The sequence below is a fragment of the Chionomys nivalis genome, chromosome 11 (assembly GCF_950005125.1).
Source record: "Chionomys nivalis chromosome 11, mChiNiv1.1, whole genome shotgun sequence".
NCBI classification, from domain to species: domain Eukaryota; kingdom Metazoa; phylum Chordata; class Mammalia; order Rodentia; family Cricetidae; genus Chionomys; species Chionomys nivalis.
Genome location: NC_080096.1, coordinates 81916380 through 82160616, shown reverse-complemented (window position 1 = coordinate 82160616; position 244237 = coordinate 81916380). Strand labels below are relative to the sequence as shown.

General features: G+C 48.3%; 1 protein-coding gene across 12 annotated transcripts; it reads left to right on the top strand.

The window, feature by feature from the left end:
• The first annotated feature begins 25425 nt into the window (after positions 1 to 25425).
• Positions 25426 to 145125, top strand: Rgs3 (regulator of G protein signaling 3). Of its 12 annotated transcripts, none has more exons than XM_057783703.1 (23): positions 25465 to 25614; positions 47501 to 47551; positions 50138 to 50196; positions 51108 to 51202; positions 52148 to 52216; positions 59269 to 59329; positions 60290 to 60380; positions 60563 to 60618; positions 67592 to 67673; positions 68822 to 68927; positions 69491 to 69842; positions 70167 to 70206; positions 74984 to 75180; positions 78067 to 78150; positions 85794 to 85905; positions 90234 to 90277; positions 96096 to 96218; positions 131749 to 132819; positions 140050 to 140111; positions 142074 to 142175; positions 142443 to 142504; positions 143123 to 143289; positions 144181 to 145125. In XM_057783703.1, exons 1-23 carry the CDS (start codon positions 25509 to 25511, stop codon positions 144364 to 144366), a joined length of 3378 nt encoding a protein of 1125 aa, XP_057639686.1. In that variant the 5' UTR covers positions 25465 to 25508; the 3' UTR covers positions 144367 to 145125. The 12 variants fall into 12 exon arrangements, with proteins under 12 accessions (XP_057639690.1, XP_057639686.1, XP_057639691.1 ...); XM_057783704.1 differs by lacking the exon at positions 25465 to 25614 and adding an exon at positions 26111 to 26236; XM_057783707.1 differs by lacking the exons at positions 131749 to 132819; positions 140050 to 140111; positions 142074 to 142175; ... (1 more) ...; positions 143123 to 143289; positions 144181 to 145125 and adding an exon at positions 100409 to 102987 and having other exon boundaries at positions 25426 to 25614.
• The last annotated feature ends 99112 nt before the right edge of the window (positions 145126 to 244237 follow it).

Below are 244237 nucleotides of genomic sequence, written 5' to 3'. Positions count from 1 at the left end.
CCTTTGGTTGGGTTGGACCACATACTTTAGAAAGACCTACTCTTGCTTTGTTTTGTTTTTCTAACTAATGTTGTTTTTCATGGACGGAGAAGTCTATAAGACCAATGACAATCTTACCTTCTTTTAAAAATGTAACTCTTAAAAGTTCTTTGAGAACCTCATAATGCACACCATGTATTTTGATCATATTGACCCCTGTGTCTTCCAAGCATACCTTCTTGAAGTCTCATTTCTTTTGTATTTGGCCCCCGGTGTCTGGAACCCTAGAATTCCCTAACTGAATGGTCGCACACTTGCTTCCATGGCCTCTGCAAGGCTCTTTCCTGAGCCTGCCAGCTATATGTGTGCTGCTGGGTTTGAGGCGCTTAAAAGAGGCCTGGTCAGAGGGCATGAGGGCTGGAGCATGTGCAGGTGTGACTGACGAGAACAGGCCGAGGCATGAAGAACGGCTGAGTCCTTAGGCTGTCAGGGAGCGTCTCCCGAAGCTGTGAGGCTTGCGTGATGATGAGCATGGACTGGTGGCTTAGTTACTTTTCTATTACTGTGATAAGCCACAGTGACCAAGGCAGTTTATAAAACAAAATGTTTAATTTGTTCTCACAGTTTTGGTGACTTTGAGCCCATGATGGCAGCAAGATCCACTGAGAACTCAGATCTTGATCTGAGAGTGTGAGGAGAGAGGAGAGAGCACTGGGTGTTGTGCGAGTTCTTTGGAGCCTGGACCCCAGTGACACACCTCCTCCATCAAGGCCATACTTCCCAATCATTCCCAAACAGTTCCACCAATTGGGGGCCGAATATTCAAACGTATGGGCCTATGGGAGCCATTCTTATTCATAACAGCACAACTGATCAAGTAGGGAGTGGGTGGTATCTTGACTTGCAGTTCTTCCATGCACAAACATACTCAGTAGAGCTGGTTTTATACTCTTCTCCTGGGTCCTGTAATGGTTAGGACGGGGCAGGTGAGATGGCCCAGGGTGTGGAAGCACATGCTGTGTGGGACTGAAGACCCCGAGCTGGGTCCTGCGATCCCACAGTGGGAGGGGTTCTGACATGTGTATGACATGGCTCATATCTGCCTGCACTCATACTACAAACCACAGATAACACAATAAATTAAATAAAATTTAAGAAAAAGTTGGGGTGAGATTGTACATGTCCTGTGCAGACACCCTCAACTGCTGTGAAGTAAGGAGCTGTCTGACATGGGTCTTCCACAAGAGCAGTGTGCACCGTTAACCACTGAACTCTCTTGGCAGCCTGTTGCTTTTCTTTGTCTAACCGTATCGTCTAGTACAGTGTTAGCAGAAGTGGTGAAAGCAGACATCCTTGTCTTGTTCTTGACCTTAGGAGAAAAATGCACTCTTGCCACAAGGTTGTTGTTAGCTATAGGTCTTTTCATAAGAGTCTATTAGATTAGAAATTCTGTCCTTCGCTTGTTGAGAATTGTTTTGTTCCTTAACTGTGAAAAGACACTGGTGTTTGTAAATTTTTTTCTGTTGTAATGAGTATGTATTTTTGGTTGTTTATTCTATTAATATATCACATGGATTTTTTTTTCTTTGGCTATTAAACCAACCTGCATTCCTGAGATAAATTTTACTTGATTGTGTTATATGGCTATTTTTAAGTCTTTGGATTCAATTTCCTAGCTTTTTTTTTTTTTTTTTTTTTTTAAGACAGGATCTTAGTTTGTAGCTTGGGCTGTGTATCAGTTATTACGTAGACAGGATCTTAGTTTGTAGACAGAATCTTTGTAGCTTGGGCTGGTGTATCAGTTATTATGTAGCAGAGGCTGACCTCAGATTTACAATCCTCCTGCATCAGCCTCCTGAGCAGCTGGATTATAGGCTTGAGTCACCATGCTCTATAGCCCTGTTGGATGTACCTTTCTTGTGGTGTCCCTAGTTTTGATATCAAAGACTCATTATAATAAGTTGGTATATTATGTTTTTATTTGTTAGTATTCTTTGTTTTTTGGGAAAGTTGGTGAAGATATTAAATTCTTTAACTTTTGGTAGAATGTGCCAATGAAGCAATGTGGGTTTGGACTTTTTTTTTGGATTAGTTTTTTATTTATTTATTTGATTGTTTATTAATTATGAACTCAACCCATTGTTTTACGTCATTAGAATATTTATTTATTTTTATCTTATGTGTTTGGGAGTTTTATCTGCATGTGTGTGCATCATGTCCTTGCCTGGTGCCTTTGGAAGCTCTGGGACTAGAGTTCCAGATGGCTGTGAGCTGTTATGTTGGTGCTGGGAACTAAACCCAGGTCTTCTGAAAGAGCAGCCAGTGCTCTTAACTACTGAGCTATCTTTCCAGCCCTGTTTCTTCTTTAATCTGTTTCTGTAGTTTCTAAATATTTGTTGATTTCATCTAAATTGTCATTTCTTTGCACACAATTATATATTTTTTGTAACCACTTTTTTTGGGGGGAAAGTGTTTTGAGATAGGGCTTCTCTATGTGGTTTCAGCTGTTCTGGAACTCACTCTGTAGAAAAGATGGTTTGAACTCACAGAAATCCACTGCCTCTGCCTCTCAAGTGCTGGGATTAAAGGTGTGTGCCACCACTGCCTGGATGTATATATATGTTATTTCTTATGATATCTTTTATCTCTGTAAGGTTGGCAGCAATGTCTCTGTGTTCCTCCTACACTTGCCGCTCTCTGTTAAGACAGGTTCTCCTATAGCCTAGCCTGGCCCATAACTTCCTGTGCGCTGAAGATGACCTTGAAGTCTCCATCCTCCACCTCTCCCTCCTGGGTGCTCAGCATATCATCCTCGCTTGCTTCTGGGCTCGTGTCCCCCTATCATTCCTGATTAGTAGGATCAGAACTGAGTCTTCCTTTTTTATTTTGTTTGTTTTGCTTTGTTGATTAGCTAATGATTTATCAGCATGATTTCTATTTTCAAAGACCATAGTTTGGTTTTCCTTGTTTTTTTTTTTTTTCCATTAAAAAATGAGTTTCCAGCCTTCTTGTTCCTATTTCCTTTCTGTTTGCTTTGGCTGTTTGTTTTCCCCCAATGTCTTAAGGTAGAAGACAGGTTGTTGATTTTAGTATTTATTTGTTTGTTTGTTTTTGTAGCAGCAGGGATTGGATTTAGAACTACACGTTCTAGGTAAACGTTCTACCCCTGACCTATATATCTCCATGTGTACTAGGTAAACGTTCTACCCCTGACCTATATATCTCCATGTGTACTAGGTAAATGTTCTACCCCTGACCTATATATCTCCATGTGTACTAGGTAAATGTTCTACCCCTGACCTATATATCTCCATGTGTACTAGGTAAATGTTCTACCCCTGACCTATATATCTCCATGTGTACTAGGTAAATGTTCTACCCCTGACCTATATATCTCCATGTGTACTAGGTAAATGTTCTACCCCTGACCTATATATCTCCATGTGTACTAGGTAGATGTTCTACCCCTGACCTATATATCTCCATGTGTACTAGGTAGATGTTCTACCCCTGACCTATATATCTCCATGTGTACTAGGTAAATGTTCTACCCCTGACCTATATATCTCCATGTGTACTAGGTAAATGTTCTACCCCTGACCTATATATCTCCATGTGTACTAGGTAAATGTTCTACCCCTGACCTATATATCTCCATGTGTACTAGGTAAATGTTCTACCCCTGACCTATATATCTCCATGTGTACTAGGTAAATGTTCTACCCCTGACCTATATATCTCCATGTGTACTAGGTAAATGTTCTACCCCTGACCTATATATCTCCATGTGTACTAGGTAAACATTCTACCCCTGACCTATATATCTCCATATGTACTAGGTAAACGGTCTACCCCTGACCTATATATCTCCACTTGTACTAGGTAAACGGTCTACCCCTGACCTATATATCTCCACTTGTACTAGGTAAACGTTCTACCACTGACCTGTATATCTCCACCTCTACCTTTTGAATGTGGGTCTTATTTTTTTCCACCTTAAAAGATCAATTTTATTTGGTTATAATTCTCTTAACTATTTCTAATGATTTTCATCCTAGATTCTATTTCTTTTTAAAAGCATAATATTTTTATTGATTTTTTTGGGGGAATTTCACATCATGCACCTCAATCATGCTAAGCTCCAAGTTCTTTCATGTCTGTTTCCCTTTCCTTGTAACACCCCCCCACACACACAAAGAAAAAGAAGAAAGGAAAAAAGTCCACTTTGTGTTTTCCATCTACTCAGTGGAGCGTGTGCAAACTCCCGGTGGTCCCTAAGGAAAGCTGAGTCCTTCACCCACACCCGCACCAGAAGCCATCAGTTGTGGAGAGCTACACTTCAGCATCCTTAGGACAGTTTTAAGAGTTCTCTTTAAAAAAAAAAAAAAGAGTTCTCTTTGATGGGGTGGTTGGTGGGGGGTTGTTACAGAAGCCCTTCTACGCTAATCTTTCTCAACTGTACATCTGCAATCATCAGTGCAAAGTCCTTGCCCTTTGAGGTCAGTGGGGACACAGATCCTGGACTTCTAGAACATGGTTTCCTGCAAAAGCATGGGCCACGATCATCCATGTGGTCTCCAGAATTAGCACTTGCCAAGGGCCGCTGCTTGGTCTCCAGTGGTGTAGTACAGCTTGAGACATCAACATGGCTCTCTGCCAAAACACGGGCCACTGACCATCATGGACTCAGGGAGAAGTACGAACCACGGAGGTCCCATCCAGTGAATGGGCCATTCTTCTCCTCGAGCATCCTGTCACTGTTCAGAGCCAGGGTGATGGTGGGGCTGAGTTGGCCCAAGCTCCAGGCTGCTGCACCCACCCTGCGAACCCTACTGGGAAACAACCTGTTCCTCCATCAACTGCAGCCCTCTCGCACCCTGTCACAGCTGTTTCCAGGTCCAGCTTGCACGCACTGCTCTGCTCCTCCCTTTTCCCCACTTGTTTGTTGTGGTGGTGGTGGAAGCTGCAGTGTGTCACGCAGTGTGCCTTCTGCCCACAAGCTTCACAGGCAGGTGTTCATTGGACGAGTCATTGCACTGCTTCAAGGTCTCTGACTTCTGCCACACCATCAATACTGGATCCTCGCTGAGCCTCCTCAGATATCACTGCCCTGTGTCATGGAGATTCTCTGGGTGCTCCAGCAGTTCATATGTGGAGTAATGTTTGTGGTGGACCAGGTCAAAGTCCAGGATCTGAGCCTGGGTGGTGACTGAGTTGGTCATCCCAAGCCTCTGTCAGACTGGCGAGGGGAGGGGCTGGGTCTTATTTGTTGAGAGAAGGTCTTATTAAGTTTCCCATGTTGGAGCTGGGTGGTGGTGGCACACACCTTTAATTCTACCACTTGAGAGGCATAGGTGGGAGATCTCTGAGTTCAAGGCCAGCCTGGTCTACAGAGTGAGTTTAAGGACAGCCAGGGATACACAGAGAAACCCTGTCTCAAAATACAAAAACAAAAACAAGCAAAAACAAAACTTAACGAAAAATAAAAAACCAAAACAACAACAACAAAACCCCAAGCAACAGCAAAACTAATCAAACAAACAAAAAACTTTTCAATGTTGGCCTAGAACTTGTATTCTTGTAGCCAAGGTTGCAATCCTGAGTAGCTGGGATTATAGCCACCTGGCCTGGTGGACTTCTTTTTACATATAGGTACAGGGTTCTAAGTTTCTAAGTACTATTTTAACAATAACCTATACATTACTATATATCTTAATTTTAATTGATCTCAAGCATATTGCTTATCTTTCTGATAATTTCTTTTATTTCTCAGTTATTTAAGTACATGTTATTTGATTTCCACATGTTTGTGACCTCACAGATTCTCACTTTCTTACCTGTGTATGCACTGGGGACGTTTCTGAGCTCAAGCTGTAGTGGGAGGACAGGGACAGTGCTGTGCTCTCTGTGTTAAGAGCAGAGCAATTGGTAGATGTGGGTCTTGAGACCTTGCCTACCTCTGTTGGTATGAAACCCTGCTCCATAGCAATGACAAGGTCACCCAGGGCCCCAATATTCTCAGTGGGACCATGCCCAGAGTAGAGCTCCTGGGTAGAAGAAGGGAGTCCTCACTCAAATAAGCCAGTGTACTGACCCGGAACTTAGGCTTGGAAACAGGTAGTAGGGAGTTGACAACTGGTCCCTCCTGGAAAATAGTCCCCTGATTTGTTACTGGAGATGAGGCAGCCATTCATTTTTGGCTTCCGTAGACCAGAGTGTACTTTCTGTCTCTCAGAAAGTTCATATTCTTGGTCACATACCATAAAACCTGAGAGTTTCAAGAAAATTTTGTAAACTTTATTTTCCTCCCTGTCTCCCTCCCTTCCTTTCTTCCTTTCTTCCACAGGGCTGGAGAGATGGCTCAGTGCTTAAGAGCATGGATAGGCTAATCTTCCAGAGGACCTGGTCTCAGTTCCCAGCACCTACTTGGTTACTGTCTGTAACTCTAGTTCCAGGGGATCTTACAGACATACATGGAGGCAAAACACTAATGCATATAAAATAAAAATTAGTTAGAAAAATAACTTCTAAAAATATGGTGTGGGGGGGTAGGGGGGTGTGGGTGGTGTGCACATGTCATGGCACTCGTGCATAGGCCAGAGGACATTTTGTGGGATTTGGTTCTGTCCTTCACAACAAGGGTCCCTGGGATCAAACTTGGGTGTTAGACTTGGCAGCAAGTGCCTCTACCTACTGAACCATCTTGTCTGTCTGTTTTTGTATATTTTCTTGAAAAAACGTTTTTCCTCCTCTTTTTCTAAGAGATTTATTTAGTTTATTTCATTTCCATGACTGTTTTCCCTACAAGTGTGTAGTGCCATGTTCATGCATGGTGCCCACTAAGGTCAGAAGAGGGAATCAATTCCCATGTAAAAGAAACCACCACATGGGTATCAAACCTGAGTTGTTGTTTTTGTTAAATAAGAGAAACAAGCACTCTTAGCTGTTGAGTTATCTCTCTAGCCTGTTGGGTAAGTATTGTTTGGTTGTATACCTTTGTGAGGATTCCTGTAGACCCGAGTCTGAGTGCTTGACTGGAGAACAATGAGTCTCCTCACGTCCTGGGTCACATAGGAACTCTGGTTGAGTCTAAGATCTTTGAAGAGAAACTTTCCCTCATCAATTATTCATTATCCTAAGGACAGTTTGATTAAACATGGTCTCGAAATGGACCAAAGTAGAAAGCCAAACCTGCTACCTCCCATTGTCCCGTCGACAGTGATGGCGTCACACTGCTGTGTTCATGATTGCAGTGACCACATCTTATCAAGAAGGTGGTGGCCCCTCACTCTTTGATTCCCTAGTCTTTGGTGCCCACAGTCGGTTCATTTCTTCTATGATGTTCCCTAGGTCTTGGAGGGAGTGCCGGAGATGTCCCATTTGAGACAAGCATCAACAGAGTTATTCTCAGAGTTTTGACTAGCTATGAGTCCATACTTTGACCATCACCCACTGCTAAAAGAGGCTTCTCTGACCAAGCTGAGAACTCACGAGTCTATGGTTATAAACATTTGGATGTAGAAGGCAATTAATGAATTAATGTTCAGTAAAACATCAGGAGTAGATCCCCCCACACACACAGTGCTTGTGACATCTCTCTGGCCCTTTAATGTAAACTGACATAGACACCTAAAGGAGAAAGGAAGGATAAGGCCATAAAAACAAGAAATGAGGGGGACCTCTTAGGTCGTCCTCTGCCTCAGCCTGGCAGTGTTCTGACCAAGGAGGACCCAGCTAACTGTTGCTAACTGCCACTTCCCATCACCGGGGCCTCGGGAAACAAGTGAGACTTGGGCTTGCACTTTAACTTTCCATAATTTGACAGGGGAACTTGCAGTTTGGTGTGTTGAAATATCGTGCTGGGAGGGTAATATGTCCAGGAAAAGAGTCATCCGTCTTCTGCTTTGTCACCTTATGCCTGTTAGAAACAGACCGCTTGATTTAATTTACTTGGTTTTCTTGAGCATCATAGGCTTATCTGTGTGTAGAAGCAGCCATTGTAAGCACCCTCAGAATCCTGGGTCCACACACTGTCTCTGGAGCCAGAGTCCAGTTTGGGTGTTGTCCCGGCCTCAGGGACCACAGAATCTGTTCTCCATTTTTGGATTATAGAAAGTCCCTGAATTTGGTGGGAAGGGGTCAGGGTTTCACCAGTGACCCTTAAAAAATTAGTTTATTCAAGTATGCCTGAAAGAATTTTTTGCTAGATTGGGGACAGAAATATCCCTGGCCCGTGGATGGAAGTGATTAGAGGCCCTTTGGAGCCAAGCGGAATCCGAAAGAATTTATTTATTTCTGTTGCCGTAAAGTGCCAGATTATAAAACTAATGTGTTCTTCTGTTATACATTAACAAATGCTTAGCTGGGCGGTGGTGGCGCACGCCTTTAATCCCAGCACTCGGGAGGCAGAGGCAGGCGGATCTCTGTGAGTTCGAGGCCAGCCTGGTCTACAAGAGCTAGTTCCGGGACAGGCACCAAAGCTACAGAGAAACCCTGTCTTGAAAAAAAAATGCTTATTTACCTGTTATGTGTTAGAGCAGTGGTTCTCAACCTGTGGGTCATGACCCCTGCCCGGGTGTGTGTGTGTGTGAAATGACCCTTTCACAGGTGTTGCCTAAGGCCATTGGAAAACAGATGTTTATATTATGATTCATAACTAGCAAATTACAGTTATGAAGTAGCAATGAAAATGATTCTATGGTTGGCAGTCACCACAACATGAGGAACTGTATTAAGGTGTCATAGCATCAGGAAGGGTGAGGACTACTGTCTTAGAGAATTAACTCCTAGGTTACTTTTTGTTGTTTTGAAGCAGGGGCTCTCTCTGTAGTCCTGGATGGCTTCATAATCATGACCGTCCTCCCGCCTCAGCCTCTCAGGTGCTGGGATTCCAGACACTTGCAGGTAGCAGTCGGTCACTGAGGTAGTGAGCCTGGAGTTTGGAACTGAAGCAGACCTTGTGCCGGAACGTGTGTGCTGTCTCGCTCCTCCTGGCTTGCTCAGCTGACTTTCTTATACAACTCAGGACCATTCCTCTGTGGCTGGGCCCATCCACCTCAATCATTAGTCAAGAAAATGTGCTACAGGCTTGCCTACAGGCAGTCTGATGAAGGCATTTTCTCAATTGAGATGCCTCTTTCCAGATAACTTTAGCTTAGGTCAAGTTGACAAAAACCAGCCAACACAAATGACCCAGCTATCTTAGTGCCTAGAAAAAGAAAGGAAGGGTTCAAGTGGTAGAAACTTATTTCCTGAAAATAGATTTCTGCAGGGAGAATCTCCTGATCACGGTCTCCCTGGTTGGGCCCACTAGGTGGCAGTATTACATTGGGAAAACGAGCCTTGTGGCCGTGTCTATACAACAAAGGCATTTCTCAGGAGTAAATGAAGAAAAAGATGTTTTCTAATTTACAGATGGGGTCTAACATAAATGCTTGAGGGACTGGTAGCTCACTGAGGCTGTGCCTGTTGTCATGGTTACAAATGACAAATGGGAGTCAGTGGATAACTAGCTGACAAATGGATGGACATATCTTAATAATTTAGATTATCACTGGAAGCACCCTTTCAAGAATGTGTGGAATTCTGGAATTCAGAAGCCTTGGACTTGGGAAAGTTGGGAGCTATTGATGACCTGATATCATCGGCTGGGCAGACTCAGGAGGCTGAAAACACCAAAAGTAACCTAAGGCGCCAACACTGGTCTGCGTTCTCCCTTGTCCCCAGGTGTAGATGTGTGGTCTGCGGGGTTTTTGTTTTTTGCCTAAAAATTATGAGGCCCAGGGTTAAGTCCTAGCACCACAAGGAAGAAAGGGAAAAAAAAGAACCAAGTCCACGTGTATATGTGAAACTTTTGAAACTTAGCCAAACCCAGTCTTTAATTTGAGATCCTTCTTGCCTCTGCTTCTGAGGGCCTAGATTATAGGTGTGTAGTACTCTCAGGGGCCATGTCAGAGAACGGGCTGGTGAGGAGACCCCGCTGTGTAAAGGCACTTGACCCCAAGCTTGATAACTGGAATTCTATCTCCAGGACCCACATGATGGAAACACACACACACACACTGACAAGTGTGTACCCACACAGAGACAAAAGAGAAATACAGAGAGAGGCTGCTGCAGAGATGACATAGGATGCTCTTCTAGAGGACCTGGCGCCTACACGGTCCTCACAACTGTCTAACTCCAGTCTCAGGTGATATGACACTCTCTTTGGGACTCCACGTGTTTCATGTATATACACACATGCAGGCAAAACATCCATACAGATAAAATAAAATAAATCTAAAATAGAAATACAGAGTGTAGCTAGTCAGTGGTGGCACACACCTTTAATCCCAGCACTCAGGAGGCAGAGGCAGGCAGATCTCTGTGAGTTCGAGGCCAGCCTGGTCTACAGAGCAAGTTCTAGGACAGGCTCCAAAGCTACAGAGAAACCCTGTCTTGAAAACAAAGAAAGAAAGAAATACAGAGTGTAGTGTGGTGGTGCATATCTGTAGTCTTGAGGGCATCGCCTCTCCTTCGCTGACTTGTACAGTCATTCAGGACAGAATATTCCTTTAATGATTAACTTGTGTGTGTCTGCCTGGATGAATGTATGCACATGTGTGTGCTATGTGGAAGGTGTAAGAGAGTGTAGGGTCCCTCAGAGCTGGAGTTTCAGGCATCTGCAAGAAGCCTGACTTGTTCTGTGGGTGCTGGGCTCTGAACTCCAGTCCTTACAACTGTGCAATAAGTGCTCTCCCCAGCCCCATGGCACAATTATTAGTTGAGCAACTGCTATGGCTATGGCAGTGGCCTAGCTATGTGATCATTTCTGTCCCATTATCTCGTCTCGTCTTAGCCTGCGTCTCCTGGTTAGTGCCTCACGGCGCAGTCCCGTAACCTGGCTTGGCCTCGCCCTATTCTCGGCTACTTTGTTCTGTATGCTCTAACCACGATTGTTTTTTATTTTGAATTCTTCTAATGAGCCATGTTCTATGCTATTTTCAGTCTTAAAATTTTTTGGTACTTTCCATTCAACCTGGAACACTCTTTTTTTCCTTCTTGTTTGGTTATTTTCTATTCATTCTTTGGGTCTCAACTTACGTGTTCCTCAACTTGGAAACAAGCCCTTTCCCCACCTGAGCACTGTAAAGATGAGAGTCTCCCTTTATCTGTCTTTTCGTGGTCTCCGTGGGGTGTGTGTCACAGCTTGTCTATGGCCACCCCCTGCTGTCGGACTATGGTTCAGATGGTGCCACTGTGTGTTTCCACGTTTGCTTGAGCGCCCGCCACATTATAAATGCCCAGTGATGCATGCTGAGACAGTGAGTGATGAAACGCGTCCCCCCCCTCCCACTCTCCCTTCTTTCCTTCCTCTCTTCCATCCTTCTTATTACTATTATAATTACTGGGTTTTTGAAACACAGAGTCTCACTTTGTAGCTCTGGATGTCCTGGAACTCGTTGTGTAGACCAGGCTGGCCTTGGACTCACAGAGATCCCCCTGCCTGACTCTTGAGTGCTGGGATTAAAGGCGTGCACCACCATGTCCAGCGTTTCTTCCTTTTTAAAAATTAAATAAAAGTCTAATATATTTGGGTGCCTTGCCTACATGTATATCTGTGCACCACATGCATTCCTGGTGCTCCTGGAGACCAGAGAAGGCACTGGAACTGGAGTGACAAACAGTTCTGAGTCACCATGTGGATGCTGGGACTCTCTGGAAGAGGAACAATTTTGCTCTCCAGCCCCCAACATGTTCTTTTCTTTAGTACACTCATGATCGAGCAGTGTGAGATACACCATTCAAAAGTGGAGCCGCCCAGCACTCGGGAGGCAGAGGCAGGTGGATCTCTGTGAGTTCAAGGCCAGCCTGGTCTTCAAGAGCTAGTTCCAGGGCGGCCAGGGCTACACAGAAAAACCCTGTCTAAAAAAGTGGAGCTGCAGTGGTGAGAAGAAAGGGCCAGTTGGGATGTCAGCATTTGAAACTGGGTTTCTAATTTTGTGGGTGGCTTTGAGGTAGAACACAGTGATATAAATGGGCAAGGGATAGAATTCTTCTGGGAGGCTGAAGATGGCTTGGGACTAGACTGTACAGGACCTGGACATTAGCAGCTAGCCAGTGGAGAACCATTGATGGCTGAATAAATTACTGCTTCAGAAAATGTTGCTCCCGTGGTGTAGAGAGCCGTGTGGAGTCACACCTGATGGCTATGTGTAGAGAGCTGCGTGGAGTCGCACCTGATGGTGCTGGCTCCCGCCCTCCACAATCCCGAAAGCGAGTGCTCTCTGTGATAATCAACTCCTAATATCAACTAGGCCTGACTTATGCTATTATCACACAATGATTGTCAGCTGCTTGCATATGCATGGACCTATGAGCAGTGCCCACCTGGCAATCCAGGATTGGTAGCCCATGCCTACTTAAGGGCTGGGAGAGGTTTGCCCTGGGAGAGAGAAATTTTACAATTGTCAAAAGGTCCTGAAATAAAACTGCAGTGAGAAGAGCTCCGGTGGTCGCGTCATCCTTGCTGGACGAGGGGGGCCGCGACACCGTGGCCATGTAAAACACGGACTGCTGCAGACCAGTGAGAGTGGCCTGGAGGCTTTCCTTGAAGTTAAGATGGGAGCGGTTAGGGCCTGGAGTGGTGGGGGCAGCAGGACTGTGGGGAGTGACCAGTGAACATGAGAGAAATGAGGAAGGAGCAGGCAGGGTCACTGTGTTCAGTCGCAGCAGAAAGTAGAAGTTAAGGGGAAAAGCCAGTTGAGGGAAAGAATTCATTCATCAAACCCTTATGTGGTAGCGTGAAGACTGTATTTCTCTTGTGGAAATCCAATCAATGCGTGGGGTGTAAAAAAAGTGGAAGAGGAAGCAGCAGGGATAATGTAGCTAATGGAGTTGTCCCAGCTCTCCCACTCCACGCGGTACTTCCAAAGGGGGGCCAAGATGGAGAAGGGAAATTCGCTGTTCCCTCTTTCATTTGTAAAGCCTCATGATTTTATGAGTAGCATAAGGGATTATTTGAGGGCAACTGTGGCTATTCCTAACCTATGTCTTTTTTTTTATTTTAATTATTATGCATACAATATTCTGTCTGTGTGTATATCTGCAGGCCAGACCTCATTACAGATGGTTGTGAGCCACCATGTGGTTGCCGGGAATTGAACTCAGGACCTTTGGAAGAGCAGGCAGTGCTCTTAACCACTGAGCCATCTCTCCAGCCCCCTAACCTATGTCTTATGTGTTGATTATAGAACTGAAATTCCTGGCATGATGTAGACTCCCCCACCCCCTCCCCGCCGCCCACTTCCTGGCAGGTGCTGTGGGCAGTAGGCGGCCATGAAGACCCTTTCAATCCTCACACTGTGGTGTCGTTCACTCTGAGTGGAAAGGTGGGGGAGCAGACAATTAGGGCTCCAGTGTAGGTGAACAGTTGGAAAGCTGAGCCCACAGAGGAAGACTGGAGACAGGCATGTCAAGGCCAAGATGGCCTGGGGGTCCTGGAATTGCAGAGAGGTTGTGGAGTCATCAGAACAGTAAAGTAGCAAGACTGTTTGACACGTCAGAGGGAGAGTAAACTGAGAAGGGGGAGGGGAAGCAGCACATTTTCCCTGGAAAGGTCGAAGAGCCAGTCATAACAGAAGTCAAGTCTCGAGAAGTGGGAAACCTCAGGCGAGGTGGAGACCCTCAGGAACAGAAAAGCAGCTCTCATAAGGAAATCAGTGGTGACCGACAAACCACTCGACAGCTTCAGCTGTAGTGGTGGCGGAAGTGGCTGATGAAAATCTGGGAGCAAAGAGAATACATGTCACCTCTCTGTTACAGCTCCAGAAAAACCGGCAGTGTTGAAGAATTGGCTTCCTGGGTATCATGGCCTCTTCCTTTTGTGCCTGGCTGACACCGCGGAACTGCACCTCGACGTCTTACACTGATACAGAAGTAGGCTCTGATCTACTTGAGTCTTACAGTCCAGCTTGCGTGGGGTCCAGCCGAGCCACGGATGTAAGCAGTGCTGCTTGCGCGCTCTCCTAATCGAATCTGCAGTATTTCCTTGCATACAGCCAGATTCCCACGTGACCATAAACACTAACCTGCTAAGAGCTTCCGGGGAGTTCGCCTCTTGTGGTGACCTCATCAGAATCTAGACAAGGCAGCAGACAGCAGCTTGCTCCAGGACGCAGGGGTCCTGAGCGTTTTCAGCTAAGGCTTCCTTATCCTGGTTACATTGTTCTTTTCGAAAAGATTTAAATAATAAGAAACCCCACTTTTATAATGCCCACTTAGCATTTCCGGTGTTTTCTCCATTCTTTTGAGCAGGTGCAGATGACAGTATGTCATTTTCTCTTGGCCTGAAAGACCCTTAGTGTGTACATAGACATTGTGTCCGCTCAGCTTTTTCAAATCTGAGACACTGCTTCATCTTCATTTCTTTGAAAGGTATTTTTGCTGAGTGGAGAATTCTGGTTTACATTTTGTTTCTCTCAGGACTTTAAAGAAGTTCTCTTCAGAGCCCAGACCTTTAATCCCAGCTCTGGGGAGGCAGGTAGACATCTGCGAGTTCAAGGTCAGCCTGGTCTAAACAGTGAATTCTAGGTCAGCCAGGGCTATATAGTGAGGTTTGTCTCAAAACAAAACAAAGTAACAAACAAACAAACCCAAAAGAACAATAACAAAACTTGGAGGTTCCTACCTGCCTTTGTTGGCATGTACTTCTGGTGAGAAGTCTGAAGCCATTCTCTTGAAAGGCTTCTCTGAGATGCCCGCACCTCACGGGCTTTAGGCAATCTCATCCTGGCGCTCTGGCGTAAGCCTCTTTATATTTCTTTGTTTAGGGTCCACTGAGATTCTTGGCTTTGTGGTGTCTTACAGTTTCTTTAAATTTGGAACATTAAGATCCACTGTCTCCTCCTTCCTTCAGGTTCCAGGGGACAGTGTTAGGTTGTTTGAACCCATCCTGAAGCTTCCTGATCCATCCTTTTCATTTTAAGTCTCTCCCTCCCTCCCTCCCTCCCTCCCTCCCTCCCTCCCTCCCTCCCTCCCTCCCTCCCTCCCTCCCCTCCCCCTTCTCTGTGTGTGTGTGTGTGTATGTGTGTGTGTGCAACTGCACATTTGTGTGTCTTCATATGGAGGCCAGAGGTCAACTTTGAGTGTAGTTTCTCAGGGGCTGACACCTGGAATTCCCCAGAAGGCTATAGTGGCTGACACCTCGGAACTCTGGCATTCACCAGTCTTCGTGATTACAAGTGCGTAGTACCATGTCCGGTTTTATATGGGGTTCTGGGATCAAACTCAGTCCTCATGCTTACAGCAAGCACACTACTGATTGAGCCATTTTCCCAGCCCATTTTCCCAGCCCGTGAATTTATGTTGTAAACTTCAAGTTCAGTAATCTACAGTGCCTAATACACTAAAATAAAATCCCATCTTTTGCCATTTTCTTTGATCTCAGGCATGTTTTCCTGAAGTGTTTATCTAATTATTCCCTATCAATAAAACTGGGGCATCAGATAGCAGGATAAAAACTGAATGATCAGAAAAGCAGTGGAGAAGTGACCAGGGAACTCTTATCTCTTCCATTCCTCCAACCAAAAGGGGCCGAGACCCTTTGTAAGCCCCACCCTACTACTTCCTGTCTATCTATCTATCTTCACTCCTCCAAAATCTCTATGGTTAATTTTGGTCAGCTAGTAGCTAGCTCCACCCTCTGATTCAAAACAAACTTTATTGTCAGAATTTAGTCAAAATATTACACAACATTTCCTTCTTTAGATAGTTAATATTTCACTTAACTGTGTTTTCTGTTGATAACCCAAAATACCTGAGAAAATAACTTGTAAGGAATAAAGATTTATTTGGCTCATAGATTTAGAGTTTCTGTTTTGCTTGGTCTGTGTTTCGGGGCTTGTGTGGTGAGGTGACGTGTGTCCTGGTGGAAGGAGCAGCAGAAGAAAGGTGGTTATTTCACAGCGCAGAGAGAGAGGGAGAGGGAGAGAGGTGGGAGGAGCCAAAAATACATACCCTTCAAAGCCATGCCCTCAATGGCCTGCTTCCTCTAACTAGCCCTGCCCTGCACTCATCAGTGGATCAGGTCGCTGATGGAGTTAGAGCCTTCATAACTGAGTCGCCTCCTATAGCACCACTAGCTGGGTCTGGGTACCATGCCTTCAACACATTTTATATCCAAACAGTAACACTGTTAAAGGGCTTCTCTAGCCTATAAAACACAGTTACACGGACTGGACTATTTTAAATTCTTTGTCTGCGAAGTCTATCAGTTGTGTTCTTCCTCGGGCTCATGTCTGTTGATTGACAGTGCTCCTCTGTGGGCCATATTTGCCTCTTTTTTGCATGCCTGGAGGCTTTTTATTGAACTTCAGTCATGACTTGTGCCTTGCTGGGTGCTGGATATTTTTGTATTCCTATAAATAATCTTGATCTTGTTCTGGGGTGCTGTTAGGTTACAAAGAAACAGTTTGATCTTTTGGCTCCTGTTGTTGAGCTTTTTTAGATGGGGGCTTTTTTTTTTGACTCTTCTGGGTATGCTGGCCAATGCCTTGTGAACTGGGGGTGGGAAGTCTTCCCGTTGTGGCTGAGGAAAGGAAAGGCTGTTCTTGGCTCTGTGAAAGCTTCAAAGACTGTTCTTTCTCTAATACTTTTAGGTAGTTCTTTTTGGTTTGTTTTTTTTTTTTGTTTTCGAGACAGGGTTTCTCTGTGTAATAACTCTGACTATCCTGGAACTCACTCTGTAGACCAGGCTGGACTCGAACTCACAAAGATGTGCCTGCCTCTGCCTTCCAAGTGCCGGGATTAAAGGCGTGTGTCACCATGCCCAGCTCAAGGTAGTTCTCTGTCATCTGTGGGTATTTTCCTAATACCCAGCAGTATTGTATAGCAGAGGTTGGGGCACCTCAGCAGGTCTCTGGTGTTCTCCTCTTTGTATGGCTGTCTGCTCTTTGTTACTTTGTCTCATGAACTCTAGCTACCCTGGCCTCCCTCATGTCTTAAGCCAGGGCTCAGAGTCCCCCTTTTGGAGAGCCGGCAGTGGTAGCAGTCTGCTCTGATGATCCTCTGTTTCTCAGGGCTCACAACGCCCTTGTGTCCCTGATATTCTACTTCGGCTAGAAGCGGACATCCGCATTGTTCTTTAAGTTTGGAATACTCAGGAATGCAAAACCATGGCAAGCCAAGTGCTCTTTAATCAGACCAGGAAAAGGGTACTTCTCCAAGGACTGAGAGGGCTTCAACTCAAGCACAAGGATGTGGTAGTTTGAGGAACTTTAGGGACCATGCTTTCTTCCTGGATCATATCAAGACTTTGACCTCAATTTAACTATTTCACTTCCCATTGGTAGACGGTTAGTCTTTTTCATGTGGCCTCAGTTTCCACTTAGATGCTCTTAGAGTATTTAGGTCAACAAAAATGTCTCCACTGGAGGCAAATGAAAAGTTCCTCCATTGCACTTGCAGTACCTAGCATTTGCTCCTTAGAGAGCCTCTACCCCAAAGACACTGTGCTCCACTGTGAAGACGACGTGCGCACTCTTCAAAGGCAAGTCCTCCATTTCAAGGACGAACAAAACACTAGTTAACCAAGCATTCCGACTGGTTAAATTTAGGATGAGGGAAAACAAAAAACGAGAAGACAAACTGAGTCCAGAGTATTCTCTGGCACTGAGCCTGGTGCTTTCCCTTTTAGAGCGGCTCGGTGATCTTTCTTCACGTGGACCTGTGGCCTCGCTGCTGTATAGCTTGGGGTGGGAGGTCAGCAACGACAGCTTTGTGGCTAAACCCAGCGGGCACTTCTCAGTTATTAACCTGCTTGACCCCTCAGCAGCATTCAGTGCGGACAGCTCTCTCCAGCACATTCCCTGACTTTTCCCTCCCTTCCCTGATCTTTCTATTTCTGTCCCTTCAGTTGCTACATTGCGTGGTTAGATCTTGAGCCTTCCTCTCACATGGAACACTATCGTCAGGCTTTCTTATCCATGCCTGTGGCTTTCCTGGGAACTCCTAAACCAACATTTCTAGCCTAAATATTTCTTTTTGAGAGCTACCCCGGAATGTCCAGTTTCGCTTAGGTCTTACAGAGCTAACTTACCCTTAGCAGCCTTGTCCTGGATAGTTTTATGTCAACTTGGCATAAACTAGAGTCATGAAAGGAAGAACCTGAACTGAGAAAATGCTTCCATAAGATCCCATAGGGCATTTTCTCAGTTACTGATTGATGGGGGAGGACAGAGCCCAGTATGGGTGGTGCCATCCCTAGGCTGGTTGTCCTGGGTTCTTAAGAAAACAGGCTGAGCAAGCCATGATGAGCAAGCCAGTAAGCAGCACCCCTCCATGGCCTCTGCATCAGCTCCTGCCTCCAGGTTCTGCAGTGATGGACTACAGTGTGGAAGTGTAAGCCAAATTAACCCTTTCTTCCCCAAGTTGCTTTGGTCATTTGTGATTATGACAGCTAAAAAAGCCCCTAACTAGGACAAGCGTCATGGCCACTCCCCTTGGTCAGGATCCTAACTAGGACAAGCTCATGGAAGCCCACTCCCCTTGGTCAGGATCCTAACTAGGACAAGCTCATGGAAGCCCACTCCCCTTGGTTCAGGACCCTAACTAGGACAAGCCTCATGGAAGCCCACTCCCCTTGGTTCAGGACTCCTTGTCAGGTACTATATCTCTGTGAAGGCTGCACCTGCCCATTTTGTTTCTAAAGCCAGAATTCCTTTTATTCAGCCATCCTTTTGGTTACCAAGCCCTGACAATGATATTCCTTCCATTCTTTTGGGATCACTGCTGGTTAGTCTGGTAGAGGCCTTGTTAGAGCACCCAGAGAACCTTCTGTTTCTAGCCCTCACACCAGCTCCTCTCACTGCTGTTGGAGGCTGCTTGTTGGTTCCTGGCTGCTCAGCCCTGAAATAACCCCACAGAAACTGTATTAATGAAATCACTATCTTCTTATTGGCTAACTCTTACATATTAATTTAACTAATTTCTATTAATCTGTGTATCGCCTTGAGGCTGTGGCTTACTGGGTAAAGTTCTGGTGTCTGTCTCAGGCGGGCTACATGGCTTCTCCTGACTCTGCCTCCTTTCTCCCAGCATTCAGTTTAGTTTTTCCCGCCTCTATTCTGCCCTGAGCCTACCACTGGTATTCACAGCATACAGAGGGGACTCCCACACCATTCTCATGGCTCTCTTCTGCCAACTCTAGTCAGAAAGGACTTTACAAAAGACGAATGAAAGCTTGAAGGGTCCTGTTCAAATCTTTCAGCGACCACACTAGGCTCCTATGGTCTAAAGCTCATATTCCTTTTGTTTCATTTCATGGAGCTGAAGATCAAACCAGGGCTGCATGGGTGCTAGGCAAGTGCCCTGCCATTGAGCTGCAGCCCCCGCCCCGTGGTTGTCATGGTAAAGTGTGAGCCCCCCATATGATCCGGTCCCTGTTTAGCCTGTTACATACCACTCCTCCGCCCCACTCTAAATTCTGCCCATGCTTCCCGTTGTTCACTTCCTCAATCTATGGTGCTTCTGTAATTTTATGGCCTTTTTAACTTTTGTTCTTTGTGCCTGTAACCCCTTCGTCACCACTTTTCCTTAAATTCACTTTCAGGTCACTTCCTTTGGGATTCTTCTCTGATTTCTTTATCAATGTGGTCTGCCAAGAATAACTGGGGCATTCAGGCTGGAGAGGTGGCTCAGAGGTTAACTGATTTTTCAGAGGTCCTGGGTTCAATTCCTAGCACCTGCATGGTGGTTCACAGTCATATATAATGAGATCTGGTGCCCTCTTCTGGTATCCAGGCATACATTCAGGCAGAAAACTATATACATAATAAATAAATCTTAAAAAAAAAGAAAGAATAAGTCTGTATTTCCAAACGTCACTCTCGTTTCCTCTGTGGCAGCACCTATTTGATACCCTGTAATTTCTATATTCCCAGTGTAAAACCCAATCCCGTATCAATGATGAGCAGCAAACATTGGTTACATTAAATCTTTAAATAATTATTTGCTTGTTTGTTTGTTTTTTTAGAAATGTTTTTTATTATATAGGCCAGGCTGCCTTTGAACTTGTGATCGATCTTCCTGCCTTAGCCACAGAGTACTGGAATCACAGGGGTTACAGCTACCACACCCAACTGTTGCATTGAAAATTGTTAAAACAGTCTTCTGTAGCCCAGGCAGGCCTTGAATTCTGAGGAGGACTTTGAACTCTTAATCTTCTGGCTCCTGGAACTGAATTTTTCTGTTAGCAGCAGTGGAGGTTGCAGGTACAGTAGTCCATTCTGCTTGAGTGACGGAGCTTGGTGTAAAAGGGGGCTTTTTGGAGTGGTTCTCTTGCTGGCAGCTGGCTTCTTATTTCTGCAGTTCGTGTACTGGTTCAGCGACTTAGTTACTTCATGTATCAGTACAAATGCCTGGGCTTTTTAAAGGCAAATATTAGGGTCAGATTATTTCTTTCATTCTTTCAGAACCTAGTATTTTATGTATTAATAATATTTCTATTCTTTTCTTTCTTTCTTTTTTTGGTTTTTTGAGACAGGATTTCTCTGTAACTTTGAAGCCTGTCCTGGAACTAACTCTTATAGACCAGGCTAGCCTTGAACTCACAGAGATTCACCTGCCTTTGCCTCTCGAGTGCTGGGATTAAAGGTGTGCACCACCACTGCCCAGTTTATTAATAATATTTTTTATAATTTTACATTTGTTGGTGCCCTTGTTGTTATGGGTTTGCTGCAGGTCCCCACAAACCAAGGAGGCTGGTCCCCTGGGCGTCCCCTGCGGCTAGCCATGTGGGTGGCAGGTGGGCAAGGGGCAGACAGATAGGCACACCATGCAGATGGGTTTGCTGCAATCTGCCGGGATCCCAAGTAGGGACTGCGCACGAGACCACGTGGCAGGCTCCATGTGACTGTGGCAGGCGGGCAAGAGAGACAGACACACCATATAAAGTAAAGTTAGATATTTATTAGTTGGGTTATGGAGGGGAAGGAAAAAGTGGAGAAGGGGGGATGAGAGAGAAGGCGGGGAGCGGAGAAGTGGGGAGAGAGGCAGAAGCTGCCTCTCCCAGAGAGGGGACAGGAAGAGAGGAGAGTAGGGCAGAGGCTGCAAGGAGGAAGGGAGTGGGTGTGGCTTGTCTCATTTGTCTTTATTGGTTTGTAAGTTTTTGTTGTTGTTAATATTTGCCATATATTTCATAAATATCTTTGTAACTTTTTTCCTTTTCATCTAGGATTGAGCTCTGGTTCTACACATGCCAAGCAAGTTCTCTGCCACTGAGCTGCATCCCTGGTCCTTAACTCATTTGTTTTTTCAGTTAGAAATGTTTATACCTGGGCTGGAGAGATGGCTCAGAGGTTAAGAGCATTGCCTGCTCTTCCAAAGGTCCTGAGTTCAATTCCCAGCAACCACATGGTGGCTCACAACCATCTATAATGAGATTTGGTGCCCTCTTCTGGCATGTATGTATACACAATAAATAAAATAAATAAATAAGTCAAAAAAAAAAAAAGAAATGTTTATACCTTTTCCAGTGGCAGGAGAAAAGTATTTATTTATCTGCTCGAGATCGCATGTCACACTATGTAGTCCCAGGCTGGTCTCAAACACATAGTTCTCCTATCCCAGGCTTGCACCACTGTACCCAGAAAAGCTATTTATTTGCTTTTATTCTTACCCAACCATTTGCAAGTGTGCAGTTCATTCTTAGTTCACCTGTTGTACATAGACTGGCTACTAGCCAGATTTGGCTTGCTGTCATTTGCTAAACCCTAAATGATACATTCACTAAATTTGAACCATCTTTGGATTCCTGGAAGAAATACCACTTGACCACGAATAAACTGTTGACTTTAGTTTGTGCATATTTAGGATTTTTGCATTTACATATTTGTAAGTCAGGTTGGTCTGTGCAGAGATTTTGAACCAGTGGTGTGGCACAGATGTATTCTATTTGGCCTGTAGCGTCTTTAAATGAGTTGCCAATATTAAGAAAGTGGGGAATTGTACATTAAAATGGATTCTCTTTCTAAGAAATCCATCAGTACTGGGAGCATTTTGGTTCTGATTCACCTCCATTTATGGCTTTTCTGTATGGTGTGTTTTCTATTTCATTAACTTCTATCTTTATTTTATTTTTTAGAATTATTTATGTTATATGGGGTGTTTTCACAGCATGTATGTAAGTGTATCATGTCCTTGCCTGGTGCATATGGAGGTCAGAAGAGAACATCAGATCCCCAGAGATTGGAATTACAGCCAGTTGTGAGCCACCATGTGTGTGCTGGGAATTGAACACAGATTCTGTGGAGGAGCAGACAGTGCTCTTAACCACTGAGCCATCTCTCCAGGCCTTGTTTTTATCTTTACCTTTGGTTGATAGCTTTCTGTTGCTAATATTATTTGTCTTTTGTCTTTGTCTAGCCTCTTACTTGGCACTGATGAATCTTCCAGCTTTTTGTTTGTGGTTTTTGTTATGTTTTGTTTTTTGATTCTGAAACAGTTTAAATTGCATTAGCATCTTCCCTCCCTCTTTCTTTCTTTCTTTCTTTCTTTCTTTCTTTCTTTCTTTCTTTCTTTCTTTCTTTCTTTCTTTCTTTCTTTCTTTCTTTCTTTCTTTCTTTCTTTCTTTCTTTCTTTCCAAGACAGGGTTTCTCTTGTAGACCAGGCTGGCCTTGAACTCGCCTGGGATTAAAGGCGTGTGCCACCACCTCCAAGCTGTGTCTTCCATTTCTTGAAGGTCATATAAAATGGGCCTCTAAAAGTTTTTAGGCTTCCTAGAATTTTGCTGGTAGAAGTTTGCTTTTGTTTCCTATTTCTTTCTGACTGGTGACCTAGTAAACACTACAGACTTGAATGTGGGCAGGAACAGCCTCTTTCAGGGATGTAGGCAGACACCTGGACTTTTCCTGTAGTTTTCTTTCCTAAAAGTCCCCAGACTTTTGAACTTTTAAATTTATACACAGAGGTTATACTTGGGACAGAAATGATGGCTCCACAGTTAAGAACTCTTGCCGCTCTTACAGAGGACCTGGGTTTGGATGGATCACAGTCGTCAGTGATGCTAGCTAGTTCTAGGGGATCCAGTGCTTTCTTCTAGCTTCTGTGGGCGTGAGGCAGACACATGGTGCATATATACACATGCAGAAAAACACACATCCACATAAAATAAAAATGAGTGAATCCTTTTTTTTAAAAGGTTTCACTGTTTTACTCAGGCTGGCCTTGAAATGACTCTGTAGCTCCAGGATAGCTCTGAACTTTTCACTGTCTTACTTCCGGAAGTAGTCTTCCAGATGCTGGGATGCATCCAGGTTCTGTAGCGCTGAGGGCTGAGCCTAGGGCTTTGTGCATGCTAAGGGAGCACTGAACTAACTGAGCTTCATCCCTAGACCGAGAGTTTTTTTTTATATAATAATTAAGAAGTTACCATCATATCTTAGAGTCTTTTTCTTATTTATTTGTAGTTTTGCAGATGGTTTCTGCTTTATCGGTCTTTTCAAAAACCAGACTTTGGTTTTATTGTTTGAGTCTATTTTTTTTCTTTGAACTTTATCTGTTACTTCTTTTTAAATTTGGATTTAACCCTTCTCATTGTTTGAATGAATCTGCTCTGTTGTTTTCTAAGTAAAGTACCTGTCTTTGGTACCCATTGGCGATCTGTCTTCTCTTTCCCGCAGGGCACTATTAAAACACTGCCTGACATTTGGTAGTCTGTCTTAGTTTTTCCTCCCAGTTCAGTGATTGAAATACCCTGACAAGGTCAAGATAGGGGAGAAGGGCTTTTTTTACTCACAGTTCCAGGTGAGAGTCCATCATCCAGGAAGTCACCCCGGGGCTGGAGCAGAGATGGTGGGTCACATGGCTCCCACAGTCAGGAAGCAGAGAGCTTAGTCCCGCTCCTCTGGCTCAATCCAGGCCCAGGCCAACAGAACAGTGCTGCCCACTGTTAGGATGGGTTCAGCATCTCAGTGAACCCTACTGAGAAAATCCGACATAGGTCAATCTAGTCTAGACAGGCCTCATGGAGACTCCTGTCCCAGGTGATCCCAATCTGGCCAAGTTTACAACTAAAATTAACTATCACGGCGGTCCAAGTATCTTGTCCTATTATTTTTTAAAAAATAGTTTGGTTATTGGGCAAGAAGATATGTTACTTTGTGTTAGTCAGAGTGAAAATGTTCCCAAATCAATCTTTTTAACTCCTCTTTTCTAAACTCAAATATTTCTGATTCTTATGAGTCTAGGCTATGATCAATCTGTTCCTATGGATGAGGTCTATGTAGGTGATATACTGAAGTGTGCTTTGTATGTACTTGTATGGTACATATGTGTTCTTGTGTCTGCATTAGGAGCATGTACAGTGTATGTGTATATATGTGTGCATGTGTGTTCACACACGTGGCATATGCATTTGTATGACGTGTACAGCTCTCACGGGACCGAACACTGCTTGCAGGAGCACGTTTACCTCTGCTCTGCTCTCACGCCTACAGGTCTGCAGTACGTTAGAACCCAGCTCCTTGTTTGTGTCCACTGTGTGAGGCTAGAGCTGTCCATTCCCTCTGGCTGGATGGAGTGGCCACAGCAAGATACCTCCTTGTCCAGAAAAGATGCTTGGACCCAGACCTACCCACCTAGGAGGAGGATCCAGCGTGCCCAGGTCCAGGGTGCAGGTAAGCCTGTCTGCCGGTGGGTTAGGGTTAGGAGGGTGGGCTGCTCCCGCTAAGGGTGCTTCAGAAAACAGCAAGGTTTAAATAACCCACTGACTTTTATGGTATGCGGCTCATTTGCATCTGACCTTGTGTTTGCTAATCTCAGGTAGACTTCTCCAGTTTCTGCTCCGCTGTCCCCACTCCACCCAGCCCCCATGTCCAGCTCAATTTATGGCATCCAATTTCTTGTCCTCAAAAGGCAGGTCTGTTGTCCATAACTGCTTTCGGCAATGGGACATGCATGGAGGCCATGGGAAAACAAAGGGTAAAGGTCTTTGGGGGCAGACAGGCTTGAGTTCAAATTTTGGCTCTGCCTCCTGTTTATAGCTCTGCAAATCTTGGGCAAACTGCCTTCCCTTTCCGCCTGATTTCTCCCTGGCAAATTGGAGCTAATACTTTTTAGACTTACTGTGAAGTCTAAATGACATGTATGTGAATTGCTCAGCTTGGCTCCTGGCACTGTGTGTGTGTGTGTTTGTGTATTCTTGAATCCCCTTAATCTTATCTTGAGTGGCTCACAGAACCACAAATATCCACTGGCAATGAAGTCGGTACCAGCAACAAACTCTTAACACTTCCCATTTTTAGGTTTATAGGAGACCAACAGCTTTCTTTCCCACAGTGACGGCAGAGATTTGCAGAGCAGATGTCTTGGTGTGAAACTGCTCTCTCGAGGTGTCTCATGAATGTTTGCCGACAAATCTAGTCAAGGGTTGACCTTCCTTCTATCTGCCTTCCTGCGCCAGGTTGGGAAGATTGCAAGGCCCTACCCTGCACTGTGTCTGCAGATGGCGAGGCTTGCTCGCTCTTCTGTCTGATGGCGCCAAGCTGCAAATGGAAAGCCCCGAGGCTGGAAGGAGCAAGCTGCTCCTCTCTGGATCTGTGCAACGTTGCTCTCATGCAAAAGGAGGCTCGAGAGAGCGATCCAGGCTGCAACCTGGTACGGGCGGCCTGTCTGTATGTAGTTTCATGTTTCCCGATCTCATGCCCTCATGGGCCACTCCGGAGGGCAGGCACACCTTTGCTCTAGGTTGGTCTGGCGATTACAGGTCTGAGCTTCAAAGCCGGTTACAAACCTAACTAATTGCAGCCTGGGGGAGCTGGGCGAGCAGGCCAAGCTTGCTCAAGTGGGCAAGCCGGGCGGTGGGGCTGTTGCTGGGTTGTCACCTGCAACTTGAGGTGCGGATGTTGGAGCTAGGGTTTCTGCGGGATCACCCGTAGTCCTCACTACTCCAGGAGCCCACGCCTCCCCTCCCGGATCTGGCCCGCGTCAGCTGGGTCAGGTGGAAATCTCCCCATTCAAACCAGCGCGGGCCAATCAGGGACTGGCGCGCCCGGCCGGCCGTTCCAACGCGCGGCGCAGCCGGCTCGGGATCCCGGCGGGAGGAGGGGGGGGACGGCTTACTCTGCTGTTTGGGGTACCTGCAGCCGCACAGCCACCGCCCGGGGACAGACCCTCCTGCCCTGTAACAACGGGGACGCCATGGAGCGCTCCCTGCACCGCGTCTCCCTCGGGAGCCGGCGCGCCCACCCGCACTTGTCCTTCTACCTCACCACCTTTGGTAAGTGCCTCTGGGTTAGGCTGCCAGTGGACTGCTTTCTTGCCAGAAAGGCAAGCGCCCACCATAGCAGGGAGATTTTGAACAGGTGTTCTTCCCGTTCGGAACGTTCTCTGGCCTCTTCCTCCAGGCTCAGCAAGTCAATGGACACCACCTGCGGCCTGGCAGCGCTGCCAGCTGCAGTTGGTTCTGCCTCACTTGGCTGGGATAATCATGCTCCAGTTCATCTTTCAGAGGCCTACCTTGTAACCACGGATCTCCCCATTAGCCAGCTCTCAGGTTAAATCAGGATCTAGTTACTGTGTCAGGACAGTTCCATCACCTGCCTCCTTTGGCACAGTGAATGGGTGGGAAGGGTCAAGTCTGGCTGCTGTCTTGTGGGTCCACTTTGGAGGCTGTAATCTAACTTCCCCCACTGGATCTAACTCCCGGTCAGTGGAGATGGGAGCTGTCTTTTCTCCAAGACTGACCTTAGGAGAGCATCTGTGCTGAAGTCAACAGAAAGGGGCAGTAGGCCCTAAAAGTCCCAAAGTTGCAGATTCTTTGTTCCTCCAAATCCCAGTAGGACAGCTGCTGTCCAAAAGGTCTGTGCAAACCTGGTCTTCTAAGGAAACATAGTAAGCCTTGCCCAGCTCTTCATTTTCTCCCTGCCAGGAGGGACTCGTTCCTCTGCAAAGCAGCGCGCTGGGTACCTGAGTCAAGCCTTCCCAACCATGCACACTTTATGGAGTGGTTACTGCAACCGAAGCAGACTTTCTCCAGATTTCAAAGGCAGAGCACACAGGAATTGGACCCCCAACAGGGTTCTTGGCCGCCCTGCTTTCTAGCTTAGCCCAGTGCAGCACCTTAGGCTCCTCACAGTTTGCTGCCCTCCTGCTCTAGCAGGCAGAGTGGTGGGAAAGATCTCTGCTTGGCCTTCACTGGTCCTGGTGCTGGAGGAGGAAAAGGAGGAATTTACTCTCCGTGCGTTTGTTGAGCGCCCACTAGGTGCATGACTTGTCCCCAGGGTGCCACCTGAGTTGCCTCATTTAATGTTCCCAAACCCTACAAGCCAATCTTACTAATCCCAGTGGGACACAGGGCTCCCGGAGACTAGGGAGGTTTCCAGCTGAGAGGGTCAGGGAGCTATAAGCTTTTCCAGGCCTCCATCCGAAAGTTAATAAAGCCTCTTTAGTTTACAGTCGCCAGGTAGGTCCACCTGCTCATTCCTAATTTTATCAGAATTGACATCATTCTGCATGCACAGTTTTGAAACACAGTTCTTTTCACAGCTGGTGATGTGAATATTTCTTTGCATCCACGCTGTGTTCCTTTGTTCAACTAGGGCAGGGGAGGGTCCAGCCCCAGCAGGGTGTGGATCCGCCAGGCTGGCCATGGTTTCCGGGTTAGGAATGATGGCTATCAAGTGGATAGCTTCTTGGACCCGTGACTGTTACCTGAGTGTGCAGGAGGCAGGCAGGAACTGAGGAGAAAGGGGAGCCCCCTGCTTGTTTTATGCAGTTTCTTATTGGATCTTTTTGACACTAATTTGAGTGCTTGAAAATACTTCCAGGTGTGTTTCCTGGGCGCCATTTGCCATGGTGACCTTATTATTGGGCTGCTAATTGTTACCGGGCACTGAATGATCTTTGCTTATGGCTCATGGCGATTCCTGTTAGAGGTTACCAAACAAGCCCAGAAGCGTTTTTGGACTTTTAGTTGTGGTGGTGGAGACTGACCGCAGGGCTCCACACGAGGCGAATGTTCTACCCCGCTGGGTTATGCCCCACCCCAGCACAGGTTCCCAGGGTCCTCTCCCAGAGAGTGAGTTTTAATAACTCTGAGTGTATCCTGAGACTCGAACCTTTAAAGACTTCCTAGGGGTATTTTGAACATGAACCAGACTTGGATGCTCCGGATTCTAGGTTGGTTTTGGTAGCCGACGTGGGTCCTGTTCGATGCAAATATCTTGGCTAATTTTCTTGGCTCCTCAGCCTCTCCTCAACTCAGGCAGTCCCTGGCCTTTAACAGTGAATTTCACCTTGGAGGAACCTGGTGATGATGCTGCAAACATTTAAAGGAGGTGGAAGCATCTCTGGAAACACAAAGGGAAAAAATATTTCAATCAGAATTCCTTACAGGAAGTGTCTCTGTCTCTGTCTCTCTCTCTCTCACTCTCTCTCATCTCTGTCTGTCTCTCTCTGTGTGTGTATCTCTGTCTCTTTCTCACCTCCACACACAGAATGGGTTATCATGAGCAAAACCCCTGTTTCCCAAGGAGGGGCAGGTCATCTAACACTCATTGCTTCTGAGAATTTAGCTGACTTCAAGGGAAGGTGTATACAAGCTGAGGCCAGGACCCAGCTATTCCTTCTTTATTGTAATTTGAGGTAATTTGAAGAACTCATTGTAGGTGTTTGTAGTTGTATCTTCCAGGATCTTGCCTCTTGTGTTGATTAGGGTATTTGTTAATTTTGTGCTGAGAGTTCTGCTGTGCTGTAACTCTTATGAACACAGTTTACTCATTGGAAATGTACACTCCATGGTTTTGAGTATATTTGTAGAGTTGTATAACTATTATGGTCATCAATTTTATAATTTTTCCATTACCCTTTAACTTATTATTTTTAATCACCACCCCACCTCATCCCAGCCCCAAACAATCACCACTGTCTTTTCTGCCTTGATATGTATGTCTCATTGGGGGGATTTTATGTAAATGGAAACTCGTGTGTTTTTCTCTTTTTTTTTTTATTGATATTTGTTGAGCTCTACATTTTTCTCTGCTCCTCTCCCTGCCTCTCCCCTCCCCCTTAAACTATCCCCCAAGATCCCCATGCTCCCAATTTACTCAGGAGATCTTGTCTTTTTCTACTTTCTACTTCCCATGTAGATTAGATCTATGTAAGTCTCTCTTAGTGTCCTCATTATTGTCTAAGTTCTCTGGGATTGTGGTTTGTAGGCTGGTTTTCTTTGCTTTATGTTTAAAAACCACCTATGAGTGAATACATGTGATAATTGTCTTTCTGTGTCTGGGTTACCTCACTCAAAATAATGTTTTCTAGCTCCATCCATTTTCCTGCAAGATTCAAGATTTTTTTTCTGCTGTGTGTAAATGTACCACATTTTCTTATCCATTCTTCAGTCGAGGGACATTTAGGTTGTTTCCAGGTTCTGACTATGACAAACAAAGCTGCTATGAACATAGTTAATCACATATCCTTGTGGCACAATTGAGCATCCTTTGGCTATATACCCAAAAGTGGTATTAACTGGGTCTTGAGGAAGGTTGTTTCCTAATTTTCTGAGAAATCGCCACACTGACATCCAAAGGGGTTGTACCAGCTTGCATTCCCACAAGCAGTGCAGAAGTGTTCCCTTTACCTCACAACCTCTCCAGCATAAGTTGTCATCAGTGGTTTTGATTTTGGCCCTTCTGACAGGTGTAAGATGGAATCTCAGAGTTGTTTTGATTTTCATTTCTCTGATGACTAAGGATGTTGAGCATTTCCTTAAGTGTCTTTCAGCCATTTTAGATTCCTCTGTTGAGAGTTCTCTGTTTAGGTCTGTACTCTATTTTTTTTATTGGATTATATGTTCTTTTGGTGACCAATTTCTTGAATTCTTTGTATATTTTGGAGATCAGACCTCTGTTTGATGTGGGGTTAGTGAAGATCTTTTCCCATTCTGTAGGCTGTCGTTTTGTCTTGTTGACTGTGTCCTTTGCTTTACAGAAGCTTTTCAGTTTCAGGAGGTCCCATTTATTAATAGTTTCTCTCAGTGTCTGTGCTGCTGGGGTTATATTTAGAAAGTGGTTCCCTGTGCCAATGTGTTCAAGTGTACTTCCCACTTTCTCTTCTATAAGGTTCAGTGTGGCCAGCCTTATGTTGAGGTCTTTGATCCCTTGAGTTTTGTGCATGGTAATAGATATGGGTCTATTTTCATTCTTCTACATGTTGATATCCAGTTATGCCAGCACCACTCGTTAAATATGCTTTCTTTTTCCATTTGATATTTTTTGCTTCTTTGTCAAAAATCAGGTGTTCGAAGATGTGTGGATTGATATCCTGGTCTTCAATTTGGTTCCATTGGTCCTCCTGTCTGTTCTTATGCCAATACCAGGCTGTTTTCAGCACTGTAGCTCTGTAGTAGAGTTTGAAGTCAGGGGTTGTGATGCCTCCAGAAGTTCTTTTATTGTACAGGACTGTTTTGGCTATCCTGGATTTTTTGCTTTTTTATATGAAGTTGAATACGGTTCTTTCGAGGTCTTTGAAGAATTTTGCTGGGATATTGATGGCCATTGCGTTGAATCTGTAGACTGCTTTTGGTAAGACTGCCATTTTTACTATGTTAATTCTACCTACCCAAGAGCATTGGAGATCATTCCACTTTCCGGTGTCTTCTTCAATTTCTTTCTTCAAAGATTTAAAGTTCTTGTCATATAAGTCTTCTACTTGTTTGATTAGAGTTACTCTGATATATTTTATGCTATTTGTGAAGGGTGTTGATTCTCTGATTTCTTCCCCATCCCTTTTATCATCTGTGTACAGGAGGGCTACTGATTTTTTTTGAGTTAATCTTGTATCTGCTACATTACTGAAAGTGTTTATGAGACGTAGAAGTTCCTTGGTAGAATTTTTGGGATCGCTTATGTAAACTATCATATCATCAGCAAATAGTGAGAGTTTGACTTCTTTTTTTCTAATTTGTATCCCCTTGATCTCCTTTTGTTGTCTTATTGCTCTAGCTAGGACCTAAAGAACTATATTGAATAGATATGGAGAGAGTGGACAACCTTGTCTTGTTCCTGATTTCAGTGGAATCGCTGGGAGTTTCTCTCCATTTAGTTTGATGTTGGCTGTTGGCTTGAAGTATATGCCTTAATTATGTTTAGGTATGTTCCTTATATCCCTGCTTTCTCCAAGACCTTAATCATGAAGGGATGTTGTATTTTGTCAAAAGCCTTTTCAGCATCAAATGAGATGATCATGTGGTTTTTATTTTTCAGCTTGTTTATTTGGTGGATTATATTGACAAATTTTTGTATGTTGAACCCTCCCTGCATCTCTGGGATGAAGCCAACTTGATCATGGTGGAGATGGTTCTGATGTGTTCTTGGATTCAATTTACCAGAATTTTATTTAGTATTTTTGCATCAATGTTCGTAAGTGAGAACTGGTCTGTAATTCTTTTTCTTAGTGAAGTCTTTCTGTGGTTTGGGTATTGGGGTAATTGTAGCTTCATAAAAAGAGTTTGGTAATGTTCCTTCTGTTTCTATTGTGTGGAATCATTTGAGGAGTATTGGTATTAGTTCTTCTTTGAAAGTCTTGTAGAATTCTGAGCTGAAACCATCTGGTCCTGGGCTTTTTTTGGTTGGGAGACTTTTGATGACTGCTTCTATTTCTTTAGCAGTTATAGGTCTGTTTAATTTGCTTATCTGGTCTTGATTTAATTTTAGTATGTGATATTTATCTGGAAAGTTGTTCATTTCCATTAAGTTTTCCAATTTTGTGGAGTACAGGTTTTTGAAATATGACCTGATGATTCTATTTCCTCCGTGGAGAGACTCTGTTTAAACAAACACAACACAACAGAGAAACACAACAAAAACAGGTTCAGAAAGAGAGACTGTCTCAAAGGGAACAAGACAGGGAGCAAGAAAGGAGAACAGCTTACATCCTTCTTTGACCTCTGCATGTACACACATAGATGCACACCTGTGTATACGCCACACGCATACTCAATAAACAATCAAACATTTTAAAAATGTTTTTAAAGGAAGCTTTTTTTTTTTTTTAAAGCAAGTACCATAGCTATATGGTTTTATTTTGGACCTTCTGATTTATTTCACAAATCTGCTGCTTTGGCACCACCCACATACCACACAACTTGGTTACTTTGCTTTGTAGTAAGTTTGAAACCCCAAAGCACAAATCCTTTAATTTTCTTCTTCAATGTTATTTTGGTTGTTCTCGGTTCATGGAATTTCTGTATGAATTTAGGTACAATTATTTGATATAGAAAAATCCAGTTCATAAAACTGTTGGATACTTGCAGAAAATCTTCTTGAAAGGATACCAAATTTTTAGCTTGTCCAATAAGCCTCATCATTGCCCTCCCTGGAGTGTCTAGCATCCTGGAAATGGCAAGCGGTGGGAAGAGAGCACAGGGTACCTTTGCTCCATGGCATCTGGGCTGGGAGATGGTGGACAACCGGTGGATGTGTTCTGAAGACACCACCCATCTCTCTTTAGGAATGTCACTGCCACTCAACCAGAGAGGTAACAGCTGTGAGGGCAGTCCCCAGGTCGGCTGGCTCTTCAGAGGGAAGCTTCTGAAGGCAGAGAAGCCTGAGGGATGACACACATTTGCCAACTGTTCTTACTTCTTCCACGATTGCCGTGGTAGTGGTTTTAACTAGGGTCCTGCCTTCCTGTGTTCTGCCTCTCTTTGAAGCCACAGAGAAAATGAATCTGGTTTTGTACCGAGAATGAAACTTGGGACAGATGCCTATCAGCTGCTCCCTGTGTTGGGCAGAGCAAGGTCAGAGCTCTGAACTGGAGGCCAGTGGCATGTTAGTGCCAACTGCCATCAGCCCTTGTTTCTAGCTCTGTTGCCCCCAGCCTGGCAGATTCACGACGCTTGGCTCAGGAAACCCATCCGTTTCTCTGGAGTTTGTAATTTGCTGGGCAGAGTTCTCAGCGCAGATTTGTTTTCTGTCATTTGTAGTCTATCTGCTTGGGAGTGTGGAGAAATTCCTCAGTGTTGCTGACTGTTTGTAGCTCCTTGTTCTTCTGCAGTTCTTCCATGTATGTTCTTTTCCAGTCTTTTTTACTATGGCGTACGACACTCATGCAAACAGCATATCTGTATGGACACACACACACACAACACAACACACACACACACAACACAACACAACACACACACACACACTAGCTCAGACAAGCACCTGGCTTTCACATGGGTGCCAGGGATTCAAACTTTGGTCCTCACATATGGCTAGCACTTTTACTGTCTTGAGACATATCCCAGGTCCTGTTTTTAAGATAAGCTATTGCTGCAATATATATCTCAGGCAGGCCTCAATTTTACAATTCTCCTGCCTCTGCTTACTAGGTGCTGTAATTACAGGCAAGTGCCACTGAGTTCAGCTTTGGCAATGTTTTCATTATTTATTTTGTGTTTTGGTTGGAGACCATCTTCTGAATCCTTCAGTTCTTTCAACTCATTGAGATTTGCTTGCTGGCCAGCAGACCATCATGTATTATAGGAGCTTTGTGTGTCCTTGAAGAGAACCCTGTGGTCGGGTGCATGCTCTCCTAGCGTGTCAGCTCAGGTCAGGGGTGCTCGTGGTGTTGGCCCAGCGTTCTGCATCTGTATTCTTCTCTCTCTGTTTATCCTGACAGTTATCAAGAGAAGGTTGCTGTTGCTCCAACTGTAGTTCTGACTGATATCAAAAGAAGGCTGTTGCTGCTCCAGCTGTAGTTCTGGCAGGTATCAAGAGAAGGCTGTTTCTCCAGCTGTAGTTCTGACAGGTGTCAAGAGAAGGCTGTTGCTGCTCCAGCTGTAGTTCTGGCAGGTGTCAAGAGAAGGCTGTTGCTGCTCCAGCTGTAGTTCTGGCAGGTATCAAGAGAAGGCTGTTTCTCCAGCTGTAGTTCTGACAGGTGTCAAGAGAAGGCTGTTGTTGTTCCAGCTGTAGTTCTGGCAGGTATCAAGAGAAGGCTGTTTCTCCAGCTGTAGTTCTGACAGGTATCAAGAGAAGGCTATTGCTGTTCCAGCTGTTGCTGCTCCGGCTGTAGTTATCAACTTGTCAGTCCCTTGCCAGCATCATTGTCAGCCTTTCCTTTGTACATTTTGAAGTTATGTTAAGAACATACAGATTTATAATTTTTCCTTTTCTGGGGAGTATAAACTTATTATGAAGCCTTTGGTTGTGATGCTGCTTCTCATTATTTCACAGTCCACATTTCCTGGCACTGCCATAGCTGCCCAGGCCCAGCCGCTGCCTGGCCTGTCTTCTTCCATCCTCTACCTCCATCCTGTGTCTTCATTCTTCAGGTGTTCAGTGTCTACTGCAAAAGGTCGGCATGGAGGTGTTTTCTTTCCTCATCATTCAGAGGTCACAGAAATGTCTCTTCTTTTGCTTCTTGGGTGCTGGAGTCACTAGCGGCTCAGCACAGTCTTTCTTTTTGTAGACAGCATCTTGCTGTGTTGCCCAAGTTGGGTCTCAACTTGCTACACAGCCCAGGCTGAGCTTGAACTTATGACAGGGACATGTCCTGTGTCTGACTCTTGGGATTAATTTGATTCAGTGTTAGGGACTGAGACTGTTTGAAATTGAGCTGCCATTCTTCGAGGATCCGTGTCTGGTTCCAGTTTACTCTGTTTCAAAGGAGCAGCACTTTAGGGTCCCAGTGCAAAAAGCAGGGTTCAAAAGAACGCCATCTTTTATCCCCTGGCCTCTGGTCTCCAACCCTGTTTCTTGAGCCCTAAGGACCAGGCAACCCTATTCAGCTCCTCATCAGCAGGACCGAGAGACACCCCATGCTGTGCACTGCAGCATGCTTGTGGTGTCACAGGGTGACTTGCAGCAGTCAGTTCTCTCCTACCCTGTGGCTCTCGTACGTCAGACTCGGGTCCTCTGCCTTGGCAGCAAATGCCATACCCACTGAGCCTCATTTCTGGCTTCAGAGATTTTTTTTTAAAAAAGTGTTTATTTATTTTATGTGTGTGTGAGCCTGAATGTGTTCATGTGTTCCATGCGCATGCATGTGCTTGCAGAGGCCAGAAGATGGTGTGGGATCCCTTAGAACTAGAGTTGCAGGAAGTTGTGGGTTCCCTGACATGGATTGGGAACTGAACCTTGGGTCCTTTGCAAGAGCAGCCAGTGTTCTTAGTTACTGAGCTGCTCCCCCAGCCCCTCCCCAGTCAGTGTTCTTAGTTACTGAGCTGCTCCCCCAGCCCCTCCCCAGCCAGTGTTCTTAGTTACTGAGCTGCCCCCCCCCAGTTACTGAGCTGCCCCCCCAGTCCCCTCCCCAGTCAGTGTTCTTAGTTACTGAGCTGCTCCCCAGCCCCTCCCCAGATGTTTTCTGTCTTTTCTCTCCCCCTTGCCCTTGTCATTTCAGCGGTCGTCATTGTGTCTCGGGCATTTGGAAGTGTGTTCCTATGATAATTCCCACTGTGGACTGGTGGAGCTCGGAGTCACTGCAGCTCTTACGGACTCCAGAACCCATGTTTTGTTCATAGTTCCATGCTTCCTGTCTTACATTTTCTGCCCTAAATGTGTTTTTCTGGAAAATTCTATTTGATCACTTAAAAAAATAATGCAAGGGTAAAACTTAATGAAAATAAATTGTGAATTCCTTTGTGTGTCATAAAGCTGCCAGTATGTGTATAAGAGCTGTCCATTGTCACATGGAACTATGGACAAAGCAGTTGCCGTGTGAGACAGACACGGGTGCTGCGGAGTGTACAGAGTGCTGGAAAGAGGACATTGCGCACTAAGATTGTATGACTTTTATGTATGATTAAGAAATAGTTATGGTAAAATGAAAGGGAAAATCACAAATGGCAAAATAACATGAATTCTCTGTATAACAGCAGTGTGTACAAATGAACGTGGTAGATAAATTATCTGCACACAACAGCAGTGTGTACAAATGAACGTGGCGGATGAATTCTCTGTGTAACAGCAGTGTGTACAAATGAACGTGGTGGGTGAATTCTCTGTGTATAAAAGCAGTGTGTACAAATGAACGTGGTAGATGAATTCTCTACACACAACAGTAGTGTGTACAAATGAACATGGTAGATGAATTCTCTGTATAACAACAGTGTGTACAAATGAACGTGGTGGGTGAATTCTCTGTGTATAACAGCAGTGTGTACAAATGAACGTGGCAGATGAGTTCTCTGCACACAACAGCACTGTGTACAAATGAATGTGGTGAATGAATTCTCTGTGTATAACAGCAGCGTGTACAAATGAGCGTGGTGGGGAACCATTCGCTGTGAGGATGAAGCACGAGCAAATGTGAGGCTTGTCCTGGGGTTGGAGTAGACAGTTCTGCATTCGAGTTTAAGCAGAAGTAGTTACAGTTGAGCAGTTCTTTGTTTGCATGTGTGTAGTGTGGGTGTGTGTACGTGTGCGCACATGTGTGCACGTGTGTGCATGTGTGTGCGTGTGTGCATATATGCGTGCACATGTGTGTGCGTGTGTGTGAACGTGTGTGCAAATGTGTGTGTGCGCACATGTGTGTGTATTTGTGTAGGCCCAGGTTTGACACTGCTTGTCTTCCTCAGTTGCTCTTCACTTTATTAAAGCGAGACCTTTGGCTGAGCTGAATGCTCTCAGACTTGGCTATTCTAGCTAGTTAGCTTGCCCTGGGATCACGGGCAGTAACCATGCCTGCCTGGCTTCGTATGTAAACTCTCTGGATCCAATCTCTGGTTTTCATGCTTGGGCAACTTGGAGCTGTATCCACAGAGCCATCTCCTCAGGCCCTCTATCAGCACTTTTTATTAAGAAAATTAACTGAAAATACAAAAAGTCTTCCATTCTTAATTATAATAAGTATTTTCTCACACTATTTTTTTCTTTCTTCAATTCTTAAAACTGAAAAGTTACCTCAGAGTTGAGATCAGACTTAATCGCCCTTACTGTGGGGCAATTCATCCCTGTGTTTATTAGCCAAACTGAACAACTTCTGTCTCACTGTTTGTGTGAGTCTGGAGTTTGGAAGTAGCTGAGAGGAATGGTTTTTCTCAGAGTTCCTCACAGGGCGGAAGCCAAGACGTTAGCCAGGCCTCTGTTATCTGAAGGTCTGAAGCAGCTAGAGGTCCTTCTTGGAGAGAGGCCTCCATTCCCTGCTGCCCATTGTTGGGAGACTTCTGTCTTTCCTCACTTTGTCCTCTTTGTGGGCTGCTGGCCTTGCACAGACCACTGGCAGCTGGCTTTTTCCTGAGTGGGTCATGCAGATGTGAGAGCAAGAAAAAACCCCAGGAGGGACAGAGAGCCAATTTAAAATGGACATGGGATTGTTTGATGGTTTAAACATTTAAAACTATTATTGTTCTTCTTCTTATTATTGTTATGTGTGCATGTATGAACAGTGTGTGTGTGTGTGTGTGTGTGTGTGTGTGAGAGAGAGAGAGAGAGAGAGAGAGAGAGAGAGAGAGAGAGACTTTGTGTGTGTCACAATGCATGTATAGAAGTCAGAGGATGATATTCAGGAAGTGAGTGTGTGTGTGTGTGTGTGTGTGTGAGAGAGAGAGAGAGAGAGAGAGAGAGAGAGAGAGAGAGAGAGAGAGAGAGAGAGAGAGAGAGAAAGGAGACTCTTGTGTGTGCCACAATGCATGTATAGAAGTCAGAGGACGATATTCAAGAAGAGTGTGTGTGTGTGTGAGAGAGAGAGAGAGAGAGAGAGAAAGAGAGAGAGAGAGAGAGAGAGAGAGAGAGAGAGAGAGAGAGAGAGAGAAACTCTGTGTGTGTCACTATGCATGTACAGAAGTCAGAGGATGATATTCAGGAGTTGGTTCTCTCTTTTCAGATTGTCAGTCTGCTTGACAAGTACTTTTATTTAAATATGCCATGCTGACAGCCATATTTATTATGATAGGTATATTTATTATTTATTTACTTACTCATTTGTTTTTTTTTTTTCTAAAGTGTTTAAAATTCAGCGTAAAGTGTTAAGTTTCATTGTGGACACTTTTGGACACAATTTTATTTTGTTGATCCTCCTCCCTTCTCCCCATCTCCCTGCTCTCCCCTCTTCCCCACCTGTCCTTCCGTCCCTAGTCACACGTATTCTATTATCTGCCTACCCCTCATCTATTTTTTCTTTCTCATAGCTCTTGTTCTAGTTTCATGACCTATACTACACACATGCTCACACATATATTCATATATACACGTGTGTGTGCGTGCACACACATGCATGCACCTCCCGCTTCCCCCACTGAAAGCCAGGATCTGTGTGTGAGAAGGAGCAAGCCCCTCTGAGTCTTAGTTACAGCACTCTGTAAAATGATTTCCCACCCCATTCATTTTCTTAGAATTTTCATAATTTCCCTTTTCTTTCTGGTTGAGCACAGTTGTATTGTGTACCCATACCATGTTTTCACTATCTATTCCTCTCTTGGTGGACATCTAGGCTGATTTCATTTCCTCACTGTTGTGGATTGAGCAACAGAAAGAAATCCTTACATTTCTCTGTGGTAGGAGTAGAGCCTAGGAGTGGTACACTGGTCATCTGATGGTCTGTTTCTAGTGTCAGGAATCTCCGTGGTCTCCAGCACGGATGCACTGCTTTCCACCCCCACCAGCAGTGGTCAGTGTTCCTCTTTCCCACATCTCTGCCAGCATTTGTTGTCCTTTGTTTTCTTAGTTTCTCTCTTTTTTTATTTATATTGGCCAATTTCATACATGTATATAATGGATTCTAATTACTCTATCTTCCACCCCCACCCTTTTTTCTCTTTTTTTCAAGACAGGATTTCTCAGTGTAACAGCCCTGGCTGTCCTGGACCTCCCTCTGTAGATTAGGCTGGCCCTGAACTCACAGATTGGCCAGTCTCTGCCTCTGGAGTGCTGGGATTGAAGGTGTGCACCACTACCACCCAGTATTTTTTTTTTTTTAAATCTCCCACCTAACAATCGCACTCTGCCATCTCTGTTCTTCTCCCAGGTTCATAACTTTTGGTTTAGTGACTCATCTAGTTTAACCAGGGCATTGACAGCCTCCACTGGAGTCTGGTGGGGTCATGAGTGAGCACAACTGAAGGCAATGGCTCCCTCCTGGAATCTATCAGTACAAATAGTTCTTCAGTGAAGGGTAGGATCTCCTGAGCCCCGCTTCCGTTCATGCCTGACTGTTTTTCCCCCCCACACACATCAAAGCCTTTTTAATTTAACAATGTGCTTTATGCAAAATAGCCAGTTCATATGGAAATAAATCTACAGATCTCCAAAGATCAAAAAAGCTTTAAAAAAATTCTTTCAGAAAAGTATCCAACACACAATACCAAACTAACTATTGAGGTAACTGTTGCTCTCAATGAAACAGGGAAGCAGCAGAGCATGATTTGTCGTATACAATGTAAAAACAGACACCGTTCTCTCACCAGTACTGGCCCGGACAGTTCATAGGGCGTTCACTTTGGGAGCAGGAGACCATGTCTTCTCCTGTGTTCTCATGCCGGACTGTTGAGTGGCTCGCTCTATGTAGCTCTGGGGCAGGCATCCACGGCTGCTGTGAGTTCAGGACTGGATGCTGGTGTATGTCCCAGAGGCTGACATCTCACAGTCCTCCTCCCTGTCTCCTGGCTCCGACTTTCTTTCCTCCTTCTTCTCTGCAATATTCTGTCGGCCTTAGAAATGGTCTCGCTCAAGGCTGGTGCTTTGTTTTCTTGATAACCATTGTGCCTGTGCTGAATTGGAATATTAAAATAATTTTAATTTGCCTTTCTCTGATGGCTATGTATGCTATAAACTTTGAAAAATATTTATGGGTCATTTGTGTTTCTTCTCTGGAGAACTCTCAGTTCACTTCACTAGCCCATTTATTGACTGGCAGGAGTTTTTTTTTTTTTTTGGTTTTTATTTTTTCAATTCTTTGTATATTCTTGATATTTATTATCATGAAAAGGGGATTTGGATAAGCATTTTTCCAAAGCTGATATACTACAAAGTTGATATACTAAGAGTGAACAGCATGAGAAAAAGTGCTCAGTGATGTTAGCTGTTAGAGAAGTGCCAGTCAAACCCAATGAGAGCTGGATCTGCTGGTACAGTCCAGCTAGTTGGAAGGCTAAGTTGGGAGGATTGCAAGCTCAAGACCCGTCTGAGCTATAGAATGCATTCAAACCTAGCAAGAGCAATTTAACGAGACCTTGTTCCCCAATACAAAGTAAAAGGACTTGGGATGTAACCCAGTGGTAAGTGATTGTCTGGCATGTAGTGAGTCCCAGGCTTTGATGTCTAATACCAAAAGATAAGTAAACTAAATTTCCCAAACTTTAGCCAAACAAGTCAAAATGAACAAACAAAAAACAATGGGACAATGAAACAAGGAACCAATGAACAGCCCCGCAGTGAGGCAAAGCTGACCTATAATTAAAGAGAGAAATAATAAATGTTGAGATGATGAGGGGACATTTGAATGTCTGTATGTGGTTAGTAGGAATGTAAATAACTCGGCCACTTGGGAAGAGAGTCAGTCTGGCAGTTTTCAAAAAGTTAAAGATGGAGTTAACATTTGACCTAGCAAATTCACCCCAAGCTATATGTCTAAGAGGAATGGAAATGTGCTTATGAATATGTGTGTGAACTTGTATGTTAGACACAAAAAACTAGTATATAAATACTTATGGTAACTTCAAAATGGAACTAACCCAAATACTTATTGTAAAATGAAAGGATAAAGAAAATGTGGTTTATCTATGCAGTGGGATATTATTGGGACGTAAAAAGGAATAAAATATCTATGCCTATTACAACATATATAAATCTTGGGACCATTATGGCAAGAGAAAGGAAACCAGTCCCAGAGCACAGTGTAAGATTCCATTTATATGAGCTGTCAGAACAGGCAAATCCACTGAAGTAGAAAGAAATAATTATTTGGCAGGGTCTGGGGCAAAAGGGCAGCTGAGAATGAAGCTCAGTCTAGCAGACACGAGCATTCTCCAGGGTTAGGGACCGGGAGCTGTGTCTGATAAACTGCCTGCTGTTTATTAGAGCACTGAAAGCAGAGCTGGTTAACATGCTCATTCTCTCGGAGTTTGGACCAGGGCTCCTGTGTAGATCAGATGGCTGACATAGGCAGGGAACTAGGGCTGGCAAGGCTCCTTCCAACCGTCCTCTTGTGATGGTCTTGAAAACTGGAGGGCGACTCTGTGAAAGTCAGTCGTTGGCTGGGTGCTGTGTACACTGACATGGTGATAGAACACGTGCTAGTTCTCTCTGCCTCTGTGTGTGTGTGTGTATTGTGTATCTCTCTGCCTCTGTGTGTGTGTGTATTGTGTATCTCTCTCCCTCTGTGTGTGTGTATTGTGTATCTCTCTCCCTCTGTGTGTGTGTGTGTGTATGCATTGTGTATCTCTCTCCCTCTGTGTGTGTATGTATTGTGTATCTCTCTCCCTCTGTGTATGTGTGTGTATGCGTTGTGTATCTCTCTCCCTCTGTGTGTGTGTATGTATTGTGTATCTCTCTCCCTCTGTATGTGTGTGTGTGTATTGTGTATCTCTCTCCCTCTGTGTGTGTGTATATGTATTGTGTATCTCTCTCCCTCTGTGTGTGTGTATATGTATTGTGTATCTCTCTCCCTCTGTGTGTGTGTATGTATTGTGTATCTCTCTCCCTCTGTGTGTGTGTGCGTGTATGCGTTGTGTACCTGCTGTTGTCTATGCACTTGTGTACTCGAGTGCATGGATGTGGGGAGACCGGAAGGCCTCCTCAGGCATCGTCTTGTATTTCTTTCCGCGTCATTGCTGCTATCATAACTGCACTTGTTACTTTGACCCCGGGCCTTCCACTAAACCTGGAACTCGATGATTTGTCTAGGCTGGCCAGACAAATCACCAGAGATCCACCTGTCTCTCTAGTACTGGTTACAGATGCCCACATGCCCACCTGCCATGCACCCTCTAAATCCTTACCTCTCCACCCCAGGAGCTGAGGACTGAACCCAGGGCCTGTTACCTCCTAAGTAAATACTCTTTCTACTGAGTTTAATCCCCCCACCTTTTAATGGGAGGGCTTGGAACCTAAACTGAGGTCCTCGTGCTTACGTGACTGATCTCTCCAGCTCTGTATAACAGTTCTTAGGTGAGCAGTGGTTTGGGGGGTAAACTGTTTTAGGGTGACAATTACTTTATGTGAACTTTCTAGATGTATTGTTGACATACCCCAGAGTGGCAGGGACTCTCTTGAGGACATGTGTCTGCTGACCCTGGAGTCCAGGAAGGGGGTGCAGCCCATATCTTGCTCTCTTCTGAGTCCGTCTCTGAGCTCTATGCGGAGAGAGTTTGTCTTCCGGTGTTCTCCGGGGAGAAAAGCTTGCAGGACAGAATTTCTTTGGCCACTTTGATTGCACAGTGCTGTGAGCCTGTCCCCTCAGGCCTGTGCTAGAATTGGAGGTTGCTGCCCTCTCCACACTTTAAAGTTCCTCTTTTAGCATCATCCCTGGCCTACCAGGATCCTTTCTGTTCTTGCTTTGGGTCTGGGTGCTGGGTCCCAGGTACAGCTTTACAGGCTCCTTGAGCACCCATTACCAGGAAGAAGAGAGGTCTGCAGTCCTGGGTAACCGCCCTTTCCAAGGTGAGCCTACCCCATGTGCTTACAACCCTGAGGGGTGACTTCAGGCCCCCAGCACTCTCCCAGCCACTCTGAGTGCAGGGGCAGGGGGAAGCAGGACGATTGCAAAGTACAAAAATGAATGAGGGGCCATATCTTGCTTGTTTATTAATTCAGTCAAAGACTCAGGGTTTATCCTGTTTTCTCTTTCCCCGGTGGTTCATTTTTTTTGAATCTCCTAGCTCCTTGGTGGTCTTTTGGCTTCCTTCATTTTAAATTAATTTTTATGTATTGTTGTTGTTGTGTGCATGTGAGCGTGGGTGTGGGCGGCAGGGCATGTGTATGACAGTCAGAGGGTGATATGTGGGGGTCTGTTCTCTCCTTCTACTGTCAGCCCTGGGTATCAGACTCAGGCGCTTCCGCCTGCTCACCCCTCTAGCCTGCACTCCCTTGCTTTCTTGTTTTTGTTCCTTTTTTCTTTTCTTTCTTTCTTTTTTTTTTTTTTTTTTTTGAGACAGGGTCTCTATATGTGCCCATGTCTGTCCTGGAACTCACCATGTAGATCAGCTGGCTTGGAACTCAGAGACCCACTGCCTCTGCCTCCCAAGATTAAAGGGTGTGCACCACCGCCTGTTCCCCTTCCTTTGGCTTCTTGAGTGCAGCTGTGGCACTTTGTCCTGTGATGGTGGAGGAGGTACCGCTGGGGGCTCTGGGTTCTAACAGACTGCTGCACAGGAAGGAAGCTGAGTTGGGCCAAGGTTTGGCCTCCAGTCCTGGCTCTGCGTTACCCTGGATCTTCTTGGTCCAAGCTACTGCCTACACCAGCTACAGTTACAATGTGACTTCAGGATCCCTGAGTGCTGGACATTTGATAGAGGAGGCTGATGGGGAAGGCGGGGTAGGCAAGTATGGCCTGTTCTTGATCTAATCCTCATCCATGAGTCTAGGTGGCCTGATCAGGAGTCTGGAAGCTGGCTCTTTGCCTTGGTCTTTGCCACTACAATGGAAAAGACCCTTAGGCCCTCTTTGAGTACACACCCTTGGCTGATCTTACAGACTCATGAGAACTCTGAGCCAATCTTTGACCTAGACAGTGGTTTTCAATATTTGGGTCTCGACCCCGCCCCTACAGCAAACTTCTATCTCCAAAAATATTTACAGTTTATAAAAGTAGCAAAAATACAGTTATGAAGTAGCAACGAAAATATTTTTATGATTGGGGGTCACCACATCATGAGAAACCATATTAGAGGATACAGCATTAGGAAGATTGAGAATCACTCACCTAGGACCATTTTCTACTTCAGGTTCAGCTTTGACCTGACCTGCACACCTGTCCAATCTACTAGGCTGGGCGCCTGCTACAGACAGAAACCTGAGTGTTCAGATCTGCGCTCTGCCATGTTAGCCCAATAGAACCGATGGCCTATTTGTGTATGGGGATATGTCTTCATTTCTGGGAAGGGCTATTGGTAGGTTTTGTATAGTGTAGCAATTCTAAGGGCTTTGCAAATTGGAACATATTTGGGCTAGAGATAACTTTGCCGTGGCAGTGGTTTCAGAAACAAACAAACAAACAACATTTCATGCTAAACCTAGTTGCTCCTAAGCTGGTGAGACCTGACCCATGCCTGCTGGCCACATCTGTTTCAAACTCTCCTCTCCTACCCCACCTTGGAGCAGGCACCGGAGCTGCAGCAGATTCCTAGGCACCAGGGAGCCTGAGAGGAGCAATTTCAGAGACCTTGAGATAATTGTCCTGCAGGTTCCCAGGCATCCTTTGATCCCAGGACCTCATCATCCTCCAGGATCATATGATCACAGCCTGCAGCATATTTTAACTCCGTCATTAGCCATGGACACTGTAGTCCTGGGAGACAAGTGGGCAGTTGGGCCTGGAACTAGAATGGACCTCGTGGGCTTCTGAGGCCTGCATCCTGATGGCGAGAAGTAAGAATTCTGATGGGAAGAAAGCTGGAGTCTGATTAGCTTGTGGGTTGTACCATGTGAGGATCAAGGCGTTCTGGGTTACTGTGGTTGGAACTTGCTTCTTTTTGTTATCTAAAGACTACTTGCTTGTCTTCTAGTCCGTAATGAAGCCCAAGCCTCAGGCACCAGTCCACACAGAGGATACACACAGAGATGCACAGCTGGGATAGTGACAGGGTATCTCACTATGCCCGAGGAATGGCTGAAGGACTCTGGGGGTAAATGTGCCAAGACACACATGTAGAGGTCCAAAGACAGTCTTGGATGTTGGTCCTTGGTTGCTCTTTGCTTGAAACCTGGTCTCTTTGTTGTGCTGGCTAGTTTTAGGTCAACTTGACACAGCTGTAGTCACCTGAGAGGAGGGGACCTCAAGTGAGAAAATTCCCTTGTAAGGCATTGGGCTGCAGGCAATCTTGTAGGGCATTTTCTTAATTATGATTGATAGGGAAGGGACAGCCCATTGTGGGCGGGGCCACACCTGGCCTGGTTGTCCTGAGTTCTATAAGAAGGCAGGCTGAGCAAGCCATGGGAACCAAGCAAGCAGCACTCCTCCATATCAGCTACTGCCTCCAGAGTCCTGTTCTGAAAACCTTCGATGATGGACTACTCTGTGGAGGTGTAAGCCAAATAAACCCTTTCCCCAAGAAGATGCTTTTAGCCATGGTGTCTCATCACAGCAATGGTAACCCTAACTAAGACATTTGTTGTCTCCCAGGGCATACACAAGCTTAGTCGGCCCTCGGGCTTCTGGGGATTTCATCTCGACCTCCTATCTCCCATAGGAACATGGCGGTTACTGATGCACTCCTGTGGCTTTATGTGGGTTCTGGGTTGGGGGTCTGAACTCAAGTTCTCACGCTTGGACATAAGTGCTTTACCCAATGAGGTATTTCTCCATATTAACCTGAAACATCATTTTATTTTTCTTTTACTTAAATAGAAATGGGAGAAGCCAGACACAAACAAGCACCCCACTAGTCTCCATCCTTCACCCGCTCACCATCTGAGGTCCACTATCATCTTTCCATCTTTCCTTCCCTCTTTGATATTCATCTATCTATCTTTGTGGTGCTGAAAATTAAACCCAGGACCTTGCATGTGTGCTAGGCGAACACTCAAGCACTGAGCTATGTGGGCCTTTGTGTGTGAGAGAGAGAGAAAGAGAGAGAGGGAGGGGGATCTTGCTATGGAACCACGGCTTGCCTTGAACTGGAGATCCTCCTGCCTTTACCTCCTGAGTGTTGTAATTTTAGTTATAAAAATGTTGTTGTTCCACTCCTCCATTGCTGGTGGGAATGCAAGCTGGTGCAGCCCTTTGGATGTCAGTGTGGCGATTTCCTAGCAAATTAGGAAACAACCTTCCTCATGACCCAGTAATGCCACTTTTGGGTATATATCCAAAGGATGCTCAATTGTGCCACAAGGACATGTGATCAACTATGATCATAGCAGCATTGTTTGTCATGGCCAGAACCTGGAAACAACCTAAATGCCCCTCAACTGAAGAATGGCTAAGGAAAATGTGGTAATTTACACAATGGAGTACTACACAGCTGAAAAAATAATGACACCTTGAAATTTGCAGGCAAATGGATGGATCTAGAAAACATCATATTGAGGAAGGCAACCCAGACCCAGAAAGACAAATATCACATGTACTCACTCACAAATGGCCTTTAGACATAAAGCAAAGAAGACCAGCCTACAAATCACAATCCCAGAGAATCTAGATGACAACAAGGACCCTAAGAGACACATACATGGATCTAATCTACATGGGAAGCAGAAAAAAATAAGATTTCTTGAGTAAATTGGGAGCATGGGGACCATGGGAGAGGGTTTAAGGGGAGGGAAGAGGAAGAGAGGGAAGTGGAGAAATATATAGCTCAATAAAAACAAATTAAAAAATGTTGTTCATGGATACATTTATATTATTAAAAAATAAGAGTCAGAAAACAACATAAATTGGAATTCTTAACTTCCCTCCAAGTCCTCCAGGCAATTCTGTTTTTAGTTTGGTGTCCTTTTTTAGCGTGCATGCACACATACCCGGTGCTTTGCTCTGCAGTTTGTCCCCTTTAAAAACTTATTGGGCTGGTGTGATGGTTCATTGGTCAAGAGCACTTGCTGCTTGGAGGACCTGGGTTCAGTTCCCAGCACCCACATGGTGTCTCACAACCATCCCTAACTCCAGTTCCGGGAGATCAGATGTCCTTTTCTGACCTTTGGGCCACAAGACATGCACAAGCACAGATATGCATGCAGGCAAAATATTCAACACACGTAATCTAAAAAATTAGAACGAAACCCCTTGTCAATAATACTCCATGTTAGGCCACATAGAAGCAGTCCACACCACTCCCAGGACAGCTGTATTCAAGTTCCCATGGTTCCTTTCTTCAGCAGCCTGTGTGCATATATGGGTAGTTTGTCTCTGATAGGCAGGCGTCTGGCTGAAGGATACACATATAAAACTCCAGTGTAGGGGCTGGAGAGGTGGCTCAGAGGTTAAGAGCATTGCCTGCTTCTTCCAAAGGTCCTGAGTTCAATTCCCAGCAACCACATGGTGGCTCACAACCATCTGTAATGGGGTCTGGTGCCCTCTGCTGGCCTGCAGGAATACACACGGACAGAATATTGTATACATAATAAATAAATAAATATTTAAAAAAACAAAAAAACAAAAAACAAAACTCCAGTGTATATAGCCAGCGATGACAATTGGCCCTCCTTGTGGCAGAGAGTATAACAGTGTCTCTTATCCTACCCGTTTGCCGATATAAATGCTGTCCACTCTCTTCCTGGGCTGCCCCCCTGTGCAAGGGTGAGTTTCCTGTCATCAGAATGTCATCCGTCGGACTGGAGCAACTCCAGAAGTCACTCCTGACGGGGAAAGGAGGCCCCTTCCAATCAGAGACGGCCTCACATGAGCAGAGGAGTTCCTTTGCCACCACTGTTGAAGGAGCCGAGGGAAAGGTGTTTCTTTTCTTGTTTCTTAGGTCAGCTGAAGCTGTCCATTGATGCCCAGGACCGGGTTCTGCTACTGCACAGTGAGTATGACTATGCAGGCTCACCAAGGGAGGAGAGGCGTGGTTTCTTCCTGCCTGGAGCTGGGCGGGGCGTGGTGTCACTATGGTATCTTTTCTTTTCCTACAGCATTCTGCCATTTGTCCCCTGACAAAGTGGATGCTCACTTGGGACACTTTCTCTGGACCCCAGTGCTTGTCCTCACTCTGAAATCTGGAGTTTGTTGACTAGGCCTGCATCCTCAGCAGGCCGCAGCTGTCTCTAGACATCTCAGAGTTATGCTTGGGCCAGATGCAGCAGTGAAAAACTTGTCCTAGCTTCCCTGCTGTCTTTCTTTTTAAATCTTCATTATTTTGTTTATCCCTGCAATGATGGGCAGCACAGTGCTATGGTTCAGGTCACAGCCTCTGGAGCCACGCCGCTGGAATCTGAGTCTTGGCTCTGATGCTTTGCTCCCTAACTCAGTTTTCCCTCACACAGTGCTGGCAATAGCAACCAGCTCACTCATGGGTTGTTTCAAGGATTAAATGAGTTATTATGGTAAAGCAGCCAGCACGCAGTAGAGGTGGCTGGTAAAGATACAATGGAAAGCTATCAACTTCTGAATTAGTGTCTGATCATTGCCACTGTGCTTGGCGCTGTGGACACCAGACAGAAGTCCTTTTCTGTGTCTAAGTGGTTCTGTGGTTGCCAGGGAGCACTTGGCTTGCCCATCCTGTCGTCCTTCCTTCTACCCAGCATCTGAGTATTGCCAAGCTCCTGTTGTGGCCCTCCATGTCTGAGCTCTTCAGCTTACTTGGAAGGCTGTACCTGTCTCTCTAGGCTTTCTGTCTCTGACTGTGCAAGATACTTTGCATCCCCATTCTGTGTGCAACGCGCCCCACTCCTCAGGAATGTACCCTGCTTGTCAGTGTTCTCTGTCTTGGCATGTGAACTATGGTTCCTGTGTCTACAATAACTTCTCTCTTTTGTTGAACTCCCTCCTAAAACGAACCTTTCCTTCCTTTGATTTTGCAAGAACTGTGCCTATCCAGGACATCAGTGAGCCTCAGGAAGGAAGGCTAGATTTGTCCCCTAGCCCTCAGGAGTGACCCCTTGTCCTTAACCATGTCCAGGGGCTTTTTTTTCTCCCTGTTTTGGGTCCTCATCTTAGCCTGGCCATACTGTGCCACTGTGAGTTTGGTCTCTCCTCCATGACAGGAGTACAGTAAGGGTGTGGTCAGGGCTACCTACTGCCATTGGTAGTCAGGAAGACCCAGGAGTTACCAGGAAAGACACACCCTAGAGGGAAGGAATATACTTTCAGGTAACAGTAGCTAGGATACATAACAGAGAACAGCAGGTGCCTGAGGTCCTTTGCTCCTGGCCTTAAGGGGCCCAATGTGAAGTTCCCAAGGATCAAAAGAGGGGTGTTCCGGGACTGCTAGGGTCTTTCTCCAGCTGTGCAAACAGTTTTTGCAAAATGCATCTTGGCCCCTGCCATCCCATTTGTACTGTGTAGTTTGCTTTGGCTTTCCCCCAGCCTCAGCTCTTCATCCCTTCCAGCCTGGTTTCCCAGGCCTCATGCCCCAGACTACTGGGGCTTTATGTGAGCCAAACCCAGGGCCCGACCAAACCAAACACAAAAGAAAATGAGAGATGAAGGTTCTGTTAGACCGATTGCTGTGGAATTCAGGCAAGAGAGCCATTCTTACCTTTGGGGTGACCTTTTAACACATTCTACCCATCTATCTATCTATCTATCTATCTATCTATCTATCTATCTATCTATCTATCTATCTATCTTATTATTATTATTTCTGTTTTGTTGATAGTGCTGGGGATTGAATCAGGTGCCTCATACCTACTAAGCAAACACTCTACTGAGTCACACCCCGGCCCTTATTCATTCTTTCATCTAGCAAACATTTTGTAGAATGGTTTCTTATTGGCCAGGCAGCCTACTGAGCACTTTAGAAATCTTTTATTTTAAAAGTACAAGTGTCATGTAAGTAAATATCATCACCAGCTCTTAGAGAAACGTTTGAGGAAGCCAAAGTTGCTTACTCTAGTACACATGGTGAGAGAACGGTGCACCTGGCTTCGTGTACTGCTCGCCTGCCTTTGGACTGTGAGCTTTTGATCACTTGTGACACTGCCCAGTGTGTAGCACAGTGCCCAGGAATCTTGGGCTTCCATTCATGGAGACTGTCTTGGAAGGACTGGGAGTCAAGAGACATAGGTTCTAATCTGACTGCCATTTTCATTACTCTGTGATTCTGCACAAGATTATGTAATTCTTGTATCTTTGGGTCCTCCTGGCTGCCGCATTTCCCCAACTCAACGATGGCTTGGACTGAATACACTGTAGGTTCCTCTCTGGCTGTAAGACTTGGGGAATGGAATGTACTCCATGCTGTGGCATCATAAGTGTGGGAGAGTAGCAATGCACCAGGCAAAGAGAGTAACAGCCATTAGTTAGCAGGTCAACCAAGAGACCTGGATTAAGGGTCAGAGTTCTGCTGCCCACAGATATTCTGTGCATTTTCGTGTCCTTCCATTAGTGAGTGTGTGCGTGTGCTGTGTACAGATCCCTGCTCACTCACCCTAACCTTTCAATTTTCTTTCAGTTATGGAAGGCAAAGGCCTGATGAGCCACGAGCCTGGCATTTGTGATCCCTATGTGAAGGTATCTGCTGGGACTGGAGGCTGGTGTGGAATCTCAAGGTCCAGTCCCACTTGTGGGTTTGGGGCCTCATTCACTGGGCCTCTGGTCATTTATGAGGCTGTGCTGGCCTAGACCCTTGCCTTTTGGCTGACTTGTTTTCTAGGGCTTTGGGCAAGAGTTAGACTCTTAAGAGTGATCTTGGTGATCTATGTAGTAGGCACTATGGCCATGCTGCTGACTGACACACAAGCTTTTTTGTAGACAGGAGCCTCTTCATTCCCTTCCCCACCAAACTGAGGCAAAACAGTCAGGCTTGGGCAGGAGGGTGGAAGGGGTATCTCTGAGGGCTGCAAGATCTTTCTGGGTTAGAGCCTTGCAGTGTCTGCAGAGGACCAAGGGGTGAAGGTTACAGGAAGTCAGAGGCCAGGGACATCCCAGAGTGCAGCAGCCAAGAAGCCGGGTGCAGGCCTGATGCTCTTTCCCCTTCACCTCCTGAAGCCTTTCCTGCCTAGAACTGGAGAAAGACTTGACAGGCATAGGCTGGACACCCAGGGCAGCGGAAGAAGACTCCTGTAGTGAACGCATGGCCTTGGAACTTTCTAGGGAGGGAACAGAATGTCCAGGGGCTCCTGGGGACTTAGAAGGGAGGAGGCCTTTGGGGAAATCTTCCTGGTTGAAGCAAGAATAGAGACGATAACAGCTGCACTCTATTCTAGGGACCTGTCACTGCCTTCTTGTACCACACCATGACTCCCTGTTGCGGTGACCATCCCACTGGCCCCAGGTTCCTTGTTTGTGATGGACACTCTGATCTGTCCTCTTCACAGGCTGCTTTGAAGAACCTTAGGAAGCTTTTAGTTTGGGGTCATGCAGAGCTAGCTGCAAGGCTTAGGTGACGATGTGGCCTAATGTTTTTACATTCTCTATTCAAGATCTCCTTGATCCCCGAAGACACCCAGCAGTGCTGTCGGAAGACGCAGACCATCTCGGACTGCAGAGACCCAGCTTTCCACGAGCACTTCTTCTTGTAAGAGTCGGGGGCAGCTGGGCCAGCCCCCGAGGGGAGAGGCAGGTGGGGAGGTTTTGTCTGGGGCAGCCTCTGTTTGCCAGATCTAGACACAGATCTAAGCAGAAAAACAGCAGCTTCTGAAGGATGCCTTTGTTTTCTCATCCCGGTGTCCTTGCATCCCTGGCCTGGGCCCAGCAGCAAGGCGCACAGCAATAACATCACTTGGCTGGCTCTCCTGACAGCAGTCACCAGGGCTGGCCCTCCTTCCCCAAGAGGAGCCAGTTTCCTACTGTGCCTCTGGCCAAGTTTTCACCTTCAACAGAAGGGAGTGGCATCACCTGCTCATCATTAACCTTCCTGAGCCCTGGCTTCCCCGTTTGTAGAATGGAGTTAATAATAGTTCCTGCCCAGGGAGCTGGGGACTCCCGTGGAGTGGGAGCTGCTGTTGCTGTTATTACTGTTATTTCTTTCCCCATCTCTGGGCACTCAGGGGCCAATGGGAAGGTCATGGACATTTACTTTTCCTGTTAGTGAGAATGAATCATAATATTTTGGTTTTCTCCTCACTTCATGACATAATTTTGCATATGATGCAAACTTAGACTATATGGTGAACTAAAAGAAGAAAAGAGAAACTAGTCAGACCCCTACTCGCGCAGATACACCTCGCAGTATTTCCTATAAGATCCCTTCGTTCGTGTGAGCACGCGTCTCTGCGTGTGTTTACAACACAGGATTGCTTTATAATGGCGTGTCCCAGTCTTCGTTTTGTTCTTAACCATGTAGTAGCCACCCTAGTGCGCACATGAGCCACCCTAGTGCGCGCGTGAGCGAGGCCCCCCTCCCACACTGTAATTAGCCAGTTGTAGAATTCTTCTCAGATGCTGCAGTCATGGCGAGCTCTGTGAGCCTGGCCTGGAGCTAGGCCCTCCTAACGCTCTGACCGTCTGCTTTGCTTCCTAGGCCTGTCCCAGAGGAGGGTGATCAGAAACGTCTTCTGGTGACGGTGTGGAACAGGGCCAGTGAGACCAGGTAAGGAGACCTGCTGAGCTGGACTGGGGTGGCAGCGTGCAGGAGGGGAAATGCCTTCAGGTTAAATAAGTGGAGTTGCAGAGTCTGCACCCCTGCCAGACCCTACCACATGGAAGTGATGGTGAAGGGGAGGCCAGGACACATTGTCAGAGAACATTTGCTGAGCTCTTGGTGTCAACAAGGCAGAGTTTAAATCCCCAGGGATGCCAACTACCATCACCTTGACTCTGCTCTGAAGGTGTCCACTGCCCCAGAAAGGGACGTTAGGCACTGTCTGGAGGTAAATCACAATGACAGCATATCCTTAGCCCAGTTCCATTGGGCTCACTTTGCTCTGAGTCACCACTGTCCAGTGCATACATACTCCGTGAATACTGACCTCACAACCTAGAATAGGGCGGATGAAAGCGAGAGTGCATGTGGGCAGGTGACTGGGAGGGCTTCATGGGAAGAGTCAGGCAGAGAGTAAGACAAGGGGAGAAGGGAGGGGCATTCTGGGACGGGCATGGTGTGAGGAAGCAGAAAGTGATGTTACGACGTGGGGTGGGGTGCAGTAGGCGGGCGTGAGGGTTGGCTGCTAAGGAAAGCCAGCGCTAGCATTTGTCTGCCAAGGCCAGCTGGGCAGAAGCAGCGTGGGGCTCACTTCACAAAGGCAATATTTGAAGCTGGGAGACCTGCTCGCCAGGAACACTTACTTGTTCAGCAAGCCAAGAATAGAGCTGGACTGAAAAGGGGCTCGGGTGAATAAAAATCAGCTCAGCTCTCCAGCCTAGACTTGGAAATGCTTTTTGTGTATGCACCGTGATGGAGAGTGAACCCAGGGCCTTGCACATACCACGCAAATGTTCTCCCATTAAACTACGGCCCTAACTCCTGAATTCTTCTTGGTAACATAAATTCCATTAGCTACTATGCCCACTTTTGTTTTGTTTTTGTTTTTCGAGACAGGATTTATTTCTCAGTAGCCATGGAGCCAGTCTTGGAACTCGTTCTACAGACCAGGCTGGCCTCAAACTCACAGAGATCTGCAGGCCTCTGCCTCCCACAGGCTGGGGTTAAAGATGCAGGCGCCACCACCACCCAGCGCTACTGTGCTCTTTTAGGGATCCCATTTAGCCTTGAGAATGAAGAGTGTTTGTTCTGATGGAACCCACTTTTCACCACGGAGTGACGCTCATGGTGGTACCCACTCGGTCCACCCATTTTGTCATCTGTCCATCCCACTGCCGCGTTCCAGGTGCTGAGCCCTCCTGCTGCTCTCTGGAGGTGCAGAGACAGGCGTGAGGAGGTGGCTGGGGAAGGGGGGTCACACCGATAACAGACACCCAGGCACCTCACTTGTGGGGTACTGAGCTGAGTCCGGCTAAGAATGCATTATCTCATCTGTGTAGTTTGTGCTAAGTTTCCAGAAGATGTGACCAGGGCTCAGGGGGATCAGCCCTTGCCCAGGGTCACCCAAACAGTGGACAGTAGAGCTGGCAAGAGAAGACAGACAGTTGGATCTAATTCCGTCCTTGTTATTAGCATGTTGCCTCCTAGCCCAAAGGACAGAGTGGAGAGGGTGCGTTTGTGGAGCGAGGCCATGTCTAAGGACTCCCCGGTGTTTGGGGAGGGGCAGGGTGAAGCAGTCCTTCAACAGAGCTGAGATGGAGGTGGTGTAGATCCAGCCAGCTGGGTCCATAGGTCCTCTAGAGAAGGGTGTCCCTCTTTAGTGCCCCGTGGTAAGCGATGAAGCCAGCTAGGTGTTTGGGACACTGACGAGAGACTGACAGGTATATGCTGTAGATTTAAGATTTGGGAAGGTCTTGGGTAGGACGAGGTGAAAGAGAATTGATGGGAACAGTATTTGATCATAGTACTCAGCCGTGAAGGCAGGAGGAAGGGGTATCACCAACAGTGTGTGAAGGGCAAGGGGAGATGCTGGTGTCTGCTGGTGGTGCATGCATGGGATGGATGCGATACACCACCCAGGACACACTGAGTGTCAGGCCCTGTCTTTGAAGGGTCAGTAAACTGGATTAGATGCCCTAAAAGAGCCCAGAGGAGTGTCAGAGAGGCAGAGGGACATCGTCAGCAAGCTCCTGGTAGAGGTGAGGGCTGGAGCCGAGCCTCCATGGGAAGCAGGCAGGCACAGCTGCCAGAGGAGCCAGCAATGCGGGTCACATTTTAGAAGAGAAAGTGAGGCTGGGGAAAGTGAGTCAGCCCTAGCGAGGCCGACTGATCAGGGCGCTGTCTCCACTAGTTGCCTATTTTGGGAAAGTGAGATTCTTTATTTAATAAAACACAGCCAGCCTCGTGATCAGAGTCACAGTCCTAAGCTCAAGAGGGCTGGGGGCAGGCCCAGGCAGGCCTGCCTGCGGAGCAGATGGCTCCACGGAGGTTGTCAGCATCATGTTGCTGTTTTTCTCAGCCAGTTTTTCTTTATTGACCAGAAGAGGTCTCTGAGCTGAGCAGACAAACAGCAAGTACAGGAAACACAGGCACTGCCAAACGTTCCCAAATTAAATTGTGTTTCTCTGAAGGACAGACTTACAGTTTATCAATGTGAAAGACCACCATGGAAGGTGGGAGGAGAGCTTACTGGACTGTACTCTGTTACAAAGCATTTTCCACACAGTATCTCATTTAACACAGATTTGAACGGGTGAGAATTATGGTTGTCTTTCTCTTGAGGTTATATAATGCCTGGTTCTTAACAAGCATTTTTCTATGTGAACATTAAGCCCATGGCATGCCTTATCTAATTTAACCCCCACTCTCTTCTTTTACGGGAGAGGAAACAGGCACAGAAAGGTTATGTAATGTGTCCAAAGTAACACACCTGGAATGCAGAAAAAAATCAGCTGCAGATCCAGGCAGTCAGAAAGCAAGTCTGTGCTTATCGCCACATCCCTGTGCGCTGGCCTGCCTCCCTCAGGTGACAAATGACTGCAAAGCCATTCTCCTTCCCTGTCAGTGTCGTGTTCCTCCAACCTTGAGATGTTTCAGCACAGGTAGTGTAGCTTTGTATAAACCATCCTATCAAATGTGTAGTGTGCACGCTCTGAAACCTGTAGGCACCAAGAAGGAAAGATCCTCCCAGTGCTGGCTGTAGATGCCTACTAGGGACAGGCTGTACAGAGAAGTCCTGGTGGGGTTGGGGAGATGTTTCAGCAGTGAGAACACTTGCTGTGCAGTCAGGAGAACCTGAGTTTGAATCCCCAGCACCGAGGCCAAGCATGGCAGCACGCAAGCCCCAGCACAGTGGCCGTCAAAGACTCAAAGGGAGTTGAGATTTCCTAGTTGCCTGCCTAGCTCTAACTTCAGTGAGAGGCCCTGTCCTAAGGGAATCAGGTGGAACTGGCAGAGAAGGACACGTGACATGGTGGCCTATGCACATATGTGCACCCGTGACATGGTGGCCTATGCACATATGTGTACCCGGGCACATACACCACTGATCACAGGAGCTGTTGATTTTAGCGCATGTCAGCATTTTGGCAGGAGCTGAGGAGAACCAGTGGGCCTGTGAAGGAGAACCACTCTCACTGGCTGGGACGCTGTGGGCCAGCCTTTCCCCACTCTGTGCCTCAGTTTATTAGTTCGTAAAATGCAGTCATTGCTAAAGCTATTTTGTCCAATTTCAAAGTTCTGTGAGTATTAAAAATTATAGCTACTTTCATAAAATAGCTTGTTAAATTAAAACAAAGCAAAACTATAGACCTTTTCAAAGATATGCAAAACTAGAAGGCAGATATCAACCCCTGAAGATGCAGAACCCCAATTCTTCTGTTATCAACGTATCAACGTGTGGCTGATTACCTTTCTCTCTGCTCCACCCACTCGCCCCTCCTCCAATGGATGGTTTTCAAGCAAATTCCACACAATTTCATGTCTTTTCAGTAATATATAAAAAACATAGATATGTATGTATATAACAATTTATAAAGAAGCAGAGCCATGAAGACGTAATCACGCTCAGGTAATAGTAATTCCTCCAATTCTTCAGGCGCTTTGCACACAGAGCTAAACTGGAAGTCCTGGTGGTTAATAAGCAGAAAGGTAAACCAACGCTTCTAATATCGCTTAAAGCACTTTTCGAACTTGTAGCCAGAGACCAATCTTGGAGAAAAATGTAATTGTTTCTCTGAAAGGCAGACATTTGACTCATCAATGTGAAATACTGTTGTAGAAGGATATTAATAAAATTTTAAAAGATATATATATATATATAATTAAAGAATGCAATTTTCTATGATAGCAGTAGCTGCATATATGGAAGGTCTGTTTTGCTGTGTAGCAGGCATCACCCTGGAGTAGCCCTTTTGCAAACAGGATCTCTTTGCCAAGTATAGTGGCCTGACATTAGAAAGCTTCTGACTAGTGATGGCTACGTAGCCCAAAGGAAAAGGTGAATAGAAAAACATGTACTTGATTTAAGGCATCAAACTAGAAATAAAGATTAAATTATATAACCCTGTGATACAAAATAGTTCAAGGTTCATAAGTGAGCAGATTAACGTGCCTTCCCCAAAGCCGCAATGTGTCTCATCGTACAGGAAGCTGAGCACTGCCTGGCATGTGCTCCGTAGAGTCACTCTGAGCCTCTGCAGTGCTCGGTCCCCTCTCTGAAAAGCCCTTCCCCTCGTTCTCTCTAGCTCTGCTCACTAGGGCTCCTACAAGCCTTCCAGCCCCAACTGCCTCTTGCGCCTTTCCAGTTTGTAGCCTGCACTGTTCATCTGTCAATCTCACTCCACCTTGTGCCAGGCCCTGTATGGCTGTCTTGAACTGCTATTCAAATTCCTGCCTGTTTGTCTTGTTTCCTTAATAACGAGGCTCCTTGCACAGTGCCTGCCAACCGTGGGCATGATGGATTCCCCCATTTGTCAAGCCTTTGCTGGGTGCAGAAGCCTGGAGCTGAAGCCTTCCTTGGCAGTCAGCAGTGACCGAGGCGTGGTTCCAGAGCCTCCTCACAGAGGGAATTTGCCGGCTTCTCCAGCATGGGCTCAAGTTGGTAAACTGACTGGTACCTTGCCGAATACCCAGGCTGCTTATATAAGCAGTTCTTTCTCCAAAGGGTTTCAAAAGCAGCCTTTCAGAAGTGGCTAATTGAAGAACACTCAGAGAGAGGTTCCTACTTGTGGACATTAATTGTGACAATTTTCTCTGCCTGAATGATCATGAAATCACTGGAGGCCCCTTAGCAGGAAGCAAAACTCAAGGGAGGCTATTAACCATTTAGTATTCTCTAAGCACCAGGGAATAAAAATTCCACTTACAGCAGAGAAGGGAGAGGCAGTGTTTATTACAGCTAAGCCCCATCCAGGAGACGGGGAAATCGGCAGTGTAGCCAACATGAGTGCAGAGTGTGCTCGCCTCACTACCAGCCAAGGAAGGCTCTCCCAAACGTGCTGATGAGAAAAACAAACTTGCTAGGATCACGTGGGTAGAGCCTGCAAAGGCTGTCCTCCAGTGACAGCCATCTGGGTGACTGTTGCTTGTGGCAGGCTAGCCTGCTAGTGTGACTCTAGCCCCTTTCCAGAACACTGGGGTAGGAGTGTGAAGGGATGTTTTATTAGGGTGGCTGCATGACTCTCCTTGAGCAGATTATTCATGCTAGGAGGGCCCAGGGAGGAGGAGGAGCCACAGCTGGAGGAGGAGAGATGGCTAGATGAACTCTAGCCCTGAGGCTGTGGATAGGCAGGCGGGCAGCAGTACTGAGGACCAGTCCTGAGTGCTGCGTCATCCCCCCCCCCCCGACATGGCCGCCTGGGAGAAGCTAGTTTTGTTATGCTTACAACTATCAGGTTGCAAGCTGCCACCCTTTCTGAAGAATCCAAACAATATGTATTTATTCTTGACCTCTGTTTGGCCACGGGTGAGTGCTCGGCAGAATCCCTGTAGAGCTTTCTCCAGGCTCTAGTGCCCAGATGCTGCCTTGAACTTACTGGGTTTGGATCTAGGCATGAACTCTGTAGCTCAAGTCTCAGGCATCTTTTTGGGCAGCTCTTTGATGCAGTGCTATTCAGAGTCACCTCCCGGCCTGGCCCCTGTAGACCAGCATCCCGGGAGGCACATCATCAGGGATTTTTTTTCTACTTCCATCTTTGCTTGAACACTGTGCCTTCCATCTATGTGGGCCCTACAGATAGTGGAAAGGCAGCCAGTGTTATGCTCCAGTCTAAATATGTGTGGCGTTTCTGGGTGTAAATAAACCAATCCACAAAGGAATCTGAGTTGGGAGCTGTAGGAAGAGAAGAGGGGAAGAAAAACAAAACCAAAACTCACAAAAGGCTCAATATCAGTGTGAAATGGAATCGCTGTACAATAGAGGTACATAAAATGCATTTATATCCCATCACAAAAGCAGCAACTATTCCTGTGAAGATCTGAAGAAAAAAACTGCTAACGATCCCACCTACCAGACACAGTTGTTGTTTGTCTTTTGTGGTTCTGTTTCCCATGAAATTGCAGCTTTGTACGGATCTTTTTCTCAGACAATAGCAAGCTTTGGCGTTTCATTGAATAAGGCCATCATTATTAAAAGCTGTTAATAAGTTCCCGATAGTTGGACATTCTCTAGGCACCTTTAACTCCTGTTGCCCAAGAAGCCCAGCTTAAACTTTACCCCGAACCCTAGTCTGGCAATGTATGAAGCCTGACCTTGGTTCATGCCTTTCTTTCCCATTGACAGCAGGGTCATTGTGAATCATTGTAACTTTTGTGTGTTGGGTATGTGTGGAACTTGGTCTCCAGCCTCCTGAGAACTGCTTAGGTCCTTTTTGGATGTGAAGCAAGGCTATGTGAACCGAGGGATCATAACTTTTACTGCATGTCCCCAGCTGAGGTGATGGCTTAGAGTTTCTGATGGGAACAACCTTCTGTACCTACCCAGCACGAGAACAGCTAAAGCACTCCAGGTAGTCCTGAGCGTCTGTGGTGTTGGAGAATGCACCATCCGCCCAGGCCTAGGATGCTCAGGTGCCCTCAGAAGCCGCATGCATACCGTGGAACACTTACAGAAGATGTCCTTGAACAGACAGCAGGAGACTCACTCTCTGCTCTTCTCCTAGGCAGCGTGCTCTCATCGGCTGCATGAGCTTCGGGGTGAGGTCCCTTTTGACTCCAGACAAGGTGAGTTCACAGGAAACTTCTGGAGCCATAGTCCACTTAGGCCCTGATGGCTACAGTCGTGCTGGCCCTGGAAATGCTTGGGTTGAGCTGCTTTCTGTGACATGGTGTCCCACTGAGGCAGGCATTGGTAGCTTAAATTACAGGCTGCTGTTGTCACTGGGCTGGCTAGGGGTTTGAGTCCCAAATTGGGTTGTAGTACTCCTAACCTGCTCTGGGTGAGGGGAACGGGCACCTCTGGTACCCCTCTACAAAGGTTCTTTTGATGTGTCTTCTGGGTGCAGAAAGGGGCAGCACGGGCACTGATGGCATCTCTCTTAAGGTGGGCTCGTAGGAACCTTTCTTTGGGTCACTGTCCCTTACCTGCCCTTACTAGGCACTGCAGTGAGCCCCAGTCTGGAAGCTCTGAGTAGGCGATGGTGCACTTCTTCTCCACGCCTTGAAAATGTCCTTGTTGCCTGTGTTGTGTCCCTGCTGCCTAGCTTTATGTCCTGGAAAGAAGTCACGAGATGGCTGTGTGGAGGTCCTTTGGACCACCTGGCTGCAGCCTTGACTTCCGTCTCCTGTGGGAATGGAGAGAAGGTGCTTCTCATGGAGATTGCACAGAGGTCTCGAGTGTCTGCTTTGGTGACCTCCGCATTGCTCTTCACTCCTTTCTTTTTGCTTTGTAAACAAACATTTCATGAGCACATATTGTTTACCAGGGTCAATATTAGGTATGTCCGAGAGCCTGGCTGGGGGCAGGAGGCAGGCAAGTCTCTAGCTGTTCTCTAGGGTTAAGAGACTAAGGGAGGACCACTTCTGTCCAGAACCTCGGAAAGGCTTCTTGGTCTGGGTGGTTGAGGGATGATGTCCAGCTACAGGTATTTTTGTTTGTTTGTTTTGCTGCTTTTGAGGGGTTAGTGGTACTTTGGTCTGTTTCCTCTGCCTCTTTGGTCTAACCATTTCTTCTCTTCACGACAGGAGATCAGTGGCTGGTATTACCTGCTAGGGGAGGATCTGGGCCGGACCAAGCACCTCAAGGTGGCTAGGCGGCGGCTCCGACCCTTGAGAGGTATGTGTACAAGCCCCTTGACGCTCTCCAACCCTTAATAAATGAAGCATGAGTCTGGGACTTCTTGCCAGTGCTTATAGGACCCCAGACTACCCCTGGAGTCCAGAAATGTCCCTGACTGGCTTGTGCATGGGCCCTCGTGCCAGCGGGAACTTTCTGACTAGGCTTTTATCACCTTTCAGACGTGCTGTTGAGAATGCCAGGAAATGGGGACCCTGAGAGTGGGGAGAAACTCCAGGTAGGTGGGGGACACTCCTGGCTGGGGCTGGTGGAACCTGAGCATGGTTTTCTGGTCCCCTTTTTGTCAGCCTCTTGACCCAGGAAGTGGCTGTGGAAGAAGGCAACATTTGGTGCTTGGAACTCAGCAAGTCATGCATTGTAAAGGAGGATTCTTGACTTTCCTAAAGTGTGCCGTTGGGAAGGTGTGCCATTGGAAAGGAAGGTGTGCCATTGGGAAGGAAGGTGTGCCATTGGGAAGGAAGGTGTGCCGTTGGGAAGAAAGGTGTGCCGTTGGGAAGGAAGGTGTGCCGTTGGGAAGGTGTGCCATCCGTTGGGAAGGTGTGCCATCCGTTGGGAAGGTGTGCCGTCCGTTGGGAAGGTGTGCCGTCCGTTGGGAAGGTGTGCCGTCCGTTGGGAAGGTGTGCCATTGGGAAGGTGTGCCGTCTGTTGGGGAGGTGTGCCGTCCGTTCGGAAGGTGTGCTGTTGGGAAGGTGTGCCGTCCATTGGGAAGGTGTGCCGACCGTTGGGAAGGTGTGCCGACCGTTGGGAAGGTGTGCCGTCCGTTGGGAAGGTGTGTCGTTGGGAAGGAAGGTGTGCCGTCGTTGGGAAGGTGTGCCGTTGGGAAGGTGTGCCGTCTGTTGGGGAGGTGTGCCGTCCATTGGGAAGGTGTGCCATCCGTTGGGAAGGTGTGCCGTCCGTTGGGAAGGTGTGCCGTTGCCCTGTATGTAGTTATCCATGACCTTTGCAAGGGTGGGAGAGAGCCAGGAAACACAGGTGACTGGATCTTTTGGAGTTTTTGACCTCTGGTAACGGAATTCTCCCTTCCCCCAGGTCCCCAGAACCTGTGTTTCTCCTAGAATCATGGCTGTGTCATCTTCACAGGGTAGTCCTGCTAGGACTGGGGAGTAGCCATGACTCTGAACCTGAAAGTTTCTGGCTTTCTGCCAGCTTTGAATCTGGAGAGGAACATTATATAGGGATTTGGAAGAACTGTCCAAAGTTTTTTCAGTCTCTTTGGAGAAGCTGTTAGGTGACACAGGGAGAAGGCAAATCCAACTCCCAGGGACAGTTATCTCCTTGGGCACTGTTGTGTTCTAATTCCCACCATCTCCTGTGAGGTGGTAGTCACCACCCCACCTTACAGATAAGGGGACATATAGATCCACAGGTGTTATGTCACTGTGACCACGCAGCCAGCAAGAGGTAAACAGTGCCTCTGGAAAGGGTGTGCACTGTCATGCTGTCTCTAGCATATGGAGAAGACGTGATGTTGGCACGCTCCCCGCGCTCTTACAGTCTAGGAAACCTCTTCATTGGCTGAGCTCATCCTTTCTCTCATACACTCTGGGGTAGTTAGACCTGCATGGGAAAGAGCCTGGGTTCAGCCTTTGTCGGACACCCTGTAGAGATGGTAGCAGCTTGCTACCCGTGGCTTCTGAGTACTTGACTGGAGCTATCAGACTCTCTCTCTGCACATCTGTGAGCCGTCAGTCTCTCTACATAGCACACTGCACATGTGTGCCGTCAGTCTCTCCACATAGCACAATGCACATGTGTGCCGTCAGTCTCTCTACAGAACACCCTGCACATCTGTGTGCCCTCAGTCTCTCTACAGAACACACTGCACATCTGTGTGCCATCAGTCTCTCTACATAGCACACTGCATTTCTGTGTGCCGTCAGTCTCTCTACAGAACACACTGCACATCTGTGTGCCATCAGTCTCTCTACAGAACACCCTGCACGTCTGTGTGCCGTCAGTCTCTCTACAGAACACACTGCACATCTGTGTGCCATCAGTCTCTCTACAGAACAAACACACTGCACGTCTGTGAGCCGTTAGTCTCTTTACATAGCACACTGCATTTCTGTGTGCCGTCAGTCTCTCTACAGAACACACTGCACATCTGTGCCGTCAGTCTCTCTACAGAACACACTGCACGTCTGTGAGCCGTTAGTCTCTTTACATAGCACACTGCACGTCTGTGAGCTGTACGTCTCTCTACAGAACACCCTGCACGTCTGTGTGCCGTCAGTCTCTCTACAGAACACACTGCACATCTGTGTGCCGTCAGTCTCTCTACAGAACACACTGCACATCTGTGCCGTCAGTCTCTCTACAGAACACCCTGTACGTCTGTGTGCCGTCAGTCTCTCTACATAGCACACTGCACATGTGTGTGCCGTCAGTCTCTCTACAGAACACACTGCACATCTGTGTGCCGTCAGTCTCTCTACATAGCACACTGCACATCTGTGTGCCGTTAGTCTCTTTACATAGCACACTTTATGAATGAAAAGTAGCTCCCGAGTGCCCATCAGTCTCCAGATGTTTTGTGTTCCCTGACTTGGTTACAGTGCTTAGGGCATCCCAGATTGCCCCCCCGCCCCCGGGGTTAGTCCACTGGATTTGTTCCTGGGGACCCTGGGATTTGCAGGGAGGTGTGCTGTTACAGAACAGCGTGGTTTTTGTTTTTTTCTTTTCTGCTTGAGTTTCCCTCCAGCAGGCAGTGAGGGGTGTTTGTGAGAACACTGGACTCACAGAGTGGCCCAGGGCAGAGAATGCAGCCAGAACAAAGGCGCCCTCTCCCCGCCAGGCCTGAGGAATACTAACTAGTTGACAGGAATTTTAATATAAAACTCTCCCTCTTCCTTGTCATTCTGAGGTTTCAGGAAGCCTTCGGGCTTATCTGCAGAGGCACACAGCGCAGACAGGGTTCGGGGAGGTGAGAGGTGATTTCCTGCCATTCTTCTGTGGGGCGGGCTTCCCAGGGCGGTCATGCCAGGCTGACAGGGCGCAGTGCAGGCTCCCGCTGCTGGGGGGAGAGCTGGGTTTTCATGGGGAGGCAGCTAAGGCAGGACCCGCAGCCATGAACCGCTTCCATGGGCTCTGCAAGGTGTGCTCAGAACGCCGCTACCGGCAGGTGGGTGCTTGGTTCCACGGGGAGTCAGGGATGGGAGGATCATCCATATAGGATCACGGGGAGTCAGGGATGGGAGGATCATCCATATAGGATCACGGGGAGTCAGGGATGGGAGGATCATCCATATAGGATCACGGGGAGTCAGGGATGGGAGGGTCATCCATATAGGATCACGGGGAGTCAGGGATGGGAGGATCATCCATATAGGATCACGGGGAGTCAGGGATGGGAGGACCATCCATATAGGATCACGGGGAGTCAGGGATGGGAGGGTCATCCATATAGGGTCTCTCTCCCCACAAGGTCTTCATTGCCCCCTCCTGTTCCCTGCAAGCTTATTTTGATGTGGAAAGAAGTTAGGGGCAGCGACTGGACCAGTGGCCCTGCCTGCTACCTAAAGCCTCATGTCATGGGCAGCTGAGGCCAGTTCTATGTATCCTTACCACTGGCTGCTGTCCTTGATGAGGTGATTTAGCTGATTTTTTTTTTTTTTGCTTTTATCATCTGGGGAAGTGGTGATTTTTTTTTTTTTTTTTTTTTTTTTTTAAGCATCTCAGGTCTGAGATTGCCAATGGTTTTGGGCTGGGGAGTTGAGTGACTCCAGAGAGCTACAGTATTTCTGACCTTCCTGTTTCTGGTGGCCAGTTGCACCCATTTGTTCCATGTTGTGGGTGCTTCTGTGTGAGATAGGATATTGTGTGCATGCATAAGTTTTCCTCTCTGCTGTCTTGAGAACCCACTTCACTAAGTCTGCCTCTTAGTTCCTGGGCTGGGCGGCTGGGCAGAGTCAGACTGATAGTAACGATCACCCGAAGACTCTTTTAAAACTAGGCTTTTCTCTTTCTTTCTTTCTTTCTTTCTTTCTTTCTTTCTTTCTTTCTTTCTTTCTTTCTTTCTTTCTTTCTTTCTTCTTCTTCTTCCTTCCTTCCTTCCTTTCCTATTTTTTTTTTTTTGAGATAGGGCTTCTCTGTATAGCCCTGGTTGTCCTTGAACTCAGAGATTTGCTTGCCTCTGCCTCCTGCGTGCTGGGATTAAAGGCATGGGCCACCACCACCCAGCTAGGATTTTCTTTCTTATAAAATAGAAATGGGTTGGGTGTAAAGGTAAAAGACACCCAGACTTGGGTAATGTCCAAGCTGGAGGGAGCACACAAATTTTCTTACTTTTAAAACACAGGGAAGGCCCTCATTATAGACTCTAGGTCCTATCGGTCACAGGGAGATGCCCACAGGGTCCCCTGAACCTCTGCCTCTGTCACTCGGGTATCCAGATGTCTCTCCCAACCTTCCCCTGCTCTCAGGCCCTGCCCTGCTCTCCCCAATCTATGCTCCCCACTTTCCTGCAGTTGGACAGAACATTTAGGTGGTGGGGGCAGGGTGGGCACCAGGTGGAAGATAATGAAACTTAGGTGTCTTTGGGTTAGGGGGCCAGAAGACTGGGCTGTGTCAGTGGTCGGAGTAGGACCTGGTGCACACATGGGCTGGACCCACAGCTCTGGGCTCGGAGTAAGACGGCCTCTGCATTAGAAGCCGGGGCAGAGCTGACTGCAGTAAATTTTCTATGGGACCAGAGTTCTAGTCCAGCTTGGTCCCCTTTAGCTTCCTCTTTTGAGCAATTCATAGTCCCCTGTCCCTAAATAGGAGTAGTGAAATAGACAAGCCTGTGTGAGCAAGAGGATGGCTCCTATGGAGTGCTTGGCTGTGTGCTGCCCATCTCTAGGGAGCGGTCAGTAAATGCCGGCAGCTAGGGACAGGAGTCTAGGTGTGGCAGAACTTCAGAGACTGGGCAGGTGCTGGCATGGCTGAGACACAGGAGCAATGGCACTTCTTGCCCTTGGCGGCAAGAGGAAGAACCACCCTGGGAAGGACACCTGTCAGGAGCTGCTGAGGTCCCAGAGTCAGAAGAGGTCAGAGGAGGAGTAGGGGAGCATTCCCTCACTTTGGGCCTTGATTACCTTCTCTGTAAAATGGGCTTGCTGAAGTCTCTCCCTTGGGGTGTAGCGATGGACAGATTCTTGGGATTTTGGATACCACCCTCTGCGTGCTCAGAGGTCATGGTGGCCAGAACATCGTGTTGCCTCCATTGCAGTCCTCTCCTCTCCTGCCACTCCTTTGCTTTCTCACGGGGTGGGATCGTTCTCGGGGAGGTGAAGAGGCTCCTGTACCTGTCTGGACACACATTCATCCTGAGACCAGGGAGCTGGGGCTCACCCCCCAGTCATCCTTGGCACCCTATGCTTCGGGAAGGGCTGGAAGGGGTCTGTGTGGCATGGAGGGTGGGTGGCAAGTCCCCTGTTAGTCCCACATAGTGGCTCCTGCTGTCTTCTCCGGGCCTCTGCTGGCCTGGCACTGAGGGCTCTCGTTCTTCCCTCATTCCACTCACGCCTAGCTTTGTTTAGCTTTTTCCCCACTTTTTCCTTCTCTTCCTGTCTTAGCTGTGTGTTTTCCCAGAATTCTTATGGGAACAGGGTATTTTCCTGCTTCCTCTCCCGCCCCCTTGTCTGTCAGATTTCCTGTTTTACAAACTTGCTTTGAATCCAGGCCCAGGACTGGTGGGAAGCAGAGCCTCGGGGACCTTTTGTCGCTCTGGGCTCCTGCCTGCTCCCCTTTGCTGACCCTGGCCTTGGGTTGCCATCAGGTGGACACAGGCATCCAGCCCTAAGAGCCAGCAGGCAGTGCCCGAGGCTGCTGCCCTGTTTTCTTCCTCTTCTTGGCCAGGACACCTTTTCTCGTGCTTGTTGGGACTCCCTCGGAAGCCATTTTCTGATTTAATCATCTCACACAGAACCATCCTTTTTGTTTTTTGAAGATTTTATTTTAAAAGTTTTTTTTTATTATCTTTTTATATGTGCATGGGGATGTGTAAATGAAGGCCACAGGTGCTGGACCCCCGCTGGAGCCACCTAACATGGATGCTGGGCCTAGAGCTCAGGTGCTAGCACTAGCAAGAATAATGGCTGTGCTCTTAACTGCTCACTCAGCTGTTCTCAACCTGGGGGTTGTGACCCCTTTAGGGGGCTAAATAACCCTTCACAGGGTCACATACCAGATATCTATATTACAATTTGTAACAGTAGCAAAATTACAGTTGTGGAGTAGCAATGAAAGTAATTTTCTGGTTGGGGGTCACCACAGCACGAGGAGCTGTGTGAAGGAGTCGCAACACTCAGATGACTGAGAGCCACTGCCTTAAGCCATTTCCAAAACCCCAGCCATGAACATTCTGTAGGTGAGACGCTGTTACCACCCTAACGGTCACAGCCTTTGCTGAATACCTGCCACTCACAGGCATGGTGTCTGGGGTCACACAGGCCTGATTGTTATACAGTTCTATTCTCTCCTCTGTTGCTTGTCATGGCCTATTTTTCTTTGGCTTGTCCTCTCCAGTAGCCAGAGACCAAGCACCCCCTCTCCCCCTCTGGCGGCTCCTGCTCCATGTACCTCGGCAGGGCATGACACAGAGCAGGAGTTTGGGCTACACAGTTTTGATCTGCAAAGAGCATCCGGATGGAAGGGTCCTTTAGCAGAACTTTTGAAAGCTCAAGCTGAGGCACTCCCATACACATAGCCCTTTGCGGGCAGAATGAAGCCCGTGGTTAGAGCCGGCTTATCCAGGAGGCCTTGGCTCTGCCTGTGCCTGTGAACCCCAACACTCTTCCCCGGACCCTTGACCATGACAGAGAGAATATGTCCTAGTCTTCCCTCCCGGGCGCTCTGGGAGGACGGCCACCCACCTGGCACAAGGAAAACCCTGGGCCAAGATCCCAAGACCTCCATGGGAAAGGACGCTGAGAGGGAGGTGGGCAGCTAGCTGGTCTTCGGTGGGGAGAGGGGTACAGCTCCAGACAGCTCGCTGTTAGGACCCAGGGGCGAGGTTTGTCCTTTCCTGGTTGCCATCATTCTGCCCTCTGCTTGAGCTCTTGGCAGCTGGTTTGGCTCTCAGGAGCAGAGAGAGGCTGGCTGGCTCCTCCTCAGACCTGGTTCCTGTGGAGAGGAAGGTGGCTCTGGGTGGGGCTTGGAGGCTTCCCAACTTCAGAACTCTGGAGTAACTGGGCAGGGCTGTATCCTAGATCACTATCCCGAGGGGCAAAGATGGCTTTGGCTTCACCATCTGCTGTGATTCTCCAGTTCGAGTTCAGGCCGTGGATTCTGGTAAGTGAACAGCGCGGGATGCCAGCCCTACCCTCCCACCGGGCAGCTGGACCTTGCAAACGATTGGAGCTGGAGGGGTCCTCACACTGGATCAGGGACTGGCCTTTTGAAAGGAAAAGAATAGTATCTTTAAATGACCCACAGATGAATCTGAGGTTTATGAAAATAGACCCATTTTTTGTTTGTTTTAACAAAATGAAAATAGGTGTTGTATTTTGATTCCTGGTAGTTTCTGAAGAAGAACTAAGCTTAAATTGTGAGAGCTAATGAAAACCTTGGAGGAGCTTTCATCTCATCAGCAGTCCACTTCGCTGAATATTCCTAGCTGGGTGTGGTGGCTCCTACCTGTAGCCCCTGCACACAGGAGCATTCTGGAATCAGATACTGGAAGTTCAAAGCTAGGCTGGCCTATATCATGAAACTCTGCTCCTCACAAAAACAAATCAACCTTCAAGCAAAACAAACAAAAAGAAACAACCAAATAAGCAGAGGAAAGGTAACTCCCTGGGTAGAGAACTCAACTTGTAAGAGTGAGAACTTGAGTATGGTCTCTGGAACCCACGCAAAAAATAAAATAAAAATTAAAAAAATAGTGGCTTATGTTCATAATTATACTACTGGGGAAGCATAAAGAAGAGGATGGTTAAGACTCACTGGAGTAACCTACATGATGAATCCCAGGCCAGTGAGAGGCAGTGCCTGAGGAAGCACACTGTATAGAGGTTGTCCTCTGGCTTCCGGAAGCATGTGCACATATGTTCTTCCGGAAGCATGTGCACATATGTTCTTCCGGAAGCATGTGCACATATGCTTTTCCGGAAGCATGTGCACATATGTTCTTTCTCCCTTCCACCCTCTCCCACATTCTTGCAAACCCCTCCACCAGCACCAAAAAAGCTATCACTTCCTTACTGTTGCAGGAGGCCCTTGAAGAGGGATGGTGGGATGGGGTGCTGCAGCTAGGGTGAGAGGAGAAAGGGGCGGGTGCTGCCTTCAACAGCACCTGGTATAGCACCTCTTTTCTCAGACAGAGCCATTGAGAGAAGAGCGTCCTTGCCCATTGCCACTAGGGAAGCAAAGGACTCCAGGTTCTTTGAAGAAGTCTTAGGCCTCAGTGGTCGCTGAGTGGCTTTTCTTTATTGATGCAGGGGGCCCAGCAGAGAGGGCAGGACTGCAGCAGCTGGACACACTGCTACAACTGAATGAGAGGCCTGTGGAGCACTGGAAATGTGTGGAGCTGGCACACGAGATCCGGTGACGGGGCAGTGGGCGGCAGTGGGCGGCAGTGGGCGGCAGATGGTATATCTTCCCCGCCCAGCCCTGGGCACACTGCCTTGCTCTGCTCTGCTTGGTCTGCTCTTTGCCCAGCTGTGAGCAATTTACATCACTCCTCGGGGAATCTGTTTCTTGGCCTGGAAATGGAAGGTTCAGGCTCAGATGAATGTTGATCCCACAGCCAACAGCAGGAAAAGACTCTCTGAATAGACTCGGTGGTTCCTGCCATGGTTCCAGGGGGCTGGTTCTGCTTCAGCTAATAGTGCTACTGAGTGGCTAAACCCTTTGTTTAAGGCTGTGTAGACAGTGCAGATGTTTCAACTGCACATTTTAAGGTTGATTCTGTACAATGTTCACACTCCTTGCCTCTGTGGGGTAGCACCCTATTGGTCTGTTTTTTCCTGCTTCTAGAATGAAGATTCCATGAAAATTGCATTTGCTTGCTCCTGCTTGGCTTCCTTCACTTGTTCTCTGTCCTGCAGGCTTCCTGCACTCACTGACTCTGGTCTCCCCAAGTCTGAACTCCTCTGTGGGATTTTCAGGAGCTGTCCTGGTGAGATCATCCTGCTCGTGTGGCGTGTGGTCCCCCAGATCAAGCCAGGGCCGGACGGTGGAGTTCTGCGGCGGGCTTCCTGCAAGTCCACACATGACCTCCTGTCACCCCCTAACAAGAGGGAGAAGAACTGCACCCATGGGGCCCCATCCCGTCCTGAGCAGCGCCACAGCTGCCACCTGGTGTGCGACAGCTCTGATGGGCTCTTGCTTGGTGGCTGGGAGCGCTACACCCAAGTGGGCAAGCGCAGCGGCCAACACACCCTGCCTGCGCTGTCGCGGGCCACCACCCCTACCGACCCCAACTACATCATCCTGGCCCCACTGAATCCCGGAAGCCAGGTATGGATAGCTAGCTGAATGTGGACGGGTCCTTGTGGTGGGCTAAGAAAGTCTCCAATTGCAAAATGGATTGTGAGGAGACCTCTGCTATGGCAGCCCCTCCATTCTTGTGGTCCATGGAATGCACTTTGGAGCAAGCTGCTGTGAAGGAAGTTGAGGTATCTCAAAGGGCCACAGTTTCACGGTGCATGAAGTCTCTTTCAGCTCTGTTCCACTTCGCCCCTTAAGAGTTTCTCTTGTGCCCAGGCCTGTGTGCAGCTGCCTGTTGGGCTGTTCTGCCCCATTCTTGGGACTGAAGCTGGGTCTCTTGTCTTTCCCTTGCAGTTGCTGCGGCCTGTGTATCAGGAGGATGCCATCCCCGAAGGTGAGCTGTCCACTGTGCCTAGGGAGGCAGCTGAGGTCAGCTGAGGTCGGGCCCAACTTCCTGCTCTTGAGTTCAGAGGCCTCTCTGATGGAGTTGGGGTTATCAAGCATATTGACATAGACCCCTTAGCCTCCTGGATGAGTATGTATTTCCTTAAGGTCAGGACTGAGGCGGTAGAGGAGGGATCCGTGAGAACCATCCAAGAGACGAGTGCTTAGCATTTATTTGGCTGTTAGCCAGTGTTTCTGAGCAACTGTATCTATCAGGGGCCAGAGACACCATGCTTGAACCTGCGTGGAAAGCAGTCCTGGAATGTTGCACTGTGAGGCCACAGGTTGGACTCTTCACTGTGGAACCTGAGCCTCCTTTCTTTACCTAGAAAACAGGATCAGTGCTCGCTGCTCAGGGGCTGGTCTGGAGGACTCTCTGGGGAAACAGTTGTGTGTAGTTACCTGCATGCTGAAAGACAGTGCAAGATGCCACCTCTGAACCACATAGAGGTCTCTGTTGTTTAATCCATTCTTCTCCGTTGGCCTGCACACTCTGGGCTAGAAATGGAAGCTGGCATAAAGCAAATACTTCTTCAGGAAGCCTGGAGATGAATCTCTCTGTACAGGAGCTGGTGGGGGCTACCTTTAGGCCCTCACACCCCTGCACAGAGCTCTGACCCAAAGGTCCAGCTGGTCTGAAAGGTTGAAGACAGCCTCGCCACATGGCCTGTAAGTTCACCTCGAGTGTGACTGAACCCTTCTTCTGTGCCTACAGAACACCCACGACCTTCCTTGAGAGTGGTCTTCTCTCGGGTTTCTTTCTGTGAGCTTCCATCCATTAGTAAGAAGAAGGTGACTCTTAAAGTGGGTACTCAGGCCTTTGGAGAGAGGGGCTCCTATCAGGCTCAGGACTGCTGATGGAAGGCACCCCTTCCTCTCCCTCCTGGGGCCTGTGGGCAGCTGGTTCTCCTGGGGAGAACTCTGATAGTGATTCAACAGTAAGTGTCTAAAAGCTTTTAGTGGGCACATTAGGGTAGAGGGAATATGTCACTGCTAAATGGTGACTTTATTAGGGGCAGGGCTGGACTTGGTCTCTTTCTGTGGGCCCAGCATCAGATCCAGGACCTGTCAGCAACAGAAACTTGGTAGAACTTTGGCAGAGTAGCTAAGGAGAATGACTCCAGTTTTTTGTATGTTTTTGAAAGCAAGCCACTGAGGAAGGGACCTGGAGAAATGAGTCACCTGGGTGGGCATATGCACATGGGCTCTTTGATCTTTTCCACAGGCTCTAGCGATGTCTGTGTGATCATTGCCCAAGTGTGCCTGTGCTTTTATTCCTCTCTGAAAATACAGAGTCAAGAAGGGCACAGTTAGCCAAGCCTCAGGGGAAGGGACAAGAAAGGAAGAGGTGACGGCATTAATAACAGTGGCGGTGTTTTGAATTCCTTCTGTCAAGATCTTACGTGCCTGTTTGTCTGGGTGTGGATGTGCATGCATGTGGAGGCCAGAGGTCAAACCCAGGAGCCGTCGGCAGTCACAAGAGTCCAAGACTGCCGAGTAAGCTGGGCTGGCCAGCTGGTGAGCCCGGGGTCCTCAGCCTCCTCAGTGCATTGCCACCATGCCTGACTTTTCCTGGGTACCAGGAATGAGGCTCAGGTCTACCTGGTTAGCACACCAAGTACTTTACCAATTGAGTCATCTCTCCAGGCCGTGTATCAAGATCTCGACTTTGCTTCACATCAGCACTAAGTCCTGAGTTCAGAGGTTAGGGCTGTCACCCTGGGGACATTCCTCTAGCCTGCCAGGAGGTGGCCTTTCAGGAAGGAGAGTTCATTCATTTTGCCTTGAATAGTAGGGACAGGGACAATGTCGCCATCTTGCATTTAACAGGATCTGAGGCCTTTCTGGAGCCTAGAGTGCTTGTTTGGCTATGGCGGTTCTGTGAAGGCAGGGTGACCTCAGATTCACCACTGCCAGAGCCAGAGCCAGAGACTGCCAGGGCTCGCCTTGGAAGCTGGAAGCAAAGCCGTGTAATTACTGTGTTTGGTCAGTGAAGCAGGTGCTAGAGGGGTGGAGATGACTGGGGTTCAGCCCAGATATCAGTTTGCCTTTGTGGGGCTCAGCAACCGGACTGCAGTCTGGACAGTTCTAAAAAGGATAACTTTGAAAATGAGTTCCGGAGAGCCACACCCCTTGCGCCACAGCTCCAGAAGGGAGTGGCGGTGTGGCTTTAGGGAGTGACCGCACCTAGATTGCGCTGGTGCTGCCTGCTGCCCTTTACGAGCTCAGTGACCTTGGGCAGCTGGCCCAACCCCATTTCCTTATCTGGATAATGGGACCGAGCTGTCTCCCCCCCCCCCCCCTTTCTGGACGCAGAGAGACGTGTCAGGTGGCTGATTGGTGACTAAGGTTCTCTAACAGGGCTGGGCATCTGGGCCTAGAAAGAAAAGGAATTTCTTATAAGTCTCAACTTAGAGCCCAGTGCCTAGATTTCTCCACTGCGGACTGGACTGTGTCCTTCCTTCATTCTGGTCTGGTTGGCCTCAGACCCTACTTCTCTGCTCCAGACTGCACCATGCCAGCTCAGTCTGCCTACTTCCAAGCCTCACTCACGGCATGTTTCCGGGCCTCGAGGTCTTCTCTGTCATGCTACCACTGGTGGTTGGCTTAGCGTAGGAGGTCACCCATTCTGCCATCACATACCAGCCTAGCCCTCCAAGCCCCTTTTCTCATGGAACCTTTTAGTGTCTAGCTGGCGGCTTGGGCCAGGCGAGACAGGCAGGTATTTAGTCTCTGCTTCCACACAGATAGGGAAGGAGTCTGCTCCCGTGGCACAGTCTGCACAGTTCGCTTCTGACTCAGAAGTCACTCATCGCTCACATTTAGTGTGCCTTGTCCAGCTCAAATCTAGTACAGACCTTGAGACACAGGTTGGATTTTTCCAGTGGAAGGCCGGGCTGCTGCACAAGCAATGTTTCAAGCCCCAGGGCCAAGTCAGAGGAGAAGCTGGGGGACTTCTTCCCTGCCTCTGTACCTCTTGTCCCCATCTGGGTGCCTCGTCATTGTTACCATCTAAGCCACCCCCTGAATAGACAGGATGTGGTTTGACTGCTGCCACCAGTCTGTGATGGCTGGTCACTTGTGGGGGTCAGGGAGCAGTACTACAACCAGTCTGTGATGGCTGGTCACTTGTGTGTGTGTGTGTGGGGGGGAGGGTCAGGGAGCATTGCTGCCACCAGTCTGTGATGGCTGGTCACTTGTGTGTGTGTGTGTGTGTGGGGAGGGTCAGGGAGCATTGCTGCCACCAGTCTGTGATGGCTGGTCACTTGTGTGTGTGTGTGTGTGTGGGGAGGGTCAGGGAGCATTGCTGCCACCAGTCTGTGATGGCTGGTCACTTGTGTGTGTGTGTGTGGGGGGAGGGTCAGGGAGCATTGCTGCCACCAGTCTGTGATGGCTGGTCACTTGTGTGTGTGTGTGTGTGGGGAGGGTCAGGGAGCATTGCTGCCACCAGTCTGTGATGGCTGGGATCACTTGGCGGGGGTGGGGTAGGGTGGGGAGTGTGTGGGGGCATTGACATGTTTTTCTCACCTCTCTGTGAGAAGGGGCCTTGGGGGTGGGGGAGGGCAGCAAGTGTGAAACCAAACCCTCGGGGCTGTTTCCTCCGCCTGTGGCCTGTGGCTGTGGCCTTGTGTTGGTGGGGAGCTTCCCTGAGGTGGTGCTGGGTCAGGCCTCCTGTTCACTGGTTGCAGAATGCTAGGGGAAGCCTGGGCTTTGAGACCCAGGCTGGGCTCCTTAGTCAGGGAGAACCTGGCTGATTTCCCCTGGCAACAGCACCCTAGGGAGGAGCCTAGGTGTGTGTGTGAGTCCCATCCCTGGGGCTTGTTCCCGCTGCTTGCCTCTAGAGCACACAAATGCTACTTCTTATTCTAGACAAATTGATGGTGGTGGACAAGTATCCTGCATACTGCAGGGACAGACGTGTGTCCGTAGGGCCTGGGAGGTGATGGGCAGGAGATCCGGGTTAGGATGGAAACAGGAGGATAATCACATGCCCTACCCCTTGTGAGGCCCCCTCTGTTCCGACTCATGCTCCATGTGGGATTGGAGGCTCAGTGAGGTCAGAAATGAATGCAGTCCTGCCCTGGCTGTGCTGAAACATGCATGAGCATCCCGTACATGGCGGTTCTGTTGGACTTGTCCATACTGGGTTTCATGGTCTGAGCTAATGAGGACAACTGACCAGATCTCTTCCCAAGAGGGAACCAGATCTCATTACAGATGGTTGTGAGCCACCGTGTGGTTGCTGGGAATTGAACTCAGGACCTCTGGAAGAGCAGGCCATGCTCTTAACTGCTGAGCATCTCTCCAGCCCTCAGTGATGTCAGACCTACCTGGGCAGTTTGTTAATACTCATTGCACTGTGGTTTTGCTCTTGTTTTGAGATGCAGTCTTGTCATACAGCCTAGGCTGCTTGATTTTGGGGGTCTTCTGCTTCAGGTTCCTGGATTCTGGGGTTCCTGGCATGTGCCAGCATGCCTAGACAGTTTCTTCGTTTCCAAAAGTGCTGAGCTGATTAATAGATAGGTTTGTTTTGATGCCTGGGTCACTGGAGGTGGATTGGGGGTAACTCCCCCGTCACAGTTGTGGGCTGGGGGCTCCTGCCTAGCTCTGGATCCCTTAAGGCTGAGGCTAGACCGGCTGGCACAGGGTTCCCTGACTGGGTCTTGTTCCTTGTTCTTATGTGGGATGATGGAAGGGACTGACTGCCCCCCACCTCTGCTCTACAGAACCAGGGACTACCACTAAAGGGAAGTCGTACACCGGCCTGGGCAAGAAGTCCCGACTGATGAAGACAGTGCAGACCATGAAGGGTTACAACAACTACCAAGATTGCTCAGCCCTGAGACCACATGTCCCGCATTCAAGCTACGGCACCTATGTCACCCTGGCCCCCAAAGTCCTGGTGTTCCCCGTTTTTGTGCAGGTGAGCCTGTGGCATGCCCCAGGGTTCCCTCAGGAGGAAGTGAGCACAGGCAGACCTTGGTTCCAGGGCTAAAGGTGGAGCCTCATCCAGGATCCGGGGCCTCCTCTGGGGGCAGGAAAATGACTTCATATTGTGGAGATTATCAGGGAAGCAGAAGCCTCCAGAAAAAGTGCAGAAAAGCATGGAATCATGTGAGGGTCCTCTCTTTCCTTACCGGACCCCTCCTCCTCTGGGGTGGGAAAGGTGTGACTCCAAGTCTGCCCGTGCTCAGGCACACACATCTGGCCAGCAACCACCCTCGGGAGTCACGTACCTCTTCGCTTTCTTTTCTCACTTCTTTGTTTCTCTCCTTCCTTCTTTTCCGCTTCCTGTCAATGATTTCATCAGCACATAAAGTCTTAGGTTCTGTTATGCCATTTTCAAATATAATTTGTTTTTTTCTATCCTTTCCCAATCCTCTTCTCCCACACCCCTATCCCCAATACTTTTCTGCCATCATAACTTCTTTCCCACCTTCATGTCATGTATGTCCTGTCCCCTTTCCCACCTTCATGTCATGTATGTCCTGTCCCCCTTTCCCACCTTCATGTCATGTATGTCCTGTCCCCCCTTTCCCATCCTCATGTCATGTATGTCCTGTCCCCCTTTCCCACCTTCATGTCATGTATGTCCTGTCCCCTTTCCCACCTTCATGTCATGTATGTCCTGTCCCCCCTTTCCCATCCTCATGTCATGTATGTCTTGTCCCCCCTCTTGAGGTTTCTTTTCTGGTTATAGGACCCATACCTACACCCACATGTGTATATATAATGAAAGCATTTAAAGTTAGATTCTGCATATGAGAAAGCACATACCATATTTGTCTTCCTCAGTTTGGGTTACCACACTTAATATATTTTCTAGATCTATCCATTTTTCTGCAAATACCCTAATTTATTTTTTTTCTGTCTGAATAAAATTCATTGCATATGGTTACCACATTTTCAATGTGTGGGCCTTTTAAAATCAATATATAATTACCATATGACCTACCCGTACCACCTCTGAATGTGTGTCCAAAGGTCTCCATTTCTCACACAAAGACCCTTGCACATGTCTTTACTGCTGCTGTAGTCGCGATTCCAGGGAACTGGAAACAGCTTAGACAGCTATCGAGTGGTGGATGTTAAAAATGGACTGTATTTCTTCCCTCTCAAATCTTTATTAGTTCTGTCATTCAGATATCACATACATGAATGTTTAGGTTGTTTACACATTCTTAAATATAGAAAGCTCTATTTCCCACCACTGCTCCACACCACTTCCCCATCTCCGCTTGTTCCTGCTGTGCCGCACAGCCGCCAGGCCATACACAGCGCTTGACTTTTTAGACTGGGTGCCCCGACTCACCATCCTTCCACAGCATCCCAAACACTGGGCTTATAGATGCATATTACCTACCTGGTTATATTTGGTTTTGTCTTTTAATTTTTATTACAAATTAAGGCTAACAAGCTGGCCCAGTGGGGAAAAGTGCCTGCTGCCACGCCTGACAACCTGAGTTTGGTCCCTGGGACCCACAAGGTGAAAGGAGAGCCCAACTTCTGCAAACTTCCCTGCCTCTTTCCTACCTGTGCCCTGACTGCTCCCGCACAGACCTGCTCCACCCACATAGACATATATGTGTATGTGTGCGCACACATAAATAGATATAGCACAATTTTTAAAAATTAAACTAGGTTTAGTTTTTTTTTTTTTTTTTTTTTTTTTTTTTTTGAGAGGCTTTCTATATAGCTTTGGCTGTTCTGGACCTCACTATGTAGATCAGGCTGAATTCATATGTATCTACTTGTCTCTGCCTCCTGAGCACTGGGATTAAAGGCATGTGCCACCACGTCCAGTTTAAATTGGTTTTTAGACTTCTAAAAACTGAAAACTTTTAAATTGTGAGATATTCAAGTTGGGCAGTGGTGGAGGACATCTTTAGTCCCAGCATTTGGGAGGCAGAGGCAGGCAGAGCTCTGAGAAGAGGCCAGCCTGGTCTGCAGAGTGAATTCTAGGACAGCCAGAGCTACACAGAGAGACCCTGTCTCAAACAAAGAAAGAAAAAAGAAATAATCAAGATTTAAAAATGGCGCAACACTTACATGTACAAAACAAAGAATTAGAGAATGAGCACCTGCCAAGACAAAGGAGCAGCCAGCAGCTGCCCACCCAGAAGCCGCTGCACCCCTTTCTTACTGTGGTGCTCCTACCACCCCGTCCCACCAACCTGGCTTGATGAGCAGACCCGCTTTGCTCTCCTTCGGAAGCTCCATCCCTGCTGGACTGCATAGTCGATGCTGTTTCTTTATCTTTCTGCAGTCCCCTGCTTGAGGTCGGGGACTTGTGGGGCATGGGATAAGCTTCTGGGTGGTCAGTCAGAGCCGGACTGGACAGGGTGGTGGGATGAGGACTTTGAGTAGGAGTTGGTTGCTGGGGAAACGGATGAGGTGAAGGAGGCAGTTTGCTCAGCTTGGGACCTGAGCAGGGCAGGGGCCCAGTTGGCCTTGAAGAGACATGCACGCACGAGTGGCCAAGTCTCTTGGCATTGGGCTCTCAAGATGCCTCCTGGGATCGACGGCAGAGACCTTCCTGTGTGGCTGGGAGGGCCTAGGAGTCTGGTGTGGGGGCGGGCACGGGGAGGACTGCAAAGGCGCTGAGCATGTGGCTGAACTTCCTGTAGCGAGAGCAGCTCCTTGGGTCAGGCCTGGTTGTGCAGGACTGGAGCACTCTTTCTGTTTCCGTTGTGGGTGTGAGGGGCGTGGGGTCAGGGTTAGGAGGAGGGCGGGCAGTCTTGTCTTCTCCCTCTGATCCGGCTTTGGCAAGCTGCCCTTTGTGCTCCCACTCAGCGTGATTGGTTTTCAGCCCCTAGATCTCTGTAACCCTGCCCGGACTCTCCTGCTGTCAGAGGAACTGCTGCTGTATGAGGGGAGGAACACAGCTTCCCAGGTAAGGCGCGCCCAGCCGGGCTGGCTTTCCTGCTCCTTCTCTCTGCAACCTCAGGGTGGAGACCAAAGGCCTTACCGAGTGGCTACCCAGCTTTTGCTTGCCCACTAGTTAAAGTGGCAATCTCACTGCCTCTAAGATTCGGTCACTGATATGGTCAAAACATACCTCTAGGCTGTAAAGGCATTTTATTGTTTATCCTGAGTTCCTCTAAGGAGGAGAAAGATGAACCTTTAACCAAGCTGAGAGAAGTACCTGAGAAGTTTAAAGTTACAAGCCAAAGAGACTTGTTAGAGGAATTTTGGAGTCTTTCTGTATAAGCCCAACCCCAGACCCCCTCCTGAGAGCTCAGGCTACTGGCATCCCTCCCTGCCCCCCCTCCCTGCCCCCACCTCTAGCCCCATCAGCAGGGGTCAGGGGTAAGGCCTGTGTCATCACCATCTTCTGCATCTAGCCTATCTCTAGCTGGGACAACCTCCTTCACCCACACAGTTGGCCAGGTTCCAGCTCAGAGCTGGGATGGAAACAGTGTAAGAGATGCTGGAGCCATGGGATCTGACCGTGCTACCAGGAGGTCCTGGGTGAGGGCAGAGTGCTTGCTTGCTGAAGCTCAGGCTCGAAGCCAGGACGAACGGCAATTTGGACCTGTGGAAAGATCAGGAAGCCTAGATCTAGCTCCAGCTTTGTTTCTGGCTTCTGGTGACTTCTGCCTTCCTCGTCAATCTTTCCATCTGAGTAATGGGTTTGTACATGTCTGAGGCAAAGGGCGGAGTCAGAGGTTGGCCCCTTGCAGCCCCTTTGTCCTGGTCACTCTGTATGGCTGAAACTAACACATGAAGCTGGCTTGGCTTTTGTCTAGTTGTAAGCAAGCAGATCAGAGCTGCTATGTTCCACATGAGCATGGCCTCTTTCATGGCAGCTGCCTGGGGACACTGTAGTCCTGCTCCTCCCGTGCTGATGATCTCTGGTCTTTCAGTGTGATGGGGCCTTTCACAGTCCTGTTGTGCATGACCCAAGGGCATAAGATGCCGGAGCAGTCAATCATCAAAGATTGACCTAGGACAGTAACTCTGTGTTAGGTCAAAGAAGGTCAATGGATGCAGACTCGTCAAAGTATGGAAAGCAGAACGCAGGCTTTACTGAGAAAAAGATTATAGAACAGTGAGAAACTGAGGACACGCTCCCGAGAGTGCGTGCGTGCGTGTGTGTGTGCGTGTGCGTGTGTGTGTGTGTCCCGGGGAGGAGAAGCCCATTGACTTTCCTTCGTTTAGGTTTCATGGAGCAGTGGCAGAAACCCAACAAAAGCTGATATGTCTCTGCTGAGGTTGGTTCGTTCTCCGGGCTGCCATGGGACAAGCCAATGGAGAGACCACACGCTCTGTGCCTTCCTCCGGTTTGGCCAGACAGATGGGCTGTGCGCTGCTCCTGTGCTGCCTACCCCGTGGTTGAAGCCCTGCTCTGTTCATCTCTGACTTTAGCTTTGACCTTGGCTCTTGGAGTTCTCGGTCACTTGACTTGGCCAGCCACCCTCCAACCCTGCAGGCATCTCCAAGGCTGTTAACTATGCTCAGCCTCTCTCATTTACAGGATCAGCTGTGGCTTTACCCTGGCAGAGGGGTTAATTCCCCAGCCACCAAGTTACAGTCTTGTTGGTTCCTTCCTTGTCTGTATGGTAGCCCAGAGTCTCCTGGGAGGAAAGCCATCCAGGCTGACAACTTAGTCTATCGCAGTCAGCTGCGTCAGAGTCAAGGCTATGTGAAAGGACAATGGTGTCTGAGACGTGTTCTCAGGGGCTCCCGGAGCCAGTGGCCTGCCACACTGGCCCAGAGCCCTGTCTTTCCTCTTACCTGGCCAGCTTTTTAATATCACCCCCAACTCTAAGCCCTGACCTCTGATTTAACTCTTAGCCTTCCTTGCAACCGCAGGCTCTGCACTCACCTTGTAGCCTTCACCACAACCCTCTCCCCTTACTTAGCTGCTTTTACCCCCGGGACTGCTGATATCACTTCTGGACCGCTGTGTTAGGGAGTTCGTCCTGTCTACCTCCAACTTGCTCCCATGGGAGAGGGGATCTAGGTGTTAAGAGCGAGAAGTCTCTCGGGGCTGGGTTCCATGCATATGCGTGTAGTGCACGTAAGGTGTGCAGGGTCAGAACTGCAGAGTTGTGACTGTATATTTAGTGTAACCAGAAGAAGCCAGTTAGGGATAGCAGCCACCTGGAATGTGCTCGTATGTCTGGTATGCTCCTTTTTGTCTCGATCACCATTAACTCCACAAACAACAGGCACTTACTACTCTTTATGGCTCATGCATGCTACATGTATGATCCCAAATTAGCCCTGTAGTGTCCTCAATGAGAGGAGAGGAGAAGCACAGTGAGAGACTTGCTTGACATTAGCCATGGTCCAAGAACCCCAGGCCTGGTGGGGAATGGAGCCAGAATTAGTACTTGGTTCTCTGGCTGGGTAACGCTTTCCATGATCCCTGGTGCTTTTGGTGTGTTTGTAAAAGACAAAGGAAGGAAAACAAAACTACAGTAGCATTTCACCACCCCCAACACACACACACACACACACACACACATCCTTGCCTCCTGCATCTTCAGAGACTGAGAACTAAAAGAAACTCCATCTTTAAGATTGAAAGAGGTGGTTTGAGGACAAGAAAATTAAGTACATCTCTTCTTGAAGTAGATCGTAGCCACATAGGAGGGCTTTGGTATCGTCTCGTGTTCCTCCAATTGTAAATGGAAAGCAGCAGTCACGGGTGGGAGCTTCTGAGGGGTTGAGCACCCTCGAGCCGCAGGAGTCAGTCTCCAGGGAGCACGGCAGCCTCTCCGTGCAGTGGAGTCATTAGCTGGAAAGCGGTAAGCAATTCGGAGATCTGCATTCCTCGAACGCACCCCCACCCCAGCGTCTCTTCTCTGAGCATGCTGATGTTTGGGAGCAGCTCCAGTACCGCAGCACACGCTGCTCTGCCCCTCCCATCTAGAAGTCACAAACTTGCTGCTTGCACATCCAGATCAGGCTGGCATTTGTGGTGGCGTTTTTTGTTTGTTCATTGTTTATATTTTTACAAGACAAGCTTTCTCTGTGTAGCCCTGACGGTCCCTGAACTTGCTTTGTAGACCAGGCTGGCCACAAACTCAGAGAACTGCCTGCCTCAGCCTCCCTCCCGAGTGCTGGAATTAAAGACGTGTGCTCATGGCAGCCTCCTATACACATACCCTGACAACAGTCCTGCTCACTGAGGATTCCGTCAGCTGTGCCAGGTCCCAAGACGACACACCCTCACTTTCACACTGACTCATCGGGTTTACCATTAACTAAAGCACCAAGCTGTTGTCTGCAGACCTAGCTTATGGCCGGGTTCCCAGGAGAAGGCTTTGGTTAGGGCCACTGGGAAGAAGTCACCCTCTGTCCGAGCTGAAAGAATTCCGTGACTAAATCTTTGAACTCTGGGAAATACGCAGGTCCTGGAAGAAAGTGAGAGTGGAGACTCGAAAGGCCCCCGGGCCCATGGTGGGACACAGGCAACTGGAGTGTGGACAATGGGCGGTGAGGCCCTTGCCCATAGGATGCTGGGGGGCAGGGGTCACACGCTTTGCTCTGGTATGCCTGCCATCTGCCTTGCTTCCAGCCCTGTGCCAGCCCTGCCCTTGCCTGACCGACCTTTGGGGGGAGTTTTCTCTCATGCCTTAATCACTTCCTGTCTAGACCGTATTCTCAGCTGTGGGAACCAGGCTGGAACAGAGGCTTAGGGTTTTCTCACCTTGCTGTGGCCTTATTTTTTTTTTGTTTTTGTTTTAATTTTCTAGGCTCAGAGACTTCCTCTTCCAAACTTTCTTCTGCCAGCTTCCCTATGGGTCTGGAGGTAACAGCCAGACCTTCCCTGACTGGGAACATGAGGATTTGCCTAGAACAGCAGTTCCTTGACTTTGCAGACTGCTCCTCACAACCCCTTACTGAAATTCTCCTGAGCACATCCTCTTCCTTTCCACGCTTGCTGAATTTGTTGTCTCCTCTGCCTCAGGCACCATACAGCACCACCTCTTTCTCTGTCTACTGTGGTCATCGGGAACAGGCAGACCTGAGGAACAATTCCTAGCGGTGTGGCTGTGGGAAGTCACTTAACCTGCCCGAGCTGTGAAGAGCGATGGCATTGTTTACGGAGGACTTAGTAGGGCAAGAGTAGGTGCTAGCAGCCGGGATGCTGTGTGGAAACTGGGTTGGGCAGAGTTACTATGAAAACCCCTTCTAGCCAAGAATTCTAGAGCTTCTGGGACCTCTTGGAAGGGGACGTAGCCCTGAGAGGGCCGGCTTAAGGACATCCCTGAATTGTCTCTGTGGCCCTAATTACTTCCAGCTTCTGTTTGCATGACACCTGAGATGGCAGGTGGGCCTTTGATGTTGCCAACATATGTATATATATGCACACTTATGTATGTATATATGTTTTAATATACATTTTTTGAGACAAGTTCTCACCACACAGCCTAGGTTAGCTTAGACCTCGTTGTGTACCTGGGGATAGCCTGTAACTCTCAGTTCTCTAGCTCAGCTACCAGACTGCCAGGATTGTTTATTATATGATCATGGTCGACTTTTATTTCTTTTCAGTTACAGAAGTGCTGCTGAGAATATCCTTACATGTTCATGTTTATATATTCTCGTATTTCTGTAGGGTCATCTTTAATAGCTTGCTAGCTCAGCGTCAGCATGCTGGCGTTTAAACATGGCTAGCAAATCACTCACTGCACTCTTCAGATGTGCCGAGCCTTTCCAGCTGGTTCCTCAGAAGAAATGGCACGTCAGATTTGGTCACTCAAAGAGCGGTTCCTATAATTAATAATTCTTCATTATTATTATTATTGGTGATTGAATCTTTTTAATTTTTTTAATTTTTATTGAGCTCTACATTTTTCTCTGCCCCCCCCATCTCTCCCCTCCCCGATTCAACCCCCCCCCCAAGGTCTCCATGCTCCCAATTTACTCAGGGGATCTTGTCTTTTTCTACTTCCCATGTAGATTAGATCTATGTAAGTCTCTCTTAGGGTCCTCATGTTGTCTAAGTTCTCTAGGATTGTGGTTTGTAGGCTGGTTTTCTTTGCTTTATGTTTAAAAACCACCTATGAGTGAGTACATGTCTTTCTGAGTCTGGGTTACCTCACTCAAAATAATGTTTTCTAGCTCCATCCATTTTCCTGCAAAATTCAAGATGTCGCTATTTTTTTCTACTGTATAGTACTCTATTGTGTAAATGTGTTGGGGTCCGTGGCCCCAACATAAAAACTACTTTTCCCTAACTCGACCAGTACGGAGGCGTGGTAATAATGAGACACAGTTCACACAGCAATATCGGAAGGGCGTCTCAGGCTTCACTCATTCCTGAAGATCACCCACGTTTATTATTCAAACAGCTTTTATCCCCCAGGTAAACCAAGGTGGAAACCCATTAATATTCTTTTTCCAGGGGACGTGGGAAAACCCAAACACCTTCAATTTAAGTCACCAGCTTGGAATCAACACCTCTCCCCAGGTGGTGTACATATTAACACAAGGGAAGGAACAACACATCCTGAGCCTTTTGTTAGGTGGCTACCAGTGGTCTGGCAGGATTGCAGCTGTTCTTGGAAACTAAGCATGGCCAGAGAACCTGGCTGCAAATATTTTGTGTGAAATATGGGCCTACATAAATGTACCACATTTTCCTTATCCATTCTTCGGTCGAGGGGCATTTAGGTTGTTTCCAGGTTCTGGCTATGACGAACAATGCTGCTATGAACATAGTTGAGCACATGTTCTTGTGGCACGATTGAGCATCCTTTGGATATACACCCAAAAGTGGTATTACTGGGTCTTGAGGAAGGTTGTTTCCTAATTTTCTGAGAAATTGCCACACTGGCATCCAAAGAGGTGGTACCAGCTTGCATTCCCACCAGCAATGCAGGATTGTTCCCTTTACCCCACAACCTCTCCAGCATAAGTTGTCATCAGTGTTTTTGATCTTGGCCATTCTTTCAGGTGTAAGATGGAATCTCAGAGTTGTTTTGATTTGCATTTCTCTGATGACTAAGCATGTTGAACATTTCCTTAAGTGTCTTTCAGCCATTTTAGATTCCTCTTTTGAGAGTTCTCTGTTTAGGTCTGTACTCTATTTTTGTTTTTTATGGATTATGTGTTCTTTGGTGTCCAATTTCTTGAGTTCTTTGTATATTTTGGAGATCAGACCTCTGTCTGATGTGGGGTTAGTGAAGAAGATCTTCCCATTCTGTAGGCTGTCGTTTTGTCTTGTTGACCGTGTCCTTTGCTTTACAGAAGCTTTTCAGTTTCAGGAGATCCCATTTATTAATAGTTTCTCTCAGTGTCTGTGCTGCTGGGGTTATATTTAGGAAGTGGTTCCCTGTGCCAATGCGTTCAAGTGTATTTCTTCTATAAGTTTCAGTGTGGCCGGCTTTTTGTTGAGGTCTTTGATCCATATGGACTTGAGTTTTGTGCATGGTGATAAATATTGGTGTGTTTTCATTCGTGTACATGTTGATATCCAGTTATGCCAGCACCACTTGTTAAATATGCTTTCTTTTTCCATTTGATATTTTTTGCTTCTTTATCAAATATCAGGTGTTCATAGATGTATGGATTGATATCCAGGTCTTCTATTCAGTTCTATTGGTCCTCCTGTCTGTTCTTATGCCAATACCAGGCTGTTTTCAGTACTGTAGCTCTGTAGTAGAGTTTGAAGTCAGGGATTGTGATGCCTCCAGAAGTTCTTTTGTTGTACAGGATTGTTTTGGCTATCCTGGGTTTTTGCTTTTCCATATGAAGTTGACTACTGTTCTTTCAAGGTCTGTGAGGAATTTTGCTGGGATTTTCATGGGCATTGCGTTGAATCTGTAGATTGCTTTTGGTAAGATTGCCTGTTATTATTATTAGAGAATCTAAAATAGGGATTTGTGGCTTTAAGGAAAGGCTACTGTAGGGCAGATAAAGGAAAGAACAGGGTAAACTTTAGTGGATATAGAGAAGCAAGTGGGGTCCTTTTAGCATAAAGCACATCTGTTAGTTTATCTATAATGCCTAAAAATAGCCTTTCCTTTGTTTTTGGAGCATAAAGGAGATTAGCGGTTATGTAGAAGCCTGTATCATTTACAAGTAACTGCTCTTTTCTCGAACCAGTTTCTCATTGGTACACTTCAAAAATATCTGCAAGAGATTTGGTAATATTACTTTGTGCTGCTCCCCTTCATGTTACAGAGGGCTTGTTGAAGAAGCTTGAAGGAGTCGGGTGTGGGATGAGGTCTGGGGATACCCCAGAACCTGAACTGAGTGAGGCTCCTTCCTGGTGAGGTGAAGACAAGAACCATTGTTGTTTGTCCTTCTCCTCCTCCTCCTCCTCGTTCTCCTCGTCCTCTCCTTCTTCTTCCTACTTTGAGTGAGGGAAGTATAGAAAACTAAGGGACAGACTGGCTGCCCCCACTGCAAGGCAGGCCTCTGTCCCTGGCAGATTGGCAGAGTCACCCTTGGCGTTCTTTCTGGTTCAGCCGGACACGGTATGGGTGTGTTTCCTGGACTCCAGTGGACCTTGTGGCTCCCTGCATCCTGGAGGACAGCAAGGCAGAGAGTTGTATTTGTCCTTTCCCTTAACAGGTGACACTGTTTGCCTACTCAGACCTGCTGCTCTTCACTAAGGAGGACGAGCCAGGCCGCTGTGACGTCCTGAGAAACCCCCTCTACCTCCAGAGTGTGAAGCTACAGGAGGGTAAGAAAGGCCTGGGCACCCAGGGGCAGCGTGGTGGCCCGCTAGGGACTTTGTAGAAATTTGGCTGTCAGTTTCAGTGGAGTACTTGAGAATGTGCTGTCATGGCTGCCTGGGGCTGGCAGATTGCCAAATGTCGCACCCTAGGCTCGGGAGACCAGAATCGAGGCCTTGAACACGGGCCTCAGAGTCCAAAACTCTCTCCCGCGGAGATGAAGGTGCAGTGGCAGGCTTGCCGGGGAAAGTTCTCAGCTTCTCTGAGCCCATTTCCTCTCTGTGAAGCAGGATGATAATGGCACTTCAGAAGGTTGCTGGGTTAGGTTAGGTCATTTATGTAAAGTGCCTTGCTCCAAGCAGGCTCCCAATGGAGGCTTCTTGACCATGATCTGTGGACACTCCTTTTTTATAGCTGGCTGTGTGGGGCCTGGTCAGAGCCTTAGGAAGCTGGAGTATGCCCGAACATCAACAGTAAGCTGGGAATTTCTAACCGAAAACTTTCCATGGTGTCCTGGCCCACAAGGGACCAGGGAACGGAAAGCCAGCTGGGAGGATCTATCCAGCCACAGGCTTTGGCGCCTGAGGTCTCAGCCGAAAGGGGCTCGGTTTCCTCTCCCAGATTATGCAAACAACAACAGACCTGTGTGATCTCGGGCAGCGGGGGCACAGGAGGAAAATATTAGCCGCGAAAGAATTCTGTTTTGGCGGGTTTTGCTCCAGAACTTCCTGACTGCTTGCAAAGCCATCCGTGTGCTTGGTGCCCTGGCCTCCTTGGGAAATGGCCTCCCCGTGGGGGACCAGGGCAGCTACTGACAGGAGAGTAACCATGGGGCGGTGGGAAGGGCAATGGCTCTGGTATTCCAGGTGGCTCCATTCTGCCCTCCAGTTACTCTCACACCTTCACACACAATGCTTACTCTTGTCAGCCTGGCTTTCCTGCCGTGCCCCTCTCAGCTGACCTGTGTACCCAGCAGAACAGTGCTCAGTGCCTCGCCCTAGGTGCACCAGGACCTGAACCCTGACCGCTGCACACTCTGAAGGTCCAGGGCCACAAGCCCCAAGCCCTTACTGACCCAGCTTCCTGCTGACTGCTTTTTGGGTGGATCTGGGGTGGAGGGTAGAGAGAGCAGCGGCCGCAGGACTGGGGGCCCGAACACAGCTTCACTGTTAGAACAGTAGTAGGCTTGTAAACTCTGTGGACCTTTTCTTTTCACCCCTCACAGTTTCCCGCCTGTCTCTGACACCACGCTGACTCCTGGGAGAAGCTGGTTACTGCTCATATCACCCTGCTTCCAAATTAGGATATACAGGCTGGGGGCTGACTGGGCTTCCCCTCCTGGAGGCCCAGGGCCTGGATTTGGAGTTTGAGGAATTTGGACACACTCTCCTGTACCAGGCAGTGATGTTCATGGTGGGTGGTAAGAGCTAAGGGGTGCAGAGAGGCTCCCCAGAGACGCAGTTGCATGCAGAGATGGTCTGGGGCTGAGCCCGTGTCTGCTTGTGGATGATGGGACAGTCACAATGAAAGCTAAGGTCAAAGCTAAGGTGACCCCAGCAGCGCATCTCAGGCAAGATGATCACAGACAACACAGCCTGTCCGGTTGGCATGGGAGATAGGTACCTGTACCGGATTTCCTGGGTAGACCACAGGTCTGAGAGGGTTTGAAAGTGAATTCTGAGACGCCTGGAGCTGCTGAGATGGATGGAAAAGGCTAGTTGGAAGGAGCACTCAAGGTCCATGATTCAGGGCTTAGATTTACTTGCAGACACCAAACGGAGCTCACCATTCAGCTCTCTGCGGATAGGCTCCGTGTTCTCCTGAAGTCCCACGCCCCCTGCCGCAGCAGCCAGAGTCAGAGCTGTGGGGTTCAGTGTCCTGAGGCTGGTGCCATTTCCTAGCCCCTCCCACATGCCCCCAAAGAGGCCATTTGGGAGTTAGCTTGGGGTGTCTGGTGGCACGAGACTCTTAGGTTTCTACTCGATTTCAAGTCAGTTTAGGGGGCCAAAAGTTATTAAACAAAGAAGGTCTCCAGCTTGGCAGGCTGGGGCTGGCAAGTGCTGCTCCTTAGCAGGGCAGAATCCAGTCTATCCCTGGGACCAAGGACTCCCTTGTGACTTGTTTGCTACGACCTGGCTCTGCTACTCAACCCTGTTCCTGGGAGTCAATAGGGAGCATGGCACACGTCAGGTGACCAATAGGCACTTGTTTCTGTAAACAATGGATGGCTAAGAGGAGACCGGAGTGCCGCCTTAGCTTGGCAGTGGGTGGCCCCTCCACCGGAGTTCCAGAGGCAGGTCACTCCTCCTGTCAGCTTCTCCCAGGGTTCATCAGGACTGAGTGGCGATGTGATGGGAACAGGAGGAGAGCTGGTGCTAACAATTGGGACATCTCCGGTCAGCTGGGGCCCATTGTGGTCTCTTCCTGCCTCTGCTGCCCACTGGTTTTGCTACTCTTTGTGTTTCTGCCACCCCCCCCCCCCGGCAGCCAGCGTCACACCCACAGTGTGTCTTTCTGGCCTTGTCTGTTCTTAGATACGACCTGGAAATGTCTGTCTGACTCATGGGCTCTCCAGGCACACTGGGGAGCCAGGATTCCAGCTTAGAAACTCAGCTGCCTCAGCCCCAGCTGCTCGAATGCTTGCTTGACGTTATCTCAGTTGTCCTCCATGTCCACCTTAGTTCTGGCCATGGCAGTGAACGCTGGGGACAATCCTCTCCACCCTGGAGCTCCTAGCTGGCCGGGATCACAGACATATACTATAGGATTAGGAATCCAGGCTTTGTGGGGAGCTCTCTGTCCTGGATTCAGATCTCAGCCGTGCTACTTACTATCTACACAGAGTTTGCTGTCCCCCCCGACCCTGCCCTTGAGAATATGGACAAGAGCTCTCTGGCCTGCCTCCACTTAGTGGAGAAGGTTTGGTGAATCTCAACCACCAATGAATTGTTCTCTGGGTAAATGATAGATAGATAGATAGATAGATAGATAGATAGATAGATAGATAGATAGATAGATAGACATGGGCCAGGAAACCTTCTCTGGCCTCCACCTAGCACGTGTTTAGGGACCCTCTTGCATGGTCTATGCATTACATGGGGGAAGTTAGCCCACTCTGGAACTAAAGACTCCCTGATGAATTCCAACATGGCAGAGGCAGTAAGTGTGATTCAAGGAAAACCCCCATGTGGGAAGCCTTGGTGTCCAAGGATGCTAGGAGCCCTGCCTCCTGGTGGACAGGAATGAATACAGTAGCAAGTACTCTCAGCCCCTGAGCTGACCAGTGGAAGCATTTGGGGCAGCATCAATGTGGTACTCCAGGGTCCCTGACACTTCAAGTGCTTGCTGTTACTTGTGTTGGATAGTTGCTTTCCTCAAAAACCGACACCCTGCTTGGTAAGGCCAACAGCTGGAAGTGCAGGGAGTCCCCAACCCTCCCAGGCCTGTGTCCAGATAATGTGTCAGGGACTGTGCAGCCAAATCCCGAGGCCTGGCGGGGGCTTGTGCGCATCTGTGCGCACTGGCACAGTTCCATCTCCACGCTCGTGGCTATACTGTCCCCACCTCCCAGTGTTCCCTTCCTTTCTTTCCATCTGGAGTTCACCTGAATTAAGAGTCTTCCCAAGAAGGGAAGGGAACAGCCCACCGCCCTCCCTAATCTTTTCCAGTTTTGTAACGGGTTGAGTTTGCCATTTGACCAGCACTGACACCCTTAGAGAGCGTGGTCATGTTGAAGAGCTGTCTGTCAGGATGCACAGAGATGGGACTGAAGACAGCCCCTCGCTGACCCGTGCTTCCCTGAGTGAGGAACAAGGTCCACTCAAGGATTAAATGGCTCCCTGTTGAATTTCAAAACAGAAAAGACGGTAGAGTTTAAGGCGTAGGTACTTAACCTGTGGGTAGCGACCCCTTGGGGTCGAATAACCCTTTTTCAGGAATCACATATCAGGTACCCTACATATCAGATATTCGCGTTATGATTCCTACATAATGAGCAAAACTACAGTTATGAAGTGGCAATGAAAATTTATGGTTGGGGGTCACCACAACACAAGGGGTCACAACATTAGGAAGGTTGAGAACCACTGGTTTAAGAGAAACAGCAGAAGTGTGCTACCTCTATGGCAGAATTCTGGGAGGAAGGAGTCCTTCTGGGATGGGTGAGTTAGTGAACTTTGCTCTTGAGATTGCTCTGCTCCCCACACCTGCCCTCTCCTTTCTCTTGTTAGGGGAGGCACCACACGCAGCCTCCTGGGTGAGATACTGACTCTGCCCAGCGAGGCTTTGGCTGGGGAGCCAATTCTAATGTGAGTCTTCCTTTCTGTTCTCTTCGAAGGCTCTTCAGAAGACTTGAAATTCTGCGTGCTGTACCTGGCAGAGGTGAGTCCTTCTCTCTGATTTGGAGGAGTGTGACCTGGTACTTGAGGAAAGAGGTGGGACCAGGCTTGAGGTTGGCCTCCATATAATCGTGCAACGACCGAAGACCGAGGCAGAGACAGTTTCTTGCTGTGTAGAACACAGCCGACCCTGTTTACTTCTGCATGAAAGGGCAGCTAAACAGGTGGTACTCGGGATGGCCCCTGAGATGCCCTGCTTGGGCCTGCTGCTGTCCCCATACCTGCAGGTGTCCTGAGGGCGTGGCCCGACAGCTGCACACTACCCTGTTTATTTATTTACTCGCCCCTCTTCTGGAGATGGCCCAGCTCCCACGCCTGCTTTTTCACCCTCTTTTTCCAGGAAGTACCATCCCCTATCCCTCCTACAAAGGCTTGTCAGTGTTTCAAAGGCCTCAAGGTAATTGTACCTTCACCTGGCCAGACAGTGCAAGCTAACGCAGTCACCACGTGTCCGTGTTTGGCTCAGAGTGATGCCCACAAGAGGGACCGACACTCTTGATAATCTCTGATTAGAAGCTTATGTAGGCTCGTGTACCTTACAGGAGCAAAGCCAAGCAAACCTCTTTTTGCTCCATGTGTTTGGTAGGTAAAGCAGGGCTTTAACCAGAGAGGCCCTTGGTGATGAAAAATCTGAGGGCCACCAAGTCATCCAATTTCTCTTCAGTTTCCTGTAAAATTTTATGTTCCCAGCCTTGTTCTGATGACATGTGGCATCTGTCCAAGCAAGGCCCATCTCTGCCCTCTGCTGTCTTGTATCTGTATGATAGGGATGATCTAAAGGGCTGGCTGAGAGGAATATACCTTTCTGAAAAGGGATTTGCGTCATTTGGGATTGAAAAGCATTCCTTCAGTTTCTGGCTAAAAAGTAGACATCTTTGAACAGAACCCAGGAACAAGAAAGTTTACCGAGAACTTGAGAGTTGCCAAGAAGCAGTAGAAGGTCTTACAGTAGAACTGGGAACTCGGGTCTGAAAGTAGACCTGCGGGCAGTGGAGATTCTCCCCCGTGTCAACCACAGTCTAGCCCAGGCACAGGAGTGGCTGGTAAAACTCCTTCATCACTGGAAGGCATTTGGTTCCACAGAGCTGAGCGAGCCAAGTATAGACAGGAGGAATGGTGGTAGAGATGTACCCACTGTCCCTCTGGCTTCCCATGTGCTCCCCAGCTTCTGAAACAGAGCTGAAGTTCTCTAACAGCAAGAGTGTTTCCTGCCAGACTGATGTTTTATTGCACCTGAGACCTCCTTTCTAGTTCTCTAAAGATTGGCAAAGGGCTATTGATCTGAGGTCTTGAGTTTCCGGAATGTACCAGGTGATCTGACCCTGAGGGACCGGGAGAGTGCATTTCTCAGGCAGCTGGGAGCTGGGGGCCTCTCACCTTAATGGGCTGCTCCTAATGAGGAGCAAGCCTTGGTGCGAGGAGAAGCACACTGCTTGCTCAAAGCCCTGAGCATTCTTGACACAGGTGGTGTTGAGCCTCCTGGAGATCCCTAAACAAATCTTTGTTAGAATTTCTATTGAATAGTTTAGTCTCCATTGCCTGATATGCTAGTGACACCCAAGAAGAAACTGGGAGGATTTGAGGTTTTAAGAGATATTTTCTCCTTTTGCATTCAGAAAAGTCACAACTATCCTGGGGACAACATCTGGGTCCTGGGTAGGGTTATCCTGAGTAGTCTTTTGTTCTCTCTCTCTCTCTCTCTCTCTCTCTCTCTCTCTCTCTCTCTCTCTCTCTCTCTGTCTTTCTTTCTCCTTCCTTCCTTCCTTCCTTCCTTCCTTCCTTCCTTCCTTCCTTCCTTCTTTCTTTTTTCGAGACAGGGTTCTCTCTGCAGTCATGGCAATCCTAGAGCTCACTCTGTAGACCAGTGTGGCTTCAAATTTAGAGATCCGCCTGCCTGTCTCCTGAGTGCTGGGATTAAAGGTGTGTGCCATCACTCCTGGCCTGCTCTAAGCAGTCATAATTCCAAGGACAGGTGTCCCTCAGTCCTTTTGAATCTGGGATATATGCAATTGTCTGGGAGCCATTTTCTCTCTCCTTTATAACGTGGGGCTGACTCTATTCATTGAAGAAGCTAGTTTTGGGAATGAGGAGGACCAAGATTTGCATATTGGCTCTGCCATTTCTTGAGTGATCTGGATCAGGTTATATACTCCTGACATAGACAGTGAGTCTATAACATTTCTTGCAGGGTTGTAATGTTAAAATGAGATTCAATAAGACGATGCATCTAAAACACTTAGCCCAGAGCCCAGCCCTCAGCATGCTCAGCCAGTAGCAGCCGAGTAGTAATTAGATCAACACAGGAGGAAGGACTTTTCATGTTCGTTTACTCTCCATTAGAGGTCTCACAAATGACTCACTGATCTTTTAGAAGGACAGCTTGATGGACTATCTCACTTCCAAGGTAACACCTACATGGTTATACAGGCCTGGCAAGATCCCAGGTTCTGGAGTCAGTTAGGATCTTCTTAAGGTTTGGCCCCTCAGAGTCTTAGTTATCTTATCAACCCCCCCCCCCCCCAAATGGTGGCAGCAGTATCTTTCTTGTCTGCCTGCCTCCTCCGTCCATCAGGAGAGCATGAGATGGAACAAGCTTATCCTGGCACATGAACAGGCTTCAGTTACTGCTGAAGCTGGTTAGGTTTTTACAAAGATAAAATCAGTTTAAAACAAGGATGTTAGGAAAGATTTTTTTTTTTTTTTTAAAGAGGCCAAGAAGAGCTGGGAGTCTGGTTGGATTTGAGGTCACAGCCAAGTGCAGGGGTCCCCCACCTAGTGCTGTGGGACCAGGTTTTTGCAGCTGAGAAGCCTGTGTTTGGTCGTGCATCCCACAGTCAGAAGACAGTGCCTCTGAGTGGACAGGATACCTTTAGGATGGCTTACAGCCTTGACCCTGGAATCTGCTATTGAAGCCATTGAGCAAGTCAGAATTGAAGCTGACTAATTGGGTCATTTGGAGCACACAGAATTATGACAGATGGTTCACATGTGGGCCAGCTGGCAGGCAATGAGGACTCACAGTTTGGACAGATTTGGGCAGGTAGGGAGTTAGCTTCTCTTCAGGGAGCTGGCTCTCTTGGCTAGACCACTCTTTGAAACCCAGGCTCCTTCTAAAAATGTTTCTCCTTGTAAGACAGTCCCACCTGGGGCTAGGTCCTGGGTGCTGAGGAAGCCTTCTAAGTTCTCAAGCATTGTAGCAGGTGCTAGTTTCAAACTGTCAGGTGTGGTCTGTCCTTTGCTGGACAGATCGACTGTCAGGTGTGGTCTGTCCTTTGCTGGACAGATCGACTGTCAGGTGTGGTCTGTCCTTTGCTGGACAGATCGACTGTCAGGTGTGGTCTGTCCTTTGCTGGACAGGCCGACAGTAAAGTTGCCATCCCTGATCTGGGATATCATTCTTGGAAGGAAATTCTGGAGGAGGCTGTGGGCTCAGCTGCTGGCTGTGTGACTTACTGAATCCTATGTAATCGTTACAAATGGCCTGGTGGCTGTCCCAGGTAAGAACCCCAAGGGCCTTTCTAAGAAGTGTTTCTTGAGGGTGTCAGTAGTATTGAACAGTCACCACTGCTCCCTCGAAAGGCTGTTGGAAGAAATATCAAGGCATGCTGGTGAAGAGCTTGGTGCTGTGGAAGTCAATTCAGTATTAGGGTCAGGGATGCTGGCTGCACCCAAGAAGCTTTCCTGTGCCTTTTTAGGGAGAGACTCGCCATGCCAGAGTAGCAAGCAGCTAGCAAAAGGTGTCTTGTGACCACCACAACTAGAGAGCCCCCTGACCTACATAAAGTTTCTTCTGATGGCATGATACTCCTGTTGCCTCCAGGCTGTAAGACAGAGCAATCCTACCAGCAAGGGGTGTAAAAGCCTCACCGGGAGGTGACATCTTCCAGAGCTTAGAGATGAAATTGCAGCAGGTGGCTCTCCCAGCTCAGTATTTCCCTCTGATTGATTCATTTGCTTCAAGATTCAGAGAACCCCTTGGCCGTTGTGAACCTTGGTCTTCCCCTTCCATAAAGGGGAAGGTCAATCCACACCCCAGCTAGGCATGGTAGTACATGGCTATGGTCCAGAGGTAGCAGAAGGATCACATGTTTCTGGGCAGCCTGGACTTGCAGTGAGTTCCAGTCCAGGCTGAGCTAAAGGATCATGAGCTCAAAAAAAATCAAGGGCTGGGAGTAGAGTGCTTGCTTAGCATGTGTACAAAGTTGGGTTTGATCCCTAGCACTAAAATAAAATAAAATAAAAGAGAATCCACACCTTCTCCACTTCTTGAAATTGTCCAGATCAAAATGAGATCATAGATACAGACTACATTATAACACAGTGGATAAATTAGGTGGAGAATAGTCAGAAGCCCACGTGGTGAGGTAAGAGCAGGGCTAGGAGGCTCAAGCTGGGCCGTGTTTGTAGAGGCGTGGCTCTTCCAGGCTGGACAGAACCTTCTTGGTCCCTCCCACTCGGGGGAACACCATGAGGCAGGAAGCAGAGGGCCCACTGCTCACCGGGCTTCCCCTGGGGAAGCGGAGGCTTGTTTGCTCTGCAGCAGGGAGGAGTGGTCTGGGAAGTGGAGGACCTGACTCTAAGTGAAGCATGGGCTTGCCACAGCTCACCCTCTCAGCTCCCTCTCCCGCATGCTTTTAGGAAAAAAGCTTCTCAGTATTTGCAGCATGAGAGGATGACAAGCGCTCCGGGAACACAGGATGGGAGGCATCCCTGCCCTAGGTAGAGGCTGGATGTGAGAAGCAGCTGCACTGCTGTGTGCCCCCCCATGGAAGTCCTTCCTGCTTTATAGATCTGGGGTGCGGGCAATGCCACTATTTTACAGAACACTTCTGACTTTCTAGGGGTTGGGAGCTGAGAAACCAAGTCTGCAGAATGGAGAGACTGGGTTGATACGTGGTCTTTCTCTCCCAGTTCACGCTCTTGACTACTTGGCTGAGTATTAGCAGCAGCAGGGTGAAGAAGACCTTGCCGTCTTCTGATCCTAGCGTCTTGTGAGGGCTGGGGAGAGCAGGGGCAGGTCTCTGAAGACCCTGCGCTTTAGGAGCTACCCTACCTTGCCCCCCAAATGCCCTGACTGACTGGTGCTGTATCAAAGTTGCCCTGGGTCTGTTGTCATCATGGAAGTTCTTCCAGGCAGCCAGAGCTTACCAAGGCCAGTGCTTTCCCGACATTGTGCTAGGTCCAGATGAAGTGGGCCTTCTAGGTGTTTATTGTCAGTAAGGTTCAAATGTCAGCCAGACTAACACTACACAGCAGCTGATGAGAGCCCCAGCTCAGGTGTGGGGTGGTGTCCTACACTTCCCCAAGGGACTCCAGTTGTGTGGCTGTGCTCATCCAACCCAGCTAACCTTGGCCTGTGATCTGAAGAAGGGTGCCATGAGAGAAGGGGGTTCTGTGGTCTTTGGGGTGAGTGGAGTTCTGTGTCCACAGAGCACAAGCTCAAGAGCTTGGTCCTTTGGCTTCTGCGCGTGATCCCCAGCTGCTGCCTTGTGCTGTCTGTTCCAAGGGTGACCTCACCCTCCGGCCTGCAGCTCTCCGCAGACTTCCACTGTAGAGAGAGTCACTGCCTCCCTCCCTACTCAGACCGTGGCCTTGTGCCTCCCAAATGGCCCTACTTCCCTGCTCCTCTGCCCACCTCAGTGTCACAAGGGATTGGTGTGTATTTGTTGCTCTTAGCTGACGCTCCCTTCCCTGATGTAGCCTCTCCCTCTGGAGCCTAGGGGATGGGCTTGGGCCCTGGAACCCCTTGAGTCAGGGAGCAGCCCTGAACACCCATTCCTCTCTCTTCTCCCTGACGTCAGAAGGCAGAGTGCTTGTTCACTTTGGAGGCTCACTCACAGGAGCAGAAGAAGAGGGTGTGCTGGTGCCTGTCAGAGAACATCGCTAAGCAGCAACAACTGGCCGTATCGCCCCCGGAGAGGAAGGTAAGGACGCTGCCAGTGGCTGCAGCCCTGGCTGCTACCTTTCCCCTCAGCTAGCCTTGGATCTGAGCTGGGAGCCATCCTGATCTTAGCCCCTGGACCAGGGCAGTGGGCTTGGCAAAAGGTCTGTGTTTGAATATCTCTCCTCAGGGTTTTCTGTGGGTCTTTGGAATGGGTTTGGCATTGTTTGCCAAAGGAACAACAGTCAAACTGAGCATAGGCCATCAGTTTTTAGTTCCACTCTTCGGTTTGCTGATGGCAAGGTTTAACTGTCCTTCTGCTGTTGGATAGGTGGTGTCCGGGGCAACACACTGCTGTTAACACTAGCCCAAGATAGACATAACTGAGGGGATATAGGTGGTGTCCAGGGCAACACACTGCTGTTAACACTGGCCCAAGACAGACATAACTGGGGGGATGTTTGTGGTAGAACACTATAGTTTGATGCTTGCCAGAGCCGGGTAAAACTGACTTTGGATTGCTGAGGCCTGGGGCTGGCCAGCTGGAACATCAGGACGATTACCGATGACCAGGGAAGGCTGAGCTGGGCTGGCACAGCTCTGTGGGAGCCGGGTAACAGTCTCCTCTAATACTCAGATGCCTGCCACAAGGCACAGGCCTTTCTGCACTGAGTCATTCAGGTGTGTTTTCTTGCAACAAGTGCTGGCCATTTGGAGTTTGGGGCGGTGGCTGCAGAAGCTGCTGAGGTGGTAGCTCTGTCAGCTCTCAGGGAAGAGGAGATGAGGAGGCCTGAAGCTTGCCCACCTGTGGGCCTTGTTGCTATTTGATATATTTGGGCTACCAAGCCATGTGCCCTGGCTGTCAGAGAGGGCAGTAAGCACATGGAAGAGGTGCTGGCAATCCCTCTGTTCAGTGGTAGACAGCTGCTCTCCAGCAAACTGGTAAGGGTGATGAGGATCAGGGCACTGCATCATCCTAGACGGGAGATACTGAGTCAAACACGGTTGCTGGTGGCCAGTGTAACTATGGGCGAGTCCCCTTGTTGCCCCATGCTTTGGTGGCTCCATCAGAGGGGCAGTGGTTCCTCCCTTAAGGACTGCTGTGGGCATTAACTGGGAGAGCAGATGCAGTTCACGGTGTAGCACCGCATGTAGCAGGTGTTCATTCAGCAAACACTGAGTGGAGTGCACCGCTCTTCCCATCATCACAGTGCTCCATCACCATGGCTCTAAGTAGGCTGTCTTACCCCCTTGGATCTGCGCTGCCTGAGCACAGTTCGACTCCCAGGTCACCCAAGGTCAGCACTCCTGCTACTGTTTCCTTTTCAGCGGGCGTTCTTCCTCTTACCTGGGGGAAGAGTGCACTGTGCTTTTGACTCCAGAACTTGCTGACTCTGGAGAGCCACAGCCTCTCGATACCTTGGAGACACTCGAGCGCAGTCTCACCCGGGGATACGGGAACCTAAAGGCAGGCTAGGCTGTTTCAGAGAGGCTCTGGACCCTGCTCAGCAATGGGCTTGGTTGGCTGACCCTGAAAGGGGTTCCAGCCCTTGACTTACACCTAACATGTGGGTATCCTGGGCAGGCGCCAGCTCTGTAAGTACATTGTTAGAGGAGCAGCCGGAGGGGGTGCAAAGGAGGCTGGAGGAGAGGCTGGCAGCTCCAACAGCTTTGGAGGTGTTTTGTGTGCCTGAGACCTGGGCCTGCCAAGATCTATACAGCTCCATTCTCCCAGGAAGTCAGTTATTGCACCATTTGGCTTGTGTGAGGCAACCCCCCAGGGGGCCTGTGTTTTGCTGCTCAACCCTACCCAGCCACACCTCCACCATACCTACTTAAGGAATTTTAACAATGAATTTCATGAGTCACTTACAGAGTGCTTATGGAAAAAAGATCCCGTAAGTCTGATCCTCTCCAGCCCTCTAGCAGCCTAGGCAGGCTTCAGCAACTCTAATGACTCCACACACCTCTCGGCCACCTGTGCTCAGCCTCAGGTGCTGCAAGCATCCTTCCCGAAGGTCGGCCTTCCCCAGCCTGGCTGTAAAGGACGGATACTGTCCACGGGAGGAGCGAGAAAGCCAAGCTGTTCTGGGAAGTTGGCTCTTGCTTCCAGGCACGGAGGTTCTACTGGGGCCAATGCTGCGGCACATGCCTTCCGCTTCTGCCTCCTGTGGAACTGAGGACACTGTGTCTAGGCAACCTGCCCCATTCCAAGGCCCCTCTCAGAGAGCAGCCATCAGACTCCCCGCTACCCTTTCCTACCCCAGCCCCTGTTCCTCCCTGTCATGTTGCTTGCCCTTCTCCATTCACAAGCAGTGATAGGCACAATTCGTCCTGAGAAGGACTGCAATGCTTATTGCGAGGACACAGGGGATGGAGAAGGTAGTGTAAAGAACAGCAGGCAGGTGTGGCACTTACCTGCGCGCAACCTGTGGCAACCACTCACGGCAGCTGGAAGCCTCCTGCCAGGTCCTTCTGCTTTGTGATCCTAAGAGGCCAGGGACTGGAGCTAGCCACCTCTCTTAGGAAAAGAACGCTCCGGAGAGTTCTTTCTCTTTCATAACTTTCTGTGACATATGTGGGAAGGGAGGAGAAGGTCTGCGGCGTGTGTGTCTGCCTGTCCGTCTGTGTCTTTGTGTATTGGTCAGAGGTCTATGTTTGGGTGTCTTCTTCAGTTGCCTTTCACCTTGGTTTTAGAGATAGCATCTCTCACGGAAACTGAAGTTCACTGATTATGGGAGTCTGTCTGGCAGAGAGCTCCTAGGATCTGCCTGTTCCAGCCTGGCTGCTGGGTTTCCAGATTCAGATCTCATGCTTGTGCACAAGTGCATTGTCTACAGAACCATCTTCTCCAACCACTACCTTCACCCTTCTGAGACAGGGCCACATATAGCCTGGGCTGGCCTCAAACTCCATGTGTAGCTGAGGACGACCTCAAACTTTGAATCCCTCCTGCCTCAACTTCCCAAGTGCTAAAATTACAGACATATACCACTATACCCAGCTTATACAGGACTTGTGTGTGACAAGGGCGTCCTCTTCTCAGCTGAGTTCCATCCTCAGCATGTTCTGCCTCCTGTCCCTTCTTTCCTCGCTCAGCACCCATGCTTGTCTGTAGAACTCTGCGCCCTCTTGCTTCTTTACATGTCCCTGGAGGGCGTCCTCACTCCTTCTGCCTTTGATAACAGGGCCCAGGCTCCCTCTGCTGTACTCTGAGCACTACCGTGATGCTTCTCATTAGATCTGCTCAGAGCTGGTCCATGCTGTGGCCAGTGAGGCTTAAAGCTACCACGGACTGACTGATCTATACAGTTTTGATTATTTGATCAAACACACATGATGAATGTGTCCCCCTGTGTCTGGCATTGCTTTGGATTCTCTGGGGTCACAGAGATGAATGGCACCTCATCTGGGGCCTTATCGGTTTCTAATCAGAAAGGGATGATGTGGGACTAGAGTGGTGATCCCAGCATTGAGGCCACGGCTGTAGATCTGAGGCTTGTCCACGGGGGTTGGTCCTGACTGTCCATTCGTGGTCAGCAGTGAGCCCCCATTGGTACGAGGGTGCTTCTGCAACTGGACTCCAGAACCTTCGGAACAGAGTAGGCTTGTTCAGTATTCAGGGGCCTAAGGATGAGAAGGGTACATGTACCAACCCTGTTGTCACGTGGAGGAATTTATCACGTTCTCTCCTTAGCAGTCATAGACAACAGATAGTTCAAAATAATTGCATAGATATGTCAGCTTGGGAGAACCACTTAGCCTCCCTGAGGACATGTTTCATCAGCGAAGTAGATGGGGTAGCCAGGGTTATTGTAAGGATCCGTTGGGGACTGTGTAGGGTGTTGTGGCATGCAGGAGGTTCCCCGTAAACTGCCCACTGTGATGCTCATCATTGTCTGTCAGGGTGATTATGTAGAATAATTTATTGTTATCCATGTTTACTGAGGTTGACACTGGTCCTCAAGCTCATGTGACAAGTGTTTTTTGACACTCCTGGGTAGCTACCTGCCAGATTCTAGAGCCCTGGTGGGGAAACTGAGGCCTGCTGGGCTCTCTCTGACTGTATGACTTCCAGTGTGCCACCTTGTCATCTCTCTGGGACAGCTAGAGATGGGTCTCGGAGACTCCAGGGACTGAGTGCCGTAGAAAGAAGGCCAGGCAGGTCGTGGAGTCAGGCCGTCCTGATCAGAGTGGACAGCGAGCTAATTCCAGTTCTGTCTGGTTCCACAGAAACTTCACCCTTACGGCTCTCTCCAGCAGGAGATGGGGCCAGTCACCTCCTTCAAAGCCACCCAAGATAGAAGCTTTACCTCATCAGGACAGACTCTGATTGGCTGAACAAGCCCAAGGGCGGGACTGTGCTTCTGGCAACTTAACCCTATGGGGGCTTTTCCTATCACACAGTAACCTCATCTCAACTGGACCCAAAACGGAAGACCAAGATGGTGGGCCTAGGGTCATCTGGAGGGAGTGGTCCTGAGGGTGTGTATGGACTGGCAACAGGAGGAACAGTGGTGTGAGAGACCCTGTGGGCTTGTGCAGAGTGGTCCCGGAAGTCCCGGATGGAGAAGATTCTGCAGCAAGCTCCCTTCAAGCAGAAGGAGGCTGAATGGCACCTGGGCACCTGCCTGGGCACAGCAGGAAGGAGGGAGGGGTCACTCTAATGGAGAAATGCCTGTGACCCATTCCTGCCAGAAGATATCTTCCCACTCCTGTTTCATCTGGACACATTTACTTCTTCATTCAGTGGATACTGGGGGAACATCTCCTTTATGCTAGGGGAACCCGTGCTCCCGTCAAGATCCCAGGCCTCCTAGTCCTGATAGGGAGATAACATTAAATAAATCAATACCAATTCATGATTACACACTGGGGGAGTCTGAACAGAACCATCGTAGATGTCTTCAGAGAGGGCGTTGGGTCTAGCTGCTATGTGTGGGGTATAATGGGGAAAGACATAGCTTCTAAGCCAAGGCCTATGGACCGGAAAGGAACCCGCCAGCCAAAGACTTTGGAGAGAGCATTCCAGGCGGTGGAAAGAGCACAGGAAGGCATGGGAAGGAGGGGCATGGTGTGTTGAGGACTAGAGGGAGGCTAGCGTGGCTGCAGCTCTCCGAAGAGCACATATTTGGTGATCGTAGGGAGCCATGGAAGGCTTTTGAGGAAGGGTGTCACAGACCCCTCAAGTGTCTATCTACAAGATCAGAGTGCAGCTAATAGGGGCTCAAGTGGCTGTGAGCCTGGTTAGGCCTCCCCTTCAGGCCTCCAAGCGAGGATAATAGTGACTTGTTCCACAGGGTGCTAGGTATTGGATGCTAGGCTCTGGGACAAGGAGGGATGATTTGCTCAGCCCGGCCTGCCCTCATAAATACTCTTCTGGTCAGTCCAGATAGGGCCAGTGCTGAGGGAATGTCCGTGGCTCCTGTAACAGAAAAGCTTAGTTTTCCCAAGATGGGAAAGTTCGTAGGTGTCCTGCCCCCAGGCTCCATGGAGATCATCTATATTAGAACTGCCTCTCACGCCAAGGGGTCTTGAAGGAAGTCAGGGCCTTATACTCAGAGAACTAGAGTCTAGGGTCCAGGGCTAGATGTGGCTCAGCAGCCTTCACAGAGACAAGGCCAAAGTTAACCTGCCCAGGGCCAGTGATGAGAGCTGACCTTGTCCACTCCCTGTCCACCTAGCTGGGACTCTGGACTGGGCAGCTTGCACAGCCTTCCCTAACTGCAGAGATCCAGCAGGACAGAATCTCAAGGCTGTAGATTAAAGGGACATAGGCTACACTCTAGAGAGTATTTGTAGGTCTAGGTCTCCTGGGGGCTCCGAGACGGAAAGCTGCAGTGATGGCCAAGGCCAGAGAAGCCCCCCCACCTTAGTCATGAAGGACCTTAGGGAAGATTCCTGTGCTCTTCTGAGGTTGCCAGGGCCTCTAAACAGTGACCTAGAAGAGAGTATGTCCCTTATTTCAGTTTCTCTTCCTTCTAACATAGAATGAGACCATGTTGAGTCATCAGGCTAATGGGAAATGGGCTGAACCTGCAGGTGTCAGACTCACATCCAGCCCAGTATGGAAGGAGGCTGCTTGGCCTGGTCCAGGGGTTACGTAGCACCCTGTGCCAGCCAACGATCAGCCCTCAGGGTCTGTGCACACAGCACACTACACTTTGATTTCATTTGATTCTCTTACATTAAGGGGACCATGAGGCACAGGAGAATTGCCAGTCCAGGAAATCAACAGTCTTGTCTCTCCTGGGTCTGGGGACCTGTGTCCAGCAGAGAAGTACGGAAGACTTGTGTCTGAGCTCTTGGCTCAGGAAAATGGAGGATCTTAATATAACACCCATCCCTGGGAAGGGCCATTCTCCCTGATAAGTTCCTGCGTAGGACAGATTCTCCCATCAAGCTCTCAGGCCTGCTGCTGATGGGGAAGAGACCAGGCCCCCCTGGCAGGCCCTGGGCTAGCTCACTCAGTGGCTGTGGTGACTGTCCCGCCTCATGAATCAATGCGACAATTAATTTGGTGTCATGGACCCCAAGAAGATGAAATATGACCTAGTGGCCTCTGCTCTTCAGTCCATCCCAGCTGTTCAAGAGAATGACCAAGCTCTCAACATTGCCTCTGAGAGTCATAATCACGGGAAACATAGCTGGGCTCCTCCCTGCCGCATAAATCACACTAAGAAGCACACAATGACCTCTTTCCTGATGGGCCAATTGTCTTGGGTGGTGTCTTTAGACCCAGAACTGGGAGGATGGGAGCACAACCGCTTTATTGTTGAAAGGACATTTGTGAGATTTAAATACAAAGTGCCCTTTTTAGCCTCCTGTGTGTTCTTGGATCCCTTTCTGTCTTGGGCTCTGAGTCCTCTGAAGCTCATCTTCCATATAAGCTGTCATGTCTGAGTCTGTTGGCCCTTTAGAAGCTGTAACCACATGGGCCTTCTGGGAGTGGTGAGATATTATTAATTTCTCCTCTAACTTTTGCCATCAAAGCCTTACTAATCATAACCAGTTCCAAGGCCCTAAGTAGGTTCTCCAAAGTAGAGGCATAGATGGTTTTGCCTTGTGGATGCATGCACACTGGGGATAGCAGAAGGGTGCCTAGCTTTGTCTTCCATTTTACGAATGGAACCGTGAAAGGTTCTGAGATGTTAAATGCCTTAGACTATGTCAGGCAGCTGGTAAGAGACCTAGACCACTGTCCTTTGTGGAGGCAAAGGTGGCAGGAGGCATTTATGGGCGTCTCCGACATCTTGGCCCATTCCTCTGAGGAAGAGTACTTTGGGGACAATTAAAATGAGACACAGTATATCATTACTACCCCTATATGGTGGCCCAGTCTGAAAAACAAATGTATTTTCACAGGATTTAACAAAAGTCTGATATGAAAGGCAGAACTAAGCTCATAAAATAAGCCCTTCAGAGGCTCTGAAGCGCTGGGTTGTGCGTCTTCTTCAAAGTCTGGCTTTCAACAGGATCGTGGGTCACCATTATGGGACCTGGCTGAGGCTCCAGCCTGCTAGTGTGAGCATCAGTGCAGAAGAGAGGAGACTTTAAACCAGGCCCGGTGGATGGCAGGAGAAGACCTGCCTCTGCCAGAATCTGGGCCTGGGTTTTGCTAATCCACTGGTTTAAGACGTCAGCCCTAAGTAGCTGGGAATCAAAGGGATCAAATGCCAGCCTCCCGCTCCTCTCCCCGACCCCTCTCCTCGGAGAGCATTCTTTTTCTTTCCAGCTCCTCCACTGCTGGTCTGGCTGAGGCAGACTGCCTCTTTTACTGCCTTGCTCTCAGAGGCAGCCATTCTTTTCCTTGTCAGCTCTTAAGGAACAGGGAACAACTGCCTCTATGCCCTCTCTTACTTTTCTTTTTCTTCCCATCTAGTCTCTGAAGAGGGTCCCCTGTCATGCCCCCAGCCATTCCTAAGTCTTTGGTTCCGGTGTAGAGCGCATGGTCGTGGTAGAAGATTTGGCGAGCACTGGCTGGGAGCCAGGCCAATCCTGCCTTGTCTCTTTTGGTCCTCACTAGAGCCTGATGTGGGATGCTCTCCTCTTGAGAACTGACTCAGTTTATAGATGAAGATACTGGGTCTTAGAAAAGTTAAACTTGCCTGAGATCACACAGCTAATGTCTGGGCAGGGCAGCCCTGCCCAGAGGACCTGTCACAATTGTTTGATTCTACTGTTTGCTTGCAACCACAGACCATTCCAGTTGGGGAGTCCTGGCAGGGCTGAGCAGTCACAGTCTTGTCTAAAGGCTATCCCTGTGGTCTTGACCATAAAGCCTGGGTCCCAGCCTGGCTCTCCAAGGCTCTCCTGGCTACACGGGTAGGAATGTCCCTTCCTCCCAAAAGTCCTTGTTCCTTTCTACAGGCAGGCTGTTCCTGGACCCTGTTGTCCGCCTTCAATGGCCCTGATGGCTGCAGCTCCCAAGAAGGCCATCATGACTTAGCACCCCTTTTTAAGACACTTTCTGAGGCATGCCTCAGAGCTGCCCCCACCCACGCTGTGCTTGCCAGAGGAGTGTGTTCATCCTTAGCATCCCGTACCAGGCAGCTAGTTCTATCTCACTCACAAGCCTGTAAGTTCCTTAGGAGCAAGTGGGGGTCATAGCTTGATTCATTTTCTGTTCTCTTGTTGGTTGGCCCAGAGGAGATGCTCACTCGGTGGCGTAGAACTGAATCCAGCTGTTCAGTGGGACCCTCCATTTAGTCTAGAGTGGAGATGAGGAAACAAGATCAAAAGGGAGAAGTGACATCTGTGACCACGGTCACAAGCAAACTGGTGTTAGAGCCCTGGAGTCAGAGCTGAGACTTCACAGCTTCGCAGATATCAGCAGGCCCACACCTCCGCTTGATCTATGAGGCAGTGTGGCCAGGTTTGCACCAGGACCGAGGGTTAAGCCCTGTCCCCATGCTCACACAGGCATCCCTGGAGGAAAGAAAGCCTGATCAGAACTGCTCCTTGGTTCTCTAAGTCAGAGGGCTCCCCTCTCTATAACCCTCCTTTCAGAAGAAAACAAAGCAGGATGCGGAAGCCCCTGGACTTGAATACTGACTTATCTAGTACTCACTGTGTGACCCTGGACAAATCACTTCACGTCTCTGATCATCTGTTTCCTTCCTGATAAACAGTGAGGAAGCGGAATCCAGGTGGTCTCCAGGGCCCAGCAGAATGCAGACTAACCAGAATGATTGTTGTAGAGTACCTATGCTCTCCCAACTCAGGTTCCTATCATAGTTACTGTTCCTGGGGTACGGACATATCCGGACACTTGATATTGAGATTCAGAGGATGGGCGGTAGTCAGCCAGGAACAGGGCTTCACCCCGAAACAGGAGAGCATGTGTGTGGTTATGTGTGAGCGATGGACGTGGTTACTATTCCTCATTCCCTCACACACGGATGACAGTGTGCGCCATATTCAGCTCATACCAGAAGAGGTCCCAACTACAGACACCCGTGGAAAAACCCTTTCCTACTTCCTCTCCATCCCAAGGTTCCTGCCCTAGGCAGCATCTCCATTCGTCTGCCAACTGGTGTCCTCTCGGGCCTCCTTCCTTCCCTGTGCTCAGCATGTCCTGGACTCTTGCTTGACTTCATGTACGTTGTGTGCACATGTATTCTTCAACCGGCCCTCCTGCCCGCTGAGCCTCAGGCTAACTTTCCGGGAGAGTTGTTGCTGATCAGTCTCCCTTCTTTCCGTTTCCAGTGTCTTTTGCAGACCTTCTCAGAAGCATCTTTCCATTGTGGCTAATATCTGTCATTCATTGCTCAGACAAAGCAACTCGAGATACATTTTCTTTAGAGGGTTCTTAATGCCGTTATTGCACAAAAACAGTATTCAGTGGTCTGCCTGGCTGGAACAGTGAGGGTTATGTAGGCTAGCCGAGGAGGTGGATCACCGCTTATGGCAGTCTTCTATGGGAAAATGCATCCTGAGACTCACATTCAACTCCCAGGAGTCTTTGGGAACATAACCACCCTATATATCTTAAAGTGGAGGACAGAGTGTGTATGCCGAGTAACTGGGATTTTGGTCAAACCGTAGAATCAAATGTGGAACTGAAAGCCTCCCTTGTCCCCCAGGGAGATTAACAGCTTAACAAGCCAATCTGTAGAGGACAAGACCAGGATAGAAGCCAGGACTTGGCCAAGGGCACATAGTTGGTGACTTGAAGGTCTGCCAGAGGGGATGCAGACGGTCTTAGAGAGCAATGTTCTTTTCACTTAGCAGCTATGGCATTAGAAAGTCCCCGGCCTGGGCCACGATGGGCGGCAGCACGGGCATTACCTGCTCAGCAGGCATGGCTACGAATTCTGGGCACGTTCCGACTGGAAGGGGATAAACGGGCTGCTCTGTTTTACCTGGAGCTGGGCCGTGCGAAGTGTGGTGGGGGCTGGCAGCGACACTCTGCTTCCTGTGGGCCTATTCTAAAAACAGCAGTAGGAACACTGCTGAGGGGAAGAGGAGGGGGCTCCTTGGGAGCTGGGTGGGGGTGCCTCGCCCCTTCCTCTTCCTGTCAGGCCCTCTGTGAGGAAGTCCTACAGGTCCACTGAATTCAGATCTGGGAAGGTCCTGGAGCCTCTGTCTTCACCTCCCTCTTCGTCCACACTAGCAGGCCCTGGAGGCCTAGACCTCTATTTTACAGGCACCAAGCCTGGGGTCAAGGTTCCAAAAGGCAGATCCTTTTCCTCCTTCCTGCTAATCAGAGGACCACCTCGGGTCTCATGAGGCTTTTCTTGCAGCCTTGGGTGCTCAGGACCTGGGAACTTCTGGAACCGGATGTGGTCTTTCTTCCCCCTGCCAGGCGAGGAACCCCCTAGCTAGCTGCCCTGTTCCCTGACCTCAGCCAGCTGGCCTTTAGCACCGCACCTTCCCTGTACTGATGTCCTCGCTGTCTCCCTTGTCACTTCCTGCACTGTCTGCAGAGAGCCAGCCTGGAAGAGAGAGGACCTCATGGGCCTGGCACTCTCTCTGCCCTTCCGAGGGACCTGTAGGACTGTACACTGAGGCCAGTTCTTACGCAGCCTGCATCCACTCTGCCCTGTGATGTGCACAGGACATCTCTTACAATGCCTGACGAGGCGTAGGTTCCCAGTAAGGAAAGCAAACATGGAGAAAATTAGTAGTGGTCCGTGATGGACTCTCCATGACCCTCTACCACAGTGGCATAGCGGAGTCATTGTTTAGTGCAGTTGATGTTGTGAATTGATGTTTTTCATGGAGAAGACATATAATATTGATGAACCAGGAAGAAACAAGGTTCACACTTTGCAGTGCCCACTGTTAACTGTTATTAACATTTTGGGGTATATTTTGTCAGAAATTTGTTTCCCACACATATTTCTTGTTTGCAAGTTAGGGTTACTTCCAGGTATCGTTTTTTAAAATCTGATTTTTTTTTTCATTTAACAGTATAGTATAGCCACATTTCCCGCTGATAGATGATGCTCTACAACACCACTTCTAGAGCATTCATTTCATAGGTAAAACCTGCAATATTTGAATCATCTTTAAGAGTTAGGTGCTCCAGTCATTTTGAGTCTGTATTGGCTACAAAACCCTGAGATAAAAGTCCTTAGGAACATACCTTGTAATCTCCCAGCATCCAGTTTGTTCCTTAGTATTTTGTCTGACTCTCAATAAATATTTATTGGCAAAGATTTTTGTTGGAATGAATTTGGAGCAGTAGGATTTCGGGTCAGTGGGCGGGCGTCCGTAAGCAGATTCTTGCTCCGGTAGCTGATTGACTTTTCAGCACAGCTGTGCTGGTTTGTAATGCCATCTTAACTGGAGCTCTCTCTCTCTCTCTCTCTCTCTCTTTCCCCAGGGCTAGGGATCAAACTCAGGGCCTTGTGCACACTAGGCCCACTCCAGTGTGAGATTTCCCATTTTAATACCGGAAGTCCTACTTCCCAGGAAACGGACCTCTTAGGAAGAGAGTTATTATTTCCCAGTGCCCTCGGTGGCACTATCTATTGTTACATTAAACATTTGTTTTTATATTTATTTATTTCATGTGCATGTGTTGCTTGTGTGTATGAATGGGCACCTACATGCCTTCCCCATGCTTGCAGGGTGCAGAAGAGGGTGTTGGATCTTCTGGAACTAGAGTTACAGATGGTTGTGAGCTTCCATGTGGGTGCTGGGAAGTAAAACCAAGTCCTCTGTCACAGCTACAAGTACACTTAACTTCTGAGCCAGCTCTTCAGCCCTGCCATTCCGTTAGAAAATAGGAATAAAAGGGCTCCTTTGATTACTGGAGACCCCAACCTGTGTTTACATGGTCTTTGGTCACATAATCTCTTTGGGCAGTGTTCTCTTCTTTTGTCCGTATTTTTTTCCATTGAGTTGTTTATGGTTGAATTGTTCATCCACAGAGTTCTTTATATAAGAAGGACCTTTGTGCATGAGCCTTTCCTCTCAAGCCTGCACCTTGACTGTAGCTGGCTAATGTTTTTGCCTCACTGCTTCCATTTCCATATTTCCATATTCGGCAGCACACAGTCCTGTAAGCATCTGTGTTCCGCTGCTACAGCCCACCCTAAACCTCTCAGCTGGCCCACGACTCCCTTTGACTTTCTCTGTAGCTCCTAGATAGTGTTGAAATCGTTTGCAGCTATAGCTTCCGGTTCCACTGTTTTCAAGCACTGGTCCTGCCGGTCAGGAAATCTGCAGACATCTTGCTGTCAGTTTGTAATGCCACACCGGCCCGTCCTTGAGTCTGGGCTTCCAGTCTCTGTGCAGTAACCATTCTTGGAGCTTTTCTCAGAAACATCTGTGGGTATTCCCCATTCCACTTTCTTGGTTCCCCTAAGTCTGGAAATGTTTGGCTCTGTGTGAGAGTTAGAACTTGCTTAAATAAAGGACTCTAGGTCCTTTCTTCTAAGAGGCCCCTTGCTCTCCTGTTTTTACCGTTTTACGAAGAGCACTGTTGACACTGCTTTCTCAGATCCCTTCGTGGAAACAAGCAGGCTTTCTCTTCCCATCTTTGGAACTGAGGAATGTCCCCAGAGCTGCCTGGCTGTTCTCTGGGCAATGAATGGTTCTCCACAGTAACTCCCTGAGCCATGTCAGTCTAGAGATCATCTTTTCCCTCGGCTCAAAGACATTTTCATTAAATATCTTTGGAATTGCGTTCTGTGTTAAATTTCTACTTCCTGAAATCTCTACTGCAAATAATAATTAATAATAATGATGCTGAGTACATAGTGTGCCTGCCTTCTGCCATAATGTGCAATCTGTCCAACACAGTTGTTTTTATTTCCTCTTTATTGCATTTTTTTTTTCATTCAAAGAAGTTTTATTGTTAGTAACTTGGGACCAGCAGATGTCCTTCAGGGAAAGGCTAAAGCCACTGTGCTTCACCCACAGAAAGCACCAGGATAGGATTGCTGTCGCTGTTTAGAGACCTGAGAGAAACAATGTAAGGGAGGAAAGATTTGCTTTGCTCACAATTTTAAGGGGTTCAGTCCATTGTAGAGGGGAAGGTATGGCAGAGAGAAAGGCGGAGTGAGAGAGGGAGGGGAACAGAAGAGAAGGAAGAAACAGTAACAGGAGGTGACCACACTCTGATCCCTGCCTGTCAACTCCAACCCCAGAACCAAGACTGACCCTGGCGCTGCTCAGTGCCGACTGTGCAACCCATAGTGAGACCCTTGGGAGGCTTGAGCTACTGAGGGTCCTGAGGCCGAGGAGAGAGAGAGAGAGAGAGAGAGAGAGAGAGAGAGAGAGAGAGAGAGAGAGAGAGAGAGAGAGAGAGCGCTATCAGAGGTTCTCCAGCGAACTCAGAGCTAGGAATCATCCATTCTTTTTGTCTCCGTTTCCCTTCTCAGGCATCTGCCCCCGGGGTCTCCTGGGTGGTCTTTTAGCAGATCTCCCTCTGGGCACCCCTGCTGCTTCTGACATCTCCTTAAACAGCAGCCAAGATGACTCTGCTGAACAAATCTGCTCGCTGTCTTGCTGCCGAATGCTTGTTGAGTGACTGCACGAATGGGCAAACACTTTAAGAGAGCCTGGTGTGCTAAGGGCCAGTGATCTATCAGTCAGGAATTCAGCCGCTGTAAGAGAACGAACCCCACTCCAGTAAGCTACAGCCCACGGATGGACTCCGGTAGATTATGGAGGGCAGCTTTTGTGTAGGATTGGTTGGACTGAGGACCTTGACCAATGCCACCAATAACCAGTTTCACCCCCTCACTGCTCTACCTATTTATGTGTTGACTCACTACCTCAGTGATGGTGGTAGATTCCAGAAGAGCCAAGTTCTAGCCTCATGGTTTGACTCCCTCATTTCAGCAACAGTGCAGGGCCCCAGTCCCACTGGCCCATGTGGGATCATATGCTAATCCCAGTCACTGAAGAATGTAGAATGCGCGAACAGACGGCTGAGGCCTGGGTCACACAGCCATCTCTAGAGTCGTCCGAATCCCCAGGGTTGAGTACAGAAGAAGGACGTGGAGGCCTTCTGATGGCAAAGAAAGGTGAATGGAAGCAGGTTAGGCTGGCTCTCAGCCACCTTCCAGCAGGGCCCTCATGGCCACAGGGAGCTCTCGGTTGGGACAGGGGTGTTGGCAGCGGGCCAGGGGCTCGGGGTACTAGAAAGCTTGTTTCAGATGATGGCCTGAAAGCAGGCCAGTGTCAGTGCAAGAGTGGAGAAGACGAAGGGAGTGGGAGACGAGGCTGGAGGAGGGTTGGGTGGGGCCACCCCACAGCTCTGTGACAAGAACTTTGAACTCGGTTCCAAGGGCAGTGGTAGCTGCTGGGACTGGGCTTGTCTGGTGAAGAGCTCACAGTGGCCTCCTCAGGAGGGAACAGAGAGCCTTCTGGGGCTATTGCTCTTCCACACTGCCAAGGAGAGATGATGGAGGCTTAGATCAGAGCAGAGGCGCTGTCTCAGATGGGTAGGAGGGGAGACCTACAGGAGTTGGTGACTGGTGGGTGGAGGGGCTTGTGAGACGGCCAACACTCCAGAGACTGCCTCGACACGTAGTTCGGTGCTGGTCCTACCCAGAAGCGAGAGCTTCCAAGGCTCACTGTAGGAGGTAGTGAGGATCCCAGTTAGTGAGTTCTCACAGAACAAGACTGGTTTAAGTCAGAGCCTCTAATCATGTGAGCAAGATGCTCACTGAGCGAGGTCTGTTACACCTGGCCTGGCCTGTACTTTATTCAGTGGGACATGTCCTTTGAACGCATGCTCAGATGTGGCAATGAAGAGTTGTCCTTCCAAACCCTCTCAGTTTTACTACTTCCCACAGTGTGCACCTGTGGTAAGTGAGGCCCCTGCGCCATTCTATAGACTTAAGTTTTGAGGGGACTGATCTAGACCAGTACTCATCTTGGAGACGGAACCACTGAGGCTCAGACAGGGGGTTGTCTTCATTTCTGAAGGCGGCAGCAAAGTTATTGTGGCACTCTAGTCTCCTCTGCTGACCTTCTGCTTTGATGGTCTGAGCTCCAGCCCAGCTGTCGGAGCAGAGGGCAGGCCCCTGCGGGAGTGCAGGAATAAACTAGTCCTAGCAGCTAAGGTCACAGGCCTGGGGCTCCCCGCGGTTCAGCCTGCAGCTGAACACTTCCCAGGGACTCTGGCTGCCAAGACACAACCTGACCCTGGAGCTGGAAGAAGCATCATAGTGGGTCAAGGATTGCTCCCCAAACTTTGAACTCTTAGGCCAGCATGTGGACAGTTTGGATGGACCCAGGGAGGGAGATGGCCCGATGCCTGGCCACGCTGTGCCGTGATAGCTACCCAAAGTCAGGCCAGCACGTGACAGCAAAGCATGTTCCAGGCAGGATGCAGGAGCTTGCTGGGGCTGCTGGCAGGTCTCTGGGATAACTCCAGGGGGTAGCCTTTGGCTTCCTACTTGCAGGGCTTCTTGTCTGTGGCTGGGAGCATTGTCATTGTGGGTAGGACCGAGTCTGGTATGCTGCTCAAGGCTGCTGAGATGAACGGATGGCCAAGCAGACATCTCAGAAGTGTTAGGTGGAGGCAGCGTATGCAGTTAGGAGCCAAGGTCTTAGAACCACTCCTCCCGGTCTCAACACAAAACCAGCTTTCATGTCCGAAAGTACAAGATAGTCGATTCTGGAGTCAAATATGAATGATCAGCATCTAGAAAAACAGATTTAGATTGCCCCAAATACAGTACAATGAGGTTTTTTTGTTTTGGTTTTTTTCCAGTAAAAGAACAAAGAAAATCATAAATCAAAGCTCTTTTCAAATTCGTGGGTAGAAACATCAGGTAGGTAGGTTATTGCACAGTGGGGAAGTCTCGCCAGAGGCCTCAGATGCTGGGTGCCCTTAGCCTCTAGGTTGGTGGAGCCAGTGGTCTGTTAGTACATCCCTGATGGAGGTGGGCAATGGACGGCTGTGGAAGGAGGAACGATAGCCCAAGACCTTCAGCTTTGCAAATCTCCGTGCTGACAGGAGTTCCCATCAGTCATCAGCCTTGTAGGTTTCTCTCCCTCTCCTCTCTGGGAGCTTCCGTTTATACCACGTCCCTTTTTTATGTCTTACTGTCTGGACTCATCAGAAGAGCAAGCTATTCACAGCCTGCTGTCCATAAATGCCAGCTGTCAGTCCACTTGGGCAACTACTAGGCACGTCCATTACCCCTCAACAGATACCATCACAACGAGCTTCCTGTTGAAACCTGCCCTCCCGAGGAATAGGCACAGAAACAACCTGCTCCCTGCAGTCCTGAGCAGTGGGCGTGACACACGCGGGCACTGATACTGCAGGTGGGGGCTGGCCTGCCACGTGCTCGCCTCCAGGGCCCTAACAACAGGGCAGGTCACATCCTCTGCTCTGATTCCAAAGCCATGCACTGCTCTTCTGGGTAGCATTGCCTTGTTTGGAGGTCACATGGCATGTCTGCTCAGGCCCCTGGTGGAGGCTCTGGGATAGAGCAGAGACTCCGCGAGATCTGAAACCATACACTGAAGTTTCTCGGCTGACCCCATGGTAGAGCGGACCTTTCTGCAGAGAATCAGTAGACCCCTCAATCACGAGCCCCCTGTGAGTCACAGCCCAGAACCCCCTAAGTGGGCCAGCACACACACTGGGCATGTTCAAATGTCATTGTCAAAACCGTTGTTCCCCCAGGTGGAATCTTCAGGGACAAGGGCTTCCATTTTCACATGGCTCTTGACAGGGTCTTGGGACAAACAGGGGACTGGAAGGGAAGGTATGCAGAGCCTGTGGCAGCAAGTGTGCAGGGGGCAGCCTGTGTCTGGAGCCTAGAGGCCCCGCCTTTCATAAATGGGAGGTGGGTCCTTGCTGAGTCTTGGTTCTAGCTCTAGGAGCCGCCATTGCTTCTCACTAAACTTGTGAGTGTGTCTGTTCTCACATTCTTGTGGACATGGTGGGAAAGTCGCTCTGTTCTGCTATCATGCCCCCTTGGTAGACTTCTTAATTTCTGCCTATCGCCTGTGAAATTTAGATATCAGACATCATACCTGATAAGGCTCTAAGGATCTAATGAATCATTCGGAAGGGCTCACGCCACTTGCAGTGCTGACACAGGATGGCAAATGAATATCTGTCACACCAGTATGGATTAGCAAAGGGGACTGGGTCCTAAGCGGCCGTGGGGCACCAAAATGTCACTGCTTCTCTGTCCCCATTCCTCCCCCTAGGAGCAGTACCATCATTGGTGTTAGACCAATAAGCACTAGGCTGCCGTGGATGGAGCCCGAGACACTCAGAAATTCCTGTGCCAAGCCTAGCTACACAGTTGCTCTGTTTCCTTGGCAAAGTCACCATCTCTGTGCCTCTCTCTTTTCACTGCTATAAGTGGGAAGAGATGGCTCTCCAGAAGAAGCAGCTTGGCCGGGGTGATGCACTGGTCCTGTAGTGTAGGCTGTACTTTGAGGAGGGCATTGACTTTGCTGTTGGTGTTGGGGTAGTGGAGAGGCAAGAGGTAGTGGCTTCCCTGGGCTCCCTGGGCTCCCTGGGTGCTAGATTCTCTCCAGCCTGTCTTGGCCGGCTCCTCAGGGTTCCAGCCCTTTTTCTGTATGCCACAGCTCAGCACATTAACGAACCCTAGTGCCCTGGGTTGGCAGAGCTGTGTTGCCCCTCAGAGTACGATGTCTAATTATGGCCTCGTTCATCTGATGGCTGGCGTCCATCTCAACAGATCGGATATTAGCTCTGCGAGTGCAGACCCCAACCCATGCTGTCTGCAAGAATGGCCGTGGCTCCTTTTATTCCCCACAAGATGAGCACTGAGTACAGTTTTTAAGTAACCAGTCCCACAAGGAGTGTTTCGATCATTGACCCGGCTAAGGACCCTCTTAGAGCCACAAGCTTATGTGTGCTTGTAAGTGTGAGAGACACAGATGGGCAGGCAGGATCCTAGTCAGAGATACCTTCATGGAGAGGGAGAGGCCAAGGTACCATACTGAGCTCTGTTCTAGGGTTCTGGGAAGCAGGAGTATGGGGCTCTTTCTGCTAAAGTGGGAGCCGCAGGGGGTGGGCTGCCAGCCTTACCCTGGGCTCACCACCCACATAAGAGCACAGCCAGGCTGCAGGGTCCAGCTGGGGGAGGGCGCAAGTGCTGCTTGCAGGAGCGGGGAAGCCCTGTGGTCAACAGTGGTCAACCCTGGTCCCTCCAGTTCTTCACGTGTGAGGAGTGGAAGAGACCCCACCATTCAAGATGCAGATGGAGATTAAATGAACTAATACAGACTTGGGCACAGAGTCTGTGTTCAGAAGAAGGGCCTAGAGTCAGCTCTTGGAGCACTCTAGATTCTGAAGGTGCCCCATTCTACAGATGAGGAAACCAAGGCTCAGACAGAGGCAGGGACTTACACAAGGAAACCTCACCATCCTGGGCTTTGTCTCTTGCTGAGATCACACTGTCCCTTCTCTCTTGGTTGCTGTAGTGGGTACTTCTTGGCAGTTATGCTGTGGGGAGGAAGATTAAGTTCTCTGTCTATCTCAGATTCTTCAGGGTTTGGTATACCAGTTGCCCAGTAAAAACACGTGTTTCCAGCTGTGCTGGACAATGATGTGAGAAAGACTGAGGCCACCACTCCCTGACCCTGAGGGCAGCTGTCCCCTGGGACAGAGCAGCATGGGGGTGGGGGTGTGACAGGGCCGACTTGATGATTGGCTGGGTCTCAACGGGGAGGGGCAGCCTCAGCTCTGCCCTGCCCCAGCCCTGGGAGAACTCAGGATGTGTGTGGGTCTCAGGGTGGAATCCACTGAGGAGGAATGGGCACCCCTCCCTCCAGAGTAGTACTTTCGGGGACCAGCTGGGGACCTGGGGAATGGGCAGCAAGGGACCCAGGAATGGCAGCTTTAGTTGAATACAAGCCAGTCTCCAACTAGTGCACACTTTCTGCTAAAGGATTGGCCAGCGGAGGACTCTCCTCTTGAGACATCCTTGGGGGAAAGTGGTTTAGGAAAATCACAGACTTTTCTCTTTGATGAAAGCAAGAGAGTCAAGTCTCTCTTCTGAGCGGCGGTGGCCGGCTGAACCGGGTATGTGTTTGGGAAGGGCACTGGCTTGCAGGAGAAGGAAGAGGAGGAGGACAAGTAGGAGGAGGAAGAGGAGGGATGGGTGATGCAAGGATTTTGAAAAAAATAAAACCTACCTCCATGTGGGAGGTGGAACCTGGTCATTTGGTCCTGCTTTTCCCAGCAGGTACCGCTCCCCTGGGGAACTTGGGTAAGTCCATAAATAGCTCCTACTGACACAAAGGAGCTCTGTCTGGGGAAGGCAGCCGCTTGACACGCCGGCCGGCTGCCCGCCCTCCCGCCCTCGGGAGGAGCGGGTGGAGACCCGGGCGGGTGGCCGGCAGGAGCTGCAGCTAGGAGTCGCCTGGGTCCTTGCTGGAGTGTGCTGGGTAGGTGCCTTCATGACAAAGGTGTATCTGTGGTGGTGGTGGGCAGCGGGAGGGTCGTCTTCTTCCGGATGCCCCGGTCCTGGTTTCTATTGTTTCTTCCCCAGGGCAGCCATTGAGAGACATTTTGCAACCAAACCAGCTCTATTCTGTTCTGTTCTGGTGTGTGTGTGTGTGTGTGTGTGTGTGTGTGTGTGTGTGTGTATCTGTCTCAGGGGGTGGTAGCCCCTCAGGGGTAAGGGACAGGCTTCCCCTGTGTGCTGTTTCTCTGTTTCCGAGCTAGCCAGCAAGCTTTTCTTTCTAGGAGAGACCAGGAATGTTTGGTGACCAGTTGGGACAGTGCATGAGGAAGGAGGTTGGTTATTGTGTCAGGGTTGCTGGCCACACACCAGCAGTCACTGGGGATGGCAGTTGGGGAAGAAGTGGACTCCTAAGCCTGTCTTGGGGGAGTTAATGCTAGTCTCTGAGATCTGCCTTTGGAAACACAAGCAGGCTTGCTGTATGCCTCATGAGCTCAAAGCCACCTCCCTATCCTGCCAAGGGAAGAGCCTGCACCTGCTCCCATGGCTCCAGCTGAGACCCAGTCACTCTCAGAGCTAGCCCCTGTGAGTAGTCAGAGACCAAATCTGCTCTCAACTTGGGGGGGGGGGGTTCATGTCTTTACTCTTGTCCCAAAGGAACCCCAAGTCTTGGGCTAGAATGGGATCCTGCGTCCAGAGAGAGGAGAAGCCTTGACTAAGTTCAAGCAGCAGGTCTATGACTGAGCCAAATCAGGAAGGAGGACCTCTGCCTCCCAGAACAGTGAGGGCAGGACAGGACACACGAGAAGCCATTACCTAGCCCCAAGCTACAGGATCCCACTTGAGTCTGGCATTATTTGCTCAAGACTCCTGACTTAGCCACCAGGCCCCTCAGCAACTCTGGAGAAGTATTCCCCATCCAGACGGTCTCTGGCGTATACTGTGGGCACTTTGCTCCTTGTTCGGGTGGCTGGAGTGGTTGCACAGCACCAATGCAAGAGCTGCAGCGGCTTGCTCCTCTGATGCTAGCAGGATCTCAGCCAGAGTCAAAGTTTCCACCCAGGCCTTCTGAGTCCTCTGTGCCCAGCCAAGGGCCACCTCCCCTCTTCCTCAGCCCTAGCATGTGGCATGGTTTAGCCCAGGGTGGGGAGCCTCTAGGGAGCCAAGTTGCAGTGTGAGGGCAACTCAGGCCCAGCCTGGCATCTGAGAAACAGGAACATAGTGAGGATGGAGGCATTGAGACAGTGATACCCTATCGGGAATTCTCCAGGGCTTTAAGCCAGGCTGGTCCATCAGGCTCCTGATTAAAGGTATTAGTATCAATGAATGTACCGTGCTTCTCGGTTTTCGTGCATGCTGTCTCATTGGCCAAGAAAGCCCCTCTTTTCTGTTCTCTCTAGATCTTAATCTTACCTAACTTCCATACCTGGAGTGAATACATCTGTCTACTGGTGGTGACATCTCCGGTGGCTGCTTGTGTCCTATTTATGTATGATGTGGGTTTATTCATCTCTTAGTCACCCACGAACCCAGCTTTCTCCCAGGGTGTGGTTGGAGAAGGGTGTTGAGATGCCCTGGTGAGCTAGGGTGTTTTGTTTCCCCTGAAGGCCATGCTCTGATGTCCAGGTCAACTCAGACTGTTCATCCTGTCTCTGTGATGACAAGAGAGTAGACACAGCCAGGAAAGGACCTGGCTTCTTAGGAGGAGCCTTAGTCTCTACACATGTGCAGATATGGAGGGCCAAGGAGTTGAAGGCTGGGTTTGGTGGGAAGTGAGGCAGGGAGAACTTTTACTTAAGCCTGCCTAATGCCATAGAAAGAGCCTATTCAGGGGTCTTACTGTGCTGGTGGTGACCATACTGTAGCCCAGCCGTCGATGGTAGCAGGTATGGCCCTGGATGGACCCATTGTAATAGTCATACATTGTCCTTTGCACAGACTACAGGGGCTTGGAGCTCAGCTTCTTGGACCACTTTGGAATGGTCATTGCTTGGGCTAGATCTGCCAGGGGTCTGCCTGGTTCTCAGAAGAGGCATGGCTAGAGAGAGTAAGCCCATGCCCAGTTAGATCCCTGGGGAGCTTAAATGCTGCTTCCTATTTGGTCTCTGAGTCTCTGGAGCTGCTGGAGTCTGTTTACTTTCTGAATAGAGAAGGAATTGAGACAGATAGGAAACGTTCACCTGAGGTTACACGGAACCCAGGATCTGGTTGCTCAGTCCATGTCTCTCCCCATTGCATTGTATCTCAGGGTATATGGGCTTCATCTTGGAGCACTCTCTCTCTCTCTCTCTTTTTTAGACTCCCCAGCGACACACTCCTTTTGGACCCTTGGGCTTACTGATTGAGCTTGCTGACCTCTGGAAAATCAATGTATGTGGTAGAAGAGGTCCAGGAGACCCAGCTGTGTCTCCTACCTGCTCAGTGCACCTTAGGGAGATTCACCTATGTTTCTAGCTTAGTTCCCCTTTGGGAGCAGCCAGGGACTGGATCAGATATTGCTAGGCACGTTTCTGCCACTGGATTCTCTGGTTCCCTGCAGATCTAGGTTCAAGAGTCAGAGTCAAGACAAGGCTCAGTTTAGAAGCAGCCTCTGACCTCATTGTGCCTTACTCAGGCGCCTCTGGGTAGAAGCCTTCTCATGCAAGCTGCAACCAGGCCCCGGCTGGGAGGTTTGTTGTTGTTTGTGGAGCCTGTCTGTTTCCAAGATGTCATTGCTCAGGGAAAACCATCATTCCTCCCAGGGATAAACAAGGCTTCTTATGGCTCATCCCCTAAGTCCAGGGAGGCTGGAGCCACCCACAGCAGGCCCTCTGGGCTCAGTCCCAGGGAGCTGATGCCTGTCTCCCCCCACCTCGCTCCGTCCCACTTTACACTAGTGAGCAGAACCACTAATGAGCAGAGTGGGGTGGAGGGGGATGCACCGCCAGCCACTCGGGAAATCAGAGGGTCTGGGCACTAAGGAATGGATGTGTGGAGAGCTGCCAGGTGTACCCTCTACCCCAGACTGCCCAAGTGTCTCCCTTCTGGGCAAGAAGGCCCAAGCTGCTGCCACCCATGCCCCCAATTTAGGGAAATGGGCTGTGTGGTGAGTTACATGGATTGGAGGGAGGAGCACTCACCATCTGTACTGTGTGTTGAGTTACAGGGATTAGAGGGAGGGAGGAGCACTCACCATCTGTGCTGTGTGGTGAGTTACATGGATTGGAGGGAGGAGCACTCACCATCTGCGCTGTGTGGTGAGTTACAGGGATTAGATGGAGGGAGGAGCACTCACCATCTGCACTGTGTGGTGAGTTACAGGGATTAGAGGGAGGAAGGAGCACTCACCATCTGCACTGTGTGGTGAGTTACAGGGATTAGATGGAGGAAGGAGCACTCACCATCTGCACTGTGTGGTGAGTTACAGGGATTAGAGGGAGGAAGGAGCACTCACCATCTGCACTGTGTGGTGAGTTACAGGGATTAGAGGGAGGAGCACTCACCATCTGTGCTGTGTGGTGAGATACATGGATTAGAGGGAGGAACACTCACCATCTGTGCTGTGTGGTGAGTTACACAGATTGGAGGGAGGAACACTCACTATCTGTGCTGTGTGGTGAGTTACAGGGATTAGATGGAGGGAGGAACACTCACCATCTGTGCTGTGTGGTGAGATACACGGATTAGAGGGAGGAGCACTCACCACCTGCACTGTGTGGTGAGTTACAGGGATTGGAGGGAGGAGCACTCACCATCTGCACTGTGTGGTGAGTTACAGGGATTGGAGGGAGGAGCACTCACCATTTGTGCTGTGTGGTGAGTTACAGGGATTGGAGGGAGGAGTACTCACCATCTGCGCTGTCGTTTGTTGGCATGTCAGCCTTGGGCTGATAACAGAACCTAGAGATAGGTGGCAGAGGGTGAGTGAACATGAAGAGGGACAGAGAAAAGGCTGGGCAGAGCCTTGGAGAGCTGAATATCTGGCTGGAACCTTGAATTAAAACTAGAGGAGGTTAGGGAAGGAGCCACAGAGTATAAGCAGCCACGGATTGTAACTGGTGTCCAGTCAGGACACGAACACTTCCCTGAAGAGACTGTAATTGATAGAGTTCCCAGTTGGTCCAAATAGCAACTTGGTTCTGTTCTTTTTGCCTCTTTCCTTCTGTCCCCCCCATCCCCTCTTCCTCCCCCTCTCTACCAAGCCCCTCTCTTTTTCTCCCATTCTACTCTCCTTTTCTGTCAATCCTGTTAATTTCTCTGTGTAACACCCTTTCTGGGTCTTGGAAGCGTCAACATAAAAGGCTCCGCCTGGGTAGGTAAGGGGTAGTGAGATGGGTATGTTGCTGTCCATGTCCTGGATAAGCTTCGGGCGTCGCCTGGAGCCTCAGTGAAGCCCTACAGCAGTGAGGCTGTTTGATCGTGCGCATGCGTTCCTGTCCACCCTAGTTTCCCACCTCATTTCTACAGAGGTATGATTTTTGCCTGTATGTACAGATTACCCTCCAGCCCAGCCACATGCTCCTTCTCATCTCTAGAGGCGGTCTCACGTGACTTATAGGGACTTCAAGGCAGTGGCCTCACTTCACAGTATGTTTCTCTCCCGCCTGTGGTTCCTCTGGCAGTTGTCAAATGAAATGAGGAGGAATCATGCCTATGGATTCCAGGTCATCTCACGGAGGACCAGATGTCTTGTCTCATAGGTAGCTGTTGCTAAATACAGCCATGGAGATGAGGTGCCTAGGATGGGGGCATTGTCACAGAAGGTGATGGGGGGGTGCAGGCAGCAGCTCTTTGGAGGGGTAGTTGGAATGTGTTTAGAGAGGTGTAGTAAAGGTGGGGAGCTCACGGGGAAGGATCTGCTGTCTCCAGCAGAGAAGACACTGTTGATGGCTTTGTAACTCTGAGCCTGGTGTACTAGAGAAGGATGACAAGAACATAGCCGATGAGTTTTCACCAAATGATCACACCATTTGGGTCAGACAGAAAACATCCCATCCAGTACACCGGGAAAGTTCCAGCGTGCCCTCAGTCACTGTGGTCCTGGTCTCTCTCTGACTGCTTCCTACCATGTGCTTTGGATAAACGGGGCCTTGAGTCCATGCTCTTTCATGCAGACGACTCAGCAACATGTCTCAAGTTTTATTTTGTTCATTCCATTACTATTTACTGTGTTTCCCTAGCTGTGTACCTCAGTTTACCCCTTATTCTATATTTAACAACGTTTTGAGTATTTCTAATTCCAGGCTGCAGCAGAAAGTGTTGCAAGGGCCTCCTTGAACGTCTTTTGAAGCTCATTCATCTTTCTTAGACATTCCTATACTGTGCAATAACTGACTCACAGAGCGGTATATAATTAGCTGGACAGATGCCATCACGATTCCCTCGGCGTGGCGCCAGTGCACCGACCTTCAAGCCACATATGACAACACTTGTTGCCCTTGTCTCTGCAGCACTATTGATATCAGATATGGTGATATCTAATTGTCTTTCTAATTTACATTTCCTCAATGACTCATTAGGTCGTGGGTCTTTACATACGCTAATTGCTCATTTGGGTAACCGCTGGCAAAGTACCTGTTCAAGCCTTTTCCTCACTTTCCTATTGGATCATGTCTTCCCCCTTTCCCCACAGGTTTGTGAGAGCTTAAAAAATATTCTAGATGTGTGTTCCTTATTGGCTAAACACACTGAGAATATGTTTCCTAGTCTGGGGCTTACCTTCTTATTTTTGTCAGGCAATATTTGAAGAAAAGAGGGTCTCAATTTTAATACAGTTTAATCTGTTGCTTTTTTTTTTTAAAATGGGCTCCAAGTTCAGAGAGAGACCCTGCCTTGATAACTGAAGTGGGGAACAGCTGAGGAGACAACAGTAATGTCAACTTTGATCGTCCACACACCCACACATGAATTCTCACCCCAAATCATGTGTGTCCACACACATGCACACACTTACATCACACATGTACACATTCAAAATATCAAAAAATATTAATAAGTAAAACCCAATACAATATGAATTCTAGGCGGCATTGGTTACCTCCATCTGTGTACACATCAGTAGGTTTAGTTATCAGAGTTATTGTTATACAATATTGTTTTGAGGATAATTGTCTCGGATGTTGTGGCGTGGGTGTGGGTTCACACAAGTCTGTGGAAAGATGTCTCAGGGACACCTTGAGAATGAACCTAGCCTTTTGCAACTAGAGGGGTCTCCAGCCTCGACGGACTGAAGCCCTTTCCCTTTGCCAGTTGATTTCCATATGCTCAACACAACCTGAATGAAGCTTCCAAAAGTACAGCCAAGTGCAAATTCTCGATTCATGAGGTACCACAGTTTTCCAGGTTCCCTCAAACCAAGTTTTGCATAGGCTTTGCATCCTTGGGAAACTATCAGACAAGATTCAAAAAGATGACAAAAGGTGTCTGCTAAACCAAGTATGGATTATGGCTAGGTGCTAACTCTGGAGCCAGGCCAGGGTTAGTTTCTAACTCCCCTGCCAGGTCGGCAGGAATTCTGCTACAGATAATGATGATGAAGAAAAGTCTATACATTTTCACTATAGATGAAACTCTTTTTTTTTTTCTTTTTAAATTTTCAACCTGTGGTTGGCTGATTCTGCAGACATAAAACCTGCAGATATGGTATGGTAGGCCTTCTGAAGTTTTAAACCTTTTTATGTTACATATTTAGACCTGAAACCCGTCTGGAACAGATTTTTCTGCACAGTGTGATGCAGAAGTCCAGATTCATCTTCCCAGAGGAGATGCTTAACTTATCAAAAAGACAATCCTTTCTCACTGTGGGACATTGTCACCCCTGTGAGAAATCAAGAGAGCCAGATGCAGACCTGTGGCCGGTGGAACTGTGCTCTGGAAGGATGAACACAGCTTTTCAGGCAGATCAGGAGGCATTCTGGCATGAGTGACGGCTCCAGCGCAGGTGCTGAGTGCCTGAGAGAGCTTGTGGCTGCGGGTGCTGGGATCTGGGGAGAGGAGATGCCTTAGTGGCGATGTCTGTGGGAAGAGAGAGCACACAAGAGCATCAACAGATTTAGCCGTCTCTAGGGGTAAGCGTTAGGAACAGGAGAAGGATTTGCTCAGATCTGTGTGAGACTGAGGGGGTAAAAGTCCCATGACTGGATAGCCGGAAGATGGGTTTGGAGCAGACTCAACCAAACCCAGCCCAGCATCACCCCTCCCAGAGAGGGTGCATCTGTTGGGACTCAGTGGCCTGCCTGAGGGCCTGTCAAGATGACCTTGAGCTGCAGGGCAGCAGCTGAGTCTATCGTACAGTTGTGAATCCCAGGCCTTCCATCACTTCCAATATTAGTCACCAGGGCCCCCAGGACCACAGACTCTGAAGATGGAGGGTGGATCTGCCTCTCCTCATTTTTGGTCCTCACTGAGGCCTAGCCATGCATCAGGTCAAGATCTTACCCCTCTGAGTGGGCAGATCCTAGGAGAGTCATGCCCAGGAGAGGAGTGGCTTGGCCTAGGTCTCAAAGGGAGCCCAAATGACTGGACTCAAGAGAAGGCTGGGGGTGTGGGCTGGCCCCGTCCTGTGATTCTGAGGCCTTTGGTATAGGCCTCAGTTTCCTGCCTGGAGCTGAGCAGCTGTAATACTCCTAGGCTGTTTTAAGGAACAAAGTGTGTTTAGTGTTCTGTCCCAGAACTAAATGCAGGGGTGTGAGCTGACAGTGTCTGTGACGGTGATCCCCATAGGTCTAAGAATATGAATGCGGTGTTTGTAGGTGCTCCCTGATCACCCGTGTGCTGGGATGTGGGGACTTGGCGTTTGAGTCACTATGCTTCACATAAAGCAGCCCCGCCTTTAAAGCAGGCTGCACATGATCTCAGACGTGCTGGAGATGGGATCTCAACCCCGGTTTGTCCCACTTGTTCACCATAGTGACTTCTGTCCCATCATTTCTAGCTTTCAGAGTGCTCCCGTTCACTAAGTTACTGCTCAGTGAAGTGTAAGCAGAGGGTACCACCACGTGCTGCACACTGCTGTGCACCGGCCCTCCATCCTCCTACCCCACCGTGGCACACGGGTAGGAGATGGGCATCAACCCCAGCTTCCCTACATAGTCTCTGTTGCCAGCCTCAGGACCACAGTTGTATTTGTGCCCTTCCCTGGGTCTTCTTGGCACAGCAGAGCTTTTTGGTTTCCGGTTGATAAACCTAGCATAGGGTGGTGTAGGAAAGCCGTATTTGCAGTGGATCTGGGAAGGAACTGGTTTGCGAGGGTCTCTAGGTATGTGGCATTGAAAACCACACTCCTACGTCACTCACATTTGACTCAGATTCCTGCCCTCCTGTGCCCAGTCACTTGGAGCAAGGGCAGGCCCTACCTGTGACACTGCTTGCTATGGCCCAGCCCATTCTTCCCCACGGGCACTCTGGGGAATCCTTGGAAGAAAGCGAGGAAGAAAGGAAGGAAGTAAACGCAGTCAGGAAAGACCATGATGGGATATCAGAAAGAGAAGGCTTTGAAGGGTGTGTGTGCGTGTCTGTGTGCGTGTGTGTGTGTGTGCGCGTGTGTGTCTGTGTGTGTGTGTCTGTGTGTTTGTGTCTGTGTGTTTGTGTATACATGTGAGTGCATGCTAATAGCTCTACTGCCTCAGATCCTCTTCCTGTGTGTTCTTGTGAGATGCCCTGGCTGAAGGGCTCTAGGTGGTAACTCCAGGTTTCCTTGCCAGTCTCCCCTGTGCTGTCTTTGTGGTCAGGCAGGCCCTGCTTTGGCTCATGAGGATTGAAGCCCTGGCTCACTTCCTTCCCTCACTCCTCAGAGTGGCTCTGCAGATGCCTTCAGAGCCCAGCATGTGCCAAGGCCTGCGTTAGGCACTGGAGCCAAAGACCAACGAGATCTACCTCTGCCCTGAAGGTGCCAGGTCTCTAGGGGGAGAGACGTGGGGGGAGGACCAGGGCCCTGCCTCAGGGGCATAGAAACCCAGAGGTAGGTGAGAGAGGTGGGCAGGGCTCTCGGGAGGGGATGAAGAAGGGATGGGAGGAGACTCTGCTGCCCCTGGAGACCTTGGAGATCTGATGGTGGCTCCGTGGCAAGGTCTAGGTGCGTGTAGGAAACAGAACCTTACTCTGAGAACTGTCTGCTTAGCCCTGGAGGGGCAAGGAGAAGGCGGGCCTAGAAATAGTGGAAATGGATAGCAATGTTCACTGAGCGCCGCTGCTCACCCACCTCCATGGCCCACCTTTGCTCGTGCTCGCTCACTCCTGGCAACCCTAGGGGGTCAGGACCATTGGCCACACTCAGAAAACAGATTCAGAGGCCAAGGGACTTGTCCAAGATCAGAAAGCAAATAAGCAGAGGAAACTCTGAAGGGAGAGGGTGAGAAGGCTAGGGCATGGTCCCATGAGCCAATTGCTGCCTTCACAGTAAGGTTGGTACTCCCGGCACACCCAAAGCCCGGCTGGAGTCCCCATCCTCTGCCTGCCCTCATTTCCTCCTCCATGAGCCTCACCTGCCTTTCTTGCTACCTCAGCTCCCACAGCCCCTGGGGCAAGGCTGGGGTGGCGCGAGGTTGGCCTGGCGCTTCATTCCAGTCTCTCTTCTACAGACCTGGCACCTCTAAGGCAGGCATGTCTTCTGCTGCTGTTTGGCTCCAGTGCCTGGCACAAGCCTTGGCGCATGACTGGGCTCTGTAAGCATTTTCTGAGTTACTCTAGGGGATGGGGGAGAAGGAATGAGCCAGGGCCTGGTCCTGACCACTAGGGAAGTGGAGATCTGACGGAAGCTCATGTCTTTCAGGGCTACAGAGTTTGGACTTGGAGAGGCACTGGGGAGTCACATGAGAGTTCTAAACAAAGAAGTGGTTAAGTTCAGACTTCCAAAAGAGAGGTTTTTTTTCCAGTACAGCACAAAGTATGGCCTGAGGAACCGGCGCTGCCTTTGGGAGGGCCACACAGTTTGGATGGGGTTAACGATGTGGATAAGTGGAAAGATTATTTAAAAAAAAAAAATCAATAAGCTTTTTTTTTTTTTCCCTAGCAGTTTGAGGAATTAAGCAGAGAGCATATCATGTGTTGCTTTGCTGTTTGTCCCCTGGGTTCAGCTTGTTTGAGGTTGCCTGAGGTTTGATGAGGGACCATCCTGAGGATTTGGGGCCTGGTCCCAGGTTTGGGGTGAGGTGGTGGCGGAAGATCCACACCAGAGAATGACATGCAGGACTCTGCACCACTGGTGGTGGCCTCACATGGGGGGCCCCAGGGGAGGAATGAACTCAGAATGCATCCAGTCAGGGGCACATGACGCTAATGAAGCTGACTGATTAACAGAAAGTGGTCTCCAGCTCCATCCCTGAGCTGCATGCAGGTGCACCCCCAACTACCACTTCTTTCCAGTAAGGTATGTGGTATGCCTCCTCTGAGTGAGCCTTCCCTGCCCTCTGTGCCACCAGCAAGGGCCTCCCTGTGCCCCGGCCCTCCTCACACAGGACGGAGCCCTTCTTTATGTCTGCAGGCTGTGGCTGCTGTTGGTCTTGGGCTTTGTGGAATGACAGCATGGTTGGTGACTGTCCTGCCCTCCAGCCTGTGAGTTCCTCTTGGGACGTGGGTGAAAGCCACCTGTGGAGGAGGGTGTTCTCGACGGGGTGGTACGTGATTGAGGTGCAGGGCTAAGATGAGGGACCTGGAACAGGCGGAGTAGCCTGTGATGGAGCCGAGCAGGGCTCAGTGGACCAGTCAGAGGAAGTCTACAGGCAAGTTCCAGGGCAAGCAGTGTTGGAGGTGGTCATGGCTACCATTTACTGGCTACTAGGTGGCGTCACAGTGTGGAACTCCGGACACATGATAGTTCATTTTTCTTAACAGCATCATGGTTAAGCAGTTCTTCTTCTTCTTCTTCTTCTTCTTCTTCTTCTTCTTCTTCTTCTTCTTCTTCTTCTTCTTCTTCTTCTTCTTCTTCTTCTTCTTCTTCTTCTTCTTCTCCTTCTCCTTCTCCTCCTCCTCCTCCTCCTCCTCCTCCTCCTACTCCTCCTCCTCCTCCTCCTCCTCCTCCTCCTCCTTCTTTTGGTTTTTCTGTAGTTTTGGAGCCTGTCCTGGAACTAGGTCTTGTAGACCAGGCTGACCTCAACTCACAGAGATCAGCTTGCCCCTGCTTCCCGAGTGCTGGGATTAAAGGTGTGTGCCATCACTGCCCAGCAATAAAGTTGTTCATAATCCTTTATTATAGCTGAGGAAATAAATACACAGAACCCCTAAGCCTAGGGTCTCTAAACCAGAAAAAATGAAGCAGGCTCAGTATCCAAAGCTGCCACCAGTGTGAGGGCTTGCCAGCCATTGTCCTCCCAGACTTTGACTAACTGGTGAGGGCCAGCCATTGTCCTCCCAGACTTTGACTAACTGGTGAGAGCTTGCCATTGTCCTCTCAGACTTTGACTGTGCTGCTGAATTGGGGGCTGGAAGACAATGATGTGGAGGGCTAAGCTGGTGGCAAAGGCACTGTTGGGCTCCAGGTTCTGTGTCTAGAAACCAGTCCTAGAGGACGGGCTGAGGCTGGATAGAGGGATCTGGGTATGGGTCAAGTGTCTAAGGTTTGTGGAAGTCAATATGGAGCCAGAGACCCAGAAACTGGAGGTCCTTGAAGAGACAACCCAGCACAAAAGTCTGTAGCCTGGCAGGAGTTCTGAGGGCCTCCTCGAGTTTTGGAGAGCTTCTTGGCTCCAAGAACACTTTCTGTGGTCTCTTTGCACCATGGCAGAGAAAAACAGGTAGCCAGAGATCCCACAGATAACAAATGAGGGGGAGAGAACCCCAGTCTCCTTGCTTTCCAACCAGAGCTCGTTCTGAACCCTTCTGACTTGTGAGGGCCACCCTGAGACGGAGGCAAACACCAGCAGGGGCTGTGCCAGGAGTGGGCTCCCAGAGCAGGAAGTGGTTTCTGAGGGCATCTGCTATGCCTGGCACACAATGGAGGCAGTGAATCATCAGCGTGAGAACCCCAGGTCACCTGCGGGGTCAACAGGGATGGCTCCAAAGTCAGAGGCTGTGTGGTACTGGGCAGATCATCCCCAGCAGCCCAGAGCGACCCCTGAAACCTCGTCGCTGGTGGGGTTCCAAGGTCAGCAGCCACAGCTGGTATGAGCAGGAGCTCTTGGGCATCATCGATGCCACCCTTCCTCAGCCTGCTACAAGCTCTGGATTACATTTGGGAGAGGATTTGATTAGGCCCTGGGCAATGGCTCCATTTAGAGATCCTGGCTCATTTCCTGTGGCTGCAAGCAGGCGAGACAAAGACAGAATTAACCCTGCTCCAGCCTAGCCAAAGAAGTGATGGATGGAGGGATAGAGGCCAGAAGGGAAATGGACACTCTGGGGTGGGGGTGGGGATGGGCAGCAGCAGCCTGTGGTGCTTGGGACCTCGTGCCCTGACATACCAGGCAAGTTTCCCTGTGCACTCTCTCTGGATTCTTGTCACCCCAGCCTGCTGCCCTCGTGTGCCTGTGTCCTGCCCCATGTCCTCCTGGCACTGCTCTGCCCATGTCATTTTCTGACAGGACAGCCCACACCTGCAATTTATCCTGAGACCCGCCTCTTTTGCTCTTTGAATCCCCTCCTGCCATTTAACACTGTAAGCTTCTCTCTAGAGTATGCCCTCGAGCTGTAACTCCAGCTAGCTCTCCTGGGAACACTGGCCTGACCAAACCTGCCCCCGGTGGTCACTGTACACACAGATCGTGCCTGGGAGCTTGGCACAGAAGGAAGCGTTCTGGGCCCTGTATGCAAAGCACTGAGTGTGTGGATGGGCCCTGGGCATGCTCACAGCTGCTCCCTCTCTTCCTAGACCCCACCTTGTGTGTGAGAGGCCTGGGACAGGAGACAGGAGTCTGCTCCCCATCTCCTCCGTGAGACCATTCTGTCAGTGTCTCCTGGTCCAGACGGTGTAGCACAGAACCAACTGGCTTCTGAAAGCCCCCCATCCCTCGGGGTAGGGCCCTCTGGGGACAGGCACCCCTGCTGCGGCAGCACCTCCCCTCCTGGTTTTGTTTGGTTTGGCCCCAGGCTAGGGCTGAGCTGACAGAGGCAGGCTGACTTGCATTTCTGGTTTAGGGCTTGTTGCTGCACTTTCCCTAAGGGGATAGAGCGGGCTCTGCTCACAGGCGCTGCGGGACGAGCCCAGGCCCTCCAGGAAAGGGGAATTCACCTGACTCCGCTGTTAGTGGCATTCTGTACTAGGCCTGGAGGGCACCCAGCAGCTGCTTCCTTCACCTCTCTCCAGGATTGTAAGAGGCAGGTAGAGGTTGGGTAATGGCGGAAGTGAGGCAGCGATGGATGTGTGTTTGGGGGGGGAGGTGCCATGAGCTTGCTGCAGGAGGATTTCCTTTTTCTGATGCAGCGATGGGTTTGGGATCATGCTGCAGTCAGAAGCATGTATGCAAAGAGTAAAGCCAGATTTGGGCCCTGGCCCCAGCCTCGCCTCAAAATTGTATAAGGTCGCTTTGGGTCAGTCATTGAGGTGGGACCCTCAGGAATCCTGTCTATCCCTGGATGGTCTCTCTTTCTACTTGGGAACAGCCTGGAGAGGCTGAAGCTCATCCTGAGTTTTTTGGCATTCTGGAGTAGGAGGCTTGGTACCCATCAAAGACAAACCTTGATTCCAGATATTTGGTTGTTTCTGCAGTTTTGTAGGGAAGACATGCTTTAAATTCAGAATTTCCCTCTAGATCTGCAGTTAACACTGTATATACCATCAGCACACTCCTATTCTGTACCTCTCTCCGGTGTTTTCTCCTGGTTTGTGACTTACATGTAGTGGACAGTCCATTTCAAAAGTGGATACTTGGCAGCCAGTGACTGGCTCTACCTGGCCTCTCTGTGAACTGAGCCCGTGGTTCTCAACTTTCCCACTGCTGCGTCTTTTAGTACAGTTTTGGGTGTGGGCGGACCCTCCTGGAGATGAATAGAGGGGCAGCCTTCCTAAGTGTATCGGAAATATGTTTTCCAATGGCCTTAGGTGATCCCTGCGACCCCAAAGGGTTCGTGACCCACAGGTTGAGAGCCTCTGGTCAAAGCTATGTGAATTTTGGATGCCTAATGCTTTAGATTCTGAGGGATCCCTGGGGGGGGGTCACCTCCTGGATGGCTCCATGTTTCTCCAGGGAAGGAACCCCCATAGAGTCACTGGTGCCATAGGTCGCCTTCCCATTCGCTCTGATGCTCCCTGGTGACCCCTGACCTCAGTGTATAGCATCTAGGTGTGAACTCTCACCATAGGGCAGCTTCCCATCCGCTCTGATGCTCCCTGGTGACCCCTGACCTCAATGTACAGCACGCTGAAGCTCTCCAGAATCAGAGAGGCCTAGCTGGAACTTCACTGTGCTTACCATCTTCAGGCATGGCCTTTTTGTCTCCGGGAAGCTGGGCAATAGTGGTTAGGGCATTGCTCTGATGGCCGGCATGATCTCTGTAGCAAAAGGTCAGAACTTGTATGCTGGGGTACCTTCTGTTGAGGCTCTGTACCAGTGTGTTCTGAACATACATTCCCATGTGCTAAAGCTTCCTAGGGTGTGTGTATGTGTGCGTGTTGTTTCCTCTTTCATTAGTTTTGTGTAGATGTGGTTGTTTAAAGAATGAAAACTAGACTCTAAGTAGGTCTAGCTGCTGCATTCCAAGCTCTTGAGGACAGCCAGGCCTCACCCAGGCCTGAGGCCTGCTTCCCTCTGTGTGTGCCTGCAGCACTGGGGACAGTGAGACATGACATTCCCTATGTTCTCTGGACACTGCTTCCTCTGAGACAGAAACATCTTACAGTCGTATTAGGGGGCAGTGTCCTTCTTTGCAAATGTATCCTACTGTCAGAAGCCTGTAAGAGTTTGCAGGGCCCTTCCATTGTGTGTGAGACGGGAAATAATGCTTTTCATGTCTTTTCCACTCTCTCCTTCCTTCCTTCCTTCCTTCCTTCCTTCCTTCCTTCCTTCCTTCCTTCCTTCCTCCCTCCCTCCCTCCCTCCCTCCCTCCCTCCCTTTAAATTTCTGAGGTTATCAGGTGGATAAGCCTTCAGTGAGGTTCTGTGTCCAGGTGTTGGACAGAATTTGAAAGCTCTGATTTTCATCCAGTTGACAGGTTTCAAATATATACATAACATTTAGAGCAAATTCTTGTTTGAATGATTCACTTAGATTCTTGTTTTTTAGTTGTTGTTTCTGGTGTAGTGACCCTCTGGTGAGATTCAAGATTGTTCCCCATGCTGAGAACATGGTGGCTTGGGTTTGGTTCTGCTTCATGAAGGCAGAGACTGTCTGCTGTCTCCTTTACACACAGAGGCAAATAAGGACATTGATGTTTCCCATGCAGAAGAGAGGGAGTCTGGGCTGGTGTGATCCCCACCCGGGTAGCTAGTATGCTGTACACAGAGCAAACTTCTAGGCAGAAGATCCCACAGCCCAGCCCTGGGAGTCTTGGGCTTCTGTATGGCTCTCAGACTGACTGTAGGGTTCTGGTATTGGTATCATCAGCTTCTGTGGTGCTGGCTCAGACATAGACTCTGGCATCTCTGAGCCCCCCCTCCTCTGAGCCCCCCTCCTCTGAGCCCCCCTCCTCTGGGCCCCCCTCCTTTGAGCCCTTCCTCTGAGCCCCTCCTCTGAGCAGCTCCTTTGAGCCCTTCCTCTGAGCCCCCCTCCTCTGAGCCCCCTCCTCTGAGCCCCTCCTCTGAGCCCCCTCCTCTGAGCCCCTCCTCTGAGCCCCTGTCTTCTTCTTTCTGTGCTGCAGATGTTTGAGACAGAGACAAATGAGAAGGAGATGCCCCTGGACGAGGGGAAGGGGCCAGGTGCCAAGGAGCCTACACCCACCAAAGACGCCCCTCCCAGCCAGGAGCTTCCTCTGGGACAAGACCTCCCACCCAGGAAGGACCCCTCTCCCAGCCAGGAGCTTCCTGTGGGACAAGATCTCCCACCCAGCAAGGACCCCTCTCCCAGCCAGGAGCTTCCTGTGGGACAAGATCTCCCACCCAGCAAGGACCCCTCTCCCAGCCAGGAGCTTCCTGTGGGACAAGATCTCCCACCCAGCAAGGACCCTTCTACAGGGCAAGAAGCAGCTCCTGGCCCAGAGTCACCACCCAGTAAAGACACAGCTACCTGCCAAGAACCCCCTCAAAACTCAGAAACCTCAAAAAGCAAGGACTCCCCACCATGCCAGGGATCTCCTCCAACCACAGAACTCCCATCTTGCCGGGACCCTCAAGAGCTGCCTGTCATCCTAGAACCCTCTGCTTCAGTCCAGAACTTTCCGCCGTCTCAGGGGTCTCCTCATAGCCAGGGCTCCCCGCCAGAGAAGGTCCCTGATGGACAGACCATCAGCTCTGGGGAGCAACCAGCAACCACGGCAGCTGCATCCCCAGCCTCCAGGCCTAACTTTGTGATCCCTGAGGTCCGGCTGGATAGTGCCTACAGCCAACAGGACGGAGCCCATGGGGGCAGCTCGGGTGAGGATGAGGAGGCAGAAGAAGTGGAGGAAGATGAGGAAGAGGACACCAGCGATGACAACTATGGGGACCTTGGCGAGGCCAAACGCAGCAGCCTGATTGAGACTGGCCAAGGTGCTGAGGGCGGCCTCTCATTGCGTGTGCAGAACTCGCTGCGGCGCCGGACGCACAGCGAGGGCAGCCTGCTGCAGGAGACCCGTGGGCCCTGCTTCTCCTCTGACACCACCTTACACTGCTCTGACGGTGAGGGCACCACCTCCACCTGGGCCATCCCTTCACCCCGCACCCTCAAAAAAGAACTGGGTCGTAATGGAGGCTCCATGCACCACCTTTCCCTGTTCTTCACTGGGCACAGGAAGGTAAGAAGAGGAGCTGGGAAAAGGGCAGGCGATGGGGATGGAGAGGGCGATTCCGGCAGCTGTGGGAAGGCCTTGGGGTACCAAGAAGGAGAAGCCATATGCTCAGGTGTTTTGTTTCCCAGATCCCTTGTCTGGTGGTCCCCACTGAAGACAGAGAAGGTGTGGTTTGGCCCAAAACATTGTGCATTTGGATTTAAAGGCTTGAGAGAGTAGCTGGAAAAATAAAGTACTGCAGGGCTGCTGTCAGGAGACGGCTGTGGGCGAAACTCTTGATTGGTTCCACAGAACCCACATTAGCTAGGTAAGGGAACGCACCTCTGCAATCCCCGTGTTCCTAAGGCATGATGGGTACTCTCAGGTCATCTGGATTGGTACCAGCAGCAAACAGTGAAAAAGACCCTGACTCAAACAAGGCAGAAGGCAAGGACCGATGCCCAGGGTTATCTCCTAACCTCCACACATACCCCGCCACCCCCACCTCCAAAGAAATAATACAATTTTGATCTGGTCCAGGCCTAGCCAGACTAGAAATCTATTAGCTAACGACAAAGATGGCCCATGTTTATTATAAGCAATTCACACCAACACATTAATCTGCTCAATAGCTCTGTGCACTAACGAGTATTTTGTGCCCATTTCACAGATGAAAAATCTGAGTCCCAGAGAGGTTCTATGATTTGACCCAGATCACATTCTGTCTGAACCAGAATCAGAACCTGATTCCAAGACCAGAACTCTTAAGAACTCTGCTCTTTGCCTTGAGCAGATGTTTATAAACAAGCCAATCAGTGTTTACGGTTTTCTGCTCTACCCTCTGCTCAGTGCCACGGCAGAGGCTGCAGAAGTGGTGCGGGCGGGGGTGGGGGGTGGTGTCAGCTGGGGAAGAGAAAGAAAGAGCTTTCTGTGTGGGCTGGGTACTTGGCCTAATGGAACAAACCGCACTGTAGCCTTTATGTCCAGCAGCCAGTGTGAGCCCAAGTTCTATTCCTTCCCTGTAGTGTGGCCTTGAGTGAGTCACCAGCTCCTCTGAGACCCGCTCTTCTTCCTGAGAAGTAGGACTTCCTACCTCTGTGTCTCTGCCTGGTAAGGATGAACTGCAGAGCCTGGGCCTGAGGACATGGCTGATGCCACACTTTGGAAGAAACCCTCAGGGAGCCCTGCTTCTGCTTCTTTACTTGAAGTGCATCTGCAATGCTAAATAAAGTGTTGTCATGACAACCGCAGGAGGCTAGGCGGGAGCACCGACACTCAGGGATCTGAAAGTTTAGGAGAGACCCCAGGGCCTGGGACCATTGAGAAAACCTAGAAAACGTTGCCCCCATTAGGGCCTGGAAGGTCAAATACATTTAGGATAAACTGAGAATGAGGTTAGAACAAGGTACCCCTGAAGCACAGACAGACACACATGGTGGGCATACCTGCCGCCGGTTCCCAGCCATGGCAGACATTACTAATGAATTCCAACTTACTGTGACACCAAGTTGGGATACGGCCTCCAAAGCCTTCTTAGCCAGGCTTGGTGGCGCACGCCTTTAATCCCAGCACCAGGGAGGCAGAGTTTGAGGCCAGCCTGGTCTACAGAGCAAGTTCTAGAACAGCTGGGGCTGTTACACAGAGAAACCCTGTCTCAAAAAACAAAACAAAACAAAACCAACCAACACCAAACAAAAAACCAAAACCAAACCAAAGCATTCTCAGCTTTGTAAGCACCAGCATAGACATAGGATTTGCAGGAGGGTGGTCAGAACTTCCAAGGCTGAATGCTCCGGGGACTGTGATACTTGCCAGAGCGTGGTGGCCACCACTACTGTCTCAGGCCAGTCCTTGAGGCAGCTGCTGCAGGCAAGAGATAAGATCTCAGGCCCACGCAGGTACTGGCTACCCTTCTCTAGAGAGCTGAGGACCAAAGGCCTCTCTAGCCTGCCTCCCACTAACCCCTCCCTTCTTCTACCATCCTTGCTCCAACACAAACATTTATATACTGAGAAGTTCATACACATTCATGCATACACTCCAACTTGCCCCTCAGTCCGGGTGACCTCAGTTCCCGGGGACAAATGCCCCTACCTGGGGTCTAGTGGGTCTCTCTGTACCAGCTCCCTCCAGCCTCAACTTAGTGTTGCCCAAGGTTCCCACTGGCATCTCCCTATCTCCACCCCCACATACCCGCCCGTCACTTCCTTCCCGCCACTTCCTTTCTCAGGCCCGAGTGACAGATCTGCCAGGGCCCTCAGAGGCTATTTCTAGTCTGTGGGGGCCACGCTACCATGTGGCTTCCACTCTCTGAGTTCTGAGTATTCATCGTTCCTGCCCCTTCCAGCTTCAGTCAGAAACCCATCCAGGGCAGGGAGATGGATGTGAAGCCCGGACTAAACAAGTCCCTGGTGGAACAGCCTTTGTAGCTAGCGGAGGGCCTTGGGCTGGTCCTTGCTGTCTCTGAGCCTGCTTCCTCGCTGGAGTAGTTATGGGGTAATACTGCAGAGGGTTTCTGGGAGGCTTCGGTAGCTGGGCTGGGAGTTCGAGCTAGGATCTGGCACTCTGCTCCCAGTGGGTGCTCTGTGAATAGCTGTCCTGTCGCTGAGGTGCTTCAAGCATGGCAGCCAGTTTTTTGTTGTTGTTTTGTTTTTCGAGACAGGGTTTCTCTGTGTAGCCCTGCCTGTACTGGAACTCACTCTGTAGACCAGGCTGGCCTTGAGCGTTGTGAGTGCTGGGATTACAGGTGTGCACCACCGCCACCCCAGGCTCAGCAGTTTTCCACACACTAGCCGTTCTGACCTTCATAACTCCACAGCGTGGCTAATTCTTTTCTGAGGTGTAACCCAAGCTGACCTTGTACTTGTGACACTTCTCCCACCTCACCCTCTCAGGTGCGAGGATCACAGACTTGAGCTTCCACACTAGTGTTCTTTGTGGGAGGAGCAGAAACTCTGTCCCAAGCCACGTGGTGAGTCCTGTGACTCTGCCCCTGGGCCCTGTAGCCTCCTGCTGACAGGAGGTTGTCAGAGGGAGAGGCAGCCTTTTGATTTCTATCCTCCCAGCTTGGGTTTGACTCCCTAGAGTGAAGTCGTCGGTTGTGGAGACAGGTAAACCCATTCCAATCTCAGGTCTGTCTCCTCCCTGACTCTGAAACCTTGGACAAGTCTCTTCTTGGAGTTTCCCATTGTCAAATGGGACTTGGACCGCTTCCCAGGATGTTGACAGTCGTAGGTCAGAGAGTGCGAAAGCCCCAGCACAGCACAGTGCCAGACAGGCCAGGCAGAGCTGCTGGGGTCCTAGGCTGGTCACGCGTGCTGCTGTGTGGCCAAGCTGTGTGACTCTGCTTTGCACAGCCACCTGCTACAGGGTAGCAGTCACATCCTGGTCTCTGCCCACTTCTGCTGTCCTGCCCGGGTGTCCTGAGTGAATTCTGCCGTGAATTCATGCCTTAGAACCACACACTTCTTACAGGCTCCCTGCTTGAACTGGCGGCTTCATGGGTGCCCTTTGAGGTCCAGAGAGTGGGGGAAACCAGGAGCTCTTTGGTAGATCATTCCATGCTGGCTCATGGCGCCCCCTGCTGCCGGACCCCTGGAGGCCCAGCACAGTGGTACAGAGGAGCCCCCCTCTAGGCAATTCTGTGTGTGAGCCCAGGAGTTATCGCTGACTTCAGCCTTGTCTGGCCATTATTTGACATTGAGGAAGACACAGGTGATGGCCCTTCCCTGGCTATGCTTCCTTCCTGCCCCCTTGCAGGGGCTGTTGTGGCTCCGGCCAAGGTCAGACAAAAGAACTCTAAAATGCTCTTCATCTCCAGGGTGGGATAACACTTTCTGTTTTCAAAAAGCCTAAAGATGCTCCGTATGTCTAAATACGTTTCGTGTATAGACTAGTCCTGTCACACGGTCACACAGGACCCAGCTCGTCAGCCACACAACCCGGGAGTCAGGACAGGACCAAGAGGGGAAATCATCTGGGGCCTTGCTCATAAAGGAGCCTCAAATTCCGCTGGGCTTTGATGCCAGACCCCAAATTCTCTGCATCTTGCCAGCTTAAAGAGCCCAGGCAAGTAATGTTGTTCTGGCCCTCAGTTTCCCCAGCTGCAAGCTTGGAAAAATGTAGTAAATGGTGCTTGGAAGTGTGAGGATTGCACGTGCTCCTGTGTGTGTACAGACGGGCAGGGTCCGTAGCACTTGGAAGTGTGAGGATTGCACGTGCTCCTGTGTGTGTACAGACGGGCACAGTGCAGGGTCCGTAGCACTTGGAAGTGTGAGGATTGCACATGCTCCTGTGTGTGTACAGACGAGCAGGGTCCGTAGCACTTGGAAGTGTGAGGATTGCACGTGCTCCTGTGTGTGTACAGACGGGCAGGGTCCGTAGCACTTGGAAGTGTGAGGATTGCACGTGCTCCTGTGTGTGTACAGACGGGCACAGTGCAGGGTCCGTAGCACTTGGAAGTGTGAGGATTGCACATGCTCCTGTGTGTGTACAGACGAGCAGGGTCCGTAGCACTTGGAAGTGTGAGGATTGCACGTGCTCCTGTGTGTGTACAGACGGGCAGGGTCCGTAGCACTTGGAAGTGTGAGGATTGCACGTGCTCCTGTGTGTGTACAGACGGGCACAGTGCAGGGTCCGTAGCACTTGGAAGTGTGAGGATTGCACATGCTCCTGTGTGTGTACAGACGAGCAGGGTCCGTAGCACTTGGAAGTGTGAGGATTGCACGTGCTCCTGTGTGTGTACAGACGGGCAGGGTCCGTAGCACTTGGAAGTGTGAGGATTGCACGTGCTCCTGTGTGTGTACAGACGGGCAGGGTCCGTAGCACTTGGAAGTGTGAGGATTGCTCGTGCTCCTGTGTGTGTACAGATGGGCAGGGTCCGTAGCACTTGGAAGTGTGAGGATTGCACGTGCTCCTGTGTGTGTACAGACGGGCAGGGTCCGTAGCACTTGGAAGTGTGAGGATTGCACGTGCTCCTGTGTGTGTACAGACGGGCAGGGTCCGTAGCACTTGCAAGGACTAATGAGCATCGACCGCTTCATGCCCCCACCCCTGGCCACTGCTGACTCACAGCAGCCCAACGGAGGGGGTCCAGTTGTGAAAGGAAACAGACGTGGCAAGCAGATGGAACACAGTTAAGGTCAATTAGCTAATATGTGATTGAACTAAGATTCAGATCCTGGCTGTTTAGAAGCTACACTCTTAATCATGACTATGATTACAGTGGTAATGACAGTAGGAATTACAGTTATTATTCCAAGAGACTGTGGAGCGCCTGGTCCCAGTGGTGGCAGGGTGAGGCCAGGCAGGCCTTGGGGATGGAAGGGCCAGTGACTCTGGGCTCACTTCTGTTACCTTTCGGCAGGGCAGGGTCACGGAGGAAGGGTAGGAACGGGTGGAAGGAGCTACCCTTTTGAAAGCTTTCCCTTGGACGGTTTTGCTGCAGCTGGAGGAAGAGGACCTTGGGGTTCTTGCTGGCACCTCCAAAGGCCCAAGGCTGCTGCTTAAATTTGCTGGGCATATTTAAGAACCACCAGGGCAGGGGGAGTTCCTGCCTTAGCACCACCACCCTCCAGCCCACTTTCCCTTTTGTACCCAGGTTTCTAGTTGCCTGAAAGCTGACTGCCAGCGTCAGAGTTTCTCAGCCTACTGGTCCCTACTGAAGGTGACCCCACCCCACCTCTAGTAGTGGAAGGAAAGAGCCCATTTCCCAGCAGTACAGAGACTGGGGGTGGTGACTGGTGGGAGTGGTCCCCAGGCCCATTGTGTGGGGCTGATAAAGTACGGAAGGCCGAGGTCAGAATGGGAGGAAACCCAGCTCCCTGGGCCCTTTCCCACGGGTGGGGGCTCCAAGCACCTCTGAGCTAGGCTAGCACAAGGACAGCCTGCCTCTGCGGGACAGCAGAAGTGACATCAGGCCACCGAGCTGGTGCGAGCACCATGGGCGCAAAACTGGCCATGGTGACCCAGACTTCATCCTGGTGAATCTTCTCTGTTTTGGTGGGTAGCTGACACTCTCCTCTGATATCATCAAAACAACTAAAAAACTTTTTCCAAGTTGGTAGAAGCAGTGTATGTGCTGGGGGCTGGCTCCATACCACATGGGTGTGTGTCCCTGCTGCTGCACAACACACACACACACACACACACACACACACACACACACACACACACACACACACACACACACACACACACACACACACACACACGAGTTTACCGCTCTGGTGAGGCAACTGACCCAGGAAGGAGGCGGCCTTGCCTGAGCCTTTCCTTGAAAACGTTCATCTTGGTACTTGAGTGTCTGCGCCCTCTGGTGGACAGGCCTGGACTTACAGAGGCTTATTCTTGAATGCTCTGTTTGGGCGAGGGACAGTGAGCCTCTGAAGCTAGAGGAAGGGTATGAGGCCAGGAGGAAATGGGGAACTCAAGGAACGAGGCCCTCTCATGCAGGAGGCAGAGTCCAGGCAAATTCAGGGAGCTGGGACTGTAGACTGCAGACGGCAATAGACACAGGGATCGAGCAGCAGTGAGGACGCCTAGGTGTGTTCCCCCAGTCTGCATCCTCCTTCTCGGATGTATTTGTGTGCTCCCACCACGCTGGCCATATGAAGGCGACCAGTCTGAGTGAGGCTTCCTCCGGGAAACTAGGGTCCAAGCTGAGGAGGGTTCAGACAAGTTATATTGGCTGTGATGGGGACATTAAGAAGACAGAGAGGCCACAAAAGACTTCCTGGTGACAGTGGCCTCTTAGCTGGATGAGGTCTCTCAATCTAGGTCTTACCCTAAGCTGAATCTCAGAGAAAGGAGGGACAGGAGAGTCACCAAAGAATGGGGACATCAAGCCAACTCTCCTGGGCATGGGGCAGAGGAGGGGGTCTCTACGACAGGTGCCAGACTAGCTGACAGTGTGGCATCTGGTGTCAACATGGAACTTGTGCCGTGATGAAGACTCAGCTGTGTGACAGGATTTGGATGTTATCCCAAGAGCGCTAGGGAGCCCTGGAGTGCTTTGAGGTGAAGGGGATGCTCTCAGTCTCCTTGAGTGTCCTGAGCTAGCGTCAGGGTCTTGGTTGTGGAAATGCTCACCTGGCAGCCAGGAAGCCTGAGCCATGCTGTGCTTCTCCCCAGCAAGCCAGGAAGAAGCAGACAGCATGATCTGGGAGCTCTGCCAGGGATGGACACGATGCTGTGCCCTGAGTCTGAGCAGCAGCCCCTGGATCCGCACACAGCATCGTATCTCTGTTTTCTCTGCAGATGAGTGGGCCTGACCTTGGGGATGAGGATGAAGCCTCCCGGAAGAGAAAGAGCAAAAACATGTAGGTTGGAAAGATCCTGATCATTATTCCTTACCCAGGAAGTCTCCTGGCGTCTCTCTCATCTACCCCATACTACTCTCCTGGATGGGGGGGGGGGGGGCTGGATTGCACCCCAGTCCCACCCCGTCCCCCTGACAGATACTAAGAAGCAGTGAGATATTGAATGTCCAGGGTGAAACATCAGGACAGTGAGCATTTATTTTCTCAGAGATAGGCAGGAACTAAGTAGCCTTGGCTGACCTGGCCTCTGAGCCAAAATATGATGTAGAAAAGTTCTTGACACACAGAGCTGAACTGACAGTTCCTGATGTTAACAGTGCATGGCCAGCAGGGGGCACTGTCAGCCCAGCTACACTATACCATCCTCTAAGCTTTCTGTTGCCCAGGCTCTATTTCTGGTGCCAGTTAACAAGGTCTCTGGGTTGTGGAGGAATGGTGTGTGTGTGTGTGTGTGTGTGTGTGTGTGCGTGCGTGCACATATGCATGCGCTCACTAGGTTTCTCAGGTCCTGGAGACTGGAGGAGCAGAGTTGCAGGGAGTGATCTGTGGGGTCATGACCCCCAGAGGGAGGCCACCTTCCCTCCAGGTTCACTAGCACCCACAGATCAGAAGGAATTGGAACTGGGGAAAGAGGATGGAGTCTTCCCTAGCACACAGACCTTGGCTGGAGCCCCCGCTGGTCTGTGAACCCATTTTCTCCAGCTTCCATGCCCTCTCCTGTTTTTAGTAACAGCAGTGGGCTTCTCTCAGTCTGCAGCCAGAGACAGCAAAATTGTCTGCACGGACACACCCACTTAGCTGTAGTTTGTGGGGGTGAGGGTGGAGGGGGCCAGATACCCATTCACTACCAGAACTGCTGTGGGGATATCTCAGAGAGCATTGGGTGGTGCTGGAGGGTGGAACTCCCCAGACACACTCCTCTAGCCTCCTGTCAAAGTAGGTGTAGTCACAAAACTAAATATGCATAGAAGTTAAGTAAACCATCAAATATTCTTCATCTCTCCTTTCCCCAATTTTATAGTATTTACACTTTAGGTTATTCAAGCTTAGAACTCCTGAGAGTTTTGGGACCTCTTCTATGTTAATAGATGTCCCTCTCTGATGCCAGCAAGAAGCTTGCAGGAGCTGGCAGGGAATCACAAACTAGGGGTGTGAAATTGAACAATGGGTTTTTAACCTCTTTTTTACCAACAGCTTCCTGAAGGCTAAAATCTGCCTCTCGGAGGAGCAGCCTGGCTAAAAATAGTCAGTCCTGCCACCCTGGTGGGCAGAGTCTCCTTCCCTCCCTTTTTCCTGCCCAGCAATTTGCTGACTCCCCCTCCCCGTTGCCATGGTAACAGGGAGGTGGGTCACAAATAACTGGGTCTGGCTTTCTGCCTGGGGCTGGCCCCAGGGGCTGTCCTTTGCAAACACATGCCCCTTTCACGCCGCCTCTCAGGGTTGGCCAGGAGGACTGTTTTTCTCTGCTTCCCCCTCTGGTCCCTCCCATTTCCTGGCTCCGCCTGTCTGAGTCCCAGCCGGACTTGTGCCTGGGGTCCAGTCATCCTGCCAGGATTCCAGAGAGAGAGAGAGAGAGAGAGAGAGAGAGAGAGAGAGAGAGAGAGAGAGAGAGAGAGAGAGAGAGAGAGAGACAGAGAGACAGAGAGACAGAGAGACAGAGAGAGAGAGAGAGAGAGAGAGAGATCCAGCCCTCTGCAGTCTGCACATTTGCCTGGAAGCCTAGGAACCCCGTGGGAGGCAGGAGCCTGAGGGGGCGCAGTTCACATCATCCTGAGTCTCAAGGTGGGGGACTCTTGGGAGATGCTCCGAGGCATGTACCTCACGCGCAATGGGAACCTACAGAGGCGGCATACCATGAAGGAGTAGGTGCCCCTCACTCCAGTTTGCAGCCTACTGCACCCCAAGTTTGCAGAGATTATGTGTGCCAAACTGATCAGCCCTCTTCTCTGTTTCTGCCCCCAGAGCCAAGGACATGAAGAATAAGCTGGCTATCTTCAGGAGGCGGAATGAATCTCCGGGGGCCCAGCCAGTCGGCAAGACAGACAAGACAACGAAGTCCTTCAAGTAGGTACCCTCTGCCATCCTGGGACGCTGGTGATCACTGACTTTTAAAGAAAAGGATTGGACAGTGGGTTTGGGGAAGAGGCTTTGTTCACTGGATCGTACTATAAGGTGAGGGAAACTGTTGTTTTGGGGAGTCTGGTACCCAGCAAACAACCCTTTCTAGAAACTGCTGTTCTGGGAAGAAGGCCAGGTAGAGGTTGTAGGAGCTGGAAGTAGAGTTTGCTTCCCAGCCAGAGGACCTTACACATTCCTACCCTCACCCCTCAGGCCTACCTCGGAGGAAGCCCTCAAATGGAGCGAGTCCCTGGAGAAACTGCTGCTTCACAAATGTGAGTAGGGACCGGCCACTCTGCTTCCCTCTTGCCTTCTTATCACCCCGCCCTCTTCCCATAACTCAGCCTAGAGAGTGCCCCCCAGAAGTGCCTTCACTGTCTCCTGGTTCCAGTCAGGTGTCACTCTTGTTAGACAATAGCAGGGCACACACTAGGGCCCTTAGTTTGGCTTTTGGGTTGGCTCCTGCCAGCCTCTCCCTGCCCGTGGGAACTGGCCCTGCCTGCCAGAGGCTGTTGGGACCTGTGTGCTCAGACCATTTTCTCAGAATAAGGGTAAACATTTTCATGTACCGAGGGTTCACACTGGGCCGAGCATGCCTGCCACCTCCGGGGCAGGCTCCCTCTGGATCTCTCATGACTTCAGGAGATGGTTTGGTTATCCTTATTTTACAGAGGCGTAAGTAGGGGTAAATCAGCCAAGGCTCCAAACAAGACATTCCCAGGGCTAGGACCATGTCCAAGGGCTCTGTCGTTCTCCAGGGCTGGGGACTCTCACTAAGTTCCCAGCATATCCACTCTTGGAGGGGGTTCTTGGAGGGGGCACAGTGTGGGGAGGGGCTCAGGGCAGGCAAGGCTGGCTGTGCCTCTCACCCTGGCCTGGTCTTCTCCTCACAGATGGCTTAGAAGTGTTCCAGGCCTTCCTTCGCACTGAGTTCAGTGAGGAGAACCTGGAGTTCTGGCTAGCTTGCGAGGACTTCAAGAAGGTCAAATCACAGTCCAAGATGGCAGCCAAAGCCAAGAAGATCTTTGCCGAATTCATTGCGATCCAGGCTTGCAAGGAGGTAAGACTTTAGGCTGTGACCTTGGGTCTTCAGTCCCCCTGCCCAAGAGCCTTTCTGCTGCTAGGAGGCAGCCAGCAGCTCAGGAAGGGAGGAGGCCGGAGGGACCTTTAGTGTCTAGTTTGCTAGGTGGACTAGAGAACAGGATGGTAGCCCGTAGCAGAAATGGCCTGGCTTGGCACTGCTGTGTGCCAGACATATGCTGGGCTCTTTATATATGAATGCCCGTGTTTAGTTTTATGATGGCCTTTCAGACAACTCTGAATGTTATCCTCATTTTAAAAACGCAGAGTCTGGGCTGGAGTAACAGCTCAGTTGGTCAAGTGCTTGCTTTGAAAGCATAAAGGCCCAAATGGGACCCACGGAACCCATATGACAAACAACCAGGTATTGTTAGGAGCAGACAGGATGGCTTGCTGGCTAACAGTGAACGCCGGTTCAGTGAGAGATCCCGTCTCCCCCAAGGAAAGGTAGATTGTATCTGAGGAACCACCACATGCAAGCGTGCACATGAACACCCAGAGTCACACACAAAGTGAAGAAGGTCTTAGAGAGCCTGCCGAGACGTTGTTCCCACCAAGTGCCCGCTGTGTATAGGCACTCAGGTGTGGTCCTCACAGGTCTGAGGAAAGCACCATCTAGCCTGCATGTAGAAAAACTGAGGGACAACATCCCTGAGTGCTTACCTCAAGGGTGCTAGCCCGTGAATCTCAGCAGCCTGACTCTAGGCATGGGGTTTTTAGGCCTCATAAATTCTGCTACTCAGACTGAACCAGGTCTTGGGTCCCTTTGTAATGTCACGTGGTATAGAAGAGGCTGCAGTGGCCCCACTGTTTCCCTGGTACTTGGCCTCCAGACGAGCGGCCCTGACCGTGTTCCTCTGTGACTCCTCAGGTAAACCTGGACTCATACACACGGGAACACACCAAGGACAACTTGCAGAGTGTCACCCGAGGTTGCTTTGACCTGGCGCAAAAACGCATCTTTGGGCTCATGGAAAAGGACTCATACCCTCGCTTCCTCCGCTCTGACCTCTACCTGGATCTCATTAACCAGAAGAAGATGAGTCCCCCACTCTAGGGACCACCAGTATCCAGCTCAGTGTTCACACCAAGCGGAGCGGGCTCCCAGCCCACCCGCGTCCCTCCCTGTGACGGAGGGGGCAAGCGAGCCCCCAGAGGCTGTGTCTCGAGACAGACAGATGGACATTTGGATTCGAGGCCTGGACTGAGAGAGACCCAGGCCCCTACAGGAATAGGAGGACAGGCTGCATCAGGTCCTTAATGCCCCGGTACGAGGGGACCAAGGGCCCTGGCAGGTCAGGGGCCCTGGCGGAACCAGATTAGGAGCTGTGGCTCCATGCTTTGGAGATCTGGAGACTTCACACTGACCAAGTTCCTTAGAGAACTGGCTGTGCGGGAGGGGGACAGGAGGCCCAGGCCTGAGCTCTGGGGCCATCCTGGGGGCTGTTGGGGCTCACAGCTCAGATCTTCCCCAACTGAATTTTATTTATTTAAACCGTAGTTGGATGCTTGGCACATGAACTGTAATGGGAGACCCTCTCCCTGTCGGTTTCCTTAACTTACAAGTGCAATATCTTAACCAATGCCTTGTTAACTCCACCTGTAGGGGTGGCCTTCATCCTACAGTTTCAGGGCATCTGCTGGTCCCAGGAACCAGTGGTGGCAGCTGGGCCTTCTAGATCGACAAGGCCTTGGGGGGGTGCAGAAATCTGGCACCCCCTAGCTGGGTGTCCCTCAAGAAATCTGGGAAGGCATAGTGCCCTCTGGCCACAGAGTAACGAGTGCTGGAACAAATAAACAGCCGGTGTTATTCTCATTCTTGGTCTTCTCTGTGTGTTCCTGGTCTGGAGACTTCATGGTGGCTGGGCTGGGAGACCTGTTATCCCAACAGCTCCTTTCTTGCTACCACCTGTTGACCACGAGGACAGAGACTAATTCACCGGGCAGGGTGCTTCCTCTGGTGGGCCACATGTCTCTGGGGATCGATGAGGACAGTGAAATGGTGACTTAAGGTCCTCAGGCAGCAGGTAACAGACAGTCTAACCAAGTGAAGCCTGACTGGCCCTGGGATGGCAGCTCAGCAGGGTGCCTCGCTGCCTGTGCAGCCTAGTCCATCCATCTGGCCTTGCCACATCCACACCCTGCCATATTAATGGAACGTTCAAGTGCCCTGGGATGGATTAGAGAGAGGTGAATAGGGCCAGAGTCTCAGGTGGGGTGGCGGCAGGCTCACAGGCATCTCTAACAGAAGGAAGAGCAGAAGAGGCACAGAAAGTAGGGCCCCAGAGTTCTTCTGAGGGCTTGGGTGGGTCTCTTCCTTTGTGTCTTGTGTAAAAAGATACAAATGTAAAAAAGCCTGCTAGAAAGGAATACTCTTGCCTAGACAGGACAGCAGAGGGCCCTGCACTGGAGCCAAGGTGATACCCAGGCAGGCCCCAAAACATACACATACAACTTCATGGGGTGTGAGACTAACTCTGTGGGAGACTCAGATGAATCTCGATAGAACTGGCATATGAAAGTCTGGACAAAATCCCCTAGATCCTTTTCGTGCCTGGAGTCCTGGGCTCAGGTCTGTCCAGCAGGGAGCTGGAGATGCCCATGACATGGGCCTGGCTGTCATTCCCTTCTCTGCCGTGCACAGGGAGGGGATCAGCTGGTAATCTCCATCAGCAAGCTTGGGATCCGAGCCATACGGGATGCCTGGGCAGGCATGTGTTGGAGAGGGCCCACCGTCCTACTCCCGTTACCAGGAGTGTGTGAGCCGAGCACCTGACTTGGACTCCTGCAACGGCTACACCTCGGGCCTGTCTTGGAAAGATCTTTGGGACACTGAGGTAGTCTTCCCCTTTAGACGTTATTCGCATCAGGTGTGGTTATCCTGTCTCCGAAGGCTGTGTTGGTGGTGAATGATACAGCCTCAGGTTTGAAGCCTGCTGTTGGTATTGTCTCACTCTGTGATGCTGGCTTGTCACTGTGGGGCCCTGGACCATGCGTGGAACAGGAACCCCATAAAAGTTAGTAGACATGTTGCTCCACCTGGAGAGTGCTGGGTCTTCTTTCCTTTCCCACCATGGAGTCACTGTGGCCGACTACTTGAGAAGTCTCTAGCTGACAGCAAGGATATTTTTCAGGCTTCCTCCAGCCTGAGGTGGAGGACCTGACACCCGAGGACTCCAAAGCCACGTCTTGTTCCTCCAAATGATTCAAGTCAGAGCTTAGGAACCCGATGTCCCCCCTTGGCCTGACTCCTTTGTGGCATCTTGTGCTTGGAAGAGCCCCTGGCTACACACAGAGATTCACCATCTTCTTACGTGGGATTCAAGGGATACAGCCACGAGCCAGACCCTTCACCTTCCAAACTCAAGTTGCCATGGAAACCAAAGTCCAGGAGAACAAAGTCAGGCAGATGGAATTCCCATTTCAGAAGGCCAATTGCCTGCTTTCCATGACTCATGCGTGCCCTGGTGCCTTTGGCAGTGCGCAGCAGCTGGAGGCCGCTAGGTTCTCCTGTCCTGGCCCCACGGGCACTCCCCAGCAGGTGTCTGTGGGTGTCTGGGCAGACCCTCCTTGTTCGGCTTTATCATCCTCACCTGTTTAGCCCTCTCCTGTTTAGGACTAGTTCCTTGTTCAGCAGTCTGGGCTGGGCAGTTTGGATCTCATTCTGGGAAGACCGTTTTTGCACATCATCTCACTGAGCCAGGAAGACAGAGGCAAGCCAAGGCCCTCACTCAGTGAGGGCATGGAGTCAGCCTCTCTCCGTCCCTAGCTCTGCTTCCTCCTAGTCCTGTCCTGGGAATCCTTTGGTTGTGTCCTAAGGCTATACGTGGGATCCCTGACGGGTGGTCGTGGCATGGGTATGTGTCCTTAAATATAAGCTGTTATTGGCAATAGTATTTGGGCTCTAACTAGACCTGGGAGAGTGAGGAGCTTTTCTTCTCAGGCCCCTGATCCTTGTGTAGCTGGAAGACACAGCCAACATGTCCCCATGAGCAACTCAGAGACAGCCTGTCCCTTGCGTGGCTGCCCAGCCTTGACCTCAGCTCGAAGGGTGAGTGGGGAGGGCACAGCAGTTGCCACTCTACTGGGTGCCTATGCCAGCTCAGTGGCTGAGTCAAAGCCCTCTTGCTCAGGCTGGTATGTAGGCAACATATTTTCCTGTCCTATCCTGGCCTGGGACGTCCAGTGTCCCTAAGCTCCTCCAACATGCAAGAAACCAGCCGGCCCAAGCTGCCAGCCAGTGTTGGGCCTTTCCTGGGTTTCTGCTTGCATTTCTCCTCTGCCAGGAACTTCATTATTTCCTGAGGGGGTGTGGGAGGGCCTGAGAGCTTCTGTCCATCTGATGTCAGGATCCTGAAGCAGGTCATTGGCAGCCTGTGAGGGGCTCTGGAATATCTCTCTGTCCCCTTATCCCCACCCAGCTCTCAGGCTCCAACACCATGGCCTCAGGCCTGTTTCTGCCTAGAATTCTGAACCCTTTCTTAAGCCACAGACTCTGAGCTCAGAGACACACCTTGTTTGCTGTATTTTGTTTACAGTTGGCAACATCTGCAGAACATCTGGCTTTGCCTGTCCTCTCCTTGATTGAGCTAGGCAGGAAGAAGAGGTTCCCAAACCTCCTGCCACATTAGTACCCTGGGGACAGGGACTTGTGAAGAAAAGCTGTGGGGCTGTTTCAGGCCAGTTCAAAGAGAGGATATAGTCAGTGAGGGATGGAAGGCCAGGCTGCAAATGAGAAGAATGGTTCCCTCTACTCAAGGTACGCATTGGACATGGTGTGGTCCACGCCCCGTCCCCACCTGTCCTCACAGCAGCCTGGGGCAGGAGCTAAGGAAGTGAAGATTCTTGGGAATGCGGGTGAGCATCTTGCTGCTGGCAGTACTGGGACCTTAGTCCCTAATCCCCAAACCCCACCTCACACAGAGCAGGGTAGGGGGCAGTACTGGGACCTTGGTGAGGCAGCTTAGTCTACAGTCCTCTGAAAGACATGGAGAAAATGGAGCAGGGCCGCAGAGACACCAAGACTCCAGGCTTGGTCTGGGCCAAGTGTTTGCTTTTCCTCCTTAGAGTTTGGTGCATTTCAGGCCAGGACCAAAGTGGCTAAGAACAGGACCTTTGGAGGACAGTGGACCGGGTTGAACCAGGTTCCTGTACTTCTGTGCTGTGTGACCTTGGATAAGTCACATCACCTCTCTGAACCCCTGCTCCCCCATTTATGAAAAGAGCATGACAATAGGTCTCGGCAGCATGAGAGCAAGTGTGAGCTTCCATGCAGACTGGGTCGATTTCTGCTCAGGGCCGTGGGATACATGGCTTCCCTGCCTGGATGTGCCTCCCCCTGCTCCTTAGTGTGGCACTCATGATCACACAGCTGACGTGGGCGGAGGCTTAGCCTGCAGGGCTTTTCTGTCAGCTGCAAATGTCATGGAGCCAAATCCAGAGCCTGGCTGTGGCAGCTCACTCACTTAGCGGTGTAGACCCGGGCCAGTCGCTTCCCTCTCCTGGCTTCAATTTACCCTTTAGTGGGAATGGTGCTGACCCCGCATCACAACAAGGCACTGGGGACGTGCTAGCAACGATGACCAAAATCTCTAACTTCTCAGTAGGAAAAGGACTCAGGAAGTAGAGGCAGGGAGGCTCAAGAGTTCAAGGCCAGTCTTGGCAGTAGAGGCAGGTTAGACTGGACTACATGAAACCTTGTCAAAAACAAGCAAGTAAAAGCAACTCCAAACCCCAAACCAAACAAAACATGAGGCACAGAGTCCATCTTGCTCTTGGGGACACAGGAAAGAAGAGCTGGCATGATGGCTCCAGGACCTGTGCTTTTGAGTTCAAGGCTGTACTCCACCCTTCAGACCCTACTTCTCTTCACGAAGATTTCCTGGGCAATAATATCCACGAGAGACCTTGTGTCTGCTCACAAAATGCCTGGTGTCTCCTTCCTCTCCTGGGCAATAATATCCACGAGAGACCTTGTGTCTGCTCACAGATGCCTGGTGTCTCCTTCCTCACCTGTCACAGGTTGAAACTGCCTGCCCCTATGGGTTCCTTTTATCACTGCCTCTCCCTTTCAACAGTAAAATCTTTGGGGATGGGGTCCCCCTCTGTCTCACTCCTCATTGCATCCCCAGCCTTACCACAGAGTCTTCCATGTGACCAATGCTTAGCTGGGGCCTGTTTAATGTCTGGGCACAGGGCTCAGGATGTGAACTGAGGACAGGGTCAAGCTAAGAAGCCACCGTGGGAGACAGTGAAACATAGGAGCCCGAGTTTAGAAGTCATGTAAAAAGTTGAGTGTAGCATGCATGCTTGTCACCCCAGCACTGGGGAGGCGGAGGTAGGCAGATCCCGGGGACTCACTGGCCAGTTCCGGTCAGTGTGAGACTATCTCACAAAACAGGCGATCTACACTTAGGGAGTGTCACCTGGGGTTGACCATGGCCTCCACTTGCCCACACTCTGCAGACAGAGCTTGAGTTCTACTGTGAGTTACAGAAACACAAAGGAGACACCCATAGCCCAGGACTGGCACGGTGATCCTGAAGGCCTTCTGTTTGCTGCTGTAGCTCCTAAAAACTCAGCTTCTGCCTACGGTCAAAACGCCAGCCAGAGCTCCAGCCATCAGGGAGAAGTGAGGGGCCCAGGAACATGGGCAAAAGGTGCCCCAGATTGTCACATGACACTCTTGACCTTAGTCACATGGCCACACTGAATTAGAAGGGAGTCTGGAAATGTGGACTTAGTTTAGAAAGCGACATAGCCAGTTTAAAACAACAACAACAAACAAACACATAAAAAACAGACATTTTATTACTCTGGGACTCTGAAGTAACCTGAGGGTAGAACAGATATTGAGGGACAAGCAGCCGTCTGTCACCCGCCAATGGCAGCTGCCCATTCATTTCAGACTGGAAACATGTGCACACAGCTGCCGGAGCTCCGTGTTCAACAAGCCGCCGTTTCTTCTCCACATGCTCCACGGGTAACTGTGCCGACTGATCCCAGAGGAGCTGGGTGGTTGGGCGTAGATCTGCTGCTACGATCCATTGTCCTGGGACAATTCCCACTGCAGTGAAAGCAAGGTTTTACTTTAAATTTTAAGGTTCTGAAATAATTATATATTCACAGAAACTTACAAAAATAGTACAGAGAAGTCACATGTACCCTTCCCCTACGATCCCCATAACTACATCTTTCATGATTATAGACCAGTATCGAAAATGGAAACTGGCATTGTATAGTATGTGTGTGGAGTTTGATGCCAGTTTGCACCAGTGTAGATTTGTGTAACCACCACCACAATGAAGACACAATGGCACAACGACAAGACGCTTCTGTTACCACAAAGAGCTCCCTCAGTGCCCTCTACAGCATGCACTTCCCCATCTCGCTAGCAGCCGCTAATTTGTGTTCTGTCTGTATAATTCTGTCATTTCAAGAAGGTTACATAAATGGAATCTTGTACACATTACAGAGTATAACATTTAAGGTCCCTTTTCCCAGTCAGTATAACGTCTTTGAGATGTCTCTAACCTGTTGCGTGTAGCAGTTAATGGGTCTCCTTGTCGCTGAATGGCAGTTCACACTGTGGATGTACCCCAGTTTGCTCCTCACCTTTTGAAGGACACGTTGACTATTCTTAGCATTTGGCTATTCCATTTAAAGCCTCTACAAGAAGTCACGTGGAGTTCTGTGTGGTTGTCACTTCCCATTTCTCTGGGCAGATGACCAGAAAGGCAATCTTGGGTCCTGTGGTCAGTGCAGGTTTGGATTGCCTCGCTTTGTCTTCCATGTTCTGGCAGCCGTGCGGCAGCACCACATGAGTCTCATTTTCCTAAGGACTAAATAGCAGCTCTGTGCCCGGGGTTCAAACGCTCGTCTGCCATGTGCACAGCCTCATTGCTGAGATGCCTTTTGCCCTTTTCTAATGAGACTGCTTACCTTGGGATGTTGAGTTTTGACTGTATTTTATTATTTTAGTCTTACATTTTAAAGGCAGAGTACAAATAATAAATTTCATTATGGCATCTTCATGAGTATGTATCATTGCGTTTTGTTTAAATTCCACCCCCTTCTCTTGTGTAGTGGGAGCTGCGGGCCTCTTCCCACGCCTGGCTCCCGCACGGTTAGCTTTATACCTGAAATAACAACACACAAACTGTATTCATTTAAAGACTGCCTGGCCCATTTCTATTAATGTGTGTAGCACCGAGGTGCGCTTACCGGGAAGATTCTAGCCTACATCCATCCTGGGTCGGAGCTTCATCGCATCTGCTCGGGAGAGGGGAGCATGGAGTCTGAGCTCACTTCCTCTTCCTCCCAGCATTCTGTTCTGCCTACTCCACCCACCTATGTTCTAACCTATGAGTGCCAAGTAGTTTCTTTATTTTTTAACCAATGACCTTCCTCCATCACTCTTGTACCCCCTTCTGTGAGAGCACTTTGCATGCGCTATGCATGTACTTTGCATGCGCTATGCATGTACTTTGCATGCGCTAGACATGTACTTTGCATGTGCTAGACATGTATTTTGCATGCGCTATGCGTGTACTTTGCATGTGCTATGCATGATCTTTTTGAATATGGCACTGACAAGTAATCCCAGTTCACAGTTGCCTGCTTCATTCTCCTAACCCTGGCCTTTGCAAAAGCTGTTCGTTTTCACAGGGCCCAATGCACCATTTTTAAAAAATGGATTGTGGTCCTAGTGTTAGATCTAAAGACTTTTCTCTGAATGTACAGCTCCAAAATGCTTTCTAATGCTTCCTTCTAAAAGTTTTAGAGTTTAAAAATTATTTTTGAGGGCTGGAGAGATGGCTCAGTCGTTAAGAGCACCGGCTGCTCTTCCAGAGGTCCTGAGTTCAATTCCCAGCAACCACATGGTGGCTCACAACCATCTGTAATGAAATCTGGCGCCCTCCTCTGGTGTGTGGACATACATGGAGGTAGAATGTTGTATACATAATAAATAAATAAATCTTTAAAAAAATTATTTTTGAAATATGAGTGTGTGTGTGTGGGAATGTGTGTGTGTGTGCATATGTGTGTGAATGTGTGGGAGAGTGTATGTGTGTGAGTGTGTGTGAGAGAGTGTGTGAGAGTATGTGTGCTTATGTGTGTGTGACTGTGTGGGAGAGTGTGTGTGTGTGAGAGAGAGTGTGTGAGAGTATGTGGGTTCATATGTGTGTGTGTATATGTGTGACTGTGTGGAAGAGTGTGTGTGTGAGTGTGTGTGTGAGTGTGTGTGAGTGAGTGTGTGAGAGAGTGTGTGAGAGTATGTGTGTGCTTATGTGTGTGTGTGACTGTGTGGGAGAGTGTGTGTGTGAGTGTGTGTGTGAGAGAGAGAGAGTGTGTGAGAGTATGTGGGTGCATATGTGTGTGTGTATATGTGTGACTGTGTGGGAGAGTGTGTGTGTGAGAGTGTGTGTGTGAGTGAGTGTGTGAGAGAGTGTGAGAGTATGTGGGTGCATATGTGTGTAAATGTGTGTGTGTGACTGTGTGGGAGAGTGTGTGTGTGTGAGTGAGTGTGTGTGTGAGTGTGACTGTGTGTGTGTGTGTGTGAGTGAGTGTGTGAGAGAGTGTGAGAGTATGTGGGTGCATATGTGCACATTTATGCAGGTGCCTGCAGAGGTCAGAAGAAGGCATTCGACCCCTGGCGCTGGGGTTGCAGGTGGTTGTGAGACACCAGTTACTGTCTGTGCTGGGAGCCAAGCTCTGGGCCCCTGGGAGAGCAGCTTGGGATCTTAACCACTGAGCCATCCTTCCAGCCCCCTGCAGGTTTCATAGTTTTGTATTGAAATCTATGACCCATTTTGAGCTAAGCCTCAGATGCTCTATATTAAATTGAACTTAATTTTTTAATGCAATCTCTCCAGCACTGTTGGCTAAAAGATTCCATCCCTTTGAGCTGCTTAAGGAAACAAACCCAGCCTTATGGGATATTCACCTACAACAAACAATTCAATAATTTGGGGGGTTGCTTTTGTTTTAGTATTTCCAGAGCTGTACAGGCACTGTCACCATCAACTTTAGAACAGCTTCATCATTTCCTACCCATCAGAAACCACTTCCTTCCCTTCGTCTACCCCCTAATCTGTTCTGTCTCTGCAGTTTGCCTATGCTGGACATTTCATGTGGATGAGATCACCCACTCTGTGGCCTACTCCACATACCCTGACGGTTGTGACGTTTCAGCCCCGGGTTTCCTTTTATTTACCTAACACTTTACACACCACACTGGATTTCTATGCTCTTTCGTGGATGCCTGCCTGGGATGTTTGTATTTTATTTGTTTATGTACTCATTTTTGCAGTTGAGAAAAATGCAATTGCCTTGCATGGTCGTGTTTTCCATTCTCTCGAGGACGTACTTAGCTGTAGAATGGCTGACTGAACTGTGTAGTTAAGCTCCCGGGACACCGTCAAACCTCAGCGTGTGGGCTTTCAGATTCTCTCCGTCCTCACACGCCCTTGTTCTAATGTCACTCTTGTGGCTACCGTTCTCAAGAGTGTGCAGCAGGCCGCCGGACTGTCTCTGTACTCTGGTAGGAATTTACAGCTCTCCTCACGCTGGTCTACTTTTGAGCTCTCTGTTCTGTGGATCTGGGTTTCCACCCTTCTACCAACCCCAGACAGCCTTGACAGACGAAGCACACTCAGGAAGCCTCTGTGTGTGTGTGTGTATGTGTGTGTGTTCCTGGGTGTAGGTGCTCATGTGAACAGTTGCACGTGGAAGCCACGACTCAATGTTGGCCTCCACCTTATTTTTTGAGACAAAAGTTTTCACCAAACCTGGAGCTCACTAATTCAGCTAGACGGACCTCAGGGGTCCTCATGTCTCCACCTCCCCCAACACTAAGATTACAGGTACATGCTGCTATGCCTGCTTTATTGTACAGGTGCTGGGGAACACACGCAAGTGTTGGGCTTGTGTGGCAAGCACTTTATTGGACTGAGTCATTTCCTTAACTATTTATTTATTTAGAGACAAGGTCTCATGTAGCCCAGGCTGTCCTAGAACTCATTAAGTAATTGAGGATAACGAACTTCTGGCCTTGGTGCCTCTGTCTCCTAAATGTTGGGATCACAGGAGTGTACTTACGTAGAGTTTATGCTCTCCTGGGGATCAAGTCTAGGACTTCGTGCACGCTAGGTAATTATTCTTTGCTTTTGTAAAATGATTTTAGCTATTCTGGTTGCCTTCGCAGTCTGTTAACTGGGGGGAATATTCTTGTCCAATATACAGAACCCTCTTGGGATCTTGATAGTAATTGTTTCAGAACTCATTTCGGTCAGCGTGCTGCGGTGGACCTCCCGGTCTGTGAGCATGGTGTGTCTCTACTTCTGTCAGCTTTGGGGACTTTTCTGCATGCAAATACTGTATAGATGCCGTCACATCTGCACCCTTCCCAGTTTTCTCCGTTTCTGTGAGTAAACACCATGACTCAGGGAGGAAAGAGTTTACTTCATCCTACAGCATGTAGTTCATCATCCAGAGAAGTCAGGGTGGATTCAGGGCAGAAAGCTGGAGTCAGGAACTGAAGAAAAGACCATGAAGGAAGAGCGCTGTTTACTGGCTGGCTTTGTAGCTCACCTTCAGCTACTTATGCAACCCTCCATCACCTGCCTGGGGATGCCCGTTCATAGTGTGCTGGGCCCTCCTCACTTATTCATTAGCGGTCGAGAAAATACTCCACAGACATAGCCCCTGGCCAATCTGATCAAGGCAACCGCCAATCTAGACTCCACAGATAACTTTGCACCATTCCAAGTCCAGATGAAACTAGCCAGGATACACCCTACCCCCTACCCCCAGGAAAAAACTCACAAAAATATCTTAGAAGCCCCCAACCTCCAGATGTTTTGAGTTCTTCTAAATATTCATGAAATAGAGACAATTTAAGTTGTTCCTTTCCGCTAAGGCTGTCTTTGTTAACACAGACTCCATGTAGTTTTTCACTATTAAATAGTACAGCTGCAGCTTTTTGTAGCTGATCTTTATTTATGCAGGAGATTGTCTTGTGCTAGGAAAGTCATGGACACAGTGTGTGTGTACAAGTGCATGTATGTGTGCACACCTGTAAGAGTATATAAGTCTGTGTTTGTGAGTATGCCTGTGTGTGTACAAGTGCATAAGTATGTGTGTGTGTGCATACCTGTGTGTAGGAGTACGTGTGTGTGAGAGAGAGCCTGCATGTGTTCAATGTGTGTGCATGTGTGTGAGAGTGAGTGCAGGATCACATGGAAGTCAAAGGGCTGCCCTGCCCTTCCACCTTGTTTGAGGAAAGCTGTTGGGGACTGCAGACCCTCGGATCCTGAATTTTCTGTGACCCCCTTTCCTGTGGGAGTAAACAACTTGTTTTGCTGTGCTTGCAACTGCTCTGGACATAAGACCCTTGTGAGTTCCTGAGGCAGGGGAGTGGTTTCTGGTGGGCTTGCAGCTGGTATGGCCACTAGTCAAGGAGAGCGCTATACATTCTGCCCTGGAACACAATAAAAGGGGCATTTTTGTTTCAAGGATGACCCGTGTCTCTGTGTGTGTTTCAGTCTCCAGCTCCTTGCCTGACTCACGAACCATCCCGTGGTAGACAGGCAGGATTGTACAGCAAGGCTAGCTGGTCTTGAATTTTTGATGGACTTTCTGTCTCAATGTAGAAGCACTGAGATGTTAGTTGAACAACACTGTATCTGGCCTTTACTTGAATTCTGGGGTTTCAAACTTGGGTCCTCATATTGTGTTCTGTGTAGCAGGTGCTCTATCCTCCGAGAAATCTCCCTGAATGCTAAAATTTTTTTTTTCTTAATTTAACTTTATTTTAGATGTGTCCGCTTAGGTTTCTATTGCTGTGAAGAGACACCATGACCAAGGGAACTTATAAAAGAAGATGTTTGTTGATTGGAGCTCATGGTTCCAAAGCATTATTAGCGTCCATGATCGTCACGGTGAGGAGTGTGGCAGCAGGCAGGCAAATGCATGGGAGCAGTAGCTGAGAGCGCAGACATCCTGATTCATAGGCATGAAGCTGAGACATAGCTGGGAATGGCGTGGGCTCTTGAAATCTTAAAGCATACCTTTTCCAACAGGGTTGTACTTCCTAATCCTTCCCAGACAGTTCCACTAACTGGGGACCAAGTGTTCAAATGTATGAGCCAATTGAGACCATTCTCCTTCAAATAACTGAAGATGTATGGTGTTTGCTTGCATGTATGTCTGTGTGTGTCTGTCTGTGAGTGTCTGAAGTGTCTGTGTGTGTGTGTGTCTGTCTGTCTGTGCATGTATGTCTGTGTGTGTCTGTGCGTGTCTGTGCGTGTCTGTGCGTGTGTGTCTGTGTGTGTCTTCTTATGTTGTTGCCTTTGGCATTCCTACCCCCACAAGTGGACTTGAGCCCTTTCCTGAGACCAGGGAGGACATGCTGTGGGCTTTCTCCATCCCCCACTCCTCATTCCGTGGCTTCTGCCATGCTGCCCCTTGAGATGCCTTCTTTCCCTAGCTGTATCAGTCTGTTTCTGCAGGCCCTTCCTCCCAACCCTCGGCAAGTTGACCCAACTCACCTCTTAACTCTGACCTCCACCAGGCTCTCTATTCCTTAAGAATCAGAGCTAACTTTGGATTTTCCGTTGAGCACTCTACAATGTGCTTTTGGGCTCCCAGGTCAGGCTGACCTGGAAGCTGGCCAAGCTGGGCTTCACCAGAGTGGTGGACAGGAAGAACACAGACACCTCTTGACCCCAGAAGCCAGATAAACTGCTGAACCCAAACACTCTTGGGCTATTTTTAGTTCACTGGTTCCCAGCAGGGCAGGAATGGCCTGATTAGGGTCTCGGGGGAGAGTAGTGAGCCTTTGAGGCCTAGATGGGCCTAGTGAGGCCTGAGAGGAAGGCTGCAATTGTGAGAGCAGGGCTAGGGCTGGACAGGCTGGGCAGAGGCCCCCAGTTCCTGCCCACAGGAAAAGCCTCTTCTCCAGCTCCTGTCAGGCTTCCTGCAGGGCCAGGTGCTGGCCACTGAGTGATGCAAGCAGGCCTGGCTGCTGTTGCTGCTGCTGCAAAAGCAGCAATGCTGCTACTGTCCAGAACCCTTTCCAGGGTCTGGGCTAAGCCTGCAAGCTTCACGAGTCTGGCAACCTGGCACAAATGTGAATGCTGAGGCCCTAAGGCAGAGAGATCAGCAACATGCTCAAACAAGAGGAGGATTTGGGATTTGAACCCATGCCTTACCTACTTCTCTGAACACCTTTAGAGCCTCCCCTCTCGGGCTTCCCTGGGACCCATGGACCACAGTTTCTCCATAATGGTTCTCACTCAGTGAATGGCCTCAGACAAGTTGCCTGCTTTTCCTCTGGCTGCAGTTTACTGTTCTGTGAAACGGGCAGAGCTTTCTGGTTAGGCTATGCCTAACTGCAGGTTAGGGGGGTGGGTGCTCACCAGTGGAGAGAGGCAATGAAGAGGAGCCATGCCTGTCATTGTGCCTCTGCCTGCGTCTTCCCTTTCAGTTCACTGCGCAGGAGAGCAGCAGAAACACACAACTCTCCTGCTGGACGGTGCACAGAGCCCACACCCTGACTCGCCAGCCATAGCCTCAGCAGCACTGGGAACGGAGCATGAGAGGGTACTGAGACAGGGTGGGATGGGGGAACGCCCAGAACTTTCCTGGAGGCCAGGTTCTCCTCCTCAGCTGCGGAGAGGGTCTGTGCTTAGAGAAAGCTGACAAATGCTCAGAGTGGCCGTGCCTGACCTTGGGACGTCAGTACCTGTGCTCAGGCTTGGGGCACTCTGCACTGTCTCTCAAACCTCAGGAAACTTTGCCACCCAAATTAAGCCTGTGCTAAGGCCTTTGGGGTGGAATGTGGGGTGCCTCCAGAGAACAGAAGTTGGCACTGTAAGATGGGCTGGAGCATGGGCACTTAAGAGAGCAGAAACTGGGGTGAAGGGGAGACCATGCCAGGAGACACTGGGCAATTCCTATGGCAGAAAAGGTGTCCATACTGTCCTGGAGCGCAAAGCATCAGGGATGGTGTCCTGGAGAAGATGCCACCTAGGGAGGACTTGAACAGTGATCAGATTGCCGGTGGTGGGGTGGGGGACAGCATTCCAGGGCCCCCATGAGAGCAGACGCCTGGCATCTCTACAGACTCAGGTGGCGTTATGCTGAATGCCTCTCTCCCACAGGTGCCAGACACTAATGAAGCTCTTCCTGCAGGTTGTAGGAGGCATGTGAAGGCGGGTGGCGTGGGGAAGACTTGTGTACATAAGAAGCCAATGCTGGTCACACACAGAATTGGAACATCCAACTGAAGACCAAGGCCTTGGCTCCTCTGAGAGGAGCCCGGGGGGGGGGGGGGGCGGGCGTTGAGAGGAGAGGTTCCAGGGAGGGCGGTCAAGTAGCCTGGTCTTTGGTGATTTCTCAGGGCGGAGGGCAGGGGTTTACATGCTACTGTGGGTTGGATCAAGGTGCCAAGGGTGCCATGAGAGGGTAGGGAAGGTCGCTACAGTCCTGGTCAGGTCTGATGCCATGAATGTCCTCCTATTCGTGCAAACATTGGAGAGTGACTTTCCAAGAACTGCTGTTTGTCTCTCTAAACTTCTACTGGGACCCAGAGAAACTTAACCTTTGGATCAGTTACGCCTTGCTTATAACTCACGGCTACCCAGGGCAGATGGGGACAGGAACAGGACACACATCAATCAGAGTTCTTTCTTGTGCCAGGCCCATGTGGCAGATACTCTGCGTGCTCACTCAAAATCCTCTATCCATCTCTAGGGGGGCAACTGACAGCTCACTTTACAGAGAAGAAAACTGAGGCTCTGTGTGGGAGAAAGGCTGAAGAAGCCTCAAATCTGGATCTTCCTTTTCACCCTCAAAGCCCAGCTCTCGAGAAGCTCTGGGGGTCTTCACTGGGCTGCATCAGTTCCCAAGAGGCTGGAGGTGAATCTCTGGAGGGAGAAGGAAGAGTGTGGGAAGCAGTTGTCTGACCTGCCAGCTGTCTGAGAAGATGAACAACAGGGGAGAAACACCCCAGCTGGTGTGCTCCGCAACGTCGCTTCCCACTTCCTCCTCACCATATACTGCAAAGAAAGCCAATGCCCCTCAGGTGAGCCACACCCTTACCCCTGCAGACTGTCCAGATCCAGACTTCTTTGACTGGATCTTAAATGTATTAAAAATAAGACACAGCTCTCGTAACTTCAGGCTGTCCTGGTGCCTTTCTGGGGTCTGCCTTCCATTCTCCCCTCTGAGCCTCTTTTCTCCTCCAACAAAGCAGAGCATTTGTACCCCGGATGGACTAGTGGGAGAGGGAGTTAGGCTACATTCATAGAGCGACTGCAGCAGGGGCTGCTGGGCTGAGCGGGGGCTGCTGGACTTGCCACGACTCCTTGCTGTCATAACTTTTCTTGCTGTCTGGCTCTTAGGCACTCAAGTGCTTTGTAGGCCAATCCAACCACAGGGAGACGATGACACTGGGTTCTTGTGGAGACCCTGGACTTTTCTGAGCATTAGATGGGTTGCCTGCTGCTGTCTATACTGGTGCATTTTGGTGTGGGATGTCACCAGAGGTCAAGAGCCTTCTGACTTGGGGCAGGGCAGGTGGGAGCAGGTTTTTGAAATGCCACTCACCTTTCAACAGCTTCTACCCATCATGCTGCTCAGCTAAGAAAGATTTGGAAAAGATGGGATGGGGAGAGGTGAGGATGATGGCTTCAGTTCCAACGGAGCTCTGGTTGGTCCCCAGAATGAACCCTGGTTGCATCGTCCATGTGGAACATGGGCATCGGACCCACATGATCACACTGCAGACATAACATTGCACAAACACCATACGTCTGTAGCACTGTCCATGTCACACACAGAAGGAAGCCACTGCATATGCATGCACACATGCACACACTTGCAGACCATCAATGCAATTAGCTCCTTTCAATTGAGCAATTACATTTCAACAAAAACTCTACAGAGTTCAGAAGCTTGTAAGGAGCTGAGATGTAATTCATCCCAGCAGCATCTTTGGATGATGGTGAGCCAGCTGTGCACTCTGGGGATGATGGTGAGCCAGTTGTGCACTCTGGGGATGATGGTGAGCCAGCTGTGCACTCCTCTGGGGATGATGGTGAGCCAGCTGTGCACTCTGGGGATGATGGTGAGCCAGCTGTGCACCCTGGGGATGATGGTGAGCCAGCTGTGCACCCTGGGGATGATGGTGAGCCAGCTGTTCACTCTGGGGATGATGGAGAGCCAGCTGTGCACTCTGGGGATGATGGAGAGCCAGCTTTGCACTCTGGGGATGATGGAGAGCCAGCTGTGCACTCTGGGGATGATGGAGAGCCAGCTGTGCACTCTGGGGATGATGGAGAGCCAGCTGTTCACTCTGGGGATGATGGAGAGCCAGCTGTTCACTCTGGGGATGATGGAGAGCCAGCTGTGCACTCTGGGGATGATGGAGAGCCAGCTGTGCACTCTGGGGATGATGGAGAACCAGCTGTGCACTCTGGGGTATTCCCACCCCAACCTGTGTGGATCTGATGGAACCAGGCACCCAGTGGGAGCATGCCTAGGATCTGGAGGTGGGAGTACCTGTGATGCTAAAGTTAACCGTCACTTGGACCTCTGGGCATACTGCGGGAGGGTTATCTTGTTTGTGTTAGATGATATGGGACGATCTATTTGGGGGCTGGAGAGTTGGCTCAGTGCTTTAGAGGGCACTGCTCTTGCAGAGAACCCAAGCTGGGCTCACAGCTCTCACCCATGTCTGGTGGTTCACAACTGTCTGTGACTCCTGGTCCAGGAGATCTGACACCTTCTGGCTTCTACAGGCTCTTCTGCTTACATGCACACAAGACCCTACATATTCTTTAAAATAATGAAAAGAAGTCTTAAAAAGGAAAGAGCCACCTCAGTTGTGCATGAACTGTGGAGGCCAGGGACCGTGTAACACGCAGAAGGTGAGCTGAATGTGAGTGTGAGTTCAACTCTCTCTTCTCTCTGCTGGATGTGGCCAGCTCCTTCACGTTGCGCTGCCTTGACTTCCCTGCCGTGGGCTGTGAGCAAAGACAAACAAGTAAACAAACATTTGTCCCTTAAGTTGCTTTGGTCAGAGTGTTTTACCAAGCAAAAGGGAAGAAGCCAGCACACCCCTAATCAGGCACTTTCTGGTGGCACTTGGGACCCCAGTGGCCCCAAATCCATCTAACTCCTCCACCTTTAATCCAGCACGTGGGCCCCCTGGCCTCTACCGTGCATGTGTGTATGGAGGAGGGCAGGCGTGGTGTCCAAATTCCTGCTCAGCCTGCCCATGAGCTCATCCACTTGATCCTCTCCTGGAGGAGTCCCCTTTGGAGGCTTCCCTGCCAGCTCTGCCTAGCAGGGCACGCAGATGGTAAATTGGAGCAAGTCCTTCTCTTGGGTCAGGAAAGAAAATATTCCTTTTTTCCCATTCTCTCTAAAAATATGCTCAGGGCTTTTTTGAGACTTGATGCAATAAAAAACAGCTGTGGCTCCAAACACCCCCGCAGCCTTCGCCTGGGGAGACTGAAAACAAAAACACGTTCCAAAGGCAGATCGGCGCGTGTCCCAGCGCTGGCTCGACTGAGGTGCCTCTGGCCTGGAGTGGCTCCCCAGGGACACCAAATTGTCCTTGTTTGCTTGTCCTGGTATGGACACTGGGCACAGAAGCCACTACTCCTTCCTCCCTTAACTCTTATTGAGGATGAAGTAGGTGTGACTTGAACTCTGCTTCCCAGCTGTACCTAGACACAATCTGAGAGCAGCGTCCTCCTGGCCACCAGAGGATGGAGAGGTTGTGTCTGATGTGGGCAGCTGGAGGACTTCCTGGAGTAGGTGACTTTGGGAGGAGGCCCAGAGATGGGGATGGAAAGTGCTGCAAGTTAGGGAACATAGAGCTCGTCTGAGGAGACAGAGTGAGACCCTGCACACTGGGTGAGATGTTCCCTAGGCGGGTGATGGGGAGCCACGGACGGTGCTTGAGCAGTAGAGTAATTTGTGTAGAAATCAATCCCTTGGGGAAAGAGGCTTACTTCATCAGGGGCCCAGGCTTGAATGATGAGCTTAAAGGGGCCAGGCCATCTCCAAAGGCTTTGGTGTGCTCTCAATAGGGTCTTCCTTTTAACCTGACTTCCTTCATAAGGAAAGAGCATCAGCGCGAGACTTGGAGGTTTGAGCTAAATGCAGGTAACAGTGACCTCAATCCAGGGAGCCCAGAGGAGGTGATGCTGTTGGGGCTTTCAGGGATGACTAAGGAACTCTGGAAAACTGAAGTGACCCATCCCCATAGCAAGCCAGCTCTGAGTCTTCACGCTTGCCCACTTCCATGTGGCTTCCAGTTCCTTTACAGGACTAAGAGCCACTCCAAGGCTTGCTAGAAACTCTGAGTATGGCAGCTGCCCAATGCCAGCTGCCTGAAGCAAGGGCCCCTGGGCATCGTAGTGGGCTGCTATCATCCCTTGGTCAACCCGCAGGTCCCCAGATCATGATCTTGCCCTGCTTCGGCCCTGGCCCTCCCCTATCTCATCTGCTTTTGGTCTGAATGCCTCCTCCTGCCACCCTCTGCTTCCTCTCTAGGTCCCAGGACAGCCTGGGGTCTCCAAGAAATAATATTGAAAGCAATAATGCTATTATATTAACACCCTCAGCACGTTTTTATTGAGTACCATCTACACTGACTCTTGAGACGAAACGGCAGAACCACATGAGGCCTTCATTGCGTGGGGACCAGATTCACACATGGGCCCTGGATCACCTCCCCTGGCCTGTGTCCTGCCTCCACTTAGTGGTTTAATGGGTGTGGTTTGGGTTTGGGGAATTTTTAAAAATAAGATTTCCAGAAAATTCAAGTTTGGGAACCACCGTTTTTCTGAAGAATTTTTTTAAAGGACTTCCAAAACCCAAACAAAAGATTTTATTGAGCTTGAATTGATACACCATAAATTGCACACACTCAAAAGATAAAATTTGATAAATTTGTAAAAAGTCGCCTTAACCATTTTAATACTGAGTTCAGTAGTTCTAAGTATAGCCACAGAGTTGTGCAACTAGTTTCTAGAACTTTCTCATCTTGCAACACTGAGCCTCTAGTCCCTCAGTAATGCCCAGGCTCCTGAAAACTCTCCTCTTCTTCCCATGATGGTTTCCGAGTTCACAGTACTAGAGATTAAGTCCACTGAGCTAGCTCCCAATCCCACATTTCGTTTTCAGGACAGGATCTCACAGTGTTGGATAGGTGTCCTTAACTGAATATCCACTGTCGTCCAAGCCTTGAGTCTGCACCTACCTCAGCCCCTTGAGGAGCTGAGATGACAAGCTTATGTCGACAGAGCTTGCACTTTTTCTTCTTTTCTTGCGTTTTTGGTCTCTTCCTTTTCTCCTTCCTTCCTTCCTTCCTTCCTTCCTTCCTTCCTTCCTTCCTTCCTTCCTTCCTTTCTCTCTCTCTCTACTTTTTTTTTTTTTTGAGACAAGGTTTGTCTGTGTAGCTCTAATTGCCCTGGAGCTCATTCTGCAGACCAGGCTGGCCTTGGCCTTGAACTCAGAGATCCACCTGCCTCTGCCTGCCTCTGGCTCCTTAATGCTGGGATTACTTGTCACCACTGCTCAGCTTTCTTCTTGTTTCTTTCTTTCTTTCTTTCTTTCTTTCTTTCTTTCTTTCTTTCTTTCTTTCTTTCTTTCTTTCTTCTTCTTCTTCTTCTTCTTCTTCTTCTTCTTCTTCTTCTTCTTCTTCTTCTTCTTCTTCTTCTTCTCTCTCTCTCTCTCTCTCTCTCTCTCTCTCTCTCTCTCTCTCTCTCTCTTTCTCTCTCTTTCTTTTTTTGAGACAGGGTCTCACTGCCCTGGAACTCCTTATGTAGTCCAGGCTGGCCTCAAACTCCCAGAGATCTGCCTGCCTCTGCCTCCTGAGTGTTCTTTTCCATGACTGAATATGCTGTGTACTTCTTCAGGTGGAACGGGTTCAGCATGCGCCATCATGTTTGTCCCAGGATTTCGTTCCCCTTGAAGGCTGAATAAGCTTTTGTGTGAGTGATAGCACTCCCTCTGCCCTCTCCCGTGTCACTGTCTGTAGACATTGCCTGCTTCCACCTGGGTTATGGTTTGCTCAGAAGCACACCAGACCCTGTGCCTCTCTTTCAGGGGTCTGGACTTGGAAGTGGATGCCTGGAGCATTGGATATGATCCCCTTGGCTTTCTGAAGAAGTGGCTACTGCTTTTCCTAATAGTGGGTAGCACTGCCCAGTCCCACCACAGTTTGTAAGCAGTCCAGCTGCCCTAGTTCTTCGTCCACAGTCTGAGCTTTCTGTTTTGGGGGGTGGTAGCCCTCCCAATAAGAGTAAAGAGCTGCCTCTATGCTTTTGATTTGCATCTCTCTAACGATTGGCATTGTTTAGTATCTTTCCTTGTGCGTGCTGTTTCTTTGGAGAAGTGAAGGGATTTTTATCTAGGTGTAGCCTTGTGGTTCAAGACTTTTATAGAGTAAAGCACAGACTTCCAACAGTAGCTGGGTAGGGATGAATGTGGGGGCAGAGAGGGTCAACTAGCAGAGCACTCAACAGAGGGCTGTGTCACTCACTGTGTGTGTGTGCGTGTGTGTGTGCTGTGTGCTTGTGTGTGTGCACGTGTATGTGCTGTGTGTGCATGTGTGTGCTGGACTGCCTGCATGTCAACCACTCTCTACCTTGTTTTTTGAGACAAGGTCTCTCTCTGAATGTGAAGCTTGCCAGTTTGGCCTAGATCCTCCCACCTCTGCTTCCTGGCATTAGCACAGCAGACGCATGCCCCACCCTCGGCTCTTCTCATGTGTGCTGGTTACTCAGACTCGGGCTTCCAGCTGGTGCAATGAGCGCTTTGTCCACCAAGCCTTCTCCCTGACTCCATGCCATTAGGAAGTGGAGAGTGAAGCTTGACTCTACAGGATGGTGACTGTATGGCAGGAAATAAAGGGGTGTGAGAGGGACAGGGCCTGCCTTCCGTCTCTCAGGGGCAGACACCCCCAGGCATTTGTTGCAGCTGAACAGACTGGCTGTAAAGAGAGGTGGTGGCAGCAAGTTCCAGGTTCCAGGAGAGACCCTGCCTTCTGCTCCACTGTCCTGTGACCAAGTCAGAATCCACTGAGGAATGTCTCCCTTCTCCCAGCATCCTCTCCCGTGGCTAGCTGGCACGGCTAACCTCTACAAAGTCTCCTCACAGACAGAATTCTGTTGATAAGAAAAGTACACCAATCCATTCTTCCTGATCCCTAAACTTATCTGCAGATCAAAGCTCATAAACTATGTGTGTTGTGTGTCTATGTCATAAACTATGTGTGTTGTGTGTCTATGTCATAAATTATGTGTGTTGTGTGTCTATGTCATAAACTATGTGTGTTGTGTGTCTATGTCATAAACTATGTGTGTTGTGTGTCTATGTCATAAACTATGTGTGTTGTGTGTCTATGTCATAAACTATGTGTGTTGTGTGTCTATGTCATAAACTATGTGTGTTGTGTGTCTATGTCATAAACTATGTGTGTTGTGTGTCTATGTCATAAACTATGTGTGTTGTGTGTCTATGTCATAAACTATGTGTGTTGTGTGTCTATGTCATAAACTATGTGTGTTGTGTGTCTATGTTGCTCTACTCTTGACGCCTCCCGATTCTCTTCAAATGTGGCTGACCTTTCTGTTTTATCAATAAACCCATGAGTTTGCTTCTCTCTGTCTTGTTCTGAAATTCTTTTCTTTGATGTGAAGTCAAGAACCTGACTGTCCCTGAGCTGAGCACCCTGAATCTCTGACAAAGCTCATCCTGTTGTCTTGTCAACAATAAGATACACTGCCTGCTTACAAGTGCCGGTTGGGCCAAGAAGGTGCTCTGATTTAGGGGCTGCCAGCCCGGGGCTCCAGCCATGAGGCAACCTGGGCCACGCAGCTAGAATGTCATCAGTGGAAGAATGAAGTGCTTTAGCAGATTCAGCAGGAACGAGGAACTCGGGGACCCAGCCAAGGGCTTGAAAGCAGATAATTCTTAGTGAGTACCCAGTCCCAAATCCAACCGCATCTTGCTCTCTTGCCTTGGCTGAGACTTTCTCATGGGAGGCTCTGAAAGGAAAGGGGGTACTACAGGGCTGTGGAGTGCTCTGGCCTGACACTGTGGGCAATGCATTGAAGTCCTGAGAAACTCACATCCCCAAAGTCAGACCCAACTAAATCACTTGTGAAATGTCAAGAGGTCCGGAAGAGCACCTAAGTACATGGCTCTGGGATGTAATTGGTGCCTACAGATGCTCGCCCACCCCCTCTCCAGCCCCACCCCCACTCCACAGGTGGGGAAACCAAGGCCTGAAGAGGAGCAGAGAAATGGCTCAAAGTCACCAGGCAATCCAGAAGTTGAACTGGTTTCTGGCTCACTGGCTTCCTTCCCCTTGCATTCTGCCTGCCGCCCTTGGGCATTCCAAGCAAGCCCGAGCTACAGGAAAGGAAGTGTCAGCAGGCCCTCTCACCACACAGCCCTCGCTCGCTTGCAGCCAAACTCCATGAGCCTGCTTTTTCCAGACCAGGATGGGACCAGATTACCAAAACCAGAGTTTACTTTTATTTCCCAAGACTTAAGTCAGCAGATTTGTTCTGAGCAAAGTGCTCAGAGGCCCTCAAATCCCCTCCAGAGCTGGCTGCCTTAGCATTTTGAAGGTGTATGTCTGTCACCCCCTCTCCTTAACTTTTGAAGTTGAAGGTGGGCCAATATTGTGTCTACCTACAATGCACAGCACCAAACCTCTCTCCCCAAACGTCCTGAGTGTTGAACTGTGGCACATTGTCCAGGATGTTAGAAGTCTACATGTGAATCAAGGTTTTGTCTCTAAAATGCAGTGTGAGCTTCAGCACAAGCCTCCATTCCTGAGCCTCTCCCACTGTCTGTACTAAGAGGAAACAGGAGGAGGCAAGTCCAGGAGGCCTCAGACAAGCCTATGCCTTAAAGTGGCTGTCACAGAAGAGAGACTGAACAATCAGCTCCTTTGGGTTCCTCCCCCAAGCACAGTATCCTAACTCCTGCTCTACCAGGAATGGAAAAACCCTACATCTGCCAATGACCTCACTCTGGAAAACTGCAGGGGGAGGGCCAAGCTTCACTCCAGGGAAGTGACTGAAGGAAAAGCTCCTTGCTGCTAGCAGGGCTCCAGAATCTCACCACTCTCAGGAAGACCCCAGGCCTTGGGAAGTTCACATCTTCTCTGAGCGTGGGTTCTCCCCACTCCATAAGAGGCGTGCCTGAGAAAGAGTAGGACTTTCTCACTGGACACCCTAATAGCCTTGTGGCTCTGTATGTGGAATTTCAGAGGCCTTTGGGCTCCAGGCCCACCATGGGAGGTTCCCCAGGCCCTGACAGCCACAGGTGGGAATTGAGGAAAGAGGAAAGGGATCACTCTGACTGATACAGAGGACACTGGACATATGACTGCCCCTGGAGGTTTGTCATGTGGCTCACCCACCAGCCCAGAATCTTCTTGGTCTAGAGCTGGGGAGACTGTCCTACCCTGTGCAGTGATGGCAGATAAGTATCACAGTACCTGCTGAAGTGTGTGTGTGTGTGTGTGTGTGTGTGTGAGAGAGAGAGAGAGAGAGAGAGAGAGAGAGAGAGAGAGAGGAACCTATGATGATGCCCACATCTCAACTTACCAACCCATGTAAAGCATCCTGGGAAAAGGCACTTGCCACCATGCCTGATGGTCTAAGTTTGATCCCCAGGGACCACATAAAGGAAGGAAAGGACTGATTCCTGCAAGAGGTCCTCTGATGTGTACATGTGTGTGCATGTGTGCATACCTGTGTTGTGCACATGTACTAAAAAGTAAATGCAAAAAAAATTTAATATCAGAACCAATGAACAGAGGGAGCCTGGAAGGACTGGACACTTGGGTTCTAGTGTTCTCTGAGGCCTGGAGGAGGGGAATCTTTCTGCTATAGCTCAGAGAAACCCTGCAAGCAGAAAATAGGAAGAGGCAGTTATAGTCCTTGGGACAGAAAGGGCAGCAGTGCTATGGAATAATCCTTCTGGACACTGTGAATATGTATTACTCTAATTGGTTTAATAAAGAAGTTGACTGATCAATAGCTAAACAGGATAAGGTTAGGCTGGAGAGCCAAACTGAGAATTCTGGGAGGAAGAATGGCAAAGTCAGGAGTTGCAAGCAGACGCAGAGAGAAGCAAGATAGGTATGCCATACTGAGAAAAGGTACCAAACCATGTGGCAAAGCATAGCTAATAAAAATGTGTTAATTTAAAATGTAGGAGTTATCTAGTAATAAACCTGTGCTATTGGCCGAACATTCATAATTAATATTAAGCCTCTCTGTTAGTTATTTTGGAACTGGTGGGCAGGAAAGAAATGTCTGCTTACAGAGACCTTTTTCTTCTGGGACTTTGAGAACAGAATCACCATGCCATCAGTGAAGAAGGACAGGGCTGATCAACCACTGCCACAGTTGAGGAGGAGGCTGCCATCATGGTCATGGACTTAATGCCTGTTGTTAAAATCCACACTGCTCTGGATGACAGAACAGCATCCATAGATGAAACAAAACTTTCAGGAAAGATCATAAAACAAGTAGTTTGGTAAACTCCTATAAATGATCAAAGACAAAAGATAAAAATACAAATAAATGATATTGAAGTTGAGGTTTTGGTAGACATAGGTGCAGATGTAACAATAATTTCATCAAAATCTTGTCATCCAAATTGGCCTCTTCAGGAGGTAAATGTTCAGCTTTTAGGGATTGGACTTTTATCTCAGGTAAAACTAAGTACAAGATGTATATAGGGCCAGAAGGACAGAGAGGAAAATTAGAGCCATACAAAGCTAACATATCAATGAATTTACGGAGGAGGTAATTTATTACAGCAATGGAAAAGTAAGGTTAACATTCTTCCAATTTCAGGAATAAACCATAAACTAACGTATGCTTCTGAGACAAATATTAAAAGGTATTATCAAGAACAGTCACCAAGATGGGCAGTGGTGGCACATACCTTTAATCCCAGCACTTGGGAGGCAGAGCCAGGCAGATCTCTGTGAGTTGAGGCCAGCCTGGTCTACAAGAGCTAGTTCCAGGACAACTAGGGCTGTTAGACAGAGAAACCCTGTCTTAAAACAAAACAAAGCAAAAAAAGAACAGTTACTGACTGTTCAGGTTGTGCACAAGCAGGGCATAACAGCTGCTGACCTTTCAAAGATACCAATAGCCCTACCTTTAAAATATGTAGGTGGAGCAATGGCCTTTGACATAAAAAGATTGCAGGCATTAGAATAGCTGTATGGGAACAGTTAAATGCTCAACATATTGAAGATTTGACCAGTCATTGAAATTCTCCTATATTTGTTATTAAAAGAATCTGGAAAATGGAAAATTTTAACAGATTTAAGAACCAGAAATAAGGTGATTCAGTTAATGGGCTCTTTACAGCCTGGAATTTCCTTTCCTTCTTATACCTAAGGCATAGTCTATTATAGTGATTGATTTAAAAGGCTGTGTTTTTTTTAAATAATAACTTTATAAGAACAGGATAGAAAAAAATTTGCCTTCACAGTGTTTACTTATTATAATTCCAAGCCCGTTAAAAGGTACCACTGGAAAATTCTTCCACAAGGAATGCTAAACAGCTCTACCTCATATCAATATTTTGTACAACAGTCATTAGAATTAACTTGTAAACAGTTTCTACAATGTATAATTTATCATTATATTGATGATATCTTATTGGTTGATTCAGACACAGATATTTTAGAAAAAATTTTTGATAAAGTAAAGAGAATTTTAACTTGTTGGGGATTATAAATTGCTCTTGAAAAAACACAAATAGGAGATTTTATTAATTATGTAGGATATAAGATAGGTTTAAAGAAAATTCAATCACAGAAAGTATAAATCAGGAGATACCAATTATAAACTTGATGATTTTCAAAATTTGCTAGGAGATATTAACCAACTACAGCCAACAATTAGATTAACTACTCAAGAGCCTCTGGCAGAAAAGAAATTGCAGGATGCACATATGGATTGCTTAGATCCAGAGCCTGATTGTATTCTGGTTATTTTACCTTCTACACATTCTCCTATAGATATTCTTGTGCAGAGAAAAGATAGCATATTAGAATGTTTCTTTTTTTTACCACACAAACAGAGTAAAAAATTAAAGTTCTATGTAGGAAAGGTTTCTGAATTGATTCTGAAAGGAAAATTGAGACCAATTAGTACAAATAGACTCAGCAGAAACTGTAGTATCTTTTACTAATGCTGGAATTGCCTCATTATGGGCAGAAAATGAACATTGGCAAAGAGCTTGCAATAATTTCTTGGGAGGGTTTAGCAACAAATATCCTAAAAGCAAGAGACTTCAGTTTATAAAAAGAACTAATTGGATTCTCCCTTATATAGAAAAAGGAACACCAATTTCTGGAGCCCCTATATTCTATACTGATGCAAATAAATTAGAAAAGGCAGGTATAATTAATTAGAAGAGGCCAGTTATAAATAAAGTCAGGAAATTTAAGTAAAGTGGCTTAAAGCCCTTGTGATTCAGTTCAGAAGTCATAATATGCTATTCTCAAAGTCACTGGATTTTCCAGAACATCTTACTATAGTTGTGGACTCTCAATAAGCAGAAAGGGTTGTTTTAGATATTGAAACCACTGAACTTGCTCCAGATGATTCAGAATTAACTTTGTTTCTTATTCAGTTACAAGAAATAATCAGAAATAGAAATCATCCCTTGTACATGACACATATCAGATTCTTTATGGGTCTACCAGGCCCTCTAGTGGTGTGGGATTTCCCTCTGTATGCTGTGATTACCATTGGTTAATAAAGAAACTGTCTTGGGCCTGCACAGGGAACAGAGCTAAGTGGGAAAAACTAAATGGAATGCTGGGAGGAAGAAGGCAGAGTCAGAGAGATGCCATGTAGCCTGCTGGAGACAGACACTGGGAACTTTAGCCAGTAAGCCACAGCCACATGGCAATACACAGATTAATAGGAATTGGTTAAATTAATATAAGAGTTAGCCAATAAGAAGCTAGAGCTAGTGGGTCAAGTAGTGATTTAATTAATACAGGTTCTGTGTGATTATTTCTGGTGTGAGCTAGCCGGGTGGCTGGGAACCAACAAGCAGCCTCCCACTACACTTTAGCACAAGGTAATGATGGAATCGATCATCTATTGGTAGGAAATGTGCTCTCCTACCACTTGGCAACAAATTTCCTGACCTTTGAAGTCTCCCAAAGGAAAATAGGGCCTCACAATATTGATTCTACCTGGATTGTGGTAACATCATTAAGCTGACAAACACCACCCGAAGATCAGTGTTGTACTACAACGTGCTCAGGACAATTTCAAGATGGTTTGCTGAGATGGTCCAGCCAGGACTTGATCATTATCTCAGTTGTCTCAGGATCCCCTAAAGATGTCATCACCCTCAGACAACAAGAAGTAATTTTAAGAATATGATGCCAATTTCTCAGAAAACTGGGAATCAATCTACCCCAAGACCCAGCAAGGATGCACAATCATATCACAAAGGACATTTGCTCAACTATGTTCATTATTTGTAATATCCAGAACCTGGAAACAACCTAAATGCCCATGAACCAAAGAATGGATAATGAAAACATGATACATTTACACAATGGAGTATTACTTAGCTGTAAAAAACAGTGACATCTTGAAATTTTCAGACAAATGGATGGAACTAGAAAAAAACCACCTTGAGTGAGATAACTCATATCCAGAAAGACAAACACAGTATGTATTCACTCATAAGTGGATGTTAAATGTAAAGCAAAGGATAACTAAGCTACAGTCCACAGCTCCAGAGAAGTTAGGTAAAAAGGGGAGCCCTAAGAGGGACACACATGGCAGCCCCAGGAAGGAAAATAGCTAAAATCTCTTGGGTAAGCTGGGAGAGTTATAGAAGGGAGGGGATGGGAACATGAGGGATCAAGAAGACCGAGTTGGGAGAGAGATGGAGGGAGAGAGCAATGAAAGACATATTTTGATAGAGGGAGCCATTATGGGGCTAGAGAGAAACATAGTGTTGGAGAAATTTTCAGAAATCCACAAGGATAACCCCAGCTAAGACTCCTAGCAATAGTGGAAAGAGTGCCTGAAAGGGTCTTCCCCTTTAATCAGATTAGTGACTACCCTAATTGTCATCATAGAACCTATACCCAGTAACTGATGGAACCAGACACAGTGACCCACAGCCAAGCACTGGGCTAGGCTCTTGGGGTTCAGTTACAGAGAGGGAGGAGGGATCATACGAATAAGGGGGTCAGGAGCATGATGGGGAAAACCACAGAGACAGCTGACCTGAGCTAGTGGGAGATCACAGACTATAGACTAACAACTGGAGAACCTGCATGGGGCTGAACTAGACTTTCTGAATGTGGGCGACAGTTATGGGGCTTGATCTGTTGTAGGGGACTAAGTGGCACCAGGACCTATTCCAGTTGTATGAACTGGCTTTTTGGAGCCCATTTCCTATGGTGGAATACCTTGCTCAACCTTGATAAGGGCAGGAGGAGGGTTGGTATGCCAAATATTGTCAACTGCAAACCCCCTCTGAGGAGTATATGGGGGATTGGAAGAGAAGGGAGGGGGATGGGAAAAGGGAGAGAAGAGGGGGAACTGGGGTTGGTATAAAAAGTTATTTTATTTTTTTAGATTTTTGAGACAGGATTTCTCTATGTAGCTTTGGAGCTTGTCCTGGAACTTTCTCTGTAGACCAGGCTGGACTTGAAATCACAGAGATCTGCCTGCCTCTGCCTCCCAAGTGCTGAGATTAAAGGCATGAACCACCACTGCTCAGCAAAAAAGTAAAATTTTTTAATGAAAAAATGAAATAAAACAAAATGACTCCCACATTCCCAAGAGGTGGGGTGGGTGGTTTTTGGCCATTTGATGGGTTATGAATGTTTGTCATTATTTAGGGGGATTGACTGCAAATTGTTGTTGGTCATGGTAAGGGAGGAAACTAAGCAAGGAAGGTTGTATTCAAGGATCTCTTTCTGAAAAGAAAAAAGGGGATATAGAAATGATACGATAAAAGAGTAGATTATTGAATCTTTTTTAAAAACTATTAATCTCAAATATTTTATGTTGGTATGAGATTTTATATATTGATACAAATTTAAGGATATTTTCATTAGAACACACTCCATGTTCCTACTCTTGTTTCAGGTATTTTTGTATATTGATACAAATTTAAGATTATTTTTGTTAGAATATATGCTATATATGGTTCTACTCTTGTACATTGATACAAATTTAAGGTTATTTTTGTTCTACCCTATATATTTTTATACTCTTGTTTAAGGTATTGTACCTATGCAGCTCATTTAAAAATGTGGAATATGGTTAAGTGCCACAGGTTAGTAGTCATCTATAATAATCAAATTTGTAGTCACGTTAGGTATATGTTCAACATATACCTCAACAGAGATATATTTTAGATAGACAAATGGTCTTCAAACACTTCAGAGATCTACAGAATATGGCATTTAAGATATTTTAATAACATAGACTTTTCATGACAGCGAGACATATCTGCCCCATGTAACACCAATTTACTTCAAAAAAAGATGATGGGTATTGAAAAACTCCCATATGGAGTTTTCTTTCAATGTGTCAAAGATAGCCATTTGGGCAAGAAGCTACCCTTGCCTTGATGGTGGCAGAATGCTGTCCAAATTGGGCAAACAGGACATAAAATAAGGCAACTGCCCAACTTTGCCAAGACAAGGTAGGACAGTCTTTCAAAATTCCTGCTTCACAGAAACATCTATCAGCTACTCTAGGCCTGTAGGCCAAAGATGGGTGCCCCAACATTGCAGAGGAACCTTGGGTAGCTGTGCAGGCATCTAGCTGATGATGTTTGCTCTGAAGTTCCTCTTTACTCACGTAACATTATATCCTTCTTGGATCTCTAATGGATTAAATATAAGATATTATAGCTATAGTTTTCTTTATCTTCTTGTCAAACTCAGAAAAGAAACTCATAAAAAAGGTTTAAGGTATATAAGGTTGAAAGACATAAAAGCTTAAATTGTTTATCTAAGAAAATGTTTTGGAAGTCTGAAAAGAGAGTTTGGGGTTGGTATATCAAGTTAAGATAGAAAGTGAATTAGGTACCAAACTCTGGACTCACCAAGTTAGGATATACAATAGAGTAGTTTCTCTGAATTTGCCAAATAGAAAGGATTGGACATTGTGAATGTAATCCTTACTTGACAATTATCCTTGTTGTATATAATTTTACTGTGTTAGAGTTAAAACTTTCCCTTTTTTATTTAGACAAAAAAGGGGAAATGTTGGTGGTATTTAACCACACCGTGAGCCATGTTAGTTTATGTTAATTAAATAAAATTATTCTTGGGTCAGGAGGTTGAGTTAACACCTAGTTGACAGAAAGTAATCATAGAATATTGGAGGGCATCTGGAAAAGACAGAGATTCCCTGGAGGGATTCTGAGTGGCATGGCATGTTTTGACAGAGTGGAAGGACAGGCTTTAGGGAGACGCCAGCAAGGAGAGAAAGCTAGTTGCTGCGCAACCTCTCTGAGATAGCAGGTTCTTACCCCAGTCTTTGAATCTCGAGTCTTATTTATAAATGGAATAATTGAGGCTTAGTTAAAGCTACCTTTACCAGCAACGACAGAGCTGGTGCCCGCAGTAACAGGATTCCTGCCAGGCTGCAGCCTGAGTGGCCAGGCAGCTGCCAGAGAAGCAGGCCAGAGACTGTGGAGTTGCAGCTGCTGCTGAAATAACAGTTGATTAAGGCACAGCCACTGTACTGAAGAGAAAACAGTGGTTCTTCTTGTAAAATTTCCTCCCACTCCCTGAGCAAATGAAAAACTAATGTAGACACATTTTCCCCTTGTGATAATGATGCTCTGAGAGGACTGTTTTGTTTCTGATGTAGTGAGCCCTTTATGTCCTCTTCATCCATATTCTGGTTTGGAGAAACTGCTCCAACCGCAGACCATGCCATGTGATATGTGACCTACCACTGGCTTCCCTGGGCCACCTGAGCCAGTCAGGTGTTCTGGTCAGGAGACTTGTAACTGGGATTCAGAACAGGGGAGAACCGCCTGTGGGGAGCTGACCTGCAGGCCAGGTGAATCTGGGGCTGAGGCCTCACAGGAGCTGTTGTCCTGGGCCAGGACTAGGTATCATCCAGGAGTCAGGCCAAGTGACCTCTGAGGCAGAGTGCACAGAGTCCGCGTTGGTGCGACCCTGCAGTCCAGACACAGAGAGTGAGGCCTGCCGTGGGATGTGGCTGAGACTGACCCAAGGTCACACTAAGGACAGGGCTAAATTAGCCTCAACTCTGCATGCCTGTTCTGTTTCCTTGGCAGCTGTAACAAGGATGAAGATGGCAGGCCTGTCCCCTCCCTCTGCCATTCTTCCTTGGGGCTCCTCTTTATTGGCAACTCTGGGGGCTGGGGCACACACCGTGTTCTCAGCAGGGGTTCCTAATGAGTGCAAGAACCGTATTTATGGAAGACAAGAAAACCATATTTATGGACTCTGCTTGTGGGGCATCTTAATCATGTCTCTTTCAGAGAGGAGAAAATGGGCTCAGAGGAGGACAGGTGAGACGGCCATTGGCCAGAGCCTGGGATCGCGTCTTCAAAACAAGATCAACGGGGAGGAGACAGGATAGGCAGCAGGATATGTGTTACAGGGAACCATGCAATGAGAAGGCCTTGAGGGTCAGAGCTGAAGGCTCTGTCTTGTCAAGTCCTGTCTGGGTCGCACCTCTCTTACCTCCTCACGTGGCCTGGTGCCTTCTGAGACCCTAAGCACTCTTGGGCTGAGAGGGCTCCGGGGTCAGAGGCCTGGGCAGTGTTACCCACTACTTCAGAGCCCCCAGCTCTGGTCAAGGCACACAAACTACACGACATCTTTGGTTTCCACATCTGTAAGCGGGGGGCAGTTTTAGATGCTTCTCCATGTAAATATTAATGAATCCTATAAAGTCAGCAGGCACCAGTGCCCTGTGCATTGATGAATGAAGTACTGCCACCCACGACCCCACACCCTGCAGCTCCCCAGGGCTGGTCAGTGGCCAGACCCTCCTGTCCCGCTGACCGTCTTCCTCTCCCCAACTGCAGAGCAGCTCTGGGATTTAGCAGCTGGCCCCTGTGGGCTCATTTCCTGGACAGAGCAAGTCCATGAGCTCTGAGACATGATACACTGCCTGGCCTCTCCCACTGACCGCAGGCAGCCAGGCCCCGTGCTAAAAATACCCAGTTCATGAATGGAGCCAGGGAGATTGTCCTGACCCCACCTTAGCCTCAAGCATAAACCCACTCTCTGCTCCCCATAGGGTGCTCGGTCCACCTGGGCCATTCTGCTCAGCTGCACTGGGTTGGAAGGCTGGAGGAGGCTCAGAACAAGCAGAGGTAAGGAGTGAGTGTTCCCTCTTATAGAGAGAGAGGAGGGCGATGAGAATGAATACGAATGGATTAAATCCCCCTCGATGGTAGAAACAGACCTGTTTGCGAGTTCTCAGCCAGGGGAGAGAAGGGAACTTGAGGCTTTAGTTTTCCCATTGAGGGCTTCAGGTTGGTGGGGTGGTGGGTGATAAGCCTCAGACATCTTTCCTCTCTCCTTGGGAATAAACTGTGACCACTTCAGAGATGGGAAGTGGAGGCCAAGCTCCCAGAGCAACAGATGCAGAGCTGAAACCCAACTGGGGACATCCAAGGGTCACTAGGTGATGGACCAGGCCCGGGGTGGGAATAGTCCTGGGGAAACTCCTCCCATCACTGCGAGCCACGAAGGCGGGGAGGGGGCTAGCGACGTGAGATGTGACAGCAGACACCGGGGAAGGCCGCCGTCTCAAAGGAGGCTCGACACGACTGGGACTGGGCCGTTGGCAGCTACGGTCTGTCCCAGGGCTCCTACCCCGGAAGGTTTGCCCATTAGACCTTAGGCTCTCTGAGGACAGAGTTCTGAGGACTGAGAACAGATGAACAGGTGGGGTCAGGAATCGAGATAGAAAAAGATTTGGGGGTTCTGGGGGCACGGAGAGCAGTGGGGGTTGAGGGGCCAGAGAAAAGGGTGAGATACAACTGACTCCCTCAGAGACTACTGAAGATGGGAATGACTGCCCCCAAGGCTTGCAGGGGACGGTTAGGATCTGGGAGGCTGAAGCCTGTGGTGGTGAGAGAATCCAGGAATATCAGAGCTCTGGAAACCTAGATGTCCTGGAAATTTAGGAACCCCGGGTGTCTTCCAGCCTAGGAAACTCACAGGGTCTTGGACTCCTTTGACATTTTAGAATATTGGGGGATTTAAGCTTGGGACTCCTTGTCTGAGAGTGATGTGTGTCCCCCAGGTGGGCCTTTGTCAGCACGTGTGACTGCAGGATTTTAAGAAGTTTTTATTTTCGATTTAAGAAATAAAGTCCTGTTGCTTAGTGTCAACTCAAATATTGTCACTCTCAGGTGACAATATTTATTGGCCTATGGGACTTCTTTCTCAAACTTCAATTTGTATTGTATATCTCTATCTCTATCTATCTATCTATCTATCTATCTATCTATCTATCTATCTATCTACCTACCTATCTATCTATTATTTGTATTCATTCCATGCTGTTCATGTGGAGGTCAGAGGAGGTCAGACAACAACTTGAGGGAGTCCTGGAGATGGGCACACGCTGTCAGCTTTGACAGGGAATGGAGTTTTTGTTGTAGTTTGTTTGTTTTGTTTTTAAAACCCAGTGAACCAACTTGTTAGTCCTCAACTTTTTAAGGCTGACTTTTATTTCTTATATGACAGATTCACTTGAGCACAGGACATGAAAATTGCCTACTTTCGCAGGTGGGGAAACCGAGGCACAGCGAGGGTTTTCGTTGACTTAGAGCGAGATGGAGCAGAGTTGGATCTAGGCTTCTCGCCCCTGCTCTTGCGTGCATTCCTACAGCCCCCTCCTCTCTCACTTCCAGGCTCTGGCCCATCGCAGTGGGGAAGCGGGTTCTTGGGTCAGGCTGGCCACATGCCCCCAGTTGTTACATGGTTGAGTAGCCGGAGTGCTGCAGAGTCCCTTCCAGCCAGGGGTAAATAAGGGACTGAAGCCTCCTCTTGCCTCTCCAGGGCTGTCATCCAGAGGGTGATGTTCTCCATAGCCCCTCTTCTGAGCTCCCTGTAGGTGCTCCCAGTCCTTGGCTGCTGTCCCCACCTCCATTAGTCTGTCTCCAGCTTCCCATGGCCTAGCTCAGTTTCTTGTGAGCTCATAGCTTCTGCAACCCATCTCTCTGCTTCCCTTCCAGAATGTCAGCCTCACTGTCATAGCTGGTTAACACACTCCATGTCCCTCAAAAGCAGGACTTGGATGGCTGGGAGCTCTCACCAAAACAGAGTCTGAGTTAAATATGCTGTCATCCTAATGAACCCTAATTTTGCAACACCAATCTGAGACCCCACAGTCCTACTTAGGGTTGATGCTGTCTCCTGGAGTTAGCTCAGACCCCCCGGGTTGGTGGCTCAGTCCCACGGGGCTGTCCCCTCTGCATCCAGCACAAGGCAGGGTCCACCTATGCACCCCACAGAGTGACTGGGGGCTATGGTTTCCACAGCCCCTTATCTACAGCCTGTGCTCTTACACCTGTCTTTTTGAGGACGCACTAACCTGCAGTTATCTGACTCAGGGGCAGGCCACACCCTCCTGGGGTGGGCTCCTGTCTACTTCCTTTGCTTAGTTAGTTCTGTGCAGGGCCCTTGGGTAGGCCTGACCAGATTGACAGTTACCAGTGTGGTGATGTGGTGCTCTGGGACCACGGGTGGTCATGCTGCACAAGGGCAGGGAGTTAAGCTGGGTGTGGTGGTTCATATCTGTAGCCTAGGTATCATGTCGCTGAGGCTGGAGGAGTGCCTGAGTCCAGGAGTTTGGGTTAGCCTGGGCAACATAAAAGACTTTAGTGAGGGAGAGGAAGACAGAGATAGACAGAGAAAGAGAAGAAAAGAGGCAAGAAAGGTAAGGGAGGGAAGATTAGAAATACAGCAATAATTTGAATATTTAGCAATGGCCAATTAAAAATACATAGTTGTAATCTAGAATGAAGCTTCCTGGTCCTTAAGTCAATCTGAAAGCCCACAAGAGTCCAACAACTGAGTTAGTCATCTGGGAAGCAGAAGTCAAAAACCACAGTGAGGTACCCTTCACACTCTCTGGTATGGCTACGTGTTGTTTTTTCCAGGAAGAAAAGAAAATGAGTAGTGTTGGTGAGGATGTGGTGAAGTCGGGGTCCTAACAAGGTTGGTGGGATGCCAAGCTGTGCAGCCACTGTGGCGAAGAACCTGGCTGCCTCTCTGAAAGCCAAACAGAATTACCACGATCCCAGCGATTCCACGCAAACCTTCCACATGACCGAGAGGATCACCTGCCGTTTGCAAAGCATGCAGTTGGCTTGGGTGTCAGTCAAGCGATGAGTGAACACATGTGACCCCTGTGTCATGGGGTATTACTCAGCCATCAGGAATACGATGAACCCTGACACACTATGCTCTGGGAAAGCCACAGGCTGCTGGGGGTGACTCCATTTATGTGACTTACCCAGAAAGGCAAATACACAAGAGACAGGAACCATGTTTTGGTTGCTAGGACACGGGGGGTGGGGGGGCTCCAGGACGGAGATGGTTGACATTCAGCAATGCTTCCTTGGAGAACGGCAGTGGGCTGGGACCACTGTCTTCCACAATGAGTACACCAAAGGTTCCTGGACAATGCTCTTTCAGAGGGTGACTTTCATGTCTTGGGGGGGGGTCACATCTCTGTCCTGCTTTGGGGAAGGGGCAGAAGCAATCTTTATAACCCATTCTGCCATGTGCTTGAAACAGAAATCAAGATGGTAAATGCGTACAGATTTGTCTCTGGATGGGATTATATGTTACTTCCTTTATTTTATCTTCATGCTGTTTTGAGATTTTTTTTTTTTTACAATGAATGCCTACTCCTTTATTCGTAAAAATACGATTCAGAAAGTATCCTAGCTACTTTCTATTGCTGTAAACAGAATCCATGACCAAGGCAACTCTTACAAAAGAAAGCATTCAATGGGGGCTTTCTTATCGCTTGTTTTCATCATAGCAGGAAGCAGACAGGCTGGAGTAGCAGCTGAGAGCTTTGTACCCTGATGCAGAGGCAGAAGGCAGAGAGAGAGAGAGAGAGACAGACAGACAGAGAGAGAGACTGATCCTGCATGGGCTTTTGAGACCCCAAAGCTCATCCCCAGAGACACACCTCCTCCAAAAAGGCCACACCTCCTCTAACAAGGCCACACCCCCTAATCCTTCCCAAGAGTTCCAAGCACTCAAATATATGAACCTATGAGGGCCATTCTCCAAACCACTACAGAAGGTGAGAATAGAAATATACCCATAATCCCAGCACTCTGAAAGCTGAGACAGGAAGATTGCTATGAGTTTGAGGCCAGCCTGGGCTACATAGTGAGAACTAGTCTAATTAGGGCAACATAGCAAAATTCTGCCTCAAAAACAGCAATCAATCTATGAGTAACAAATAGAACAAAATTGGATATAAGGGTTGGGGATCTATCTCAGTGGCAAAGTGTGTGCTTAGCATGCTCAAAGCCCTTGGTTAATCCCCTAGTCTTCTGAATAAGTTGAATAAATAAAGATAGCTTTTAAACCTATTTTCATTCTGCTAAAGGAACAGCAATAAAATGACTCTTAATGGCATACTGCTGTAGTTATAGATTAGTGCCTGGCTCAGTACATGTCAGAGAAGCTTCCTCCTGCAAAAGATGACGATTAACACAAAGAGCACACTGGACAATGAGTTCTTAATGGGATGACTTCATTAAATCCCCAGGGCTCAGGAATCTAAATGGAAGAGGAAGTAGAAAGAGGGTAAGAGCCAGAGAGGATGGATGACTCCAAGCAAACCACGTCTTCCAGACACAGGGACACTGTGACAGGACAAGACCCGTACAGGTTCAAACCAGACAAAACCCCAGCACTGAGAAGGGAAGAGGACACAAGTCCTGCCCATAATGAAGATGCTGTCTGCCATTGATGCCGGCTGGCCAAGGTCATCAGTGTCTCTAATGGAGTCTCACGAGAGTATCAACCACACTCCAGGACAGGCCCCATGCTCCGGAGTAGGTGGCCAACACAAAGGACTCCATGTTTTTTATTTTTATTTATTGTTTGGACACATTTTTGTCTTACTTTTTATTTTGTTTACTTTTGTTAGACATACATGCCCCCCATGCGTAAAGAGACAGACAGACACAAAAAGAAAGAGGGAAGATGAAGCGGTGTGCATAGGGAGGCAGGGAGGACCTGGGTGGAGTTGGGGAAAGAGAAAAACATGTTCATAATATAGTACAGTAAGCATTTTTAATTAAAAAATAAGATTTAAACCCCCATCTCTTGCTACCTGTGTTTTTGCTTTCCTTCCAATGGGGTCCAAGGTTCAGTCCTCCTCAGACCCCATCGGGTCTCTGTAGCCACAGCGGAGGGAAGGCAGACTAAGGTAATCAGCTGCCTGTCTAGACAATGGGGGCTGTGGACAATGGGTCCCAGTCCCCAGTGGAAGGCTAGCTAAGGGGCCCAGGCTTACAGAGGAAATAGCAGAGAATGTCTTGGACCTGTAACCAGGAAACAGTTGGGAGGCAGAAGGTTGGTGAGAAACCCCTCAAAGAGAGGCTCAGGGAACTGTGGTCCCCTTTCCCTGAAGGAGATGCAGCCTGTTCACTGGGGTTGGAGCTAGGTCAGCTCAAGTGTTCTGGAGAAGGGAGGACAGGGGATGCTGGCTGAGTTCTGGGAGGACCATCTTCCTCAACCCACAGTGTGTTTCCTAGTGCAACCCTGCAGTCCTGCCAATACATACCAAGAGAATCTTCTGGGAGGGTCTAGATCTATGTGGGGTGGTATTCATGGAGTAAGGGGTTCATGCAATAGAGGTAAGGACTGAAGGGTGGCGATATGTGGGACCCAGACAGATTCTCATCAGGCAATAAATACCCCTTCTCCATGTTCAACCTGAAGTCTGAGGAACCCGATACCTTCCAGGGGACAGTCTTGGCAACTCAGGAAGAAGCTAAAAGGTTTGTCTCAGTAGTGCATCAAGGATTCAAGACGGTGCTGCAAGGGTGCCTGGGTGATCTTTGGCTACAGTGATCAACCAGGGAAGAGCAGAGATGGAGGAGGTACTTGGCCGAGCACTGTCCCACTGAGCCTGGGCCCAGCAGGTGACACTGGGGTGCCACAGTCCCTTCTCTTCTACTCAGGCCAGTTCCCTAAGTCTGACTTTGCACCCAGTTGTACTGCAGACAGAGACACATAGACCCCAAAGATCACTGGACTCTGTCCATCTTTCTGTGTCCTGCCATATCTGCTGGCTCCTCTGACAGCACAGGAGATGAGGGACATGTAGGGAGGTCCCCATCACCAGGCAAATAAAAGAACTTCTGCCCTAAGGAAGAACAGACAGGTCCCTGCTCTAGGTCAGCTCTGGAACTCAGTGTGGGCCTTGTGGGGAGGCCGGAGGGAATTGCTGGTTTGCTTCCAGGCCTGGGTCAAGGAGCTAAGGGTCAAGCCGTGCTAAGGAAGCCAGCAGATCTGTGTGGCCTTGCACTGTGTTTATCGGTTGTGGAGAGAGGCACATGTGTGTGTACCCCAGCTCACAATGCTTTCATTCCCTCAAGGCTCTCCTGGTGAGGCCACCCACAAGGGGCATTGTGCGCTGGAGGTCACAGACTATGACACAGAACAGGGGGAGGGCCTGGTCCTTCTGCCCTGTAGGGCTGGCTGGGGGGCAGGGTAGGAACCTGCCTAAGAGATGTGAGAGTTCCCAGGGCAGGGGCCACAGGAGTGTCCTGCCTAGCTCTCCATGACCTTCCCTCTCTCCACCTGCCCTTATGTCTCTACAGGGAGGTCAGAGGTCAGAGAGTCTGCTCACCAGGTCCTAGGAATTCCCCAGGCCAGGAAGGCCGTGATCATTCCCCTAAAAGGCCTGGCAGGGACCACAGGGCTCAGACTGCAGATTACATCAAAGAGGAAGGACGGAAGCAATCTGGCCAGCGCTTCCTGGTGGAGGTACCAACGACATTCTTGGCTGTGAGGTGGCTCAGAGAAGGAGCAGCCAGCCCCAGGGAGCTCCATCGTGGGAAAACAGCTGGCGTGGCAGGGTTAGGAATCCATTGCGCCTGGCTCACCCAGGAGGATTTGATCTGTTGCTGTAAACAGGTTTAGGGAGGCTTCCAGAAACCTCTGAGTGAGGGGAAGGGTAAAGTTTCAGATCAACACTGGCATCCTGAACCTCCTGCCTTCCTGGTACCGTTCTTGCGCCTTGGCAGTGGGTGAGAGGTTTCTATTTTCTGTTTTGTGGTACGTGGTGGAAGAAAGAATATGAACACGACAGTCAATGTAAAAAAAAAGTCAAAGTTCAAAGCCATCAATTACTACTGAATGTGTGTGTGTGTGTGTGTATGTATGTGTGTGTGTATGTATGTGTGTGTGTGTATGTGTGTGTGTGTGTGTATGTGTATGTATGTGTGTGTATGTATGTGTGTGTGTATGTGTGTGTGTATGTGTGTGTGTATGTATGTGTGTGTGTGTATGTATGTGTGTGTGTGTATGTGTGTGTGTATGTATGTGTGTGTGTATGTGTGTGTGTGTATGTATGTGTGTGTGTGTATGTGTGTGTGTATGTATGTGTGTGTGTATGTATGTGTGTGTGTGTATGTGTGTGTATGTATGTGTGTGTGTGTGTATGTGTGTGTGTGTGTGTGTGTGTGTGATCAAGGGAGGCACTGAAGGAAAAATGACCCAGTACATGATTGTGTGGCGTGGGCTGTGAGATCAGAGAGGTTATGTCACTTGCCCAGAACCACACAGCGATCATTCTTGTGGTCTGGAGGCTGAGGCAGGTTGTCCAAGTTGGAGGTGATGTTAATTCTTCCTCTGTGCCAGGTGCTGAGCCTGGGTGGCGGGCCTGGGACAAGACGGGAGATCCTGTTTTCACAGCTACTTACTCCCTATGACTGTTCTGAAGGAGACCCCTCTAGGAGCTCAATGCCCAGAAACCCGGTCCAAGGGACAGAACCTTGACTGTCCCACGGTGCTGCAGAGGCTGGAGGCAAGGCCGATGGGAATGTCACCCGCAACTCTTTATGGGAAGATGGCTGGACTAAAGAAAGCATCTGAGCCGGGCGGTGGTGGCGCACGCCTTTAATCCCAGCACTCGGGAGGCAGAGGCGGGCGGATCTCTGGGAGTTCTGGGAGTTCGAGGCCAGCCTGGTCTACAAGAGCTAGTTCCGGGACAGGCACCAAAGCTACAGAGAAACCCTGTCTTAAAAAACCAAAAAAAGAAAAAAAAAAAAAAAAAGAAAGCATCTGCCTCAGCTCCAGTCACAGGGCGGTTCACAGGGGCTGGAGGGCCCTCAGACTCAGGACAACGAGATGGGGACGCTGGTTTTGCAACCAGCCAGATCTGTACTCCAATCCAGCTCTGGCTCTCTGTGACTTTGAGTAAATTACTTGCCATCTCTGAGCCTCAGTTTCCCCAACCGTTCAAGAAGGGAGATACCACTTTTCTTCACATGTGAAGCCTTTGGCCCCATGGTCAGAGCAGCAGACACATTCTTAGAGGGAGCTGCGGGTCCTAGACACACCTTTTCCGTGTGTCCAGGTTCCCCCGTGTGTCTTGGTTCCCCCAGAAAACTCTAGAGGGGCTCCGGGAGATCAGGACTTCCTTGGTTATGGTGACCCAGGCCAGGTCCCCACGGAGAAAAAGTTCCCAGCTACTCCATGGAGCCAGATAAACAAAGGAGAGACAGCGCGGCTCCTTAGGTCGCCCACTAACTACCAGATTCCGAAGCCACGCAGCCGCGGCTGCCCACTGTGATTGTGCCTGGCTCCAGTGTCCCTGGACTGCTGCTGCCACCCTCCTGGGACCCTGAGGCCCGGGCTAGGGTGTGTGGGGGAAGGTGGAGCTAACCTTGGCAGCCGTTTCCCAGGCAAAAGCCTCGCCTTCTGGAGTTGCCCTGCCCAGCTGCCTTGCTCCTCTGGTGGTGACGTCACTGAACTTGTGGCATGGACCCGGGACGCTAAGGACACCCCTACACGTGTGCATCTCAACTCTCTACTGTCAAGGCCAGCAACCTTATAACGTCTACATTCTTCTACTCTTTGTTTTTACTTTCTGGAGCAAATCAGCCTGCATTTATTGGGCACAATTGTGTTTTCAGCATCGATGAGCAAGACGTGGAATCTAAATCCTTAACGAGTTTATAGTTTTTGCCTGGTGAGCTCTTAGCAACCCTCTAAAGTTCAGCTCCAATACTCTTTCTCCCCTCTCTGTGGCTTGTCTCAGGCCACGCCCTCTCACACAGAGCCAAATGTTCTCTCAGCAGTAGGGGGTGAAGGGGTGCGGTGGGGGTGGGTGTGGAGGTGGGGCTTCAGTTGTCCTGTCTCTGTTCCAGGAATCTTACACCTCTGAGAACCTGATTCAGGTGGGCTGCTCCCACAGGCAGAGCAGAAGGGCCTAGAGCAACCCAGGGCTGGGATTGCAGACTTTAATTGGTGTTTATTTGATGCCTGCTGGTCTCCCCTCCTGGAATGTAAATTCTGTGGGGACCTTGTGCACCTCTGTTAAGCAAGCGCGCCTCTTTTGCACTCTGCCTCAGTTTCCCGTGGCTTATCTGCTTTCTCACCCGCACGCCTCCCAGCAGTCTCTGTCTTCTTTTGCAATGCCTGTAACATATTGATTTTTAAAATGTTTATGTAGAGAGGAAAGAGTCCAATATGCTCATTGTTTAACAGATGTAAATTCAGTGGTCCTTAATAACTAGAGTGAGTTATCAGCCACTGGAACCCCAGCCTGCCTTCTCCTCTCTGTAAGGAGGCAGGACCTTGATTTCTGTTCATCTTGTTTACCAAGTAGCGCTGCCCACCAAGTGGCGTCTGGAAATGCAGGATTGCATGGTGCTCTGCAGGCTGTTAGACCTCACAGCTTCCATGTATTTGACGTCTTGAGGGACAGCTTGATGCCCTCACTCAGCTCTGCCATCCACCCTCCTCCCATGTCACCCTGCAAACAATGTCTTGTGTCATCTAACCTATTGCCCACATGCGGTACCCTCTGTTCTCCTGGGGCCTTTCACTCTCTAGGCCTAATGAATGTCCTCGGTCATGGGATACATATTTCATCACTCTGAGTAACTAAGGCCAAGTTATTCTGTGAAGTGTTTGTCCTGGTCTTACCCTCTCCCCTTCCAGGGAGAGTTCTCACTGCTCCATAGTCAACACTAAACAGAGGACATTGGGTCTTGGGGACAAATGCCAGTCCAGGAGACAGGACAGTGCTTTATGAGAGTGACTCTCAGTATCCTGATGACAAAGGTAACAAACTTGCTCCTTGCCCTGCACCACAGAGTAAAGCAAAACCAAGCAGAGCCTTCTAGGTGGCGCCCACAGCTTGCCCTGGCTGGAGTGCTGTCTCTGTTGGTCTTGCATATCTATTCTTTCTTTCATTGCGATTTTACCCTGAGTTCCTGTGGCTGCTGCCCACAAGCACCTTTTCAGCTTACAGTAGCCATCTGATTTTCCTATTGTGGGGAAATATTTGTCTCCTTTCTCCTTATGAGTTCTTTGGGTGGGTTCTGGATCTGAGTTCCTAGTCTTATTTATTTTGGGAACATCTCCTCTGATCCTGAAGTCTGTTTCTTCATGACCAGACATCTAACACATTTTCAAATTTGTTTTTATTTTCCTAGCGGCTTAGTGCTTGCTTGTGTCTGTGTGTGTGTGTTTGCATGTGGTTGTGTAGTGTGTGTGCACACGTGTGTGAAGGTGAGAATCACCCACCTCATGCCCATGGAGGCCTGGTGTCCTGATCTATCATGTTCTACCTTATTCCCATGAGACAGAGTCTCCTGCACCTGGAGCTAAGCCAGGACAGCAGCCAGCTAGACCCTGCATGTTGCGGGAGGTCCTTCCGCTCCTCCAGCCAATAGCCGCCAAGATACCAGCCCATTGGGGCGTGGTATCTTTCCCTTTAAAAAAAGCGGCCACTTCCCTCCTCTCTCTCTTTACTTCCTGCTCCGGTTCCGGCGACTAGACTTCTTCCTAATTGCGTGCGTAGAGGGCTGTTGTCTGGGACGGTGATTTGTAAGTTTATTCCCTTTTAAATAAATACCACCCTATTAATCACAATTCCAAACTGGTGTGGGATTGTTTATGACTTGCGCCTTCATCTGGCGCCCAACGTTTGGTTTTAGAACCCCTCCTTCCCCCCGCTCGGCTGCCGGCCGCCAGTTCGGCCGGCCGCGGCCTGTGCCTTGCGGCCTGTGCCTTGCGGCCTGTGCCTTGTGCGTGGAGCCAGCAGTTTAACATAAATCATCACGCAGTGGCTTTTCTTGTTGCAGTTCTTTATATTTTCCCTTTAGACACTTCAGATTGACTTCAAGTCCCCACGCAGCCTATCGTTTGCCTCGCTACGTGGATTTAAATTCCACAGGACCGCGTAGTCTCTGCCCACGTGGTTTGCTCTTTTCTGAATCGTTTTCAAATCTCCCTTGCAAGCACAGCTCTTAAGCGGAGCGAACCAGAGCACGCGGTTACCGGTTGCGGAAAGCTGCAACCCCTTGGGACGACTCTGTCACGTGGAGGCATACACAGCTTCCGGGTTACTCTTCTCTACCCCTGGATTCTGGGTTTATGGTTCCGTGTACGGAATTGATTTAATTACATTTACTTTGTTGAGCAACTTGCATTTCCCAGTTTTTAACAAATACTAGGCGGACACTGAAACAGGACCCCGTTTTCGTCGCGACTTGGGAACAGCGCCACCTGCTGGATAATAGGTAATATGGCAGTTTTTGTTTCCAACATGAATTTTACTATTTTAACTACCAAAACAATGGGTTTTTTCATGCAAGGTTTATACGACTATGGAGATAACTTAATTTACTGGTTACTAGGTTTCAGTATTCTTTTGAATATTCTATTATTTAGGAAAAATATGGTCCTAAGAACCATACAATCTTTACCAGAAACTAATACAGGTCAGGAGATTCAGGATTCAAAAGCTTTGAAATCACAGGTGCAGAATGGGGACCAAAAAATTGATACCTCAGTGAAATCACTAGAAACACATGTAGCTCAGGAGATTCAGGATTTAAGAGAGACAATGATAAAAAGACTTGAAATGATTGAAGAAATTATTGGAGCTGGTGAACAGAGTAAGAAGGCACAAGGACAGGATACAATGCCACCACCAGCTATTAGATCTGGCTTACCCAGGGTTTTAGCGACATACCCTGTAATTCATTCTGACAAAGCGTCAACTTCTAAAGGCTCAAAGGGAGTCAGAGAAGCTAGATGGATGCCAATAGCAATGAATGATCTAAAAGAAATTAAGCAGGCAATTGTTACCTTTGGCTTGCACTCTGCATATGTTAAGGAAATGATAAGGACTTGGGCTTCTAATGCTAGAGCTACCCCCCACGATTTCCATCAGTTAGTGTCTGCAGTCTTAGATAATGGACCTTCCTTGATGTTTGGAATCTATTTCAGAGAAGAATCCAAACATATGGAACAGCAAGGAAGAGCAAAAGGTGTGGAGGTTTCCCAAGATCAAATTCTTGGTGTAGGAGAATATGCTGACCCACAGGTCCAAGCTCTTTATGATGATGAAGTACTGTGTTTATGTCACCAAGCAGCTTTAAATGCTTGGAATAGGCTACAAGATCCAGCAAAAAGGGTTGAATCATATACCAGAATTAGGCAGGGACAGAGAGAACCCTTTATTGACTTTTTGCAAAGATTAATTAAGGCTCTGGACATAGGGGTAACAGACCCAGAAGCTAGACGACTACTTCTTGAATCTCTAGCTTTTGAGAATGCAAACATAGAATGCAAAAAGATAATTGGGCCTTTAAAGTTTAGATCAGCACCTATGGATGAATGGATTCAGCATACAATGAATGTCGAGATGTTTAGCTATAATGATGAATCTTGGGTAGGAGAAGCTATTTCCAAAGCAATGAGGAGACATCAAACTACCAGGTGTTTTAATTGTGGTAAATTAGGACATCTGAAAAGGGATTGCAGGCAAAGGATTTCTAGGAATAATATCCCGTCTGGGAATGACAAAAATAGGAGACCTCGGCCTTCAGGTATATGTAGGAGATGCGGTAAAGGCCGACACTGGTCCAACGAATGCAGGTCAACAACAGACAGACAAGGCAACCCGATACAGTCGGGAAACTCCTTGAGGGGCCTCTCGCAGGCCCCCAAGCCAACAGTGGCCCAGTCATTCCCAGTCACAGTAGAGAACGTGCCTCACCAAGAAAATTAAAAGCTCCAATTTCTGCTGTAAAAAATATTACTGGTCTAAATGATGAATTACGCATGGAGGATGAGTCAAAAAACCCAGTAGGACAGAGTAAACGTATATTTTGGCAGACTTCTATTAATGATCAAAGACCAAAGCTAAGAGTCTGTATAAATGGCACTTTTATTGAAGGCTTATTGGACACAGGTGCGGATGTAAGTATTATTACTCCAGAATCTTGGCATCCGAATTGGCCTCTTCAAGAGGTAGATGTTCAGTTCCTGGGAATTGGAACCCTATCTCGTGTAAAACAAAGCACAAGATGGGTTGAATGCATAGGGCCTGAAGGGCAAATAGGAAGACTAAGGCCATATATTGCCAATATCGCAATAAATTTATGGGGCCGCGACCTGCTACAGCAATGGAATACCCAGATTAACATTCCTGTAGTTCCAGGAACTCATAATTCTGGGAAGGACATGATGAGATATTATGGGAAAAGGTCACCAGCCATTCAGGCTGTACAAGAACATACAGCAAATACCAAACCTTTAGAGGTACCAACAGCCCTACCTTTAAAATGGCTAACTGAGAAGCCAATATGGATCAAACAGTGGCCTCTAGCTGAAGATAAATTACAGGCATTGGAACAGCTGGTGCAAGAGCAACTAGATGCTCAACATATTGAAGAATCAACCAGCCCTTGGAATTCTCCTGTGTTTGTTGTAAAAAAGAAATCCGGTAAATGGAGAATGGTGACAGATTTAAGAGCTGTCAACAAGGTAATTCAACCTATGGGCCCACTACAATCTGGAATTCCTTTGCCTTCTCTATTACCAAAAGGATGGCCTCTTATAGTTATTGATTTGAAAGATTGTTTTTTCACCATACCGTTACAAGAAAAGGATAGAGAAAAATTTGCCTTCACAGTGCCTACTTATAATAATTCTCAGCCTAATAGGAGATATCAATGGACTGTCCTCCCACAGGGTATGCTCAATAGTCCTACATTGTGCCAATATTTTGTAAATAAGCCATTGGAAATAATTCGTAAACAATTCCCCAAGTCCATAATTTACCATTACATGGATGACATCTTATTATCTGATTCAAATAAAGATACTTTAGAAAGGATGTTTGAAGAAGTAAAGAAAATCTTGCCTAGGTGGGGATTACAAATTGCCCCTGAAAAGATTCAAAGAGGAAATTCTATTAATTACCTAGGTTACAGAATAGGGTTAGAGAAAATTAAAACGCAAAAGGCACAAATTAGGCGAGACAGGTTAAAGACTCTTAATGATTTCCAAAGATTGTTAGGAGACATTTCCAGTCTACGACCAGCTGTTGGGATAACACCTGATCTAATAGTTCATTTAAACAAAACCTTAGATGGTGATAAAGATTTGAATAGTCCAAGAAAACTGACAGCTGAAGCAGAAAAGGAACTGACAATGATTGAGGAAAAATTACAGGAGGCACATGTGGATAGGGTGAACCCAAATCTTAGCTGCATCCTAGTCATATTGCCTTCCAGAATTTCTCCTACAGGGATTCTAATGCAGAGGGAAGATATTATTTTAGAGTGGATATTTATACCTAATAAACCAAGTAAAAAATTAAAAACTTATGTGGAAAAAGTCTCTGAATTAATTATAAAGGGTAAACTGAGACTTCGTCAACTAGCAGGTATAGACCCAGCAGAAATTATAGTGCCTTTTACTACTGAAGAAATAAAAAAGTTATGGGAAGACAATGAACCATGGCAAAGAGCTTGTGCTAATTTTTTGGGAGAAATTAATAGCAACTATCCCAAAAGTGGTAGACTTAACCTCATAAAGAGAACTTCTTGGATTCTTCCTAGAATTGTACGTGATGCTCCAATAACTGGAGCCCGTACATTTTATACTGATGCAAATAAATCAGGGAAAGCAGGTTATAAGTCAGATGAATTGAGTAAGGTGGAACAAAGCCCTTATAATTCTGTCCAGAAGGCAGAATTATATGCCATTCTTATGGTGCTAAGGGATTTTAAAGAACCTCTTAATATAGTTACAGATTCACAATATGCAGAAAGAGTTATCTTGCATATTGAAACTGCTGAATTTATACCAGATGACACAGAGTTGACTTCATTGTTTATCCAGGTACAAGACATAATCAGGAACAGGCTTTGTCCGATGTACATAACACACATCCGGTCCCATACAGGTCTGCCTGGTCCTCTAGCACAAGGCAACGCTGAGATTGATCAATTATTGATTGGAAGCGTGTTGCAGGCCTCAGAATTTCATAGGAAGCATCATGTCAATAGTAAAGGCCTAAAGAAAGAATTTTCCATTACATGGCAACAAGCTAAGGACATTATAAAGAGATGTCCTACTTGTTCCTTCTATAATCAAACACCGTTGCCTGCAGGGAGTAACCCAAAGGGTACTAAGAGAAATGAAATCTGGCAGATGGATGTGTTCCACTTTATGGAATTTGGTAAATTAAAATATGTACACCACACCATAGACACATATTCAGGTTTTCAATGGGCTACTGCCCTGAGCTCAGAAAAGGCTGATTCAGTAATCACACATCTATTGGAAGTTATGGCCATCATGGGAATACCTGCACAAATAAAGACAGACAATGGTCCAGCATATGTATCTAAGAAAATGAAGCGCTTTTTTGCTTATTATAATATAAAACACATTACAGGTATACCACATAATCCCACAGGTCAGGCAGTTATAGAAAGATCAAATCGTACTATAAAGGATATGCTGAACAAACAGAAAGGGACCGAAAATACCCCCAGAAATAGATTACATAATGCTTTATTGACCTTGAATTTTCTTAACGCTAATGAGAAAGGAACGACAGCAGCAGAAAGACATTGGATAATGGAAAAGTCTGCTGAACTAAATCAACCAATTTATTTCAAAGATGTGCTGACCTCTCAATGGAAGCCAGGAGATGTGCTACGTTGGGGAAGGGGTTTTGCTCTTGTTTCCACAGGAGAAGAAAAATTGTGGATACCATCAAAATTAATAAAGGTTCGATTTGAAGAGGAGAAACCTCTTGGAAAGGAGAAATGACAACTCATCCACAATGATGATATTCCTACAGGGGGTAAGAAAAACATATAGAATGGGGGCAGGGTTCTGTTCTTATCTCCACAGGAAAACACTCATCTTTGAAAAATTCAAGGGATCCTGGATGTTTGGATACTGACAGATGGAAAAATACCTGCCCAATAGGAACTATCAAGAAAACTGACTAAGTTGTGTAAGTAAAATATACTAAACCATATTTCTAAATTTATAGAGCTGGTTTTGAAGTTGGACTCTGGCTCAGTCCCTCTCCAATTCCAAGCCTGTTGGTAAGAGAAAAACCCAGAGTTTCTGGAGTTTCTGTCTCATGTCAAGAGCCATGATAGGGGACAGAAAGAAATATGAGTTTAGAAAACATCTTTGCTTTTCTTCATATCTATCATACTTTTCATTGAATATATCTATCATTCCTTTCATTGAATATATATATATATGTGTGTGTGTGTGTGTATGTCTATATGATTAATGTTTAAGTTTTTCACAATGAACAATGAGTTTTTCCTGAAGTGACATTTAAAGTTTCCAGGAAGAAGATGGGGCCCCATAACAACGACTCCACCTGGTAGATATGACGTCATGATACTGATAGCGCTACTACAAGACCTGTTTTGGGTACCAGCTGCACAAGACGATCCCAACTTGGTTAGCTGAAATGGTGCACCTCTTATACAACATTCTGGCCAGACCTGCACAAAATACTCAGAGACTATTTGCAATTTTAAAAGACATCGATCTTGAAATTTAACCATCATTTTACTTTCACAGGATCCCCCAGAAAGAACGTCGCCCCCATGACAGCTGGAAGTAACTCTAGAGGACGACGTCCCCTCTCCCAGTAAAGTTTGCCCTTGGGTTTAGGGACATCATTTAGGGGTTGATTATAAATTGGTATATGGTTGAGGGTTGGGGAAGGAATTTTATAATAAGCTCAGGTATCATTTGAAAAAAAAAAAAAAGAGGGATAATAGATTGGTACTTGTTGGTACTTGTGAGTTATTGTTTTGAGACAAATGTATTGGTATCGATTCTTATATATTGATACAAAGTGAAATTATATTGACTATTGTATGCATGCATGTTTCTACCTCTGTTTAAAAACATTTTTATGTATTGACATATATTGTATTGATATATATTGTATATATTTACCATATTGCAGTGTACATTTCTACCTCTGATTAAGATACTTACATATTGCTTGTGTATTGATATACATTTACCATACTGCAATGTATATTTGTACATTGTTTATATTTGGAGGTCATTGTCCTCATTTGTTTCACAGTTGTTTATTGTCTTAGTCTTTAAGTTAGATAGGTATTGAGAATTATATAGATCAATAGTATTCTAAGTTTGTCATTTATAATTAGACTAATCAGGTTCTTTAGACACATAGAGATTATACTCAGTATAGATAGATAATCTTCAACCTCTTCAAAGAGCTGTAGAAAATGGCCTTTAATCTAACTCAGAGTTTTGTGGTAGTGAGACACAATTGCTCCTGGCAACACCGCTCTATTCCCGAGAGAATGTTGAGCACCAAAGACACTCCACCTGGAGCCTTTCTTCTTGGCTGAACTGGCCTTTGGGTAAAGAAATGCCCATACCTCAACCACTGACAGAAATACAGAGTATCTGTGAAGGGAAAAAACAGGACTGTCATATCCTGCCAAGACAGGGTAAGATAGTTTTGACAAGTTTCTTGCCTTTGAAAATGGTGTGTCAGTTATGTTAGGCCTTAGCCAAAGTTGGTTGCTTCAACGCTGCAAACGTGACCTTGGGTGATTGCCCAGGTAGCTAGTTGTCTCTGTGATTTGTTGCATGTTTTAGAAGTTGTTTGATTGCACTTCCTAATTACTCAGGTAACATTATTTCCCTTCTCAGATCTTCGATGGGGTTGAAGACTATATAAATGTAGTTACTTTCGACTCATGACTTAGCCAAGCTATTTATTATATAAGACCTAAGATAGTTAGAATAGGATATTTGTACTTATTGTATATAATTTCATAGTAGGTTTAGAACTCTCTTACTTAAATAAAAGGGGGAGGTGTTGCGGGAGGTCCTTCCGCTCCTCCAGCCAATAGCCGCCAAGATACCAGCCCATTGGGGCGTGGTATCTTTCCCTTTAAAAAAAGCGGCCACTTCCCTCCTCTCTCTCTTTACTTCCTGCTCCGGTTCCGGCGACTAGACTTCTTCCTAATTGCGTGCGTAGAGGGCTGTTGTCTGGGACGGTGATTTGTAAGTTTATTCCCTTTTAAATAAATACCACCCTATTAATCACAATTCCAAACTGGTGTGGGATTGTTTATGACTTGCGCCTTCACCTGCAGTCTTCCTGTCTCCAGCCCTGCAGTGCTGGGGTTCAGGTGCTCACATGACCAGCCAGGCTTTTTCCCTGGATGCTGGGGATTTGAACTCAGATTCTCATGCTTGTCAACAATTTCTTTGATCATGAACCATCTCCCCAGCCTACTTTTAGAGACATTGCCCCACTGGTTCCAGGGTAACTTTTTTTTAAAAATATTTATTTATTTATTATGTATACAATATTCTGTCTGTGTGTATGCCTGCAGGCCAGAAGAGGGCACCAGACCTCATTACAGATGGTTGTGAGCCACCATGTGGTTGCTGGGAATTGAACTCAGGACCTTTGGAAGAGCAGACAATGCTCTTAAGCACTGAGCCATCATCTCTCCAGCCCCCAGGGTAACTTTTGAAGTCTTCTCACTTCCTATCTCCAGATCTATATTTTACACAGAGGGTTTTGTTTTCTAGACCGGTGTAGGGGTCAAGTTTCACTTTCCCTGCGCTCAGGACTTCCAACAGACCCAACCTCATCCCACCTGCCACATGTCATCTCTCGTGTCCTCAGTGTCCCCTGGGCAGGGTCTGTGGACCTTCCTGGTAGTTAATTTCCACACCACCTTCCCAGGCTGGGTGTGGACCTCCCAGGTAAATGCTTGTGTCAGAGCACAGGTGTAATCCAACCCACCACCCTGTGTCTAACCAAAGGCCTGGCCACAGAGAGACTGTGTCCCCCAACAGGGTCCCTCCATGCAAGGTTTTCTAGGATGGCTTAGGCCAGGCACTGTTCTCTGTATGTGCTTCCGCAGACACAAAACTTCTCCAGGCCACCTCTGGGACAAGCCTACCCAGCATCACCTTCAAGAATCCCTTCGGACCCACCTTTGCTCCCTCCATGAGGCACTGCCTCCCTACAAGCCCTAAAGCAACTGGGTTTGTTGATCACAAATGGAAACTTCTAGAAGGATGAATCGACACATACCTTTTTAAGCTATTTCCCCCAACATTTGTTGCGATTTTGGACAACATGCTTACCTGCTAAGTACCTCCACCCCTCTCAGTCAACACTGACCAGACTTCTTCCACAATAAACTGGGTTTAACCCCTCCTCCAGTGGGCATGGATGGCACCATGCATTGTAGAGTGTCTTGTGTGTGGCATCTTTCACTCAGTACGCTGTTTTTGAGGGTTGTTCATGGAATCTTAGTAGCTTCTTGCCATGATTGCAGAGTCATAACTCTCTTGGGCAAATCTGCCTCATCCTGTGCAGTCCTCTTGATTGGCAGTTCAGCTCCGACGGCTTATGAATAAGACAGCTCATCCTCATTTCATCTTCTGTGCCCCGGCAGTGCTTATGCTCATTCATGGCGGTTCCCCAGCTGTCCCTGTCCTGGGCAGTCCTGGATGGCCGCGTTATTGTCATACACAAGGCTCCACAGTCCTGTCTGAGGAAAAGCTAAATCTGCCATGCAGCATGTTGTGTGGCCTGGAAATGTCTCTGTGCATGGCAGTGGGGATCCTGCTGCCTGCCCAGGTGGGGGGCACTGAGCCATGGGCATGGTCTCCACTACTTTCCTTCCAGCCCCAAGTGGGTGCACAAGTACCCGGACCTGAGGTGGGTGGCGGGCATCAGCCCCAAATGTTTGGATGCCATTTTGTTGGAGGAGACTGCTCGTTCGTTTCCTGCCTGCCCAGACCCAAATAATCACACAGAAACTATATTAATTACAACACTGTTTGGCCAATAGTGTAGGCGTATTTCAAGCTAACTCCTACATCTTAAATTAACCCATTTCTGTTAATCTGTGTATCACCATGAGGCTGTGGCCTACCAGTAAGGTTCTGGCTGTTGGTTGGTGTCTTTCTCCTTCAGCAGCTACGTGGCATCTCTCTGACTCTGCCTACTTTCTCTTTATATCTCTGTTCAGATTTCCTGCCTGGCTTTGCTCTGCTAAAGCCATTGGCTGAAACAGTTTTATTCATTAACCAATGATAGTAAAACATTCACAGCACACAGAGGAGAATCCCACATCATGCACACACACACACACACACAGTGGGTGGGGATAGGTGTTGTTTGTGGAGGCCCCAAAATGTGAGCCTATTCCCATCTTGTCTGAAGGTCAGAGAGTTTTAGCTTGTTCAAAGTTGTTGATAACAAGTGTGGCTACGTACACTGATCTAGGGTGTGGTTACTTGGTCTTTTTGACATAAAGATGGTGCATACAGGTACATCCACTCCACCTAGACCAAGGTCAGATAATTTAAGAACACTTCTGCTCCTTCTTTTGAATTAAGAGGTCTGACCTAGGGAGGGGCTGCTTCAGGATATTTGGTCTAGGGTGGGTTCACTGCCTAAACAACAGAATGCTTTTCTCATGATTAACGTCTTGATGTCTCAAAGTATCCAAGCAAGTAACTGTTCTAGTTGTCCTTTGTATCGTGTTAAAGGAGTCTTTGGCCTTTTCTCCCATGTTGTATTGGGGTATAAAAGTGTTTGGAAAACTAAGTGCGGGTGATTTCTGTGTTTGCAGAAACTCCCTCCTGGGACTGTGCTATGTTTCTGTCTTATTATTTTCACTCGTGTTCTCGTACTAACTCTTTAATCTCCATGCCCCTACCTTGGTAAGTGGTATTTTTGTCGAAGCTGGTCTCTGACAGGTGTTGCTTAACCAAAACTAAAAAAGATTTTTTTCTTTCCTGTGTTTTCTTCTAAAAGATTTATAATTTCAGCATCTTTTTTCTTTCTTTGAAACAGAGTCTCATGTAGCTCAGGCTGGCCTCAAACTCACTGTGTAGCTCAGGCTGACTTTGAATCCTGGTCTTTCTGCCTACTTCCTGATTGCAAGAATGACAAGCATGTGCCTTCTGTAGGTTCAATTTTGCATCTAAGTCTATGATCTCCTAGCTCTAATTTTTGCTTATGAACAAAGTGAGGGGCAGGCTCTTCATATCACACAGACACCAAGTGTTCTGGCACCATTGCCGGAAGTCTGTCCCTCCCTCATTGGAGTCTGTTGGTACTTTCAGACAGGAGCATATACTGCCCAGCATCAGTTTAGCGCATCTGCTTGGGTAGATGCCAGGATTCTAGCTGGTTCTTTTTATCTTGCTCCTTATCCATTTGCTAGAAACACATCTGAATTATAGCTTTATTGTTGCCTAGAAATCAGGCAGTTGAAATCCTGAAAATTTGTCATTATTATTGAAATAATTTTAATTAGTATGATCTTTTCTTTCCAAATGTGTTTTTATAATCGCCTGGCCTATTTTTTTTAATCCTGTTTGCATTTTGGCCAGAACAACATTGGGCAGGCAGAGAAATTCTGGTGATACTGAGACGCTTGATCACAGAACACGGTAAGCCTCTCCATTTCATTGGGATGTCTTTGATATGTCTTAGTCATGTTTTCCAGCTTTTTCTCACATCAGTAGCACATGTGTGTGTTAAATATATTCCCCAGTGTTCTGATGCTGTGTGCTTTTGCATCGATTCCATTCCCAAATGTTTGTTGCCAATACACAGAAACAGAATTCATTTTAAAATATTTAGATGAATCACACGATCCTGATTAACCCACCTGAGTCCTAAAAGCTCCTTATTGATACATTGTGCTTTCTATGTTTGTGATTATTATTTTGGGAGAATTTTTAACAAATCAAGATCATTTTACTTTTTGTTGTCTAATTAACTATTTATTTCCTTTTCTATTGCTTTTTTCTTTCTTTTTTGAGACAGGGTCTCACTATGTAGCTCTGGCTGTTCTGGAACACTCTATGTAGATAAAGCTGGCCTCCAGCTCACTGAGATCCTCCTGCTTCTGCCTCCGGAGTGCTGAGATTGAAGGTATGTGCCACCATGTAGGGCTTTTTAAGATTTTTTTTAAATTTTTCTATTGATTTTTTTTGTTTGTTGAGAGATTTAAACATGTCTAAATGTTAAATCTGATCAATTCTTGGTTAGTTACAATAGTCACTTTTCTCCATTATTCTTTCAATATTGTAAATGATATTAACTTTTGGGTACTGGGCCCATTTTGCATCCCTGGGATCAGTATATGGATTTTACTTACATCTTAGTAGATCCTCTTTGCTTAAAAGGGTCCAGGTGCTTGTATGCCTGCTTGGGGTTAGGAGGAAAGTAGCTGAGAGCAAGCCTGCCACTCAGCACCCCGGCCTGGGCAAGGGACTGGATCAGGTCTGCTTGGAATGCACAGGCAGGAGAGCACTGCTGATTCCCACCACCTTACACAGAGACATTTCCAGGCTGCACAGTGAGCTGCATGGCAGATTTAGATTTTACTCAGATAGAAAGGGGTTATATGCTGGACAGTGCTTCCCAGAGTTGATGTGGTGAGGACGGCTCCCACCTGACAGTCTCAGAGGCAGCGAACTGACCTCCACCATGTTGGACTGGGTAAAGCAAGCAGGCAGGGCCATGTTGGTCCTAGTCATACCTGCTTAGCATTTTTTTTTTTTTAAAAAGGCACTCCTGGTCAAAAAGTCATTACACATATGCATGCAATAAAGACAAATTCAGATGGATAAAAACTTGGTCATAGTGTTGGATAAATGTATATAAGTTTAAGAGAGAGAGGAAAGGAGTACAGAGAGTTATAAAAATAAGTAAATAATTTTAAAAAATAAAACAAAGTCTTTAAAGAAACAGAATACAGATGGTCATAGATTAAAGGAGTAAAGAAAAATAAACCATGTAAAGATGGAATATACACAGAGAGTCTGAATTATGTGTAGTATTGTGCTTTTTTTGAATTTTTGACTGTGAATGAGCTAAGTACAGATAGACATTTTATTGTATGGGCTGCTAAGCTAAACCAACATACATATTTTGTTTTGCTTTTGTTTTTTGAGACAGGGTGTCTCTGTAGCTTTGGAGCCTATCCTGGAACTAGCTCTTGTAGACCAGGTTGTCCTCGAACTCACAGAAATCCACGTGCCTCTGCCTCCCAGGTTCTGTATTAAATGCATTCACCATCACTGCCCGGCTCAACATATATATTTTAAAGGTATTTTGACTTCAAAATTTGGGTCTGAGGATATATTTCTTTGGAAAAGAGGTTCTACTTTTGTTTCCACAGAGAGTGAGAACCTGTGGATGCCTTCCAGACTAATGTGGTTTGTTAGACCAAAACCCCTTGAAAGGTTTCCATGAACATACTCAAAAATTACTTCACACAACAAAAAGCAGGAAGCAATTTGGAGAGAAATACACCAAAATTCCCAAATATTGTTTATAAATGTTTTTTTACATTTAAAGGGGGATATGCTATAGAGATGAATACTTTGCTTTGGTATGGATCTTGCTCTATTGACACAAATTTAAGGTCCATTTTGTTATATGTATATTTCTGTTCTTTATTAAGGTATTGTGTTTGTGTAGTTCATTTAAAAATGTAATGTATAATTAAGAAACACAGGTTAATAGATAGTCATATATAATAGCCAAGCTTGTAGTCATGTTAGTTAGATTTTCTAGATGTACAGAGATATCTTTCAGATGGATAGGTATTCTTCAAACTTTTCAAAGCCATTTGGGCAGAAACTGCTCTTGACTGGACTACTTTGTGTTATGCTGTTTGAACTGGACATGCAGGACCCACAGAAAAATGGCTGCTGAACTTGCTTAAAGGTGAGACAGTCTTTTGGGGTTCCTGCTTCATAAAAGAGTCTGCCAGATATTCTGTAGGACACAGAAGAAAGTAACTGATGAACTTTGGACTTACAAGGCATAAGAGATCTTCAAATTTCCTGCTTCATGGGAAAGTCTGCCATAAACTATGGGCCTGTAGGCTGAAGATGGATGCCCCAACAGTACAGAAGAACTTTTGGGTGACTGTCCAGGCAGCGAGATGTCTCTGTCAATTCTAGAGTTTTGGAAGTTGCTTACAATGCATTTCCTGTTTACTTAGGTAATATATCCTTTTGGAGTTTTTGATGGAGTTGAAAAATAGATAGTTATAATTATAGTTTTCCTTAGTTATGATAAAAGATAAACTAGGTATAAATATTATAACTGTAATTCTTGCTAGATAACTTTTGTTATATATAATTTTACCATGTTAAAGTTAAAACCTTCCTTTATATTTTTACAGAAAAGGGAAGGTGATGTAGGATTCCCCTTTGTATGCTATGAATATGTTTTATTGCCATTGGTTAATAAGGAGTGGCTTTTGGCCAATGGCTTAACAGAATATAGCCAGGCTGGAAAAGATATATAGAGAAATTAGGTGAAGTTAAAGAAAGAAGCATGTAGCAGCTGCCAGAGACAGATGCACCAGAATGTTGCCTGTAAACCATGAGCCTCGTGGTAAAATATAAAAATACAATATAAAAATATAAAATAATTGAAGAGCTAGCCAATAAGAAGCATGAGCTAATAGGCCAAGCATGTTTCTGCATGGCTATTTCGGACCTGGGCCGCCGGGAACAAACAAGCGTCCTCTGTCTACAATAGGCGTCTTCCTCAATAGCTTCCTACCTCCTGTTTTCAGGCAAGGTCTGCCACTGCACCCAGAGCTGTTCTATCTGTGTAGTCTCGTCATGCCTCATCCTTCTGAGTGCTTCTGTTGCAGACCTTCTCCTCTTTGCCTTCATCACTGACACCTCCCTCTTCATCCTCTTTCTCCTCCTTTTCTCATTCTTTAAATCAAGAGACATGAGAGCCACTGTTCTGAAGGGCATGGTGTCAGTAGGTAGCAGACACCTTAGCCTGTGTTAGTGACTGCTCATCAGAAGCCACTCTCAGAGTTTTCAGAAGCTGAGGCTGTAAGCAGAAGTCTCTGCCTTGTCCCCAAACCCATGCTGTCCAGCTTGCAGAGGAGACTGTTCCAAGGATTCACCGTCAGCCAGGGCACCTGCCTCCACTGCAGAGGGCAAAGGAGGTTCTAAGCACCAAGAACCATGCGGCCAGTGGAGTAAAATGACACCCTCCCCCCAATGGAAAGACACCTGGGCAGGTGCTCTTGGAGCCTAGAGACAGGATGGGTGAACAGTCACCTCCTCACTAGATGTGGGTCACCGCATGTGATCCCATAAATTACTAATTGCATGACTCATGAACCTGGGAAGTCTGGGCTTCCTGTCTTCTAGGGAGGAATTCTTGTCCTTCACTGTCTCTATGGTGTTCAAAACTACAGTAGCAGGCACGATATTAAAAGGGCCCAGCAACTCCTCAGGGGATGATGAGGATCCTGGGCACGGACCAGAAGACTGTGGACACATGGGGTAGAGAATTCTCACCACTTTCTCCTCTGCACAGGGACACAGCCTGCTTCCATGCCAGGGCCTGGCTCCACAAGGCCATCCACTGTCACCGGTTGTTTGACTGATGTCAGTAAGCATCGAGCGGAGGTTCAGAGAGGGTGGACTTGCTGCCCTTTATCACATAGTCAGCAGACTGGGGCCCGAATCTTGGCCGTCTCCTCTGCTCTGCTTCCTCTGCGTGCCTTGCTCTCTTCTCCAGGGAGGCAGCACCCCTTGTTCTGGATCCTGTTTGGGTCAAGCCTCACATACCCCAAATTCAAGGTGAGGAAGATTCTGCAAGGTCACTGGGCCAAAGGTGACAGAACGAGGAAAAAGAAGGGGCCATTTCCCTTCTCCCTCTCTTTGGGCATCCTTGATCATCCAACAGAGAACAGTTTCCTTGAACCCTGGAACAACTGGGTACCATTGGGTGTTCTCTGTCACAGTCCTTGTTTGCTTCCTTGGAGCAGATCTGAATGCATGTGGAGTCCCCATGTCCAGCTCAAGAACTGGCATGCAGTGGGCAGATGGTTATGTCATAGCTGTGGAGGAGGATGGGCTGGGCCGAGATCTAGACCTGTGACCAGTATTCTCTGTTGGGGTTGCTGCGTTGTGAAGAACAGTTCCTACACTAAACTGCATCCTGGATTGCTTGATATTACAGCAATAGACACCATGACCAGCAGCAACCAGGGAGGAGTGTGCTCACTGGGCTTACAGGTCCCAATCCACAGACGATCATCAAGGGAAGCCAGGGTAGGAGCTCAAGCAAGAGCAGAGGCAGGAACTTCAGAGGAAAGCTTCCCACTGACTCGCTAAGTTTGCTTTCTTGTATCACCTTCCCAGGGGTGGCACCATCCACAGTGATCTGGGCCTTCCCACATCAATTATCAATGAAGAAAATGCCACCACAGACTTGCCCACAGGCCAATCTGATGGAGGCCACAGACTTGCCCACAGGCCAATCTGATGGAGGCAATACTTTAGGTTCCTTTTCCCCAGATGATACTAATTTGTGTCAAGTTGACAAAAAACAAAACGACATCAAACCAACCCCCACAAAGAAAAAAAAACCAAATTAACTAGCATAGCCTATCACCCTCTGGCCACCCTCACTCTTAGAATGCGGTTCACAAGGCTGACTGAGGGCTGCTAAGCTGGTGGCCACAGCTGAGTAGTCACGTCGCCCTGCTAGAGAGCCTGGGCCACCCTGACCTCCCTCCACTGTCCTCCTCTACTTAAATAGACATCGAGATGCCCCTAGAGAAATGGCTGCTAGCGTCTCAGAACACACGCCCCAGCTTGTGGGGTCCTGAGCCTTTGGAATCAAGGAACTAAGGTTCAGAGTTGGCAGAGCAGGCTACGATCCGCCACCTGTCTCCAGGTTTGTCTCTACCTGCTCAGTTCCCGTGGGGCTTCCAGTTCACACTCTTGTTGTGGCTGTTGGGACCCCAAAGCTTGTGGACCTGCTATCGGGAAGACCTTTGAGTGAGAGTAACGGGGACTGCCTTTACTTTCTCCAACCCCGATGGGCACAAAAGGAGTAAGAACACACCTACTGTGTTCTGGAATATAACAGTGCATAAGGAATTTGGCTTATACTGCCTCCTAATTCTCCCCACAATTTGAGACTTGTCAAATACTCGCTCAAGTGAGGATCCAGGACTCTGTCTCGGTTATGCCATTAGAGGCAGTAGAGTAACATTTGAACGTCTTTCCTGCCTCCAGACTCCGCTGGTAGCCCAGGGTCCGCCACACCTCTGGGTTCCTGTCATCTATTACTGGGCTTTTGTTCACACCTTCTCACCCCCATGAGGTCCCAGGTTCACAGGGTCAGAGTGGCCTGTCAGAATCTGGGCTAAGAGGAAACCTCGCTTCCCGGTGCTAGGCAAAACCCACATGCAAGAACCAAGTGCTGCCCCCCAGAGGGCTCTGTCTCTTTGGTAACTGGCACCCTGCAGCCCCATCCAGGCCCCTGAAAGCTTTCAAGGCCGTGCGCCAAGTCCTCAGCAGATGGCCAACAGAGGATGCTGAGTGGAAGCAGATGTGTGGGCGTGTCTGGCTGTGGGCCCAGAGGAGCTCCACATCTGGCGTCCTGGGGCTTGGAGTGGGGGATGCTCAGCTGGTGAGAGGGACTCAGACATGTTCCCTCACTCAGATCACGATGAGTTAGTGTGCTTGGCCTCAGAAAGAAATAGCTTAATTTCTCTCCCGTGCACCCTGAAACTGGTTCTGAGCCAGGAGTAGTTGGAGGGCAACATCCTGCCTCTTCTACATTTTCATATGGGGAAACTGAGGCCTAGGGAGGAGCAAGGATGAGGAAAGCCTCCAACTTGACATGACCATGGCCGTCTTGGTTATATTCACCACTTTCCATCGTCAGGTGACCCTGAACCACATCTGGAACCCCAGGCGTTAGGGGAGCGAGCTGGATGCCTGGACTTTTCTCAGCTGAGGCTGATTGGTTCATGGCTTTAGTTCTAGAAAGGGTTGAGAGACATCTCATTTGACTGCTGTTCATTTTTGTTCAGCTTCAAATGGAAGCTTTGTCCCACTAGGGTGTCCTTAGGGTCCTTCAGTCTTACTATTGCCTAAGACACCCTTCTGTTCTATGTGCTGGACAGACTGAACATCATGTACTCTTGGGTCCGTCTTTCTTGTGCATGCTCTCTCTCTCTCTCTCTCTCTCTCTCTCTCTCTCTCTCTCTCTCTCTCTCTCTCTCCCTTTCCCTCTCCCTTTCCCTCTGTGTATGTGTGCATGCATGTATATGTTTGTATATAGAGGCCAGAGCTCAACAAATCTCCTCCTCCTCCTCCTCTTCTTGTTTTTTTATTTTTTGAGACAAGGTTTCTCTGTGGTTTTGGAGCCTGTCCTGGAACTAGCTCTTGTAGACCAGACTGGCCTCGAACTCACAGAGATCTGCCTGCCTTTGCCTCCCGAGTGCTGGGATTAAAGGCGTGCGCCACCACTGTTCAGCAAGTGTCTTCTTCAATACCTCCCCACATTATTCTTTGAGACAGTCTCTCACTGGATCTGGAGTTCACTGATTGGCTAGACTGGCTGGTCAACAAGCCCCAGGGATCTTCCCTTCTTCTTCTCCTCCACACTAGGATTCCAAGTGTGCACATCAGTGCCTGGCTTTTATGTGGGTGTTGAGTGTGAACTCAGGTTCTTGAGCTTGCACCCGTGCATGCACTTTCCTGAGTTCTCTCTTCCGCACATCTCCTCCCGCCATCCATTTCCTGTAAATAGTGTGTAAAGCCAGCCTTCTAAGTAGGAAGGATGATATTCTCTCTTCGGCTAAAGGGAACAAAAAGCTCAGAGACATGAAGTAACTGGCTTAAGGAAGCACAGAATCTATGAAGCCATATTGTGACACTGCAAAGTTTCCTAATCCTTAGTTCAGTGACCATCTCCTCCTTGGGAGACACACTGCCCCTGCCAAGTCACATGGGGATTGTGGGCATGGCCTCCAACCCCGGGTCTTTCTCATGCCTCTTGGGAAAACTAGAAGGAGAGGCAAGGGCCAAAGCTTTGCGGTTTGCCTTGGCTTCCTGTTAGGAGGTGATGTGGGATTCCCCTCTGTATGCTGTGAATACGATTGGTTAATAAAGAAGCTGCTTTTGGCCAGTGACTTAACAGAAGATAGCCAGCCTAGAAAAGACATATATAGAGAGTAGGCAGAGTCAGGGAAGCTATGTAGCTGCTGCAGGAGACGGATGCTGGATATTGGATGGAACCTTGCTGGTAGGCCACAACCACATGGCGATGCACAAATTCATAGATATGAGTTAATTCAAGATGTAAGAGCCAGCTAGAAATATGCTTAAGCTATTGGCCAAACAGCATTGCAATTAATACAGTTTCTGCAAGGTTATTTTGGGTCCGGACAGCTGGGAAAATGAACAAGAGGCCTCCACCAACAAGGAGGGGCTGTTGAGGCTTAACATCCAGACCGCATTGGCGATCTGGAGATGGCAGTCTGCTGGCCTCTGTCCGGATGCTTCCCTAGTGGGAAGCTCATTGTGTCTTCAGCATGCCCCCCCCCCCCGCCCCATCCAGTGTTCACCCTGAGAGCACGCTTCTTCAGGTGGGGCTCTGACTCCTGGTCAAGGCCCCTCCACATCCCAGGCTGTGCCCAAGCTACTCCTCAGCCTGAGGGGCGGAGCAAGAGTGTTGTCACCAGAGGCTGTGAGGTATTTGCAGCAGGCAGCCCCTCCTCTCTGTCCCTGGGAATGTATCTCAGATAATGTGGTATTGTGGGGAAAAAAAAATCCCAAAGGGAGTGGCATGATTAGGAGATAAGGCCATGCTGGAGTACGCATCGTCTTGTTGGAGGAAGTGTGTCACGGTGGAGGTGGGCTTTGAGGTCTCGTATATGCTCAAGCCATGCCCAGTGAGACAGACCACTTCCTGTTGCCTACAGGTCAAGAGGTAGGCGTCTCAGCTCCAGCACCATGTCTGCCTGCACACTTCCATATCCTACCATGATGAAAATGGACTAAACTTCTGAAATGATAAGCCTCCCAAACAATGTTTTCCTTCATAAGAACTGCTGTGGTCATTGTGTCTCTGTGCAGTAGAAACCCTAAGACAGAAGAGTCTTTTGTGTCTCTGGGCTCAGTTTTGTCATCTTCAGAATGGGTGACTATCTCTGCTCAGTACCATCTGTGGGCTGGTATAAAATTCAATGGGCAGCCCTGGAAGTGAACTCCATGTGGGTGGGTGCAAGAGACACGGGTAAGGATAGCTTAGCAACAGTGTCTCAACCAGGAGAGGCCCCTGGGAGAACCGAGTCTTCCCAGAATCCTGCACACAGGACTCTCTTTCACTTTTGAAGTCTCTGGCAGCAGTGGTCAGGTCTCTGTCAGCTCTAGAAGACTTTGGGCAGATGTGACAGAAATCTCAAAGTGCCACAGACATCACAGTCCACAGGGTCCTGAGTCTTTTCCAGGGAGGGATGAGGTTTGGAACATTGTGATGGCAAGTCTCACTGTCAACACAACCTACAGTTCCTGGGAAGGGAGTCTGCAGGGATTTTTCTGGATCATGTTGGCCTGTGGACATGTCTATGGGGGATCGTTTTCATTGCTAACTGAAGTTGGAAGAGCCAGCCCACTGTGGGTGGGACCATTCCCTAGGCGGGGATCTCGGGCTGTCTAAGTGTAGACAGTGAGCACAGGCATAAATGCTTGTCCTTGGAAGGTGATGTCGCTGACTTCCTTGAGTCCTTGCTGGTTTTCCCGCAGGGATTGAACTGTACCTTGCAACTGTGCGCTAAGACAAATCCTTTTCCCTCAAGCTGCTTTTGTTAGGGTATTTCATCGCAGCAAAGACATACAGCCACTCAGAAATAAACTTTAAAAGCTACTATAAGACAAAAGGGTACATTGTCAAGCATAATTCTCCTCCAGCTCTGTCCCCTGTCCCTTCTTATTCTCTCTAGCTTCAGGACCACCCCTGTTAGCTGAGTTCTCCCTCTGCTCTTCAGCGAATGAGGGAAACAATTGTGTGGCCCTGTGGTGGACAAACCAAGCCAACCAACCAAACTTCCAGTGAAGCCCAGGCCTTTTGTATCACACTGCACCCTTCCTGTTGATCTCAAACCCCCTATTCAGAAAGCTTACTCTGCTGCCCCAGACGTGGCCACTGTTGGTGTCATTACCATGGTCCTCACATCTCACACAGGCAAGGGTCAGAATCTACTCTTGTGAAGAACGTAGATGGACCGTGTTTGACTCACACTCAGGCAGTAAACTCCGTAGGGTTGGGGAGCTCTCAGGAAAGCCCTGAGCAGGTAGCCACAGGCACAAGGACCCCTCGGGGGAGGGTACTAGTTGCTTAGTTGCTTGAGTTCTCAGCAGGTAGACTCTGAGGTCACACTTGGGTCCCACAGACAGTGAAGCATGCCCGGCGCCCCCTGCTTCCCCCTGTGACCACCATGGCTTGAAAGGCAGTGGGCAACGGAGACCATTCTCTAGGGACACAGCTAACAAAAGCAGGCTTCTTCCCGCTCTGCCTGGTGAATTCTAACATTCATCTTTGTAGCTTGCTATATTCAGGAATTATCACGTCTGCAAGGACTGCAGGGAGGCCAGTGTTGGTGAACAGGTTATTCGCTAATTTGGAAATAACCACAAGGATTTCTCACTGCAAGGGCCCCACAGCCTGGGGAGCCTGGGCAGCTAGCATCTTCCCTTGTCTCAGACTGGGCCTTGTTGTTGGAAGGACAGGCTGACCACCTATGCTACCCTTGCTGGAAATGAGGGCTAGAAGCTGACCCATGGGATATTCTGTAGGCTGCCTGCCTGGATTCTTCAAGGGATTTGATTTCCCCAAGAGCACAGTGGGAGAGACACAACACACAGGCTGCATGATCAGACCCCATGTTGGGAAAGGATGGACAGGTACAGGAGCTTGCAGCATCAGGTGGGGGGATATGATCATGGATCTTCTGTGGTCAACTGCTACAAAGATGCTGGGTCTCTTTGCTGCACGACCCTGTGGGTTGGACAGGAGAGCGTCCCCGCTCCAGGGATACATGAGTTTGAGGGTCTGGGCTAAGGATTTGATCTACTGCGGTGTAGAAGGCGACGTGGCAGGAGCTTGAGCATCTGGTCAGAGTGATGGATGCTGGTGCTCAGCTTGCTTGCTCCTTTTCATCCAGCCAGGCACCCAGGCACACGGAACAGTGCTGCCCACCTTTAGGATGTCTTCCCATCTCAACCTAGTTGAGATGATCTGACACCGTCCTGTTCGGGGGCTAAGCAAATTGAGGTAATTCCTCAGGGGCGTGCCTCAGCTCTTGGTTAAGTCCAGGTTCTGTCAAACTGACAATTGACATTAGCTGTGTGGCAGGAATGAGTGTTTTCAGCAACCTCCTCCCCTCCTTCATCTCCAAGTCTTGGTATTTGTGATACCCTGACCCCACCCCACGCCTGGCCCAGAATCGCAGCTCTCACACCCTGCCCATGCTCTGGTTTACTGCCTCCATCTGGGCTTCTCTGCGTCAGACAGTGGCTAAGCTCCTTCATCACACTTTGCTAGTGGAGACAGGTTTGCAGGCTAAGTCCCAGCGTGACATATCATTAGCATTTAGGTAGCGTGTCAGAGTTGCTTAAACCTTTCTATGCCTCAGTTTCCTTACCTGTACAGTAGGGAAAGCGTCAGTATGTACGTACCAGTGCTGTCTTGAGGGTAGAATGAAATGTAGACAATCTGAGCAGAGATTAGGTGTTTAACAAATGCTGACCGCTTGTCTTGTTAGTCATGTTGGGACACTCAGCTGTACAAGAGCCATCCCCACTGTAGCTTCTGAGGCATCTCTGAGAGGCCACGTCATGGTGGACAGCCATGTTACTTCCTTCTCCCAACTCTCCTCCTTTGGTGCATGAATAGAATAGGCATGGCCACACACCTGCCTGAGGCTGCCAGGCTCAGTGTGTAGCTGCAGGGGCTCAGTGCCTCAGGCTCTGCCAACCCTGGTCTGCAGGGTGGCATGCAGGTTCTACCCAAGGCCCCTGGGGCTCTGCACGAAGTGAGAGTTTGACCTCTGCCATGGACAACCTCGTGACACAGGAGCTGGCGTGTTCCCAGTATTCACAGAGGTAAGGCAGGGCTGTCCCATCCCCGGAAATCCCCCGCCCCCCGCCCCGGAATGTTTGCATGAGGATGAGTACCTTCTAAGAGTCTCTGGCTCCAGCCAATGGGTACCCTCCACGCCTCAGGAGCCTCAAGGCTACTGAAATGCCGTCTCATTTCTCCAAATAGAGTTCTTGTCAGCCTCATCTGCTCCAGGATGCTTGCTATTGTCCTAGTCCAGACATTCAGATGAAAGTAGCATATTGGATCCCTATACTGGGAAGTTGGGTCTGACTTTATCGCAGCCAACATTCCTCTGCCTCCAGCCCCAACTGCTGGGACATCTGTAAGGCAGTTTGTTGGAAAAGAAGCTAGGAATGAAGGATGGAGCCCAGGCAAGAGCCAGAAAACTGAGGCCACAGCCCCAGCGTTGCTTCTCAGGTACTCCTGGGCTGAAGAGCTAATAGTTTTGCATTCCCCTGCCTCAGGGTGACTCTTACACAGTCTAAACATAGAATCATCATGTTCAATGCACTGTGTGCCTTCCTTGGAACCAACGCCTTTCTTATTTCCTTACTGTGGGGATTCAGAGTGCTGTGAGGGAATTTGGCTGGCTTGGTAAGGGAATGGGTAGGTGATCTGTGCAATCAGCTTGTAGAGAGTCCAGCTCCCTGGCTCCGAGGGAGAGCGGCTATGTCCAGCCCACTCCTTCCTGGAGCTGCAGAGGGCCCCTCTCTTTCTTCTGAGGGGTTAGGCTCCTCAGTAGGGCTAAGCAGCCCTGACTTGGCCCTGTGCTGCCCTCTGGTGTCCAGTCCTGAAATAACGTGTGATAGAGTCACCTCCCTAAGAGGATGGCCATAGGCTTGGCAAAAGACAGCTTGTGCGTGCACACCACAGTCACACGACGCCAGAGTGACAGCAGCTGGTGCTTCGGTTGGGCAGTTATTGATCTGCATCTCTGCGGTCATATGTGTGTGGCCTGACTTGGCCCACTGGTGACGATCAGACCTACTTCAGACAGACACCATTTTCATCCTCACGACAGCCTCACTATTCTTAGAGTTCTCAGACAGAAAGCCAACTCAGAGAGGCCAGAACACTCTTTTAAGATCACTCAACAACATGGACTGACTTCTGAAGATGCTAAGTTTGCACTCCCACAGCTGCAGGAGTGGTGAGCACAAACCCAGTGTCTCTGTCTCCTCCTGTCCCTGCAGGAAGACTTGGAAGAACCCTCCATGCTGGTTTCTTTTCCCGTTCCTGTGAGGAAATGTTCTGATTAAAGCAACTTAAGGGAGGAAGGGCTAACCCTGGCTCAGAGCTCCAGGGTACAGTCCATCGTGCCGGGGGAGGTCAAGGCACAAGGGGCTCAAAGCAGCTGCTCACACCCTATCCACAGCCAGGAACAGAGAGCGGTACATCCTGCCCGGCTCCCTTTGATCCCAGTCAGGGAATGGTGCCTTCCTATCTCAGCAGTGCACAGAAGCCCTCTCCCAGGCTGACCGTTAACTCTAACCACCATACCATTTTGGCCAGTCTCCTCTTTCTAAACTCTCCAAGAGGCTTGGATTAGGGAGAACAAGGGAGAAGGTGCTACGCAAGGCCCTGCCCTCAGAGGACTATGAGGCGTGGTTCCGCGGGTAGGGAAGTGTTCAGATGCGGGAAGCCTGAAGTGGGCGCATGAGGCTGAGCAGGACGCACAGGTGCAGCTTGGTGGCTCTCCAGTCCCCTGCTCCTGCTTCCTCTACTGCTTGATTTGACTTGACAGTCACAGTACAGGCCTTGAAGGATGGCCCAGGTCCTGCTTCCGCCTCCACCTGCCTCCAGCCCTCATCTTCCTCTTGCTCCTGCTCAGAGGTCCCCAGAAGGTCTGGATAGTCCCTGATCACTGCACGAAATAGGCATCAAACTCAGCCCTCTGTGCATCAGGCTTCTCCTCTGCACCTCCTTGGATGTGTGGCTCAGAACTCAGTGCTCAAGACTGAGGTCTATGAGCAGGACAGGGACAGAGTGAGCAGCTGCTAGACCATAGTCCACCCATTTTTGAGTGACAGCTCCCGAGACAAATCTCAAGAAGGCAGAGTGGCTGGGAAGAGAAAGCCGTGTGCACACACACCTGTAAACACACGGATGAATGCATGAGCATACAGACTCATAAGCACAACACACTTGTGCATACACACTGATAGACATGCGTGAAGTGCACCTGAGCAAATGATGTATGTTTATATACATCCATGACCCGCATATATACATGTACACACAGAATGAGCACGTACGTATACTCATGTGTGATGTGGGAAGTCCTTTTGCATATGTGTTGTTTTTATTGGTTAATGAATAAAGCTGTTTCGGCCACTGGCTTCACAGCGTAGAGCAAGGCAGGAATTCCAAGCATATAGATGTAGACAGTGAGTAGGTGAAGTCAGAGAGAAGCCATGTAGCCGCTACAGGAGACAGATGCTGGACACTGGATGGAACCTTACTGGTAAGCTACAACCATGTGGTGATACACAGATTAATAGAAATGGGCAATTTAAGATGTAAGAGCTAGCTAGAAATATGCATAAGCTAATAGGCCAAGCAGTGTTTTAATTAATGCAGTTTATGTGTGATTATTTCAGGTTTGGGCAGCCGGGAAACAAACAAGCAGCCTCCGCCTACACATTTGCAAACATACTAACACATACATGTACACACACACACACACATGTGCATGTATTTTTGAGTCATGCTTCTTATAACCTAAGCTGATGTCAAGGTTGCTGTGTAGTTGAGGATGGCCGTGAACTTCTGGTTCTCCTGATTTCACCTCCTGTGTGCTGGAAATAAGACATGTACCTACACACTTGGTTTATACAGTTCTGGGGATGAAACCCAGGGCCTCATGCATGCTGGGCAAGCACTCTACCAACTGAGCTACAGTCCCAGATATATATATATCTCCCAACCCCTCTGCTGCTGGGGTGTTGACCCAGCTGCTCAGGGCCTGCCCAGGGCATCGGCTGGTCTCTGGCTGTGAACAGCAGGGGGTGGGGGTGGGGTTGGGGGGCTTTCCAGAATGCCTCTGGAGGTAGAGCTGCTTAGGGAATGCCTTTGAACCTCTGCTGACACCTAGTGGCGATGCTCCAGATGGCATTAGTCTGCCGCAGAGTAGATTCTATTTGCTCTCAGTATCTCTAACCGAGCTCCTGGGAAGGTTGTAGGGTTCTCTGAACCTGCTCCGTCCTGGGACAGATGACATGGGGGTTTTGTCAAATGCCATGGGTGTTTGCTGGTCCCGGAGCAAGGTCTATACCCCTACACCCTCACACCTTTCCCTCGTATGAACCTACCACCAGGTCTCTGCTGTACTCTGCTGCCCAGAGCTCCTTGTGGCAGAGACTGGGCTTGTCTGGGTGTCTGGACCATCCCTAGCCTTTGGTGTAGATGGGTGCCCTGAGAATGTGGAGATGGGACAGGTGGGGGGGGGCAGAGAGAATGGGTTTCCTTGTCTTAAGAAGCCCTTTGGGCCCGAGAATCTTGTATACTGGGGAAAAGACACCTAAGGATTCAGTGGCACCAAGAACATGTTATAGGGATCTGTGGGCTGGTGGAGATGGTGACTAAGGTCTTGTGTGTGTGGCAACAGCTGAGGATGCTGCCAACTGGATGGACTTCCTGGCCTGAGGTAGACCTCCTGGGAAGGAGGGGGAGAGAAAGGCTAGGCACCACGCAGGCTTCACCCAGAGCTAGTTCCTTTTCCATAATGCCAGCTGCCTGAAGCCTCAAGACCCCATGCGCAGTTGTGCTGCTAATCGTGAGTGCCACCTTTATTACTTAGAGATGCTCAGAGAACACAGCGAAATACAAACCTGGGGCCTCGCAGGCGTTTCCAGAGATGATTATACCAGATCAGTGGCTCAACCCACCTGCGGCGTTGTTATAGAGTGTGTTATTGGGGAGATGAGGCTTAGGCGGCTCCCACCATGGGTGGCATCCTTGGGGCTGCTCTAGCTGGTCCCTTCTGGGATCCCCCACATTCTTGGCTAACTGGTAGCCATGATGTGAGTTACCCTGTTTCACTACAGCTTCCTTGCTGTGAGGTACCGAACCCCTGAGACCATGAGCCCAAACAGATAATCCCCCCCTTAATTAGTTGCTGTCAGTATTTGGTCACAGAGATGAGGAAAGTAACTAACACAGGGTGGCTCTCAGCTTGGGTGTGACATTAAAATCACGGGCCAGAAAATGTCTAGGCTGACCCAGCAGATAGCACCCCCACCTGGCCCGCTCCCCTGACCTTTCTTTATAGCCCTAACCGGTCACTTTCTGGTGGCTCCCTGGCTCCCGTGCTCTGCTGAAGATGTCTGTGAGGGCCTGGGGCAGGTAGCCTTGAGATCTTTGCTCACTCTTCCTATGCAGTCCCTTTCCTAGGTGGTACCATTGCTGAACTCACGGCACTGAAGCCTCACCTCCCTGGATCATTCTTGACCAAGGCCTATCGCGAATCTACACAGGGCTGGTTGCTCCTTACTCCTGCAGCCTCAGAGCTAGAGAAGCAGTGAAAGTCTACGGACGCTAGTTGAAGGCCACTGGTCACCAAGCTGTCCACACCAACATAAGGCCACTGGTCACCAAGCTGTCCACACTAACATTGGTGCTGTGAATCTTCTCTGGTCAGACACGCAGGCTTCTGAGCAGAGTGGACTGTAACTTTGTGTAACTTTGGTCAGATGGACAGTAGCCTGGATGTTCTGGTTGGCAGAGGCCCTGGTGGGGCACAGACAGTGGCAGTGTCTTCCAGATAGACTCTGTAAAAGGAACCAATAAAGTCCAAGTCAAATCCTGGAGCAATGTGCCGCCTCCCCTCTGCCCTCGATGCCCTCCCCATCACATCATGCCCTCGTCTCCAGCTTGAGCCGCTGCCCTGCCCTGGAACTTTGTGTCGTTTCCTAAGCATCCAATAATCGCCACTGAGTCTAGGCCTTTGCCACGGCTGCTCCCTGGTGACAGTGGCTTTTCCTTCCTCTGGGGAGACGAATGATGCAGAGCTCAGGCACACAGCGTCTGTGAACCTTCTCTGATGTCCCCTAGCTGGGTGGAAGTCACCTGCCCCCCTCCACTGCCCGCTCCTGCCGTGTTCATCTTCCCACTCATTTAAGGCCCGATCGCCTTCCTGGTAGTCCTTTGTGAGGGGCAGGTTTGGTAGGGTGACTTCACTCAGCAGTAGGCCCACAATCTATGCTTGGGGCCCATTTTCACTGTCATTAAGCCTCGGTGTACTTCTGGTGACAGAGGTGATGTATGTGGGTGACCTGACCTTGGGAGGACGGCCTTAGAAAGGCAGGGGCAGGCTGCGGCTGCATCTCAGTTGGTGGAGGGCTTGCCTAGCTTCCCAGTGAGCCATAGCACCTGTGTGATGGCGCACTTGCCTGTAATCCCAGCACTTGGGGGAGTGGATGGGAGGTGCAGGCAGGAGGTAGGAGTTCAAGCTCATCCTAGACTACATAGTGAGTTTGAGGCCAGCCTGGAATACCTGTGACAATGTGACAATGACAAACGAGGGCAGAGCTCACAGGACACAACTGGTCACTTCATGGGCTGTGTTTTTCCGTTGGATGTTTGCAAAGTCGCACTCCCAAGTCACTTTAGAAATTCACAGCGATCTCTGGAGAACCCAGACCCCTCTGCTCACAGAACTGGATGCAAAAATAACCACCGACTCTAGTGCCGAAAGTTACCTGGTCAGGGCCCATGAGCGACGGAGGTGCGCAGGAGCAACGGTGGGGAGGAATGAGCAGCGCCAGGTTAAAAACAAAGCAAAACAGCTGTTCTCAGGTGCCTCCTCTGCCGGCCCGAGTTGATGTGGAAGCCACCAAATGTGTGTATTTGTGGAGTCTTAAGTAGGTCAGATATTTCTGTCGCTAATTATTACTGTGGAAAAGATATGTCGGGAGTTTGCCGCAGGGGGAGAGCACTGGAGCAGACTCGATCTTCAGAACCTCAGGTCCCCTTCCTCCACGCAGGCCTGGTGCAGAGTAACAACAGAACCAGGGAAATGTCACAAGTCCAAGTGTGGAGAGGCAGCTGAGTAGTCTAGGAGGAACTAGGGAAGACTCCCCCAACAGGCTCCTGTCCCCGTCTGCCTCAGTGTCTCCCTGGGCTCTGTCTTCAGTTTGGGTGTAAATTCTGACTCCTGAGCCCCTCAGTGAAGGATGATGTTTTGGGGCCCAGGGGTTCCCTTGTGATACAGGGATAGAGGTCACTTCCTGTGGAAGGTAAACACCCACCAAGAGTCAGATGAGGGTGAGAGGAACACTTCTGGCATTAATGTCAGGCAGCTGGAGGGATGGCGCAGAGGGCACAGGTGCTTGTTGCCAAGGTCAATAACCAGAGATGAATTCACTTGACCATCATGGTGGAAGGGGAGGACCAATTCCTGAAACGCGTCCTCTGACTTCACTATGGCACGGGAGACCCTGTACTGCAGATACACTTACACACGTATGCAAAACCAATAAACAGAATGTTAAAAAAAAATAAAGAAGGAAAATTTTGCTGCCCATGGATCAGATCCACTCAATGCCTACAGATTTACTAAGCTGTGCACTGGCCGTGGTGCCCAGCAGCTGGGCAGATGGCCCATATGGCGTGGCTTGTTCTCCCGCTTCCTTCCTTTATTTATTTTTTGAGAGGAAGGGTCTCACTCTGCTGAATTTGAATTTGTGCCCATTCCGCCTCTGTCTCCCCTGTGCTGAAAATTTAGCACGCGCCACCGAGAAGCTGTCAATCATTCCTTAATTGTCCTTGTTGGTGAGGCTCAGAAGGCACCTTGGACCCAAGTTACACAGCTAGCAGCAGACCTGGATGAGACTTCATCGTGGGCCTCAGGATATTAGTGCGCAGGAGGTTCGGGGTTTGATCCCCAGCACCACACAAACCCTGATGGTGACAGCACACACCTGTGGTCCCAGCACTTGGATGGTAGCGGTAGGAGGACCAGAAGCTCACGGTCATCCTGGGTTAGATAGCAAGTCCAAGGCCAACTGGGGCTACGTGAGACCCTGTCTCAAAAATCAGAGTCCAGACTCCAGTGCTGGCCCAGCCCCCACAGCTGTGTGAGCAAGCAGCTAAGAATGCAAACTCGTCCTCTCCCCTCCCAGGACAGGCATTCCTCTAATCAGTTTTTTTGTACAGGCTCTGAGACTTGTCAATGCTTTATGCAAAGTTATGCAGAATATGTAAATCAGCTGAAGGCTCTGGTTGTCTGTCACCAGCGGGGCCACAGTGAGTCTGATCTGAGGGGTAAAGCTTCCGGGTGGCCTGGGCAGTAGGGGTAGGGTGGGCTGTTGCTTTCCTATCCTGTCACTTGTGAGAACTGAGCTCCAGAACTGGAACACAAAGGCTCCTGGGAGATGCAGAGGGCTGACTTCTTCCGATGCCTGGACATGCATGGATCTATTTGTTTGGAATATCTTGGTTTTGATTCTCAGGAAAACGAACTTTAGTTTTCCTACTCTCCAATGGAAAGTAGGTGAGCTGGTCTCACGGGTTTTAAGTTCCTGCAATAATGACAGTGTTCAGATTCTTGTATGGAGACTTCTGGAAAATACTGCTCTCTTGTTTCTCCACTGCTTATTTTGTGGTTTGGCTTGTTTTCTTGAGCTCACTATGTTGCTAAGGCAGTCTTCAAGCTCATACATAAGTGCAGGCAGCCTGGCTGCTGTCCCCGTGGCTGGGACTGCATCTGTGTGTCACTGCACTGGACTGGCTCTTTCAGTGGCCTCTGTCCCCACGCATCTCCCACGGTCACACCACTGGCACTCCATGTTGGCTCCCCAGGGAGGTTTCTGGCCTCCTAGAATCTGCCATGCCCTTTCCTGTCTTCTGTGATATGTGCCTGCTATTCCCACAAGTTGGAATGCCTGCCTATCTGTCCTCCTGCTCTGACCCCTCTCGTTCTCTGACCTCTTAGCTTTTCTCAAGCGTTGATTTCTACGTTCATCCACTCACGCCAGCTGCTTCTGCCACCCACTCAGCCCAGCTGGGGCTTCCTTCATTCTGCACCTTCCTGACCACACCCCACAGCTGCCTACTTACCTGCCTCCAGCAGGAAGAGCATGTCTCCCAGTGAACGAGACCTGTCTTCTTCATGTTCCCCAAAGCTTGTCATACTGAACCCTCATGGTTCAACTGTCCCTAGTTAAGAATGAACAAGTGAGAATGAACGTCCCCCTCTCAGTCAGAACTGACCCCCCAAAAGCAATTGAGTTCCCCACTTAGTTTGTGACTTTAGACTAAAAATAGGTACAAGGACACCAAGCTTCTCACGTGCCCTAATATACATTTTAATTTTTAATAACTTGAGAAATCAGTGACTATACCTGTGGGAAAATGATGAGGAGCCAGCCACATAAATTAATGGAAAGTATGTGTTCACAGTATCTAAATGTATTAAGTGTGAATAATAATTAATTATAGATTCTGCACGCAACCGTGGCCTAGAGAATTCTCTAAGCCGGTGGGAAGGAATTTAAAAAGTCATCCGTCACCTCTGTGCTCCACCCCAGGCCATAACATAACAAGCAATAGCCAAAGAATTTTCCATAATTTATGAAAACTAGTATCTTGCAGGAAAAAGAGCTGGTATTAGGAGCATAATTGCTTGGAAAAAAAGAGCTATGGCCAAGTGTGGTTTAAGCTGTTTTAAATTATCTGCTCACTTTCCTAATTTCCCTTGCATTCATTCATCCATCCGTCCATCTGTCCATCCGTCCATCTGTCCATCCATCCATCCACCCTTCCACCAATCTGTCCATCTACCCGTCCACCCATCCATCTACCTGTCCCCCCATCCATCCATCCATCCCTCCATCCGTCCACCCATCCATCCATCCATCCGTTCGCCCACTCACCTCAGCTTGGAGAGATGGACGGTAAGCAACACATGGAAACATGGGCTCTAAGTACTTCAATAATTATTTAGATTCAAATCAAGTTTACCTTCTTTCTGTCTGTGTGGCATTAAGCAAGTTCTTTAACCTTTTGGGTGCTCCAGTTTTCTGACTGGCAATAATCATACCCTGTCTGGTAGGTTTCACACGGAGGGTGACTACAGCACCTTTGATGTGCTCAACATGGCGTCTGACCACTCAGCAGATGCTGCCCTTAGCTGTGCTGGGTGCTGTGTTACCTAAGACAGACCAAGTTTCTGTCCTGGAAAGAGCTGCTGACTAGCATGGGGCAGACAGCAAGGAAGCAAGCTAGTTAATGCCACAAACTGTCTGTGCCACTCCTGACCAGCCTGCAGCCGTGTCCTAGGGAATAGGCCAGGCAGCTTTGGGCCAGACTGAAAGAGTCACAGGAGCTGGTTAGGTGGCAAGTTGGTGGCAGAAGTTTTCAGAATCTGGCTCAGTGATGTACATTCTGTCGGGACACCCTTTGCACATGTATGTGTGTGCATGAAAGTGGAGTCCGGAAGCCAGCCGTAGTGTTGTTCCTTGGGGGTCTATTCACTTTGGTTTTGGAGGCAAGACCTCTCAGTGGGACCTGATTAGCCCAGGCTAGTCAGTCAGTGAGCTTCAGGAATCAGAACTAGGAGTCTGAGGAAGGACGCTATCTATCTTTTTCTTTTTTGAAATATGAATTCTGAGACTGTGCAAGCATGTTACCAATGAAGCTGTCTCTCTAAGGCCTGCTTTGACTTTCTAAAGGAAGAACCAGAAGTTAAGATACTCCCAGAGACCTTCAAGGGAGTAGGCCTGAGCCAGGACCTCTGCTGGTCTGGGCATACCTGAGTCTGGGACCTCCAAGGGAGAAGATCAGAGCCAGAGACTTGCAGGACCAACCCCAAGCCAGGGACCTCTGCAGGAGCAGATCCAGACCAGGGACATTTACAGAAACAGATCTGGGCTGGCAACCTAGACCAGAGCAGGCCTGAGACAGCAAACTTGATGGGAGCAGAGCAAACCCTGGAAGCACTGAGTGACCTCTAGGAACACGGAATGACCAACTAGAACCGTAGCACTGACTGTGCCAAGAGGAACAACCACCTGAGCCTTGGATCCACTGGCACCTAGAAGATTAATAACCAGAGTCACAGACAGCCCGAACCACACCAATTAGAGGAAAAGATGAGTAGACAAGGTAAGAACACATGCAACACCACAAAGAGCAACGTGACACCAGTAAATTCTAGAGATCCTACAACAGCAAGACTTGAACAACCAAATATAGATGAAGCAGAAGAAAATGACATAAAATATAACTTCAGGAGAATGTTTGAAATTCTTAAGAGGAAATGAGAAATTCCCTCAAAGAAATGAGGGAAAAGACAAAAAATTGGAAGGCATCAGCAAATCCCTTAAACAAAACCAAGAAAAAGCAATCAAACATATGAAAGAAACTATTTAAGACTTGAAAACTGAAATAGAGACAATAAAGAGAGTACAAGATGAGGAAATTATGGAAACAGAAATCACGAGAAAATGATCAGAAACCACAAATGCAAACATAAACAACAGAATACAGGAGATAGAAGAGAGAATCTCAAGTGCTGAAAGTACAATAGAGGAAATAGACTCATCAGTCAAAGAAAATATTAAATCTAACAAAAGCTTAACACAAAATATTCAGGAAATATGGGATACCATGAAAAGACCAAACCTAAGAATAATAGGTATAGAAGAAGTTCAACTCAAAAGCACAGAAAATATATTTAACAAAATCATAGAAGAAAACTTTCCCAACCTAAAGAAAGATATGCCTATGAAGATACAAGAAGCTTACAGAACACCAAATAGACCCCTCACCACATAATAATCAAAACACTAAACATACAGAATAAAGAACGAATATTAAGAGCTACAAAGGAAAAAGCCCAAGTACCATATAAAGGTAGACCTATCAGAATTATACCTGACTTCTCATTGGAGACAATGAAAGCTCTTGGTCAAGTGTTATGCAGACATTAAGAGACCATGAATGCCAGCCCTGACTACTATACCCAACAAAACTTTCAATCATCATAGAAGGACAAAACAAGATATTCCATGACAAAACCAGATTTAACCAATACCTAGTCACAAACCCAGTCCTACACAAAGTACTAGAAGGAAAACTCCAACCCAAAGAGGTTGGCTACATCAACAAAAGCACAATTGATGATCTCACAGCAGCAAATCCCATAGAAGGGAAATACATACAAATTAACATCACCAACAATGAAAACTAAATTAACAGGAAATAGCAATCACTGGTCATTAATATCCCCTAATTTAAATGGATTCAACTCACCTGTAAAAAGACACAGGCTAACAGACTGGATATGAAAACAGAATCCATTGTTCTGCCACATACAAAAAACACAGTTCAACCTTAAATACAGATATCGTCTCAGAGTAAAGGGTTGGGAAAAATTTCAAATCAAATGGACCAAAAAACAAGCTGGTGTAGCTATCCTAATATCTAACAAAATAGACTTCAAACTAAAATCAATCAAAAGAGACAAAGAAAGATATTTCATATTAGTCACAGGAAAAATCCATCAAGAGGAAATCTCAATTCTGAACATCTATGCCCCCAAATACAAGGGCACCCTCACATGTAAAAAAAAAAAAACCACTTCTAAAGCTTAAATAATACATTAAACCCCACACACTTTACTCTCACCACTTCAACACTTTACTCTCACCACTGGACAGGTCAGTCAGACAAACAATTAAAAGAGAAATAAAGGAACTAACAGATGTTATGAACTTAACAGACATCTATAGAATATTTCATTCAAACATAAAATAATATACCTTCTTCTCAGCACCTCATGGAACCTTCTCAAAAACTGACCACATACTAGGGAACAAAACAAACCTCAACAAATACAAAACAATTGGAATAACCCCATGTATCTTATAAGGTCACTATGCTTAAAACTAGAATTCAACAGCAATATTAATTCCAGAAAGCCCACAAACACATGGAAATTAAACAATGCTCACCTGAATCATTAATGGGTCAAGGGAGAAATTAAAGACTTCCTAAAATTCAATGAAAATGACCACACAACATACCCAAATTTATGGGACACAATGAAAGCAGTGTTAAGAGGAAAGTTCATAGCACTAAATGCCTACATAAAGAAGCTGGAAAAATCCCACACTAGTGAATTAACAGAACATTTGAAAACTTTAGAACAAAAGAAGCAAACTCACCCAAGAGAACTAGATGGCAGAAAATAATCAAATTGAGATCTGACATCAACAAAATAGAAACAAAGAAAACAATACAAAAAATCAATGAGACAAAGAGTTGGTTCTTCAAGAAAATCAACAAAATAGACAAACCTTTATCCAAACTAACCAAAAAGGCAGAATGAGAATATCCAAATTAACAAAATCAGAAATGAAAAGGGGGACATAATAACAGACATGGAGGAAATCAGAGAATCATCAATTCATATTTCAAAAACCTGTACTCCACAAAATTGGAAAACTTAAAGGAAATGGACAACTTTCTGGATAAAAATCACTTACCAAAATTAAATCAAGACCAGAAAAGCAAATTAGATAGGCCTGTAACTGCTGAAGAGATAGAAACAGTCATCAAAATCTCCCAACCAAAAAAGCCCAGGAGCAGATGGTTTCAACTCAGAATTCTACAAGATTTTCAAAGAAGAACTAATACCAATACTCCTCAAATAGAGACTCCACAACAGAAACAGAAGGAACATTGCCAAACTTTTTATGAGGCTACAATTACCCTAAAAGCCAAACAACATTCTCACTCATGAACATTGATGCAAAAATACTAAATAAAATACTAGCAAATCGAATCCAAGAACACATCAGAACCATCATCCACCATGATCAAGTTGGCTTCATCTCAGAGATGCAGGGAGGGTTCAACATACAAAAATCTGTCAAAGTAATCCACAATATAAACAAACTGAAAAATAAAAAAAAAACATATGACATCTCATTAGATGCCAAAAAAGCTTTCAACAAAATACAACATCCCTTCATGATAAAGGTCTTGGAGAGAGCAGGAATACAAGGAACATACCTAAACATAATAAAGGCAATATACAGCAAGCCAATAGCCAACATCAAACTAAATGGAGAGAAACTCCAAGTGATCCCACTGAAATCAGGGACAAGATAAGGTTGTCCACTCTCTCCATATCTATTCAATATAGTTTTTGAGGTCCTAGCTAGAGTAATAAGACACCAAAAGGAGATCAAGGGGTTACAAATTGGAAAAGAAGAAGTCAAACTCTCACTATTTGCTGATGCCATGAATTTACATAAGCAACCCCAACAATTCTACAAAGGAACTTCTACAACTCATAAACATTTTCAGTAATGTAGCAGGATAAAATATTAACTAAAAAAATCAATAGCCGTCCTGTACACAGATGATAAATGGGTTGAGAAAGAAATTAGAGAATCAACACCCTTCCCAATAGCCACAGATAGCATAAAATATCTAAGAGTAACTCTAACCAAACAAGTGGAAGACTTGTATGACAAGAACTTTAAATCTCTGAAGAAAGAAATTAAAAGACACCAGAAAGTGGAAAGATCACCCATGCTCTTGGGTAGGTGGAATTAACATAGTAAAAATGGTAATCTTACCAAAAGCAAGCTAGCCACAGATTCAACTCAATACCCATCAAAATCCCAGCAAAATTCTTCAAAGACCTTGAAAGAACCTTACTAAACTTTATATAGAAAAGTAAAAAAACCCAGGATAGCAAAAACAATTCTGTACAATAAAAGAATTTCTGGAGGCATCACAATTTCCGACTTCAAACTCTACTATAGAAAACAGCCTGGTATTCGCATAAAAACAGACAGGAGGACCAATGGAACCAAATTGAAGACCCAAATATTAATCCACACATTTTGAACACCTGATTTTTTACAAAGAAGCAAAAAAATATCAACTCTGAGATTCCATCTTACACCTGTAAGAATGGCCAAGATCAAAAACACTGATGACAACCTATGCTGGAGTTGATTGGGATAAAGGAACACTTCTGCATTGCTGGTGGGAATGCAAGCTGGTACAGCCCCTTTGGGTCAGTGTGGTGATTTCCTAGAAATTAGGGAACAACCGTCCTTAAGATCCAGCAATACTACTTTTGGGTATATATCTAAAGGATGCTCAATCGTGCCACAAGGACGTGTGCTCATCTATGCTCATAGCAACATTGTTTGTCATAGCCAGAACCTGGAAACAACCTAAATGCCCCTTGACTGAAAAATGAATAAGGAAAATGTGGTACATTTACACAATGGTACATGTACACAATGTGGTACATTTACTACACAACAGAAAAAAATAACATCTTGAAATTTGAAGGCAAATGGATGGAGCTAGAAAACATCATTTTGAGCGAGGTAACCCAGACCCAGAAAGACAATTATCATATGTACTCACTCATAAGTGGCTTTTAAACATAAAGCAAAGAAAACCAGCCTACAAATCACAATTTCAGACAACCTACACAACAATGAGGACCCTAAGAGAGACTCACATGGATCTAATCTACATGGGAAATAGAAAAAGACAAGATCTCCTGAGTAAATTGGGAGCATGGGGATCTTGGGAGAGGGTTAAAGAGGAGTGGAGAGGCAGGGAGGGAAATAGAGAAAAATGTAGACCTCAATAAAAATCAATAATAAAAAAAAAGATAGCTCCCCCCAGAGCCCACACACTAAACATGTGGTGGGTACACAGAAGGGAACTGGAGGGGAACCTCAGAAGCAAGTCCATGGAGTCTCTGGAGTTGAGAGGGCGAACCACGGGCAAGAGTGGGGGCCAGGGACCCCAGCCAGAGAGGACTAAGGGAGGGATGGAAACTCAGTTCTGCCTCCCTCTCACCAGCCAGATCAATTCAGAACACAGCACCAGAGCTCTACAGAGAACCAAGGGAAGCAGGGGTGGGGTGGGGTGGGGGATCACCTGCTCTTCAGCAGAGGAGGACAGAGAATGCAGGAGAGCAGGGGTAAAGAGAGGAAGAGGACAGAGAAGAGTTATGTGCACACTCTGCACAGAACCCCACAAACGCTCTGTGCAAATCGGTGGAGGAAGAAGTCCAAGAAGCCAGAAGCACATGAGGAGATGTGCAGGCGTGTTAAGAAGCAGAGGCATGGGGCCAACGGAGGCTCACTGGACAAAGTGTGAAGCCCTGGATTCGGATCCCTGGCACCCATGTGAGAGCTGGGTGTGGTGGTGTGTGTTTGTAACCCGCGCAGTGGGGCAGAGACTGGGGGGTGGTGGTGTGTGTCTGTAACCTGTGTAGTGGGGCAGAGACTGGGGGGGGGGGTGTGCTCAGACATTGCTGACCAGACGGTCTATCCTAAACGGTGAGATTGTCTGAAAAATAAGGTGGAAAGCCATAAAGGAAGACGCCTGACCTCAAACTCTGGTTTCTCCATGTGTGTGTAGATGCATCCCACATGTAATACACACATATATGCGCACACACACAGGCAAACCAAGGCATACAAAAGAAACCCTGCTACTCCTTCCCAGCCTGGATGGCAACAACTAGAAAGACAAAGGAACCCAAGGAAGCAGAGACAAGGCGGTTCTGGCCATGCCCCACATGCTGGAGCTTCCCTCTAGAATGTTGAGTGTGGGCACCACAGCCTCAAGCTATGACTTTGGCATAGGCCTGGGCATGTTAAAGGAAGGGTCTCTCTTCAAACCCTTGCCAAACACCTATCACCTATGGTTCAAGCTGGAGTTGGTAGGACAGCATCCACCTAGAGGGGGCAATCTTGACTGACTGTAGGGTCTTGGCCTTTCAAAAGTCTGAGAAAGGAATTTAGCATTTCCTCATGACTGTCCTAGTTCTATTGCTGTGATAAACATCAGGACCAAAAACAGGAAAGGGTTTGTCTCACAGTTTACAGTCCATCCTTGAAGGAAGTTGGGGCAGGAACTCAAGCAGAAATCGTAAAAGAATGCTGTTCACTGGCTTGCTCCTACGCTCAAATTTAGCTACCTTTATTGCAAAGCCGAGACTTATTTGCTTAATAACGAGGCTGCCCACAGTAGGCCTCAATTAGCAGTCAAACAATGCCCTGCAGATGGCCATACAGACCAGCAGAGTGGAAGCAGTTCTTCAGCTGAGGTCTCCTCTAGTGTGCCAAGGACCATGAAGATTAACAGTGACCCAACGAAGCCCCACCTGGGCACCCATCCCAAAGCCACCTCACACGGCGAAAAGGACACTGCTTGAGCGGTTACAGTGGTGTTTGGGTACAGAGGTTTGGAGGCCACTTAGAAATCCTTCACTGGGGAAATGAATGAGCAAGGGTGCTGTGCTGGTGGACTTCTTACAGGTGGAGGCGGCTGTGACGTACCGCTCCTGTCCTGTCAATATAACAGAGAGGCGGCTGTGACTACAGCTCCTGTCCTGTCAATATAACAGAGAGGCGGCTGTGACTACAGCTCGGCTGTGACGTACCGCTCCTGTCCTGTCAATATAACAGAGAGGCGGCTGTGACGTACCGCTCCTGTCCTGTCAATATAACAGAGAGGTGGCTGTGACTACAGCTCCTGTCCTGTCAATATAACAGAGAAGCGGCTGTGACTACCGCTCCTGTCCTGAGGATGACTGTCGGGAGGAGAATACGGCGGGGGTAAGGTGTAAAGGAGAAAATACTAGGAAAGAGGGAAGTCAACCCGTGGAGCGGTTCTTGCACAGTGTGAGGGCAGGAACACTGTGAGGAGGTGAGAACCCTGCTTTGCCTCAGTCTGACAGAAAAGACAACAAACCCAAGATAAAGAAAAATCTTATCCAACCTTGGAGGCCACTCTGGTTCAAATCTGAAATGTGCTCCCATCATAGGGTCAGCTTTTGAACATTAGGCCCCTACTTGAGGATGGCATTTGGGGAAGTGGGGCCTGGCTGCTGCAGGAGATCCTTTAGGGTGGGCCTTTAAGTTTATACCCAACCTCTGGTCTCTGCCTCTCTGCTTCTGGGTCCACATGATGTGAAGAGCATCCGCCCCTGCCTCCTGCAGCCTGGACTACTCTGCCACGCCCTCCCTGTCATGAAGGCCTGAAAGCATGGCCAAGCAGTCTGTGCTCCCTCCGGTGTTTCTGTCAGGTTTTTATGGTCCTGCGACACAAAGGTAAGGTACAGAGGCTCAGCTCACTGCCTACTCCTCAGAGCCTTGGCAACGCCTCTCTCTGCCTGGGAAATGGGGTGGGGGCAGCATGTGCTGCCGCCTGCTTTTCTCACACTTAAAAAACGATTTTCTATTTTTCTCCACACGTGTAACTGGGCAGGTGGGAGGGAAGACATCGCTGAGATGCCCTGGCCCTCTTCCTTTGACCATCACTTTGGAAACATTGATCCCCAAGGATTTGGGACACCCTTAGGCGTCTCATACTGGGAGAAAGGAAAGGTGAAAAGCTCATACTGGCCAGAGAAGTGTGACTCCTGGAAATGTATTTTACACAGTCTGACGTATTGTTAGACCACCTTGCAGGAGAGACTGGAGCTAGGACAATGGTGGCTCAAGGACGGTAGGGTCACACTAGACCGTGTCCGCTTACTAATGCATATCTCTTGCCTTCTGTTTCAACCTCATCTTGGAACCCTGAAGGTGGGTGTGGGGGTCATCAGCCTATTCAGAATGGGCTGCCGAGGTCCAGGCTCTAACCGTAGTAACTGGTTAATGACAGTAGTGTGACCCCATCAGCAACTGCCAGAAAGGGAACAATAACGAGACCCAAGAAAGCAAGTGTTAGAAGTATGGCCTCTTTTGGTCAAGTAGCTATGTGGTGTAGGCCAGTGATTTTTCCTTCCGGGCCTCAGCTTCCCACTGGGACCTTCTTAATGGAAGAGATTGGCTTCATTTCTCTTCAAAGGTTCTTATTCCTTCCAGACTCTCAGTCAGCCTGAACTCCATCTCCTGTGATGAGCGGTTGTGAAGTCCGAGTTTCAGGAAACAGAAACAGTGTCTAAGGGGCAGTTGGAACAGCAGCTCAGAATCCAAAAGAAGCCAGTCAAGTGCTGGGCATCTCCATGAAGTCTGTTCTAGCTCAGGAGTCAGCTGAGCAAGCAGCTCTCTTCAGCATCCAGGGCTTTACCCATACCTTTTGCTCAACCCAGAATGTGCTTCTATACTGGCCTTCCCATCTTTGGACCCGGACTTGGCCTTCCCATCTTTGGACCCGGACTTCCCTGAAAGGGTCAGGTCACTCTGAGTACCCTGGCCAGCCTGGGTGGACATGTTTACCTTTCAAGACATTCATCTCAGTTGCAACTTCAACTCATGTCTTTCCATGGTCCCCGTAGTGCCCAGAGGGAAGGACCACACATGCCTCCCGTCTCCCTAGATCCTCTGACCCTGCCCAGTTGGTAGTGATTGTTGAACAAATTGTTGAAGAATGGGAGATGAGCAAGTGACTGAGCGAATCTGCACCCTTGGGGGGTCACACATCCTGTGTCATTCTGGGGTGACATTGAGTCTCTGGGAAGGCACTGTGCCTTTTCAAGGAATAGACATTATGTCCTTCTTGGGTGTCTTGGGTCCCCTGGTGACTTGGTAATGACAAAGAGAATTTGAAGCCAAGGTTCAGGCTCACCATGGCACCAGAGTTCTGTTTCTTCCTTCATATGTTCCAGGATGAAGGCTGGGGAGATATTTCTGGCCTTGTCAGTCCATTGCTATGGCAGTATTGTTTCCTCTGAGAAAGTTCAGGGTAGCTAAATGTGACTCTTGATTTGTGCATGCGTGACCTGGTTAGACAGCAGGACAGATGAGCGCTCCCATGATGGGAGCCTCTGTCTCTTTCCCACAGTGCCCAGAGAGGCCCTGTTGCTGGGTGTTTTTTGCCAACCTGACACAAACCTAGAAATATCTAGGAAGAGGGAATTTTAATTAAGCAAATGTCTCCATCAGATTGGTCTATAGGCAAGTCTCTGAGGGTGCTCTCTTGATTTAATGGTGAATGTAGGAGGGCCCAGTGAATTGTGGGTAGTACTGCCCTTGGGTAGATGGTCCTGATTGGTCTAATAAAGCAGGCTGAGAAAGTCACAGGGAGCAAACCAGTATGCAACACTGTTCCATGACCTCTGCTTCAGCTTCTGCCCTGACTTCTTTCAGTAATGGACTGGAAGTGTGAACGAAATCAACCCCTTTCTCCCCAGGTTGCTTTTGGTCATGGTGTTTGATCACAGCAGTAGAGGCCCTTTCATGTGGGTTCAATGACAGTTAGTGTATATAATTATAATCGGAGGTTGCACTTTAATTGCCCAGGCACCCAGACCCAAATGGCCACACAAAAACTACATTAATTTTAGCACTGTTTGGCCAATGACTGAGGCATATTCTTAGCTAGCTCTTTCATCTTAAATTAATCCATTTCTATTAATCTATGTATCACTATGAACCTGTGGCCTACTGGTAAGGTTCTGGCATCTTTCTCCTTTGGCAGCTACACGGCATCTGCCGGATTCTGCCTACTTTTCTCCTGTGTTTAGTTTAGCTTTCCCTGCCTAGCTTTATTCTGTCATGCCATAGGCCAAAGATGCTTCTTTATTAATCAATGGCAATAAAACATCTTCAAAGCATACAGAGGGGAATCCCACATCGTGTAATAAATAATGTTGCTTTCTTTTGTGAAGCCCCAGTATCAGGGTTAGGAGTGTGTGAGTGTGTGAGTGTGTGAGTATGTGTGCATGTAAATATGTATCTATTCCCTTAGACCAGGCCCAGGATCTCCAGGGCACCCTAAAGTGGCAGCATCCTCCTCATAGTGAGGCATTAGACTTATTCTGCAGTGGCTCAGTAGGAGGGTGACTGCCAGGACAGACACTCTGTGACCTTTCAGGCCTGCCAGCTTATGGATGACATCCTTCTTCATCCCTCATGAGGAATCTTATGACCCTTGACTGACTATCACTGTGTTAATGACTGGTGTAACTGTGGAAATGCTGTACCCGAAGCAGCTACCAGGTCAGGAGTAGGTGACCAGGTTCCTCCTGAGGGAACTGGGTCCTGAGTTCTGCTGTGAGCAGGGAGTGAATGTAGGACAATATTCCCTGCTTCAACTGTGGCGTAGGAAGTCTGAAGTGTTCTCCCTTCTGAAGGACTTCTCAAGCACATAACATCGTACTGGGCATCAACGAAGACTAGCAAGGCTGAGCGTGTTGCCAACACTTACCGGATCCCAGGACTTCTTGTTGTGAGGAACACTCATGCACAGCTGTTGTAGGAAATGGACTTTGACATGGGCTAATTTACTGGGGCACTTGAGGCCATTTTTAAAGCCACCAGTCACCACACAGCACCTACGCTGTCCCCATCCTCCCTCAGGCTATCATGAACCCAGATGGATTTGGTAAATAACTGCAAACTCCCATGATCTCTGCTGGCTGCTGAGACGTCATACCCTCGGCCACTTGGCTCATGTTCCATGACCCCTCCCCCATTCCCTTGGGGGGAAACACAAACTGGGATGTAGGAAGAGATGTGAAATTTCAAGGGGAATGGTCATTTATGGCTGTGCAGCTGGCATCCTGGTTCAGGGAAAGCCGTCCATCAGCTCGGTTAGCCACTCTGTGGGGTTTGCTCTCCCCTGGACCCCCATGGGCACTCTGAAGTCCCTGCCCTCTCCCCCAGGGTAGCTGTGAGAAGAACGCCAGTGCGCAGGGGTGAGGCTCTGGCATGCAGAATGGAGACTGAAGCAGACTGACAGAGCAGCATTGGCCTGGGCCCATTAGCTGGTGACATCAGTGGGTGGGGGTGGGCCTGGAATATGGATTTCACTGTCATCCATACACCTCATCTTGTTTGTGTATAACTCCTCTCAGTGATGGACTGTCACCTCAACTTGTAAGCAAAAGAAACGCTGTCCTTTCCAAGTTGCTTTTGGTCATGCTGTTTGAACACAGCAGCAGAAACCCTGACTTTCACGGACAGGTGCAGGTGAGGGGTTCCAGACTTCCACCATCACCTCCACAAGAAACGTCACATCTTTCTGAAAAAGAGAACCAGGCTCAGGGAGGCAACAGAGCTCTCTGGAAGTCATGCTGAAGCTGAATGTGTCTGAGTTGAGCTGAGAGCCAAGTTCTTACCTCTGTCTGAAGCACGATTAATAAAAACTCAGGGTCAGAAATTGGGGTTCAACCTGAAGATCCAAAAAGCAAAACAACCAGGCACTGGATCTTACCTCGACTTCAGTCTGAAATGGCAATCCTGCCTCCTGGAATCTCAGAAGGAGACTGTATCTGAGAGCTGTCTTCCCCCATCTATACTCCTCTCTACTGCTGGGATTAAAGGCACACAACACTTTCATTAAAGGCATGCACCACCCAGTTTCTATGACAACTAGTGTGGCTACTGGGATTAAAGGTGTGTGTTGTTATGGCTACTGAGACTAAAGGTGTGTGTTACCATAACCTTGTCTGTAATGCTGACCAGTGGGACTATTTTACTCTCAGATCTTCAGTCAGTCTTTATTAAAATACAGTTGAAATACCACTACATTTCCCCTTTTTGTCTAAAAAAAAAAGAAGGCTATAACTAATATAAGAAAACTATACAGTAAGTACAATGACTATCTACAATATATATAGGCAATAAATACATCAATAATGTCTAGTTCATTTACATTTAACAAATTCAGAGAAAATATTTTATATGCATCCTATCAAGCTAAGTCCAAGGTCTTATTCCTAATTTACTTTCTATCATAGCTTGTTTCTGTATCTGGTAAACTATAACTATAGCTAGTTAGTCTTCAACTCCCTCAGAGACCCAAGAAGGAAATAATATAAACTGAGTAAGCAGGCAAGCAAGTGATTTTCAAAAAATGTGAGTAATGACAGAAACAGTTGGTTGTCTGGATAGTCACCCAAAGTTCCTCTGCAACATTGGGGCATCCATCTTCAGCTTACAGATCTAGCATATTTGACAGACTTTTCTGTGAAGCAGGATATTTTGTGTCCTGCTTGTCTAATTAGGACAGCATAATGTCAGCAGTCTAGGCAGGGGCATTTTCTTGCCCAGTGGCTTACTTTTGCCACAAAGAAAGTAAACTCCATTTGGAGTTTCCTTGATGCCCATTATCTTCTTCAAAGTAGACTGAAGCTGCCAGGAACAGACATGTCTCATTGTCATAAAAAAGAATAACCTAGGTGATGTGGGATTCTCTTCTGTATTCTGTGGATACCACTGGTTAATAAAGAAGCTGTTTTGGACCTGTGATAGGGTAGAGTAGAGTTAGGTGGGGAAAACTAAACTGAATGCTGGGAGAAAGAGGACAGAGTCAGGAGAGGCCATGGAGCCCCTGCTGGAGACAGACACCAAATGGAACTTTACCCAGTAAGCCACAGCCACATGGCAATAGACAGATTAATAGAGATGGGCTAGTTTAGGATATGAGTTAGCCAGAAATATGCTTAAGCTATTGGTTGAAGAGTATGGCAAATAGTATGGTTTCTGTGTGATTATTTCGGGAGTCTGGGCGGTTAGGAAACAAACAGTCTCCTACTACACCTAGGTTGCTAAAATGTCTTAAATTCCATATTCAGTAGATCTCTGAAGTGTTTGAAGATGACCTATCTATCTAAATTATATCTTAGTTTGACTTTAAAAACATACCTAATGTAACTACAAGTTCAATTATACTAGGTGATTAAATACTAACTATATTTCTTTATTATTCTAAACAGTTGGTAATAATAACTTTCAAGGACTAGAAATTTGCATTACATTGTTAAATGAGCTATATAGGTATAATACATTGAACAAGATTAGAGATGCTTGTACAGTATGTTTTAACAAAATTAATCTCAAATTTGTATCAATATATAAAATTTGCATACAGTATACAAAAGTAAAACCAATGTAAAACATTTAAAACTAATAGGTGCTTTTAAAAAGTAGATTCAATAATCTCCCTTTTTATCTTATCACATCTATATCCTCCTTTTTTTCAGAGTAGATTTGATAATCTGCATTTCTATCTTATCATATTTATATCCCCCTTTTTCTTCCTTCCTTCTCTTTCTCTCTTTCTCTCTCTCTCTCTTCCTTCCTTCCCCCCTTTTTTTCGGTTTTTTTTGAGACAGGATTTCTCAGTAGCTATGGAGTCCATCCTGAAACTCATTCTGTAGACCAGGCTGACCTTGAACTCACAAAGATCCACCTGCTTCTGCCTCCGAAGTGCTGGGATTAAAGGCATGTGCCACCATTGCCTGGTCTTTTTTTTTTTTTTTAAAAACAAGATCTTTGAATCTAATTTCCTTTGTTTAGTTTTTTTTTCTTACCATTATCCATAATAACTTGTAACCAACACATTAAACAAAAACAAACATCCATAATCCATTTTTTGGAAATGTGGGTGTAGTTTTCTAGGCTACTACCTGCTTATTGGAGGTGCTGATAATCTTGTGGGAACCCAAAGAAAAGTTGAAGATTATAGTCAAGTCCTTACTAGAGTATTCTGTGAGACTGGATCACCTCAGCCAGCACTCTTGAGTCTGTCTTGGATGTAGAACTCAGAGGAAACTGCAACAAATGTACTCTGAAACACTGGATCATCTGGTTCATCTGTTCCCACTGGAGATTTTTCCTTGATCAAACTTTATTTTTCTTAACCCAGAAGGAATTCACAGCCTCTCACTTCCTGTGGAAAGAAAAGCAAAACCTTTTTTCCAAAGTAACATATCTTTTGACTTAAATTTTGAAGTCAAGGTATTTTCAAAATTAATTTAATTAATTTTAATCCATCAGCATTAATAATCAAATGTCTTTTAGCAACTCATTCCTCAACACTCAAACAATTTGACAACACAATAATATACAGTATCCAGATTCTCTGTGTATTTTCATCTTCACATGAAAGATAAGCCGGTGCAGATGGGAGCTGGGAGCGCTAGTTTTTCCCTCAAACCCAGATAGTTAGGTTTGGGTTCCGATTCCTAGAGCTGGAGTTCCCATCCCAACTCTGAACTGGGCTGGGGTTAGAAAGCCTCAGGCAATTTTTTTCCCCGTAAATTTGTGCCCCAGTAGTTGGGTGCCAAATGATTAATGAAAACAGGGTCAGAAATTGGGGTTCAACCTGAAGATCCAAAAAGCAAAACAACCAGGTACTGAATCTTACCTCGACCTCAGTCCAAAAATAGTGATCTTGCTCCAGAAATCTCAGAATGAGCCTGCAACTGAGAGCTGTCTTCTTCCATCTCTGGAGCTAGGATTAAAGATTTGCACCACCATCATTAAAGGCAAGCACCGTCCACTTTCTATGGCAACTAGTGTGGCTACTGGGATTAAAGGTATGTGTCATTATGGCTACCGAGATTAAGGGTGTGTGTTACCATAACCTGGTCTATAAAGCTGACCAGTGGGGCTGTTGGGATTAAAGATATGTGTCATTATGACTACTGAGATTAAAGGTGTGTGTTACCATAACCTGGTCTGTAAGGCTGACCAGTGGGGCTGTTTCACTCTCGGATCTTCAGGCAATCTTTATTTATTAAAATACAGTTGGAATGCCACTACATCTTTCCCCATGGCTGTCCCTCACTTCCATTATCAAGCAATGAACAAATACTATACTTTAAGACAGTCTAGTAATCAATCACCACGGAATATAGTTCACATTATCAGCCCCAAATGGACACTTCTGGCCTCTACAAGGGTCTGGCATACTTCCTTTCTAGAATTTTCAACTTCCCCTTCCTATTTGAATTTGCTTCCTAAAACTGAAACCTTCTAACTGAAATCTGACTGGCTCACTGCGTGCCCACCCTGGCAACTGGCCTGTCTTCTAGAGATTTCTTTATATTTTCTCAGTATCATGTCTTTGATTTCATAACATTTCCACAATGCCCTAAGTGATCTTAGTATTTCCCTAAACTGGAAAAATAAAAGAAGTAAAATGCTCTCCTGGGGAGGAAGGGCAAACTGTGTGTTGTTTTGCTTACACATGTGCATAGAAAATCATTATTCTCCTCGGTGATTTTCCATGTGATATCAAAAGAGAAACGGAGAAGCTAGGACTTTGTAATGGCTCCTCAGGGACTCCTTCCTATTTGGTGACCCCGGAAAGGCTCCAAGCATCCAGCTATTTTTGAAAGAAAAGAGGAAATGTGGACCGTGGCCTCCCCCAGTTGCAGCTAACTTATTCTTATGATTGCTTATTTTTATTTTTATTTAATCTGGTGTTTTGATGCAATCGTTGGCATTTTGTGTTTGACCTTAGACTAGTACCATTTGTCTTGGATATGCAGAGAGTCAGTGAACTACATTTGAGGAAGGGGAAATTACTTGTTTCTTTAAAACATGACCACTCTGCTCATCTAACTAAAGAAGGCCAAGGATCACCTGGGGAGAGAAGGCTAAGCCTGCTTTAGAGTCGTATTTTTTTTTTTAAACAAAGAAAGAACAATATTTACTCTTTTGTCACCTAGAGTAGACACTTGCTTCCAAAGTTTTTACCAAGGTGTCTGTACACCCAGGGATGAACCTGGGAGTCAGGTAAACACAGCTTCCTAATGGACTGTCTTTCTACGAGTCTGAGATTTGTAAATTTCATCTAAACTAGATTGTGCACTGGACTGGGAGTCATTGGCAGGAAGGAAGGTACAACTGTGCCCACTTCACAAAGATCCAGAGCCATGAATTGTTGAGTTCATTTCAGTGCTGAAGCCTTGGTTCAAGTGCAGGAGGTCAGTCTGGAGCCCCTTCAAACCTGGTGGGTCAGCCCTTTCCTTCTCTGACCCCCTTCCTTCTCCTTTAAAATAAGGTGTTTGGGTGGATGGTTTCTAAAGGCCTTCCACCATGAACTGCTTGTAAAATGTGATCTTCCTGAAGGTCCAGCAGGCACCCAGACCCTTACAGAGTCATGGTCACGATCAGTCAAGATCTGAAGAGAATCTAACATGGCTGGAGAGATAAGTTGCTGCCCTGTGTCACACACACATCCCTCATCTCCTCTTGGTGAATCTTGGTGAAGACAGTCCCATTTCACAGGTGAGGACACAGAGGCCATATGCCTGAGGAGTGGTGGAGTCACGGTAAACCCGCAGGGTCCTTTCCCATCAAAGCGTGTGGAGTTAGCTGTCTAACCACGACTAATGCAGCTCGTGAGCTAGGGCTGGGACAGTAACCTGCTTTTTTCTGAATCCACAGGAGCCAGGGTGTGGCCCAAATAGTTGCTGTGGCATGGATGGCTGAGTTAACTATGGTAGGACACACTCCATGCCCTGGTGCTAACTGTACGTGGACTTTGACTGAAAGGGAAGACAGATATGGAGAGATGGGCTGGGGGAAGTACCTGGGGTTTCAGGAGTAAGAACTGAAGCTAAGCCAGTCAGTTCCTCATGGCTGCTTGGCTTGGATCACCAACTCAGAACTGAATTCCTGTTGACAAAGGTTTCTGTCCCCCCTGGTCCTGAAGTCTTTCAGTCCCAAAGAAACACACAAAGGTCTACATTAATCATAAACTGGCTGGCCAGTTAGCTCAGACTTCTTTTTTTTTTTTTTTTTTTTTTTTTTTTGGTTTTTCGAGACAGGGTTTCTCTGTGGTTTTGGAGCCTGTCCTGGAACTAGCTCTTGTAGACCAGGCTGGTCTCGAACTCACAGAGATCCGCCTGCCTCTGCCTCCCGAGTGCTGGGATTAAAGGTGTGCGCCACCACCGCCCGGCTAGCTCAGACTTCTTATTAACTAATTCCTACATCTTAAATTAGCCCATTATTCTTGTCTATGTTAGCCACGTGGCTTGGTACCTTTTATCAGCAAGGCATTCTCATTTTGCATCCTCTGTGTCTGGGTGATGACTGCTGACTGATCTTTCCTCTTCCCAGAATTCTCTTGTTCTCATTGCCCTGCCTCTACTTCCTGTCTGGTAGCCCCACCTATACTTCCTGCCTGGCTATTGGTCAATCAGTATTTTATTAAAATACAACTGATAAATCTTTACAGGGTGCAAGATCATTGTTCCACAGCAAACTCTATTGACTAAGTGCTTTGCAGAAATACTGCTATTCCTTCTAAACCAGTATCTGGTGGGCCAAGAGAATTGTAACCCTATCCTCTTTTTTTTGATGACTGAATGTAGAGGGCCACTGCTAGCTTGTAAGTCTTTCTTTTTAAATATTTATTTTAAGCATTTGTATGGAGCCAGGGTTCCAGGCAGTTGTGAGTGTCCTGATGTGGACTCTGGGAATTGAACTCAGGTCTTAGAAGAATAACCCATATTCTTAAACTATCTTGCTTGTACTTTTCTTCCTTTTCAAAGTGTTGTATTTAGAGTTAGGGCCATTTACAAGACTATGTCTTCATTTTCATGCTTTGGGAAATGCTGAAGTAGCTGTTTGGTAATATCACATCTCAAAAATGATGGCTACCTGTCATTTAAAAGACACCATGCCAAACAGGTCTGTCACTTCTTTGATTAGTGTTACCCCAAGATATTTTATGTTATTTGTGGCTATTGTGATGGGTGATGTTTCTTTGATTTCTTTCTCAGCTTCTCTATCATTTGTGTATAGGAGGGCAACTGATAGTTTTGAGTTGATATTGTATCCTGCCACATCAGTGAAGGTATTTATCAGCTATAGGAGTTCCCTAGTAGAGTTTTTGGGGTCACTTATGTACACTAACATATCATCTGCAAATAGTGAAAGTTTGACTTCTTCCTTTCCAATTTGAATCCCTTTGATCTCCTTTTGTTGACTTATTACTCTAGCCAGAACTTCAAGAACTATGTTGAATAGGTAAGGAGAGAGTGGACAGTCTTATCATGTTTCTGATTTTAGTGGAATTGCTTTGAGTTTCTCTCCATTTAGTTAGATGTTGGCTGTCAGCTTGTTGTTATTATTTTTATTATGTTTAGATGTGGTCCTTGTATCTCAAGACCTTTATCATGAAAGGGTGTGGGATTTTGTTGAATACTTTTTTTAGCATCTAATGAGAAGATCATATGGTTGTTTTCTTTTAGTTTATTTATATGATGGATTACATTGATAGATTTTCATATGTTGAACCAGCCCTGCATCTCTGGGATGAAGCTGATTTGATCATGGTGGACGATGTTTTTGATATGTTCTTGGCTTCAGTTTGTCAGTATTTTATTGAGTATCTTTGCAATTGTTTTCATGAGTAAGGTTGGTCTGTAATTCTCTTTCTTGGTTGAGTTTTTGTGTGGTTTCCATATCGGTAACTGTACTTCATAAAAGGAGTTTGACAATGTTCCTTCTGTTTCTATGATGTGGAACACTTTGAGGAGCATAGATACCAGCTCTTCTTTGGAGTTAGGGTAGAATTATGCACTGAAACCATCTGGCCCTGGGCTCTTTTTGGTTGTGATGCTTTTGATGACTGCTTCTATTTCCTTGCAGGTCATAGGTCTATTTAAATTGTTTACCTGGTCTTGATTTAATTTTGGTATGTGGTACCTATTCACAAAATTGTTCATTTCTTTTATACTTTCCAGTTTTATGGAGAACAGGTTTTGGTAGTATGACCTAATGATTCTCTGGATTTCTTAGTGTCTGCTGTTATGTCCCCCTTTTCATTTTTGATTTTGTTAATTTGAATGTTCTTTCTCTGCCTTTTGACTAGTTTGGACCAGCAATACCACTCTTACCCAAAAGATGCTCAATCATAGTACAAGGACATTTGTTCAACTATGTTTGTAGCAGCATTATTTGTCATAACCAGAACCTGGAAACAGCCTAGATGCCCCTCAACTGAAGAATGGATAAGGAAAATGTGGTACATTTACACAATGGAATACTACTCAGTTGTAAAAAAAAGCAATGACATCTCAAATTTGCATGCAAATGGATGGAACTAGAAAAAAAACCATTCTAAGTGAAGTAACTCAGACCCAGAAAGATGAACATGGTATGTATTCACTCATAACTGGATACTAGCTGTAAAGCAAAGGATATTGAGCCTATGGTTCAGGATCCTAGAGAAGCTAAGTAACAAGGTGAACCCTAAGAAAGACATATATAGACCCACCTGGGAAGGGGAACTAGATAACACCTGACAAAATTGGGAGTATGAGGATGGGGAGAGAAGGGAAGGTGGAAGGAGAAGAGGAGGAGGAAGAAGAGGAGAACCTGAGGGAACGATAGTCTAGATGAGAGCAAGGAAAGAGATATTTTGATTGAGGGAGCCATTATAGCGCTGACAAGAAACCTGGCACTAGATAAAATCCCAGGAATTCACAAAGATGTCCCCAACTAAGACCCTAAGCAACAGAGGAGAGGGGGCCTGAACTGGCCTTGCCCTGTAGTCAGACTGACGATATCTTAAATTTCACAATAAAGCCTCTATCCAACAACTGATGGAAACAGTAGCAGAGACCAGCAGTGGAACACTGGGCTGAGCTCCCAAAGTTCAGCCAAAGAGAGGCAGGAGTGAGAATATGAGCAAAGAGGTCAAGACCATGATGGGTTCACCCACTGAAACAGTTTACCTGAGCTAACGGGAGCTCACCAACTACAGCTGGACTGGGAAGGAACAAGCATAGGACCGGACTAGTCCCTCGGAATGTGGGTGACAGTTGCATGGCTGGGGCAGACTGCAGGGCCACTGGCAGTGGCACCAGGATTTATCCCTACTGCACGGACTGGTTTTTTGGGAACCTATTCTCTTTGGATGGATGCCTTGCTCAGCCTAGATATAGTAGGGAGGGCCTTGGACCTTCCCCAAAGAAATGTGCCTTATCCTCTCTGAGGAGTGGAGGGGGTGGGTGGGTGGGTGGGTGGAGGGAATGGGACGAGGGGAGAGAGTGGGAACTGGTATTGGTATGTAAACTGAAAAAAAGATAGTTTTTTTAAAGAATAAATAAAATAAATTTAAAATATAACAAAACAACAACAACAACCAAACAATGCTAGGAGAGCCAAGAAGCCCCGTCATTACCGCTGATGCCCACAAGAGGGCGTCTCAGGGTCATCGAGAAGCAAACCCAAACTCTGGATCGTTGCTGCTCAGCAGCGAATGACCAATGAGCAGGCTCTGAAAGATCAGTTGTGACCCCACCTTCCCAGCTCTTTAAGGGCCCCCTTTCTCTTCTACATCGCTGGAACCATTTCTGTTCTCTCCAACACCGAGGGCATACTGGGAGCTTCGCTGGGTGTGTGTGTGGGTATTTGCAGAAATGGAAACAGCTTATCACAGTGGTACTATCTGCTACTCTCGATGAAGATGTGACGCTCTTGCCCTGTCAACAACACTCTCTTGGAAACTGAGGTCTGGAGCAGCCATATTAAAGACATCTGTCACCAACCTTGTCAAAATCAACCTGGAGGGAGCATCTCCCACAGGGTCCCCAGCAGGAGGTGTGTGTTGGGGACAGGGCAGGTTTGTGTTTTTGTTTTCCCCTCTGGGACACTGCAAAGGGAGAGAAGGGTGCCACGTTGGTGGAAACCCATTTAGGACACCACACAAGCCCAGCAGAAAACTGCTGTTAGCCCATTTTAGCACCGGAAGACTGAGGCTCAGGGAAGTTAAGCCACGTGCTCAATGTCTCTCAGCCCTTGGGACTCAAAGAATCAAGATGTCAATCCCAAAAAGGTCCCAGCTTTCTCATTTCCCTACCACTTCTGTTAGAAAGAGATGGGCCTTGGGGTTGGGAGGGGGCCCTGGGGGTTGGGAGGGGGGTCCTTCCGGAGAAGCGGTGAGAAGCAGGGCGGGTCAGGCACAGGCGCTCCCCCTGAATTCTCGTAGGTTGCTGGAGGCCTAGCTTTGTTTCCAGTGACCTGTGAGCCTGCGCAGGGAGTCGTTTTCCCCCATTAACGCGCGCTTTACTTACACTTCTAGCTCCAATTACTCTTCGGTAATTAACAAGGGAAATAACACATCTGGGGCTAACGCGGCTCCAAACAGATGTACAAGACACAGAGGCGCGGAAGCCCGCGTGCTGTTTCACATCGGTGCCGCGCACCTACCCTGCAGTGGCAGAGAGCCTGGGAGCGAGGCCCCTGCTGGCCACCAGGGCAGGCTCCCAGGCAGGGCAGAGGGGAGGCAACACACAGATGGTGGGGGCAGGAACAACGAAGCAACCTTGCCAACGAAGGACCCTTGCTGTGACCAGAACAAAAAGAATGATTTGGCAGGGACAGTCCTTCCTCTCCCACCCAGAGGTGACAGGTGAGCCGAGGGCTGTGGGGAACCAAGGAGAACGAAGTGTAGTAGGTTGGGGAAGGGTGAGCCCCAAAGTTCTTAAATCAGGTTCTTAAACTTTGAGAGGATGGGCAAACCAGTGTGGAGTAGAGGGGTGCCGAGGGTGGGGGTGACTCAGAGGAAGCTAGGCTGAGCCCTTGCCCTATCCGGAGGCCTTAAAGGGGAGCCCTTGCTGGGACTTTGGCGATGTCACCAAATAGATTCTGTGCTGTTCCTAAGGGTCTACTGCTTTCATCTGTCCAGGGCAAAAGCTGGAAGTGACAGGCCAGCCTGAGCCACCGTTGCCACCTGTCGTTTTCCATTCTCGCCAATCTCCCCTCCCCATCTTGTGAAGATACCCCAAAGCCCTGCTCATGGGCCTGGGGGGCTGGGTCCTCTGAACCTCCTGTGTCCCACAGAAGCCTAGGCCCTGCTTTGAAGGGCTTCTTCTGCCCTGTGACAGCTCCGTACCAAACCACTGGTCCAGGACCTGCCGGGTCGCTTTCAACGTCATTGCTTGAGTTTGCAATCATTTGGGGAGCCCAGGAAGCAAGGGGGTACAAGGGGACAGTAGAGCTGGAGGGAAGGCAGGGGTGGGCAAGATAAGAAAGAGATGGACTATCCAGAGAGCAAGGGCACATGAGAGCTGTTTCCACAGGCCTACAGCGGAGCAGACCCCACCAAGGTGGCCTGTGACCCTTCCTACCTCCACTCTGGCGAGGGTCATCCACCGAAGCCTGCCAAGGCCATTGCTCTGTGCCAGGAGACTACAAGAAGATATGGACATCATAGGCACAGAGGGTAACCAAGTTCTTGGGAGGTATAATTTCTCTGGGGCCTTTGAAGCTCTGCAGAGTATGAGGGAAAGGCTGATGAACCCTGTGTCTCCCCTTGTTCCTGGGATCTCCTTCCTCCTTCAGAGCAGGTGGCCTTGTGGAAGGGCTTTGGACCTTTCTCTGCAGACTTTCTGTTTCCTTTCCTGCCTCCCAGTTTGGGACACTTCTGGCCACCCTGGAGGCGGAGGGAGGAAACTGTTTCAAACCTGATCGGGTCCGGGAGGACTGCTCTGCTCCAGAGCCACCCACACGAGGCAGATCCTTACCCAGGGTAGCCATACCCAGAGAATGAATGGGTAATTATTAAATCTATTTTTCTAGCAAGGAGCGTGTGTTTATGTGGGACAGGGCACTGGCTTGGGATATGAAGGGACAGACTTTGCAATCTGATCACCTGGGTTCCAATGCAAGTGCTGAGTCCCCTTTAAGAAGTCATTCAAGAGTTTTGTGCCTCAGTTTCCTCTTTGTGGACTGGTGCTTCCTGTGACATGCCTGAGAATCCAACACGCTCATACCTGTGAAGTCATTAGCAGGTGACTGGTACAAAAAGTGCCTACTAAGTGTTGCCTGATGTCACTATTACCTGTACAGGGGGTAAAGAGAGATCCTGGGTGTGTTCCTCTCCAGGAAAGTCCAGTTCTGAGATGCCCCTGGGCCTCCTCTGTGGGGACTCAGCTTCCACGCGCCCCCCCCAGCACCTTCTCAGGCTGTTCTTCCTGACATAAAGTGCAGCCCTTGGGACAAACAGAGGGGCCCAGCAGGGGCCTAGCTCTGAGCTCCGAGGTTAAGATCGGGTTAGAGGGCACACTGGGTCCTGAGTGTGCAGTGCTGTGCATGGGACCCCACTTTCTGTACCTTCCCTGGAGATGCCTGCTGGACTGATGGGTCCGTCCTTGTAGAGTCAGACAAACGCGGGTTCTGCCTCTGTCCCTTTGCTTGGTGTCCTTGAGTGGGGCCTCACCTCTCAGAGCGAGAGCAGCAGCATCTGCTCCGGAGGAATGACAAGATTCAGAGATGCCTGCTTATGCGAATACCTGTTCACAAGGGCGTTCCTATTATCACACGCCGGGGACCGCGCGTATGTCGCCTGCCTTCTGTGCTAAGCCTCGTCCTGGTAAGGAGGCAAGTCTGTCACACTGCGCTGATGGACATGTCCCTGTTCTTACCCGGCATGCTGCTGAACCCCTGCATCTGTACACAGGGCTTCCTCAGACTGCAGGGTCCTGTGGATGGGCAGAAGGTCCAGGAAGTTAATGCCACCAGGGAAGCCCTCAGCCATTGGTAGACGAACAGGTTGATGGGTGAATCCTGCTGCCCCCTCTCTCCAGGGACAATGCCAAAGCCTCCAAGAGCTGCCAACACAAAGGGCCCCGTTGGCCCACAGAAGTTGCTCACTAATGTCTTCCAAATGGCATTCTTTACCCCCTGGTACCATCTGCCCCCTCAGTAGCCCTACTGGTGGTTACCTACCACATCTATTCATTCAGTGGTCCTCACAGATGGCCACTGTCCAACACGGGAGTCCTAAGGTCAAGAGCTTCAGTAGAAAACTCAATCTCTTCTCTCCTCTGAAGGTCAGGACCAAGGGCTCTGAGAAGCAGGGCCCAGGACGATGCTGGTGACCCTGCCTAGACCTTCAAAGATCCTTGTATGAGTGGACAGGGCAGGGAGCACAGAGGGTGGGGATCTCTCCTGTGATACTGTGCCTCAGGCTTCTGAAAAGGCTACAGAGAAGCGAGCACTGTGTGGGGGTGGGAGGAATGGAGGGATGGGGGGCGGTGGGGTGGGGTTAAGTGGCAGGATTTACCCTGAGAGCCTTTGACTCAAGTCCATGTGTTCAGTTCACAATGTCTCGCCACACCCACGACTTTAGGTCCTGTTCCCAGCAGCCTGACTGGGAGAGTGTAGCTGGGCTTGACTATTCTTGCCTTCTGTATCGTCCTGACTGCTTATTCCACTTGCTGAGGAAGCTACTGCCCTACTCCTGGGCCCTGGCCAGACATGAGCAGTCAACCTATGATCTTTCGGCACTGTTGGAACCTTCCCACCTAACACTTCAGGTAGTCACTATCAATTGATTTAAATTCTCAAGAAATCTGGGGCCCGCTTTGTTTCCCGGTTAGCAACTTTTCTAACAGTGACAAACTCTTATGAAATTGGCATGAAACGCTCAACAGGAGGCCGAAGGCATTCCCGGACCGGGGTGTTCTGATATACTCCCCATTCTGGCCTCTGTAGCCAGACATCAGTCAGGAGTACTTTCTAAGACACTCAGTGGATACCGGAAACCTCAAACAATGCTGAACCCCGAGCCCTGTTTGCACTGTTATTTTCTATGCAGATATCTCTTTGATAAAGTCTAATGCGCAAG

What these genes read in the sequence shown, in the direction of transcription:
- Rgs3 (XM_057783703.1), top strand. Translation starts at nt 25,509, where the DNA reads ATGGAAAGCCCCGAGGCTGGAAGGAGCAAGCTGCTCCTCTCTGGATCT. An exon ending in TTCCACGAGCACTTCTTCTT is followed by an intron (nt 51,203 to 52,147) that starts GTAAGAGTCGGG and finishes TTTGCTTCCTAG; the next exon opens with GCCTGTCCCAGAGGAGGGTG. An exon ending in TATCGCCCCCGGAGAGGAAG is followed by an intron (nt 96,219 to 131,748) that starts GTAAGGACGCTG and finishes TCTGTGCTGCAG; the next exon opens with ATGTTTGAGACAGAGACAAA.